Raw genomic sequence first — 283,018 nt, 5'->3', positions numbered from 1 at the left:
TACTTTTAAATTTTAATCTATTTTATTTGGAATGTTTAATCCATTGAAACTGATTGTGATTGTGCTAATTGATATATTTGGATTTATTTCAAATACCTTATTTTTTTTTTCCGTATCCATTAGTTTATAATAGCCCATTTCCCTCCTTTTTGTCCTCTCCTGGACTGATGGACTATCTCCTTTCACTCCAGTTTTTCCTTCATCCACTTTGAAAATTATAGTCTATTTGTGATCTTATAGTAAGCACCCTGGGCTTCCCTGGTGGCTTAGATGGAAAAGAATCTGTGTGCAATGCAGGAGTCCCAGGTTTGATCTCTGGGTCAGGAAGATCCCATCGAGAAGGGAATGGCAACCCACTCCAGTATTCTTGCCTGGAGCATTCATGGACAGAGAAGCCTGGTGGGCTATAGTCCATGGGATGGCACAGCCGGACATGACTGAGCAACTAACACTTTCACTTTCAGTAGGTACCCTAGAGATTGTAACATGTATATTTAACTTTTAAAAAGTTTAAAGATAATCGATGTCTTTTGTTGTTGTTCAGTCACTCAGTCATGTACGACTCTTTGTGACCCCATGGACCGCAGCACACCAGGCTTCCCTGTGCATCACCAACTCCTGCAGCTTGCTCAAGCTCATGTCCATCAAGTGGGTGATACCATTCAACCATTTCATCCTCTGTTGTCCCCATCTCCTCCCGCCTTCACTCCTTCCCAGCATCAGGGTCTTTTCAAATGAGTCCGTTCTTCGCATCAGGTGGCCAAAGTATTGGAGTTTCAGCTTCAACATCAGTCCTTCCAATGAATACTCAGGATTGATTTCCTTTAGGATGGACTGGTAGGATCTCCTTGCAGTCCAAGGGACTCTCAAGAGTCTTCTCCAACACCACAGTTCAAAAGCATCACTTCTTCGGCACTCAGCCTTTTTTATGGCTCAAATCTCCCATCTGTACATGACTACTGGAAAAACCATAGCTTTGACTAGACGGACCTTTGTTGGCAAAGTAATGTATCTGCTTTTTAATATACTGTGTAGGTTGGTCATAACCTTCCTCCCATGTCTTTTAATTTCATGGCTGCAATCACCATCTGCAGTGATTTTGGAGCTCAAAAAATTAAACTCTGACACTGTTTCCCCATCTATTTCCCATGAAGTGGTGGGACCGGATGCCATGATCTTAGTTTTCTGAATGTTGAGCTTTAAGCCAACTTTTTCACTCTCTTCTTTCACTTTCATCAAGAGGCTCTTTAGTTCTTCTTCACTTTCTGCCATAAGGGTGGTGTCATCTGCATATCTGAGGTTATTGATATTTCTCCCCGCAATCTTGATTCCAGCTTGTGCTTCTTCCAGCCCAGCATTTCTCATGATGTACTACTCTGCATATAAGTTAAATAAGCAGGGTGACAATATACAGCTTTGACGTACTCCTTTCCCAATTTGGAACCAGTCTGTTGTTCCATGTCTGATTCTAACTGTTGCTTCCTGACCTGCATACAGGTTTCACAGGAGGCAGGTAAAGTGGTCTGGTATTCCCATCTCTTTAAGAATTTTTAGTGTCTCCACTCTCCTTCTAAATAACACAAACACCAATAATGTTTCAACTCCAGCCACTACCATCTACTACTATGAGGTCTGATTATTTGATTTATTCATGCTGCTTATTTACTCACTCTCTCTCTTGTCCAAGCCCATTCTGCTCTGTGCTGAGACTACAAACTGTATTCCCCTATTTTGCCCACTGACTTCCTATTGTGTTTTTTGTAGGGATACAGAAGGGAAGTAAAAGATAAGTGGAGAGGAGAAAAGCACTCCTTTCAATTGCCCACTAGATCAGCAACTTTATTAGTTCAGCCCTCAGATTTTTTCAGAACTTGGAGCAGGCTCGCCAGCAGCCTCCAGGGTCATCCCTGTACATCCAAGCTGTAGCTGACTACAGCAACAGTGGAAATGCTAGGGAGACTCCAAAATAAATATAATGTTGCAGTGCCACCTCGTGGACATTATCAGTATAGCATGAACCCAAGCATTAGTGAAACGAGCTACACAACCAAAGATACTAGATACTTTGGAATTTCAAAAAAATTAAATATATATATATGTATGTGTCTTAGTTAATCTAGAAAACTGAATAACAAATAACACAGGACAATAGTATAAATTGGCAAAATCACTTTTATATCCCTTGTGCTAAAGCACTAGCTCATTCCTTAGACTAGCATTCTCTAGTTCAGTTTACTGTCCTTTTAAATTTCCCAAGTTTATAAAAAAATAAATAAATTTCCCAGGTTTAACCAACCTAGATAGTATATTCAAAAGCAGAGACATTACTTTGCCAATTAACGTCCGCCTAGTCAAGGCTATGGTTTTTCCTGTGGTCGTGTATGGATGTGAGAGTTGGACTGTGAAGAAGGCTGAGCTCCGAAGAATTGATGCTTTTGAACTGTGGTGTTGGAGAAGACTCTTGAGAGTCCCTTGGACTGCAAAGAGATCCAACCAGTCCATTCCGAAGGAGATCAACCCTGGGATTTCTTTGGAAGGAATGATGCTAAAGCTGAAGCTCCAGTACTTTGGCCTCCTCATGAGAAGAGTTGACTCATTGGAAAAGACTCTGATGCTGGGAGGGATTGGGGGCAGGAGGAGAAGGGGACGACAGAGGATGAGATGGCTGGATGGCATCACTGACTCGATGGACGTGAGTCTGAGTGAACTCCGGGAGATGGTGATGAACAGGGAGGCCTGGCGTGCTGCGATTCATGGGGTCGCAAAGAGTCGGACACGACTGAACGACTGAACTAAACTGAACTGAACTGAAGTTTAAAGACCTCATTTTTTTCCCCCAAACAAATCAATAATCCTCACCTTTTCTCAGAATTAAAATGTTTTTCCTATTCATTATATGTTTTCTCTGTTGATTTCTTTTTTAATTAAAATTTTCAACCTTCAAAAAGAAAACAACTTTTAACAACCAATCCTAGTAAACTAATTCTGTTTTTTAATGAGACAATGAAATTAGCAGTGATGGAATCATGGTACATCCATAAACTTTTCTAAATTTTCCTTTTTAAAAATAAAATTCTGGTCTTAAAAACTTTCTATTACTATTTGCATGTTCATGCTAGTTATTTTAACAGAATTAAATGACTTGCATGTTTTAAAATAAAATTACTATGGAAAGAAGTTTAGTAGATTAACATATTAGAAAACAAGAATGTTTGCTTAAAGCCTTAAATTCAAGTCTAACCTTTCTATTTATCAGAGATAAGGAGACAATTTCTTCAATTTAATTAGCCTCAGTATAATCATCTGTAAAATGAGGATTAAAACACAACTCACAAATTTTAAAATATTAAATAGGAAAATGTACATAAAATTTTACTATAAACTATTATACAAAGAGTTGAAAAGCATGTATGCATTATGCTTAGTACCTTTATTCATAAATCTGCTTATTTTATAATTTTGTCTGAAAAAAATTTAAAATAGCCCCTTTCATGCATCAGGCAAGCAATTATTTTTTTTAATCAGGATTTTTGTGTTTTAATTTGGTTGTGCCAGGTCTTAGTTGCAGCAAACGAAGTATTCCTTATGACGTATGGGACCCAATTCCCTGATAAGGGGTCAAATCCAGGCACCCTGCACTGAAAGCACAGAGTCTCAGCCACTGGACCACCAGGGAACTTCCCAAACAATAATTCTGAGGGTCTATTTTTTTTTAAGTTTATATTTTGAGGATATATATTTCGAAAGATACTTGAAGATGATGAATAGTTCCCAGTGACCACCTTTAAAGTTTTATAAATTTTTTGAGGGTTCACGTGCACTTAATAAGTCAAATTACAAAAGCAATTAAACTAATCCTTAGGTGGCATCACAGAAGAAGTGTTCAGCTGAGTTTGAGGTAGAACGTAGATGAGAACGGAGATTTAATGATGGGAAAATGGTGTGAAAAAAGGAAAACTTTTATTTTCCCTGTCTCAGCACCACTACACTATTTCCTATTAATAAACTTTATCATTAACTTTTGGGTCCTAAGCATATGATCACTTAACATACTGTTTTAGGCTTCCCAGGTGACTCAGTGGGTAAAGAGCCCCCCTTCAATGCAGGAGACAAGACACAGGAGACTTGTGCTTGATCCCTGGGCTGGGAATAACCCCTGGAGGACGGCATGGCAACCCACTCCAGTATTCTTGCCTGGAGATCCCCATGGGCAGAGGAGCCTAGTGGGCTATAATCCATGGGGTCACAGAGTTGGACACGACTGAAGCCTCTGAACCGGAGAAGACAATGGCACCCCACTCCAGTACTCTTGCCTGGAAAATCCCATGGATGGAGGAGCCTGGAAGGCTGGAGTCCATGGGGTCGCTGAGGGTTGGGCATGACTGAGCGACTTCACTTTCCCTTTTCACTTTCCTGCATTGGAGAAGGAAATGGCAACCCACTCCAGTGTTCTTGCCTGGAGAATCCCAGGGATGGGGGAGCCTGGTGGGCTGCCGTCTATGGGGTCGCACAAAGTCAGACATGACTGAAGTGACTTAGCAGTAGCAGAAGCCTCTGAACATGAACACAACATTCTGTTTTGGTTCTTAACTATAACTTTTCACTCCTATTAAATTGAGGATGTCTGCATGCATGTTCAACTAGACTTAGTCAACGATTTTTTTATTCTTTTTGTCCTAGTTTTGCGTTGTTTTCATCATATTACCTTTTTTAAAAAAATGAACCAGATAGCATCTCATCTCTTTCCATGTTCTGTATAAGATGCAAATAATCTGTTATTTGAAAATTTAGTAGAATATGTCATTTGGGCATGGTAGAATTTTGCAATATCATTCATTTTTATTTTTCATAATTCCTCTATTCGATTTTTCTACTTCTTCTTGAGTCTATTTTGTCCAAATGTATTTCTTAAAAAATTATCTGGATTTTTAAATTTTTTTTTCAAATTTATTGCTAGAATAGAATAGCTGCAATAATGCTGTGTAATAAACCATCCCCAAATCAGTGATATACAGCATTTCATTCAGCCCACACACCTCTAAGACAGTTGGGAACTGGTTAATTTGGTGGTTTGGCTCCATATCTGAAGGTATATCTCACAGGCTTCTTGGACCACCTGGCTACCTATGAGAAAAATATGAGCCATGTTCTCATGGTGATGGCAGAAGTTCATGTTAGATAAGTGGAAATAGATGATGCCTCTTAAGGACCAGATTCAGAACTGGAGCACTGTCAGTTCAAACTCATCAACCAATGTAAGTCTCATGGCCCAGCCCTGTATCAAGAATGGAAATGGATTTCCTACTCTACTAGGAAAACTGCAAATTGACGTGACAAAGCTTCCTGGTTTAGGAAGTGGCAATGACCTGAGAACAATTATGCCATGCACCACAGAGCCTGTTAAAAGGTATATGCATGTGCTCCCATTGCTCTTGGTCAATCACACCAAAGATTTTTCTACGTTATTAGATTTCTTCAAATAACTGACTTTTGACTGTACTAATAAAGTCAGTTTTTAGTTTCTTTCACTTTTGTGGTCTGTTGCATGGTCCATTTTCAGATACCCTGTGCTTCAAAGAACGTGTACTGCTGTTAGGTGGGCAGTAATCTGCGTACTGTGTGCGCTCAGCCGCTCAGCTGAGTCCAACTCTTTGTGACCCCAGGGACTGTAGCCCGCCAGGCTCCTCTGTCCATGGAACTCTCCAGGCAAGAATGCTGGAGTGGGTTACCATTTCCTCCTCCAGGGGATCTTCCCCACTCAGGGATCAAACCTGAGCCTCCTGCATTAGCAGGCCGATTATTTACCTCGAGCTACAGACTGGTTCCAAATAGGAAAAGGAGTATGTCAAGGCTGTATATTGTCACCCTGCTTATTTAACTTATATGCAGAGTACATCATGAGAAACACTGGACTGGAAGAAACACAAGCTGGAATCATATAAGATTGCTGGGAGAAATATCAATCACCTCAGATATGCAGATGACACCACCCTTATGGAAGCAAGTGAAGAGGAGCTAAAAAGCCTCTTGATGAAAGTGAAAGAAGAGAGTGAAAAAGTTGGCTTAAAGCTCAACATTCAGAAAATGAAGATCATGGCATCTGGTCCCATCACTTCATGGGAAATAGATGGGGAAACAGTGGAAAGAGTGTCAGACTTTATTTTTGGGGGCTCCAAAATTACTGCAGATGGTTATTGCAGTCACGAAATTAAAAGACGCTTACTCCTTGGAAGGAAAGTTATGACCAACCTAGATAGTATATTCAAAAGCAGAGACATTACTTTGCCAACTAAGGTCCGCCTAGTCAAGGCTATGGTTTTTCCTGTGGTCATGTATGGATATGAGAGTTGGACTGTGAAGAAGGCTGAGCGCTGAAGAATTGATGCTTTTGAACTGTGGTGTTGGAGAAGACTCTTGAGAGTCCCTTGGACTGCAAGGAGATCCAACCAGTCCATTCTGAAGGAGATCAACCCTGGGATTTCTTTGGAAGGAATGATGCTAAAGCTGAAGCTCCAGTACTTTGGCCTCCTCATGAGAAGAGTTGACTCATTGGAAAAGACTCTGATGCTGGAAGGGATTGAGGGCAGGAGGAGAAGGGGCCGACAGAGGATGAGATGGCTGGATGGCATCACTGACTCGATGGACGTGAGTCTGAGTGAACTCCGGGAGATGGTGATGGACAGGGAGGCCTGGTGTGCTGCGATTCATGGGGTCGCAAAGAGTCGGACACGACTGAGCGACTGAACTGAGCTGAACTGAACTGAGCTACCTGGGAAATCCAGTGTGTGCTTTAGATTCTACATGTTAATGATGTCAGTCTAGTCTTCTCTATTCTTATTTCCTGCTTACTTGATCTTCTAGTGTCTGTGAGAGTTGTGTAATAACTGCCTATAGGCTGTACTAGTCCATTCCTCCTTGTAGATCTATCAATTTTGCTTCATAAAGTCTGAGACTGCACTATTTCTGCATAAAAACTGATGACTAGTGTGCATTCTTTGGTAAACTGGGGTTTTATTCCAATCTGAAATAGCATTCATTAGACCTTTTATCTCAAGAGATAAGCGAGTACAAAAGCTGGTTTCACTCTGAGGTGCTTATTAGTGTGGCTTCCCCAGTGGCTCAGCAGTAAAGAATCCTCCTGCAACGCAGCAGTTGCAGGAGACACAGGTTCAATCCCTGGGTCCAGGAGATCCCCTAGAGGAAGGCATGGTAACCCACTCCAGTATTCTTGCCCGGAGAATCCCATGGACAGAGGAGGCTGGTGGGCTAAGCAGAGAACACTTCCCTTGTCTTTGCATATCTTCTCTTCCTAGATTAGCACTTATTCAAATCTGCCCTTGCGGAATTCTGTGTCCATGGGGTCACAGAAGGTTGGACACGACTAAAGCAACAGAACACACACACACACACGTGCTAACTAGTGCTCTTGGGTATCTGTATTGAAAGCTGCTCAGGGTAAGGGGGACCAAGAAGAAGATCTTTCAAGTAACATAGAAAAAAACGGAAAGAGGGAAAAACTCATGAGGGGAAATATTAGAGAATTAAAGCATAAATCCAATGGATGCCATATGCAAACAGACACTCAGAAATAAAAGAAGGAACAGGTTATCATTAAAGAATTAAGAATTTTTCCCAGGGCTAAAGCAAGGCCTCAACAAGTTCCAGGAAGGACTGATTTTAAATATATATATATATACTACGGGGGTTCCTTCAAAAACTAAAAACAGAGCTACCATATAATCCAGCAATCCCATGCCTGGGCATATAGGGCTTGTATCCAGAAAAGACAAAAGCTTGAATTTAAAAAGATACATTCACCCCAATGTTCACAGCAACACTATTTACAACAGCCAATACGTAGAAGCACCTTGCTGCTACTGCTAAGTCACTTCAGTCGTGTCCGACTCTATGGGACCCCATAGACAGAAGCCCACCAGGCTCCCTCGTCCCTGGGATTCCCCAGGCAAGAACACTGGAGTGGGTTGCCATTTCCTTCTCCAATGCATGAAAGTGAAAAGAGAAAGTGAAGTCGCTCAGTCGTGTCCGACCCTTAGTGACCCCATGGACTGCAGCCCACCAGGCTCCTCTGTCCATGGGATTTTCCAGGCAAGAGTACTGGAGTGGGGTGCCATTGCTTTCTCTGAGAAGCACCTTAAATGTCCATTAATAGATGAATAAAGAAGGTGTGTGTGTGTATACATATATACATATATAATATGGAATATTACTCAACCATCAAAAACAATGAAATAGTGCCATTTGCAGCAACATGGATGGACCTAGAGATTAGCATACTAAGTGAAGCAAGTCAGACAGAGAAAGACAAATAGCATAAGATATCACTTATATGCGGAATTTTAAAAAATAATACAAATAAACTTATTTACAAAACAGAAACAGACTCACAGATGTAGAAAACAAACTTATGGTTACCAAAAGGTAGCAGGGGGAGGACATATTAGGAATTTAGGATTAACAGAGACACACCGCTATATAAAAAATAACCAACCAAGGACCTTCTGTATAGCACAGGAACTGTATTCAATGTCTTATAATAATCTTAATGAAAAAGAATTTGAAAAAGAATATATATATATACACATTTATATATATACATATATATATATATGCCTGAATCACTTTGCTATACACCTGAAACATTATAAATCAACTATACCGAAATAAAAAATAAATAAAAATAAAGCATATATATATATATATATATATATATATATATATGCACACACCTCAAGGTATATTCTAGAAATTCTTAAACTCCAAAGATAAAGGGAAAACCTTACAAGCAAAGCATTCACAAAGAAGGAATATGTTGTCTATTAATGAGATTGGTAATGAACATCTCAACTGTGATGTTAGAAGACAGATCAGCATCCACAGACCAATGAGAGAAGTCTTGTAGTCCAACTACCCCATGCTGAACACGGATTTGTGGCTATGCAAAGATTCAGAAAATACATCTTAGTTAAGTAAAGATTAAAGGAAAGATTTCGAACCAGAAGTGAATATGAACAGAATAGTCAAAGGGCCTGCAAGAGAAGTCCTGAGTTACGTGAATAGAAATGACTGGCCAAAAATAATAATAAAATAATGTGACTGTGTATAGAGCACTTCTGGGCACTCAAGATACTGATCTAAATTGGACTCTTATCTCTGTCTGTACAGATGGTTTCACAGCTCCTTTAAAGTTAATTTGGAGCTACAAATATAAAAAGATAGAGTTTACGCCATGGAGAGAATTTTTCTTCTCAAACAAAAGCTGAAATTAGGACAATGCATCATAATTTATTTTTTACTTAGTAAATGGGCATAAAGACTAACCCATAAACAAGTATGTTTGTCAAAATCAAAATTGTGTATTTAAAAACTGATATTTCACTATATATAAATTAAACATCAATAAACCTGCATTTTAAAATAGAAAGTCTTCTCTATATTTTTAAATAAGTAATCCTAATGTATAGATTAATCCCTCACTCTAATGTAGGTCTAGATTTTTAGGTCTATTTTTCAATAGCTGTATAGTTGAGATAACTTGTCAAGACACTTAGAGAATAAAATTATATCTTGGAAATCATCTCTTTTTCAAGGAAGATGCAAGTAACATGTGCTGCAAGTAACATGAGACAGTGACTCAGCTAAATGAGATAAGGAAATCTGTTGCTCAAAGGTATGGCAACTTCAGCTGCATATGTCAGTGGTCTGGCTCTGTGCCCTGAGGGTCTCCAGGTGCATGTATGTTAGTGTCAGAAAAGTACTGAAACACATGTAGCAATTCCAGGTAACTACTTCTTCTTCAAATGCTCTCTTAAGAGCAAGCAAACAGGTCCTCCTGCCAGCCCCCATGACTGTCCTTCCAATCTCACTGGCCAGAATTAGATTATATGCTCATTCTTTTTTCTTACTGTGGTTAACACACACACACACACACACACACCCCAAGTTACCATCTAAACAATCTTTAAGTGTACAGTACAGTGTGCACAGGGTTGCTCAGTAGGTCTCTAGAACCCTATCTACATCTTGTGTGACTAGAAAGCTATCCCAGTGAACAACTCCATATCTGCCTCCTCCTCCACTTCTAGCAACCACCACGCCACTTTCTATTTCGATGAGCTTGATTACCTATTTCATATAAGTGAAATCATGCAGTATTTCTCTTTTTTGTGACTGGCTCATTTCACTCAGTACAATGTCCCGAACTCATCACTGTTGTAATGTTTGATAGATTTTCCTTCTTTTTAAGGCTAGATAACATTCCATGTATGATATGCATCACATTTCTTAAAATCCATTCATCTGTAGATGGACATTTGGGTTGCCTCCATATCTTGGCTATTGTGAATAACAATGAAGTTGTTGTTGTTGTTGCTCAGTCCCCCAGTTGTGTCCGACTCTTTGTGACCCCATGGACTGCAGCACACCAGGCCTCCCTGTCCCTCACCATCTCCCGAAGACTGCCCAAGTTCATGTTTATTATATTGTTGATGCTGTCCAGCCATCTCATCCTTTGATGTCCTCTTCTCCTGCCCTCGATCTTTCCTAGCATCAGGGACTTTTCCCAACGAGTCGTCTGTTCAGATGACCAAAATACTGGAACTTCAGTTTCAGCATCGGTCCTTCTGGTGAATATTCAAGGTTGATCTCCCTTAAGATTGACTGGTTTGATCTCCTTGCTGTCCAAGGGTATGCAAATATCCCTTGGAGATTCTGTCTTCAATTCTTTTGGATATATACCCAGAAATGAGATGGCTGAATGATATGGTAGCTTTAATGTTTTTAGGTATCTCCATACACCATTTTATAATCCCACCGACAGTGCACAAGGGTTCTTCTCACATAATGGCTAACACTTGCTACGTTCTGTTTTGCGATAATGGCCGTCCTAATGGGTGTGAGGTATGATCACTGTGGGTGTGATTTTAATTTCCCTGATGACTTATGGTGCTGAGCATTAGTCATCTGTATTTCTTCTTTGGAGAAAGGGTTAGTCAAGTTCTCGGCTCAGTTTTTAATTGGGTCATTTGAGGGTTTTTCTTCGCTATTGGACTGTAAGAGTGCTTTATATATTCTGGATATATATTAAACCAACCGTCACGTGTGCATGCTCAGTCACTAAGTCACGTCTGACTCTTTGCAACCCTGTGGACTGCAGCTGCCCACCAGGCTTCTCTGTTCGTGGAATTTTCCAGGCAAGAATACTGGAGCAGGTTGCCATTTCCTCCTCCAGGGGATCTTTCCAACCCAGGGATGGAACCCATGTTTTTTGCATTGGCAGGCAGATTTTTTACCATTGAGCCACCTGGGAAGCTCCAGATAACCATCACCAGGATGCAATGGTTATTGGGTAATCTATCACCACGGGACATATATGTCTCACTTTTGTTTTACATCTCAGTTTCAAATTGAGAGAAGCATTCACTAAGGACATTATCACAGCCGCAGGTCTTATTTAAGCAGATGTATATAGACAGGTAAGGTATAAATGGGAGGACCCTGGATAGAGCCTCAGGGGACCTGAGTTTTTAGGACTTAGAAATTGCTAACAGTTCGATCTTCTTAAATCACTTTATCTTTTAAAACTATCCGTAAACCAAAGGGTGGTTTCATAATTCCAGCTTTAATCATTAACCAGGGATCTAGGTTAACCATTCATTTAAGGCAGTTTATAAGCCTTTGGTAAATGTGACATCAAATTGTTGCGTAGGTAGGTGTGGTCAAGTGTGGATCTGTATAGATATAGGTTTGTAAGTGAGAGTCAGTATCTGTGGGCCAGGGTGTGTATGTGTAGATATAGGATTATAGGTAAGAGTGGGTGCAGGTTGGTAAGGGCAGGGTGTGTGTATGTGCATATAGAATTATATATGAGGGGGTGGTAGATCAAAATGCAGAGTAGGTAAAGGACAGGATGAATCTCAATCAAACACATGTTTGATCATTTTAATGATATATTTAATAATTTAATGATTCATTGTAATGATTTATATTTGTGTAGGATATAAACCCATTACGAAAGATGTTGCAACTATCTTTTCTAGTTTGTATGTGGTCTCATTTTGTTAATGGTAGGATTTTGCTAACATTACAAACTTTATTGGGTATTTTTTGTTTCCATTAAGAGGACTCTTCTTTCCTTTTAATGGTCATTTAAAAATATGACAATTTATACACAAAGAAAATTAAATTAAAATATCCACAAACTCAACACCTGAGGATAATCACTTTAACAACTCAGTCTACAGTCCAGTTCTATAGAGGGAGAGATATGCAATAACACTGTACAGCCTACACACCTCTCTATAATAGACTTATATATAAATATGAGGTCGCTCAGTCGTATCTGACTCTTTGCAACCCCATGGACTGTAACCTACCAGGCTCCTCCGTCCATGGAATTTTCCAGGCAAGAGTACTGGAGTGGGTTGCCATTTCCTTCTCCAGGGGATCTTCCCAGGAGATCGAACCCGAGTCTCCTGCATTGCAGGCAGACGCTTTACCGTCTGAGCCACCAGGGAAGCCAAATGTTCTCATGTTCTATTAATGATACTATAAATAGGTTACTTCCAAATTCATTCTATGAGATGACCATTACCCTGATACCAAAACCAGACAAAGACACTACCAAAAAAAAAAGAGTTAAAAGCCAATATCTCTGATGAATATAGATGCAAAAATGTTCTACACAGTATTAGCAAACTGAATTTATCAGTATACAAAAAGGATCATTCACCCTTGATCAAATGTGATTTAGTCCAGTGATTCAAGGGATGGTTTAATATTTGCAAATCAACATGATATACCACAGGAACAAAAGAAAGCATAAAAATCACATCATGATCATCTCAACAGATGCAGAAAAAGCATTTGACAAATTATAGCATCCATTCGTGATAAAAATTCACCAAAGTAGCTACAGAGGGAGCATCTCAACATAATAAAAACTATGACAAACAGCTAACAACATAATCAATAAAAATAAATAAATAAATAGGGCATGGTGATGATTTTAAAGCTCAAGAACTCTTCAGGGAGGGCTGAACTGTGAAGTAGGAACTTTGGGCAGACCAGAGGTATAAGAAGGACACCTAGAAGTCCTGGATAGCTGCTCTAGATCCTGGAAGAAAAGACCAGAAAGGCACATGCAGTGGCCCTGAAGACACACTGTTGAAATGCTGTCTGTGCAAGCCGCTTCAGTCACGTCTAATGCTTTGCTACCACATGGACTGCAGCCCACCAGGCTCCTCTATCCATGGGATTCTCCAGGCAAGAATACTGGAACAGGTTGCCACACCCTCCTCCATGGCATCTTCCCGACCCAGGGACAGAACCTTCATCTCTTATGTCTCCTGCATTGGCAGGTGGGTTCTTTACCACTAGCACCACCTGGGAAGGAAATTTTCCCTACATGTGCTTAAAAATCCCATTACATGCTACTTTAGGTTTGGCAATCAATGTTAAGTTCCCAGCCTCAAACTCAGAAATAGTTCTGTAATGCAGTCAGCGATGTACTGGTAAATGTTTAACAACTGGGTCTCCAAGGGAAAAAAAAATGCACGTATACAGGCATATTAGATTATTACAAGCTTTACTGATATAGGACTTCCCCAGTAGCTCAGACGGTAAAGCGTCTATCTACAATGCGGGAGACCTGGGTTCGATCCCTGGGTCAGGAAGATCCCCTAGAGAAAGAAATGACAATCCACTCCAGTACTATTGCCTGGAAAATCCCATGGACAGATAAGTCTGGTAGGCTACAGTCCATGGGGTTGCAAAGAGTCAGACACGACTGAGCAACTTCACTTTCACTTACTGATATAAAGGATGTGCAGCATACAATTTATAAATAATGATGCAATATATAGTACACTTTATTGTCAATTTCATACAGCCACTTGATTCTCAAAGAATGTTTTTGTTAGTTTTACAAGATTCTTTTATCCATAGCAAACTTGTGGTTGAAATGGACAATGATGGATAAAGTTGCAATAACACTTTCTGAATAAATGATTGCCAGTTCAGATATATGATTTACTGTTAAACACTCACCCTCAAAATGGGCTTCCCTGGTGGCTCAGTGGTAAAGAATCTGCCTGCTAATGCAGGAAACGCAGGTTCAGTCCCTGGTGTGGGAAGATCCACTAGAGAAGGAAATGGCAACCCACTCCAGTACTCTTGCCTGGAAAACCCCATGGACAGAGAAGCCTGGTGGGCTACAGTCCACGAGGTCTCAAAGAGTCAGACACAGCTGAGTACACACACACACACATGCACGTGCACGCACACACACACACACGCACGCACGCACACACAAATTAGAGATTGGTGTTTTGTTTTGTTGCATGTCTACTCCAGACTTACAATTAACACACGAAATTTTCTCCAACCTGCTGACTCCCAAGTTTGGAATAGACAAACAATAAAACAATAAACCAATCTCTTATTTGTAAGTATAAGTTGATATCCATGGAATAAATACTCCCTCCATGGCCTATTTCAAGCTACTAACAGACACAATATGATCAAGCCTGCAGTTGGAAATTAATGTCCAACCTTACCCCCATTACATAGTTTAAGTATAGAAAAATAATTAAGTGATGCATTGGGATTATTTAATAGTTTTTTTTTCAGTATGCTAAATTTTTTAATTTATAATATTGGCAGTGTTTAATAATAGTCTGGAAAAATTCCTGAAGATTGGCTCTTGCTAGCCAACTCCCACACATTGCTGATGCAATACAAAGCTCTGAAAGTCTTTGGAAGTCTCTGATGGGGGCAATGATTCTCAAACACTGGGCTATGTATACTGCTGCCGTTGACTCCTATCTGCCTTAGCTAAGGTAATATGTTCTAACACTGAAACACACCTGTTACATAGAAGACCTCTCTGGGGCCAATGGGAAAACTGCCTATATTGTCGAATATGTTTATTGTTGGTTACTGATTGCCAGGGATCAAGAGGGCAATGTGATGAATCTGCTGTTACAGTTTATACTTCCTGATCATTCTCTTTGACCATCCAGCAAGGATATGCTCCTCTAAGAATCACGAGTTTCTGCATCTAAGACCTCACATCAATATGCAGGTAAGTAGAGATATGTATGCAAGGTTAGTTCCATAATGCAAACATTCTAATTCTACTGATTAAAAAAAATATGTAAATTCCTAATCTATGAAATTCTATTAACTCATTGTTTTTAGCTGAGAATATGCCAAATTTATAAAATATCTAAACACTCTTGGGGAGCTAAAATTTTTATAAAATATAATCTAAATGCTCTTTGGGAAGCAAGATTTAAGAATGAAGCACAGAAATGAACAAATATAGTATACGAAATTACTTTAAAATAGAAAAATGTCTTCTCAATCTTGAGATTTTTAAAGGTATACAGAAATGACAATTGGATTTCTCCATTGAGAATATTAGCATGGACTAATAGAATATTAAGTTATATGCAGCTTTGGCTTCCAAGAGAATTTAGTTCTCTCAATTTCCCTGATTTACCAAGAGAAAAGCTGGTTTGTTTTTTTTTATTTTGCTCTGAGAAAATTGGGTCTAAGTTACTTCTCCCATTTTAATAAAATGGAAACAGCAGATGTTGCTTCATAGAAGAGTAATTCTAATAGATTCATCAAAGAATGTCATGAATTGATGCTAAGATACCTGTAGCACTTCTGATAATATGTTATAGACTGAGATAGTTACATTGATTTTTCCATGGAGTCTTAGACACTCGTGTATACATGCTCAGTCACTCAGTTGTATCCAACTCTTTACGACCCCATTGACTGTAGCCTCCAGGTTCCTCCGTCCATGGGATTATCCCTGCAAAAATACTGGAGTGGGTTGCCATTTATTCCTCTTTCAAGGGATCTCCCCCACTCAGGGACTGAACCTGCATTTCTTTCAGCTCCTGCACTAGCAGGCAGATTCTTTACCACTGAGTCACCTGGGAAGAAGCCACAGATACTTGACAAACTGATGCTTCTCAGTGTGTAAGAGCACTGATTCTTTGCTTACTATAATAGTATCACAATTTGTGTTTTACCAGCAAAATAAGGCATGAGAATTAATCTACCTAGATTCCTTTTTCAGATTTGCCATTGATTTCCCATTATATGAAAATAGGCAAGTTACTTTCTGGGAAATTATATATATATATAAGTAACAGTTTATTTTACTTTTAATTAAGAAATCCTCAATTTACATATTATTATAACTGATTTATGTATAGGCTTCATACTAGTTTGGCTTTCTGGAAATAGCTTCTCTACCTGGGTGCCTTAGAGTCAAAACGGGTCATTCTTCCTTCCCCAGAGCTCTAGTTTGAACTTTTCTTCTGTTTTTCCTCCCTACCAATGCCACCTCCATACTAATAGAGCTGATGGAGACTCTACCCTCTACCCCTGCCTGGTTCTGGGTAGACTTGGTGACATCAGGACTCACAGGATAAAGGAACTGGGCAGAAAACAAGCCTGAGTGATCGCTCCCTACCCCCTGCCTTGCTCTGCCCTGGCCCCAGGACTGGTTCTTTTCAGAAAAAATATTGAGGGTTATGAAGAACTTTTGAGGGGCTTGCCTAGGAACCAGTCACAAAATGACTTCTATAGGAAAATATATCCCAAGTTGCAAATACCCAGCTTCTAGAACACAATGTCTTTAAGAGCTGAGGACACCGAGTAAGGAGTCCAACGTTCTCAGGAACACTCGTCCTCAGGGAACTGAACATAAGTGATTTTCCACCTGGGAATACAGCTCCGCTTCTTTATGATGATGCTACCAACAATCATTTTTCCACAAAGTTAGAGATCTGAGTTCTCTCTAAGGCAGAGTTTTTCAAATCATGAAGTGACAGATGCAGATTAAGAGTTAAATGAAAGCTGAGACCTTCATCTGGAAAAGGTTATTGCTCACTTCTTCCTGATATGTTAGACCTGTGATTAATTCAACTGTAGGAAATGGCGAAACAATGGCAGTTACTTCACTAGAGGACTCCTTCCAGCACTTCTCTGACTGAGACATTTCTGGCTGCCATATGCAATACTTTATGTAAACTTTTCTTCAGGGACAGAAAGTATCCACATGCCTTTTGTCTTCCAAGTGGGAATATCGATGACTAGGGACAGTACACCACAAAAGAACAAGACCCTCTATGAGAAGTATATTCAGATCAACTCACAATTTTAATTGGAAGAGCCAAGTATTTAAATCAGGCTAGGCAAGGCCTTCAAGAGCTTGAGCCATGTACCTTCTCCCAGGCTTAATTTCCTCATCTGTAAAACAACAAGGTTGGGGAAGCTGATTACAAATGTTTCTGTGATTCCAATGACTTCCCCGAATGACTCTGATCCAGAGCCTGTCTAAAAACCTCCTATACTGAGCCATCAAAAAGAACAAAATAATGCCATTTGCAGCAACATGGATGGACCTAGAGCTTATCATATTCAGTGAAGTAAGTCAGACAGAGACAGACAAATGTCATATATCATTTATATGTAGAATCTAAAATATGATACAAATGAGCTTATTTACAAAACGGACTCACAGATTTAGAAAACAAACTTATAATTTAAAAAACAAACTTATAGTTACCAAAGGGGAGATATGGAGGGTGAGATAATCAGGCATTTTGGATTAGCACATACAAACAACTATATATAAAATAGATAAACAAGGTCCTACTGTATAGTACAGGGAGCTATAGTCAATTTCTTGTAATAAACCATCATGGTAAATTTTATGTGTGTGTGTGTGTGTGTGTGTGTGTGTGTGTCTGTGTGTGTGTCTGTTTATTTGTTGTTCAGTTGCTAAGTTGTATCAGACTTTTTTGCAACCCCATGGACTATAGCCCACCAGGCTCCTCCATCCATGGAATTTCCCAGGCAAGAATACTGGGGTAGGTTGCCACGTCCTTCTCCAGGGGACTTTTCTGACCCAGGGATCAAACTCATGTCTCCTGCATTGGCAGATGGATTCTTTACCACTGAGCCACCAGGGAAGCATATAAATATGTGTGTATATGTGTGTATACATATAACACAATCACTTTGCCCTATACCAGAAACTAGCAACTAGCACCACATTGAAAACCAACTATACTTCAATTTTAAAAATAATTAATGAATGTAAACCTCTTATTGTGTGCTCTCTGACCCAAGCTACTGCCAGGACTCTCAATCATTGTGGTATGGCTGTATAACTTCCACAGTCTTTTTCTAGGACTTAGGAAATTGTTAGGACAAATAACACAGGATTCTAGCTCCCCAGACTGTCCAAACCAGTTAGGAATCCCTCTTCTAACTATACAGCTCACATACTTTGTTGCTGAGTTTCTTTAAATTATGTGAGGATTTTATTGTCTGTATCTACAGTTCTGTGATTTGAAGGCACAGGAATAAGATGAGTTCTTATCCCACTAGGGTTTTTATTTTGTTCAAAATTAAAACAGACCCAAGGAATGGCAAGGAATGGATTCTCCTTCTCTAGATTACATCTTTGATGATTTGTGTGGTCTTGCTGAAGGCTGATACTTATAACCTCTGCAGGGTTTTATGCACCTAAATTCTTTTTTGGCAGTTCCCCTTCTGCCCAGATTCCTCAGGAAGCAGTATAATGCGGGGGAAAATGTAAGCTTGGTTTAGTATCTTTGTAGTTTGTTTACATTTTAGACACCAATGCTTTAGAGTTAAGTAAATCAGTTAAGCTCAAAACCTGGTCTGTAACCTTGGGAAAGTTACCTATGCCTCAATTCCCTCATCTATAAAATGTGGGCAATTGCATCTCTTTTCCAAGGTGATTTTCTTGAAATGCATCTATAAGGAAGCACCCAGAACACTTGGCACATACAAAGAACCCAGTAAAGCTGCTCTTTTCTCACTCTCTACCTTCACTGCTCCCACTGGACTGAATATCAAAACCATAAAAGTAAATTGCCTGTATTCACCCCTATTCTTATAGAATTCTTACTGAGTCTTTAGTTTTTCCTGAATGTTTTCAGGCTTGACAATACTCAGACATAATTAAAGGAACCGACGTTATGTGAGTAACATTTAAAGCTGGCTTTGCATCCAGCTTTGTCATCACGGGGCACACCCTCTGGCTACTACTGTACAGGGCAAGACTGAAACCAATAAGTCAGAGTTTCACAGTGTTCCTTTTGACCAGCTTATTGGGCAATGGGGAAGAGTCTGAGAACTCTATACATAGGATCCTACCCCAGAGAGGTCAGCATTCCTCAGGGTGATTCAGCTACCTTTATCCATTAGCTTCACCCTGAAATCATTTGTTAAAGTGCTATCCTCCCAGAGTCATAAACCAGAATCCTGGAGGGGTCTGCCACAGTGGTTGACAACTACTATACAAGGGACAAATCTACCCCACTTCCTGCTTTTATACACCTAGGACCTAATAATTGAAAAAAAAATAGTATTTCTTGACATATGAAAATTATATGAGACATAAACTTTGGTGTCCATAAGTACAGTTGTACTGGAACAAAGCCACAGCCATTTATTTGTGTATTGTCTATGGATGCTTGCATGGTACAGGAGCAGAGCTGAGTAGTTGCCACAGAGACTGTAGAGCCCATAAAACCTGTATACTTTCTGGTCCTTTACAAAGTTTCCTGCTCCCTGACATGGGGCACAGACACTGGGAACCAGACCTGGCAGCAGAGTTCAGCTCTCGATTCCTCCCACTTGCCCAAGTTCTCTCATCTCCTTTGTATCCTCCAATGGATAATGAGGCTTTTATGAGGGTCAAACAAATGTATAAAGTGCTTAGAAGAGAGTCTGGTGCATTTTAAGTACCATCTATCGGTCTGTTACTATTAGCTGTCACAACTTTTTTCATAAACTAAAGCAGCAGCAGCAGCATACCAGTTAGTTAGCAAAAACTGTGAGAATTTCATTTGTAGCCCTCCAATTACATTCAAGGGGCAGTAGGAAGGTATTAAAGACACCTGAAATAACATTGAGCATAGATGCTTATCCACAAAACTAGTTCTGCATTCTTAACAAGTATTTTTTTTATGCTATATTCTTCTTTCAAACTTGAGTCTTAGAGAAGCTTACACTCACCTTTGATTTCAGTCCTCACCATCTATTCCTTACAGTTGGAAGAAATAGACTTCAAAACAGAGGCTAAGGAACAGAATAGAGCCCAGAAATAAATCCATGCATATTTGGTCAACTGATCTCGGACAAGAATGCCAAAAGTACACAATGGAGAAAGGATGACCTCTTCAACAAATGGTCCTATGTTAGCGCATGTGTGTGTGCTCAGTTGTGTCTGACCCTTTGTGACCCCATGGACTATAGCCCACCAGGCTCCTCTGCTCTGGGATTTCTCATGCAGGAACACTGGAGTGAGCTGCCGTTTCCTCCTCCAGTGGATCTTCTTGATCCAGGGATCGAACCCACGTCTCTTGCACATCTCCTGCATTGCAGGTGGATTCTTTTTTTTTTTTTTTTAAACCACTGAGCCACTGGGGAAAACTGGATGTTTACGTGCAAAAGAGTGATTATTGGACCCTATCTCACACCATGCACAAAAATCAACTCAAAATGGAATCAAGACTTAAATATAAGATCTAAAACTGTAAAATTCTTAAAAGAAAACTTAAGTGGAAAGTTTTGTGACATTAGCCTTGACACTGATTTTATGGCTATGACAGCAAAAGCACAAGCAACAAAACCTAAATAAATAAGTAGGATTAAAAAGGTTCTGCACCGCAAACAAACAACAGAATGAAAAGGCAACTCACTGAACAAGAGAAAATATCTGCAAGACATAGATCTGACAAGAAGTTATTCTCTAAAATTTTAACAAAGAAGATATACAAATACACAGCAGGTTTATGAAAAAAAAATGCTCAGTGTCACTAATTACCAGGGAAATGCAAATCAAAACCACAACGAGGTATCACCTCATATCTGCCAAGATGGCTATCATTACAAAAAGAAAAAAAAATAGACAATAAGTGTTGGCAAGTATGTGGAGAAATTGGAAAGCCTGCACATTATTAGTGGGAACTAGAAATGGTGAGGCTGCCATGAAAGCAGTGTGGAGACTCCTCAAAAAATTAGAATGACCATATGATCTAGCAACGCTACTTCTGGATATATATCCCCCCAAAAATGAAAACAGAACCTCAAAGAGATATGCACCCATGTTCACAGCAATATTATTCACCAATAACCAAGGTATGGCAGCAACCCAAATGTCTATCAATACATGAATGTTTTTCAATGTGGCATATATCATACAATGAATTGTTATCCAGCCTTAAAAAAGGATATCTTATCATATTCTGCAACATGGTTGAATTTCAAGGACACTATGCTAAGTTAGGAGAAGGCAATGGCACCCCACTCCAGTACTCTTGCCTGAAAATCCCATGGACCGAGGAGACTGGTAGGCTGCAGTCCATGGGGTTGCTAAGAGTCAGAAACGACTGAGTGACTTCACTTTCACTTTTCACTTTCATGTATTGGAGAAGGAAATGGCAACCCACTCCAGTGTTCTTGCCTGGAGAATCCCACGGACAGGGGAGCCTGGTGGGCTGCCACCTATGGGGTCGGTCGCACAGAGTCGGACATGACTGAAGCAACTTAGCAGATGCTAAGTTAATTACAAGAAGATAAATACTGCATGATTCTACTTATATGAAGCATTTAAAATAGTCAAACTCATAGAAACAGAAAGTAGAATGGTGGTTGCCAGGGCCGCTGAGGAGGAAATGGAGAGCTGTTTACTGGTAGAGATTTTCAGTCATGTGAGAGGAGAAGTTTTAGAGATCTGCTATGCGGCACTGTGGATGCTTTAACAATAGTGTACACTGTACACTTGGGCAGGAAGATATCAGGTTGTGTTTTTACTACAATAAAAATACTAGGGGGAAAAAAAAAAAACCCCTCCATATGGGCCAAAGGATTCATATCTCTAATCTACCTTGATGATGACTGTGGTACTTGAAAACAGGAATCAACTTCCTGAATCAAACACAAAGCAAGTAATGTATAGTTGATTTGATATAAGACAACAGGAAATACTAGAATTTTTCTCACAATTCAGGACTTTTATTTTGAGGTTTGGGGGATCCAAAAGAACTTGAGAGGGAAGTTTATACATGAGAGGAAAACAATGACCCCAGTGAGAACCCAGTCCACCACAGGAGCAAGCCCTGTCCCACACACAGCAGGTGCTCCAGTATTTGTTAAATGTTGGTGACTCATTCAATTTTTCTGTGCAACCTCCACAGCAAATACTGTGAATCTTGCTTATTGTTACATTTCTTAAAACAATAAGAAATTGTTGAAATTCAAAGAACTCTGCGTGATAGAAATTGCAGGAAACAAAACCAAACCAGAAAATCTCACGTCTGAATTGCTTCAAACTGTTAAACTGGGTGAAAAACAAAGCTGTGAAGTAAATAAAACTGTTTCCTGAATCACCTGAGTGAAACTCCAAGATCCAGCTCTCTTACCTTCCTGACAAGTGTGTTTTTACCAACACACTCTTTGCCTGCACTAAACTGTTCTTGCATAAAAAGTAGCTGAGTGATTTTGGAGACAGGATTGTTTTGCCTGAATCATCCAGATAACTGGAACAACTCAACTTCTAAGAACAATCCGGCCGAGGCTGCCCTGCCTAGTAAGTGCCCGCTGTCCTCTTCAGGCCATATCCGAGTCACATCCAGCTTAAACTGGAGATGACAATGTCGCCTAGGAAGGAAACACGCCGTTATTGTTAAGTGAAATGGTCAACTCCAAATGCGCTCAGGTCCTGAAATTCACTGCTGATGTCCAAAGGCGCTTTCGCAGCTTGGTTTTTCGAAGTGTCCTTTCCCTGAGAGCATCACAGGGCTGCCCGAAGGCATTTGGCCCCTTCCCCCAATACCACACTTTGCTTCCAGCCCCGTAGGCCTGTCCAATAAAGTTGTTTAAAATACAAAACGTAGCAGAGGATGCTCGAGCAGGAAGAGAAAAAGAACACCCGGCGAAACGGGTCGGTGTTGGAACGTGCCATTCGTTTTGAAGGGAGGAGAATCCCAGGTGTGAACTGCATCCCGAGCGTGAAGTCATTTAACAGACGTCGGGTTCTTCAGGGCCTGAGAAGAGAAAACACCAAAGACCGGGCGGAGCGCAGGAAGGGGCGGAGGCCGGAAGCGGAGCCTGGCGCGGGCGGCGGCCCCAGGCGCGTACCCCGCGGGCCAGGGTGGTGCGGCCCTGGGCGGTCCCCGCGGGCAGGCGGGGAGGCGGGAGGCGCTGGGCGGCGGCGCAGAGTGCAGCATGGCGTATCCCGGGCATCCTGGCGCCGGCGGCGGCTACTACGCAGGCGGGGTGAGTGCTGCCCGCGCGGGCTCGTGGCCGGGGCGCGATCCCTGGACGCCAGGGGCTCCGAGAAGCCACAAGGGTCGTCTCGGCCGGGGAGGTTCCCGGGCGCCCCCGCCCTGCCCGCCGCCTCGCCCAGCGCCCCCGCCGGCCGGCCTCGGTCTCCGGGGACCTCCTTCCTCCTGTCCCTTCTTACCCCCGGGTTGCAGCTTGGGGCCGGGACGCGCGTAGTTTAACCCAATAAGCCCACCCTGTGCCTCCCCGATCCGCGGCGTGAAATCGTGCCAAAGGGGTGTTGCCTTCCGCTCCGCCTTCCCTAAGAGCAACAGCCATTTTCCTCTAGAATGGTCCTGCGATCCACTTCTCTCTCTCTCCGAAATTGAGAAAAACGGGGAAAGTCAGGGAAAGTCCGCTAGAGTCGGAGACTTCCGGCAGGAAGGCAGCCTGGCCCTCAGTCTGGGACGGGCATCCTTTTGGGAACTGTTTCCTAAAGAGAATATTCCCTATCCGTGACACACCTCACCCTCCCGAGGCTACACCTGTCTCAGAACGCTTTAAAAATACCTTAAACGCTAGGAAAAAATATGCAAGACAATTCTGAGCCCTGCTGGTAAGTTGCATGGCCCGGTTGCATTCGTCTCAGTAAACTGCAGGTTAATGGAGATTTGCAGAGGTTACTTCATTTATACTGATGTCATTGTCAAGACAACTCATTTTGATCCTAGCTGCGGGTTTTTAAATTATAACTGGGGTGAGAATGGGAGAAAGCGGAGGAGTGATTGCGCGTAGAGAGTTAAGGGAGGTGGTGGGGAGGGGAGCAAACGATTGACAGCGAACCTGGCTTTGCACAAGGCAGTCAGTGGTGAAAGAATAAAACTTGGTCATCGGATTTATTTATTTGTTCCCTGTCTTACAGTATGGAGGGGCTCCCGGAGGGCCTGCGTTTCCCGGACAAACTCAGGATCCGCTGTATGGTTACTTTGCTGCTGTAGCTGGACAGGTTAGCTCTTCCCTTTAACATTAAAGGAATTTCAGATTGTACATTTGTATTAACCTTCGTTACAGTCACACGGAAAAATGACTGTTCCTCTGGAAAAGAATTCCTTTGCTTCTACTCCAGAAAAAAGAAAGAGAGAGAGAGAAGGAAGTTCATGGGCAGTTATTTATTTTTGAATATTCAGAACAAACTGGGACAACGTGTTACTCATGCTTATGTTCAATTCAGAACTAAACTTGTGATTGATTTAGGGTCAGATTGAACACAATAAACTAGTGTAAATATGCTTTGAAGATATGTAAGGTAGAAAGATGTCTTTAGAGCTGTCAGTGGTCAGGATCCAGACAGTGGATTTCCAGAGAAGAAATTCCAGGTCGACTGAACTTTAAACCTTTCTTTGTACAATTAGAATCATGTAGTACCAGTAATTCTGTAGCCAGATTCTGAGGGACATTTTCTTTGCATTGAGTTTGACTGTTAATTACCCCTTTAGGAAATGGGTACTCCAGGTAAAAACCCACTAGCTTCAAAATAAGAAAGGTACTTTCTTCTTGCTATCGGGAAGTTAATCTTGTGGCCAGTTTAGTTTTTCTTAGCTGCGGATGCTATTACTAGGTCAGCCCTTCCACGTCCTTGTTAGGTGTTGTGGTCTGTTGACCCAGACAGAGAATGAATTAAGGTCAACACCCCAAGACCTTTCACTTCTTCTAGTTGTGTGACAGGTGGTAGTTCATCTTGTAGGAGGCCTTTTTGCTCAGCTACCAGGTCACTGTATATACCATACTGCTGTTATAATGCCACATGTTCAAAGAGGACGTTTGTGCCTATGAATTCAGCCTAGCTTTCTTTTAATCAAAAGCTAGAAATAGCACAGCCTTGATGTGAAAATGCCTGTAGACTATTATGGGATAAAAACGTGTGACCACCTTTTAGAACAGCACTGGAAAAAGTACAGTTTGAGAAACTGAATGGAAAATTGAGTCTAAAACTGAAAGAGCTTCCCCTAAGTATCTGCTTCACGTGTTAGTGATCAGTATCTTTGAAACCACAGGACACGGCAAAGCTCAAGTCTCTGCACTCTTAGATCGCCAGGACCAGGAGCCATGAAAGGCACCCACCTGCTTAGCTTTCAGCAGCCCTGGTCTGCGGCAGCATGTCCATCGTCTCTCCCATTATTGATGTCATCTAGACATCAATGTCTGTCATCTTGATTGTATAATAGTCATGAACTTGAAGATTTGGGCATTTTATTTTAAAATCTAACGTGTTTCTAGTTCTGACCTAGGTCAGCCAGTGAATAGGCATGGAGAATTTGTATAATTGTATAACCAGGTATAATTGTGATCTGAAAAAAACATTCATCATATTCTAAGCAAAGGAGATCACAGAGGCTGCTTTTTGTGGGAACCAAACTTTTCATTTACTGATGTCATCTGTGTATCCAGCCCTCCACCCCCTCAACAGAAAAAAAAAAAAAAAAAAGGCGAGGACAAGTAATAGAACTTCTAATCAAATACATAAATAATTGTATTTTAAATTGCTTACTTTTGCAGTTTCCTAGTTCAGAGTAAGAGTAGTTGAGGATACTTTTCATTTACTGATGTCATCTGTGTATCCAGCCCTCCACCCCCTCAACAGAAAAAAAAAAAAAAAAAAGGCGAGGACAAGTAATAGAACTTCTAATCAAATACATAAATAATTGTATTTTAAATTGCTTACTTTTGCAGTTTCCTAGTTCAGAGTAAGAGTAGTTGAGGATAGGAGCTAGTTGTATTTATATGTTTAAAAATATGTCTCAGTGGAAGAAACTGAATTAATCTTACTGTTTTATTAAGAAGAGGAACCGTATGCTTTAGAAGTTATGCCAAGTCTAATTCAGGAATTTATAGGAAATGACGAAAAGATATTGGTAATACCAAAGCATAGGTGTAAGCAGCTTTCAGACTTGGTAATTCTTGTGTAATGATTGTTGCAAATAAAGCCTGAAATTGAATACCCACTTTGCCTAGGTACTAAGAAAGATATTTTTGGTATATGTCCTTAATTATCCATTTGTGGGAGAACCTGGAACAGTTTCCTTTCTTTCTGTAACTTGTTGTTTGGGGAAGTAGAGTGAAGAAAGGTGTCCATTTAAAAAAAGTCTCGAGTGATAATATTCATTTTCTGTATTATTATTGGTATACTGAATGCTGAATGTAAACAAAGAACTGGAAGGTACAAGTCACTCTTGTAAATCCTTTTCCTATTTTTTTTTTTCAAAAGGATGGACAAATAGATGCTGATGAACTGCAAAGATGCCTGACACAGTCGGGCATTGCTGGAGGATACAAACGTGAGTTAGCAGCCCCAGAGTGTCTTGGAAATCTCTTGCGTTGCAGATGTTTCTTGTGATTTACAGCCTTCAAGGAATCTGAGAGCTTCTGAAATGGCAAAGTTAAGAATTTCAGAAGCTGAATTTATTTCTTTTGTATTTCAAAATGCTCGTTTGAAGATAGTTCTTTTATATATATATATTAATTTATTTATTTTAACTGAATCATCCCACACAACCCACCAGTTTAGTAGGTTTCTTGGATCTGGGTTCCGGGTGTCTGGAACCATTCAAACCAGTAAGACGTGTGGCCTCCTCCTCAGAAACCGAGGTAGGGTGCTGAAATGAAATCCTCCAGGTCAGGTGTCATTAATGATAGGAGCTAACATTTGCTGCTCACTGTTGGCCAGGAGCTTATTCTGGCTCGAACGTGGTGTCACTTAGGGCTTTCGGTGGCCAGTGCTTGGCACCTGGTCCCCGGGCGACCTGTTCTGCATCCCTAGTTCTGAGTAGTTGGTCCTACCCTCCCTTGTCACAAGTGCCCAGTCCCCCACCCCTAGTCCTCAAGGAGCCAGTTATACACTCCTCCTCTCAGCTTCTGGCAGCATGAGTGCTCACCTTGATATCTCCCAGATCTTTGCTCTTTCTCCATCAGGCTAAGTAAGACGTACCCTTCCTAATTTCTAAACTCTTTGTACTCATCCTTCTTCCCGCTGCCCCCTAGTTCCTCATAGACTCCCCCTGTGCTTATACCCACTTCCTTCCTTTTGAATTCTGCACAAGCTGCAGAGAGGGAACTCTTACCAGGATGCTCATTCCTGGCAGGGGCCTTCTCATTATCCCACACATGCCACATGCTTCCCTTCAAATCCTATCTTTACCATGATAGAACAGCGTCTTGGCTGATATGCATGACCTACCAGCTTCTTTGCCTGCTGTTAACTGAGACAGCATATCAAATTGAAACCTCAACTTCTTGGTCAGCTGTGAATTAAAACATTCAAACTAGGGGATTTCCTGACAGTCTGGTGGTTAGGGCTCCAGGCTTACACTGTGGTGGACCCAGGTTCCATCCCTGTTTGGGGAAATAAGATTCCACAAGCCGTTCAGCATGGCCAAAAACCAAACAAGCAAACAAACAAAAAAACCCCACAAACTAGAATTCACACCTATGGACCTATAGTGGCTATTTTTGACTGTTTGACAGGGCATAGTTACTATGTGGTTCTCTTTTTTAAACTATCAGCATATCCATTTTTATTATCCTTTGTTTTATGAATTTAGTATCCGATCACTATTTCCTAGTTATGGAATTAAAATAGAAACCTTTTGGATTTCTGTCATTTACTCTGGTCCTAGACAAAAGAAGCCCTTTTCTCCACTAGAGATTTTTTTTTTTTTACACTATTGTAGACAGTACATTTAAATTGTTAATCTCAAGCCGTTGGGGCTGGTGAACAAAGGAGATCTAATAGCAGAGTTTCCACAAGTGAGCTATGTCACAATACAGCCTATATTACTCTACTTCTGTTCAGGACAAGAGGTGTGGCCAATTTTAAAATCTAACAAAGTGGGCAGTGTATTCTTGTAGAGCAGTCCCTTTAGAAACTTCCTTTGAGAAAGCCACATTTAGTAATGACCTTAGATCACCGAGTTACAGAAAGGACATATCTATCACCTGAATTCTGTGATTAATCTGCTTGCTGTCATCTCATTGTGAAGGCTGTACACGCAAGCCAAGTTGCTTCAGTCGTGTCCGACCATCTGTGATCCTATGGACTGAACCCGCCAGGCTCCTGTGTCCATAGGATTTCCCAGCCAAGAATACTGGAGTGGGTTGCCATTTCCTTCTCCATGTGAGACTGTAATGACCCACAAAACCATCCTGTTTGTGAGTGTCAGAGTTAGTGTTGTAACGGAGAAGTTATGCAGCCATTGGTCTTTTTCACCCCACCTTCTAAACTAAAGATGGGGATGTGGGAGACAGTGAAACCTGTGGCATCTTCTTTTCTTGCCTGGAAAATGCCATAGACAGAGGAGCCTGGCAGGCTACAGTCCACGAGACCGCAAAGAGAAGGACAGGACTGGGCACACACAGCGCGTGGTATCCTAACCAGTTTAAGAGGGAGCAGTCATGCCCAGAGGTGGTGCTGATGAGGGAAGTTGCTCTTTAAAATTATTTAAAACAGGATTAGCATTATTTAAAATAGGATTAGCATTAGTAAAAACTCTTCTGGAGGAAAAAAAGAAATGAACAGGAGTTTTCTTCACCCAAACTAATAAGATGTCAGTGTTCTAACTCATCAGAACTGCCTGCCCAAAATAGTGAATTTTCTCTTTTGTTCCTGCCCATCTCATTCCCTCCCTTCTCAGATCAGATTTCTAACAAAGAATTCTAACCTGTCACTCTCCTGCTCTTAAAAATCGTGAGTAGCTCCATGGTACCCATATAAAACAGAAGTTAGACGGCTTACTAGGAATTCAGTCCCAGATGCACAGCACCCCCCAACACTTTCTCCCCGCTTCTTGGCCTGTCTGGACTTCGCTGCTTCTTTCCTTGCTTGTGCAGGTCCCCGGCTTCCGGCTTTACATGACTATCTCCAGATATCCCAAATCTTTCCTGTCATTCACAACTTGGCTTAAATGTTACCTCTTCTATCAAGTCTTTCTTTTAACATGAAGGAGGCTCTCACACTTCAAGATCTGGTAGTTTTTGGTGTCTCCATTATGGCTTACCCTCTTCTGCCCTGTAGGAAATGACAACCCGCTCCAGTATTCTTGTCTGGAGAATCCCATGGACAGAGGACCCTGGGGGTCGCAAGAATCGGACACAACTTAGTGACTAAGCCACCACCACCCTGTGCACAAGACCTCAAACGGTCAGCCAGCACAGGATCCAGCTTCACAGTTGCTGTCTCCAGAGTCCCTGGTATCCTGAGCCCTGCACACCAGGAGTACTTAGTAGGCATTTGATGAATTAATGAGTATGGAAGACTGCCTAAAATAGGGAAAAAAAAAAAAAATATATATATATATATATATATATACACCCTTATTTGTATTTTGACTTAAGAAAGATTGGTATTTACCTAAGGGATTCTACATTACTTCTAATTATCAGTGTAAATCAGAAGTGTCCATTTAAACTAATGCCTGATTCCCATGGTCAGATTCTGATCTAATTGTTCTGTGGTGATGCTGACTATACTTTAACAAAAGTTGTTAAGAGAGTAGATCTTAAAAGTTCTCACCACATGCATCAGAGGTAGCTATGTGAGGTGACGCATGTGGTAATTGACCTTCTTACAGTCATTATATACATACATCAGACCATTACACTGTACACCTTAAACTTACACAGTGTTGTATGTCAATCATATCTTAGTAAAGCTAAAAAGTTAATAATTATTGTTCTATAGTATAGCCGAGATATCAGGGTCTTATAATGCTTTGGGGTGATTCTTGTAAGTGCTCAGGATTGAAAACCTATGGTCTAGACTAGAGAGGCTTCATACCTCCACACAACTTAAAAACACAACAAAGAATCAACCAACTCTTTTCTTTTAAGTGTTAACAAAGTGTTGCCTTTTCTTACCTCTAAGAATTATCTTTGTGCATCAGATGGAGATTAAGGGACCAAAACAGAAAGAGTCTCCAACCTTTTATTTCAGGGTTCTAAGCTATGCCAAATGGATGAATCTATTCAAAGTAGAAAACCTATAGTTTGTGACATTTGGAAACATTACAGCAAGAAGAGTTAGCCTAGTGCTTTAAGTTCACTTTGGTTAAAGATTCAAATGAAGCTGGTAACAGCTGTAAATAATGCCAACTCTGTACATCTCAGCAGCCTTGTCGAGTTCATGCTGGCCTTGCCCACATGAGCCTTGTCACTCCTTCCTCCTAGTTTTACAGCTTCTTTGCACCTAAGACTACTCCCTCAGTCTTGGGAAGATGCAAGGAATCCTTTATTTTTAATTTGTTGATACTTAGGTAGAGTACTATTAGGCCATAAACCAGCAAGTGTATTCTTGTTTGGTTGTCTAAGTGAGGTGTGGAAATACCCTCAGAACACCCTTGAGCCGTGAGTAAACTGAAAAGGCTTCTGAACAATGGCTTTCATGGAGTGGGTCATCGGGTCTTAGTCCAGAATGCTCTCGTTTGACTCACAATTCTAGCAAGCATATTTATCTTATTGTCTATGAAAAGAGGCCACAGGCAGTTTGAGGTAGGAGATGACCATTCAGTGTCTGACATTAAAGGGAAAAGAAAGAGAAACAAATGATCTACCCAGAGCTAGCAAAACCAACTAAAGTCAATTGTGTGTAGGAACAAAGCAATTGGATCTACCCATTCACCGTGGTGGATATAATACATTGTGATTCATTATGGTGGATTGAACTCTATTACAGTTTCAAAGGCAAAAAAGGATATAATACTTTTTATGAGCTATGTTATAGAAAACTGTAAGCCTGTGCAAAAATAGAGATAATTATACAATGAACTCCCCTGTACTCATCTGTCAGCATCAACAATTATCAGTGTGTTGCCCTTCTTGTTTTATCTATAAACCTAGCCATTTTCTTTTAAAGCAGATTCCAGATCTCTTAACATTATTCTATCTATAGATAACTTCAGTGCATATTTTTCTTAAAGGTAAGGACACATTTATCCCCCAACTTAAAAGCCATGAATCACACCTAAAAATATTAACAGTACTAGGCCATACTTAAAAAAAAAAAAAAAGATTTCTATTAAATTTTTTAAAATCAAATTTGGGTTCTGTAAGGAGTTCTCTCTATCTGGAAAATAAGCCTACTTCAAAGCTCCATGAATTTAGTTTCACATAAATTGAGCAGCATGTAAGAATAAAAGTGTATAAATAATCACATTCCTATTAATTGGAATGTATCCAATGTAATGTGAATTTTTGAAATTGTATTAATATGTATGTACTTTTCTTGATTTAACAGCTTTTAACCTGGAGACTTGCCGGCTTATGGTTTCAATGCTGGATGTATCCTTTACCTTGATGGCAGTCTAGAGTATTTTATTCTGGATTAAAAAAAAAAAAAAAAACCTTGAAGGAATTTGTCTAAGAACTAATATTCAGTAAACACAAAGTGACAAATGACCACAGAAAAGTTTTCCAAAATCATTAACTTTTAAGATGTCACTTGGTGTGAAAAAGGAAGTTTAATAAGCAGAACATTTGTTATTTAAGAATTTGAGGAAGCATCATAAACAAACAAGTATAGAAACCAGAGCAGTCAAGGTGACTTTTTTGCTGTGACATTGATTACCCTGCATGAGTCACACTGACGTTCAAGCAATGGGATTTTTCATATCACAGTTGTTAGACTAGTTTAGTTACTGCTGATGGTATGGTGCCTTCATCCCACCTCATTTTCCAAAAGCGAAAACAGTGGGTCTGGGAGGCCTTACCGTGGGAATATTAGGGCTAAAGAGGACCCTGGACAGAAGGGTGAGCAGCATAGCCTGGACCACTCAGAAGGTGCAGACCACTTTGGTTGTTATAGGTAGCTCACAATGGCTTTTTAATTTCCTTGTAGTCACTCATGTAGATGATCTCTTTTTCTCACGGAAAATACGTACTCAGAGCTTTTTCTCCATAGGCCTTTATTTTTGTATCATTAGAGTATCTTTTTGTCCTGTCATGCCCAAAAGAATGTACAGTATTTTTTTCAGCAGGAAGAACGTTAAATTCCCTTATCCTTGATCTTTGATATAATCGTTAGAAAATGTTGCAAAATAAAGATGCTCTAATCCTTGATTACAGTTCAGAGAGACATGTCAGGCACAATGGGTTTCAATGAATTTAAAGAACTCTGGGCTGTACTGAACGGCTGGAGACAGCACTTTATCAGCTTTGACAGTGATAGGAGTGGGACAGTGGATCCCCAAGAACTGCAGAAGGCCCTGACGACAATGGGTGGGTATGACTGACTCCATCTCTCTTCACTAGTAGCTTTTTGCTTTTGTTTTTTTGTTTAATTTATAAAACTAAGTATTACATTTCTATTTATAGAAATAGCACCTATTCATAATTTAAATGAGCCCTATCCTAAAAAATTGGGCTTAAAATTATTTTTAATGTTTTTTTTTTTAATCCTTGAAATCGGAATATTTTTTCTTCTTCTTTTTTTGCTGGATGATTTTTCTTCCTTTCAGGATTTAGGTTGAGTCCCCAGGCTGTGAATTCAATTGCAAAACGATACAGTACCAATGGAAAGATCACCTTTGATGATTACATCGCCTGTTGCGTCAAGCTGCGAGCTCTAACAGGTGTGTCCTTTGAGATTGCTATTAGCAGGCCTGGCAAATAATTCTGTTTCCTCAGAAATTTTTTCTCATATATTAAGTAATCTGCCGTTAAAATGATCCAAACTAAATTCCCTGGCAGTCCAGTGGTCAGGATGGTGCTTTTACTCCCAGGACCTGGATTTAAGCCTTGGTCAGGGAACTAAGACCTGGAGAGCTGAGCGGCTCAGGAGGGGAGAAGGAAGTCCTAACTAAACTTGAGTGTTCTATAACATAAATGAACCAGGCTAATTAGTAAATTTTTGATTAGAGTATGAGCAGTATTCTGTGACTTCTCCCTGGAACGTGAACTACTTGATAAAAGTGAAATACTTGAAAAAAGTGAAATTGCCCATCAGCAGCCCTCTTTCCTAATTCCTCCTGTTGGAGAGTAATTTGAAATGGTGGTCTGTGTTTCAGATATCCTTCTCAAATGAGGCTGTATCAATAATCTCTACTTTTCTCTCTCCTCTTTTTCTTTCCTTTGTATGTTTTTTCCTGTTCCATTCCTTTCTTTAGTTTTTTCACACTTTTTAATATATGGTATTATAATTTTTTTGCATCTTGACAAATTTGAGAGCAGATTCTTTTTTTTTTTTTAAGTAAATCCTTTTCATTTAGTAGGACAAAGCTCAAATGGGTGGAGTACTTGATCATAGCTGTTTGTCATATTAAGGACGCCATCCATCTGTGTGTGTGTGCTCAGTCATGTCCAACTCTTTGTGACGCTATGGATTGGAGTCTGCTAGGCTTCTCTGGGATTCTCCAGGCAAGAAAACGGGAGTGGGTTCCCACTCTCTCCTCCAGGGGTTCTTCCCAACCCGGGGATCAAACCTGCGGTCTCCTGCATTGCAGGTGGTTATGGCTGAGCCACTGGAGAAGCATCTGTTTCTTAACATATCTTTGTTGTTAAGAAGTCTGAAATTCTGTACTTCCATCACAATTAAGGAATGGTCTCAGAAGTTGTGCAGCTTTTACTGACTTTGGGATGAGGCCTTTTCTTCCAACTCCAGGTTGGGGAAGACAGTTGGCCAACTTCTGCTTGCTGTGTTACTAGGCTGCATATTAAATCCATTCATATTGCTACAGCTGACTTCTTTGCTTTGGCCTTTTGTCTCTGTTGGCTGGTTGTACAATTTGTTACTGCATTTGAAACTCTGCTGACATAATTAACTATTAGGATTTCAGATGTTCTAAAAAAGCTCATAAATTTTACTGTTGTGTTTTACAGACAGCTTTCGAAGACGGGATACTGCTCAGCAAGGTGTAGTGAATTTCCCATATGATGATGTAAGTCTGAGTAAATTCGTAACTGAGTAAAAGAGAGGTACAGCAATTGGGCATCCCTTTGAAGCTGGCTCTTTAGAGCATCTTAAGGATCCCAGAGCAGTTAAGGCTTACATGATCAGGAGTCACCATCCAAAATTTATTAATGTCATTTATTTGTCTTATCCATAGACCACTGTTTGTTGCATTAAACAACCGAGGTCAAGGCCCAGCTTTTCTCACTGATTAGCTGGATCACTTAGGCAGGTTTTTCATTGCTCAGAGACTATTTGAGGAAAGAATAATAATGCTGTCTTCACTAGACTATTGTGAGATTTCAATAAGAAATGTCCTTGAAAAACACCACCATGCAGATGGTATATCTACTTTTGTCTCCTTTACACAAATCACCTCTGTCAATGAGAAATAACTTGCATGGTTCGAAGCTGCAGGTGGCACGTCTGTGTTCTTCATTGAGGACAAAAGACACAAACTTAAGTCATAATTTAAAACTGTGTTTACTGTACAGCCACACTAAATGTGTCAGGATACAGACACATAACCAGTGTGAGCATAACCACGTGCTATCTTTGTTGGCCTTGGTTGGATAGACACAACACAGCTGGGGAGATGTTTAGGTGTGTCTCCAGTTTTTGTTCAGCCATTGATAAACCACTTTTAGAATGGACATCACTGTGACAACTAAAAGGTTTCTCTGTTTCAAAATACAAACGTGCACATATTTTCGGTTTAGCGCACATATTTTCGGTTTAGCAGCAGCTGCAGTTCTGAGTACACTCTTAAAAGGCTGTTGCGTAAATATGTTTACTTCTTTTGCTAAAAGGTGTGTTCCCTCAGTGTGCATTAACGTCTCAGGTAACAGTCCTGCTCTGTTTCCAAGGATGGAGAGGCAGCCTGTGGGGTGGAAAGTGCACAGGCTATGGCCTCTCACGGGGCCACTTAAAGGACATCTGTCTGAATGTCCTGACCCAAGTTCCCTTTTCCCTGAAAGAGGGAGCATCAGCTGGTCCTTGCAGGAATGCTGTAGGAATTAGCAGTGTCCAGGGCCTCGCTGATGGTGGAAGAAAGCCAAAGAAAACTGAGAACAGGAGCAGAAATGATTGCTGTGTGTTGGACTGTTATTTATATTTGTGAGTAGGTGCCTTTGATCATGATCACATTTAGAGTGAGATATTAATTTGGAATTTAAATAATTCTTTATGCATTAAGGTAGCATCAGCTTCCTATAAGAAGGTTTGATGTGAGGAAACCCTCTGGATTTTATATTAGAATGCTTCCTTCAAAAAATGAACTTTTCCATCCATCATTTACTCTTATTTTTAAAACTTTTTTTTTTTTTTTCTAATCCACAGTTCAAATGAATAGCAAAATGTAAGCTGCATAGAAATAAGCAGGGGTGTGTTCCATGTTCTGGGGTCTGCAGCGTAACACTGATTTCTCTCTTGCAGTTCATCCAGTGTGTCATGAGTGTTTAAGTCAGGAGCAAGCTGTATGAACATAACCTACATTCCGACTGGAGTTCTCCTTTGCTCTTTGCCCTCAGTAATTGTGTGCAGACTTACACAGCCACCTTTCCTTAACAGCTCTTGTAAAAGTTTATTACTTTATATATAACTGAAGTTTTTTGTTTTGATAATAAATGCTTTGAGATGATATTATGATAAGATCCAGTCTGTTAAACACCATTTAGAACTTCCTTGAGCCACTGTCAGTCAAGCCTTATTTTCTTGTTAAGCCTCTTTTATGTAAATTCAGGTGTGTCAATTGTTTAAGGCACATGATGTATTTTTCATTGTAAGATACTAAAACCTTTTCATCAGACTGCAACTGTTGTCTCCCCTCTTTTAGAAGGGCTTTTACATCAGAGTGAAAGCTTTATATGTGGAGTATTCTTATCATGTAAATGGTTTATACCCACTTGGATACCAAAAAAAAACACAAAAAACATGGTGATCCATATCAGGATTCCCCTTGGTAGAAACTTAACACAGGCTTTAAGGATTACAGATACTCTGATGGCTCTATGAATGGACACACTTAAAAAGCTGTTGAAGGGAATTTCCTGGCTAGGAAAAGTCCTAATCAGGGTTAGGACTCCATGATTGCACTGCAGGGGGTACAGGTTCAACTCCTGGTTGGAAACCAAGCCATGTGGCCAAAAAAACCCTGTTGAATAAGTGGCAAATACTGTCACTAAGTTCCGCCTTGTCATTATCCATGTAGACCTCTGTTCTGTACTGTGCTTAGTCACTCAGTCATGTCCAACTCTGCAAGTCATGTCCTACTCTGCGACCCCATAGACTGTAGCCCACCAGGCTCCTCTGTCCATGGGGATTCTCCAGGCAAGAATCCTGGAGTAGGTTTGCCATGCCCTCCTCCAGGGGATCTTCCCAACCCAGGGATTGAACTTGGGTCTCCCCCATTGCAGGCAGATTCTTTACCGTCTGAGCCACCAGGGAAACCCAAGAATACTGGAGTGGGTAGCCCATCCCTTCTCCAGGGGATCTTCCCAACCCAGGAATCAATCCAGGGGCTTTTGCATTTCAGGTGGATTCTATACCAGCTGAGCTACCAGGGAAGCCCATAACTATAGTTAAAAATCTTGTACATTATGAGCCACATATTTAACTATGTTAAAAAAAATCGATAGAAAAAGACTAAAAGAATATATGAAAATATTAATTGTGGGGTTTTTTTGGCTAATGGGATTCTAGGTGACTTCAATTCCTTTAGTGCATGTCAGTATGTTCCAGGTTTTCTATAATGCATGCACTTTCCTTTTATAATCAGAAGATGCTAATTTTTAAAACAGTGATACATCTATTTTGATACACCAAGGGTTCACACATACTAATACACACATCAGAAAGACTGGAAAGACTATACGAAAATATTGATGTGACTTCCCTTGGAAATCAGAATCATGAGTTCATTTTCTTTCTTCCTACTACTTTTCCAAATATTAAGGCGATGGCAGCCCACTCCAGTACTCTTGCCTGGAAAATCCCATGGATGGAGGAGCCTGGTGGGCTGCAGTCCATGGGGTTGCTAAGAGTTGGACACGACTGAGCAACTTCACTTTCATGCATTGGAGAAGGAAATGGCAACCCACTCCAGTGTTCTTGCCTGGAGAATCCCAGGGATGGAGGAGCCTGGTGGGCTGCCGTCTATGGGGTCGCACAGAGTTGGACACGACTGAGGTGACTTAGCAGCAGCAAGTATTGATACTACATTTATATTAATAGTAGACTTTTTTTTATTTTAAATCATGTGCTTTTAAGTAAGATGTGAATTCTAATGTTGGCTATGCCTCTTACTAGACAGGTGGTTTGATCATTTTAGATCATCTCAGAGCCTTGCTGCTGCTGGTGCTAAGTCGCTTCAGTCGTGTTCAACTCTGTGCAACCCCATAGACGGCAACCCACCAGGCTCCCCCGTCCTTGGGATTCTCCAGGCAAGAACACTGGAGTAGGTTGCCATTTCCTTCTCCAATGCATTAAAGTGAAAAGTGAAAGTAAAGTCACTCAGTCGTGCCCGACTCTTAGTGACCCCATGGACTGCAGCCTACCAGGCTCCTTCGTCCATGGGATTTTCCAGGCAAGAGTACTGGAGTGGGTTGCCATTGCCTTCTCAGAGCCTTAATTTCCCTATTTTTGGAAACAACGTAATACTTACCTCATGAGGTAGTTGAATATGAAATGAATCTAAAAAAGTGTTGGCATAATAAGCATCAAAACCTTTGTGTTTCTTAAATTTAAAGCTGGCCTGGTTTATTCTTTTAGGCAAAATAGTTTAACAGACAAAACAAGTTAGTCTCCCTGCCAGCAGTTCAGCTCTCAGTTTAGAGAATTACTATTCAAATGATCAAGTAATTGTCACGGACGAAAAAATAAAGATTTTCTCATCATCTTTAGCCTCATCCCACTAATTATTTTTTCAAATACTGTGCGCTCTCTCTCTCTCTATATATATATATATATATGTATATATAAACACATATAACATACTCTAACTTATGTATTTCTGTCATGTAATCACACCCAGGCTACATCTCAGAATGTGAGTCAGCCTGCTTTATACTAATTTCACGGGGAACCTAGGTTTCATTCCAGATATACTAGTAGTCCGTGAGGTCACAAAGCCTGGCTTGAGCCTGAGCTGTCCAGAAAAGAATGGATGGAGGCCCAGGAAGCAGGGAACTCACCTTCAGAGTCCCAGCACTTGTTTGCTTCACATTCATCAGGATCCTCTGGAAATCTTGGTTTAAGGCAGTGGTCCTTTCCTAGGTGACTGGGGTGGTAAGGAAGAAGGCCCTTTCTGTCCAGAGGCCATGTACCAGATTTGAATCATCCTGCTTTGGTAGGTCCTGGGGTGTGTTGCATCAGTCATGGTTCTGAGTCTGCTTTGGGTTAAGAGCTAAAGTATTATAAAACTGTGTCTCTCTGGAATATTCAATTTAGTTTTAAATTACTGATAGAGCAAGTCTCCTTATCTCCTCCACTTCTAATTTCCTTTTGAAAGCATACAGCCTGGTCTTCAGTATGTCCCACAGAAAGCTTGCTTCCCCTTGACAAATTTGATGTATCTATTCTAGTCCTACAGTTAAAGCCACACTCTTCATTACAAATCAGTCTTGTGTTGTCTTACTTCTGTTTTATGCTGGGTTCTGTTTCACTCATTAGATTCACATATCCAGTGCAGCCTCGCTGCCTTCTTCAAAACTGCTTTTGGTCTATTTTTCTTCGAGCATCTAGTTGGAGCATAATGAAGCTGTGAGCTCAAACTTGAATACTTCACTCATATGGAGAATTGATTACGTTTCTCAAATCGCTCCAACTCAAGAGTTAATATTGGAGATGAGAGCTATCCTGGTGTGTCAAGAAATTTGTGATGATTAAGTACTTACAGCTCTTTCTGAGCACTTCCAACCAATGTGGCTGCAGGAGCCCTGTGCACCCCTGGCGACAGCTGGCATAGATTTGCACCACAGCAGTCACATTTCATTAATCACAGCTTTCACTCCTGTTGAGCCAAAGAAGAGTCGACTCCACTTTAGTGTGATGTTCCGGGCGATGCCATCAGTCCATGACATGACATGTGAGCAAAAACCTCTGCTATCTCTGAGCTAGACTTTGCTTGGCTGAGTGTGTTACTGTTTCAGTGTTTATCTCAATGGATTATTATATGCCTAAAATATTTATGGATGTGAATTTGTGCAAACTCCAGTGATAGTGAAGGACAGGGAAGCCTGGTGTGCTGCAGGCCATAGGGTTGCAAAGAATCAGACACGACTGAACAACTTAAGATTTAAGTAAAAGAAACAGGGCTATATGTAGTCACCATACCTTTTTTTAGTCTCATAATAAATATACAAACCCTTAGTCAATGACTTCTGGTTTTCTCACATTAAAACAGTACTTTGTGGGCTGGGATAAAAGGAAGGGAATATATGTATATTTATAGCTGATTCATGTTGCTGTACAGCAGAAACCAACACAACATTGTAAAGCAATTATCCTCCAATTAAAAACAAATTTAAAAAACAAAACAGCACTTTGACTACTTATAACTGCTTTTTCCCCCCCACAGACTAGGAGCTGAAGGCAAGGAAACTGCAAGTGCCAGGGTAAAGATTGGTGGGTGAAAGGGCTGCTCAAGATACTATGAAAAGGCTGGTGGAAGAATCTTTTAGGCAGTGAATTCCTGCACCTAAACTGAACCCATCCAGGATGCAGTCTTACACAAGTGAGCTCATTAGGCCCGAGCATCACTGCCCGGGCTCTAGGACAGAATACAGTAAATGGATCCTTACTAGGCTGAAGGGAGAAAGTGTTCCTGAAACAAGGCAGGAAGATAAATAGAGAAGACTCCACCTGTCATCCAGCTGGGATAATTGCCCAACAAAGTAACCATTCAGACTCCACTAAGGGATCATGGTATTTCTCCCCATGCAGATGGTCTATTCTAGGACACCATGAAACAGAAAAGCAAGAACCGCCAGCAGTATGCCAGCAAAGCTTCTGAAAGAGAAACAGTGACTGGGAGAAAAACAGGATTAAAGGGAGTCATCATCAAAATAACATAAATCTTTTATTGAAAGTCACTTTATTGATGTTACAATGAGAATAACATAGAAAACCGTGGTACCTTATTAGCTTCAGAAGTGAATACTAATAAAATTGTGCCAGAAATTTGAACCTTAAGTTAGAGTGACCTATAAAAACAGCAAGATTTTATTTACCTACAGTAAAACAACTTTATAACTTGAACAGCCGTGACACAAATCACACTTGATCTGGAAAGCAGTTGCCATATATTTCAGTTGCTGTTTGCCAAAACCCAGTAGTAACGTTTAAAGTAGCTTAAGAACGCGAAGTGCAGGGTAGCAGAGAGAACAGAATGTTAAAATGAAGCCAAACTATATACACCTAATTATCTGATTACCTAAAGTGAAACTGTGCTGCCATTAACACCTTCCCATAAAGTGGCTTCCACTTCCTGTAGATGGGACATTACCCCTTGAAGATGACAGATGTGGAAAATACTAGTGCAGACCTACACTGGCTAACATATAACTGCTATGTTTAGGTGAAAAAGCTGTTTCTAAAGGAAGTTGTATTTTTGTGATGCTAAATTGGAGGGGCAAGTCTCTTCTACCAAGTTAAAAAAGGAGCACATGCTTATTATTCTGAATTAACATTTAAGCACTTTTGAAGTTAGTGTTAAAAAAAAATTGTCTTCCGTACAAAACAAAGATGTTGGGTTATTTTTTTCCCATTAAAAAGACTAGCTATAGAATCACAGTTTGATTTTGTGCTGGATTAAAAAAGAAAAGTGGGGTTTCTCATCAGGCAGTGATACAAGTGTATAATTTAGCAAGGACTCTTGTATTATCACTGAATCAATTAATTTCTGTCAGCACTTTCTGTATTGTGTCATCTGGTTTAATTTAGCACCGCTGTGTTTAAAGATTTGGGGGCTATTTGCATTTTTAAGGGCTTGATCATCAAAACACAAATCCATATCTGAAACTTCATAAAAGAAAAAGCTAAGCCCTAAAGTAAATATAGAGTGGTATTATATGCATATGTATTTTCAACTTGAGAGGAAAACGCCCTTTTCTTCATAAACTCATAAATTCTTCAAAAAGTGTATTGATGGTTTTGTAAGCACATTATCTTAACATTTGGTAGTCTCATTGTATGCCTTTTTGGAAAAAAAAAATACACTTTTTCTCTGGTTTTGATTTCAGGGATACCAAAATATGAAATGATGATGTCCTTAAGCCAAACTCCTGCAGCCTTTAAGTACCTCCAGATACCATACAGGTTCTATGAGGAATGGAACAGGGACATGCCACACCAGTCACTGGCCCATTGTGACTGGACAATGAGGACTACACAGCCAATGCTCAGTAAAGCTACAAAGCACACAGATCTGCCCTAATCACACAATACACACCACCAGTGGCCAACTTGTGCTCTTCTGAGCTCTCCCTGAAGCTCTCCATCCTGCACCTTCCCAGGGCTAACTGCCCCATAACCTCCCAAGGCTCACTGTTTCTTACCTGCCCTCCAGCCTGAAGCACACCCTGAGAACCAATTTCTTGGTGACGTCCCAAGTTGCACAATCCATGCCCAAATGCCAACGGAGACTAAACGTGCCCCTCTCCTGATTCTGTGCCCCCAATGGTTCCACGAGTGCCAGTCCAGGCAGAGGGACTTAACCTCCATGACAGTGAAGGTTCCTAGTCAGGAGAAAAGGTCTGACAGCTACTGAACAGGGAGTGACTTTGAAAGTAGAAAGGGTCTGGAAGCATCTCGCAAACCCACAGTGAGAATGCTCTTGGTTTGTCAGATTCTGGATAAAAAGGACAAAAATACTGGGCAGCTTTTTATTCTGTTTCTGACTGTTTTCTCCTTATAAACTGAACCAGAAAATGCTCCATTTGGGGTATTCTGACAAGCTGACAAGCAGAAATACCCGATTTCTAAGACCCCATCTATCTTTGCTCTGCCTCTGCAGGCATGCTGGAAAATTCCTCTTGGAATTCAAAGCACCTGCCCAGGGAGCATATGCTATGAGCCTGTGCCGAAGGTTCCCAGCAGGTGTCGCTGCTTCCACCCCCACCCCCACCCCCACCCCAACATACAGAAGCAGATAGGCTTCTGCCTGTCAGCTAATTTTCAGGAGGACAGTCTCAGCACCTCACAATCTCAAAAACACAGGAAGCTGTTCGCGAAAGTTCTTAGCTGTCTCATGCAGGAGGAAAGTTGCTGCCTCCAAAATCCGAATAGTCTTATCCATTCAGAAAATATCTCAGAGGAGAAAAAATTTAAAGGTTGAGACTCTAATTAAGTCCTATTCCATAGAAATGTTTGCTTCATATATTTTAAGCTAATAGAATAAGAAATTGACTCCACTTACTCATTTATCTGGAGAAGGCAATGGCACCCCACTCCAGTACTCTAGCCTGGAAAATCCCATGGGCAGAGGAGCCTGGTAGGCTGCAGACTGTGGGGTAGCCAAGAGTCAGACACGACTGAGCGACTTCCCTTTCACTTTTCACTTTCATGCACTGGAGAAGGAAATGGCAACCCACTCCAGTGTTCTTGCCTGGAGAATCCCAGGGACAGGGGAGCCTGGTGGGCTGCCGTCTATGGGGTCGCACAGAGTTGGACACGACTGAAGTGACTTAGCAGCAGCAGAGCAGCACTCATTTATCAGTTTTAAAGGAAACACAGATGAGGAGGGGAAGACACTTAGGAGCATTAAAAAGTAGACATTATGCTGCAAATGGGAGTCAACGTTTCATGTAAAATTCTTGTCAATTTATCAGCTGGTACCTTTGTATTTAAAATAAGGCTGCCCAGGGACTTACTTGGGGACCAGTGGTTAAGACTCAGTGCTTTCTGTGAAAGGAGCATGGGTTCCCCCTAGTAGGGAAATAAGGTCCTACATGCCGCTTGGCCAGAAAAAAAAAAAAAAAAAAATTGCTCCCCATAGAACAGAGTCCTGTAACAGGGGGTGGTGTCCTACTAGGCTGTGGAGGGCCTAGCCTGCCTCCCTTCATTCTCTCACTGCCTTTATTCAGTGGCCCTCTTCCCATATTCCTGGCAAGCTACTCAGTAAATTCCAGTAAGTTCCTTTTCCTTTAAATTTAAATAAAGTGAAATAAAATAGTCTTCTCTATAGGTAAGGATTTATTATCATGTTGAATAACACAAGGAAATATTTAAAGCACTAAATATATGTTTATATTGGAACTGACTCATTGGAAAAGACCCTGATACTGGAAAAGATTGAAGGCAGGAGGAGAAGGGGACAACAGAGGATGAGATGGTTGGATGGCATCACCAACTCAATGGACATGAGTTTGAGGAGGCTCCGGGAGTTGGTGATGGACAGGGAAGTCTGGCATGCTGCAGTCCATGGGGTCGCAAAGAGTTGGACACAACTGAGTGACTGAACTGAACTGAAATACATATGTTAAAATAGAATTACATGACAACAGGATATGAAGAAGGGCTGAGATCAATCAATGAGCAAATGATTTTGAAACACTAAAAATGAACAAAAATAAAGTATTTCCTCTGGGTCATAGGTAACTATAAAAAGTAAAGGAGAAAATCTTAAAAGGTAAAGGAGCCACAAGAGATCTGAGACAATGGACGGGATTAAATTATGCAAATCTGCAAGGGGATCAACAGAAAAAAGAGATGTAAGACTGGGAATTCAAACATAGTCTTTCTGTGGAAGTGCACACAATACCTGATTTTATCTTTTCAGCAACTTCTTTTAGAAACCCTATCAATCTTACACTCAGAAATCTATACTAGATTATGTATACTACTTTCTGTAGTAACACAATTTGGAAAGCCAGGGCAGTGGGCAGGAGAGAGAAACTGTAGTATCACTTACAGCACCTATATATCAAGCTGAAAAATAGCTTTGGCATTTTAACCTTACATTTACTTTATTAGTCAACTTTTTTTTTTTTTCTTAAGGAAAAACACTGTATTTCTTTCAAAGAAAAAAAATACAGCAACCACAGATTGCGAGCCCTCCTGATGCTGCAATGTTTGAGCAGTTTATCCCTTTCCACAGATTGCTTGTGGCCTACGGGCCACTTTCTAGCTGGGAAACTCCAGAGGAGTACGCCACTTCCTCCCTAAAGAGTGGCTGAACACAGTTCCTTCAGGGCTCCGTGATACCATACCTCTGTTGACACTCTTAGTGGAGAACCATGTGTTGCTTTAAATCAGAGTATATTACACTGTAATGACTATGGATAGATTGAAAATCTCAGGCTGCAAAGTTGTCCAATCTGAAGTCTTATCTATGCACAAAACTTTAGAAAGAGAGGGAAAAGGCATACAATGGGACACAAAGGCCAAAATTTGCTTTCCTCTGCTTTTCATAATGGTCCTATAGTTGAGTGAGGGGTATAAACATTAGTTTCATGATGCAAACTGCTATGTGGCCTCAAAGTTCCTCTCTAAAATAGATACTAAAAAAAAGAAGAATACTGTGCTTGTGTTTACTGCCATGGCTCCATTCTCTTTGTCTCAGTGGATGAACAGTCATAAATATTTAGATTTAATACATCTAGAATGCCAACCATGAGTATACATATAGGGAATTCTCACTACTCACCACTGAAATTATATATGTGTCAAAGAACACTGCAAATGGCTCTAAGGATGTTTATACGTTCCTAGATTGAGTAGAATCTAGAATAAAGCATTAAAAGTACTATAAAATCATAGTCTCTCTGCAAATGAAACACTTCTCATTCAGTTCCATATGAAGGTTATTATCGAGGAAGATGACTATAAACTGTATACCTCTAGAGCAACCATGTCTCCCAAAGGCACAAATAATGATTTTTACTTGAAATAATAATCTTCATGTAAAAATAAATTGAGAAAATGAGGAAAGAGAGAGAAAGGTAAAGGGGATTCATTGACTACATGGCTAATCATTTGTGGATTCTTTCAAATAAGGGATGTGTAACCATAACTAGGAAGCATATTTACATGAGGTACCTTACATTCAAATCTATAAACTCTTTTATAGTCAAAATAAAACTTCTAACATTAGCTTTTATACACTCAGTACCAGAAAACATTCAGTGCACATTAAAGTGATCTTGGTCAAAAGCCACTTTATTTGCTACATCTTTAAATCTGTCTGCCCTCCTGTCCTTAGTTTGAGCCATGTGGCAACATCACCCAACACCCACTCAAACTTGAGTCTGATGGATCATTTTATTGTGGTCTCGACAATCACATCCCTTCCTGTCATGAAAAATGCTGCTTATACGGTATCATTTGGGATAATTAAATTGCTTTACAAATGTTTTCAAAGACTTTCAGAAGAGAGGTCCATTATAGAAGACATAAACAGATAGAGGAGAAAATGCTGCCTTCTAATGGGGCTCTTCAGTTTGGGACTCCAAGATGATTATACTTAAGAGATGAAATGGGTTTTATTCTCGGACACTACTGGGAGAGATCAAACTTACAGGATATTTCTGAAATCTTGTCTGCAGATTCCATTCCTCTCAAGAAAAAGGAAAGAGAAAAAAGGAAATTCAGAAGTACTCTTCCCATTGAAGCATTTGATTGATCCCATCCATTTCTGAGCTCACTAAGTTAGCCTCTGGAGAGAAGTTTTCTTTAAGAATGATACAGCTGCATGATGATAGCTATGGAACTTTGGTTTCAAAGAGGGGGATTTAACATAGATTTCTCACTTTTCTATGGATTTTTAAAAAAAAAATAGAGAGTTCAGGACATCAGATTCTTCCCCGTGCCAGCTGTTTGGGTAACTTCACAGTTGCTCACTTCTGTGGCTTTAGGTTTCTTTGATCCCTCTGTAGTCTGTTGAGGCTTCCCAGCCCACCTCATAGAACCTTCCATGTCTTATTTACAAATCAGTGCAGAATGACTTGTTGGGACTCACATCCCACTGATGATAAATACCCTTAATAAACTGTGTAAAAGTTGTTTTTTTTAAAACAAGTCATTCACATCACAGATAAGGGTGGCTAAAAAGGTTTTTTAAAGAACAAAAGTTTAGGCCACAAAGGGTTGGAGTATTGGCAAGGTGGGAGTTACTAACGCATCAGCAGCCGTGGTCTCCTGTGTCTTTGGTGCACTTTGATCTCAGCAGGACACACTGCTGTGGGGCTCACAGGCCCCCTGGGGTGAGACTAGCAGATGTGCTCTGGTACCGAAAAAGAACAGCTGCTGAGGCAGGCACTGTAGCCCCCAGCAAGAAGATGGACCTGCTGGAGGATCCCCAGGAGCCAGCCAACAGGCAGTAGAGCGCCTGGAGGCAGGAAGCAAGCTGTGGAGGCCCTAAGTTTGGTTGGACATTTTGTTTACTTGTTCAATAAAACTACCTCCAGACTGTGCACACTTTAAAAGGCTAGCACATGGTTTGGACAAACATCAATTAAGGGGAGACACACATACAGCCCTGATCACGATATTTACAACATCGTCCGATTATAATCTTCAAAGAACAGTTGATGGATGACAATGACGTGACTGTGACTGATTGTTTTTAGGCATTTGGCAAAATACACTTGTGTGTAACAGCTGCTTTTTTTTAAATTTTAAAATGTTTACATATGTACAATTGTCCTTGTATGCTGATATAAATATGAAAAGTAAAAAAAGAAAAAAGAAAAATACATGTTTACAGTTAGCATATGGGATATTGGCCTCTCAAGCTTTAAAGTCCTGCAGAAGAAATCCTATATGCCTTAGCCCTGCATGCTAGTTTCTATTATGGGATGTTGTTTCCTTAAATGTCGAAAACAATAAACAGAAGCTTCATGCACATAGCATTGCTGACTTTCTACAATGAGGATGTGCTTCAGAATGTCAAGTTCTGAATCCACTATTGTCCCTTAGTAACTTGCTACATTTGGGTCATGTGAGTTAATTTTAGTGATATTTCTACATATATCTGTCATGCGGATTATCCATTAACATACCAGTACCTTTGTTGTTCCATGTTATAGTGTAACATTTCAGTAGTCCTTTCCATGGTTCAGTTAAATCCTAAGCCAATGACAAAAAGAAAATGGTGTCCAGATGTGAAACTTGGCTTCCTCTCCTCTGTTGCTTCTCAGAGATGTTTTCGAATTGTCTGAAGAGCAGATAGATTTGCAGTGATTCCATGAGGCTGGGTTTGTATAAAAGTTGAAGTAAACAGTTTCGATGTATCACATGTAAACAGCTGATCTTAAATGGATGTTTCCCATAGCTGCAACAGAGAAAAGCAAAACTTCACATTGTGAAAGCAAGAAACAGATGCATTCTGAGCCACAATGATGAAAAAGGTTCAGTGATTCCATCTGTGCTGATGTGATTGTGGGTGTGAAGCCTTATTGATACATAAAATAAACAATCTAATTTTTAGCTCTCTCTTTCCTCTAAGCCTGAGGCTCAACCTTTCTAACAATGGCCCCCTTTTATAATTTAAAAAAAAAACCCTCATAGCCTCATTTACGATTACTTGAAATTACAAATAAATTAAATATGGTATTAAAGGAATAAAAGGTACAAAAGGTATAAAGGTATAAAAGGAATAATTTAAAATATTATTTTTTAAAATTACACATACCCTTGTTTTCCCCAAGATTCTAATACAGTCATCTAGAATAGTAGTTCTCAACCCTGCTGTACATTTCATTCATCTGAGGACATTTTGAAAATTCCATAGCCTAGCCAGCACACCATATCAACTAAATCGAAATCACCCTGGGTGAAACTCAGGCATCAGCATATTTTTAAAAGTCTTTTAGACAATTCTGTTCAAAGCTGAAAACTATTGGCCTTAGAAAAGTGTGAGCCCATTAGTACCACCACTGCCCACTTAAAAATCATTGCTCTAGGCCTGTGGTCAGCTATACATGCTCCAAATCCATTGCTATCCCCTGAACAACAGCCGCTCTCAGGAGCTGACACATCAGAATAGAACAATGCATCCAGGGCAGGATGTCAGTTCCCTAATTCCCTCATCTCTTCCCTCTCCTGGCCTCTGCCACAATTTCTTTACACAGCCCTATTCATATCTAATTTCTAAAATGTTCAGTAATTGCCTTAATGGACTGAAAACAAGCTTGGTGTGATCAAAGAGAAGTGCCATTCAGTTCACTAGAGAAGGAAGACCAATTTTAAAAAAAGAAATCAAACTGATAAAATATGTTTCCAGGTAATATGATCTGGGTATAATTATTATGGACATGAATAAAGAAAGCTGAGATCAGAGTGATATCAGCTGCATCCAATTTCCATCCAAATTCCATTTTTACAGGAGATCTGGGGCATATCATAGTAGGATACCTAATGGGTTTCTGAGTCGGGGAGAAGGAGAAATAGCTGAGGAACTAAGTGGGCGTTTCTCTACAGATTTTCTTAATATGTTCTCCTGACTCTTGATGGAAATATTCTGTTATCTGTTTTAGGTCTGCTTTATATGTCCTTTTCATTAAAAAAAAGACACCAAATCTCCCAACTGTGAGGATCTCTGCTATGGATGACACCTGTTGATGGAGACAAGTTATAATGAATAGTTAGCCAGGAGGTCTGCACGGCATCTGAGGGAGAGAAGATCTCATCGTCTGATGCCCAGACGATGGTGCAAAGTAGAAAAGAGTTCAGACTTCAGCTTCAGTGAGCCCAGTTTCTTCACAAATGGTTAAAAAGATTAAATATTGAGTTACAGCCCACATAAAGAAGAGAAGAGCAAAGGAATGACACTGGGAAAACCTGAAGGCCACGATTAATCCAGTGAGGAAAGAGGAGCAAAGAATTGCCAAGCCATCACTTTTAGGAATAGGCATGACCTTGGCTGTATCTGGATGGCTGTAACAGAGGGGTTGATGACAGACAGAACTGCTTGTTACATTGTCCACAGCCCATGAAGACATCCCAGAGATAGGGGTTGCCTATACTGTAGGGATCTGCTACATGATCATGTGACCATTCCACAGTGGATGGAACCAAGCAGACCTTTCACACAATGTCCCCAAGGCTACATTCTTCACAGCCACCCCGTTCAGCCTGGAGATAAGGCCATGGGCCAGCCATTTCTTATGAGTGGGGATGTCATTTCCATGGGCTTTCATATGGGAACATCCTCAAAAACCCACACCCTAGCATGACAACAGGTGAGCGAATACCCCAGCTAGACAAAAGAAACAACAATGTAGACAGTTTATCAGGGAGAAAATGTGGGGTGTTCTACTTCAACAGTTCCCTGAGGAGGGAAGGAATGACACCACCTAAGGTTTCATTACCACATACTTAGGTCACCAACAACTGGATGCCTACTCACAACTTTTTTTTTTTTTTAGGGACAGAAAGCTGAGTGATGAGAATCTGTTATCTTTTTTCTTTCCATCTTTTACCATTTCCTATCTTAACATATGTAGGTAATTTTATGTATGGTCAGTAAAACACCATTGATGGTTTTTAAAGACATGTGGATCACAATAAACTGGAAAATTCTGAAAGAGATGGGAATACCAGACCACCTGACCTGCCTCTTGAGAAACCTATATGCAGGTCAGGAAGCAACAGTTAGAACTGGACATGGAACAACAGACTGGTTCCAAATAGGAAAAGGAGTATGTCAAGGCTGTATATTGTCACCCTGCTTATTTAACTTATATGCAGAATACATCATGAGCAACGCTGGGCTGGAAGAAGCACAAGCTAGAATAAGACTGTCGGGAGAAATATCAGTAACCTCAGATATGCAGATGACACCATCCTTATGGCAGAAAGTGAAGAGGAACTAAACAGCCTCTTGATGAAAGTGAAAGTGGAGAGTGAAAAAGTTGGCTTAGAGCTCAGCATTCAGAAAATGAAGATCATGGCATCTGGTCCCATCACTTCATGGGAAATAGATGGAAAAACAGTGGAAACAGTGTCAGACTTTATTTTTTGGGGCTCCAAAATCACTGCAGATGGTGACTGCAGCCATGAAATTAAAAGACGCTTACTCCTTGGAAGGAAAGTTATGACCAACCTAGATAGCATATTGAAAAGCAGAGACATTACTTTGCCAACAAAGGTCTGTCTAGTCAAGGCTGTGGTTTTTCCTGTGGTCATGTATGGATGTGAGAGTTGGACCGTGAAGAAAGCTGAGCACCGAAGAATTGATGCTTTTGAACTGTGGTGTTGGAGAAGACTCTTGAGAGTCCCTTGGACTGCAAGGAGATCCAACCAGTCCATCCTAAAGGAGATCAGTCCTGGGTGTTCATTGGAAGGACTGATGCTAAAGCTGAAACTCCAATACTTTGGCCACCTCATGTAAAGAGTTGACTCATTGGAAAAGACTCTGATGCTGGGAGGGATTGAGGGCAGCAGGAGAAGGGGACGACAGAGGATGAGATGGCTGGATGGCATCACTGACTCGATGGACGTGAGTCTGAGTGAACTCCGGGAGTTGGTGATGGACAGGGAGGCCTGGTGTGCTGCAATTCATGGGGTCGCAGAGTCGGACACGACTGAGCGACTGAACTGAACTGAACTGAACTGAATCACTTCTTAACAAGTTACGTTTTCTTACTGATTCTGAGTTGATCAAGTTAAAATTCAAATGATCCATGTTTACCTTGAACCCTGTAATTTAAGTTCAGAATCTAAGAAGCTCTGAAATATCTTTCAAAACCAAAAAGGCTAAGAACCTGGGACCCACTATCAGATAAATCTGTCCAGGCTTTTAAAGCTTCATTTTATTTTTTTGCAAAATTATTTCTGAGAAGATCAAAGTTACAACACAACTAACCACAACAGGGCCTGTACCTCAATAAAGGTTATTATTCTTTAGTTATTTCTTTCACATTAGTCTCTGAGGGCTGGTCTGCCTCTCTAAACTCAACTATATCTCACATTTTGCACAATGGAAGTATTCTTGGGAATGTTGTGAGACTAAGAGGACTTAGTATTTCTATGAAACTTCTGGTGAATTATATTTTTATAAAAATAGTAATCTCCAAATATGTTTTTAATTTTTTTAAATAAAAGTTTGCTAAATTTCACTATACTTTGTTATACTCTTTGTTATACTCTTAATCTTACAGATTTTCAAGGCTCCCTTCCTTGCATCTAAATTCCACCTCCATTCCCAAGACACTGATCTGATTTCCTGTTATGGGTTCCTAGTCCTTAAATCCTATTGGGTGTTATTTGCCAGTGAGAAGTCTGAATAAGCAAACTGTGCATGGACATAAGGTTGGTTTACTTAATCTCTAGAAATTTCCAGGTATATGAAAAAATTGATAAAACAAAATATAGTCTCTGTTTTATCTATTCCAGATTGTAATATATTAACTTTGGTGAATAACAAAAGACATAAATGAAAAGAAGTAAATGATTAATACATGCCCAATACTTCTAAATTCTTCAGTAATTAAACAAACTTGGGCCCAAAAGCCCCAAGAATCATCTACTTTTTCAAACTCAGTGTTTTTCATGTTCTTACAAACAAAAGGGAAAATGACTCTCTCTTTTAAAACATCGACTCACAAATAAATGATAATGACTGAGGATGTTAATATATGGATGGAAGAAGCTCTCACATACCCTGGCACTTTGTCGGTTCACTTTCTTCTCCTCATCAGGAAGGGGAGGCATTGGATAAGGGTATTTTCTGCTGGAAGCAATAGACCCAGTTGACGAAGAAGGAGACTTGGCAGGAGATAAAGTCCTGAGACGTTGAGAACACATGAGATACATATTATGTAATTGCCTAAAATCTTTTCAAATTCTGAAAAGTGGGTTCAGAAAGAACCCTCTGATATCTACTTTCATAGGCCACTAGTGCAAAGATTTAACTACCGGGACATACTCTGTCATTCACAACACTGGAATGCTAGCTAGTGTTTGTCTTCCTAATTTCACAATTGCAATGGATTGTTTAAATCTTAGTACACAGAGTCATACTTTTCAGCTAGAAAGCAAATAATAAGGGTTTTTTTTTAAACAGTTTTAAAAAGTTAAAGTGAATGAGAGATTAAAAATATTCTAAGAGCTCATAATGGTAAATAAAGTACAACATATTAATAGTCTGTCTTATTTTATGACAATGTAAAAAAATTTTAGTACAGTAATTCCAATTGTATTTTTAAGATCTTAAAATATGATGCAATTGATACATTTATTAGTTACTAAGTCACACACCAGTTTCTACAAAACTCATGCATTCAGAGGCCAGTGTGTTAGTTGTGACAGAACAAAGGCAGATACAAGGGTTTTAACAACAAATTAGTAAACATGCAAGCGGTAAGGAGTGCAGAGTTCCAGCCAAACAAAGAGTCTGATGAGAACATAAAAGATGGTCTGATTAGTCCCTAATCATCATAGCTATATAGGGAAGGATTCTAAGCCATGGACACAGATCTTGATAACTCATGTAGGGCATACTTGTCATGTCCAGAAGGTGGCAACACTTTAATGACTGGAATTTTTGAAACACAACAACAGAAACTCTTATTTGGAACATGTGTTCTCATCACGGAGATATTCCCTATGAAAAATGTGCATGAGCTCTTGGTGTATTATACTGCTCTTGTTTTATTCAGCATGTACAGTGGTAATATCTGTGACTAAGCAAAGCACACTGGAAAACCCATATCAGCTATCTTGTCTTTAAAGCGAAAAAAAAAAAAAACTGAAAGTGAAGAACCTCAACTTATACTGTGTCAATGAAAAACAGGCATGATCATTTAGCAGTAGCTACCCATTTCACAAATGTTCAGTTCAATTCAGTTCAGTTCAGTCTCTCAGTTGTGTCCGACTCTTTGTGACCCTGTGGACTGCAGCCTACCGGGCTCCTCTGTCCATGGGATTTTCCAGGCAAGAGTACTGGAGTGGGGTGCCATTGCCTTCTCCACTTAACTGTACTGCCTACACCAAATAAAGATATCTTTTCCTCCCTGATTCTAAATTTTGATTCCTATCCACAGATTATTCTTTGCTCTGGTTTTGCTGTAGTTTTCAAGTCAGTTTCTATTTTATGGACACTGAATTCAAGTTAAGGTTTGAAAATAATTTTTCCTACAAATCCTGAGATTTGATTCAATTTTAAGAATCAAGAATGACTCAGTTTACTTTTAATCTGTAATTCCTACTGTTTCCTCTATTTTTGGAAAATGTCCAGGACCAAATGGCCCTTCATGTGAACTGTCAGAATATTGCAACTGTTTGATGCCTCTTGTATTAAAGCTCTCCAGTGAAGAGAAGATGGGTGGAACTAAGAATTTATAAATACTGCAAATCCTCTAAAGTATTATTAAAACAATGTACTACTGTATCTTTTTCTAACTCAGAAATTAATGTGGTTTTTTTTTTCAATTTTAGGAAAACATTTCAAATAGGACTGTGATCTTTAGGAAACAAATTCAGTATGTTCAAAATGAGCATATACTTTTGTATTAAATACTTAAATATATCCTTCTAAAATTAGGGATATTAAACTGGGTTCAGATTTTTAGCCTAATCACTACTGATAAGACATCCAAGTTCAGAAAAGAGTCAGGTACACAAACAACTAAATCTCGTTTACTTTACGGGATCATACAAACTCAGTCATCTTTTTAACATGTTGCTGTGTGCATGTGTGTCCATAGCATGAGGCATTGGCTTATAGCTTCAAAGTCATGCCAGCCATTCACTTGGTCATGGTTCCAAATGACCAGCTTTGTATACACACAGGGCCATTCCAATGACGATGCTGGAAGTCCAGCTTCCCCTTCAAATATCTCCCTGGCCAAAGCCAACAATGAGTTAAAAACAAAGAGGTATCCTCCAGAACCTCAAAGAAATTACACATTTAGTACTTCTCACATTAACACACCAGTTTAACTGACACTTTGAACCCTAACAGGGAGAGAAGCCACGCAGCCCAGTTTAGCAGGGGCGAGGGGCGTCAGGTCAGGATTGAGTGGCGTGTGACAGCGTCAGGGGACTATCCTGGGGGATGCAGAGCACCAGAGCAGGAGTCAGAATAAGAGGAGAGAGCAAGGCAAGGTCAGTTAGTTTAGGGAAAATGAAAACAAACCAAAATTTTCACAAATATCTAAGAAAAATGTTCCTTCAAAACCGCCTCCAGGCACTTTTCTGAACCTGGCTACTTGACCGGTGGTTCCAATCTGGCTTTCACCGAAAACCAAGCACCAACCCAGCTCATTCACTTTACAAAGTAAACTCTGGACAAATGCTAACCATTATCATTACTGCATTTTTTAAAACCATAATAACCCATAATCATAATGGGTGCCATTGAGAATTACACAGTGAAGGTATGTCCATGTGCAGATGGATTGTGGAGTATTTGGGGGCTACATCAGACCTTCTGGGTTTGCCTTCTGTCCACAGACAAGGCCAATCTTGGTTCACTTCTGTCCCTCAGAACAGGCAAAAACCAGTCACACACACGTGGGGCACATGCCCACCCCTTAATTCACTTGGCTGTGTTCATATGCAAAGGTCATAGTAGTATGATGGAAAAAGAACAGATGGAAATAGTATGATGGAAAAAGAACAGCCTCGGAGTCAGAGCCAGGCTCGTAATTCGGGTTCTGACACACACTAGCTGTGTCACCTCGAGTTACTCTTCTGCCTCAGTGTTCTCTATACACAGAAAGGAAACAAGAACGCCTGCATCTCATGATGTAGCGAGAAATAAAGGAACAATGCAGGCACCCAATACATGACAGTTGTTATCATTAGTTTCTTTCAAGAGTTATTACATTTCCACAAGATCATGGAAAAGAACTAACACCACGGATGAAGTGAGTGACCAAGTGGATAATACACAACACCAAGGAAACCTTCCAAGAGCGGGTAAAGCACTGTCACCAGCAGAACTGCTCCCAGGATCTAGCTGTGAAAAGACAATGCGCTCACTGTGACCCCACCTGCTCCTTTGTGATGATCTGAATATATACTGACAATAATTTGAACAAATACTGTCATATAAGAACTGGGTAAGGGAGCTCAAGCAAGGCAGTCTGATTACTCAAAATCTTCCTACATAGGCTTTGCTCTTCAGAGTTATATAGATACCATTTTTCTTTTTTCAGTGCTGGACTGTCTTTTGGACCAGTTTGCTGCAGTCAGAGTCCCCACTGCATTTTGATAAGGATGCCACAAACCCCACACCACATGGGTGATTAATAAAGTGACCTTTGTCCTCATTGGTGGTTTTGGCAGGTAATCCTGAATGAATGACCTGGCGGCAGACGAAGCAGACCTGAGCTTAAGCATAGGGTTGGCAAAGCATAAGCCTTTGGGTCTCCTATGTGAGGCTTGGCGTGGACGGACAGTGGATGAAATTCACTCTGTTGTGTTAGTATCACATGTTCCAAGCCCTGGGACATCTCAATTATTTACCACTTCCACAAAAATTCTGTGTTGACTTTCAGGTCTTACAGGCATAACCCTTATTAACCCCCATATGACAGTTAACTTATAACCCTCCACTAAATTTTATCTAGCCTTTAAACATACATATGTATTTAATACGGAATTCTTCATATGACTATCCACTGTAGGGACCAACGTCTCATCATGAGAGGAGATAAAGGAACCCTCTACCATTGCCCTTGCAGCTTTGCACGTGCAACAGGGGAAGCTGAAGCATTCCCCCATCCAAATTGCATTTACTCATGCAGCTTCTGGGCAGACCTGGGTGCTGATTTTAAGAACTGTGAACTCTGCTCTGGGAGCCACATAAACTACTCAGCTCACCCAGGGGAGGTGAATCAACTCTTCCGGAGTACCATTTCACAAATCAGTGTTACAAACATGCTAAGACCATTTAGGTCATGTAAGCCCTACCCCATATGGGACCAAAGTCACTGTATTGCTGTGTTTTGGTTCCATGGCTGATACAAGTTATAATCTGCCCACAAGCCTGAGGAAAATAGAAAGGAGAAGTAGGACCGCAGGTGAGCCAAGATTCCAAATAACATTCAAAATCATCTTACCTGTCTTCCTGACGCTGGCCATCTTGGGAGCTACAGGTGAGGTGGGATGTTTGAATGTGAGTGTATGTGTATGAAGTTCAGTGGGAAAGTGGTATTAGCAGAGGGGCAGGGAAGAAGAGGGAAGATGGGGTATAAAAGCAGGAGATATTTTTGTGAGCAAGCAGGGTTATGCTTTCCTTGAGTTATATGCAAATGTATGGATCAAATTAAAATGCAGGTTGGTCTAATCATTTTCTCAAACTATACATGTCTAAACTAAATGGTACACTGGAAGAGAAAGTCCACCTTGTATGGGTGCTGAGAGTTGGAAACACATACATATTTTGATATCTGATCAATGCTGATCCAAGTCATGGCAATAAGGAATCTGAAAGCTAACTGTTGAAGCTATGCTCCGAAGAGGTAGTAATTGAGTCTATATTGCTTCTTTACATTAGTTGTCCACAGAGTTGTCAGATTTAAAGCATATGTTTACATCCAGGAAATCAGTTTGATATTGTAAAGAGAGAAAAAATGCCATTAGGAGCTCTTGGAAATTCTCGCTGACCTCTAATGTCAACTGAGCTGCAGTGAATTGAGTAAATTTGCTAGTTTTCAATATAGAGGAATACTCTGTCTGCTTTTTTGTGAACCAAGATCGTGTTTCTGACCTTTTTCTTGGTTCTACCTGAAGGGTTAGACAATAACATTTTTACTGGAATAAAAAATTCCTTAGAGGTTTTTTTGAGAATCCTTAACACCCTTCTCAGCACAGCTTTTCTCTGGTGGCAAATGGCTGTACTGAACAAACAAAGCCTCATCACATTCCATACTCTCTCTTGTGGTCAACAGTATCTCAATAATTTTCAAGTTCCATCAAATAATTGTTTTTACTGAAAGTAAAATTCCACTACATTTCATTTCGTTCCGTTTCATGTTTTTCCTTGAGTCTTTGTATGTACTATGCACTCTTAAGGCAGTAAGTAGGAAAAATGCATTATGAAACTGCTAGGTTCTAGAAATTAAATCGTTCAGGTTAATAGTGCTTCTTTATTAGTGGAAAGTATGCTTCATGCCCATAGAACAGTACATAGCATAACATGAAGAGAAAGCTACTAAAAAGCTGAAGATGGTGATAGGGACATGCACTAAATGGCAACCCTTTCAAATATGTTCATTTGAAACATTCAGAAAAGAACTAGACTTGCTCATGAAGCCAAAAACAGAGGTCAAAAGGTAGCAAATAAACAAGAACCTTTTCCACCTATGGGAACTTGTATTGGGAGATACAAGATAGAAAACCAGTCACACAACAGTATTTGTATGTGCTGGGAGAGTTTGAAAAGGATATAAAATTAATTTATAAAATACCTAAAGTATGGTCCTTCAGTGTTTTTATTCACATCTTCTACCCACTTAGCTACATTATAGTCTCTTTTGAACCATGGGTTTAAATACCTGCAGAAAGCAATGGAAGGAACAAAGAAAGCAGAACAAGATAGAAAATCTGAAAATACACAGCACAAGCTTAGCAAGGATGTTCTTCACCCTCTAAATGCAAGTGACTATGGCAAATAAACCAGGATGGATGCTGGGTGATTATGAGGCAGTCTGTACAACAACATGACAATTAACTCAGCTACAAGAAGGCTCAAGGCATTTTAGCATATATTCACCCTTTCAGGGAAAGCCTTTCCAGTGGTTTCCCAAAGTGAATCAGAAACTCTCTTTCAGAGTAATGTCAGCTGCCCCACCTCCAAAGGCTTTTTCCAGTCCACCACTCATTTGTCTCCTTGGCTTTCAAATGATAATGGGCCTTTTTGAAAATATTCAGATGGCTGCAATTCCAACCTGGTGTTTCAGAATATAACATCCCAAGAACAATTAAAAGAAGCCAAGCTCTCTTTCCAGTATGAAAGGAAAGATTTTACATGGCTTCTGTCTCATTCCTGAGAGCAGATCCCAAGCTGGAGTTTAGGAGAAAGGTGATCCAGCTGGCTCTATAATGAGCAGAAAGGGTCCCACTCTTCTGATCCTGGAGCCCCAACACACAGTATGGACCCAGTAGGCCTCCATGATCTTGAGGTGGGTTTGGTAACTTAGGTGCAGCTGCCATTCCATCCTTCCTCCCCTTTGTGCACCTCACATTCATGTTTCCAGTAGGAAATGCCTCAGAAGCTGCCTTCTGAGTATCTGATCACTGGGTGAGTGACTGTCAGAGGATAATAATGACCTTAGCTAACATTTTCCTGACGGATCTGACAAAGTCTCCATCAGAATCACTGCACAAAGGAAGATGTTAAAGGCAGTAAAATTATGAGTGCAAGAGTTTTTATATTTTTTTCCAGAGTTTCTTTTGATTTTTAACCCTGGGAGCCAAGCAAAAACACATCCTCTTAGAATATGCCCTTGTCAAATACATAAAGATTCAACAAATTCAGTCACAGAAGAATTTGGAAATTTTACACTGAGATTTCTCATTTAAAAGGTAACTTCCAGAGATACCACAGACAATGAAGATTTAAGCTCAGTAAAATGTTTAAAGTTATTTCAAAACAAACCAGGGGAAATTATAAAATACACTGCTTTTTTTGTGGTTAAAGTTTGCTTCTTGCCTCCATATTTAGTTTTTTGTTTTTTGGGTTTTTTTGTAGATACATTTAAATCAAGATACATTTCTACAGTTATATAAACAATATTAGATTATATTTCCATTGTGCTTTCCCTCAAGTTTCCCTTTCCTTTTTAGTAATAACCAATGTACACTACAAAATAACATCGTCAGTTCCCTTCTGAGAGAAGGGCTTGCTTGCTTTTCATGCTTACAAGACCACTTTTGCTAAGATAGTGTCCGACTTGGGCACAACTCACACTTCTTTTTGCCTTTAGCCACAATCATTGCCAACTTGTGCTTTTGACATAGATAGCCAATTAAAACTTGCATAAAAATTTCTATTAAGACTCTGAACAAAAAGAAAAAAGTCAAAAAGCAAGTGCAGCCACACAGAAAGGCCAGTGAATGCTCTGGCCTGGGGAAAACTGTAGAAAAAGCCCATGCAGCTGTTACTGGGTGAAACATAGCCGCACAGCAAACTGAGTCACCCACGGGCAGTCGGCCACTTCCAGGAGGAGACATGTGTTCCTTTCACTGTCAATCTTAGAAGCTCCAAGGAACAGCCATGGCTGTTCCAAGAAACCTACAGCCATGTGGCCTGACTTGCATATGTCAGGCCTCTCTCTCCGTGTCAGGGAGCATCTCAGAAAGCTGTGATCACTTCACGCTAGGTCACTGAAGAGAGCTCTCAATCGAGATTCCCTCTGGGGATGTGCCTATGAAAGTGCCTTCACAGTGGGCCTCCTAATAATCTCTAGGTCGTGCTGGCTACAGTGATGAGATTTCATCACATTGAGATGCATCTGCCTGTGTAGCTTGACTTGGCTTGTAGCGCAACATGCAAAAAAAAAAGCATTCAACAAGATAGGAGAGCCCTTTGTGTTCTCCAGAATGGAAAGGCAGAGGAAAATTAGCCGGTACTGGCTGGACCAGGAGCACCTCTGAGCAGACGTTGGCGGTCAGTCAGAGATCAAATGACTCTGCTCTCAGCCAAGGAAGGGACTTGGAGGGAGATTAAGTGGCAGCCCAGAATGAAGGGGCAGGTGGAGACTGACCTGTGATCCAGACTCCCTGTCTGGGGGCTGTCAGAGCCCCCTGAGCTTATGCCTTGGGATGGGACTGTCTGGGCGAGGGAGTGCCCAGGCTCAGGTGCTTGGGGCTCCCTCCTGTAAAAACACAATATATAATACAAAGTCTAAGCCAAACACCTTTTGTTTTTACATCATGTACAACAGTGAGGATGATGCAAAAGCTTTGAGTGGAAGAACAATACAATAAACAAGGACTTTTTATAGCACAGTATGCATTTGTGGCACAGTTTCTTTAATGAACTCATGTTTCATCATCCTTTGGGATGATCAGATACTAAAGGGAATGTTGAAATAATGGACCTGATAGTAACTCTTAACCTAAAAAAATTTAAAAGATATGTTTGTGGTCATACTGCTCCTCTTATAAATCACACAAATGATATTGTTATATCAGATGCAATTGCAATTATTTAATAAACATGGGAAGTATTTAAAAAAAAAACTGTTGACATAATTCCTGACATGCTATGTGTTAGGATTTCTTTTAAGAAAAATAAAACAAAACTTAGTGTCTGGACAATAAGGTATATGAGAATGTGAGAAGTGGTCAGCTTCACAAACTTGGTTCCATTTAGCTTATATGGGTCATGTAACCAATTCTGAAAGTCTGAAAAATCTGAGAGCATCCTTAATACTTCTTCATAATGATGACTCCATTATGATGACTTATTAAATGTAGTAATTATCTCACAGGCAAGATTTCTCAAGGGCTGTCTACAGTATCATAATATTTATTGCATGATAAATAATTTTTGAAAAATAAGTGATTTGCTAGAAAATGTCACTAAACACCAAGTATTCCTTGGGTCCTAAACTCATAGTTTTAATACAATATTGGATATTTGGTGGTTGTTCACTTAGGAGTTTCAAAGCCTTGTTACAGGAAATACTGTTAAAGCACTATACAGTTACACAAAGGAAGTCCTGAAGAACAATCCAGCAGTTTACCTGTACTCTTGTGAGCAACTGAGATAAGCTAAGAAGCTCTCACCAGGTGACCTCATGCAAAACAAATCAAACATTCCAAGAGTTTATCCATGATGAGCCCTAAAGCATCCAAGCGCTTTGGGAATGTATAAGATAAACTCTAACACATTAGTTATTTGTGATGGAGTTCTATGATGCCATTCTGGACCATGCAATGGTATCACTGGAACCTATTTATTGTTGCTAAGGTAACATATCCTCTAGTAAACTGACAAGCCACTTACAAGACAATACCATCAGCAGGAAGCTCCAAATTTCAGGGCAATGTTATTGTCCTGGACTGAAAAAGGTAGGGTATATGATGGAAAAGCTAACATGAGTTTCTGACAGGCAGTGAACAAATATCTGCTATTCAGATTTTTTAAGTATTAAGGCATGAAGAAGCAATAGAGATCCAGGGAATAATCACTAACACTGCAGTGAGAAATAAGTAAAAAAAAAAAAAAATTAGGTAGGTCCAAAAAGGATGGTTAATTAAAACCAGGTGGCAAGGTCCAGAAGAAAACTAAGGATGTGTTTTATTCTATGATGGGAGATAAAGATTTCAAGAAGCTTGGTTTTGCTTGATTTTTCTTAAGTGGAGAGACAAATTTGAAAAGTGTATGGTGTTTACCTCATTATAAATGACTCTAAATGTAACTGCTAACCCCATCTGACTTTAAAAAAAAATATGGCTATCATTTTAAATACAGAGTGTTGCATTCAGTGACAATGATTCCGTTAAAGAGCAAGTTTAGGGAAATAACCTTTTAAATGTCCTCAGAAGGAAAATTTTAAAGGGACCCATATTCCAGTAGTCTGAGAGAATGCTTAGATGGCCATGAAGCCCTGGGAGCGGCGGTTTCACACTGCGAGCCACTCTCGTGCTCTAGTACAGTGGAAACTTCCGCCTGATGCTTCTAGGCTGTGTGAATATCGGGGAGAGGAAAGGTGACCCCTCTGAAATGGCTGGACCCCGGGCGATGAGAAGAAAGGAATGTTATCAAAATCCCCTTCAAACGGAACCAAAACACCACAATGGCAGGTTACTGGAGGACAAAGCCTGCAGCGAGGGTGAGACCCCCCACTATCAGGGGGTATTGGTATGGGCACAGTTGCGGAGATGCCTATGTAAAAGAGAAAAGCCATGGTTAATTTTAAAACAGCAAAATAAATAAATCAATAAATAAAAGGATTAAAAAGATAAAACCAAGACCCAGAGGCATGGTTTACAGTTCTTTGATGATCAGGTTAATTAACATTTCACACTAACTGCACAAGACCTTGCAGGGTCTTTTTCCATTAGAGGTTCAGACTTACTCAGTTGAATTAGACCGAGGTCTAAATCTTTTGCCTCTGATTTTCTTTCTGTTGCCTCCCAGGTTACCTGAAAAAGATGGTTTATGGCTAGATTTGAATATAAAAAAAACAATTTCTGTGTGTTTAATTACACTGTATTTCAAGTGAATGCAATTCACAACAGCACCAGCCCTGAACATAGGACTTCAGAGCACTGTGCAGCCTTCTCATGTACCCAGTGCACTGGTGCTACCAAATCCCATCATTTCCCAACCAAGAAAAAAGAACCGGATTCTCTCATAAGAAATGTCCTCCTCTTTGTTGGAAGAAGAGCTGAAGAACTAATGAAAAAGAACAAGTCTTTACAACCAGGTACCATACAATATAGAATTAAGGTTATGTGGACAGATGGGTTCAGAATGCTGCCCTATACCTTGCCAAGAGTTACTCCGAGGTCGTCCATTTTCACAGATGTCTGAAATATGTTTTGTGTCTGGAATCCTTTCACTCCAAGAATGAGAAAGTCCATTTGACCTGAAATTGAAAATGTGTATATACTGTTCAAAAATATAATCAAATGAATGTTTTGAAATCAGTAAGCAACATTTCTAAGCATTACTGAGCATTAAAATAAATCAAGAAAGAAAAAAATCTGAAATGAAACAATGAAGAAAACATGAAAGTCTTCATGAAGAAGGCAGAATTACACAACATTCAATTTAAGAAAAGTCAAATACAATGGAACCCCATTACAAGAGTTTGTAATTGAAAAGTATCAGGATACTGTGCAAGCCAATTACATTCCCAAGAACCACACAGAGCAAATACACTATGTATTTCAGTTACATAATCCATGCAGCAAGAGTTATAATGGGGTCCCACCATAGATGTTTCTTAATTGTAAAGCAATGGCTTCCATTCAAGTATTATGAGAACATGGACTTCCAAGAGATTTCAATAAGAATTGCTCAGTTGAACCTGGTTAACCTTTATCAAAGATTAATCTTTATCAAAACCTAATATTTAAGTTTTCTTAAACAATAAAATTATTTTCTGAGAATTGGCATTTTTCTCCACTAATATGCACCCCCCCTCCCAAATGCGGTACTGTTGGTTAACTAACCAATAACTGAATTGAGTCAGATGTTTATCATGGAGCTTTCTCTCATAAAGTCCATGTACCATTAAGCCCTTCTGCTCTTTGTGTCCTACCATCTTTAAATGAATTGTCTACAAGAAGCAAAATTTACACACCTACCTTGAACCACATAAGAAAAGCATTTTGACAAACTGCATATACTTAGGAGGAATTACATAATTTGGTACAATATTTAACTGTTTAAAAGTCAAAACCCATTGAGATTTTGCTAAAATCTGGTAAAGATTCAAATCAATATTTTAAGCTCTTCTTGAAGTACTTTAGAAAATAGTGCTGTCATTTAAATCTTTTCCATATATCATTCCAGTTAATCGCTAAAAACATCTATTTTAAAAGGAACCTTCTACTGATGAATGAAAATAAATGGAACTCAGAACAATTATTATGTAATTCCCTAGATTTTTTACCATCATCTGCTAAGTATAAAGTAACTCCTATTTTGTACAAAAGAACAATAGAAATTCTCCTGGAATCTATTGATTTCTACATTTATTTACCATGTGATTTGATTTAAAATTAAATATTTGATCAAGAAAATAAATACTGTGAGGATTTTAAGAAAAGATTATTCTCTTAGCTAAAAAGTACCCAGTGAATTAAAAGAATAAAATGCTTGAACATCCTTCTATAGAATTGTACTCCTTATGCAAAGACTAATAATTTAACTTTTAGATTTAAGCTATGATCTGAGTAAAAACAATCCTTTATGCAGAGAACAGTTCCACAGCAGTTCCCAAATCTCACTAATTCCTTCAATTTTTTTTTCCTGATGTTTATAAAGAGTGAGATCCTCTGCAGAATTTTTGCAGATTACTCAGTTTAGAACTCCAGAAGAGATCATGTTTCTTCTCAATAAACTAGCAATTTCCCTTTCAGTCTATAAAGGAACTACTGTGCCCAAAGTATACATTACAGCCCTACCAACAATTTTAAAGAAAATCTTCCAGAGGAATATTTAAGTTTTTTGCAATGGGAATGAAGGTCTCATTTCCTAAAACATTCTATTTATTTCTTCTGTCAGCTTATTTTATTAAGCATTTATAAAGCATGCAGAATTTTAAATGGTCTTATATATTAAGACCATAGAGCAGAATACAGCCCTCAAGTTTAAGACACATAAATAATATATTAACCCCATCTGGACTGCTATACAACTTAAATATTAAAAATGCTTAAATTAATTTGGCAACCAGCTCTAAATTATAAAGTCTAGAATTAATCATTCCAGGAATGAAAGGCAAAATCATAATATTCAAATATATGATTCACAGAGAAGCAATTGTTTTTTCACAGCAAGCTTAGCTTTGATAAATTTAAAATTAAAAAAATTCAATGCAGCATTTATATTACCAATTTATTTTAACAACTGCTTTTACTGAAGCGTGACAGTAACCTTTTTCTTTGACTACCAAACATGACATAAAGCTCACCATTTAAAATACAATAAAATACTATGTGTAGTTTCTGAAGCAGTAGAAGAGCAAGATTGAAAAACCCTGGAGTTTCTATATAGACTTAGGGTTGTTATTTGCTTAGTTTTCTTTTGTTTGGTTTTCTGGCCTGATTTGTTAAACCACTGGTTCTGAGCATATGGCATTTTGAAGTAGAGTAATCAAAGAACAAAGGATACTATTTTTAACATTCAAGAAAGAAGGAAGAAGTAATCAAACCTGCTGCAAAATAATGAAATGTTCTGACTAATGGAATAATGTGTGATGGAACAGGTAGAAATCTGAAAATGCGACAGAAAAGCAGACCTCTTCTTAGAACTAGATGCTGAGTTTGTGCTGACTCCAGGAGGAATGTCGCTATAAAAAGAGTCGCCATCTCCAGGCTTTTTTACATAATCTCCCTGGGGTAACTGTCTAAGGCATAATAAACATTTCAAAGTCAGAAAACAAGACACACACATGAACACAGACATATACAAATATTATTTTAGGAAAAAAGAGGTAGGGATAATGATCTACATGAATCAAATCTATAACAACATGTAAGATTATTAATAAATGTGACAAGTTAAAGTCATTCTAATTGTAGAGGTCGGAAATGCAGTCACTGAAGTCTTTACAATCTGGATGAATATACCCTTGCTTCAGGGGAAAAATATGAAACGATGAGGTTTTTCACTGTAACTTCATTACTCTTAGAGATGTTAATTGCCATTTTGTCTTTAAAAACAAACAAACAAAAAAAAAACCCTGGTGCTGAAGGAGACATATCAAGACAGACAGTCCTTGCCCAGATAAGGTATCCTTTTTTTCACTGTGATGTGTAAACTATTTGTAATTTCTAAATACTATAAATGTGATCTTAATTTGGCCTTAAAAGAACTGATTGATTTCTAAACTGTTCTATAATTTAATCCAAATAAATTATTTGAATTCTCTATTCAATCTGGGGCCTCACTATTCATTTAGCAGAAATATAAAGAAATCAAAAGAGATTCAAATGTCAATCAAAAATGTAATTCTATTAACTGCACACTAGAATACGTAAAGGAAGATAATTTAGCAAAAGGAAGAAAGAGTTGAAAAATAATGGAATTCTTGTTGATACTATAGAAAGATACTTATAGGTGGCTGGTGGATGACCTCAATTCTTTATCTCCAACAAGGGAAAATCTACATAGTCTGCACTATTACCGACTCCATTCGCTCTGATTTTGAATTAACTGAAATTGGAACGTATTTTTATTATTTCTGCTAAGGGAACAGGGTAGAAAACTTTAGATAGAATCTGATTTTTGCCAGTGCATGACCCCCCAGACAGGCATGGCTAATAAAATTTTACAACTGACATAAAGCACCTATATTAACTTGTGTGATCTACCTCCCCTTTAAGGAAATCAAATTTCTCATTAGATTTGTATGTAGGATTAATATAATTCTTTGATACATATTCTTTCAAAATATTTGTGACTTCAGATAATAAATATAATATTTTTCCCAGTATATTATGAAACATTAACTTTATAGAAAAGACATGTAATTCCTATATTTATACTGTTAATAACGCAAATGATATATCTGTTTATGGAAGAGATCTTTAACTGTCTGGAATCATATTTTCTGTCTTGCCTCCTATCAGTAAAATGCTCTATCAATTTTTTGAAAAATAAAAATAATCAAAGTTTTGAAAGTTGCCTCAGGTAGGAAAATTGCCTTTTGTAGCATATCAATACTTGTAAAAGAATGCCAAAGAACATCCCATTAACATTACATTTCCAATAATAATCTTTATGGTTAACAAGTCATTTTTGTCACTGTTACCCTTAATGATAATTTTTATAAGCTGATGAGCTGTGCCTCACTAAATTCAAATTTATACTTGCTCTGTCATGTATGACTCTTTGCAACCCCATGGATTGTATCCCGCCAGGCTCCTCTGTCCATGGGAATTCTCTAGGCGAGAATACTAGAGTGGGTTGCCATGCCCTCCTCCAGGGAATATTCCCAACCCAGGGATCAAACCCAGATCTCCTGCATTGCAGGCGGATTCTTTACCAACTGAGCCACCAGAGAAGGCCAAGAATACTGGAGTGGGTAGCCTATCCCTTCTCCAGGGGATCTTTCTGACCCAAAATCAAACCAGGGTCTTCTGCATTGCAAGTGGATTCTTTACCAGCTGAGCTACTAGGGAAGCCCATAAATTCAAAGCAAATAAATACAAGTTGTGACTTTACTTGACTTTGCACCCAAATTACTCTTTCTTTACATGGTTCTGGCATTCAGGCATTTACCAAGGGTTCACTTATCTGAGACTGCAGGCTTAAATGGACTGCTTTTCACAATGGATGGGGCTCGATGGTTTTGCCTGTTGTTTAGCTAAGCATCGTTTACAAATCCTTCAGTGTAATTTCTTTGCAGTCCATGTTCATCTTTTACGCTGCACACAAACATCCTAAATGCTACACACGTCATAAACTATGGGCTTCAGTCAAAGGGTTGAAAGGAAAGTTTAAGTGCAGTGAACTTTGAGGGGCATGGCTTTGCTTTTATCATCCCAGGCAAACTAGACTCTTCTCTATCTCCACCATGAAGTCTTCGAAATGAAGAAATTACACTTCATTCTTAAAATTCCACAAAGAATGCATGTAACTCCTTCACACAGTAAATGCATAAAAATGTTAATAATAACAGATGATAAACTTTGTTAAAGATCTTTTAATACTATTTAACAGCCTTCACTATCCAGAAATTTATTCTTTTTTCAATATCCAATTATATCTTATTATAAACCTACTTCTCCTGATTAATCTTCAGTGAAGATAAGAGAATATCAGGTCCCTATGATCAATAAAATACTACTTCATCATTTGTTATAAAAGACCATAAATGACCAAGTAAGTGATAGCTTTAAATGTGTTAAAACTGAATGTGTTTTTCTAGTCTTTATGCTTTTCTTCCTAAATTTTACTAGTTTCACAGAATTTTGGAATTAGGTGGCCTGATCAGTACTAAGTTTTATAATGGAAAAATTACCTCAAATTTCCCACATCACAAGCAAATATTTTAGACATGTGAATGAATTTTTCTATAAATAATAACCAAAAGAAATAAAACTTATTTAGCTAAATTATTTTTCCTCAAAAAAGATTCCTGTTGTAAGAGAAGTCTGGTCTTTCCTTAAAGGGTCTGCCGAACCATAATATTTAACTTAATAATCCTTACACATACTCAAACTAAGATCACAATGAAAAAAATTAAGTCTTAACCTTAAGACTGAAGGAGGCACTTTTCCAAAGCTTTGTTGGTATCTGGACTGTCTGCTATTGGAATTGTCACATTGCTGTCTGAAGAAATGTTGTGTACTGTGTACTAAGTCACATTGACAGATGCATGAATATCACTATAATAATATTAAAAAAACTAAAAAGCTAGGAAAGTCTTGGGGAAAAAAAAGGAGGGAAGTTTACAAGCAGAAAGTAAAGTGGCTAAAACAGGTAAGAGAGAGAAAAGAAATGGGGAAGGGGGGTTCTGCTTAAGGTACGGATCAGGAAGATATGAACTAATTATTTATTCTGATTCATATTATGTATGTTCAACAATGTATGTTCATTTCAGACAAAAGAATATTGCACCTGAATAAGGATGCTTTATAAATCCAAGTTTAATGTTTTATAAATCCAAGTTTAATGAATTCAATTAAACTTGAATTAAATCCAAGTTTAATTGCACCTGAATAAGGATGCTTTATAAATCCAAGTTTACTCTATTGCTATTTGAAAAACTGCCTGAAAACTAAAATTCAAACTTCTGATTCTTATTGCAAAGTATACAGCTGCTAACTCCTAAAGCAATTATGATAAAATAGAAGCAATAGCATCAACTGAAAAATAGATGGAAGGCTTCCTTCCTGGAGATTTTAAAGAAAATTATCAATAGTCATCCTTCTAACTAGACGATATCTGAGAATTCTCCTTGGCTCCTCAGTCCCATGGCTCTACCCTTCACAAGATGACACTGGCAGACTTATATTTATTTATTTTTGCCATATTCATAGCACTTGGAATCCTAGTTACCCAGCCAGGGATCTAACCTCGCCCCCTGCACTGGACCGCCAGGGAAGTTACCAACCCTGGCAGATCTAAAGTGATATAATTCATGTATGAAGTTCTGTCTCCCAGAATGGGGTTTCTATCTTTTATTAGGCAGCTTATAAACAAAAATAAAAAGAAAAAAAGGGCTTGCTTCTAATTTTTTTGCCAGATGTGAAATTAAACCTATCACACATTCCTTCAATATAAAGAAAACCTGGGGGACACATTCTCTGGTGGGACAATTTACCAGGTTATCAGGTTTCTTCACTGAATTACTTGCCTGACATTTCCAGTCATTTGAAAGTTATGCTGAGTTTGGCATTTCTGAGCCATTGTATCATTAATTAAAGAATCTCATAACTGGCTACATACTTAATACGTATTTAGTGTCAAAGCAAAGCTGTATGTTCACCAATGCTTTCACACCAGGATGTGTGGGCCTCACTCATGTCAGGAATGCTGCCTTTCTCTTTAAGGACAACCATACCTACCTATCTCTTTCATCTGAGGATTAGAGAAATACAGTCTTCAGAGATCACATATCAATAACTTTCCTTACTAGAAAGCTTCACAATTACAAAGAACTTTGTCTGCATTTGGAATTAGGGAAAGTTAAAGTGATTTCCCAAGACCACATACTAGCAGGTAGATTTCTGATTCATTTTTGATTGGTCCTCCCACCACGGAACTTCAGAGCAAAACTTAATTTAAAAGCAACTCAAATTTTTAATTTCTATTCTCTGGCATCCTTTGGAATTGGGCATATCTTTATTGGAATATCTTCAGATATTTTCACATGATTGTAAATTTCCTTATGTAGGCTTTGGTCCATTGGTCTTATCACCGTTTCTATAACCACTAAGATACATTCTAATAAAAGACAGTCCTTCAGAAGATATTTATATACTCAAAACTTCCTGATCTAAAGTTCATTCCTTGCAGCTTCTCCATTTTAACAATTATTATATAACCCTATATAATACCTGGAAAATTCCATGGACAAGAGGAGCCTGGTAGTCTACAGTCCATGGGGTTGCAAAGAGTCGGACATGACTGAGCGACTTCACTTTTTTCATATAACTCTAAGATTCATTAGCTACAGACAATCATAAGGGCAAAAATAAATAAAATTTGTGCTAAAATATATTTAAAAAATAGTATCTGCTGAAAAGTGACAACTCTCAAAATATGGACTAGACTTCAAACAGTGTCCAGATTGATGAAATGGTGACTCAGTATTCATCATATACTGATAATACTCCCAGGATTACTAGGAGGCATGAAATTACATCAGGCACAAAAAAGAGATTTCTAACAAAAATTTTCTTAACTGTACTTCTGTATATATTGAGTTAGAATAAGAAATTGGTGCTCAGGTTTACATATTTACCATTTGTTTTTGTAATGTGGACAATTCCTTTATTCTGGAGAATACCCCTGGTGAGAACACGTCTTAGAGCACACCATAACAATTTTGCTTATGTTACGTATTTATGACACTGTGCTTTCCTTTTCAAATAGTCAGCAACATTAAATTATACTACAGACTTAATTCTTACAGAAATGGAGCTAAATCACCAGTTTTTGATCTTTGCAGTATAATTTTATTTTTCACTGGTGAAAGCCATCAGACTTACATTTCTGGTGTAACTGATCAACATCTACCCAACAGAAAACATAAATAGCTTTGGCTCTTCTTCAGTGTTTTTTGGACACAGAGTTTAAAACATGTCACAAAGAAGTCTATTTCCTTTATTTAAATAATTTTGTTTCAATTTTACTTTCTCCATTAATGATAGAAGTCAGTGACTCCAGAGCAAGGTCATTATTTTCTAATATCAGTGGCTAACTGGTCAAGATCTCAATGGGTACCCTGTGGGTACCACTTATGGCTAAAACCTTATACAGATTTTAAATTATAACATAGAAGGAAACAGAACAAAGTTTAAAATTCTAGTTTGTGAAAAATAAAATAAAAGCTGTGGCGAGGGTCTGATAAAGTGTCACATTTATTGCATCTTATTTCTAATCTGCCTCAAACATTTCCTACAATTGTGGGAAGTTAGGAGCCTACATAGGCATCTTGAGTACAAAACTAGTACTATATGATGTGATCTTAGGTGGTCAATTTCCAGTATATTTTAATTTTTTGGTATCAATAGTTAATAGCAATTGTAAGTTTTTAAGTGTGAAAAGTGAGGAGTGTACCTCAACATGGGCTAATTTAGATTTAGAAAAAATAGGCAAGTTTTACCCAACTACATGAATGCTTTATCTCTTTAGATACTGCTGGCTAAACATAGATTTTAAGGTTATATGAACAGAGTGCCTGACATTATGGGGCTTTTTATTGAAAAAAAAAATAGTGCAGTAGGCAATCAGAAATTATTACTATGCAAATCATTTCTTTCAAAACCTGTACAATTATCTGTAAAAAAACTTTTTTCTTATGCAGAGATAAAACAGATTCCTCAAATGCCAAGATGCTCTCCTGATCACAAAACTGCGCCTATATAAATTTTATCATTTATTAATGAAAGTTAGTAAAATAACAACAACCACTAAAAATAAATTCCTTTAGAAATCATTGGGCAAGAAAAGTGTTATAAATGTGAAAAAAAGCCAATCAACTAATGTAAACAAAGGTGACACCTTAACATACAGGAATTTTGTTTTAGGTAGGAAAAAATCAACTTCTAAATATATATTACTATAAAAGTAACACAAATAAGAATGACTAATTATAGTTTTGTTGGATGACAAAACCATTAAAACTAAATAATGACAGATCTAGTTTAAACTAACACATTCCACAGCAACAGTACTAAAATGATCATTTCAAGGCCATGAAAAATCAAGATTAGTTTATGACCACTACAACATAAAAACAAAAGTAAACTTAATTTATAACAGTATGTATGAATTCCAAAGATGATAACAAGATTTAAACCTTTTGGCTTTCAGTTATTTGTTCAGATTATTCTTATCACATACCTCTGCTCTCGATAGTTTCTTTTTATGGACAAGGAGAGAGAGAGAGAAAGAATTAGTTACCTAAAAAAATGCATTAAGAGAAATCACTAAACATAAAAGCATTTGATGAAAGATCTCCACTAGAATTTTTAATTGCAGAATTAAAATGAAGATCAAAAACACAGTCTCCCCCTCTTTCTCTCTCTCTGCCTCACACACACACACACACACACACACACACACACACACAGACACACACACACATACTCACATATACAAATTTCACTTCGTCTTTTGAAGAAATGACACCAAAGGGTTAGTGATAACATTTTCAAGTAACCATTGTTTAAAAGCATAAAGCTTCAGTTATTAAAAAGTAATTGTTTCAACTGTATCATATTAAACATTTAGTAATGTCCTAAAGTCAACCTTATTTCAAATATAGGTTTTCAGACATACACATTGATTTAAATAAGGAAACTAGTCAAGTTACTTATATATATTAAATGTGTTTTCATGCAAATAAAAATTATAATTCATTATTTTTGGAATATATGCCACAAACTAGAGCTCGTCCTAAGAATTTCAAATATGAAAACATAAATGTACATCAGAACATTTTACGTATGATAGAATGAGCATTCACAGCTGTTATGGACCTCCCATGTCATCACTACTTACTCACTGAAGTTTCACTGAAAGCAACAGTGGTGATACTTTGTTTAAAGTCTCCTAAAATAAAATTGCATGAGTTTCAGAATAAGTCGTTCTGAAACAAAAATGTGTTCTAGAGAGTGCGGTAAGGAGGTGCCAATAATTTTTAATTTTTAAATAAAACAAGCTAATTTCAAAATTTCTATCCTGACCTAACTAGCTGTCAGTATTTTGAAGACTTGTTGGAAGGTCAAGCAACTAACAGGGAGGCTCCTCCTTCCAAGATCAAGGCTAATGTTGCTGTATAGATTTTGTTTGTAGCACTTTTACCTGCCAATCTATTCCATGAATTCTCTGGGCATCTTTCTTAATAATGAGCTCATGAGAGTAAAAGTGCCAATTTGATATTTAATATTTTTCGTTCCTGAAACTATCATATATGGGAGAAAAATAAGCCAAAATGTTTCAGTTCAACATGTTCTACTTTTTATCCCCTCAATTTGATTACCTGAGCAATCCACCAGTTACAAATGAGTATTCCTCATTTCCTATTCCTATTACCCCAAGACTTGGAGAAAGGGTAGAAAGTTTAATTGGAAGGATTAATGAGAAAATGAATTCTCAAGTCCTAAACTCGCCTGGCATTTTAAATAGAATACATGAAACAGCATATCCATGAATTTAATTACTGTATTAAAATTTCTACATCCTTATTCTATTTTTATAAAAATTCTGAATAAATGTAGTAACATTAAAACTTTCATCATTCGGCTTCAAATTATTTGTGAAGAGAATACTGTATATGAACAAGATTCTGCAAAGTACATATATTCAGAAACAAAAAAGTGAAACCACTTAAATTTCATAAAAATAAGAAATGATATACAGAAAGAAGTATTTTTCATTCTAATCAGTAAAGCAAACAGACACAGATAATTTCATTAGCAGTAGGATTAGATGTTCAGGTTTCAAATTTTTGAAAGGGTAATTTTTTCCAAGATTGTAAACATGAAATATCAGTTTGCATCAGTAGGTGGCAGAAAACTAACAGAACTAACAGTTTTGCTTTCCCTCTCGCGTGACCAAATGAAATCACTGAGCTACTTCAAAATAGCAGTGGTTGTGATGGCAACTACTACATGAGCCTTGTACAAGGGAAGTCAAGGAAATAGTGTGACGCCAAGATAGGGCTAATTCACCTAAGGTATAAGGAGAGCTCAAACAATATGTGTACTGAAAAGCCTTTCTTTCAGACATATAATTTTATACTCCAAATTATGCTGAAATCAGCTGGTGCAAATATAAGCATGCAAAGTGCCAAACGATCTGCACATTAAAGAGGCATTTGCTATACTATGCTAGGCCATATTAACTATATTATGCTAAACTTTACCCTGCTGTCTGTGCTGTCTGTTTAGAAAGTTTATCCTGGCAGTCAACTAGTTACTCTCTCTTTTCAGCCAAAATAACTTCAATGTTTTGACCTCACAGCCAGCAAGACCCATATACTAGTTTAAAGAGGTGTCTTTTAATTCAGTTGGATTAAAACCATGTCAGGCAGTGATAATAGTAATAACAAATGATTATATACACTATGCTAGTCAATGCCTAGTCAAAAAAGTTTGGTTCATTTAAGTTTTATTTTATTAAACATAAGTTATTTGAATACTAAGGAAACTTTTCACATCATAAGTTGAAGTACTTAATAAGGGGAATGAGCACATTAAGTATACAAAAAGTCTGCAATGTGTGAAGTCATTTACTTAGCTAAATGCTAAGGGGATCCAATATTCAAAAGTTACATAATGTGTAACTTTCAAAATCTTGGACATAGAACCAAAGAATTGTAAGCTGAACTTTGAAGCTTAAGAATTAGGTTTCTAAAAGTTGTAACTAATAGTTGAATTTTAATTTTAACACATTACATCTCTGAAGAGTTTTTCCTTCCCACAAAACACTCACATATTTAACAAATAACAATGTCTTCTTCACATTGGTTGGGGAGAGGTTTGGCTCTTGGCAGGATCCCTGCTCTTGGCAGGAAGCACTAAGGAGCAGATCCTGCTCTTGATCTTGTTGATATCACCCTTGTCACTAAACTCTATGCTCTCTAATACACTATCCTGCCTAGATGTGGGGGAATGGGTTTAAGTCAAGAGAATCTGCATCACTAAAGAGCCAACCAACACAGCCTTTGTATGAGACATGATTTAGATTGATTTTATTTCATGTAATGGTTTTAAAATAAATTCAGTATTTTTCGAATAGATGGGAGTTAATCTCAAAATTTAAAAAATGATTAATTATTGTTACCTCTAATTATGCCAAGGATCATCATGGATTGAATACTGAACCAGACTGATTTTCACTGCAGGTTTATTTATCCAATGATACAAAAATTTCTAGAATCATTTAGATAAATATTTTAAAGTACAGTTTGACAGTAATATACTGAGCCATTTCACTTACTTATAGCCCCATGCAGTGATTCCTAATATGAGGGCCAGCACTAAAATGGTGCCAGCAATTATGCCTATTATAATATTGGTACCAGCAACACCTGGGGGGAGAAAAGAAACAATGAAGATCAGTGAATACAGTTGAAATTTTGATATAAAATTCTTCCAGGAACTTTATTCTCCAGATTAAAGATCATCACGCTAATAACATTTGTTTTAAAAAGTGAGCATTTTTTCCTTTATACAGTTTTAATTTTAGAGAAGCTTTTTCCCAAATTTTATTTATGTATTCAGATATAATTGTGACAAAACACTATATCAGTTTCAGGCATATGACAATGATTTTATATTCCTATATATCTTGAAATTAAAAGTAGGTATTTTTAAGGGAAGAGAAATCAACCATAACTTAGCAATTCGATCAATTGTTTTTTGAAAAATAATTATTTGTGTATGTTCCCTTTTAATTCTTGTCCAAGTGCATTTTGAATGGTTTAATTTTCCATGTATTTTCTGGAAAATATAATGAGGTCATTGAACTAAAATAAAAAATAAAGATAAGGAGAAGAAAGGAGTATCACTATATAGCACAATACCCCTGGGGAGGAATACTTAGAAATCATATTTTGGACTCCAACCTCTTCCCTAGAAATTCTAGAAATGTTATTGTTCTTATCACTCCATCTTCACAACCAATATAAGGTCCTTATTTTGTGTGACATTTTGTCTGTGTAAATATAAGCTTCTTAAAGGAGAAAACATGGCTACGGATGGTCAGGTGGTATACATGATGAAAGACTGTAGTTTCCAGTCTTGCCAATAATGACTGTGGTATCTGGGAGAAACAATGGAAAATACAGAGTCAGGTGAGCTGGAGACTGGTGCTGATGACCTGTGAGAGCGAGGATGCACCAGACTGGCAGGGGGCCAGGGCAGGGCTGGAGGTAAGGACCGGGTGATGGTGCTGTTGTGTCCGGCAGCAACAACAGTCAGACAGGCTGCGATGCAATTCTTAAGGGATCTCAGCAGTGAAAGGGGCCCAGTGAGTCAAAGGACTGGACAACAAGCACTAGTAAAAGCCCAAGAGCGAAAAACGCAGGCTGGAGGCCTGCCTGGCGCCTGGCTCCTGGCTCAGAAGACCTGTTTGGTTGATAAAGACTTATACCCCATGTTGAATTGTAGCGCTCTCACCCAGGGCAGCTTAGTTAGCTCTTTGTCTGCTGCACTCCTGAGGAATCAAAGGCCGTAATCATGGATGACTGGAACAGATTCCAATTCCCCATGACGGAGTGGCAGCCTCTCTATCGGGGAGCCCTCAGGAGTCACATGGGACAGCGGGGCTCAGACATCCAGGAGACTGGCCGACTCCACCCTGCCCCCGGTCATCTGTGGGATAGAGAGTGCAGATACCAGAAGACCCCTGGAGCCCTGGGATTTTCCCACTCTAAGACCTAGCCCATCTCCCCTTCCTTTCTTTCCAGAGATTTAACATGCGTGAGTGCTTAGTCACTCAGTCATGTCTGACTCTTTCCAATCCTTTTAACTAGCTTGCCAGGCTCCTCTGTCCAGGAAATTTTTCAGGTAAGAATGCTGGGGTTGCCATTTCCTCCCTCAGGGGATCTTCCCAACCCAGGGACTGAACCAGCATCTCCTGTGTCTTCGGCATTGCAGGCAGATTCTTTACCCACTGAGCCATGGGGAAAGCTCCAGAAATTCAACAGGGATCAATAGACCCTGGGAAGGAGGACAGGAGGAGAAAGGGGCGACAGAGAATGAGATGGTTGGATGGTATCAGTAACTCAATGGACATGAGTTTGAGCAAACTATGGGAGATAATGAAGGACAGGGAAGCCTGGCATGCTGCAGTCCATGGGTCACAGAGTCAGTCATGACTGAGCATTTCAACAACAACAATAAACTCAAATGCTAGTCCTGATTACTTCTAAGTAATAGTATGACTTTTGACAAGCCAGTTAAATCCACAGACCTGAAGAGGCTTCTTTCTGCATTAAGTGCAGGAACCAGCCCCACAACCATCGCTAAGACTTAGGATTTTGAAGATGCCAAAATCCTAATCGCTCTGTGAGTTTTATTATGAAAGTCACATTGACTAATACATTTAACCTGTATGGATGATTAGAATAAAAATAATAATTTTCTCATTCTTTGGAGCTGAATGGACTTCAGGACTTGAACATTATTTTATGCAGAAGAATACTCAATAACGAAATGATAAAAATAGTTTAAAAAGGGACATTCATCTTCAATATATGTTTTCTTTCCATTATCTGCATTTAATTTCTACTTCTCAATTTGGGCCACTCTTGCTTTTTGAACTACACCTGCTGCTTTTTATCCATGTCAAACCCCTTCCAGGCACCTTGGCCAAGGTTACTACTTCTAGAATTACCCACAGTAGAGGCTACAGAACTGGAGTTTAATATAGATGTGGTTCTTTAAGAGAGAATATTAAAGTTAACAAAATATTTAAAAAATAAATTCAAATTTTTTCTCATTTACTTAGTCCCAGTATATAAAAAGCATAAAATATAAAATCATACACTTAAAAATTTTGGCAACTTTCTTCATTTAAAAGAAATACTAGGGGTTCCCCGGTGGCCCAGTGGTAAGGAATCTGCCTGCCAGTGCGGAAGATACAGGTTTGATCCTTGGTCCAGGAAGATTCTATAAGCCATGGAGCAACTAAGCCTGTTCACAACAACTACTGAGCCTATGTTCTAGAGCTCGTGCTCTGCAACAAGAGAAGCCACCACAACGAGAAGCCCACACTCTGCAACTGGAGAGTAACCCCCGCTGAGCACAATTAGAGAAAGCCCATGCACAACAAAAAAAGACCCAGCACAGCCAATAAATAAAAATCAAATTATATTAAGAAAAGATGCTAGGATTTGTTGTCAGCTCCAAATAAGTACAATACTTGGAAAATATCAGTCTGATATAGAACAAGATATGGCTAAATCAATAGACTAAGTTATATTCAATATTTCATATTACACGATAATGGAAATAATTGGTTTCATAATGAAGGCCCCAGTTGTACCTTGTAATTCATTATTACGTGGATTTAACTTATATTTGAATTATATAAAAATAATCCAAACAAAGCTTAGGAAGGGCAGTTTTCTCTTTCCTTGTGCATAAAGACAACATAATGGGACCAAAGTAAGTACCTACCATTGCCAGACAGCGTAATGCCAGCTTTTGCATCATCATTGTAAGGGAAGTAAGTGCTGCAGTCTTCACCTACCCAGTGTCTGTTACACACACACTTCAGCTCATTACTGCAAACCTGAAATCCAAAATCAATCTAAAATCAACACTAACTCTTAGGTACAGAGGCATGCAAAATAAACATTAATTTTTAAAAATAAAAATTAATTGTATTAATTTCTAATAATTGTATGCCTAGAATTAGATGGGACTGGACATTTATTGGTACTTTCTTCCTATTTCTAATTACTTACTAATTATCTTGCTCAAAAAATATTTTCTAGAGAGCAAACAACAAAGTTTAAAAGAGAATTTACATTCCTTACACAAAAATCGATGATCAATTTGAATTTTGTTAACCCAAGTTTTATGAGGGAGATTTTAAAAAACTAAGCAGAATTACAATCATTTTCCAATTATTCAATACAAAGTTTTCTTCTTCTAAAGAAAGGGTCTTTATAACAAAATTTTATTCATCTTTTAGGAAGCAGATAAGATAAAGGGAAATCTGACAAAGAAGAGGGGAGGCCTGAGGCTTTGCAGTGGTCTGAGAAGAAAGCTTCACAAAACCATAACCTGGGCACCTCAACCCAAGCTCCAGAGCTTAGCTATCTCAGGGGTCATGAAAACTGAGAAATCCCTCAAACAAAGCCTAGGGGAAAAATTCACATAAACTGGCACCACATTTTTAAAAATTATCAGACAATTATCTTCACTTATATATTCAGGAAACAGAACCTATGTTTCTGTTCTAAAATCTTATTATTCAAAGCAACTTTGAAAGGAATGAGAAGTAGGAGAGAATTTAGTTAGGGTTAAGATCAGAGAAGTTCTTCAGGACTCAGGTTTGATGGGATGGGTTTCTCATTTTTGTCTGCTTGAATTTGCCAGATGACAACATACATGCAGATTTAACTATACTGTACATATGATCAACAAATTGAAGATTTCAAATTAATTCAGATTAGCAACTTTCTGCAGATTAACAAATATGCAGGAAGGAAAAAAAAAAAAAGGCCTGAGTTTGAGACCCCACTTCACCCACCATCTTTTCAACAGATCAGGTCAATAATCAGGTCAACTGGTTTCTCCAAGTATGTTTCCATATCATGCAGCAGCACCAGTGATACAGTGACAAGGATAGTGACACTGCATACAATGGTCATAATAAACACAGTCACAGCTGACATTACTGAATATTCACTGTGTCACAGGGATCGACCTAAGTATTACGTATCAGTTGCAGGTGTTAATTCATTGATTCTTCACAACAATCCTGCATCCTAGGCAATATTATTAGTCCCACTTTATAAGAATAGAGTGAAACACAGAGAGGCTAACTAATTTGCCCAGTCTCACCCAGTTAGTAAAGAGGAGAGCTGGATTTCATGCTCAAACTGTCTGGTTCCAAGCCCACACTCTTAACCTACATGATGCAGAGTATAAAGAGAATATCTACTGTATTTCCCATTTTAATTGTTGTCACAATACAAAGTTGAGTCACTGTAAGTTAAAAACACATAGGATACAACCTTTCTGTATTATGCATAATTATTATAAACAATTGGATGCTATTTGCCACCTGATTTGCTTGTGTCTATCACTCATTTGTGTGTGAATGTGTGCTAAGTCGCTTCAGTTGTATCCAACCTTTTGTGACCCTATGGACCAGAGCCTGCCAGGCTATCTGTCCATGGGGATTCTCCAGGAGAGAATACTGGAGTGGGTTTACAATGCCCTCCTGCAGGGGATCTTCTTGAACCAGGGATCGAACCTGCAACTCTTAGGTCTCCTGCACTGGCAGGTGAGTTCCTTACAACTAGTGCCACCTGGGAAGCCCCATCATTCATCACGCATTACTCATTCCTTAAACAAACAGTTAATTAACACAACTCTGCGTTACATACTCAGGACTTCTAGATGAATAAGATACAGGTATTCATTAGCATATGATCAAGAAATTATTCCATTATGCTTTACTCCCATCTCCCAAAAAGCATCTCTCCCTAACATCCTCTTACTTATAAAGGAAAGAAGACTTAGCAGATTCCTTTAAATTAAAGAGCAAAACTACTTCCTATATACCTTTGCTATTCTCCTGTACCAGAAGAATTCCTATTCTTAGGCAAAAAGTAACATCACTAAGACCTTCCTTAGGAAATTCTTGGTGTATCCTTCAGGGATATACACGGAATGACTGGGATTGAAGGCTTACGCTTCCTGGACAAGGATTCTCAACTGGATAGTATAACCAGAAGGAACCCAGAGAAGATAAAAAGAAAATCATGGCGCATGCTAAAAGAAAAAGATTCAAGAAACTTTCATTAGTGTAGAATTTCTAACTGAAAATGACAAAACTGTAATTGCTAATAGAGCATGTTTATTTAACCTATAAATTTACCTATATCTTGTCAGATATACAGCCTTTTAAATATCACCATTTTTTCTATTTGGGCTTCCCAGGTTGCACAGTGGTAAAGAATCTGCCTACCAGTGCTGGAGATGCAAGAGACTTGGGTTCAATCCCTGGGTCAGGAAGATCCCCTGGAGAAGGAAATGGCAAACCACTCCAGTCATCTTGCCTGGTCCCATGGACGGAGGAGTGAGACAGGCTACAGCCCATAGGGTCACAAAGAATCAGACATGTCTGAGCACCACCAGTACCACCATTCTTTCTATTCATCTCTGAGATTCATTTCCTTAATTATTCTGCTTCTATTTCTAGACGTTATCCTTAGCTGGTACCCACTGTTTTGGTCAAGGCAATTATTTATAGTCTGTTCTAACTGGTCAGTGTCTACTACTGCTACTGCTACTGCTAAGTCGCTTCAGTCGTGTCTGACTCTGTGCGACCCCATAGACAGCAGCCCACCAGGCTCCCCCATCCCTGGGATTCTCCAGGCAAGAACACTGGAGTGGGTTGCCATTTCCTTCTCCAATGCAGGAAAGTTAAAAGTGAAAGTGAAGTCACTCAGTCGTGTCCGACTCTTCACAACCCTATGGACTGCAGCCCACCAGGCTCCTCCATCCATGGGATTTTCCAGGCAAGAGTACTGGAGTGGAGTGCGCCATCGCCTTCTCCAGTCAGTGCCTGGACTATACCAATTGGTAAGTATTGTGGCCACTGCCCCTACTTTGTACTGCCTTTTTCATCCCATTATAGTTTGTTAAAATTTATCTCCTAAGTCACTTGTAGAAAACTCAGATTATATTAAATTAGATCAATTTAACCTAATAAGAGTGGAAAATGGGAGAATTTGGTTAGGAAGATGAAACTTTTTCTCATTCTCAAGCTTTCACAGATTACACAACAGAAATATACAAACGACTATGACCGCATGACTGTTTATATACTAGCTGGAGAAACATGGGCAAGCATGTTTTCCATTATTACAGCAATAGGCAGTTCAGAGTCATATCTGTTTCTCTGATATAAAAGAACTGAATAGATCCCTATGGTGAGGCAGTGAATACTTACTCCATTTCCTGAGCAAATAGTGCCTTCTTTATTGCTTAAGCAAGTACTAAAGTTGAAGGAAGCCACAGGAAGACACCTGTGTTCTAAACACATCATTTTGGGACCACAGGGTGTCCCATCTTCCACATAGCCAAGGTCAACATCTTCATCAAGCTTAACATGCCCACCACTAAAAATAAATTGAGAGCAAAAAGAAAGCGGGATTCTGTTAATTTACATTTATCTTGAGACTACATTTAAAAACTTAAAAGTAGGCAATATCACTTTCTCTATTTTCTCTTTATTACCTAATTTTAAAAGTATCATAAACATTTTCAATCTTCCAATGGAGAAAGCAATTGAATCTTTCGATCTAATTATTTTCAGATATTTATATTCCTTAGGATTTAAATGTAATTATTATAACAAGGGCCTGAAATGGCTTTATCATTTTCCTTTGGCTACTATGCCATGTACAAGTCAAGTAAGCCATTATTAATAACATTTGATTTGATAAATAAGTACCTTCAAGATTTTAAATACATTTCAAACAATGATGAGAATTTTGTAGATTTGGTTACATTTTCCCAAAAGATTGTTCTATTTGCAAACTATAGTTGACCTTTGAACAACATGGTGGGTAGGGGTACCACTCCTTCATGCAGTTGAAAATCCAAGTTCCACATCCACAGATTCAACCACTGCGGGATTATGTAGTGTTATAGCACACATTTATCAAAAAAAAAAAAAAAGACCCGTATTTACTGAAAACAACATGCACATAAATAGACCCTTGTAGTTCAAACCAGTGTTGCTCAAGGGCCAACTGTATGTTTGAGAATGGCTAAACGACTGAGCACTGAACTGAACTGACTGAACTAAAACTATTGCAACAACTATTCAATACAGCAACCCATACATTAGGTAGGAATAAAAAAGAAACAGGATAAAAACAATTAAATAAATAGGACAGGGACTAAAAATGTATATTCACGATCTATTTATTCATATAATACCATGTCAATGCTGCTACAAAAATTTCCATTCTTATTGTTTATTTTTATCAAAATTATGCATGTATATAGTTTTATGAGTTAAATAGGCAATTGGGATTTTACAATGCAGTGAAGGGATTCATTGCCCCTACTCCTCTTATGTCCTTCCCTGGAGGAAATCACTTTCTACTCTTAACTGATTCTTTTTAAATTTATGTACATATTTTTAAATAATGAGTTTGTATCACTACTATTTTTAGTTTTCCTATTTTCAGTATTATCAATTGACTGCCCTCTATGGAATTTGAGAATTCATCTCTTTCCCCTTTCCTTTCATTACACATTTTGTTGATCAATAGTTAAATCAACAACAAATCATGCAGTTAGGACTTAGTAAATGAGTGATAGAGTACACCATAATTATACCTTTTCTTTTACCTGTACGACTTTTCATTTTCCCTCAGACTCAGTTCAGTTTAGTTGCTCAGTTGTGTCCTGACACTGCGACCCCATGAATGCAGCACGCCAGGCTTCCCTGTCCATCACCAACTCCCAGAGTTCACCCAAACTTATGTACATCGAGTCAGTGATGCCATCCAGCCATCTCATCCTCTGTTATCCCCTTCTCCTCCTGCCCCCAATCCCTCCCAGCATCAGGGTCTTTTCCAATGAGTCAACGTTTTGCATGAGGTGGCCAAAGTACTGGAGTTTCAGCCTCAGCATCAGTCCTTCCAATGAACACCCAGGACTGGTCTCCTTTAGGATGGACTGGTGGATCTCCTTGCAGTCCAAGGGACTTGCAAGAGTCTTCTCCAACACCACAGTTCAAAAGCATCAATTCTTCGGTGCTCAGCTTTCTTCACAGTCCACAACTCACATCCATATATGACCACTGGAAAAACCATAGCCTTGACTAGATGGACCTTAGTCGGCAAAGTAATATCTCTGCTTTTGAATATGCTATCTAGGTTGGTCATAACTTTCCTTCCAAGGAGTAAGCGTCTTTTAATTTCATGGCTGCAATCACCATCTGCAGTGATTTTGGAGCCCAAAAAATAAAGTCTGACACTGTTTCCACTGTTTCCCTATCTATTTCCCATGAAGTGATGGGATCAGATGCCATGATCTTCCTTTTCTGAATGTTGAGCTTTAAGCCAACTTTTTCACTCTCTTTCACTTTTATCAAGAGGCTTTTTAGTTCCTCTTCACTTTCTGCCATGAGGGTGATGTCATCTGCATATCTGAGGTTATTGATAGTTCTCCTGGCAATCTTGATTCCAGTCTGTGCTTCTTCCAGCCCAGCGTTTCTCATGATGTACTCTGCATAGAAGTTACATAAACAGGGTGACAATATACAGCCTTGACGTACTCCTTTTCCTATTTGGAACCAGTCTGTTGTTCCATGTCCAGTTCTAACTGTTGCTTCCTGACCTGCATACAGATTTCTCAAGAGGCAAGTCAGGTGGTCTGGTATTCCCATCTCTTTCAGAATTTTCCACAGTTTATTGTGATCCACACAGTCAAAGGCTTTGGCATAGTCTATAAACAAGAAATAGATGTTTCTCTGGAACTCTCCTGCTTTTTCGATGATGCAGGGATGTTGGCAATTGGATCTCTGGTTCCTCTGCCTTTCCTAAAACCAGCTTGAACATCTGGAAGTTCACAGTTCACGGATTGCTAAAGCCTGGCTTGGAGAATTTTGAGCATTACTTTACTAGTGTGTGAGATGAGCGCAATTGTGCAGTAGTTTGAGTATTTTTTGGCATTGCCTTTCTTTGGGATTGGAATGAAAACACTTTTCCAGTCTTGTGGCCACTGCTGAGTTTTCCAAATTTGCTGGCATATTGAGTGCAACAGTTTCACAGCATCATCTTTCAGGATTTGAAATAGCTCAACTGGAATTCCATCAGCTCCATGAGCTTTGTTCGTAGTGATGCTTTTTAAGGCCCACTTGACTTAACATTCCAGGATGTCTGGCTCTAGATGAGTCATCACAACATCAAGTCTCTTATTTGATCACTGAATCATCTGTCACTAACTCAAAATTACTCCAACCCTGCTGTCAAAATCTCCACTTAAGATGTGTCTGAACATCAGTTCATCTTGCTGAAATAATCTCTCCTAGAGTTTCCATTTGGAGTTCCCCTGCTCCTATCTGATCTGGTGGGCCCTGTAAATGGTACAGAGCTGGGTATCTTGGCTTTCTCCAAGATACTATTCATTGGAGGATTGCCCTGTCTCTCTCCAGAATGGATATCTTGTTTCCTAAATTCCCTATGTTTCTTTCTTAGTTTTCTTCTTTATTTTGGTGGAGCACAATTTCTAACAGCTTCCTGAGAAAGGACTTAGGGGAATAAACTTGGGGCAAACTTGCATATCTAAATGTTTCTTTATTTTCTACCCTCACACTCGATTCATAGTTTGCCTGAGTACAGAATTCTACTTTGGAAATTATTTTCTCCATTGTCTTTCAGATCCCGGCACTCTTGTTGATAGATTTGAAACCATTCTAATGCCTATTCCTTTTTTTTTTTTCCTCTCTCTCTTCTCTCTAGAAACAGTTGGGATTCTTCTTCCTTAGGTTCTGAAATTTCATACTGATAAGTTTTGATGTATTACTAATTTCACTGATTTCACCTTGCACCTGGTGAGCCTGGTAATATGGAAATTCAAGTCCAAAGGTTCTAGACAACGTTCTTGGAGTTAGTCATTGCTAATTTCCTCCCTGCTGTTTTCTCTGTTCTTTATTATTTATATTCTAACATGGTTAGCTTTACTCTATGGCCCTTTCTTTGTCTCTTTTACTCTACTTTCTGGGAGATAATTTCAACTATTGAGTTTAATTTTTGCCATCTTTTTTTTTTTTATTTCTAACAGCTTTCCTTTGTTTTCTCTTAATATTCCTCATTTTTAAAAATTCTACCCTATTCTTGTTTCATGATAGAAGTATCTTAAAATATTTATAGGTAGTTTTTGCATTTTCTGGTCATTTCTCTCTCTCTTTTCAGGTTAGAGTCTTTCTTCACAAACCTGGTCACTTGTTTATATTTGAGTTGGGGAACCAGACAGATGATTGGAAGTTCTGGGACTTTCTGACTGAATATCAGTGAGGCTAGACCATGTCTATACACCTCTGATAACTGATTTTTCTGCTGACAGTAAGCTTGGAAACCTTCCGTTTTATTCTTTGCAGACTGTAAAGTTCAAATCTTTCATGGGAGGATGAGCAGTCACCAGCTTAGTTGGGTCAGGGAACAAAGCTGTAGATCTGGCAGCTTCTCTAACAGAGTTCACCTGTCTTTTTCATTTGAGTTCCTTCCTCTAGCCCCAAATCCTTTATCCCCTCTTCCAGAAGTAGATGATGCTGCCCATTTGAGCCTTTTGGGACTGGCATTACATACTGAGTCAGTTTCTTGGTTTTCCCCATTATTGACTGAGGACTTCAGCATTTTTAGTTTTGATAATCATCTGCCACACATCTGTTTGTTCTCTGCTCTAGAATTTTGTTGCTGCCATTTCCTCTCCCTTTTTCTGCTTCCCTATGGACATACAAATTCTAGAAAAATATCTGTTTAGTGTCATTTTAGTGGGATTTCATAAGGGAACAAAAGAAGATGCATTTATTTAATCCACTGATAAGAATGAAATGCAAACTAAACCCTGCAAGATTTAACTGGACAATTAAACATAACTCTAGCTACCATACAATAGTCCACATTCAATTAATTCTTCCCTTCTATCTGTTCTCTGTCAGGATTTACTTAATCATCCCTATGGACCAGAATCCATTTCATCTTACTAACATACATATGAACTGAAAATAGAAGTAATCCTAAGCTTCATTCCTGGGAAATAAGATGGCTAATGTTCTCACAGAATGGTTAGCTCATTACCTGCAGTTTAATGTTCTTCCCTGCTGCACAACTAAAGTAGACGTGATTTCACCATCGAGTTCTCCAAGTCTTGGGATATTACCAATGTTCGTACACAAAAGGTAACCACAAAGCACATCCCTGTTTTAAAAAAGTACCAAGTATTTACGTCTTCCTTCAAAGATACAGCAAAATCCATACAGTTAGAACAATAATGTTATCTTACTTAAGCATTTGTTTTTTCATCAACTGCACTATTTCTTCAAATTACAAGCAAAACAAAATAACCTCAAATTAGTTTACTCCCAGCTTTAAAAACTGTCTTCTCTGAAACTTTTGGTGCGCCAAAATCCCAACTATGTTCTAGATTTTCCTTTATTGTCTGCAAAGTATTTATCTAAAGAAAATTACCCATCAAATGGACTTCTTTTATATCTGAATCTCTTTCCTCATAACACATCACAGGATATACTAAGACATTAAAAAAAATTTGATAAGTGAATGAATGAACTTTGAATGAGTATTCTTTTAGAATACAGTGTTTTCTTCAACCAATGGCACCAGAATTAAAGAACAGATTATATACTTTGTGGCTTCTCAACCACATAGGAGCATGATTCCTTTTCCAATATATTCCACTTCTCCCCCAGCTAGCACATACAATTCTAATTTAACTTGTAACATATTTTCATTTGTGTTAACTACTATCTTACATATCCTCTATATTTAACACATTTTAATCATTAAGATAGATAATGATAAACATATTCTAATAAATGTCTTACAAAGACTTATTAGCAGGCCAGCAACTATATATGGAAATATTAGACTTTACCATATAGAAAGAGAAAAATTAAGACTTGCATCTATCGCCAACATAGAAATATATGTATTACTGTATTAAAAAATAATTTTTAAAAGTTATATCATCACATTATTGTATATATCACAAACAAAAATGCTTTTTAACATAGAAGACATTCAACATTTTTTTGTTGGAGTTTACTAAATACTTTAGTATAACATTAAAAACATTAGACGATTTTTATTCTTAAGGAAATTATACTCTGGGTAAGAAGCGAAATTACATATGTTAAACATCTATAAAACATAGAGTTAGTGACAAGGACCATAAAAGTAGTGCAGAGGATGCAGGACAAGAGGGAGGTGTGGGGAAATAAATAATAACAAACAAAATAATCCAGAAATAATTTACAGAGTAAGTGCTATCCAAGGGGATGGGGATGAGTCATTTTTGGATAGGTAAAATTTTTTATGGAGTATATAGGGTACTTCCTAAAGTATGAATAGCACACATACCCGTGTGGAAGTAGGACAATAAAATATATTAAAAATGGCAAGGTTTGCTAGACTTTGAAAGAGTAGAAAAGAAGAAAACAAAATATGTAGGTTGGGGAAAATTATGGAAGAGGTACACTGCCAACCTAAGGTTCCATTTCATGTATTAAGCAAGATGGTATGACATTAAGCAAAGTGGTTAAAAGAAAATTCTAAAATCAGACTGCTGGGTTCTAATTCTGCTCTTATTACATCCTAGCTACATGACCTTAGTCAACTTAACTGTCTCAGTTTCCTCCTCCATAGAACACGGCAAACTGCTATTAAGATTAAATGACATCACTTACGCAAAGTGTAATACAGTTCCTAACACATAGTGTGCACCGAATAGATGTTATTCTTACTATCAATTAAGTATGTGGAACCAGTGAAATTTGAACAAAGAACTGACATGGTCAAAAGGTTCAGGAAAAGATTATTTTAATGGGATCATGCTAGACACTGCTGGTAGAGAAAACTAAGAGGTTTCTGTATTAGTTGAAGAATTGACATAGGTCTTAGTTGGGGTAATGCAATAGGCACAGCAATGAAGAGATGAGTTAAAGACAAATTGTGGAGGAGTGAAAAAGAAGAATAAACATGATTTGTCATTTGGATAATGAATCAGAGAGAAGGTAACATCAAGGATCACTCTGAGGCTTCTAAACAGAAGGAGAGTGAGATATTAAGATCTTTGGGGGAAAGAGTTCTCTATTAAAGTCAGAGTCAGATAATTCCATTTATCAGCACTGAGAACATTCTGTTGGCTTTAATTTTTGTTGCCTTTGAGATGCTGTCAGGTGTCTTCTAGGTGAGAAAGACCTAAGGCAGCCATAGGCATTGCCTGAGCCTTAGGAGAGAGGTCAGAATACATATTGAGATTCAGAAACCCTCTGCAAAGGTGATGTTGGAACTCTGGGAAGAGATGAGGGAGAGAGAATGCTTTATGGCATGCAGAAAACAGGGAAGTCCTGGTCGCTCAAGAAGTGGTGCCCGGAACGAGGTATACACTCAGCCAGTTTCTCGGTCTCACCGTTTGTTGCACTGTATCCACGTGTCTTTGTCTTTCCCACAGTTGCCCTTCTCGGTGCCTTCTATATTCAGTTTCTCATAGCAGTATTTGTCTGATGACATCACATCTGAAGCAGAATAGAGTTTTCTATCAGTGAGAGATATACCACATGAGCCGTTCAACTGTTTGCAGTAAGGGGAAAACACTTGTGAAGAACTCTCTTCTTTCACTACAATGTTACCAATTGCAAAGGTTGTACCCATGCTTCATAAGAGTTCCCCATACCAAAAGCATCCATCACTTGGGTGCATTTCTCACAAATGCTCATTTAAAACTTGAACACAAATCTACTTAGATCTTTGATATGATTCCGGCTGTAAGTTCTGAGAATTACACTCCTGAGAATTTAGCCAATAATTGGGGAAAGATGCTACCCAATGGTTCATTGACAAATGTTCAATGCTTTAATCTCAGTGCCAGATATAAAGCATGAATTTTTCACTCAAAAACTTTTATGAATCATAAAGACAATTTTATTAAAAGAATGATGCATGATAATTAAAGACTCAAGAAAGAGCAGTATTTCCACCTTGTTTATTAATTCTTAATGGCTATCAAAAAGTTACTCTGCTTGTAAGCAAATCTCAATTCATGTTAAATCTCTGATTGTCAAATAACATTTTAATTCATGTCAGCATTTTTGTCAGGATTTTATTGTTGCTAAAGCCAAGGTCAGTTAATGGAGCTATCCAAGATTTAGATCAAAACAACTTTTGCAAACTAATCAAAAGATGAGTATATTTTTTAAACTGATAATGTTTGGTAGTTTCTTTTCCTACTTCTTGCTGTCAGCCACTAATTTTTCTCCAAGAGGAGGAAGCAAAAACCATATTTCTTTGTCCAGAGCATAAGCCTACATAATTAAAATGTTCTCCCATCCCAATATTTCTCTAGTTGTTCAAAAGAGAGCAAACACTTCCATTCCCAAAAGGATTATAGCCAGTATTTGTGACAGTTAAGGGTTATCATTATCTTTATAGCTTGCTTTCCAATATAAATCATCTTTTGAAAGAGTTTGAATTAAACACTTCTTTCAGAAGGGCCAGTAATACTTCTGGAAAAATATAACATTTAAATACTCATTTAAATTAAATATGTTTTAGGTATGAATGTTACATATTTCCTTCTGAAAATCTGCCAAATTTTGAAGGGAATAACATTAAAATTTCTTTCTGATATGACAGAGCTACCTTAGCAGAAATTCACCTATAACTAGGAAAACCAGCTAGAGTTTAAGAAAGAGAGATAAGAAAGAAAAGGCAATTCTAGCTAAAAGGCTACAGTTCTTATCCAAGGGTGCCCCACTTGGGGTCCATGTCCATTCCACATAGTTGATGGGTTTTGCCTAAGGATACTAAGTTAAAGACAGCATAAGAGGATCAGAAATCCAGGTTTGCTTTGTTCTCCAAGTTGCATACCCTAGAATGGATTTTACCTGCCTGACAGAAAAGGCACTTTCCATCCAAAGACATGGCTAACTAGCCAAGACGTACAGAGCTGTGTCTTATCAAAGGAGGTGCTTTTCTGTAATTTCCACAAAAGTGCTCCTGCTAAGAGCTGCAGTGGCTCTGAAAGTCCCCAAGTCATAATAAAGTGGTTGAAACATTACTTCCATCCAGTTCACATGCCCTTGGGCCAGCTGCCAGACTTGGAGAAGGCTCAAGCCTTGTCATTTACTCACTTTGCCCCCAGATGTATTTGCATTGTCTATCCCTGGTTTTACATCTTCCTCCAAAGCAAATTCCCTAAAATGGAAAAGCATACCCATTAGCAGCGCAACGTCTACTTCCATCAGGTAACTGAAAACTATGACCAGGAAAACTAGTAGGTGAGTATTATAAAGGCATTTTACCTTCAGAGTTGACTACGAAACATTTAATATGATCTTCCTACTTTGGTGAGACTTAGTATTTCTTTTGTGCTGGTATATAGGAAACATTTAGGTAAAGATGAATTAACCTACCTGGACACCATCACAGGAATAACCATCCATCTTATGAATATTGGGGGCACACTAGGAAAAGAAAAGAGAAATATGAACCAAATGCACAGCAAGATATTAAGATGAGCTAATCTCTCTCAAGGTTTTCATTTTGAAAATGAAGTCTCATAATACAGGGTGGTCTCCCAAATCATCTGAAAATAAAAAAAAAAAACAAGATCAAGAGAAAACAAAAGGAAATGTAACAATTGATGCATTTTCCCCTAAAAATATGGATCTACCAGAGGAAAAGAGCAGTTGATTTGTAAATCCTTATTTACAAAGAAAAAGAACCAACAGCAAAGACTCAGCTAACTTAGACAGACACACTAGTTCTCAGAGTAAGAAAAACAGGAACACAAGACAAAGCCAGAAGGATGCCACCAGATGGAGCAATAGATACGGTTTCCCCTTTTTTAACCATGAGAAGTAACAGTTCTTATACTTAGAAGTGAAAGTCTACCTTGGACATGTCAGAAAAAGACATGTTTTATAGCCACCCCCCTCCCTTTTCTTCCCTTGGAGCAATTGCAGAAAAGACTGCAAAAGATAGCAAAGCATTCCTACCTGGATAGAAACAGAGTGTAACTTTAAAATTTAGTATACATTTTTCTATTATTATAGTAATTACATACATATTTGAGAAAAGTTAGGAAATGTAAAAAAAAAAAAAACAGGAAAAATGAAAGACCAAAGTCTCTAATATTCCCACCATCCAGAGACAACTATTTTTTATAATTTGGTACATTTTTTTCCTCTACCTTTTTCAACATAATGTGGTATTTTATAATATAAGTATAATCAGATTATAGATAATGGTTTATATTCTGTTTCAGCCCTTTACTTTCATCATGCAAATTTAACTTTTTTGTAGGTATCATCTTTATAGCTATAACACATTCCCTGAGCTAACAAGTCATATAATCAATGTATTAAAATATTTACTTATAAATATCTCAAATTTATGCCATTACAACCAATGCAACAAGAACACCTTTGTATGCACATAATTTTCAGATTTAGATTTCTTTTGAAATCCTGCTTATCACATAATTATATTTTAAAGAAGTTGCTTTAACATACTTTCATTCCCAGAGCCCATTAGGTAATTATTCATTGTATCCCCATCCTCACCAGGCATAAGCTTAGGAAAACAATGCTAATTAGACAGTAAGAATGCAAATCTTTAATCTCTTAGGATGACCACTTTTAAAAGAAAGCATTTTTAATGGTTAAAGTAGGGCTTCCCGGGTGGCACAGGGATCAAGAATCTGCCTGCCATTCATCTGATGAATATCTAGGTTGCTTCCATGTCCTGGCTATTATAAACAGTGTGGCGATGAACACTGGGGTACACATGTCTCTTTCAAAGCTGTGGTACATATACACAATGGAGTATTATTCAGCCATTAAAAAGAATACATTTGAATCAGTTCTAGTGAAGTGGATGAAACTGGAGCCTATTATACAGAGTGAAATAAGCCAGAAAGAAAAACACCAATACAGTATACTAACACATATATATGAAATTTAGAAAGATGGTAACGATAACCCTGTATTCGAGACAGCAAAAGAGACACAGATGTATAGAACAGTCTTTTGGACTCTGTGAGAGAGGAAGAGGGTGGGTTGATTTGGGGAAATGGCATTGAAACATGTATAATATCTTATGTGAAATGAATTGCCAGTCCAGGTTCGATGCATGATACAGGATGCTTGGGGCTGGTGCACTGGGGTGACTCAGAGGGATGGTACGGGGAAGGAGGTGGGAGGGGGATTCAGGATGGGGAACACGTGTACACCCATGGCAGATTCATGTTGATATATGGCAAAAACCACTACAATATTGTAAAGTGAAAAAAAAAAAAAAAGAATCTGCCTGCCAATGAGGAGATGCAAAAGATGCGGGTTTGATCCCTGGGTCAGTAAGATTCCCTGGAGTAGGAAATAGCAACCCGCTCCAGCATTCTTGCCTGAAAATTTCCATGGACAGAGGAGGCTGGCGGGCTACAATCCATGGGTTCGCAGAGTTGGACATGACTGTCTGAGCACAGCACAGATAAACCACTACTAATTCTCTTTTCTCTAGAGAAAGGAAGATGTGGGCAGTCTTCACTTTGCATGGCTCCAGTGTCAAGGAATTTCACTAACTATGGTTTTGTTAAATAACACCAGTACCCCCAGGACACAGTTTCAATTTCAGTTACCACAGTAGATTAAGTGTGGGTAATTGCATGAAGAACAAACTTTGCTATTAGCTCTTCAGCCCACCAATCGCTTGGTAAATAAGATACGGCCATCATGGTCAACAGCCTGTCTAAGCGCTTCTTTCAGCATCTGTCAGGATTGATCACTGAGCATCTGTTCATTCAGTTCATGTACAGACAACAAAGGACATAGCTTGTTGCCTTTCTGTCTCTGGATGATATCATGTGACATCTTATAATAAAACTGAATAGTTGAAAGAGGAAACTGGCCAAAGGTGAAAGTGCAGCAAAGAAATGAAAAGTGATAACACTGGAAGAGAAAGTAAAATCAAATGTAAATAGCATGACAGAAAAAAAAAAAAATCAGTGACTATGGGAATGGGATGCTGATACCACTGTTCAGCAAAACAATTCCCATTCACAACTTCACATCTCTTGGATATTTCACAACATTGAAAGCACAAAGGATCATGTCAAAAAACTGACCCAAAGTTAGGAGAGTAGCAATTCAACAAGACACAGGAAAGATGCTCACTAAGTATCATTAGGTTTCTGACCAGGAGAAGGCAAGCACAGCTCAAATTACCGGTAAGTTTTTTACAAAGAAATAAAATGCGTTAATTTTCAATATTTTCATTTTAATCTAATGTGAGCTAAATAAATATTAGTTCATTTTTTTCATTTCCCTATTCATTTAAGTCCAACAGTAAGGGAGTTTTTAATCACCTGCTATTTTTTAAAGCTCACAGAATAATTGTAAATTTTTCCATTGATTACTACAATACTTCACATGTTTTCAGCTGTCATGGTCACTGCTGTGATCCTGCATTAAATGCAAAGCAAGGACTGCCTGTATACACATACACTGAGATCTGTGATCCCCTGACGAAGTTTATTAACTTCTGTATCTTCCCTGAAGTGAAAGTGTTAGTCGTTCAGTCATGTATGACTTCTTTCAACTCCATGGACTGTAGCCCACCAGGCTCTTCTGTCCATGGAATTCTCCAGGCGTGAATACTGGAATGGCTAGCCATTCTCTTTTCCAGGGAGTATTCCTGACCCAGGGGCCCGTGTCTCCTGCATTGCAGGCAGATTCTTCTTTAACATTTGAGCCACTAAGGAAGCCCTTATCTTCCCTACTGACAACTAAATGATATTAAATTCAAAATCAGCAATTAGTGGCAAGCTGTTTCAGGTAAATAAAAGTTAAGACAGGCCCTGTCTCAGAACCCAGTATCCTGTGGTTCTCTCTGCCTTGTCTAATTCGTTTCAACCAGTTGAAGAGAGTCTTTCTGTTTCCTCCTTCACTAGCTGGACTAAACACAAAAGCCTTTTATTCCCTACTTTCAACAAAAACAAAATAGTTAAGGCAGATATACAGTCTTAAGATTAGTTCAACGGTAAGACAAAATCACACTGAACATCTGCTCAAACTTATGAAAGGAAAGAGAGTTGACGCGAAAGAGAAACATGAATATCTTGCCCATTTCCATTCCATCTGAGGGTCAGTTCACTAAACTCCAACTTTTCCCCCCTTGGATTCAAAGAAATGATTCATAAGTTACCTGGCTTGAATTTCCAGAGCATGTTTCACGAATATCACAATCATTTACTGCTTCACGGCACACGGTTCCCATAGGCTGAAACTAAAATGAACAAAACTCAATGTGCAAAACTGTCAAAGGAAAAAAAAAACAAACCTCTTACAGTATCATCTTAAAAATGCAAAATGAATTTTTTTTGGATAGGAATACCTTAAACTAGTTTAAGATGAAAATCTGTGAAAACCATAGCTACTGCATGAAAATGTTAATTTAATAGTTCTCAGGGCGAGTTTCTCACATATGAAGTAATTTGCATAGTCATCACACATAGCCTTACAAGATCTAGCTAAAATAGGATGTGCTTGATGGTACATCTGTACCAGAAGGACAAGCCAGTCCAAGTTCCAGCAATTCTTTCTTCCAACTAGCTTATGGATTTATACTTTATCCTCCATTCTTGCTGGCACTTTTATCATATTATTCTTTTTTACCTCATCAGCTAAGAATTTGAAAGTTACATTTTGGACTGAATTGTAAAAGTTAGAGGAAATGGCAAAGCTATTTCCTCTCATGATTTCCTTTACCATCTTCTCTTCTTGCATCGTTTTTTTTACAGATCTATAGCTTGGTCTTTTATTCCCTTTTAATGTTTATATTATTTGTACCTGTCTGTAAGACTCTTCTTTGGTCTGTTTTCAACTCAAATATTTTTTTTTAAGTGTAGGAGTCATACAAATAAACTTGTATGCTTGTTGGATTCATCAGTTGCAAGAGTATTCATTAAAACAAAACAAAAAGAGATACATAAAGCTACCATCTTTCTCTTTTCCTCTTCAATCCCACTCTCTTTCTTGCTCTAAAAGGTTACTATTTGGGGCTGTGTCCTTCTATGTTTCTAACTCTGCTCACACAAGCATATACAGTATTCTAGACCCCTTTTCTCCCCCAACACACACCCACACACAACTTCCGTCCTCTCTCCCTGGTTCACCATTCTCCAGGCAGTTGAGCCTCCTGTTGCTCATAGAATATGAGCAGCACAGTGCCAACTCCAGTCAGGAATTCAACGGATACTTTTCAGAAGGGCTGAACAAAATTTTGTGTTTGTTCATTCATTCATCAAGCATTTACTAGGCACTTAAAATGTGCTAGGCACAGCCAGTGGAGATTCAACAGAAAACAAACACAAGAATCTTGTTGGCAAGGAATTTAGAATTTAGTGGGGATGATATCACTCTAATGGCAGAAAGTGAAGTGGAACTAAAGAGCCTCTTAATGAGGGTGAAAGGAGAGAGTGAAAAAGTTGGCTTAAAACTCAATATTCAAAAAACGAAGAACATGGTATCTGGTCCCATCACTTCATGGCAATCAGATGGGAGAAAAGTGGAAACGGTGGCAGTTTTTATTTTCTGGGGCTCCAAAATCACTGCAGACAGTGATTGCAGTCATGAAATTAAAGGACTCTTGCTCCTTGGAAGGAAAGCTATGACAAACCTAGACAGCATATAAAAATGTGATGTCAGCAGAGACATCACTCTGCTGACAAAGATCCGTATAGTCAAAGCTATGATTTTTCCAGTAGTCATGCATAGATGTGAGAATTAGACCATAAAGAAGTCTGAATGCCGAAGAATTGATGCTTTCAAATTGTGGTGCTGGAAAAGACTCTTGAGAATACCTTGGTCAGCAACAAGATCTAACCAGTCAATCCTAAAGGAAATCAATCCTGAATATTCACTGGAAGGACTGATGCTGAACCTGAAGCTCCAATACTTTGGCCACCTGATGCAAAGAGCCAGCTCATTGGAAAACACTCTGATGTTGGAAAAGATTGAAGGAAAAACAAGAAGGGGATGGTAGAGGATGAGATGATTAGATAACGTCACCAACTCAATGGACATGAATTTTAGCAAACTCTGGGAGATAGTGAAGGACAGAGGAGAGGGTGTACTGCAGTGTATGGGATCACAGAGTCAGACACGACTTAGCAACTGAACAACAACAACAAATAGGCCATAAAAATAAGGAAACAAGCAAGATAAGTTAATTTAATATACTCTGGTTCTCTTCCTCCTGGGAATTGGTACAAGCTACAATTTTAGAACTTTTGAGGTAGAAGTATAGGCAGATTTAAGGTACAGTTCATACAAGAATGTAAATGTTCAAGAATTGTCAGGAAACTTCCAAAAATCAGCATGGTAGTGGAGGACTTGTGCTAAGTGCTGGGGTGAAGCAGTAAGTCAACCCAAATCACCACCCTCTTGGAATTTTCACATAAAGAAAATAGAAAATGAGCAAAGAAGTAAATAAGCAATATTTTACAGCAGGAGTTCCCAAATCATGCCTCAAGGACAGTTTTGGCTGCCTGTTTGTGTTGTATGTGAAGTTTTATTAGAACACTGCCACATGTTTCTTCTGTATTTTTGATGGCTGCTTTCAAAGAAAGAGTTGAGCAACTGACATAAAGACCTTATAACCCAAAAATCTGTCCCTTTACAGAAAGTGTTTGCTAACTGACTTACAGATAAATCATTATAAACACATACAGAAGAAAACAAAAATACACATGCTTCCTCATTTTGTTCTTCTGATCCCTCTTTTTCATTTCCTCTTCTGCTTCTGACTCCTCTAGGAGCCCAGGGTGGGGTGAGATGGGAGTATGGGGTAGAGAAAGTGGCAGAAAAGATCTTACTTGACTGGTAAAGTTGTAACTCATATTCTAAGATAGTTAACCATACCATTTTATTTTATGTATTTTAATTCTATTATTTTGTACTTGCTCATTTCAGTGATTATATCACAAAGAGCTTAATTCTATGAATCCAAGAAAAAATGGCATAATTGACTGCATTTGATGGATCAGTCAGTTCAGTCGCTCAGTCATATCAGACTCTGTGACCCCATGGACCGCAGCACATCAGGGCTCCCTGTCCATCACCAACTCCTAGAGTTTACTCAAACTCATGTTCATTGAGTCGGTGATGCCATCCAACCACCTCCTTCTCCTCCCACCTTCAATCTCACCCAGCATCAGGGTCTTTTCAAATGAGTCAGTTTGGCCAAAGTGTTGGAGTTTCAGCTTCAATTTAATGGATGGGCAGACTTAAAACATTGAGGATTAAAATATATGATTAGGAATCCCTAGATGGCAGTTGGAGAAACTAACAGAATAAACAGTTGAGGTAGACAAAATTAAAAAATATGTGTTTCACATTTAGTTTGGTCTTTGTTTTTTAGAGAGTGCTTTCAGAGATCTCTGCCAGTGCCTTGCTTCTCTTAAAACTCTGCCAGAGACACAGTGGTAAAGTGGGAACAACAGAAACTGCTGCCAGCAGATCTGGGGTGTAACTGCACATTTCTTCTTTACTAGCTGAGTGAGACTATGCAGGTTATTTCACTTCCCTGAGATAGGCATTGCTCAGCTGGAAAAAATCTAGATAATAATATCCATCCCCAAAGTGTAGCTATGAGCATTATCTAAGACAGCAGTCTCAACCAGAGAATATTTGGCAATGGATGGAGGAGCCTGATAGGCTGCAGTCCATGGGGTCACGAAGAGTCGGACACGACTGAGCGACTTCACTTTCACTTTTCACTTTCATGCATTGGAGAAGGAAATGGCAACCCACTCCAGTGTTCTTGCCTGGAGAATCTCAGGGACGGGGAAGCCTGGTGGGCTGCCGTCTATGGGGTCGCACAGAGTCGGACACGACTGAAGCGACTTAGCAGTACGACATCATGGTGTCATGACTTGGAGGGATGCTGCTGGCAACTAGTAGGTAGAAGTCAGAGATGCTGCTAAACAGCCTTCAAGACATAAGATAACCCTCACAATAAGGAACAATCCTGCCAAAAATGTCAACAGTGCCACAGTTAAGAAACCTGGATATAGGATGATATACTTTGCAAGTACTTAGTACAGCTTCTGGCACACAGTAGGGCATTAAATATGATAGTTTCATATTTTGCCCTCTATTAATTCATTAGAGCCAATCAGTCAGCAAAGAATTAGTAAGAGAATGCTATGCATACTTATTCATTCATTTAGCAATTATTTACTGAAGTCTTGTTCCAATTACAGTGCAAATGCCTGGCTCTGCCTCTGCAAAATGTACAGACTGGAGGGAAAGAAAGATATTATACCTTAGAAATAATATAAAATTATACCAGATTTTATATGACGAAAGAAAAAATGGATTTCTTTGAGCAAAGTAAGCCCCAAATTACCAGTCTTGATGTAAAGGCTTAACTATTTGGAGAGAGGCATGAGGATGTTATTGGGAGAAGGAAAATAGCCAAGGTGTGTAAAGATGCATTGAACAGTGATGTACAACAGGTGAAAGGTGTTTTAATGTCTACAAAGATTTCTTTTGTTGCCTCAACAGCTAATACACGAGACATTCCAAGTTGAGCACCATGAAAAGAAGGAGATGACACCACCCTTATGGCAGAAAGTGAAGAACTAAAGAGCCTCTTGATGAAAGTGAAGTGAAGAGCAGAGTGAAAAAGTTGGCTTAAAACTCAGCATTCAGAAAACTAAGATCATGGCACCTGGCCCCACCATTTCATGGGAAATAGATGGGGAAACAATGGAAAGAGTGACAGACTTTATTTTGGGGGGCTTCAAAATCACTGCAGATGGTGACTGCAGCCATGAAATTAAAAGATGCTTACTCCTTGGAAGTTAAGCTATGACAAACCTAGACAGCATATTAAAAAGCAGAAACATTACTTTGCCAACAAAGGTCCATCTAGTCAAACTATGGTTTTTCCAGTAGTCATGTATGGATATGAGAGGTGGACTCTGAAGAAACTTGAGCGCTGAAGAATTCATGTTTTTGAATTGTGGTGTTAGAGAAGACCCTTTAGTTTCCCTTGGGCTGCAAGGAGATCCAACCAGTCCATCCTAAAGGAAATCAGTCCATAATATTCATTGGAAGGACTGATGATGAAGCTGAAACTCCAACACTTTGGCCACCTGATGCGAAGAACTGACTCATTTGAAAAGACCTTGATGCTGGGAAAGATTGAAGGCAGGCAGAGGATGAGGTGGTTGGATGGCATCACCAATTCGATGGACATGAGTTTGATCAAGCTTCAAGAGTCAGTGATGGACAGGGAAGCCTGGTGTGCTGCAGTCCATGGGGTCGCAAAGAGTCAGACATGACTGAGCAACTGAACTGGACTGAACTGAATTGAATATCTACTTGGCTTTACAATAAAGGAAACACATTATTCAAAGAATAGTTTCATTTAAATTATATTACATTATGTTATTATTATTAATATTATTCAGTTCAGTTCAGTTCAGTCACTCAGTCGTGTCCGACTCTTTGCGACCCCATGAATATCACAGCATGCCAGGCCTCCCTATCCATCACCATCTCCCGGAGTTCACTCAAACTCACGTCCATCAAGTCGGTGATGCCATCCAATCATCTCATCCTCTGTCGGCCCCTTCTCCTCCTGCCCCCAATCCCTCCCAGCATCAGAGTCTTTTCCAATGAGTCAACTCTTCGCATGAGGTGGCCAAAGTACTGGAGTTTCAGCGTTAGCATCATTCCTTCCAAAGAACACCCAGGGCTGATCTCCTTTAGAATGGACTGGCTGGATCTCCTTGCAGTCCAAGGGACTCTCAAGAGTCTTCTCCAACACCACAGGTCAAAAGCATCAATTCTTTGGCGCTCAGCTTTCTTCACAGTCCAACTCTCGCATCCATACATGACCACAGGAAAAACCATAGCCTTGACTAGACGGACCTATGTTGGCAAAGTAATGTCTCTGCTTTTCAATATGCTATCTAGGTTGGTCATAACTTTTCTTCCAAGGAGTAAGCGTCTTTTAATACATATATATTATAGCACATTAAATGGTTTCATTTAAAGTGCACGCTCTTCAGGGAGGCAGTACAAACAGCACAAACTCTAGGGATTACAAAAACACAGGCCCTAGCTCCTTATTTACTTGGTATATTTAATCACTAGAAGCCTCAGTTTTGTCATCTGTTAGATGGGAATAAAAATAGTAACTACTCCTCACAAGACTTGTGAGACTCCTATAAAGCCTCTGGCACTTGTCACTCAACATTCATCAGGTCTTACTATTGTCCATTGTTATTTGCTTATGTTTACCTTAAATATTAACTATTTAAGTTATTGCCTTAATAACTTATCAAATATATCCTCTTTTCTTTCAGCTGGTTATCAATCAACATTTATTTACCTTGCACTTTTTACAACAAAGACCATCACTGCATTGGGAGTCTTGAGTTAAGGTACATTTCTTACAACACTCTGCTCCTTCAAGGACACATTCCTAAGGAATATAAACATTTGGAAAAAATGAAAGGGGTGTCATTTTCCTGAAAGCATCAGGCTATTTTCCAAAATAAATGTACAGCCTCAGAATTATCATCTTTATTCCAGAATCTCATGAAATTTCTAGGCACAACACTTGCTCTGTATGGTTCAGTATGGATCTAGAATATCCCCAAATAACCTAAAGAAATCATCCAAACTCAAAGACTTACTGCAGGGGTCCCACAGTCACACTCCTCGCCAGTTTCAATGAAGCCATTGCCACACTCAGGAGGATCAAGAAGCTGTGGGATGAAAAACAGGAAGGGCACTAAAATGTAGAAAAGTCAGCACCAAATATAATATGAGAGACCACAAGTGTCACAACTATACTTCTGGCCTGTCAGTCATTTCAAAATATATTTTTATTTTCCTAAGCTATAAAGTATGACTGTAGAACTTTAGAACTGGAAACTTTAGAAGTGTCTAGTATTGATTCCATTTCAGACTTAATCATATTTTCATATATAACACATACACCAAATAGGGTCTGATAAGTGCCATCAAAGCAAAAAATGATCTAGGCATTGGCTAAAACAAAGCCAGATGGACTCCTAAAATTTCATTTCAAACAAGAGCAAGGGATTTGGAGTCAGAATGTCTGTATTCAAATCTTGGCTTAGCCATGTATCTTGGGCAAATGGCTTGCCATCTTAGAGCCCAAGTGTTTTAGTATTTAAAACAATAATAACAATAATATTAGTTTCCATCTACATAATGAATTATTCTGAAGATCAAATTCAATTACCTGTGAAAAGCTCTGTATCAACTGTATTAACTTGTGAAACAAAGTTATTTTGTGGGCAATGAGGAAAACATCACAAAAATTAATAAACTCATGGATTTATTTAATATAAAATTCAGCTGTACCTATTCACATAGCTCTGCAGAGAACAGCAGTAATAATTTGCCCCAGAGATGGGGATTAATGAGAGGACAAAGACCTCCTTTTCCATCAGGATGAATTATGATTCAGTATCCAAAGGGGAAAAAAAATGCATCAAGAAAATGAAAAAGAAATGCAAAGTAAAGCTGTTTTTGTACGCAAACCCTGAATCCTCCTTTGGCTTTATGAAAAGAAAATGAATGTCTTTCAGAAAGCAAAACTCTAATTTATACCTGCTTTTTGTTCCCATCAGAATAGCCCATGATTAATTTAATTCAGAAATGCAGACATTCAACATATCAAGAATACATATGAACCAAGTTGAAAAGTTTCATTCCATAAGACACAATGAATGAAAATTTGTGTTTATAATATTTGAGAAAGATTAATAACTTAACAACTCTGATCACACTTATTACCTTAGAAGGTTTGTTGAAAAGGCAAGCACCACCTCCACTATTTAGAAAGTCATGATACTCTTCAATGTTACACTGGGTAAACTTTTTAGGAAGATAATATCTATAACAGAGAAGAAAGGCAATAGCTGGGTATAATTTCTGTCTCTCTTGTTTGTAGACTAGTTTTAAAATTTAATGCTGTTAACACTGTACATTATTCCTAAAAATTAAATAAATAAATAATAAATTCCACTTACACATAATATCTGCATTGAGAAGGGAATGGCAACCCACTCCAGTATTCTTGCCTGGAAAATCCCATGGACAGAGGAGACTGGCGGGCTACAGTCCATGTGGTCACAAAAGAGTCGCACACAACTTAGTGACTAAACAACACATTCTTCACTGGTGACCAATGGTAACTATGTGCTCAGTCAAATCCGACTCTTAGCGACCCCATGGACTGTAGCCACCAGGCTCTTCTGTCCATGGGATTTTCAAGGTAACAATACTGGAGCGGGTTGCTATTTCTTCCTCCAGGGGATCTTCCTGACCCAGGGATCAAGCCCATGTCTCTTGTATCTTCTACATTGGCAGGCAGATTCTCTACCACTGTGCCATCTGGGAAGTCCAGTGGCAACTATGATTTGCTCTGCATTATCTGCATACCCATTCAAAGGAAACACACACCTACATACGTGTAATTTCCATCAAAGAGAGTTAGACATAATTTATTTCACAATAAGTCTTTCCTAAATATTACACTTGGGCTGGAACCCAAACTGCAGAGCATTCTGCAAAATAATTCTGCAAAATAATTCTGACCTGTAATCTACAAATGTGTTAAAGTTGTGACAATCAAAAATAGACAGGAATTATCCCAGACTGAAGAGACCAAACCCTGACTGTAATAAAAAAATCCTGATTCTGAAGTTTTTGCTAAAATGCCATTGTAGAAACAAAGGGCCAATCCTGAATGAGGGCTAAGAATTAGATGATTTTTTTGGTTGAATTATGGTCCTACAGGAAGATGCCCTTGTTTATAGAAATGTACATTTTTTTGTTGTGGTGGTTGCTTAGTCACCAAGTTGTGTTCAGTGTCCAACTCTTCACAATCCCAAGGACTGCAGCACACTAGGCCTCTGTCCCTCACCATCTCCCTGAGTTTGCCCCAGTTTATGTCCACAGAAAGGTACATTAAGTTTGGCATGTTGAAGTGATAGGCACCATGGAAGAACTTATGATTCAGTAACAAAAGTTTCTTTGTAACTATTCTTCCAATTCAAGTCTCAGATTGCTTCAAAATACTATATATATATATATATCTCTCTCCAAATAATATATATTTATTATATATATAGATATATATATACATACACTCCAAAATAATCAAGGGTCAATAGAAAAAGAAACCTGGCAATAGAGCAAGTTGGTACTATGCATTAACAATGTTCAGAATGTGAAATAGCCTTAAATCTAGTGATTTTACTTTAAGAAATTTTTCTTGAGGAATTAATTTGCTATGTGTGCAGAGATGTCTGAATAAAGATGTTTATGGGGGCACAATTTAAAGCAGCAAATAACATGAAAATAACCTAAATGTTCAACAGAAAACTGTTAACCGTGATATATTAATAAAACTAAAATACCATGTAGTTACTAATAATCATAGTGTTAAAGAATGAAGACTTAGAAAAATGCTGAATCTATAATGTTAAGTAAAAAATGAATAAACACATAACCAATATAATCCAAATTGTATAAAACAATAAAAATGGAAAGAGAAAAAATACAAAACTACTGGATTTATTTTATTTTCTTGGCTGCACCTCATGGCATACAGGATCTTATTTTCCAATCAGGGATTGAACCTTTGCCTTCTGGCAGTGGAAGCATGGATGGCCAAGGAATTCCCCAAACTACTAGGTTTAAAAAAAACTATTTTAACGTTCTGTTAACAGGGGCTTCCTTGGTAGCGCAGCTGGTAAAGAATCCACCTGCAATGCAGGAAAACCCAGTTCAATTTCTGGGTTGGGAAGATGCCCTGGAGAAGGGATAGGCTACCCACTCCAGTATGCTTGTCTGGAGAATTGCACGGACAGAGGAGCCTGGTGGGCTACAGTCCATGGGGTCTCAAAGCGTAGGACAGGACTGAGTGACTAAGCACAGCACAGCACATTTTAATATTAACCAGAGTGATCACCTGATGGCAAGAAAAGAGGTGGTACAAATTTTATTTTCTGTATTTTTCAAAACTTCTTTTACATTGAGCTTTTTATAAAAGTGAAAACACAATTAAGGTAAGAATGAGTAAGTTTTTATAAAAATCTCTCCCCCTAGCCTGTGCACTTATAGTCCCACTTCTTAACATAATGGCTAATGTTTAAGTGAATTAACTAATGGAATTTACAATTATTTACTGTAAACTCATTTATCAAGTGTTTCATGTCAAATCTTCCAAATAAACCTGTACTGAGTTTAAATTGTCTGAACAACTTCATTCCTTCCTTATTCTGAAATAATGCCATTTGTAGCAACATGGATGGAAATAGAGATTATCATAGCAAGTGAAGTAAATCAGAACAAGACAAATACCACATGATATCGCTTATATGTGGAACCTAAAATATGACACAAATGAACTTTTGTACAAAAGAGAAACAGACCCACAGACACAGAGGTCGCCAGAGGGGAGAGGGGATGGAGAAGGGATGGACTGGGAGTTTGGGATTAGCAGATACAAATGCGTGCATGCTAATTCACTTCAGTTGTATCCAACACTTTGCGACCCTATTCTCTAGATAAGAATTCTGGAGGGTTGCCATGCCCTCCTCCAGGGGATCTTCTTGACCCAGGGATTGAACTCACATCTCTTATGTATCCTGCATTGGCAGGCAGGTTCTTTACCACTAGCACCACCTGGAAAGCCCTGGGATTAGCAGATGAAAATTATTATATAAGGAGTGAATAAACAGCAAGGTCCTACTGTATAACACAGTGAACTATATTCAATATCCTATGATAAACCATAACAGAGAAGAATATGAAAAACAATGTACATATATATAACTGAATCACTTTGCTGCACTGCAGAGATTAATGCAATATTATGAAACAACTATACTTCAATAATCTTTAAAAAAGAAAGCAATTCTTTAAAAAAATTATTATATTTACCTGAAGTTGATGGAATCATTTATCCTGCATGGCCCTGACTCACCACATTTCAAAGTCCTATCCCCTGCCCCCCCAAAAAATCTTTGACTTACTAGCTTAACAGACAGCAATTGTTTTCATAAACAAAAGACTGTTTTGTGAAAATACATTTCCTACAGAGCCACTGAGAAAATCAACTGCCAATTTTGTCTTAAATCCCTATAGGTAGGGTTCCAGGCAGTAACTTATTGACTGCCATCCTCCTAAGAAGACAACAGCACAGTAGAGAAAGGAACAGTGAGTTATTTTTAAATAGAAGTGGCTCACCCAGTGTCCCCCATTATGCATCCAGACCACGTGTCCTCACATTTACACTCACCTAAGAGAAAATGAATACATACACCTTGTTACAAAGGGAAAACATGTGCATTAGAGTAGTTACTATTTTTAAAAGTGTATGTTCACTTTATTCCTTATGTACATTTACAAATCAGTAAAGGATCAGTCCTCTAATTTTCCTCACATTTGAAGTGCTTTATGCAATGCATAGCAACAAAAATCTACTTTGACTCTATTGAGCTTATATAATTTCTACCAGAAGTCTTTTGCAAAATGTTAACAAGTGGCTGTATTTTTAAAGTACTCAGTTAAAATGGCTTAACAATCAAATAGCAATGAAATAGTGATGCATGACCACAGAATTTTGGTTTCATAGGTTTTTATGGAAATTCCTGTAATTTCTCATCCATTTTTAAAACCTCTGCACTCAAGGTTGCTGGTAGGAGGCAGTACAGTATATTGGTTAAGCAGAAGAGTCTTAGAATCAGATACACCTGGGTTCAAAATCTGGGTATACCACTTAATATGTGTGTGATCTTACAGACATTACTCTTTTAAGATCCAGACACTTTATAGATCTTCATTATCAGCTGATTATGAATACCTTGCAGGATCATCTTGAGGATTAAATGAGCATCTAGATGTAGATAGTTCTGCCATTCAACTATCTTTTATGGAGTGGGCACTTCATAAATGGTAATTTTTAATGTTGTTTAGTCGCAAGTTGTATCTGACTCTTTTGTGACCCCATGTTCTGTAGCCCACCAGGCTCCTCTGTCCATGGGATTTCCCAGGCAAGAATACTGGAGTGGGTTGCCATTTCCTTCTCCAGGGGATCTTCCAGGCCCAGGGATCAAACCCATGTCTCCTGTATTGGCAGGCAGATTTTTTAGCACTGAGCCACAAGGCAAGCCCATAAATGGTAATAGTTGTAATTATTATAAACAATCATATTTATGGTATTTGTTGCTAAAATAATAAATACAATTATAGTCAACTTACTTTCCTGGTGGCTCAGATGGTAAAGCATCTGCCTGCAATGCCAGAGACCCGGGTTCAATCCTCAGGTCAAGAAGATCCCCTAGAGAAGGCAATGGCAACCCACTCCAGTACTCTTGCCTGGAAAATTCCATGGATAAAGGAGCCTGGTAGGCTACAGTTCATGGGGTCACAAAGAGTCGGACAAGACTGAGTGACTTCACTTTCACTATAGTCAACTTACTCCAAATATATAGTGCTTGGTCATTCCTGGTAAAGTAACTTTACCTACTGGGAATATATATTCATCATAGATGCTAAACCTAGCATATTTTACTAGGCCCATATTTTACTGAGCCCTTTATCAGATCTGATTCTGCAGGCAAATTCTACTTCTGTAGCAATGCTAAGAGATGTTTTAAATAAACGATAATAAAACATACACCTTAAGCCTCTATGCTGAGATCATTCAAAATTACCAAACTGAACTTATGTCCTTTAAATTCATAGTTTAATTTAACAACACCTGGCTTTAATGTTTATTATACACTGAGGAAATTTCATATGTGATGCAAATATTAACATTTGTATTACTTTTGGAAAAAAACATTTTGCGCCCAGGCTATCTTTATACTATCACTCAAAATCTTTTGATTAAAAAACTGAGTTAAAGAATTTCACTCTGCAAAATATTTTATAAATAGTCTCTTTTAAATATAACTAAACCACACATGTACTTAAACTTACCACTTGCTAACTTTCTTTTGTCTGAGATAATACCAATATTATGGGCTAATGACTGGGCAAGTGTAACTGCCATTAAGTCCGTTTTCCCAAACTGAAAAACAAAAATAAAATACTTATAAGTGCAAATTATTTTTTATTTAAGATGAACCAGGGAACATGTCACAATATAACTTAAAAAAACTTCTAAACATTTTATTTAGCAGAGGTTAATACATAATAGCTAGTACTGAACTATGGAGCATTAAGGAAAAGGTAGCAAGAAATAATTCCATGTTTGACTAAGTCTTATAGAGAAGAAACCAGAGAATCATCAACTTCCAGATTTGGAAACTTAAATCTAATTTTTGAGTCCAAATTTCACCAGTGACATTTCTGAAAAGCTTTATACTTGTATACAATTAAGCCAGTCATCCAGTTAATAGAAAATAAAAATAATTTATTTTGAACTTGCTCATCTTTGTTTGTCTACTAGCACTTCTAAATTCCCCAAATTAAATAGAAGTTGGCTTCAGAAAACAAACAATATGAGTTAGAGGTGGTGGTGATGATGTTCGGTCAAAATAAACTTGAAAACATCTAGGCATATTTCTTTTCAATATGTAGCCTCTCAAAGATTCAGGTATTTTTCTTTTAGATCACTTCCATCAGGTTTAGTGCCCGAGGGGTAGAAGTAACCCTTTGGAAAACTTTGTCTATTTTTTTCCTCCAAAAATTTGCCAAACATTGAGGAAGAAAAATTTTCAACTGAGTTGTTAAGTAGTAATCCAGTGTTTCAGGGAATTTCTCAATTTCTGGAAAATCAGTCAAAGTGATAAATAGGGTCTTCTTTTTAAGAAAGGTAAAGATTTTCTCTATATAATCAGCATATTGCTAAGCCTGGAAATTATTCTGAGTAAAATATGAACAGAATTATCCAATATTATCTTCCATTATTTTCCTATTCTGTCCTTGGGTCATTTGCAGTAACCAGGTTGGCTGTTAATAAAATAACAATATCTGGAGTATACTGAGAAATTGTCCCTTAAATATTAGGAAAACATCGTCAGCCATCATACCACTTTGTATTGTACAGATGTTCACACCTACTTCATTCACGCCTCCTCCTTTCAGCAACGAGCAAATCCCACCAATATAAGCTGCCCCGCTCCGGCTACTCTCAAATTGACTTCCCCTTTTAGAAAAGGAAATGAAAAAGGCTTACTGCTCACAGCTCAAATATCATAGCACCTCTCATTATTAATTTACCACGTTTATTTTCTCAATACACATACATTTCTATACTATATATTCTGGAGGTGAGAGAAGAATATGAAAATTGTTCACACACATAACCAGAAGAAAACATTTTTGAGGAATGTTTCCCATTGCGATGAACAAATATCTTAAATAGAACTATACCTCTTGAAAAAGAATCTCTAATATGAGCTACATGTATGTGGTATTTCTGTCAAAAATGCATATAACTTGAATCTCACAATGAGAAAACATCAGGCATTCTCACAATGAGGAACATTCTATAAAATAACTGGTCTAAACTCTTCAAAAATGTTAACTTCAAAAGAGACAAAGAAAGGCTGAGGAAATACTACAGATTAAAGGAAACCGAAGAGACATGATGATTAAATGTAATGTGTGATCCTGGATCGGATCTTAGATTTGGACAAGGGAAAGGAGTAGCAAGCTATAAAATAATATTGAAACAATTGGTGAAATTTGAATCCAGACAGTGGGTTAGATAAAAACATTGTACTGAGGTTAAAGTTTCCGGTTTTGAGAGTTTACTGCAGTTTATTCTCGGGGAATATACACAAGTATTTAGTAGTAAAGGCCCAATAACTAAATGTCTCCAACTTACGCTCAAATGGTTCAGGGAAAAAAAAACACAAACACACACAATGATAGAGAGATGGATAGATGGAAGGAAGAAAGAAGAATACAAAGAAGAAAATTATAAAACAAATGGAGTAATCTATCAAAAACTGATGACTCTGGGTAAAGGGCATATGGAATTTCCTTGTAGTGTAGTATTCTTGCAACTTTTCTGTAAATTTGGAATTGTGTAAAATAAAAAGCTACCTCAAAACTACACTTTTGCTTATAACTTTCTTCAACAGCTTTGGCATTAGATGATTTTATATTAAATATACATGTTACCCCCCAGAACAAACCATAAGAGTCAGGAAAAGTAAAATATAAAATATACCCTAGAGATACTAAGCTCTCTCTTAGACCAAAAACAAAGAGAAAATTAGCATTTAAAAGACAGCAATTTAAAGAATATAATTATTCTGTTGTTAAGAATATGAGAACTCCTTATGAGAATTAAGGGTACTTTCACTCAGTAAATGCTCTGATTAGATCTCTTAAAAAATGAAATATACATGCAATAATAAAATAACTCAAAATTAAACCTACTGAATATTCGTGACAATTTTAAACAATCTGCGCTTTAAAACTTCTTTCAAATATATCTGCTACATCAAATCCTAATTGCATTATGCAGTACAAACAATACATCTCATCACAAGTAATGAGTATTCAACATGGAATGAAGAAAAGTACTAAATCATTAGAAAAGTTACGTACGAAAAAAGGTGAACTGCATCACTTTTCTCTTTGATAAAATCCCTCCTGTATTTCATAAACTCACGTAGGGTGATCAGTGGATTTTCAGATATGGCAAACTTGTTGTCAGCAGCCCAGGTTTCCATGGCAACCAATACTATCCTTGTCTTAAGTTGGTCTTTATATATCTAGTATATTAACAAAATGAACACACCAGCTATACACATGGGGAAAAAAATCAAATGATTTATGAACAGGCCTACAAAGCTCCTTTTATGGAAAATCCTGTAGTTTTAGTGAAATGTGAGAAACTTCACTATTTTTAAGGGAGTTAACTGTTTTTCTAACTTACACGTTTCTCTTGAGTAATAAGAATCCAACTGTTTACCAAGTAACATCCAAAGAAAAGAGTACTAATTAGACATAAAATACCCCTTTTGACAGATATTTGCACCCTTACTCAAGGTCCCCCCAGAGTCCATTTTCTGGCACCCTGTAAGACTCAGGCTTTCCTGAGTTGCCCCAGTAAAAAATAGAACACTCTCCAAGGAGATGATTTCTGTACTCTCTGACTGGCCTTAATTAAACTCATGGGGAAGGTACGGGCACAGACTTGTCAGGGAAATTTGGAAAGTAGGTACAGTAGAACTACTTATTTGCATCATTCCCACAGCACCAGGCACTCTTTTGAAAAGGCACAGCTGTTTTTTCATTGCTAGAAATACACTGTGAATATCTTTGATAGGGGCTAGGACTCAACTTTTTCTTTTCCAGTGTAAAAAATACAGGAAAAAAAATTTTAGTCATAAAGGTGTATCTTTGACCTCTTCCTTTTATCATCTTCCCAGTCAGAGATCAAAGTTAAATAAAGTTCATGACAGAGTTACCACAGATTTACAGGACACCTTGGCTAAAGTGCAATTTAGGTAGGTGAAAACATAAGAATATTATCCAATTTATTAGCAATCAGGAGATAAAATTCCTCTGTGGCAATTTTGAATCGGGTTCATACTTACTAAATCTGCCATGTTCACCACAGATTTCGCATACGTATTGGTAAGTACCACTGAAAGCCGGTGCTTTTTAAACTGAAAGCAAAAGAAAACAAGTGAAGGACTTCAAGGTCATCAACAAATGCTCATCTCAGCACAGGAAATACGGTGTAACTAAAAGGCCTTTAAAGTTTTCTGTAAAAAAATTCAAGAGTTGACAAGTAATTCTTTAGATACTGCAAAGTCTGTGGCAAGGCTCCTAAAGTTTGAGGCCTCACAGATCTTTGAGATAAAATAAAAAATACCCATTGCATCCATTTCAAAAGGTTATTTTTTTGTCACAAGATTATTATTCAAAATGAGAACATATACGAAAGTTATCAATGAACTGCAAGACATACAAATAAAAGTAGGGTGAAAGCCAGAGAAAGTAAATGTGAATAATGCTGAAAGTATGAAAAGTTCCACAAGGGTTACTCAGTAAAGACAAGAAAGCTCTAATGGTCACAAGGAGGTGACTTACAGCTTGATGTGAACAACATATATCTTTGGTTTGACCTCAAGGCTGTTTTAAAACTCAAGCTATATCGTGTAAAATCTGGTTTCTGGCTTCATTTAAAATCAGTATCCACACATGGTAATAACTGGCAAGGGCTGAGAAGCAGTCACTCCTATTAGATAGACAGACCATGTGACTTCTCTTTTGCCACAGACCTGACCCTTCCCTATCGTTTTATATCTGGCTCACTTTGAACTATCTGCCTATAGGTGCTTACAGACATTTGAATTTATGATATCCTAAAATGTCCAAAATATGTGCTTTTACAGCTTATTCTGTAAAAATCTCAGGAAAAATAACATTCATGAAATTAAATTGGTAGAAATACAAAACTCAGTCCTACCATAAACAAGGAAGAAGCACTCTTTAATAATAATTATTAATAATTAATTAAAATCTCTATTAGCTTAATCATATTTAAATAAATGACATATTTTCTCCCAAATAAATTATTCAAAGTAAATTAAAATGTATATGTACCTGAAATTAAGTAAAATTCAACAAAGTGCATCACTGAATATATTTAGTTTAAAACTTTGGTTACATGAAACAATTATAATTCACTGATGTGCAATGAATGTAACCAGGCTGATTATAATATGCCCATGAATTGAGTATAAAACATGCCCGTAAACTGGGCATTAAAAAAAAACTGACTTAATAAAAAGTTTGGCTAGGTTTTTATCCTAAAAATCTTCACAGCTTGGCTATATAAGCTTTTCTTTTTTTATTTTATATTGGAGAATATTTTGATTAACAATGTTGTAGTAGTTTCAGGCATACAACAAAGTGATTCAGTTATACATATATGTGTATCTATTATTTTTCAAATTCTTTTCTCATTTAGGTTATTATAAAATATTGAGTTCCCTGTGCTATACAGTAGGTCCATGTTGGTTATATATTTTAAATACAGCAGTGTGCACAGGTCAATCCCAAGCTCCCAATCTATCCCTCTTTCCATCTTTATCCTCTGGTAACCATGAATTTTTTCTCTAAGTCTATAAGTCTGTTTCTGTTTTGTAAATAAGCCTATAAGCCTTTCCAAATGGTTTATTGCACAGCAAAAGAAAAACAGAAAAAAAAATGCTTTTATTAGGACAAAGCTAAACATTGCAAATTAAAGTGTCACATTATTGCTGCTACACTTTTTCAATTATAAAATGGAAGTTTCCCTTTTTTTCAACCTTGCCGTTTTAGTAAGAGAAGATATTAGCCCCTACATTAACTAAGCAAATCCAAGGAGTTAACATTATGAATCGCACAAATATTTTTGGAACTTCACAAAATACTGTGAATTGATTCACCTAAGAGTGTTTTCCTATTTACAGGTTGTTGCTGGGTAACAGAAATGTTTGATTATACAAATACCTTCTCCAGGTTACAACTTTTTAGGCTTCTTTCTTCTAAACATATTTCTGCACCCACCCGTTTTATGCTAGGCATGGGCAAGTTCAAACAACACAAAATTCAGCAAACCTTACCATGAGATGATCATTCACAATCATCAGTTCAATGTATTTGGTTTCCTCCTCTACATTACGAGGATATCGACGAAGCTGCAGCATAATAAAGGAAACAGCGCATAAATAAGCCCTGGAACCTGGCTGTGGGAAACTTACACATTAGGTCCTCAGATATGACCCCTCTTAGAACTGGAAGTGTGCACCCTCTTACTAATCTCTCCCTTTTCCCCCACTGCCTAGCCACTGGCAACCATGTTTCTACTGTTTCCATGTGTTTTTGTTTGTTTGTTTTGTGTTTAGATTCCACATGTAAGTGATACCATGCCATATTTGTCTATTTCTGCCTGGCTTCTTTCTTTTTTTTCTTTTTTTAAAATATAAATTTATTTATTTTAATTGGAGGTTAATTACTTTACAATATTGTGTTGGTTTTGCCAAACATCAACATGAATCCGCCACAGGTATACACATGTTCCCCATCCTGAACCCCCCCCCTCCCTCCTCCCTCCCTGTACCATCCCTCTGGGTCATCCCAGTGCTTATTTCACTCAGCTTAATGCCCTCCAGGTCCATCCATGTTGTTGCAAATGGCAAGATTTCCTTCTTTATTAAGGCCAAGTAATATTCAACTGTGTGTCTCAGGGACAAGACTTCTAGGTCAGAATCCCAGCTCCATTGCTAGGTAACCCAGTGTAACCATGGGCTGGTTTCTTAAGTCTCTTACGTTTCAATGTCTTTAAAATAGGGATAATGATAATGCCTTCCTCAAAAAATTATGAGGATTAAATACGTTAATACAATTGCCCATGGTGAGTCCTCAAAATATTTAGCAATTATTATTCATGTTAGAAATCTGTCTGTAAACATATTTTACTTCATACTTACTGCTGCTGCTGCTAAGTTGCTTCAGTTGTGTCCGACTTTGTGCGACCCCATAGACGGCAGCCCACCAGGCTCCCCCGTCCCTGGGATTCTCCAGCAAGAACACTGGAGTGGGTTGCCATTTCCTTCTCCTCATACTTACTAAACATATATTAAAAAGAAAATACATGGTCCCTTCAAAGCTTTGTCTTACTAGACACTTATTTCTCTCACCCTGTTTTTATGTCATACACACCCCTACACCAACTACCACCACAACTGTGATGATATCTTAATTCTGATGACCAGAGTTTTTATTTTGTATAAACCATTTACCAGATCTATGATTCTGGGCAAGTCATGTACACATTTCAGAGACATCTATTATTTTTCCTGTGAAAGAATAATAATAGTACCCACTTCATGTGGCTTAAAGCATTGTACAGTAAATAATAAACTGCTATTATTATTATTAAGTTCAATATGCACTGAACATTCATAAAGCAGACATTCTGATTTTATATCCTAGACTCCAGAGTAGTTCAAGTGTGAAAATAGCATTTTGCAGTTTTAAAACTTGATGGAGTCATTATTAAGGGGGTATTCTTAAGGGGATAAACATAAGGGCTAGTACCATCCAAGCAGACTTCATGATGTGGTTGGTATATACTCAGGCAAGGAAGGAGGCCTATGGTAGAAACAGCCTGAGATGCCACGGCAGCGGCCCCATAATCCATCTGTATGGAGAGTGTCCATATTATCGCTACTATCTTGAGTGTATTTTGAGTCTATGAAATAATATGGCCCTAACTCCACTGCTCCTATCAATATGTCACCCGTGCTGTTTACCTCACTGTGGCAAATGCCTGAAACTAATTCTTACTTCTTACAGACTTAATGTAGATTAAATTGACTGGCAGTTGCCAAAGTTTTTAAAATATTGTGACATACACCTGTGAATACATACCTGCCGTTTACTTCTTTTTGGTCTTGGCTTCAAAATAAATTTTGGTGGAGTGATATTTACTTGTTGGAATTCTAAAAGGAAACAAAAATAAATTTAACTTAGCGCATTTGCCAGGTTTCTTTCATGAAGGGCAATCAAACTTCTACCAGCCCTAATTAGTATAAATTATATAACTTTACTTTAATCAACAATGATTATTATAATTATAATCTATAAATTATATAATTATACATAACTATTAATTTTATAATGTAAATATCACACTTAATTAAAATATAGAACATTAATCTAGGTAATTACATTTACATTAATATAAATAAACATACCACAAAGGAATACAATTCAAAAAAAATCTCAAGCATTATTCCAGTTCTAATTTATCTCAAAATTTTTCTCATATTTCTCTTATAAATACCATCATATTTTAATGGGAAATCATCTAAATAGCCACTTGACCTTCCCTTCCACCACTAACCTTCACTAAAGAATGGCACACGAAAGGTTGGTGAAGATGTGGAACAATTAGAACTCTCATATAATGCTGAGAGTATACAATGGTATGACCAGTTCAGGAAAAGGTTCAGAGATTTTTCATTCAACAGTGGTTCTTAAATTGTGTTCCTTGGACTAGTGGCATTAGCATTACCTGAGAACTTGGAAAAGTAAATTCTTATAACCCACCCAAGACGTACTTAATCAAAAGCTCTAGAAATTTGTACAGCCACTATGAAAAGCATTATGAATATTTCTCAAAATATTTGAATAGAAATACCATATGATTTTAACAATCCTACTCCTAGGCATATAGCCTAAGGAATTTAAATCAGGATCTCAAAGAAGTGTCTGCACGCCCATGTTCATTGCAACATTATTGACAGCAGTCAAGAGACAGAAGCAACCTAAATGTCCATCAGTGGATGAATGGATAAAGAATATATGGTATATACACACAGTGGAATATTAATCAGTCTTATAAAAGGAAATCCTGCCATTTGCAACAACACACGTGAACCTAGGGGACATTCTGTCAAGTGAAATAAGCCAGACAAAGAAGGACAAATACTACATAATACCATTTACATGAGGAATCTAAAATACTCAAACTCAGAGAAACAGTGATTAGAATGGTGGCTGTCAGGAGCTAGGAGGAGGGAATATGAGAAGTCACTAGTCAAAGCAGACAAACATTTAGTTATACAAGGTGAATAAGTCTTCAAGAGCTACTGTACAGTTCAGTGCCTACATTAACAATACTGTATCGTATACCTAAAAATTTGCTAAGAGGTTAGATTTTATGTTAATAGTTTTTATCATCATCACCATAAATAGTGCAGGAGAAACTTTTGGAATGGATGAATATGTTTATGACATAGGTTGTGGTGATTTCATGGATGTATATTTACCTCCAAACTCATCAAGTTCTATGCATTAAATATATACAGCCCTTTGTATTTCAATTACACCTCAATATAGTGGCTGAAAAAAAATAGCCTGAAGATGAGGCCATCAATCTGTGTTTACCAAGCCCTCCAGGTGATTCTGGTAGATGCTGAAGCTTGAGAACAATATTATAAAGTTAAAGATATACTACCTTGTGACCCAGTTATTAAACTCACAGGTATTTGATAGAGAAATATAAATGTGTGTCCCCAAAAAAAGATTTTTACAAGAATGTTTATAGTTGTTATATTCATAATAGCCCCAAACTAGAAGCAATCCAAATGTCCATCGACAGAAGAGATGAAAAGTTGTGCTATATGCATACATAAGAACATAGTAATCAAAATAAAGAACTATTGCTGCCTTTGACAACATAGATCTCAGCCATGTGCTAATAAGGAAACGAAGCTGAATATGATGAATGAGTCCATTTGTATGAACAGGTGAAACTAATCTACAGTGAAAAAAGTCAGAAAAGGGACTGCAGAAGTGGGAGACACTGACAGAAAAGGGACACAAAGGAAATCACTGGGGTAATGGAAATAGTCTATTCTTCATCAGGGGAGTACAAGAGTGTCAGAACTCGGCAAATAGTACACAAAATTGGTGTATTTCATCATAGTAATTTTCTATTGCAGTATAACTGACATACAATATCATACTATTTTCAGGTGTACAAAATAGTGATTTGATATTTATATACATTTCAAAATGGTTACCACTGTAAGCCCAATTATCGTCTGCCTCTGTACAAAGTTATCACCGTATTACTGGCTATGTTCCCTATGCTTTACATTACATTCCCATGACTTCTTTACTTTATAACTGGAAGTTTGTGTCTCTAAACCTCCTTTTCCTCTTTTGGCTGGCCCTCATCTACGCTGGCAACCACCCCTTTGTTCTCTATATTTATGAGTCTATTTCTGTTTTGTTTGCTTCTGTTGGTTGGTTGGTTGGTTGGTTTTTTATCATAGTAATTTTTAAACAGTGAGTGCTCAGTGGTCATATGTAAACAAAAATCTTTTCTTAAAATGTGTTCTTAGGAAAACTAGTCTTGAGAGATGTGTCATGTAAAATAAGGCATTCCATAATCAAATAAGATTGGGGAACACCTGATCATATTCTGTCTCTGGGAAATACATAATGCATAGCAAAAAAGACATAATATAACCCACAACCCAGTGACACTTTATTAAACTTAAAATTAATAAAAAGCTTAGTTTTGAGCTTATATAAAATTGCAGCTTTGACATTTGCCTATTTTTTGTTTCCTTCCAATTTGTCATAGTAAGTCTAAAAAGCTTGAGGCAAATAATACTCTTAAAATGAATACTGTCAACTTCTGATACTAAAAGATAACCAGGAACAAACTGAGGTTTTTCAAAGAATATGGTCAAAATTCATTTTCACAGCAGAAAAACTACTGAGTAACCTCCAAAGTTTCTGTTGTAAAGAAATTCTGAATGAAGTTTTTTTAAAAAAAATTATAAGATTGTATCATGGCAAGCCTATAATAAAGTCCTTAGTGGGGAACTTTTAGTTATTACTTTAAATATTAATTAATGTTTATCACATCCAGTAATGCCTATTGGATTGCAACTTTGTTCTCAAGCAGCTAATCAGGATTTATTTTCTTACCATACTAGGAATTCTAAAAAGTTTCATATGATAACGAAAGAACGGTATAAAGCGTCTATGTGAAGTAAAAGTATCTATTATTCATTTGCAGATTTTTCCAAATAGCAAATTCTGTAAACTAGGAACTTCCTTCCCTTTGGCAGCAGGAGAGAAGGGGTGAGTTCTGTTTCTCTTTAGGGTAACTGCAGAAGGTCAAGGAGCTATGAATTTATTTCAGAGGAAAGAATATTTGAAAACACTTACTTCATTTTCTAACAAGGAGACAATGCAGCCTTTAAGTCATTTTCCTAAGCAGGAGTTTAGACTTTGCTCTAGTCTAGTAAGTTTCCCATTTGCCCTGGTGCCTGTCTCCCAAGGCACAGTCTCCTGGTGCCATAATCCAAACACCCACTCAGCCTCTTACTAGCTGTGGAACCCTAGAAAAGACAAACTAGCTGAGCTTCTGTTTGTTCATCTCTAAAATGGGAATAATAATATTGACCTCACAGAGTTGTTACAGAGACTAAAAGAAGTTTAAAAATTTGACTATACTGTGGCCATAATCGGAGAAGGCAATGGCACCCCACTCCAGTACTCTTGCCTGGAAAATCCCATGGATGGAGGAGCCTGGAAGACTGCAGTCCATGGGGTCGCGAAGTCGGACACGACTGAGCGACTTCACTTTCACTTTTCACTTTCATGCATTGGAGAAGGAAATGGCAACCCACTTCAATGTTCTTGCCTGGAGAATCCCAGGGATGGGGGAGCCTGGTAGGCTGCCGTCTATGGGGTCGCGCAGAGTCAGACATGACTGAAGTGACTTAGCAGCAGCAGCAGCAGCATGGCCATAATCAGGCTGGCTAAGAAGGGGAGGAAGCATCTCCACATCAGCTATACCCTCTCTTTAGAAGGAGAACACGGAAAGGAGTCCACTGTGGACAAAGACAAATGCTCTCTGCATAATCATTGCTCCTCTGCCAAGGCTGAAGCATGAATACCCTGCCCTTCTCACCAAAAGACATGGATGCAACTCTCAAATCAAACCTATAAACAGATGGACTCATAAACACACAATGGAAGGAAAGATCAATTTCACAAATAGCACATCATCATAATAATACATATTAATCTACAATAGCTCTTTATTAAAATGCTGGGGCAAAAAGAAATGAGGAAACAATAAATGGGAAAATATTTACAAGTTTATCTCTATATGTGCAAACTGAGTACTTCACCAAGAGTGAATTTTATATATGCAGACCAATTTTTGCTTTAACAAAGTAAAGGAATACTTTACTTTGAGTCTTTTAACATTAATAAGCTCTTCTTTGTTGAGTACAAGCAATATCTTTCCAAACTCACCCACTATAAACATGAGGTCAGTTTGCATTTTTTTCTCTCTCTTAATGTCACTTGACTTTCTAAAACTGTTATGAGCAGTCGTAGGCTGATGATATTCCTCATATAATTAATTATAAAACATTAAAATGAATTATTAAAGCTGTCTTTTTTTTAAAAAATCACTATATGAAAATCATACCAGATGGAAGATCATCCAAAGGAAATTCAAACAGTCTGGATTTGTAAACCGAATGAACATGGAAATCCTCCTGAAATAACACAAACGAGAGATGAGGCATATACAACCAGAAATCTCCAGGCTCAGGCGATCACAGCTGGGGGAAGTGAAACCTTAAAAGAATCATTGCTTGACTACACATTCTCTCAAGTTTGGGAAGGCAATGAGCCTTTGCACATCCCTCCCACTCACTCCTATATTATCCCAGCACCACAGTGATAGCCCATTAGAAGTAAAATGCCTCATGGATGGAGAAGCCAAAGCCTGTGGTAATGGCAAAGAAATGAATGCACCTATTCCCTCAAGGAGAAGTAAGACATCTGGGGAATGGGGTTAATGTTTTCTATGACTGGTTCCTTTCCATGACGCCCTGCTTCCTGTTAGAGCCTGACAGCTTTGCTAGGCAGACTGCAGAGCTATCAGTCTTCCTGTTGGGAAGCAGGTGACTGGCACAATCAGAATGCCCACAGCAGACCCTGCCTCAAAATTCAAGTGTCACACAAAGATCTATAAAAATCCAACAGATAAAAAACCATGTTTCATCTAAGAAAAATTAATAAGCATTCAAATAATTTCATCTGGCTTCCTTCAATTACTAAAAACGGAAGGTCATAAATAGTCAAATTTAATGATATCACTGTTTAAAAATCACACTGTCAAGCAAAGAGACGAGGACAGCTTTCAGTGGGTACTTGGAAAGTAACACAAAACAGTTTCCCATACAAGATTGTTTATGAGTGGCAGAACAATGAGCGTTTCTTGAAATTATTTGCCTCTCTAAGTGCTTGATTGGTGTTCCATGATACGTGGAAGACTATTTGTGTGTACAAAGCTAGGATGGAATGCATCATGTTTCTCTTTAGTCAATAATAGCAACCATTTCCTAATTTGTGAGAGAGTGAATGTTTAAACTAAACTGAGGAGGAGAACTGAGAAAACTCAGATTTCTCCAAATTTTATCAGCATGGGGCCTTAAAGAAAACAGGCGAAAGAGAAAAATCTGGAATCTAGAAAATAAAAAGAGTGGGAAATCACATTATTTGTGGATTTGATCCATCATGAACTGAATGTCTATGTCCCTTCCAAACTCATGGTTAAGTCATAAATTCCTAATGTGATTGTATTTGGAGATAGGGTCAGATGGGTGCGATAAAGGTTAACAGAGATCACAAGAGTGAGGTCAGAGTCCGATAAGGCTGGTGCCCTGATGAGAAGAGGGAGAGACACCAGACCTCACAGGACACCATCTGCACCCCAAGGAGAGAGCCTTCAATGGACACTGACCCCACTGGCACCATGAAGTCGGACTTTCAGTCCCCAGACTGTGAGAAAATAAATTTATGTTGTTTAAGCCGACTAGACTGACAGACCACAGCACATCACGGTGGAGTTAGTAATGAAGGCTTCAGAACACCTCAGAAGGAAAGTATTTCCAGCAGATGGGAAGAGTAAAAGGTAGATTAAAAAGATATATATATATCGCTGTGGTTTTGCTTTGTTATTGCTGTCCAACTCTTTGCAACCCCATGGACTGCAGCATACCAGGCTTCCCTGTCCTTCACTGTCTTCAGTATTCATAATTTGAGCAAACTCCAGGAGATAGTGAAGGACAGGGAAGCCTGGTGTGCTGCATTTCATGGGGCCCCAAAGAGTCAGACCCGACTTAGCAGCTGAACAGCAACAAGGCAAAACCACAGTGATCTTTTTTTAAAAAAATCTACCTCTTACTTTGGCCACCTCATGCAAAGAATTGACTCATTGGAAAAGACTCTGATGCTGGGAGGGATTGGGGGCAGGAGGAGAAGAGAACGACAGAGGATGAGATGGCTGGATGGCATCACTGACTCAATGGACAGGAGTCTGAGTGAACTCCAGGAGATGGTGATGGACAGGGAGGCCTAGCATGCTGCGATTCATGGGGTCGCAAAGAGTCAGACACAACTGAGCGATTGAACTGAACTGAACCTCTTACATTTCCCCTCTGCTGGAAATACTTTTCTTCTGAGGTGTTCTGAAGCCTTCATTACTATCTCCACCATAAAGTGCTGTGGTCTTAGTCTGGGTGGCTTAAACAAGATAAATTTATTTTCTCACAGTCTAGGGTTTTTCCTTATTCACTATTTAACTTAAAATATATGTATACATATTATATGCATTTATATATATATAATATGTTTGTGTTTATACATATATTCTTGACCCTGAAATATGAAAAGAAAGCAAAATAGAAAAAAGAGAAGAAAAAGAGGGGGAAAGAAATCACCCCACATTGTTTACATTTGCCATGGCAAACAGAAGGAGCACTTACTTGGGAGGTGTCATTTCCTTCCGGCTCAATGAGATAGGTGTGGTTCCCATCATAGAACATCCCACTGCCAAGAATAAGAAGACAGTTAGGCCTGGCAATTGACTCTTGCCTCAGAACCAGATCATTTTAAAGTCAGCAGCAGCCAGAGGACCAGTTTATTTCTCAAACCCTACTTTTCAGTCGTACCTATCACATGGAGTACCCATCACATACCACACACACATGCACCACACATATCACACACACACACCACACATACATACATACACACCCCCACATCATACACACACACTACCACATACCAGACACACACACCATCCACCCATACATATACACCCCCACATCATACACTCACACCACCACATACCACACACACACACACACACACACACACACACACACCTGTATACCATACATTACACACTACATCTCCACATATATAAACACCACATACCACATTCACGTATGCCACACAACACACATATCCGAATCCATATATCTTACACACAGACATGCCATACATTACACACACACCCACGCATACTGCTGAGAAGGAAAGGCCTCGCCCCTGATCCCCCATAAGCAGCAGGGTCCCCTCATCCTGACTCTTCCCCAGGCTCAGGACTGCTGCTGCTGCTGCTGTTTAGTTGTTTCAGTCGTGTCTGACTCTGAGGCTCAGGATTACCATTCTCCAACTGTGGCCCATTATTCCTTCCTCCAACATATAAATCTAAAATTTTAATATGCAAAATATCACCTGGAAAGCATATAAAAATTAAAAACTCTCAGAACCCTCTCGGACTTCCAGGCTGGAACCCAGGAAACTGCACTTCAAACAAACCCCCAGTGATTCTGAGGCAGTTGGCCGAGGGTTATACAGAGACTGGCCTAAACTGCATACTTGCAAGATGCTCTAGCAGTAAGAGCTGACATATTTTAACAACTCACCATGAGCTAAATCCTTTACATTCATTTCATTTTTTCCACAAATTTATGCTGGAGGTACAATGACTACCCACATTTCACAAGTTACAGAAACTGAAGCCCAAGAGACAAGTGGCTGACAAGTAGCTGACCCAGCCAGTGCAACTGGCCACACGCTTTCATTCATACAACAGGGTGGTAATGGTGAGGGTGGTGAGAACCGGTCAAATTCTGAATATTTTTCCAAAGTAGAATCAATAGGACTAGTTAATGGATTTAAAAGGGAGTTTGCAAGGAAGAGAAGAGTCAGTGAAGACTCTAAGGTTTTGACATGAGCAACTGGAAAAATGGTGTTTCATAAGATCCATTTAATAAGATGGAAAAGGCTGCAGGAAGAGCAAAACAGGATGGGCACAAGGAAGCAGGATGCAGGCGCAAATCCAGAGTTCAATTTTGGACCTCCTGGGCTAGAGATGACCATCAGCCAATTGAGAAATTCTCTGGGGGCATCCTAAGCTACATATGGTCTCAACTCCCACTCAGAAAGATCCTGATAGCCCCTTCTTTTAGAGGAACATGGTCTTTCTATTAATATCAGTTTCCTCCTGATACTGAAGGAACTTGTCTTTACCTCTCTGGTATCTGAGAAGAGTAAAGCTGTGATCTTCTGCAGTCATTTATCAGTGTTAGGTGGAAATGACTGCATGAAGCCCAAGTTGCTAACCACAGAACAGTATGTGTCTTTCATTGATCACTTAGTGAAATCTACTGGTTTTCCTGAGCTATAATTATAACGGCCTCCAGCTCTGTCTCTATCCAAATTCTTTCATTCTTGCAGTAACATCTTCCACATGTCCTCAAACTTTCAAATACCCTTAGAACTGCCCTTTACACATCTGTAATGTTTTCGACCCAACGTGCACTTTCTGAATTTGAGTGACATTGCATTTGGAATTTAAAGATAAACAGATGCAGTTTGTAGAATACTACTGACAATATATGCCTAAGGAATAAGTGGGGGGAAACTTTTCAAAACAGTAGGCAAATATGGCAGTGAACATTCTGCTGATAACTGGTCAGATCCATCCAGAAAACTGTACAAAACGTTCACCCTTTGCCAAAGTTCACACAACTACACTGATTAAGTAGCAAACAGATGGCTTTGTTTAAACAGCATCAGGGGCTGTTTCCTCTTGAATTAGGTTAGTATCCAATGCAAAAATCAGTCACTTTTTATTGAACTCAAACATCTTGATACACAGTATAAACAAAGCAGATTCTAACACCATACGTATATAGAAGATTCTGGTCCCATAAATGAAAATATGCCATATTTAATTTAAAATATGTTCAAATCTTTAACAATTAAAAAGCAGGTATGTTTCATTTGCTTTGTTTGAAACCTTTCTGGTTGATTTTTTATACAATCCAGGAAGTATACTGAGTCTATCACATAGTTTATAACTTGTAAAAATCTATAGCTAGGACCAAGTCATTACTGGCCAGTTGAGAGAGGTAAAATTTTTAAGTTACCATCAAAACCAGATTTTGAAAGGAAACAGTAATTCCTACAAACTGCCACAAGTGGGCAATAAATTTACAGTTGATTCCATTCATTAACGTTCCCATAGTTACAGGATTTTGTCAAAACATCAAACATTGCAGGCCCCAAATACTAACTATTAGGTCTTCAAATTTGAAAATCACATGTACCTGCAGGTTATTTATGGAAAAGATATGAGTTTGATTATTTTACCCATTATGTTCTTTAATGGAATTCTGTATATCAGGAAAATGAAAACTCTCAACATGCATTTGGCAATTTATAGAAGATGAGTCATGGATGAAATAATTTATCTCATATTGAATCACTACAAGTGAGACAACATAAATTATTTACTATTTAGAAATAGCTCCCCTAAATATTTGTCAGCAATGTTTGTTCATAAGGTAAAATCAAGATGAGAAGTAATAAAGGAACAGTGAATTTATTTATCATGCTTATAAAAGTCTGCATACACCAAAACACACTTATACACAAACGTGACAGTGTTCCTACACACAGTGGGCTTTCTGTTTGTCTTTGTTTAGTCTTAAGTGAAAGTCTTCTGAAGGGAGAGGTAAATTTTAGTTAGTTAAAACACCTCAGTAAGTCACTAAAAGGTCCTTCAAGTTCCCTTTCCATCCTCTTTCAAAGGACTGCATAGGATTAGTAGCCGTTGGTCTGAGGGTCTTGGGTCTGTTAGGGTTTCTAGAAGGCAGTAATACCTTTTCTCTGCTCTTATGATGTTATATCCACTGGAAAATGGGGGGGAGGGGCAGTACTGGAACATGTACTAGGCAAGATGCTGAAACTGTGACTTTGGACTGAGATGTTAAGAGGAATGAGAGAGGAAGGGAAAAGCCTACAATAGACACTTGCTGTCACAAGAGTCGGCAGACGCAGTGTACTATTCTTGGCTGACAGCTGTGCTTGCCTTGAGATCAGAGATAACAATATTATTGCTGGAGGATACATCAATGTTTGTTTCCAGATTAAGAAAGCTGAGGCTCTCACATATTAGGTATGGGTTCCATGTTTGTAAAAATGTCTCCTTATTCAAAGAATTTATTTAAAATTAGTCAAACAGTCTTTTAGTACAAATAGTAAGTGAACTTACTGTCTTGCTCTCACGCATGTGACCTCCTTTCTCTGGTTATTTGTCTGATCCCTGTGTTATCTTCTTCCTGACTCTCAAGTACCTAGTGCCAGAGCCTAACCAGAAGCACAACTTAGGCAGACTGGCAAGATTTCCCAGCCTTTCCCATTAGGTCTCATTTCTCAATTTCTTGGAAGATGTGGCAGTTGAACCCCTCTCCTGGAAGATCCCTTGAAAGCCTGTTCCAGGGCCCATTCTATCTTCTTCAGGTAATGACTCTCTGGAACCCTTAAGAATGACCTCACTTTTCAGTGACCACTCTCAGCTTGCATTTTTCTCAGTTTTTTCTCTCATTGAAAACAACTATACCTACCACATTCCATAGCACGAAGTTGGGCTAGGTTTAGCTTCCCCATTAGACTGGGAGCTCTTGGGGACAGGGCTCACGTTCTAATCTGCTTAATATTCCAGGCAGCTGGCACACAGCAGATGCTCCATAACTGTTTGTTAGATGAAAACACTCATGTTTCTAACTTGGTAACAGACAGGAAGTCTTTTAAAGATTTCAAACAAGAATTTCACAAAACTGAAGTGTGATTGGTTCCTGCCCCCAAAAAAGTAGCAGAAATGAGCTGAGATGAATTAGACTAACTAGAATGCTAAACTTAGATCACGAACTCCTTATTGCAAAATTCAGGCTTACAAAGAAGGAAGTAGGAGAAACCACCAGGCAACTCAGGTATGACCTAAATCAAATCCTTTATGATTATACAGCAGAAGTGACAAAGAGATCAAGGGATTATATCTGGGTGACAGAGTCCCTAAAGAACTATGGATGGAAGTTTGAAACATTATACAGGAGGCAGAAACCAGAACCATTCCAAAGAAAAAGGAATGAAAGAAAGCAAAGTGGTTGTCTAAGAAGGCTTTAGAAATAGCTGAGAAAAGAAGTGAAAGACAAGGTAGAAAGGGAAAGATATACCCATCTGAGCACAGAGTTTCAGAGAATAGCAAGGATAGATAGGAAGGCCTTCTTAAATAAACACTGCAGAAATAGAGGAAAACAATACAATCACAGAGACTAGAGTGGGGAGCCTGGTGTGCTGCCGTCTATGGGATCGCACAGAGTCGGACACGACTGAAGCGACTTAGCAGCAGCAGCAGAGGTATCTTCAAGAAAACTGGAGATATGAAGGGAATATTTCATGCAAGGATGGGCATGATAAAAGGTGGAAACAGTAAGGGCTTAACAGAAGTAGAAGCTATTAAGAAGAGGTAGCAAGAATACACAGAGCTGTACAAAACAGGTCTCAATGACCTGGATAACCATGATCGTGTGATCACTTACTTAGAGCCAGACATCCTGGAGTGTGAAGTCAAGTGGGCTGTAGGAAGCATTACTATGAACAAAGTGAGTAGAGGGACAGAATTCTAGCTGAGCTCTTTCAAATCTTAGAAGATGAGGCTGTTAAAGTGCTACACTCAATATGTCAGCAAATTTGGGAAAATCTGCACTGACCGTAGGACTGGAAAAGGTCAGTTTTCATTTCAATCCCCAAGAAGGACAATGCTAAGCAATGCTCAAACTACCATACAATGTGCTCATTTCATATGCTGGCAAGGTTATGCCCAAAATCCTTCAAGCTAGGCGTCAGCGATGCATAAATCAAGACTTACCAGATGTATAAGATGGCTTTTGAAGAAGCAGAGGAATCAGAGATCAAATTGTCAATGCTGGTTGACAGAAAAAAACAAGAGAATTCCAGAAAAACATCTACTTCTGCTTCATTGACTACACTAAAGCCTTTGACTGTGTCGATCATAACAATCTGTGGAAAATTGTTAAAGAGATGAAGGTACCAGACCACCTGGCCTGTCTCCTGAGAAATCTGTATGTGAGTCAAGAAGCAACAGTTAGAACCTGACATGGAACAACATACTGGTTCAAAACTGGGAAAGAAGTATGTCAAGGCTGTGAGCTTCCCAACAGACCCAGTGGGTAAAGAATCCGCCTGCAATGCAGGAGATGGAGGCAGACACAAGTTCATTCTTGGGCCAGGGAGATCCCCTGGAGGAGGGTGTGGCAATCCACTCCAGTATTCTTGCTTGGAGAATCCTATGGAGAGAGAAGCCTGGTGGGCTATAGTCCATAGGGTCACAAAAAGCCAGACACGAGTAAAGAAATGGAACACACACACATGCATGCACACACGTCAAGGCTATATATTGCCATTCTGCTTATTTAACTTATATGTAGAGTTCAGTACAGTTCAGTCACTCAGTCATGTCCAACTCTTTGTGACCTCATGGACTGCAGCACACCAGGCTTCCCTGTCCATCAACCACACCCGGAGCTTGCTCAAATTCATGTCCATCAAGTTGGTGATGTCATCCAACCATCTCATTCTCTGTCATCCCCTTCTCCTCCTGCCTTCAATCTTTCCCAGCATTAGGGTCTTTTCCAATGAGTCAGTTCTTCCCATTAGGTGGCCAAAGTATTGGAGTTTCAGCTTCAACATCAGTCCTTTCAATGAATTTTCAGGACTGATTTCCTTTAGCATGGACTGGTTGGATCTCCTTGCAGTCCAAGGGACTCTCAAGAGTCTTCTCCAACACCACGGTTCAAAAGCATCAATTCTTAGGTGCTCAGCTTTCTTCGTCCAACTCTCACATCCATATATGACTACTGGAAAAACCATAGCTTTGACTAGATGAACCTTTGTCAGCAAAGTAATGTCTCTGCTTTTTAATATGCTGCCTAGGTTTGTCATAGCTTTTCTCCCAGGGAGCAAGGGTCTTTTAATTTCATGGCTGCACTCACCATCTGCAGTGACTTTGGAGCTCAAAAAAATAAAGTCTATAACTGTTTCCATTGTTTCCCCATCTATTTGCCATGAAGAGATGGGACCAAATGCCATGATCTTCATTTTCTGAATGTTGAGTTTTAAGCCAGCTTTGTCACTCTCCTCTTTCACTCTCATCAAGAGGCTCTTTAGTTCTTCTTCGCTTTCTGCCATAAGGGTGGTATCATCTGCATGTCTGAGGTTATTGATATTTCTCCCCAAGATCTTGATTCCAGCTTGTGTTTTATCCAGCCCAGCATTTTGCATGATGTACTCTACATATACATTAAATAAGCAAGGTGACAACATACAGCCTTGACATACTCCTTTCCCAATTTGGAACCAGTCTCATGTTCCATGTCCAGTTCTAACTGCTGCTTCTTGACCTACATACAGATTTCTCAGGATGCAGGTAAGGTGATCCAGTATTCCCAGACTACCTGGGAGAATTATCAACAGTTTGTTGTGATCTATACAGTCAAAGGCTTTGGTGCAATAGTCAATAAAGCAGAAGCATATGCAGAGTACATCATGTGAAATGCCAGGCTGGATGAATCATAAGTTGGAATCAAGATTTCCAGGAGAAATATCAACAACCTCAGATATGCAGGTGATACCACTCTAATGTTGTCATTAAGAAAGTGAAGGGGACCTAAAGAGCCTCTTGATGAGAGTAAAAAGGAGAGAGAAAAAACTGGCTTAAAACTCAATATTCAAAAAACAATGATCATGGCATTTGGTCCCATCACTTCATGGCAAATAGATGAGTAAAAAGTATAAGCAGCGATAGATTTTATTTTCTTGGGCTCCAAAATCACTATGGACAGTTGTGCTTGCTTCTTGGAAGGAAAGCTATGACAAACCTAGACAGAGGATTAAAAAGCAGAGTCTTCACTTTGCCAACAAAAGTCTGTATAATCAAAGCTACAGTTTTTCCAGCAGGATGTATGGATATGAGATTTGGACCATGAAGAAGGCTGAGCACTGAAGAACTGATGCTTTCAAATTGTGGTGCTGGAGAAGACTCTTCAGAGTCCCTTGGACAGCAAGGAGATCAAACCAGTCAATCCTAAAGGAATTCTACCCTAATATTCACTGCAAGGACTGATGCTGAAGCTGAAGCTCCAATACTTTGGCTGAAAAATGCAAAAAATGGACTCACTGGAGAAGACTGATGCTAGGAAAGACTGAAAGCAAAAAGGGTAGGGAGAGGCAGAAGATGAGATGGTTAGATAGCATCACTGACTCAGTGGATGTAGATTGGAGCAAACTCAGGAGATAATGGAAGACAGAGGAGCCTGGAGCAATGTGGTCCATGGGATTGCAAAGAGTCAGACATGACTTAGTGAATGAACAACAACAAAATGCTGAGGGATGACTCATTATAAAATGCTTTATAATTACTTTGCCAACAAAGGTCCGTTTAGTCAAGGCTATGGTTTTCCCAGTGGTCATGTATGGATGTGAGAGTTGGACTGTAAGAAAGCTGAGCACTGAAGAATTGATGCTTTTGAACTGTGGTGTTGGAGAAGACTCTTGAGAGTCCTTTGGACTGCAAGGAGATCCAACTAGTCCATCCTAAAGGAGATCAGTACTGGATGTTCATTGGAAGGACTGATGCTGAAGCTGAAACTCCAATACTTCGGCCACCTCATGCGAAGAATTGACTCATTGGAAAAGACTCTGATGCTGGGAGGGATTGGGGGCAGGAGGAGAAGGGCACGACAGAGGATGAGATGGCTGGATGGCATCACCGACTCGATGGACATGAGTTTGGTGAACTCTGGGAGTTGGTGATGGACAGGGAGGCCTGGCGTGTTGTGATTCATGGGGTCAGAAAGAGTCAGACACGACTGAGGGACTGAACTGGAAATGGAACTGGAAGGGGTCACACGACAAGAAAGAGATAGACAGCCACCTGCGTATCACCATCATGGACAGGATGGAGGAAGCTGATACATTCCCGTGTTAAACACCAGCAAACACACTTTGATATTGGAGGTTATGAGAAAGGAAGCAAGGCCTTGAAGAAGGATGAAGTCTATTCCATAGTAATTTCTGAGAACAAATGGACCCTCCCATGAGTTTGCTGTAGGTTAGGTGGGATTCTGGCTGAATAAAGTGCTAAAATACATGAGCTCCTGTGGCCATCCTTTGTTTTTGTGCAAGGAGTCAGGAGTTTCCTGTCTTGAAATTTCTATTATTCCATACATATATAAAATGAACATCAAGGGAGAGAAAGGACAGAATTGGTACCAAGGGGCTAAATACCCCCGGAAACAGAAACCAAAGTTACACAAACCACTCCAGTCTCCATCTGGATGAACTAGAAAAATGTTTCAAACATCACTAAGGAAGCATATTATAATCATTAGCGCCTCTGGCTTCTGCAACTCTAATTTAACAATCTGCTTGGTTTACAAACTACAGAGATAAAAAAGTCCTGATCTATCACTGTTTGAAAACTATTAATAGCTCTTGACATAAAATAGAGATTTCAACCACAGTGCATTAAAAATAAAGTAAATCACTGGGAAAAAAAAAATGGATGATACAAAAACTTTGGGGACACTTACTGAAGTCCATGGCATGTCGATAATGCCACAAATGAGGCAGGATTTCCTCGGATGTGGCCCTGGTAGTAACAGTGTTCTCCTCCCTGAAAGCAGAAATAGAGAATATAAACCTTTGCCATCACAAAGAGAATCAGCCACATCATTTCACAGTCTTCTACCCACTGCACCTTCATGTGCAACGGTCTGTACAACGTTTCATTATCCAGATTAGTATTATCAAACCATTTCTAACAGAATTATTCATAAGCAGTCCCAGTGAGCTGACTCCAAATCAAAAGATAAGGAAATAAAAGTTGACTTAAATTTCCTTTTATGTAGGTGATAGATGGAACAAAGAAACACATATTGAAATGCATATGTGACCCCCAGCACCAGGAAGAGTTCAGTGAGCTATTTCCCTAGTTGAGTTACCCTGAGGAACTCAACCTTGCATGCATGCATGTTAAGTCACTTCAATTGTGTCTGACTCTTTGCAACCTTATGGACTTGTAGCCCTCCAGGCTCCTCTGTCCATGGGATTCTCCAGGCAAGATCACTGGAGTGGGTTGCCATGGCCTCCTCCAAGGGATCTTCCAGACCCAGGGATTGAACCCATGTCTCTTATGTTTCTTGCGTTGAGAGGCAGGTTCTTTACTGATAGCACCACCTGGAAAGCTCACTCAACGCTGAGTAGCAGCAAAATGACAATTTTCTCAACATTAAGCAAAATGAATACAAATCATCTGAGAGTTACTAAATTAAATTAATGGAGGAAAATGCCCTCTTTCATAGAGTTTATATTAAAACTTAACAACTTTATGATATTCTTTTCTCCAACTAGGAATGGCTTTACTGGTATGCAGTCCAGAGCAGGGTCTAAATTGAGAACTTTCTTTTATTTATTTATTTATTTATTTATTTTTTTAATTTTAAAATCTTTAATTCTTACATGTGTTCCCAAACATGAAACCCCCTCCCACCTCCCTCCCCATAACATCTCTGTGGGTCATCCCCATGCACCAGCCCCAAGCATGCTGTATCCTGCGTCAGACATAGACTGGCGATTCAATTCTTACATGATAGTATACATGATAGAATGCCATTCTCCCAAATCATCCCACCCTCTCCCTCTCTCTCTGAGTCCAAAAGTCCGTTATACACCGGTGTGTCTTTTTTCCTGTCTTGCATACAGGGTCATCATTGCCATCTTTCTAAATTCCATATATATGTGTTAGTATACTGTATTGGTGTTTTTCTTTCTGGCTTACTTCTACCAGCAAGTCACATTAACTAAATTTCACCAAGAGACTCATTTCTTTGAATTAAGTATTCCTGGAAATGTTAGCAGGGTAGGGCCTCTGACATCTCAAGGTGGTACCCTACTCTAGATGCTGGCTATTCAAGAGTGTGGTCTAGAAAACAGCACCAGCACTGGCATCAACAGAAGCACGTCAGAAATGCAGAATCCCAGGCCCCACCTCAGTGGATCAGAATCGGCATTTTAACAAAGCACACAATAGTAAAAAATCCACCTGTCAATGCAGGAGATGGAAGAGACGTGGGTTCAATCTCTGGATCAGGAAGATCCCCTGGAGAAAGAAATGGCAACCCACTTCAGTATTCTTGCCTGGAGAATCCCATGGACAGAGGGGCCTGGCAAGCTACAGTCCATGGTGTCGCAAAAAGTCGGACACAAGTGAGTGCCTGAGGACACAGTGGAGCACTAGGTGATTCATATGCACAATAAAATTTGAGAAGCACAGGTCTAAATGACCTTTCTCAATCCTCCACTAATTGCTCATTTCCTCAGAAGCTGAAAGCTTCTAGTTCAACTGGCTCACTGAGATGTGAAACAGTGACATAAGGACTAGAGGAAAGGGTGGTTTAAAGGGGCAAATGTTATCTACTTCACAATCTGTCTTAAGGACTAACCCTACTTAAAATACACAGTGCTTGACAAGTGCAGAGGAGAGAACAGGAAGATATAGTAATGGAACAACGGTGAAGATATTATCTTCACTGCAATTCTGGGGAAGGCAGCCTGTTTCTCCTCATAAGATAATCCCAAGAATAGGGCAAAGTTCAGCTTTGCTGGGGGACAAAGAGCAGGCAGGAAGGCACACAGTGCGAGCCCTGACACCTCCAAATTCCCATGGAGTCACTGGGCATCATGAACTGAGGACTGGGGTTGGACTGGATGGAGGGTAAGATAGGGAAGTGCTTCAGGTGTGGTTCTGACAACAGATGGAACCCAGAAGGCCACAGACTTACGGGCAGAAACGAAGTCAGGCCGTGACTTCCAGGATAGGGTTGGTTTAGATGTTAACAGCTCGAGCTATCAACTCCTTCACTTAGTCATACAAGCTCAAGCAAATCACAGAGCCTCCCTGTGTAATAATCACATAAGGCTGCTCAGAGGAATAAAGAGCTAACATGCATTAAGGGCTTAGGATAATGCTTGGCACTTGGTACACACTCAGTAAATGTTTTCTACTATTATAATTACTGTGTGTTCACTTATTGTCCTCCTCATTTTACACACACAATCTCCCTATCCTCACATCACTTCTACAAAGAAATACTGTCCCCTCTATTTCACATAGGAGGTCACGGTCTCTGAGAGTCAAGGTTGTCTGCCTGGGAAGTTGCCAAGTCGGGGTGCAAACTTTGTGTGAATGTGTGAATGTAACATCTATGTCCTTTCCCATATACTACTTATGAGTTGGACCTAGAAGCTCTGAGCTATGCAGTGCAAATCTAAGCTTTTCCTAGGCTGTTTTTGTTTTGCTTGTTTGCCGTGTGTGTGTGTGTGTGTGTGTGTGTGTGTGTGTGTGTGTGTTTTCTTTATTTTTTGGAGTAGCAGCAGGGGAGTAAATTTAACAGATTTTAAATTCACTCTGTTGGGCATTTGGACTGGTGAACTATCCACAAGATTAGTGGAAGAGAGGTTATTATGCTTCAAATGACCTTGATTTCCTGGACACATCTGATTGGGCTAGAAATCGAAACTTTAGCATTTGATTGTATGTGTGCGCTCAGTCATGTCCTACTCTTTGCAACTCTTTGTAGCCTGCCAGGCTCCTCTGTCCATGGAATTTTCCAGGCAAGAATACTGGAGTGGGTTGCCATTTCCTCCTCCAGCAGAATCCTCCTGACCCAGGGATTGAACCTGCGTCTCCTGCATCGGCACGGGGATTCTTTACCACTGCATTGCCTGGGAAGCCAAGCATTTGATTGGCCAGACACGAAGACCAACAGTCAATGGGGTGACCTGGAAAGAGAATTCTATCTAAAAGTACTTCTTTAAATTGGATACTGACTAAACAAACCAATGAGATCTTCTCTCATAGAGGTCTAACACTCACAGTGAAAAGTAGCTAGAAAGACAGTAGAAACAAAGATGAATGGTAATCACAAAATTACGGTACCAGATGAGGGAACAATGGAAGTTGACAAGTCATTCTATGCAGGGAAAATATATCAGAGTTAAAGGCATATAAAACATGTTTTATAAATTACTAGTTTTCTTTCAAATGCCAACTTTGGAATCATGTTAATTAAATCATAAAAAAGGAAAAGAATTAATGTTTTGAAATAATCCTTCATTATACTGGGGTTAAACAGATGAGTAAATAATAGAAAAAAATCTTTCACTAATTTTCTGGTTCTGAAAAATAAGAGTCAATCCAAAAACAGCATATGATCATGATCCATCTGCACAAAAACCTAACAAATGAAGTGAACAGCTCAATATGGTTGAATCATTATCAAATATTTCCATGACACTTCAAGAAAAGCACAAACACCAGGGGGGCTGTCCTCCATTTAGACTATTATCATTCAAATCTTGAGGCTCTCAACCAGCATTATCTGTAATTTTCCAAATAACAGTGGAAATTAATTTTTGTTGCAATTTTTTTCAGGAATTATTTGCCATAAATCAATAATCATTTCAACTTAGAACTAAAATAGTTTTCTTTTTTCCTTTAATATGCCTGGAAATATTTCTTAGTCCAGAATAGAGGCCTTAATATTTAAAGGCTCCTGTAATTTATATAAATCTATTGTTAAATTATTAAAACAAATAAATAAATTTAATAGATTTTTGCTTTTAAATAAGTATTGTTATACACTGTTTATAAGATAATAAATACTTATGGCAACAATCCTAAGAATTCAGGAGTACATGACAAAGAGTAAAAATATCCCCTTCCTAACACACTGTCCAGGCTGCAATTTCCACCTAAAAGGTAAATACTTTTACCTTTTTTGTGTACCACAGATTTTGTGTCCTACATCAGGAATCATCTATGCATATTTAGGGAATTGTACATATACATAAATAAACATATATTCTTTCAGTGCACATATAGTTTATACAACCCACACTGCTCTGCCACTTGATTTCTATTTTTTCTTAAGGTAACATTGACATCAACCTCATTCCTTCAATGAAGGCAGAATATTCCATCACAGGAGTGAACCATAATTCATTTAAACAAACCTGTACAACTGGATGGTTAGGTTACTGCAACAAACATCCTTTCATATATTTTTTGGTGCACTTCTGTCAGTATGTATGTAGGCTAGACTACCAGATGTGGTCTGGAAGGTCAAAGAATATGTGCATTTAAAATTTTAGTGGATATTTTAAAGAAGAAATATAATTGTATTCCATTATACATATCTGTTTTAAAAATTGCTTTGCATTTAAAGATAATAAAATACACTTTATTAAAAATTTTCTATTTCAATAGAGACTAACACTTAAGCCAACTTACTCAAATCTTACCAATAATAAAGGTTCTCCATATTTTCATATGAATTTCTTGAGGAAACAGATGCTTTATGGAAGTAGGTCTTATATAAATAATAACCAAAGACAGATGTTGTAAAAAAAGAAAAAAGCCAGCACATCCCAGTAGACTTCAGCTCTTTATTCAACTGCCAGTCATGGCTTTATTCCTTACTATCTCTTTTGTTCCAGTAATCCATTGTCCTTGAAACTTTCCTCATACTACTTGATTTAATAACATAGCCGTAATAGTACAGATGTTTATTTTTAGCTAATTAGATAGTTGTAGCTAAAAAATTATCTACCTCTACAAAAATGAACTACATATTAGTTCACATGTCATATTGGTTTCTATTTCCTGGGGGAAAAAAGCTTATTGCAAATTTAATTCTAGGGAAGTAAAAATAATCATTTATTTGAAAAATTCAAAGACAAACCACATTTTTATTAAGCAGACAGAAAGATCTCAAAAGAAAAGTATAATTTACTATAAATAGGATGAGATGATTATGCATGAAAGTTACTCAGCCTGGGTTATAAAACTATGAAAACTTAGTAAGGAAAACTGATTCCAGTACAGCCTCAAGGCCATGGTCATTTGCTCTCAATCCAGATCCTCACAGGAAATTACACCTTTATCAGCTCCAACATGGACTAGGGTCACCTTTTCCAAAAAGTCTTCTCAGATTCCCTCCTCCTCATAAAATGAAACTTTCTTGTGCTTCATCCAGCCTGGCATTTCACATGATGTACTCTGCATATAAGTTAAATAAGCAGGGTGACAATATGCAGCCCTGATGTACTGCATGAAGCACAAACTGGTATCAAGATTGCCAGGAGAAATATCAATAACCTCAGATACGCAGACGATGTCACCCTTATGGCAGAAAGGGAGAAAGAACTAAAGAGCCTCTTGATGAAAGTGAAAGAGGACAGTGAAAATGCTGGCTTAAAACTCAATATTCAAAAAACAAAGATAATGATATCTGTCCCATCACTTCATGGCAAATAGATGGAGAAACAATGAAACAGTGACAGACTTTATGTTCTTGGGCTCCAAAATCACTGCAGATGGTGAGTGCAGTCATGAAATTAAAAGATGCTTGGTCCTTGGAAGAAAAGCTATGACCAACCTAGACAGCATATTAAAAAGCAGAGACATTTCTTTGCTGAAAAAGCTCCATCTAGTCAAAGCTATGGTTTTTCCAGTAGTCATGTATGAACGTGACAGTTGGACTATAAAGAAAGCTGAGCACCAAAGAATTGATGCTGTTGAACTGTAGTGTTGAAGAAGACTCTTGAGAGTCTCTTGGACTGCAAGGAGATCAAACCAGCCACTGTTTTCCACATCTATTTGCTATAAAGTGATGGGACTGGATGCCATAATCTTAGTTTCCTGAATGTTGAGTTTTAAGCCAACTTTTTCATTCTCCTCTTTCACTTTCATCAAGAGGCTCTTTAGTTCTTTGTCACTTTCTGCCATAAGGGTGGTGTCATCTGCGTATCTGAGGTTATTGATATTTCTCCCACCAATCTTGATTCCAGCTTGTGCTTCCTCCAGCCCAGCATTTCTCATGATGTACTCTGCATATAAGTTAAATAAGCAGGGTGACAATATACATCCTTGACGTACTCCTTTTCCTATTTGGAACCAGTCTGTTGTTCCATGTCCAGTTCTAACTGTTGCTTCCTGACCTGCATACAGATTTCTCAAGAGGCGGGTCAGGTGGTCTGGTACGCCCAGACCATTCCCAGGTAGAAGATAGCAGAAAGACTGAGATGTTTCGAATCATCATCTGAAGAATGAAAGTGTTAGCCATATCCTGGGCCTTCTGCTTGGTGATAAATGTACTATTTCATGATGACTGATGAATGTGAGAAAATGTAGATCGAAAGTGAGCCTTCTCACCCATGTACGTCTGATGCAGAGTCAAGTCTCCTTATGTTGGCAGTTCTTAAAGAGTCGTGTCCAGCCCCAAAGCATCAGCTTGTTAGAAATGCAGATTGTCAAGCCTCTCTCCAGACACACTCAATTGGAGGCTGGAGAAGCTCTCAGGTGACTTCCCCGCACTCTAAAATTTGAAAACAACTGCTTTTCGCTACATCTGCCTCTGCATTCTAAAACTCCTCGTTTATTGAGCTCTCTGAAATCTTACACTAGTTCCTGAGCAGATTCTATTATAACTGAAGCATTAAGAATATAAACAGCCATGGCAATTCTCTACTTCTCTTGTTATTCCCAAACAGCTGGTTTTATCAGAAACAAAATGGAGGGGGGAAGGAGAAACAAGAATATGTGAGGATTTGACCATGTACAGACAGGAAGAGCAAAGCTACTTTTGGTAGGTGCTGCTAAGATGGTACCACACAGGATGCTTTGACCAGGACTAAAAGGGACAGAGCAATCAACGTCCCGTTAGCCTGTAACTAAGGGGTCTCCCAGGATGCGGGTCATTCAGTGCAGTAGCCGCGAAAGTCACAGGCAAATCAGTATGAGTTTAGTCACTCTAAAAGGGACAGGTTAGTGCAGACATTTCCAGACCGAAACACCAGCCTGTAACCCTTGTGATCCTGCTGTCCTCCCTGAGTCACAGCTCTCTCCCCTCCTTGGTGGGCATCAGGTCCAGGACCAGCTTCTGCCTTGCAGATCAGACATCCTCCTGCATAAGTGAGATCCCTGCTCACACTAGAAGTTCACCACCCTGGGCTCACATTAGTGTCACATTACCGGCACAAGGGAAGCTTCTTATAAAAGATCAAACCTTACTCCATGCCATTTATATCAGGACCTCTAGGGAAGAAACCTGAGCATTTTTTTTTTAAACTGCCCAGATGACTCCAACATGCTGCCTTAGGCTGAGAAGCTATGCTCTAGCCTATTCCCCTTTGCAGGAACTGAAGACCTGCCCCTGAACTCGACTGCACCCTAAATTTCTCCCAGGCATGTGCACTGACCAGACCTTTGTTAGCGGCTGCGAGGCTGGAACCTGTTTCAACAGCTGCTTGTTTACAATAGCCTCTTCCCAATTTCCCCCTGATTGGCATTGACATGATGAACCTGCCCTCCCCTCAACCTTGCCTCTCCCTCTCAATAGTGAGAAATGACATTTTAAAGACAGGAAAATCCCGAGCCTCCCTAGGGTCATTAGGATGAAGGAAATTCCTAGAAAAGCTAAATTTTACTTTGGAGAGGATCCAGCAACTTATCCTGATTAAAATGTATAACCTGGGATTATATAGACTCAGACTGGATTCATAAAAGGGACATAGGTTAAACATCTGTTCAGTTACACAGTGTAAGGATATCTGATTCCATAGGCTCCCTAAGGGAAACAGAGAGAAAAACAATCTCATCTCATTTTACAGTAAATTAAAGTTAAATAATGCTAACACACGGTTGGTAATCCATGGATCTACACTATTGTGTGCCAAAATCTTTACCAATTCATGCCAAAACAAGAAAAAAGGGCAATTCAGTCAATTTTTTATAAAGTTAAAAGTAATTTTTATATGACTGTCCTTTGTTCTGAGATTTGCTCTTGTCTTCTCTTTGATTATAAAGATTATCCATTTTTTATTTTGAAATAATTTTAGATTCACAGAAAAGTTCCAAAGATGGTGCAGAAAGTTCTTGCATATCTATCACTCGATATCTCCTATTGTTATTACCTTACATCACCTGAGAACATTTGTCAAAAACTGAAAGACTGACATGGTATGTTACTGATTATGAGTTTCTGAACATTTATATTTCACTAGTGTTTCCGTTAATTTCTTCTTTCTGTTTCAGGATCCAGTCCAAGTTACCATATTGCATTAGTTGTTATATACATTCTTTTTGAACTGGTAGCAATGGTAAATATGATTTAGGGATTCTGAAGGCACTGCTTCCATATATGGCAAAATAAAAAGATTGGCAACCCTATACTGATCTAAAATTTTTTTGTTAGTGTGTGTGTGTGTACTCAGTCATGTCTGACTCTTTTCAGCCCTATGGACTGTAGCTCACCAGGCTCCTCTGTCCATGGAGTTTTCCAGGCAAGAATACTGGAGTGGGTTGCCATTTCCTACTCCAGGGGATGTTCCCAATTCAGGGATTGAACGTGCATCTCTTGTGTCTTCTGCTTTGGCAGGTGGGGTGGATTCTTTACCACTGAGCCACCTGGGAAATAGAAGTCCAGGATCAAGAGTATGAATGAATACTTCCTAGACTCTACTCTACTCTCACTGTAGATTTCAAAATACTTTTTTTTAAACTACCCTTATATGTCCTGTGCTGGGCTCAGTTGCTCAGTCATTTCAACTCTCGGCAACCCCATGGACTGTAGCCCGCCAGGCTCCTCTGCCCATGGGGATTCTCCAGGCAAAAATAAAGGAGTGGGTTGCCATGCCCTCTTCCAAGGGATCTTCCCAACCCAGAGATCAAACCCATGTCTCCTACATTGCAGGCAGGTTGTTTACTGTCTGAGCCACCAGGAAAGCCCAAGAATACTTGAGTGGGTAGCCTATCCCTTCTCCAGGGGAACACCCTTATACAAACAGGGTTAATTTAAATGACTAACTAAAACACAATTTTCAATATAATCCATGGAAATAATTTTTGAAAGGTTACTCAGTAACACTTTGCTATAATATTAATAACAATCTCGGATTCCTCATTGCCCAAGATTGTCCTGGACAATCCTTTCAAGGATGTTTGCATAGTGGAAAGCCTTTGAAGATAGAGAGATGTCTCCCTCTAGAGCAAAGAGCAAGCATGTTTACTTCCTATGATAAAAGATTCAGGTTTTTCAAATTCAGAATTTCTCTAGTAACACAACACACTGTGTGTGCAGGTGTCACCTGGCCCTTTTCCTCTGTCACCCTCTAGGGATCGAGGCTCAAGATACAAGTATAAGAAAATGTTGATGTTCTGGCTACTTCTATTGCCATGAGAACAAAGTTCTTTGTCTTTGACCCAGGATCTCTTGTCTTCTGCCAGCATAGATGAAACTGCAACAGCCTAACTTGTTGATTTGTAAGTAGGATAAAATCTCAGACCCTCACAGTTGTTGAATCTTGAATTTCCATTTTCCCCTAAAAATTAGGTTTGTTAACAAGGAGTCTCCATTCCCACATTCCCGTTTTCCCATAGGATACAAATTAGCTGCAAACGAATAAGACACACATTGTCCATCTTATTATAGCTAGCCTGTCTCTCACTTATGCATGGGTTGGTATCTTTGGACATTTCCGTTTGCCATTCCACTCCAGGGTACAAGTGTTTGCTGCTGCTGCTAAGTCACTTCAGTCGTGTCTGAATCTGTGCAACCCCATAGACGGCAGCCCACCAGGCTCCCCCGTCCCTGGGATTCTCCAGGCAAGAACATTGGAGTGGATTGCCATTTCCTTCTCCAGTGCATGAAAGTGAAAGGTGAAAGTGAAGTTGCTCAGTCGTGTCCAACTCTTAGCCACCCCATGGACTGCAGCCTACCAGGCTCCTCCGTCCATAGATTTTCTAGGCAAGAGTACTGGAGTGGGGTACAAGTGTTTGAGCTGTATCCAAATTATCAGCTCATTCCAACATCTAAAGGTAAATGATTCTTAAAAAATCTCTGCACTGCTTTAATACTCATTGATAAGCACTTGCAGATTAAACATCAACCAAAAAACATTTTAAAAATTAAAAGGAGACAAATCTAGCTAACAGAAGAGAGAATAATTTTATTTAAAAGATGCATGTACCTATGGCTGATTCATGTTGACGTATGGCAGAAATCAACACAATATTGTAAAGCAATTATCCTTCAGTTAAAAATAAAGTGTTTAAAAAAACATGCATGGTTAAGAATATTGTTGCAGCAAACATTCTTAAATATTTCAGCAAAAGTTTCCACAAGAAAGGAGAAAAGAGAGAACTAGAAAGCCACTGGATATGTTAATAAATAAAAGTGATAAAGAAAAGAGCTTCTTTTTGGAAAATGGTGAACACCACAGAAAATATGGACAGTAGAGTTCTCAAGTTAAAAAAAAAATTACAGATCCAGTGAATTTAAAATCTATTTTTATTGTTGTGCAGGAATCTGTCCTTATACTGTTTTCCCTTGGGTAATGTTAGCTGTTGAAAACAAAACATGAAAACAGGGATAGGTTCCCAGGAGTTAAAGCTCCCAAGTATCCTAACTAAACAATTGTTACAATCTTTTGAGATGCAATCTATTTTTCAAAGTTAAAGACTTACTCCCTCTCCTCTCATATGTAGGCTCAGGCACTTACAGCACATACTCCAATTGTTTTTACATTAAGACCTCCCTAACAAATTAGCAAAACCTGGGTGGCTTAAAACAAAAACACTTCATTCTCTCACAGAACTGCAGATGAGAATCTGAAATCAAGGTATTGGCAGAGCCATACTCTCTAGAGAAAATTCCTTCCTTACTTCTTCCTAAATTCCAATGGTTGCCAACAAGTTCCCAGTGTTCCTTGGCTTGAAGCTGTATCCTCTAATTTCTGCCACCATCTTCACATGGCATTCTTCCTGTGTCTCTGTATCTAAACTTCCCTCTTATACAGATAACAGTCATGGATTAGGGTTCTCCTCTTAACTTGATCGCATCTGAAAAGATCCTGTTGGCAAAAAAGACTACATTCACAGGTACCAGGGGATATGACTTTTGTGGGGACATTATTCAACACAGTACAAATTCTCATCTCTTTTCAAGTAACCACGTGAATTTTTTTATTCATGATCCAGAGATGTTGATTCTAAGAAGCTTGGTTCAGTGAAATAAAATGCAAGTGTCTACAGCAGCCCTCACCTAAAAAGATTAACCCGTATCTTAATTACCTCTAGCCAGACATTCTACTTTCCCATAGCTTCAATGAACAATGCTCATCACCTTTTTACACAAATACACAGTAAACCTGGTAATTCAGCTGGTAAAGAATCCACCTATGATGCAAGAGACCCTGGTTCGATTCCTGGGTCAGGAAGATCCCCTGGAGAAGAGATGGGCTACCCACTCCTGTATTCTTGGGCTTCCCTGATGGCTCAGACAGTAAAGAATCTGCTAGCAATGGGGGAGACTCAAGTTCGATCCCTGGGTTAGGAAGATCCCCTGGAGGAGGACATGGCAAACCCACTCCAGTATTCTTGACTGAAGAAGCCACACGGACAGAGGGGCCTGGTGGCCACAGTCCATGGGGTCACAAAGAGTCAGACACGACTGAGTGACTAAGCACAGCACAGTAAACCTGACCTTCAGTTCTTTTATTAAGTCAAACAGAGCTTCCAAATTGCTTATTTTTAATCAGAGAATAGGCAAAAGAAATTATTTTTCAGCTGTCAGGTAATCGTTTACAGACACACTGATATAACAATGTCTGAGCAGACTATGAAAACATTCTAGGTTCCCACAAAATGCTCCTCAGCAGCAAATTACAGTAAAGCAGAGAGGGTACTTGGCAGGTTCTCTGGGATGCAGTTCTAAACTGAGAGAATGGAAAATCAATGCGAAGCACATACAGTGACTAAATAATTACAAACTCATGAAATTATAACTTTCCAGGAAACTACTGCATTATTGTATTTTAACAAATAATAGATGCTTAAATATATTGCTCTATATGAATTCTTTAGCACAAGACATGCATATTATGTAAAACCTTATCCCATAGCTGATGTTTGAATATCATTGGGGAAGAAATATAATTGTCTAAAAGGCAGTTCTAAAAAATGACAGCATATCCCTAAAATGAAGGAAGAAAAAGATTTTTGTTCCATCTGAAAAGAATAACATTTTTGTTTCTTCTCTTCTTTTTTTTAATCTAATAATATGTAACTATATGAGGCTTTAAGGTAAAGAAAAAAGACATTGTTTTTCCACTATCTCCTTTAATTTCACTTCCATTCTGTTACCCACCCATTTGCTCTTTAAAAAAAAAAGGAAGGATAAACAGGGAAAACTTCCAGCTGCCAAAGCTAGGCTGCATTGCAGCATCTCTTTCTCCTCTTTTATCTTGAACCTTAAAAACTGTGTTCAAGAACTCAACACTAGCATTCAATGGTTATTTCTATTCCTCTACGGATGATTTTTGAATTAGCCCAAGATTAATTTAAAGATACAAACAAAGGGTTGGCTTACTAAGGACAAACTTCTCAAAGTCCTTTGGGGAGGCAGACTAATATTTAAGGATTGTATCTGTCAAAAAGTGACACTAAATCTGAAAAAAAAATTTTTTCCCGGCAATATTTCTATGAGTACATGAGTGTCATTTGCCATTTGGGGGGTATTTTACTGTAAAATGAAGGACAGAGTTGAATTTGGTGGTCTCTAAGGTTTTTCCTGGGTCCATGAATTGCAGTCTATTTTTTTTAATCAAAGATTATAAACTTTCTATTTCTTTTAAATAACCAGGCCGACTTCCAAAGAGTTAATACATTTTACATTGCATTTACCATTAAAAAATTAAACCAACAGTGAAAGATGTATTTGGAAAATTTTTAAATGTTTCATGTAAAAATTTTAAACAATTTAAAAATTATTTACACAATTTCTATAATTTATGAGTCATAGTATAAAAAGATATACATATGTATAGGCAATGAAAAATGTATGAATCAGAACTTTTAGGAAGCTGCTTTTATCATCCTTAGATGCTTACAGAAAAGAAAGACTGATAATTAGTAAGTTATATTTTGGGTTTCCCTGATGGGCTCAGATGGTAAAGAATCAGCCTGCAATACAGGGGACCTTCATTCCATCTCTGGGTCAGGAAGATCCCCTGGAGAAGGGAATGGCAGCTCACTCCAGTATTCTTGCCCGGAGAATTCCATGGACAGAGAAGCCTGGTGGGCTACAGTCCATAGGGTTGCAAAGGGTCTGACACAACTTAGTGACTAACACTTTCACTTTTTTCACTTTTTCAAGTTAAATTTTATCGATAACGAAAGTAAAGCTCATTCTTTGAAAGAAACATTTTAATAAACTCAAATAAGATTAACCAAGTAAGAGTAAAGGCACAAATAAAATAGAATAGAAATGAAACAGGAGATGCTCTGATACAGAATTATCAGACCTTACCAGACCTTAAGAACCTAAAATGATTTGAAGCAAATTTAGCAAAATACTAACATGTATCTACACATGTATCTGTTACCATATTTTATATAACTTCTAATATGTTTGAAACATTTCAAAGTTACTGAAATTTTTATCATAGGTCAATTGCTGGTATTTCATGACTTGAAATTTAAAAGTAATTTAGAAGTGACTCTAAAATACCTTCCAAAGACAGCACATGAATATAATCAGTACACAGGATGACCTTAGCATCAGGTGAGCAGATGGAAGCCCTTCATTTTTCCTCTTTATATTCACTGCATCTTTTCACAGCAGGGGCAATAATCTGCTCTCCCAGATCCGTCCAAACTGAACTTCTCCCCACATACTGTTGGGTAAACAGGAGAAATTACCCAATTTCCTAACATGTGACTTACTTCATTCACTTACTTTTTTGTTGTTGTTGTTCAACATATATTTATTGTCTTTGAGGTCCATACATTATGCCAAGAGCTAGGTATGCAGTCCAAGCTCCCCTGGGAGTTTGCTCTTGGAGTAATTTCTCATAGAATGTATAATCTAGGGCATAGAAGATTGCCTTCTTACAGAGCAGGGCATAAAGAAGTGCTGTTGGTGATTGTGATATGCTCCCTGCATCACGAGCAGAATCAGAAACCAGCAGTGAAAATGAGTGGAGGGCACCAAAGACCTATCCAGAAATTCTTTTCAAATTTCCACTTTACCTCAATAACAATTTCAACATGGAGCATTTCCCATAACCAAAGCTCGGAGCTACATGTCTGTCTTTCTCATTTAACAGATGAGGAAAAAATGAACCATGGAAGAAATAATTAACTTGTCCAAGGCCACATGAAAATTAATTGGCATATCAGGATATGAATGTAGGTCTATCTATCTCTAAATAGAGGGCCTTCCAGGTGGCGTTGGACTTCCCTGGTAGCTCAGCTGGTAAAGAACCCTCCTGCAATGCAGGAAATCCTGGTTCAATTCCTGGGTCAGGTAGACCTGCTAGAGAAGGGATAGTCTACCCACTCCTGTATTCTTGGGCTTCCCTGGTGGCTCAGCTGGTAAAGAATGGACCTGCAATGTGGGAGACCTGGGTTTTACCCCTGAGTTGGGAAGATTCCCTGGAGAAGGAAATAGCTAACCCACTACAGTATTCTGACCTGGAGAATTCCATGAACTGCATGGGGTCACAGAGTTGGTCACATGCCGGGAGCCAGTGTGAGGAATCCCGCCCGTGACAAGGTCATGAGGAAGGAAGCTGACATACGCAAGGCGTGCTCAGACTTCAGGGACCCCTCTGGAAATTCCTAAGCATGTACCCCAACAAAAATCTGCCGGCTTTTGTGCTCTGCTTTTCTGCTTTTCTGATATTCTCTGGGAAAAAGTCAATTCAGGGTTTTAGTCTTCTGCATTTGAAAGGGATGTTTCAGTTAAACCCCTCTGATAGCTCTCTAGCCTGCCTAACAGGTTCCCCAGACCTCTTACAGCTTGTGAATTGCTTACAGCCCCCCAACCGCGGGAGGCACAAAGCTTAAAAGCATCTTAAAGATACAGAGCCTTTTCTAAAGAGTTAAAAATTATATTGGTAGAGGGTTTTCACTGTTGACTCAAGGATTGCTGCCAGACCTCCTTATTCTTTATCTTTTAGGCACCTGGAAGGATGTTAATGTAAGCAGGATGTAGAAAAAGATACATAGTAGTTTTGATGTTAGCAACACTAGACTTTTGAGTTAATTGCTTCTCTTCTGCTGTAAATCACTGTACTCCCTCTACTTGTTATAAGTTGCTGTATCCTTGCTGTGTAAGAATGTAACTTTATTTAGTGCTTTCTGAGAGTGGCACCAGACCTTGGGAAGATCAACACAAATAAGTCTTGTGGTTGACAAACCCTTATCAGAAAAAAGGCTGTAAAATGTTAATTGGCCCTTTTGGCTAGAAGATGATGTAAATTACCTAAGACTTGTGTATACAATTAGGTATGCAGAGAAAAAAGCCTGGTTTTGATAAGAGTCTGGACTGCTAACGCTGCATAACTTTGTGTTACCCATTGATCTCCATGTTTTATCAAAAGTATAAAAGGCCTTCTGAACAATAAAGGACGGGACCAGATTCTCGGACCAGATTCTCAGACCAGTTTCTCGGACTAGTCTCGGCCTGGTTTCTCGGAAATCTGGCTCCCCCCGTGTCTCTCTCTCTCTCTCTTTTTCTCTCCCTTTTCTTCCCTCTGCTCTTTACTTTAATTTCAGGCTGAATTTCCATCTGGGGCGCGGAGGCTCGCCAGGTCTACTTATTTGCCCTGGTTATTAAGATCCGCGAGAAAGGGAGCTTAAGGCGAGGCACCCTTAGATATTCAAGCGGGCACCGGTGGCCCAACGTAGATGGTGCAAATTCCTTGTCTGGAATTTTATTGGTCTTCCGCGTAAACCAAGCTATTCAGCCCTCTTTCTCCACTTAATCTTCCTACTGCACTATAGTTTCTTAATCTAATCTTATATTAATAAATAAACAAGTCTTTCCACGCCAACGCCGTCCACCCTTCGAATTCCCTGGATCCACCGGGGCTGGACCCCGGCAGTCACAACTGAGCGACTGTCACTTTCCAGGTGGTGCTAGTGGTAAAGAACCTGCCTGCTAATGCAGGAGACATAAGAGACTCAAGTTCAATCCCTAGGTCAGGAAGATCCCCTGAAGGAGCGCATGGAACCCATTTTAGTATTTCTTGCCTGGAGAATCCCATGGACAGAGGAGCCTGGCAAGTTACTGTCCACAGGGTCAGGTTACACAGAGTCAGACACAACTGAAGTGACTCAGCATGCATGCATCTCTAAATATAGCCTCAGGCTCCAAGTTTTACTGCCTCCAAACTACAGATCTATCCTATATTTAGGAACAAATGAAGTGACTAGTTTCATTTATTAATACTAGTGGAGAAAAAGTATTCATTTTTTAAAAAAATCAGAAATGTAACATGATCTCAAGAAGACAGCACTTACTTTGTCTGAAAAGTCAAATTGGTATGTGGACTACCTATTGACCCCACTCAGAATTATCCAAAAAACCACTCTGCCTTCTAAAGACATTTAGAGGTGCACTTCCAGCTTTTGAGAATATGACGAGAAGAGAAAACACAGGCATAAAATAATCTATACATGAAGTCCAAAGGCAGACTTGGTCTTGTTTCCATTAGGTCATACGTGATTGTTTGGGTTGAGGCTCTGCTCAAATATTATACTTCTACCTTCTCTCTATTTTTTTAAATTAATTTTATTGAAGCACAGTTGACTTACAATGTTATGTTAATTTCTCTTGTACAGAAAAGTGATTCAATTATAATATATATGTAATTGAATAATTAAGAATTTCTCATATTCTTTTCCATTAAGGGTTATTATAGAATGTTGAATATAGTTTCTGTGCTATATATCCTGTTATTTATATATCCTACATGTAGTAGGTTGCATCTGCTAATCCCAAAATGCCAATCCTTCCTTCTCCTAACCAACCCCCTCCTTGGCAACCACAGATCTATTCTCCATGTCTATCTGTTTCTGTTTCGTAGACAAGTTCTTTTGTGTCATATTTTAGATTCCACATATTAATGATGTCATATAATATTTGTCTTTGTCTGGCTTACTTGACTTAGTATGATAATCTCTAGGTCTATCCATGTTGCTGTAAATGGCATTATTTCAGTCTTTTTTATGGTTATGTAATATTCCTGCAGTACAGACCCAGTTTTGATACCTCGGTCAGGAAGATGCCCTGGAGAAGAGAATGGTAACCCACTCCAGTAATCTTGCCTGGAGAATTCCATGGACAGAGGAGCCTGGCGGGCTGCATTCCATGGGATCTCCAAAAGCAATTAACACTCATATATATATATGCCACATTTTCTTTATTCATTCATCTGTTGATGGACATTTAGGTTGTTTCCATGTCTTGGCTATTGTGAATAGTGCTGCTATGAACATACGGATGAATGTTATCTTTTCAAATTATCGTTTTATCAGAAAATATACTTACAAGTGGGATTGTTGCATTATTAGGCAGCTCTATTTTTAGTTATTTGAGGGACCTCAATAGTGGCTGCACCAATTAACATGCTCACCAACAGTGTAGGTTCTGTCTCTCTTGTACAACTGTCTCCATCTCTTCTTCTGCCCACCCTCTCCGGTTTCTTCCTCTTCCTCTCACGCACCAAGGTCCTGCACATCAAGGCCTCTGGGCCTTTGTACATACTAATTTCACTGTTCCCTTCCCATTTCACCTCCTATTACTTATCATTTAAACTTCAAAGTTAATCTCATTTCCTCAAGGAAGTCTTCCCTAACCAACCAGATTAGATTAGGTCTCCTAGCAAACGCTCTCAGAACAATAGAAACCTCTCTTTATGGCACTCTCATAACTGACATTGTAAAAGACCTATTGGTGGTTATTTTCATTATGCCTATCACCTCTACTAAACTATCTGCTTTACAAGGGCAAGAATTATATCATATGTTGTCCACAGCTATCTCCCTGACCCAATGGCAAGCTCTCAATACACATCTATTGAATGAAAGAAGGCTGAGAACACAAGAGGGGTGTCTGACCACTGGAGTTTCTGTATATTCTGCCAGAAATCTCTAATGTCAACTTTTCTGTCTAAATGTCTAATCTCACTTAATCTCCACATTGCCTAAATTTGTAGGAGTTTCCTATGGGGATAATCAAATGCACTGGCACCCCTTCCTTTTCTGTTTCATAGTGTGCTAGTCACTCAGTCGTGTCTGACTCTGCCACCCCATGGACTGCAGCCCACCAGGCTCCTCTGTCCATGGGATTTCCCAGGCAAGAATACTGGAGTGGGTTACCGTTTCCTTCTCCAGGGGATCTTCCCAACTCAGGGATCAAAGCCGGGTCTCCTGCATTGGCAGGCGGATTCTTTACTGCTGAGCCACCAGGGAAGCCCAAATGCCAAGGTGCCAATTTTCTAGTTGTTACCTGTTCTTATTTTTATAGTAGCCACTTACTCACCAGAAAATAAGAATTTTTTTATAAATGAAAAAGAAAATAATACCAGTTTGGGACAATACCAAGGGAATAACTTGCGATTTCTTTTTTTTTTTTTTTTGGCTTCCAACCAGTTTCAAACTGATCAAAAACAACATTTCCGCAAATTACTTCTTAATCACAGTTCACCCGGATTTCAAAAAGTTTTCTGAAAGTAGATCTGTATAAGACATTATATAATACAAAGATTAGTTCTGCAATTAGAATTAAAATAGGAAAAACATTCTATTATAGAATAGTTACTTGGTTTCATATACAGAAACACTATTAGTGCTACTTTGATTTTTTAAATTTATGACTGAACATGTTTTTTTTTAAGTTTATAGATAACATCTTGAATATTAACAGATTAAATAATCATTTAGATACTTATTTGAAAAATTTTTTACACAGAAAGAAAATAAAGAGGACTTTCTACTCAAACAGGTTACAAACAGAGCTTAGAAACAGAACTCATGCTGACACCAGCTGTCACAGTCCATTTCTCCTTTTTCCCAGCGATGAGATACCTGACCTGTATAAACTGGTAATGGGCCAATATATTTTCTTCACACTACAGAGTTAAGACTACTTGCAATCTTAACAATGCCATTAAGGAAACTGATGCATTATACATGATGACTGACTTACAGCAACCTTGCTTTGGTCCCAAGGGAAAGCAAAATTTACTTAATTCCCAAAGAATTTTTTTCCAATAATACAAAGAGAATTAAATCATGAAACCTGAGACCTCACTGAAACCACACTGATTACAAGATGGCAGAGGAACATATGTCTGCATAAGCCTGCCAGGGGGAAAATGCACAGTGTCCAGCTCATCAAAAAGATGCTAAATAGATGACTAACAGTGCATAAAAAGTAAAGTTAGGAGACAAACCTGGAAAAATTGTTACATGTGATCAAGAAACAGATATTTTATCAGTTTAAGAGATTTGTGTAGCTCTTTCACTTTCTTCTGTGTGTGTGTGTGTGTGTGTCTGTGTATTGGGGAATGAAGGGGATGGGCATTTTGAAGCACCTTGGCAGGGATACAACAAAATATTGTCTAGTTTTTTTGCAGAATGATGACACATTTAAGGTTCCCTGCTCTTGTCCATAAAACTTTACATTTCCTCCACAGCAGACAAAAGTACATGTAAGAATAAGATGGGCATAAGAACGAAGCCATGTGTTTGCCATGTGCAAGATGGCAACATATTTCATATGGTTACAGTTTAAAAGCCACAGCAATTCCCTCTACTGAACAATACTCAGTCTAATTTCCAAGGAGTACAAAGAAAGACTAAAAATAAACCCCAAGAGAAAATGATTGAAAAAACAGGGCATTCTTAGAAGGCATTTACTTTTCTTTAGGACAATGGAAATTTTATATTTAGAAGAAAAGAGACTCACCCAAACCAAACGATTACAACTCCAATTCATGGCTTACTAAAACATCTGCTAAGGAAGATGTATTGATAATTGTAAATGGTAAAATGACATGCTGTAATTTAAATATCTGTATTTTGATTCCTCTGCTACTGTAATTATTGGTTTCCATAAAGAGCATAAATTATAGTGAATAATAGCATGAATTCCAGCATCAGACTGCTTGGCTCCAAATTCCAGGGAAAGTTAGTTAAATTTTATGTGCTCAGTTTCTTCATCTGCAAAATGAGGATACCAGTGGTACTACTGAGGGAGTAAATGATTTAAAATATGTAAAACACGTACTAGACTAGTGCCTGGCACATAGTAAGTACCATACAAATGTTTGCTATTTCTCCAACTGCAACTACTAATTCTACTTTTATTATTCTTCAGTGCAGTTATCAGTATTGATCTCATTGAGAATATCAACATAATTCAAAGAGGTAGAGATTGTACAAAATGGGAAATTCAGGATGGTAAAATTTAGAGCACTTATGGGTATAATAATTATTTGCAAAAATACAAAATTTTGAGAATGATATAAAGTCATTATAGCAAATCATCATATTTTTAAATTCTGGTAAAGTGATCGTTTCTTTAGCCAGAGAGACCTATAGCCTTAAGGAAGCAAAATGAGTTTGGCTTTGTGAGACATGGTTAACTCTTCCAAGTGACTAGCATTAAACTGCTGGCAGCAGTTATTCGCCTCTAAGATGAGACTAGCCTTGGAGTTAATAGATAGTAAAAAAAAAAAAAAAAAGCATAGTCTTTCCACAGGACAGTAAGACAGTAACATATGGTGATTATCAATCAATGAAAGTAGCTCACTAGGACACCCTATGTGTGTGCTTAGTCATTAACTCATGTTCAACTCTTTGGCAACCCCATGAACTGTAGCCCTCCAGGCTCCTCTGTCCATGGGATTTTCCAGGCAAGAATACTGGAGTAGGTTGTCATCTCCTCCTCCAGGGGATCTTCCTGACCCAGGGATCGAATGCAGGAGGATTCTTTACCAGTGAACTACCACAGAAGCCCAGGACTTGCTTTACCAACCATCAGATAAATAGTTTTTCCAGTTACACTTTTGTTCAGCATTTAAAATACTTTATAAAACTTCTGTGAGAATATCATGGCTCTTTCAACAGTAACAAGAAAATTGAATCACTCTTTCTGATATAATTCACCATTAAAAATGAAAGCATTTAAAAATGGGAAGCCACTGAATCCCACAGGACCCAAAGGAGGAGTTTTCCTGTGCTGGTCCTATTTGCAATTACAGAATCATCTCTGAATTAGAAGATCCTGGAATTGAATCACACCATCCCTGAAATTCAACTCAATAATTTCTAATCAATTATTAGAAGATTAACTCTGTTTATACATTTACTTTTTAGAAAGTTTAGAAATCATTCTTAGAGGCTTCTTGTATCCTGAGGTTAAGAAAAATCTTTTATGTCAGCTGTTAGGAGCTAACGAAGTCATTAAATATAACAAAGTTTAAAACTAGTTTAGCTATAGCTAATAACTAATTACTATGTATAAGGAAAATATATTGATCAATATTTCTTTAATCATTCTAATTTAATTACAAGTCATATTGATGTTAAGTCATGGCTAAACTCTTTTAGGGAATGTACTTGAGAAAAAATGCTTCCAAGTCATCTAATTTTAAAATATGCATATTTGTGGTTAAATTATTTTTTTAGTAGTGTAAATAAATGTTATGTCCATAGCTTATGACATCTGAAATGTTCTCTCTGGCCAAAATAACGTGTGTGAGGTACCTGCATGCCCATCTCACCTATGACAACTGCATCTTTAGTTTTCCTTTGCACCAGAGGTTCTGCTCTCAGAGTTTAGGCTCAGTGCTGAGAGTCCTTAACCTAAATCTCCCCGTCAGTGCAGCAGAAGCACATACATACAGATTCTAACATATGGGTAGTCGCATCTGCCAAACATTCCTATCATTGTAGCAGGAGTCCCTCAGGGACCAACTAAAGGTCTTTAATTGATAGTCTGCCCTTCAGCTGGCCTTAAAATGATTACTGGGTTTCTTTACTGGACAAATACCTCCCCATCTCCTCAGAGTCATGGAAAATGCCTGAAACTTCAATTTGAAATTAAGGGTGATAAACCTAAGAGCTTAGGTGACAACTATAAATAGATCAACTTAAAAAATTCCTTTATAAAAGCATCTTCATAGGCCATATGACTTCATTACTATCTAGGTGACTAAGTATTCTTCCCATATCCAAGAAGTTCTAGAAAAGCTACTATAGTGAGAATTCAAGATAGAAAGCCTGTTTCTGTAACATAAGGAAAAGATGTAAATAAGAAAGACATTTTGGAAAAGAAGTACTGCTGCTGAGTTGTTCTCCTTAAAATAAAAAGAGAGAGAGATTTTAAATAGCCTTTGTATAGATTACTTGGCTACTTTGTATAGATTCCATGGCTATTGCTTGTATTTCATCTCAAAGACAGCCTCAAAAACAAAGATATTCTAAAAGCTATTTGAAAAAAAGATTCATCACTGATACAGCAGTATGGGAGGCTCTGTACTAAGGCATGCAGCAAAATTTACTGCACACCAAGGTCTGCTTTTTCTTTTCTATTTAATCATTTACTCTTCTTGCTTCTATAGAAAGAACCAAGATCTGGATGGTAATGCAGTTCTGAGAATCAATAAGGAAACTGGATATGCAGGATAAGTAAAAACAGATTAGTCCCTTTGTTCATCTTTTCTGCTGCAATAAATATATGTAATGACACTTTGGCAGTTGACTAGCTATTTTTGTGCTCCCCATGACTAAAAAAAGAAACAGTTCAAGCACTTATGTACTATTCAATTATATGCAACGAGTTTGGGAAAAATCTACATCTCATAAAAGGATATGTTAAGTAAAGGTGTCATTTAAAAAAAAAAAGTAGAAGCAGAATGAAGTCATTAAACTATAATGTACATTTTAAATAAATTAAATCCTGTCAGTAATAATTGAGATGATTGTTTCCTAATAAAGGAGGCTACAATGTTTTATAGTACCATATAATCACTTGTGGGGGTTTTTTTGGTAAAAATAAAAATTCTTAAAAGATACCTTAAGAAACATTATTTCTTTAACACATTGTGCACGTTTTTAAGTACTCAAGTATTGAGAATTATGTTTCTCATGGAGAAATCTAGAAAACAATATGAGAAAACCTGAATACAATTCAAGATCACAAGCAATTTTATATGGATGATTTTCAGGTTTATAGACACTAGTAAATTAGCATAAGCCAGGAAGGTATCCATTGTCCTGACAGTTATCACATGTAAATTTTTCTAAGTGATTTCTTATAGCTGTCCTCCACTAGTATTTTTTTTGCCTGTCATTGACACAGTCATTTTGGAAGACAAAATGATTAAGACAGGATTTTTAAGGTATATCTCTTTTTTTTAAAGAAAATAGAATTAAGCTGGAAATCTGACTTTAAAAATTGAATGCAAAGGGAATCTTCTTGTAGCACAGCCTCCTGCTGGGGGACAATACTGTGCTGAGCTAGAAATCTTTCATAAACCGCCAAACCTCAGGGAGGGGAGATGGATGTGACCAGCAGGAGAAAAGCTATCTTGTAAAAAAACACTCAGGCTTTCTCCTTGCTTCTATATCAACTTCTCTGATACTCAGTTCCCAGAAATGACCATGGCCAATTCAGTTTGCCTAAACAATATTTTTAAAGGAAAATTCCACCACCATTCCATCAAAGTAAAAGGTTCCCTCTCTCTGCTCAGTCACTCAGTCATGTCTGACTTTATAACCCCAAATGACTATAGCCTGCCAGGCTCCTCTGTCCACAGGCTTTTTCCAGGCAAGAATACTGGAACGGGTTAGTCACAATAACCTCTCCCACCCCTTAAGCAAACACGTTCTCCTCTGACACCTGATTTTCAACACACAGCACTCTCCAATCTCCAGACTTCAACCTTGACCCACTCTCCAATGCCTTCTTACCCATCTTCTTACTGCCACTATGGAACCAATTAGGACTTTGAGACAATGACCCCTGAGTGCACTCAATTCAATTAAGTGATGGGCAGTAACCAGTTAAGTGCCAGTCAAAAGTCAATACTGGAAAATGGGTGTCTCTACATATCCATCCTTAACGATTAGGATTCTGATTCAAGGACAGGTTAGGAGTGGTCACATTCAGTCTAGAAATAATTTGAACTAACAAAAAAGATATCCAGAAGTTATTACTTTGTGATCATTACCATTAGAGATAAAATAATTTAACCAAATACTATCAGAACTAATAACACTGGTGACTGGTCATGATCATTCACTGGTAATGATACAATAACAAATCATATCTCTTCCTAGATGTCTATTTTTACTTTTTGACTCCAAGGAAATCTACTTCCTTACCCATCCATAAATACAGAAGATTTACCATTCCTTTCCTAGTGTTCTAAAACTCCTACTATGGCAATTTTCCTGAGATATGAAAAATAAAACAGACCTTATACTGGAGTATGTCTTTACCATTTTTGCCCAAGGCAACTGATGCTACCAAAAAGCTACCCAAATGCATAACCAAATTTGAGAGGGATACCTAAAGGCCCATTACACAGACCACCATTTCAATTTAAAGGTAAGATTATAAAGGTGCAATTGTTAGGAATCTCCAGAAAATGAGATATGTATTTAATAAGTCTAAATAAGATACATTTCACTTTGTATGGCTATCCTATTTTACATTTGCTGTTGTTGTTCAGTCACTAAGTCGAGTCCATCTCTTCATGATCCCAAGGATTGCAGCACGCCAGCCTCCCTTATCCTTCACTATCTCCTGGAGTTCACTCAAATTCATGTGATTGAGTCAATGATGCTCTCTAACCATCTTGTCCTCTGCCACTTCCTTCTCCTTTTGCCTTCAATCTTTTACATAAATGTAGACTATATGGTAGATAGCATGGTGTAAGAGTCAGCTCCAGAGATAGATAACCTAGATGCAAACTGCAGCTCTACCCCTCCTGCCTGTGTTACTTTCAGCCAGTTATGTAACCTCTCTGTACCTCAGTGCCCTGTCAAGCAGGATAATAGTTATTTTATAATCACAGGCTGTTTGGAGAATTTAACATATATAAATTCATATGACTGTCACATCATGAGCAATAAATGTTAGTGATTACTATTATTATGATTATAATACTGATGAACCAGAGCCTATGTAATGGAACACTTCGACTAACCAAATCCTGGCATCTTTCAGCTTCAAGACAGAGAAAGCTAGCTAGCAATAAAACAGCAAACTGCATGGTTTAGACTTATTCACTGCTCCTCATCAACTCCAGTTTCATTTGTCATAAAAATCCAGAGCCATAGTTTAACAAAATCAAAACAAAATTACAATCCCAGGGTATTCTAATTAATTGAGATTTCACACTCACATTATTAGTTTATGTTAAACACACAGAAGTTCTCCCTAAACTAAGGGACAAACTTCAATTTTAATTTTTAAATGAATTGGAAATAAATGTAAGTGAAAGATGATATTCTGCTACTGCTGCTAAGTCGCTTCAGTCGTGTCCGACTCTGTGCAACCCCATAGATGGCAGCCCACCAGGCTCCCCCATCCCTGGGATTCTTTAGGCAAGAATACTGGAGTGGGTTGCCATTTCCTTCTCCAATGCATGAAAGTGAAAAGTGAAAGTGAAGTCGCTCGGTCGTGTCCGACTCTTAGCGATCCTATGGACTGCAGCCTACCAGCTTCCTCCATCCATGGGATTTTCCAGGCAAGAGTACTGGATTGGGGTGCCATTGCCTTCTCCAAAGATGACATTCATATATTTTATTTAAAAACACAGAACCCCATGAACAGTATGAAAAGGCAAAATGATAGGATACGGAAAGAGGTACTCCCGAGGTCAGTAGGTGCCCAATATGCTACTGGAGGTCAGTGGAGAAATAACTCCAGAAAGAATGAAGGGATGGAGCCAAAGCAAAAAGAATACCCAGCTGTGGATGTGACTGGTGATAGAAGCAAGGTCCGATGCTGTAAAGAGCAATATTGCATAGGAACCTGGAATGTCAGGTCCATGAATCAAGGCAAATTGGAAGTGGTCAAACAGGAGATGGCAAGAGTGAACGCCGACATTCTAGGAATCAGCGAACTAAAATGGACTGGAATGGGTGAATTTAACTCAGATGACCATTATATCTACTACTGCGGGCAGGGATCCCTCAGAAGAAATGGAGTAGCCATCATGGTCAACAAAAGAGTCCGAAATGAAGTGCTTGGATGCAGTCTCAAAAACGACAGAATGATCTCTGTTCATTTCCAAGGCAAACCATTCAATATCACAGTAATCCAAGTCTATGTATGCCCCAACCAGTAATGCTGAAGAAGCTGAAGTTGAACAGTTCTATGAAGACCTACAAGACCTTTTAGAACTAACACCCAAAAGAGATGTCCTTTTCATATAGGGGACTGGTATGCAAAAGTAGGAAGTCAAGAAACACCTGGAGTAACAGGCAAATTTGGCCTTGGAATGCAGAATGAACCAGGGCAAAGACTAATAGAGTTTTGCCAAGAAAATGCACTGGTCATAGCAAATACCCTCTTCCAACAACACATGAGAAGAATCTACATATGGACATCATCAGATGGTCAACATCGAAATCAGATTGATTATATTCTCTGCAGCAAAAGATGGAGAAGCTTTATATAGTCAACAAAAACAAGACCAGGAGCTGACTGTGGCTCAGACCATGAACTCCTTTTTATCAAATTCAGACTTAAATTGAAGAAAGCAGGGAAAACCACTGGACCATTCAGGTATGACCTAAATCAAATCCCTTATGATTATACAGTGGAAGTGAGAAATAGATTTAAGGGCCTAGATCTGATAGATAGAGTGCCTGATGAACTATGGAATGAGGTTCGTGACATTGTACAGGAGACAGGGATCAAGACCATCCCCATGGAAAAGAAAAGCAAAAAAGCAAAACAGCTGTCTGGGGAAGCCTTACAAATAGCTGTGAAAAGAAGAAAAGCGAAAAGCAAAGGAGAAAAGGAAAGATATAAGCATCTGAATGCAGCGTTCCAAAAAATAGCAAGAAGAGATAAGAAAGCCTTCCTCAGCAATCAATGCACAGAAATAGAGGAAAAGAACAGAATGGGAAAGACTAGAGATCTCTTCAAGAAAATTAGAGATACCAAGGAAATATTTCATGCAAAGATGGGCTCGATAAAGGACAGAAATGGTAGGGACCTAACAGAAGCAGAAGATATTAAGAAGAGGTGGCAAGAATACACAGAAGAACTGTACAAAAAGGATCTTCACGACCTGGATAATCACGATGGTGTGATCACTCATCTAGAGCCAGACATCTTGGAATGTGAAGTCAAGTGGGCCTTAGAAAGCACCACTACAAACAAAGCTAGTGGAGGTGATGGAATTCCAGTTGAGCTGTTTCAAATCCTGAAAGATGATGCTGTGAAAGTGCTGCACTCAATATGCCAGCAAATGTGGAAAACTCAGCAGTGGCAACAGGACTGGAAAAGGTCAGGTTTCATTCCAATCCCAAAGAAAGGCAATGGCAAAGAATGGTCAAACCACTGCACAATTGCACTTGTCTCACATGCTAGTAAAGTAGTGCTCAAAATTCTCCAAGCCAGGCTTCAGCAATATGTGAACCGTGAACTTCCAGATGTTCAAGCTGGGTTTAGAAAAGGCAGAGGAACCAGAGATCAAATTGCCCACATCTGCTGGATCTTGGAAAAAGCAGGAGAGTTCCAGAAAAACATCTATTTCTGCTTTATTGACTATGCCAAAGCCTTTGACTGTGTGGATCACAAGAAACTGTGGAAAATTCTGAAAGAGATGGGAATACCAGACCACCTAACCTGCCTCTTGAGAAATCTGTATGCAGGTCAGGAAGCAACAGTTAGAACTGGACATGGACCAACAGACTGGTTCCAAATAGGAAAAGGAGTACATCAAAGCTGTATATTGTCACCCTGCTTATTTAACTTGTATGCAGAGTACATCATGAGAAATGCTGGACTGGAAGAAACACAAGCTGGAATCAAGATTGCCAGGAGAAACATCAATAACCTCAGATATGCAGATAATAACACCCTTATGGCAGAAAGTGAAGAGGAACTAAAAAGCCTCTTGATGAGAGTGAAAGAGGAGAGTGAAAAAGTTGGCTTAAAGCTCAACATTCAGAAAACAAAGATCATGGCATCTGGTCCCATCACTCCATGGGAAATAGATGGATAAACAGTGGAAACAGTGGAAACAGTGTCAGACTTTATTTTGGGGGGCTCCAAAATCACTGCAGATGGTGACTGCCGCCATGAAATTAAAAGACACTTACTCCTTGGAAGAAAAGTTACGAGCAACCTAGATAGCATATTAAAAAGCAGAAACATTACTTTGCCAACTAAGGTCTGTCTAGTCGAGGCTATGGTTTTTCCAGTGGTCACGTATGGATGTGAGAGTTGGACTGTGAAGAAGGCTGAGTGCCGAAGAATTGATGCTTTTGAACTATGGTGTTGGAGAAGACTCTTGAGAGTCCCTTGGACTGCAAGGAGATCCAACCAGTCCATTCTGAAGGAGATCAGCCCTGGGATTTCTTCGGAAGGAATGATGCTAAAGCTGAAGCTCTAGTACTTTGGCCACCTCATGCGAAGAGTTGACTCATTGGAAAAGACTTTGATGCTGGGAGGGATTGGGGGCAGGAGAAGAAGGGGATGACCGAGGATGAGATGGCTGGATGGCATCACTGACTCGATGAATGCGAGTCTGAGTGAACTCTGGGAGCTGGTGATGGACAGGGAGGCCTGGCATGCTGCGATTCATGGGATCACAAAGTCGGACACAACTGAGTGACTGAAGTGAACTGAACTGAAAAAGTATTTATGATGTTTTTCGGCCTAAAACCTTTCTTTGTAAACTTGGATGGGAAAAAAGGTTTAATAGAACTTTAAAATCAGGATTATGCACCTCTCTGATCAGAATAAAACTTCCTTCAATGAGACATAGAATGCCTTGCAGATAATACAAATCTTTATCTTAAGGAAAGGTCACTAAAATGTATTTTATTTTACTGTAAATATAAAATTACAATCAAGAGCAAAACCCTGACTGTGAGAGACTGTATAGGATAAATAACCTGACTTCTTCAACAAATAAACTGCATGGAAGAATAAAAAGAAAGATAAGGGATAACCAATGGAATAAAAGAGAGTTTTTAAAAACTGATTTTTTTAAAAACTTAAGACTAAACTCTAGAACATACTTGGGTAATAAACCTATAAGCAAAAGTCAGGAATAAATAACCACAAAAGTCAGGATAGTGTTTACATGTTTTATTAAAAGGAGGGAAGGCCCTGGGTTTGGAAAGCAGCACATGGAAGAACAGGACAAGCTCTATTTCTTAAACTCCTGTTCAGAAGAAAATAAACACTTAGCTAAAACTCTTTATATTAAACATTGGTCCTAAAGAAACTCTTGGGTGATGTTTGGTCACATAGACCTTCGACAACATCATCAGCTGAAAGACACGTTCTTATGCCCATGAAAGGGAAAGCGCTAGCTGCTCAGTTGTGTCTGACTCTTTGCAACCCCTTGGACATGTAGCCCATCAGGCTCCTTTGTCCATGGAATTCTCCAGGCAAGAATACTGGAGTTAGTAGCCATTGCTTCTCCAGGGGATCTTCCTGACCCAAGGATCAAACTTGGGTCTACCACTTACAAATCAGAAAAAAAAAATTTTTTTTGTTTGAAATCTTTTTCAGAGTTTACCCAACAAGAACCAGTATCCTGAGATTTGTGTCTCCAGGGATTTAAAACTCTCTGGGACATCCCTGTTGACATAATAAGTTCATAATTTTTCCAGATGAATTTTTCCAAATGAATACAAAGCCAGGCACCTACCCTAGACTCGAGATTTCACCTCTTTGTTCTCAGTGCTAACCTTAAAAGCCAATTTCAGAAATTATTTTCTGTGATATAATCTAAAAGAGAACTACCTGCAGTAATATTAATCCCACAAAGCATAACTCCAACAATTCCTGTAGTAAAGACTTCTTTTACTGATAATTAAGTTTTCCCCTAAGCCAGTGACACATTTTAATGATAAATTCTGAAATATAAAAAAACCCAAATTGTATATTGGAAGCATCATGGAAAATTAAAATTATCATCAGCACTTAAAAGTTTCTCAGAGTTTTCCCCAAGAGAAAAATTTTACTTACTTTCACTTCCACAGTCTTCCCTCCATGTTCAATGTGTCTCTCCACATATTCAGAGGACAGCAAATCACTGCAGAAAAAAAAATGATAATGAAAAAGGACCTTGAATATGTAAATCACTTGAAAATCACCATTGTTGACAACGTTCCAGCATGAATGATTTGTTTAATATAGATTTTAAGGCAAAAACAAAACTTTTTAGGTCTTTCTCTCTTTCTCTCATACACACACACACACACACAGCCTAGTACTTGTAAAAGGATATGAAGCTGAACTGACTAATCCACCTGTCACTCCCTTGCTTAGCAGAGCTAATTCCACCAATAAAGTTCAGCAAGTTTAGGAAACTACCATTATTTTTAAGACATCTTATTCTTCCCTTTTTTACTTTGGCTTTTTTGTATACAAAGATTTTAATTTGAATTTTTATTATTCCTTACATCCTTCTTAGTTTCCTTTGCTGTTTCTCTTCTCCAATGTTTGAATAGTGAGGTACTCCCAGGACACAGTCTCTCCATATTCCTTGGTGCTCTTTTCCTGTCTCATGGCTTTAAGTATTAAGACACTGTCAATATCTAATTTTTTATTTCCAATTCAGACCTTTTTTTTCTCAGACTGGAGATTTAACTGTCTACTGGATGTCTCTGCTTGAATATCTAATAGGCATATCAAGCTGAACATACTAAAGTGGAATTCTTTTACCCTCACCCACTCCCCACCTCCTGTTCAGCCACAGCCTTCCCCAACAGCTAACTGCTTTGCCCCTAACTTTGAAATGATCTTTGCTTTAGCTTTATATCAAAGAGTTTTGATTTGCTACTATACCATGCCATTTCTCATGTGTTATGTAAGATATTTTATCTAACAAAATGTTTCCCCCAGAAAAAAAATTAAACAGAGGCAAGGAAGTTTAGAAGAAATGAAAAAAAAGTATACTTCAGCTTTCTAAAATAATCTTTTTTGAAATCTCTCCTAAACAACCACCAGCTTCTTATATATTAATAACTGTTAAATATTTACATCATCTTAAATATACTTATCTCTAATTCTACATATGAGAAAAAATGTCCCCTTTAGTAAGGTGCCTCAAGACACAACACTCATGAAATGTTTTAAAGACTTTAAATTTTTAAAGCACACTCACATCCTAATCTCTATCCAAGACCATACCCCTAACAGGAGAGGTACCAGCCAGATGTTTTCAAAACATTGCCCCCAACCTTACTATCAGTCTCCAACAACTTCTCCATCAGTGAGAGTGGCACCATTTGTTAGCAGAGCCAGCCAGGTTCCCTCTCTTGGGAACCTGAACTAGCAAATTCAGAAGGAAAAAAAAAAAATTACCAGATGAAGGAAAGAGAAATAGAAAATCAAAAATAAGCAGTCTCTTGAGAGAAACCGAGCTGTGCCAGTGGGTGAAACCTGTCATCTCAAACCTAGTCTCTCTCTTGGTGGCTCTCAAGCCGAAAGATACAACCAAGCCAAAGAGCTTGGAGAATAAAGAATTTATTACTTGCAACAAGTAAGGAAAACACCTTTTCCAAAGCAGTGTCTTCTCCAAGAGCAAAATTGGGAAGTTTCAAGTAAAGGGTATGTGCATATTCATGAAAAGACTTGAGAAAATTCAGCAAAGAATTGGAGGAACAGTCAATAGAGTCCACACTTCAGTTGCCAGAAGTCATGAGGGTCAGGAAAAATCAACATCATCTTTCCTTAGGTTCCACTTGATGTAATGATTGAGCACTAGCCCTACATGAGTTTAAAGTCTGCAAAACAGCTCAAGAAAGTACTTAGGCCAATCTTTACCACTGAAACAGAACTGGGAGTCTTTACAACTGATTTATTATCTTTGCTGTTGCTATTTCTCTTGCCTGAAAACAGTTTATTTTGTTTCCTTAAGATCATTATTACTGAGATCTGCTCAAGGTCAAGCACATGGCCCAGCTTATATCACAAATGGCTTTTATGTCAAAAAGCTATATCTAGTTCTTTTTCTCCAGGGACACCTCCTCCTCACCTTATTTGCTTACCAAGTCAGAGTAAGAGCCCCAAATCTCCACTGAGTAAGCCACAGAATCCAGAACAGCGCATCCCTAATGTTGGATCCTTTCTCCTTCACTGCCATGTGAGTAAACCCCCATGATGGGAGCCAGCAAGAGTAAGAGCAAAAGCAACTATGTAAAATGATACTTAGAGGGGGAGGAAATGTAGTAGCAGTAGAAGTAATAATAATAACAATAATACATTTCTGAAAAAATAGCTTTTGAGTCTTCCAGGTTTTCAAATTTCAAGGGAATAGTCTTCTTTGAATTATAAAATCAAGAAATTAAGAGAGTATGAGTCACCACAGGAATGTAATTACAGAGAAGAAAAGCCTCTGCTCAGAAATTATGCAGCTATTTCAATCAAGCCTCTATATGTAAAGTTTTTCTGGAAAGGGCGCTATGTAATTTAAACCAAAAGCAGCCCACATAATTTGGTTCTGTTTGTTTGCAGTATTGTGGAAGTCGGGTAAGTATTGTTATTTAATTATTGGGCTGAAAAACCTTCTATTTAAAATATCGTATTTTTTTCCTCTACTGAAACATAAAAATCCTTATGTTTCATCCTAACCACCAACTTAGAACCTCAGTACAAATTTTTGAAGCCTCCTAAAGTAGAGATAATCAAAATTATCTTTTTAAGTTCTATTATTTATTTTAATCATCATTGTTTATCATTAAGTAGGAATCTACTTAAATTTTTTTTTTTTAATTAAATTTTAAAGTCTTTAATTCTTACATGTGTTCCCAAACATGAAACCCCCTCCCTACTTAAATTTAAGTATAGGAAAACAGAGACTCTCCTTAACATATGGGAAATTTTATTTCATCTGATCAGGAAGAATTTACTCCATATTAACAGTTTACTCAAAACTGCTGTGTGAATGATTCTTTGTGAATTTTGAAAGACAGAAGTGAAAATCATTTCCAGTCAAATTCTAAACCCACTTATTTTCTAAATGAAGTAAGGAAATGTTTTAAAAATTCAAAATGAATTCTGGGGTCTCCTTTTTAAAATTTATTTGCATGCCATAATAAGCCTGGAAAAAGCAAAACAAATACAATGTCAACATTTTCAGTCATAATAATGATTATCCTTTGTCTAGCAGGAAACTGTCATGAATCAGGCAGCTGGTATATTACAAAGTTTTGGAATTTAAAAACAAAAGCAAATATTTTTATTTCCTATCCAAACTGCCATTGACTAGCTTTGTGACCTTGGCCAAGTTATTTAATCTTTATGAACACAATTTTGTTCATGTCTAAAATGAAGATAATAAAAATTTCCTTATAAAGTTGGTATGGTATTAAACCAAAACATATGTGAAAAGTTTCCCAAATCCTGATTTAAATTATCCCACTCCTTATGCATCATCTCCTACCCATCTTTCTCTTGAACTCTCACTTTAACTGTTTGTGTTACCAAACCCAGGTTTGGCTCAAAAGCCAATACTTGAGAGACAAGCGTTGGTTGGAAAAAAAAAAAAAGTTGCTTTAATCAGAAGTCCAGCACCCTGGGGAGAAGGCAGATTTGTGTCCAAAAACCTATTCCAAACATTCTACATGACCAGGAAAGTTTTTAAAGAGATAATCATTTGGGGAGGAGGTCAGAGTCTTCGTTATCTTCCACTGTGTGCAAACTTTCTTCAGATTGGCTGGTAGTGAGGTAACACAGGGACTTCCCAGGTGGCACTAGTGGTAAAGAACCCTCTTGCCAATGCAGGTAGACATAAAAGATGTGGGGTTGATCCCTGGGTTGGGAAGATTCCCTGGAGGGGGGCACCAGTAACCTACTCCAGTTTCCTTGCCTGAAGAATCCCACAGACATAGGTGCCTGGGGGGCTATGGTGCATAGGATCACAAAGAATCAGACACAACTGAAGTGACTTAGCATGCATGCATACACGAGGTAACACAGTGGTGTTCCGGCTTTCCAGGAATCTTGCAGTCAGTCTGAAGTTACCATCCTCCACCTGGATGAGGGCCTTAGTTCCTACAGAAGAATCCAAAGGTACTGGGAACCAGGACTGTGCCCTGATTGATTCAGCCATTTGGAACACAGGTCAAGGAGACTGAATGAAGCCCGTTATCATAAATAAGAATGGGTAAATGGAATGGCCCTTGGAGGGGACCTACAGTGTCCAGTTCCACTTCATTTGGAGATTTTTACACCACTGACCCTACCTACTACTTTTTCACTGCCATTCATCTCTCTCTTTTCCACCTAGTCTAGTTTACAGTCCATGATTTATCATGAAATCGCTCCCGTGTTCCTCTTCCTCTCTACACTATGCTCACTTGGCCAAACTTCAACCTCGGTAAAACTTAACTTTTCTACTAATCAGTCTGACCCTAAGAAGCAGAACATCCTGAATGGTCATACATCTAGCCACATAATCTATGAATACAATGGCACGTGGTCCCCCTTAACACAACACTGCCCATAAATCCACTAGTGCATTTTCCTAGTCAATTTACTCTGAGACGATCCTTTCAAATTTTTCTCTCCTAAAATCCCCAAGGCATTTCTTCATTATAACTCCCTGCTAATGACTTCACTTCTATATTCACTGAGAGAATGGAAACAGAAAAAGGCTGCTTCATCTTTCCAATCTACCAACATCCCTGTTTTCTGAGCCAGTCTCTGAAATGGAATAAGACCCTATGGGGCCTTCCCAGGACAGAACTTCCTCCATGCCCTCTGCCTGACTTGTCTTTAGAAAAACTTTAGTCAAATAATAAATATAATGAGAGAAATGATAAAATGCAGAAGCAAAGGAAAATAGTCAAACAAGACCAAACAGTAGTAGTTTAGTCATTAAGAAAAGCCAAAGACATTTAGCTCCTCCTCGAGGGCTACAGATAATATTCTGAGCCATATCCTGTGAGCTGTTTTGTAGATAATGAAATGCCACTAGGAGGAGGAAGTTAACTACATGATGACCAGACTACAGCCATGACATCAGTTGCCACAATTCTGAGAACCAGGCTTAAGAAAATCAACCCTGGAACTAAAGATCAGCTGCACCTAAAATAAGCAAAATGATGCTGATCAGGCCACTACCTGACTAATTCAAGATGACTGTCAGAGCTGACTGTGCTGTTCTGCACATAGCCCCTTCCCTCTGCCTACACACCTCTGAAACTCCCCTTTAAAAACATGCCCACTGATTAATGGTGGAGATTTGGACTTCAGACATGAGTCTGCCTTCTCTCCCAGTTGCCAGCCTCCAGAAAAAAGCAAACTTTCTTTTCTATCAACACATGCCTCTCTGGTATTGGCTGTTGAGTTGCTAGTGAAATAGAAATTGCCAGGCAGTCAGTGCAGGACCCTCAGACCTCTGTTTTATTTTCAATAAACATCTCACTCCATTAAACTAAAATTATACCCTTTGTTGAGAATTCCTGGAATGTGTCCTTGGTCTGATAAATTATCAGCATTCAGATCCAGGGAAGGGCAGTAATTAACTTCTGTTCCATATGGGTGATCATTAATCTTTAGCCCATACTTCTGGTCCATTGTAAAATGGCCAGTGGGCATGAAAAAGGGTGGCGACTTAATCTGAGGATCAAGAAAAGCAATAAAGATGTTAAACATCTTGATGTTTAAACTGATTGGTTAAAAATGACATATTTTAAGGACAGGAGCCAACCAAAACTGTACAGATTAATACTGGTAAGGATATAAACTGCTGTAAGTCCCACCTTGGGGGGACTCTTTACCCTTCTCAGTGTCTATGCTGACAGCTTTGTACTTTCCTTCTCTTTAATAAATCCTATTCTCTTGTTTGGGAAGTTCATTCTTTGGCTCCGTGAATAAGAACTCAATATAGTTAATGCCTAACTCTCTCAGATAAAACCCAGTATTCAAGTCTCCATTCTAAATGTATCCTACTAATAACTTCACAGTGAAGAAAACTGGGGGACATCAACCTTAACTGAGTGATAATAGCTAACATTGTCAATAACAGAAGAAACCAAAATCATGAGCCCCTGCAGTGATGCACTGAGGAGGCATCATTACAGTATTCCCACTAAATATGCATAAGAAAGAAACAAATGAATAGAGAAATCCAAATCAGCAATAGATTTTCAACGAAATAGCCTCAGAGAAAAGATCTAATCCAAAATTCCATCCAAATGTGATCTCAAGGTCAAGATAAAATCAAAGGTATGATAGTAAGACCCTTTGATAAGACCTCAGAAGGTCTTAGAGTTATTTTGCTTAAACTATATCATCGATATTTTTAAAGTTTCTAATATTTTTAAGAGCCTGTCTATTAGATTTTCAGCTATAGCAAAAAGTTTCTAAGAATCTCAAGGTATGACTCATAGATATTCTCACCTAAACAAAAAGACTTCCAAGAATCTTAAGGGCATTTTAACTCAAAGTTCTAAGTAGAGAAAGGCCTGTCTCAAGACTTGTGGATTTGGTACGTCTTATATGGTTTTTCCAGTAGTCATGTATGGATGTGAGAGTTAGACTGTGAAGAAGGCTAAGTGCCGAAGAATTGATGCTTTTGAACTGTGGTGTTGGAGAAGACTCTTGAGAGTCCCTTGACTGCAAGGAGATCCAACCAGTCCATTCTGAAGGAGATCAACCCTGGGATTTCTTTGGAAGGAATGATGCTAAAGCTGAAGCTCCAGTACTTTGGCCACCTCATGCGAAGAGTTGACTCATTGGAAAAGACTCTGATGCTGGGAGGGATTGAGGGCAAGAGGAGAAGGGGACGACAGAGGATGAAATAGCTGGATGGCATCACTGACTCGATGGACGTGAGTCTGAGTGAACTCTGGGAGTTGGTGATGGATAGGGAGGCCTGGCATGCTGCGATTCATGGGGTCGCAAAGAGTTGGACACAACTGAGCGGCTGAACTGATAGGATAAATACCGATAAGATTCACATGAAACCCTCCAAAAAACCACTGCCAGCTTGGATTAAAACACACAAGTTAATTCAAGTCTTTTACAGCCAGGAAGCAGACCTAGAAAGATACTTAGATTAAGGCCTGGGTCATTTCTCATGGAAAGAAAATGGTGATGTAAACGTTGGAGCCAAGAACCATAGGCAACCACTACCAAGAAGATGAACAGAGCTTTAATCAACATATAATCCCTTTCCCAAAACTGGGGAACTGGTGACTATCAGAATTTCAATGGAACAGTGATAGCTGGGTATCTCCTATTCCTTTGGTTTTTAAATAGCAATATCTACTGAAATCATCCTATCCTTATCTCCCACTGTATATTAGTGTATGTGGAATAGGTAACTTTGTCCTTTTAGTTCAAAGGCCTGTATCTGTCTCACCTCAGCTACAAATGTTTAATGAGAATGAGATGTTAAGAATTTGAACCTTGAGTTTGAGCCTGATAGCATAATGGAATGAGATCCTTCAGGAGTCTTTGAAGGAATATGTGCATTTTACATATGTGAGAAATGTAAATAATTTGTGGTCAGATGATAGACTGTGGTTGAACAAAGATGTCTACAAACTCTTTGTCACTCCTCTCATGGTAAAGTGGAGATCATTTCTCCTCTCCTTGCATCTGAGCTGGTCCTAGAACAAACACAATGAGACAGAAGTGATATTGTATAACACCTGAGAGCTGCAGCTTTCACTTCCATGCATATGGAACTCTCCATCTTTGAATATTTGAATCCATTCACCATGCTGTGAGGAAGTTTAAGTAGCCATACAACAAGACCCTTGTAGAGTTTCTAGCTGACAGCCCCAGTTGAATTTCCAGCCAGGGCTGGCAATAATTCCTAACCAGATGATTGAGACCAGTTTGGATCTTCCAGATGTAATATAATAGTGCCCCAGCTAATATCACGTGAAGCAAAACTGCCCAATCAAACTACAAAATTTTACAAAATAATACACTGCAAGGCAATAGGCTAATCATGCCTATTATTCATATATTCAATGATCATTACATTGTACAAAATTAAGATCATGTTTTCCTTAGAGCAGTCTCCAGGGAATTCCCTGGCAGTACAGTGGTTAGGACTCAATGCTTTCACTGCAGGGCCCAGGTTCTATCCCTGGTCAGGGAAATAAGATCCCACAAATTGTGTGGCATGGTCCCCGCCAAAAAAAGAGAGAGAGAGAGAGAAAATGTGCACAATGTAACTTGTTTTAGATGTTAACATAGAGACAACTTACAATTTTTTGACTTTAAGATGGTGCAAAAGCTATATGCATGTGGTAGAAATCATATTTAGATTTTGGATTTTGACTGTTTCCTGGCCTAGCAGTATGCTGCATGATACTCTCTTGTGATGCTGGGCAGGTCAGAGAACAGCAGCTCCCCGTCAGCCACACAATTACAGTAGTAATCAATCTAAGTACTTACAGCCATTCTGTTTCCATGCCAACCTTTCCATTTTTCACTTTTAGTACAGTATTCAATAAATTACATGAGATATTAAATACTTTATTATAAAGCAGGTTTTGTATTAGATGATGTTGCCCAACTATAGACAAATGTAAGTGTTCTGAGCACATTTAAGGTAGGCTAGGCTAAGCTACGGAGAAGGCAATGGCACCCCACTCCAGTATTCTTGCCTGGAAAATCCCATGGATGGAGGAGCCTGGTAGGCTGCAGTCCATGGGGTCCCGAAGAGTTGAACACGACTGAGTGACTTCACTTTCACTTTTCACGTTCATGCACTGGAGAAGAAAATGGCAACCCACTCCAGTGTTCTTGCCTGGAGAATCCCAGGGATGGGGAGCCTGGTGGGCCGCCATGTACGGGGTCGCACAGAGTCGGACACGACTGAAGTGACTTAGCAGCAGCAGCAGCAGGCTAAGCTATGATGTTCCATAGGTTATGTGTATTAAATGCATTTTCAACTTATCAGGACATAACCCTATCATAAGTTGAGGAAGTTCTGCAAAAGAATTATAAAAGTTTCAAATATGACTGTGAAATAGTGAAATAGTGAAAAGCCCCATAGGTCATGGGTCACAATGGAAAATCAACAGATTCTGTTAGGTACTTAGACCAAGAAAACCTTTTCAGAAGTATAGAACTGGGAAAATAGAAATTTTAAGGACTCAAATATCATTATTTTGAGTAATAAAAAATGATAAGCTTAAAAATTTTTTTAAAGAAAACATTCTTCCCATTCTATACATTGTTTCCCCCATTTCATCTTTTCTCTCCTTTATTTTCTTACTCTGTTTAGCCAAGCATTAATCTTCCAGATTTCTCTGACAAGCTAATGTCTTTGCTGAGAAGCCTCACTACAGAAAATGGATAAATGTCCTGAACTTTCATATCACTGAGAATTAATCATCCAGTTTTTAGCACTGTTATGTGCAAAAACTGTTATCTGTATACTCAGTATGTAATAACTAGTACTTAAAATTAAGTTAAAGGGAAACTACAAATGTGAATCAAAAGTTTTTCTAAGATCTGCCTTTGGATGAGAGTTTCATTGTATTATTTTACAATTTCTAAACATGAAAACTCCTTTCCTATTTACACATATACAAGAGATTTTCTGTGTACCCTTGTAACTAAAGGGGAGGCTATTTTAGCTATGTTCTGCTGAGGAAGTCTTAATCTGATGAAAATTTTCAGGGAGCTTACATTGTGAATATCAAGGACTAGGGACTTAAAGTAAATATGATCAGATGAAAGCTGCAATAGGTACTGTCATTAACATTAGCTCTTACTTATAAAATCCTTATTCTTTCTAAGGCATAAGTTTCCAAGCCTTGCTTTAGAGCAGAATCATGGTTTTGTTTATTAATGACTGGTATCCCCACATCTACCAAATCAGAATCTCCTAGGCTTATTATGATATATGAAAAATATACATGATGATATATGAAAATATATATACCAGGACATGAAAGTACAATCAAATTATATCTAAAAATATTCTAGTAAAATTTTATTAATATAATGGTATGTCGGCTTATTCTGATCATTGTGACTCATTACCACATTGAAAGCCAAAGACACAAGGGAACCCATTACAGCAAAGCAATTAAAACCAATCCCTGAAAAATAGTATGGCAAACAATGAATGGGGTTGGGGGGAACTTCATTACAACCAAATCAAGGACTGATTTTTTCAGAAAAAATCTGACACAATTAGTTAAAAATATACTTAGATTTTCGGTAAGTACCCTAGAAGTGAGAGGTTTTGGTATTCTTGTTTTTAAATTGCAATTTTTAGGTGTGGTTCAAATAAAATTATTTATTTATACTAATTAAAGATTTCAATTTCTATATCAATTAGTTGAAAATCATCAAGACAGAGCTAGTCTCAAATTCTCTCTGTTGCTGTCTACCTAATTAACATCTTTACCTTCATTTCCTTCCTCTCTACATCCATGTTCTAGGAGTGAGACCATACCCCTTAGCTGGACTCCACAGTCACAGGTCAAGAGCCCAGGGCTCAAAATAAGACTTCTCCACACTCTCACTTGTGCAACGTTTTGAGTTGGAAATCAAATGGGGGTCCCAAACTCTGTTAGTTCCTGGCAAGACAGCATCTACTTGCCAACAAAATTCTTTAGGATCATCAAGATTAACCAAATCAGGCCTTTTGTCTTAGTTCATGTAGTGGCCTCAAGAAGCTCAGGCTCCCAAATCACCCGTCATCTCCAGCTCTCTAACCTCCATGTGGTTCTGCCCCTTTTCCCATCATGCCCCATCTCCAGATATGATGCCTTTCAGAACTTACTCATGGCCATTAGGAAAATCCCCTGTCTCTAATCTCTTCTTTGAATACTTCCTTCACTATCTTCCACTGGAGGAGGAAATGACAACCCACTCCAGTATTCTTGCCTGGAGAATCCCATGCAAAGAGGAGCCCGCTGGGGACAGTCCACAGGATCACAAAGAGTTGGACATGACTGAGCAACTAACACTTTCACATTTTCACCATCTTACTCTGAGAACCAGCTTTCTAGTGGAGGAACTGCTTCTCCTGCAAACCCTTAAGTGTAGACTGCACGTCTGGAGAGGACGGGGGAAGCTACCCTTTTTACCTCTCATTGCTAGGTCATGCCATTCTCCCTCATTCTGTTAGGGAAATACTGACTGAAACCACCCACCTTGGCCAGGAACCAGAGTCAACATTTGCATGAGTTATTTTATGACAGGAGGTCCTGGTAAGGAACATGGAAATAACAAGCCAAAACCAATCAGGAGAATTCGGGAACGGTACTAACCTCCCAGAATCCTCCTCGCTGGAATCCATCTTGGCTGAGCAATATGTGTGCCACCAGGAAGGACCCTGAGTCAGAATGATTGCCCAGAGAGAACCCAGAAATTAACCCCTTTACCATAAAACCAGAAACTTGGAACCACATTGGCAGAGCAGTTCTACTGGGTTCCCTTACCCTCCTGTTCACTGCCCAGGTGCCTCTTCCCAATGAAGTCTCTTGCTTTGTCAGCACTGTATCTCCTCAGCCATTCATTTTGGAGTATTAGATAAGAGCCCACTCTTGGGCCCTGGCAGGGGACCCCTTCCTGCAACAATTTCACTAAAAATCATCCCATTTTATATCTCATATCATCAGATTATACTGCCTATCATTGATCCTCATAGTAACTTATCGACTCCTGGTCATTTCCCCTCATTTCCCTGAAGATTTTAACTTTTAGTTTACAATCACACTTGCCAGCATTACTCCTGTTGTAATTACTGGTGATTTTGATATCTACTTAAGTGATCCTTCTAATTCTGGCTTCTCACCCTCTTGACTTCATGTCTTCCAATGATCTTCTCCATTCTATATTACCCTTACATCACTCACATAACACATTCTCAAATTCAAGCATCTCACTCTCTGACCAACTCCATCCCTTCTAGCTTTCTCTTTCAAAATTCCATTTCAATCCTTCGACCCCCAATAAGACCTAAAACTCATGAATCGACTACGATTTCACTGTCCTCACCTGTCTCATGTCTCACTCCCTTCCTTTCTCAGCTTAAATTCAATCTTAGTATTTACTATTTTGCAAATCTCCCTACCCATCTCCTAACACATGTTTCTCCCTTCCCTAAGCCAATTCTAGTTTAAATGAACTTTTTACTGGCTTCATACCCACTCAATGCAACTTAATGGAGCTGAAGAACAGCCTATCATCAGGCTGACTGTACTCACTTTATGCTGACAACCACCAACCTCAAGGAGTCCCTTAAAGCTGCCTGGAAATTCTATTCCCCTTGTCCAGGACATTTACTCTCCTAACTGTGTCTCAACACCATTTCACGCCTTCTCCTTCTTTATTCAAACCCCCAACATCTACTCCCCGTGTCTTTTAAGAGGATGATTATGTTCCCTACAACACTAAGGGGAAAAAAAGCAATCAAAAGGTAAGTTCCATAGACTTTTATCACCACTTCTTTGTACCTACAAGCATCCTCCATACTCATACGCTCAGTCCTTCCTCCTGTCCTAGGAGTTAGCTGCCCATGTAATTATCCCAAGTCAATACCTCCACTTGTACACCACAATCCTTGCCTACCTGAGGATATGGCCACCAGACAGTCCTTGCTCTCTTCTATCATCAATCCCCTCTTTTTACTAGCTCTTTCCTATTACTGTATAAACTCTTATTTCTCCCATTTCCACAAACAAAACAATTCTCTTAACACAATTTTCCTGCCCAAAGGCTGCTATGTGTCCTTCTGTCCACTAAGCAAAACAACTCTAAAGAGAATTATCCATAGTCATTATTTACCTTTTTCTCCTCCATTATCTCTTGAACCCATCTAATCGGATTTTCACCACAGTTCACCAAAACCACTCTTATCAAAGTCACTAATTACCTTTCCATGTTGTTATATCAAAAATAAATTCTCAATCTTCCTATGACTCAACCTACAAGCAACATTTGAGTCAGTCGACTACCCCCTTCTCTTGGAAATACGTCCTTCGATTTTCTACCAGACACCACATTCTCTTGGTTTTTCTCTTACTTCTCCTCTTGCCGTTTTTCCACACCCTTTGCTAGGTTCTTCCCATTCCTCCAGTCTCTAAACATTGTAGGATCTGGAGGTTCAGCTCTTGATGCTTCTCTCACTCCCTTGGTGATTTCACCCAATGTCTCTCCTTGAATAACAACTACATTCTGGGGACCCTCAGATTTATATCTCCAGTTTAGAATTCTCAGAATAATGTCCCACTGCATACTCACTATCTCCTCGCTGTTTATCAGATAAGCACATCATACCTAAAAGTGTCCAAACATGAGCTTCTGATCTGTTCTGACACTCAAGATATATGTAAAGGTTCAATCTGGCAGAAATACGTAGGGCATTTGAAATGTTTATTCTTCTATCATGATCATACAATTTTTATAATGGAAATCCAGAAAATATGGATATGAAACAGACACCAAAGAAATAAAATTGTATCTCATCATGTCTCAAAACTCTAGCAATGAGTCCTTAAAAGGTGCCCTTTCTGCTCTCATACATTTCATTCTAATCCATTAGCTGTTATTTCAGTACCTGTCTTTCAATTCCAAGAACCATTTCCAGCTAATGAGCAAATGATAATCATACCAAGACAAACTATTTTATTTTTGTTCCAGAAAATTGCCTTTGTTTCTTCACAATACCAGAATGCTACAATAATGAGTGGTTTTTAAAAACTTTAACAGAAGTAACCAGCTGAACACTATCACTTTCAAAACTGTCTTCCTGAGATCCTCTTTATTCATGCCAGTAACTTTGCAATGGCTGAAAATTTTGTTGATATTTCCTTTTTGGAATTGCTTTCAGAGATTATTTATATGACACATAAGACACCAGTCTCATTTTTTTCCAAATCATATCCTCTAAATAAAAAATAAGACAATTATCCATCCTAGTGAAAAGACAATGGTGACTTGCTACTTCCGAGACACAGATATACCTGTACTAAATGATGTAATGCCACCATAACATAAAAATTCCAAAAATCTTCTATAGACTTTGATAGCAAACCTCCTCAAAAGATCTCACATTGCTTTGAGCTGAGCTGTTATTGTAATGAACGTCCTGCAGTGACAACTTTGAATGAGACAACTCACCTAGCTATACAAGTTTTGAAAAACTTGTTTTAAAAAAGCTTCATTAGGTCACAATCGGCATAAATGAGCAATAAATGAAAAGAAAACTAATCAGGATCTTGACTCTTATGATCTGACCCAGATTACTTTCTATATTCTAAGAGCTAATAATCAAAACACAAAACTGCAAACAAAAGTTAAGGATGCTTTGGTCTCCTATTCTCTCCAGTTCAGTTCAGTTCAGTTGCTCAGTCATGTCCGACTCTTTGCAACCCCATGGACCACAGCAAGCCAGGCCTCCCTGTCCATTACCACCTGCTGGAGTTGACCCAAACTCACGTCCATTGAGTCGGTGATGCCGTCCAACCATCTCATCCTCTACATCCCCTTCTCCTCCTGCATTCAATCTTTCCCAGCATCAGGGTATTTTCAAATGGGTCAGCTCTTCACATCAGGTGGCCAAAGTATTAGAGTTTCAGCTTCAGCATCAGTCCTTCCAATGAATATTCAGGACAGATCTCCTTTAGGATGGACTCATTGGATCTCCTTGCAGTCCAAGGGACTCTCAAGAGTCTTCTCCAACACCACAGGTCAAAAGCATCAATTCTTCGGCGCTCAGCTTTCTTTATCGTCCAACTCTCACATCCATACATGACTACTGGAAAAACCATAGCCTTGACTAGATGAACCTTTGTTGGCAAAGTAATGTTTCTGCTTTTTAATATGCTATCTAGGTTGGTCATAACTTTCCTTCCAAGGAGTAAGCGCCTTTTAATTTCATGGCTGCAGTCACCATCTGCAGTGATTTTGGAGCCAAAAAAAATAAAGTCAGCCACTGTTTCCCCATCTATTTCCCATGAAGTGATGGGACTGGATGCCATGATCTTAGTTTTCTGAATGTTGAATTTTAAGCCAACTTTTTCACTCTTCTCTTTCATCAAGAGTCTCTTTAGTTCTCCTTCACTTTCTGTCATAAGGGCGGTGCCATCTGCATATCTGAGGTTACTGATATGTCTCCAGGCAATCTCAATTGCAGCTTGTGCTTCATCCAGCCCAGCATTTCTCATAATGTACTCTGCATACAAGTTAAATAAGCAGGGTGACAATATACAGCTTTGACATATTCCTTTTCCTATTTGGAACCAGTCTGTTGTTCCATGTCCAGTTCTAACTGTTGCTTCCTGACTTGCATACAGATTTCTCAAGAGGCAGGTCAGGCGGTCTGGTATTCCCATATCTTTCAGAATTTTCCACAGTTTATTGTGATCCACACAGTCAAAGGCTTTGGCATAGTCAATAAACCAGAAATAGACGTTTTTCTGGAAGTCTCTTGCTTTTTTGACAATCCAGCGGATGTTGACAAGTTGATCTCTGGTTCGTCTGCCTTTCCTAAAACCAGCTTGAACATCTGGAAGTTCACAGTTCATGACTGCTGAAGCCTGGCTTGGAGAATTTTGAGCATTACTTTACTAGTGTGTGAGATAAGTGCAATTGTGCGGTAGTTTGAGCATTATTTGGCTTTGCCTTTCTTTGGGATTGAAATGAAAACTGACCTTTTCCAGTCCTGTGGCCACTGCTGAGTTTTCCAAATTTGCTGACATGTTGAGTGCAGCACTTTCACAGAATCATCTTATAGGATTTGAAACTGCTCAACTGAATTCCATCACCTCCACTAGCTTTGTTTGTAAGTGATGCTTCCTAAGGCCCACTTGACTTCACATTCCAGGATGTCTGGCTCTAGGTGAGTGATTGTACCATCGTGATTGTCTGGGCCATGAAGATCTTTTCTGTACAGTTCTTCTGTGTATTCTTGCTACTTCTTCTTAAGATCTTCTACTTCTGTTAGGTCCATACCATTTCTGTCCTTAATTAAGCCCATCTGTGCATGAAATGTTCCCTTGATATCTCTAATTTTCTTGAAGAGATCTCTAGTCTTCCCCATTCTGTTGTTTTCCTCTGTTTCTTTCCACTGATTGCTGAGGAAGGCTTTCTTATCTCTCCTTGCTTTTCTTTGGAACTCTGCATTCAAATGTGTATATCTTTCCTTTTCTCCTTTGCTTTTCACTTTTCTTTTCACAGCTATTTGTAAGGCCTCCTCAGACAGCCATTTTGCTTTTTTGCATTTCTTTTCCATGGGGATGGTCTTGATCCCTGTCTCCTGTACAATATCACAAACCTCCATCCATAGTTCATGCTGCATTCTGTCTATCAGATCTAGTCCCTTAAATCTATTTCTCACTTCCACTGTATAATCATAAGGGATTTGATTTAGGTCAAAATTACCTCTAGGCAAACCTTTTAGGAATACATTTTCTTGTGGAAAATTACTGAACTTTTTGCATTTGAAAAATATGCAAAAGGAGATAAGGAAGCAATGGAAAAACTGTCATATCCATCAGTTGTTCATGTCTATAACTCCAAACACAAAGGGATTGATTATCTAGGGTCTTTGAATGTGGCATCTCTTCACAATTGTCTGATGAACCATTGTATTGATCTCAATCTAAATTCAGCCAACAACCCAGGAAAAATAGTGTTTTCATTGCTGTTTTTCAGTTATAAATTCCAAATTATGTTTTTATAAAAGAGAAATCAATGCATAATGGTAGCCTTCATGTTCAATTACTGGGGAATAAGCAGAGATCCTGAAACAAAACAATCTCTATTAATACATACATCCAAATGAAAAGGACCCAAGATATATCTACAAGGTTGACATATTTCCCACGTGGCTCTTTCTGGTTTTTGCTCTAATTTTAGGCTTCAATATCAAATGAACTAGGCATTTGGAGGGAATATTTTAATAAAACTTGAGCATTTATCTTGCTTATTAAACAAAGAGGATGGAGAAGAAAGAATCTATGAATATTCTATGCAGATGCACCAAGACGTATAAACTGTAACAGTTGTCAGGGACTCCATAAATATTAAAAAACTGCAATGTAATGAAATTGAAGTGGGAACTAGAGGTTGCACTGGACATTTCTCAAAATGCTTGAGAGTCATGTGGGGATTTTATTATACGCAGATTCCTGGGCCATGAGGAATGCTATTACGGCTGTGAAAGTCTGAGATGACTGGCAATCAAAACAATAGGTAAAACATTTGTCCTGGTGAGAGGCTGAAGACTAAGAAAACCGGGTTAATACAGTTCAAGCAGAGAGACCTGAAAGATGCAGGGAAGAACACATAACACATAAAAAAGGTGTGTACAAAAAACAACAACAACAAAAAAGCCGTAATAAAAATGAGAAGTGGTTAAGAAAGATGTGTTGGGATTCTCAGTCCCCTCCCATACTTCTCATTTTCATGGGAGGGATTGGCACTGGATTCTTTCCTGGATTCCCACTCTTTGCTCTATCTTGAAGGAGTGAGTGGTTAGGTGTATATCGGTCCACATTTCTGAAATGGGTAAAGTTAACCTTTTAGAGGGGCTTCCCAGGTGACGCTAGTAGTAAAGAACTCGTCTGCTAATGCAGGAGACATAAGAGACAGCTGCAAGTTCCATCTCTGGGTTGGGAAGATCCCCTTGAGAAAGGCATGGCAACCACTCCAGTATTCTTGCCTGGAGAACCTCATGGACAGAGGAGCCTGGCGGGCTACAGCCCATGGGGTCGCAGAGAGTCAAACACAACTGAAGCAACTGAGCACAACCTTTTACAAGACTGTAAACATTGGGGACCTCCTCTCTTTTCCTCTCTGCTGCAACCAATGTGAACACAGAGATTATTACAAATTGTGTCAACCCCACACACCCAAATCTGTCCTAAATACCAAAGTCTAGACTTCACTGGAGGACATGGAGACAGGAAGCATTAATAGAATCATTTGGCCTTCTCACTAAAGCATGAAGTTTTTCAACTGTTTTATCAGTGAAAACAGTGATTATTTATTCTCCAGCTTCCTCTCATCTCTCAGTGTTTCCAAACTTGGGCAGGTCCTGGGAAACTTGTTCCAAGCAAGGTCCCAAGAACAAAGGACAATTGAGCAATAAAATAAATGGATAGAAGGGAAAGATTGGTATTATCTGAGTTTGAAGAAACAACAGCTTATTCCATGATAAAAACCATCCACATGAAGGGTGGTAGTACTAGGGTATTGATTTGAGCCCTGAGAAAAAGTCAAAGGCAAGTACAAAACAACTGGCTTCAGTTTTTCCCTTAAAGAAAGGTAAAACAATGAATTTCTTGATTCTAAATTTAGAACATTAAGATGAAAAACTTTTACTTTTCACTAATAAAGTGAATGCGCTGGATGGATTAAATCACCAAGATTCCATCCAACTCTAAAATTCTGACATGGATTTAGAAAGTGAAAGTCGCTCAGTCGTGTCTGACTCTTTGTGATCCCATGGACTATACAGTCAATTCCATGGACTATATATAGTCAATTGACTATACAGTCTATTCCATCGACTATACAGTCCATGGAATTCTCCAAGCCAGAAGAGTACTGGAGTGGGTAATCGTTCCCTCTCCAGGGGATCTTCCCAACCCAGGGATTGAACCCAGGTCTCCCACACTGCAGGTGGATTCTTTAGAGCTGAGCCACAAGGGAAGCCCAACATGGATTTAATTCACTCAAAAACACATTTACTGAACCTCTACTACATGTTGGCATAGGAGAGTGTTTGGGGCAAAGAAATGAAAATAGTACAGTCTGGAGATAAATTGAACATTAGTAGGAGTAAAGAACCAGTACAATTCAGGGTGATAAATGCCGGAGAAATCTGTTATTTTTGCAGGGGAATTTCACACAAACACACATACACACACATAGGATACCACACTGGGTCTGGAAGGTTCCCACGGAAGAGAGCAGAAAGGTGATTATGAAGCAAGGATGTTCCTAAGAGGAATTTATAATAGAGCTGAGTAATTCACCAAAATGATCAAAACCCTCACCTTAAATACCATCTTCAACTGAAGAAAAAAGAGGATGTTGGGGGTAGTGGTTTGGGATTTCCAAGAATAGGAAGGGAATTAACATGGAGAGGGAAAGGCAAATGTTTGGTAAACAGGTGTTTGCTGGACCCTGCAAAGCCATTGGGACACAGAGAGGAATCTTAACAAACAGACTTTGCTAGGTTCCTCCCTGTCTACACACCTAGTTTATATGACAGTTTTCTGTGGGAATGGCTCCCTTCATGGAACAGGATCTTATCCACATTCTTTTAGGCAGCTTTAGGGAAAGTCAAAGAGTCTTTTGATCATTTTCAGCTCAAATTATCTTCATAACAAGGAGATATTTTATTTGTCTATATTATCTTATGAAATCTCTAGGATTGACTCTAGATATTTTTCCCTTCTGCTTAATGTTATAGTTTTTTTCAAAATGTTAAGTTATAATATTTAATAAATTAAAAATCACTTTCACATAAGAGTTTCAAAAGAGAAACTCCAAATTAAAATTATGTTTTATATCTGTACATATTTCTGAATTGATCTTTTGTTGTATTTTTTCATAAAGTACACATTACTATTTCCTCTTCTGAGAGTACTTCATATGTCAAAGTTTCTGTTATAAAAAGCAGTTTATATAAAGTGATACCATATTTCATCAGTCTAAAATAGCATCTAATGACCAAAAATAAAAATTGCATGCCATTTACCAACTATAACCTTGCTGCTGCTGTATCATTTCAGTTGTGTCTAACTCTTTGTTACCCTGTGGACCATAGCACACTAGGTTTCTTTGTTCATGGGATTTCCCAAGCAAGAATACTGGAGTGGGTTGCCATTTCCTCCTCCAGGGGATCGTCTCAACCCAGGGATCTAACCTGTGTCTCTGATGTCTCCTGCATTGGCAAGTGGGTTCTTTACCACTAGTGCCACCTGGGAAGCCCCAACTCTAACCTTAGATTTCTCAATTTATGATCAATGACAAATCCCATTCACCCCAAACTTTAGTTATCCAAATGGCACATCAAAGAGTAGACATGGAAAAGCTCTGTTCCAAAATAGATAATATGTCAGGCCCTGGACAAGTAATTTACCCTCCATGGACCTTGATTTAAAGTGGGAAATAACCTAACTCCTTATTTTGAAATAAGAAAACTCAGAGTCAGAAAGGTCAAGGGATTTCCCAGAACTGGTAACCTGTGAGTAGCCACTAAAACTTCAAGAAGAGGCCTCCAATGAGAACAACTGACAGGTCTTTTGGAAAAGTAAAGCTGGAAACTTACTTCACACTAATCCCTACATACATTCTAAATGGGCAAAATCGAAAATTATTAAAAATTAAAACATAAAAATAGTAGGAGAAAATTTGAATGACTGCTTCCTCAATGAAGAAGACCTTTCTAAAACCAAAACAGAAAGTAAAACATATACTAGATTTTGCTACATAAAAATTTAAGTAGTTCCTTTGACAAGTGACATCAAACTCAGTTAATGATAAATGATGTGCTTGGAGGTAAAGGGAGAACTATTTGCAGGACATACAGGGTGGCTATAAAATACAGAAGCATAGGTAATATTATTTGGTCATGAATAGCAATATAATACCTATAAATTATTTATTATATATTCTTCTATGTTTCCAGCCTTGGAGACAATCTGTATAACAAACAAATAGTTAATATTATTAATGTATAAATCAATAAGAAAAAAGTGACCATCACAACAGAAACTAATCAGAGTACATGAAGAAATAATTAATAAAATGACTACAAATGCTAATAAACATTTCAAAAGATGTGTGCAAGCTTTCCAGAATCAAAGAATAATGAATTTCAAAAGAAGAAAAAAAATAACCTACCATAGGCAAGGATTTTGAAAGATTAATGAAGTTAGAGGAACACAGACTAATGCTGAGAAAATAAATTAGTAAATAACCTTTATAAAAGGGTTAAGGGATTTCCCAGAACTCATAACCTGTTTGACAATATGCATTATAAATAAAGATATGTCTGGAATAAAAAGACTGGTCAAGAACACTAATATATATGCACAAGGATATTCATATTATAATTGAAAAATATTAAAAACAATCAAAATATCCACTAAAAGCTGAATTATTAAATAAATTATAGAACAATCATACACTGGCATACTATGTATCTATTAAAAATAATGATATGAATCTACTTTTAATATTGAGATATTTATACAATAAAGTTAGTAAAAACAGCAGGCCACAGAACAGCATAATACTGTCCTTTTTACACATGTAACAGAGAAAACTTATTTTTTTTTAATAGTTAGCAACAATCCAGAAACAGGGCAGGAGATGAAAAGAAAACACAATCATGGAGGAATACTAGACGGCTAAGATGTTCAAGGAACTACCATTTTCAGTTTTATCAAAATAAAATATCAAAAATAGAACATAAAAGCTAGATTCATGCTCACTGAAGCATTATTTACAATAGCCAAGACATATAAACAACTTTAGAGTCCGCTGAGAGATAAGGAGGTAAAGAAAATGTAAATGTATACAATGGGTTATTATTCAGCCATAAAAAGAAGGAAATATTGCCATTTGCAGCAACATGGGTGGATCTTGAGGAAATTATGCTAAGTAAAATAAGTCAGGGAAAGACAATATTGCATTCTACCCATATGTTGAATCTAAAATAAACCCCTAACCTTTTTCATTCTTACTCCCATTTTTATTTTACTTTTAAAAAAAGGTATTTAATTTTGTTCTTACATATATACACACATAATTTTTTTAAAATGCTTACATTTGATATCTTTACTTATTTGATCCATTTATTTATAAATACATAGTGCCCTGCATATATTAATAATAATATAACATTTCACTTTTTAAATAAATACTTGTGAAAGACCCTGCCAAAATAAATGATGAAAGAAATTTTCAGATTAATACATTACAACCTTACACATTTAATAAAATTGTTAACAATGAACATATTTAGTAGATATTCAGTTTTAATTTGCAAATATATGCAGTTAATGGTAAATAATGCAGAACCATTTTTTTTTTTTAAGAAAAAAATAATTCAATAACATGCCTGCATGCTCAATTCTTAGGAAGGAAGACATGAGAATTTAAAGGGCACTTGAACCTATGGAACTTCAACTCTTATTATGAAAGCAGAAAAATACAAAGAATAGATCCTAGCACACGTATGACTGAGAGTCATGGTAAATGGAACTGACCATAGGCACATGGAATCCACAAAAAGAAAAGATCTCAGTGAATTAGAACAGTCATTTCAGGGTTCATGAAGGTGCTAACAGTTCATTCTTGGAAGACAGAATGTTAGTAGGGTAGAGAGAGGCCGAGAAAGACATTTCAAATGAGAGGAATAACAACTGGAATTGTAGAAGGGACAAAAATACAAGTGACTCCAGAGGTCGCAAAAAGATAAGCTTGCCTAGAGCTGAGGGCTAGAGTAGAGGAAATGATATTAACAGCTAGTATTTGTGGAGGGCTTCTCATGTGTCCAGCACTGTGCTAGGTGCTTTACAGGCATTAGTAGCTTACTGAAGTGCACAAACTGCCAACATCCATTGGATCATAGAAAAAGCAAGACAGTTCCAGAAAACATCTACTTATGCCTTATTGACTATGCCAAAGCCTTTGGCTGTGTGGATCACAACAAACTGTGGAAAATTCTTAGAGATGGGAATACCAGACCACCTTACCTGACTTGAGAAATCTGTATGCAGGTCAAAAAGAAACAGTTAGAACCAGATATTGAACAACAGACTGGTTCCAAATTGGGAAAGGAGTACCCCAAGGCTGTGCCTTGTCACCCTGCTTGTTTAACTTATATGCAGAGTACATCATGTGAAATGCCAGGCTGGATGAAGCACAAGCTGGAATCATGACTGCCAGAAGAAATATCAATAACCACAGATATGCAGATGACACCACCCTTATGGTAGAAAGCAAAGAGGAACTAAAGAGCCTCTTGATGAAAGTGAAAGAGGAGAGCGAAAAAGCTGCCTTAAAACTCATTATTCAAAAAATTAAGATCATGGCATCCGGTCCGATCACTTCATGGCAAACAGATGCGGAAACAATGGAAACAGTGAGAGACTTTATTTTCTTGGGCTCCAAAATCACTGCACATGGTGACTGCAGCCATGAAATTAAAAGACACTTGCTCCTTGGAAGAAAAGCTATGACAAGCCTAGACAGCATATTACAAAGCAGACATTTACTTTGCTGACAAAGGTCCATCTAGTCAAAGCTATGGTTCTTCCAGTAGTCATGTATGGATGTGAGTTGAACTATAAAGAAAGTTTAGTGCTGAAGAACTGATACTTTTGATTTGTGGTGTTGGAAAGACTCTTGAGAGTCCCTTGGACTGCAAGGAGATCAAACCAGTCCATCCTAAAGGAAATCAGTCCTGAATATTCATTTGAGGGACTGATGCTGAAGCTGAAACTCCAATACTTGGCCACCTGATGTGAAGAACTGACTCACTGGAAAAGACCTGATGCTGGGAAAGACTGAAGGCAGGAGGAGAAGGGGATGACAGAGGATGAGATATTTGGATGGCATCACCGACTTGATGGACATGAGTTTGAGCAAGCTCCAGGAGTTGCTGATGGACAGGGAAGCCTGGAGTGCTGCAGTCCATGGGGTTGCAAAGAATTAGACACGACTGGGCAACTGAACTGAACTGAGGTGCACAATAAACCAATAAGGTAGAATAAATATGATTCTGTTTGGGTAGGTGAGAAGCAAAACCCGAGAGACATCAAGTGGAAGCCTAAAGTTCCCCATCTGGTCAATGACAGCATCAACAGATTAATTCCCAGTACGTCTGATTTCTGAGTACACTCTTGAACAGCCACATCCCTCTATTAATAAAAAAGGGTTTTATCCTATAGCAACAAGATGGCCAATGAACATGAAAGGACTATTCAAGATGAAAGTCCTATTAAAAATAACCTAACTACAGTAGGTAGAGAAGATTAGAAAATGAAATTCATGATAAAAATGTCTCTATTGCAAGTGTTACTTGAATTTCTCCAATTTAGAGTAGATTAGTAGAAAATTCCTCATATCCATCCATCTTTATATTTTCATTATGAGAACATCTAAAAGAGCAGATAATGTGGTAGTTCATAAGCTTTCTAAAAAAGCCATCATCATAGTCACAGATATGTCAATGCAGTATGTACAATCCAAATGGGAGGAATAACTTCATATAAATTTTAAGTCATCTTGTTTAAATAATGGAATTACCAATAGCTTAATAAGAATGAAACTACAGTGTAATATCTAAGCATTATAAACAGTCATAATTCAACGATAAAATTTTGGCAAATATTTGAAATATTTCTTTTTTAATAGATTGCATATTGTTTCACTTCCCTATTCCAATTTCAAAAAGATGTACCTTTCTTTGGTTTTAATATGTCATATTGTAACAATGAAAAGAATGGTATATTTGATTTATGTAATGCATATACATAAGAATAGATGGAAAGAAGTATCTTTGATGCTAAGGATGACACTATTTTCCCTGGGATGTCTTGTACTTTTAAATGTTACACAAGCTGATGGAAAACTTTATGCAGTTTCCACCCACATATCAACATGTGTAGATGCACACATGGATGTATCTGAAATAACACAAATGTTCTCCTTAAGTATCTTGCCTATATCATTATTAAACTTCTCCATTTATTCAAATAAAAAGGAACATATACTTCTAAGTTTACATTTTCTTACAATATGGAATGCTACAATCCTTACCATGAAGAATGCATGCTAAGTCACTTGTCAAGTCTGACTCTGTGCAACCCTATGGACTGGAGCCTGCCAGGCTCCTCTGTCCATGGGATCCTCCAAGCAAGAATACTGTAGTGTGTTGCCATACCCTTCTCCACCGGAATCTTCCCAATCCAGGGATCAAACCCGCATCTCTTATCTCTCCAGCATTGGCAGGTGGGTTCTTTAGAACCAGTGCCACCCAGGAAGCCCCAACATGAAGAATAGAACATTCCTTATCCATATGTTAATATATCTGTGCTAATGTACACATTTAATAAAATAATGAACTGAATTAATCATTACTTTTCCAACAGTTACTTCCCCCATACCCATGTTTTGATAAGAAATGGCAGAGTTGTTTGAAACTGCAGTTTGATTCATGCAACTAGTATCAAACATTGATTAAAAGAAAAAAACAGTCAGCTACTTGAAAAGTTGGGAATTCCTTGGTGGTCCAGTAGTTAGGACTTCACACTTCCATTTCAGGAAGCTCAGGTTCAGTCCCTGGCTGGGAAACTAAGATCCTGCAAGCCAAGTGTTGGGGCCAAAAACAGAAAAAGTGAACACGCTGCTAAGAAGTGTGTTTCATCCACCTTCTTGCTACCATTAGCAAAAAATTCTCCCTTCTACAGTTGTGGTATATGCCATCCCTTGGAAGGTTATTAATATTATCAAAATTAGATCTAGTACACCCAGGAAATAGGAATAAATATTGATGAATGAACAAGATAATCAGGGCTTAAAACACATCAAACCTTGAGATTGGGTTAGAAACACATTTTAGTGACACTCCAGAATAAAACATTATCTTATGGATTCATCTCTATCACCAAAGTTTCCTTAATATATATAAAATGTCAGCCTGACCTAACCAAGTTCAAGAAAGACTTGAACTGGAAGAGGAATACGATTACTGATGAAGCCATGAATCTTTTTTTTCTGCTTAAGAGAGGAGAAATGCAAAGCCAATTAAAAGAAATAAAAACTGAATGTGCATGTGGGTAAAAATAGGCACGTTAATTTCCAATCTCATTTTCAACTCCTTCAGATCAAGTACAAAGTTAGAGGGACTACAGCAGAGTAATCTATGAATACATATGTAAAGTATTATTCCACATAATGGCCTTGATAGCTATAGACATTCCAAATTAAATAAATAAACAAAACAGGCCTTCAAAGTGTCAGGATTTAATTTTAACTTCATATCAGTTAGCTATCTTATCAGGATAACCCACTGATGTGAAAATAAAATAAAAATTTATTTCTTGCATTTTTCTTACAAAATACTCTGGCCAACATACCATATTTACAAAAATAATAAATTTTTGAATCCCAGTCTCTGTAAAATACAAACATTTGAATATCTCTTTTTTATAGTCTATTGAATAAATAGCCAAAAATTGGCAATAGGCTCTGACTAATGCAGAATCAACAAAACAAATCAGTTACTTCCCAAAAGAGATACTTTCTTCTTTAGACTGGGGAAATGGTTTAGATAGTAGAGCAAAGAATACAAAAAAATATGACTCAAAGAAAAGCTCTATTACCAATTTTAGCAACACAAGCAGAAATTAAGTAACAACTGAGCGACTGAACTGAACTGATGCTATGAACAGCCAATGGAAGAGATGATGTAGTGAGTACCCTAGGGTGATATTTAGAGGATGAAAGAGGTCTCCAGACAACAGCTAGCAAGAAAACAGGGACCTCAGTTATATGATCACAGATTAATTCTGAATTCTGCCAACAACCTGAATGAACTGGAAAGAGAACTCTGAGCCTCGGATGCAATCACCTCTTCAGCTAGCACCTTTATTCTACCTTGCGTAGAAGACTCAGCTAATCTGAAAATGGTCTCCTGACCCACAGAAACAATGAGATAATGAATTGTGTTCTTTCAAGCATCTATGTTTAAGGTAATTTGTTACACAGCAACAGAAAGCTAGCCCTAATCAAAATTCTAATTTTCTCTTTACCAAGTCATCTGCAACAGATATCTAATATACCTGGATATCTAGGGAAGTAGAACCACTTACAGATATGTGAAAGTCTTGATAAAGGCGAGATTAGCAACAGACATGTTGATCTAGAAGTGATTACAAAAACCTTGTCTGTTGAGAGGTAGCAACAAGAACCAGAGGTCTGAGAAGACTCATGAAAGATGTCAGGTTTAGGAAATATCTCCAGAAATAGAGCTCAGCTATGACAATAAGTGATCAGTGAGAAAATGAAAAAGTGGTTCGTTAGTTTTACTTCTTTTAGAGAAATAATAAATACCAGATAATAATCATCAAAACCATCTTAAAAATGAATACACACATATGTATGAAGAAGGAAAAACATTTCAATTATAATCCTATTATCTATTCCTGTCCTTGAATTTTTCAATATTTGGAAAGGTTTGAAATTATAGCTAGTCTCTGGGAAACTATTTGTTTTCTAATTTAGAATTATTTCTCATAAAGTTGATTATGGCTATCATCCTTTGCAGATCTATAGTTGGGAAAAATTTGGAAATGCCCAGGTGGATTAAGAAATGTATATAGACAATTACTGGGTAAAATAACAAAGATGCACCTTTCTGTTTATGTAAAAAAAATTTTTTTGAGCTTGCTTATAAATGGAGACTTTAGCTTATGTTTCCATCCAAGGACTTTGGAGTTTACAAGGCAATGAATATGTCTGACAGACAACTCTAAGCCAGCATGTTCTGGAATTTATACTGTATATTAAAAATGCTGACGGAATGAATTAATATTTTATAATTTTCAATGTTACATCAAAATAGTCAACTATTCATGAGATGTCCCTCTATAGTCTATATTCTTTCTCACAGAATGAAAAATAACTTTTCAATACTTATCTCTCCAAAAGACGTGGAGCATGCTAAAAGTCATACTTGCCAGGGACTGAACTAGTGCCCTCAAACACAAATGAAATACAAGATGATATCTGATTTCTCAAGCCTCCAAAAGTGGCTCACACCTCCTGAACATTTCCATACCAGCTATGACACAACATTCAGTGTCCACAGGGTGAAAAAAAGCTGGTTAATGAGGTACAATATTCAGAATTAATCCATTATCTTTGGTTTTTCAAGCTGTCCAACAGGTATTGAAGACTTTTCTTAATATTAACACAATTTCCCAATGAAAGACTCAAAGAGAGGGAATACACGATTATACCCGTCATAAAAAATTTAAAATATATAGCTTTATGAAAAATTCCCAGGAGAGTGTATATGTTTATGGTAAGGGTGAGGGCAAGGTAATCATCCAAAAGTTTCTTTTGAAGAGAAAGAAATATTAAATCATCATTCTTCATTGACCAATGATTGGGTTTAAAGCTTGACACACAGAGTCATGAAATAAGCTTTTATGAATAAGCAACAAAAGGATAAAAGAAATCAAGGTAGACCTAATGGAAATTAGGTAGAAGGAAAACCTAATGGAAATTAAGCAGCAGGCACACAGTGGAAATCAAACACCAGGGTGAAAAGAAAATCAGTACATGGCCCCTCACCTTTCTCTCTCTTTTCTTTCTTTTACATGTGAAGTTATGCTTTAGGTTTTCATTTTTTCCCCACATAATTAACAGAGTTTAAAAGGTAATTTGGTAGAACTTATGGGATGGAGCCAATGAATAATAAAAACTGCACTCACATAACTTCAGTTTAAAAAATCTATAACACTGCAGCTACACATTTTCAATTCTTTTAAAAGTTGCTTATTTTATTTTTTGACTGTGGTGGATCTTTATTGTTGCACTAGGCAAGTGGGGGCTACTCTTCGTTGCAGTGCACGGGCTTCTCATTGCAGCGGTTTCTCTTGTTGAAAAGCATAGCCTCTAGGTACACAGGCTTCAGCAGTTGGAGTCCGGTCTTTGTAGTTGCAGCTCGTGGGCTCTAGAGGGCAGGCTCAGTAGTCGTGGTGCACTGGCCTAGTTGCTCCAACGCGTGTATGTAGGATCTTCCCAGACCACGGATCTGGTGTCCCTTGCATTGCAAGGTGGATTCTTAACCACAGGACCACCAGGGGAGCCCCTCCAACTTTTAAAATATCTCAAATTCATTGTAAAATTACATTATAAAAAGTTCTTTTACTGTTTGAGCCAATGACCCCATTATTCAGAATTTTTCTTGAGGAAATAATCCCCCCAAATGCTCTAATGTACAAATATACTCATAATATATGAATCATTTATGAGGTCAAGACCAGAAATGATGCACACACCCAATCAAATGTTAATTCTTTTGCAAATTATGGAACATCAGCAAATTAGATCATATGTAGCTAAAGTGGATGTGCATGCAATAGATGGAAACAGGACAAATGTTAAATAGAATAGGCAGAATACAAATTCTAAGGATGATGACAGTGATATAAAATACCTGTGTATATACGTATGTGTGTGTATATATGTATGTGTGTGTATATATATATATATATATGTATGTGTATATGTGTGTGTGTGTGTGTGTGTGTGTGAGTGTGTGTGTACAACCCCATCCCTGTTGAAAAGGACAAGAAAGAAATGAAGATGGAAAAGCCAGTAGTTTTCTTTGGATGTTAAAATTTTGTAAGAGGTCTTTCTTTTTCTGTTATTTTTGTCATGAATTGTGGACATCTTTTATAAAGTAACCTTTCAAAAAAGGGTGACTAAATCAGGAAAACTTTTTATTTTATTCTGATTAATTTCTCATCATTTAGGTGGGAAGGAGGAATGACAAAGAACAATCATTAACATCGAAAGAGACTAAGGATGGGCTCAGAGATTTTTATATCAGAGAAAAGGAAAAAGCTACAGTTTTGTCTGTTCCAATGAACTGTAAGGCAGTAGCAAGAAAACTTTCTCATGGCTTTATTCCATGGTGGCTGTGTATATGGCTGGTTGTACTGTCAATGTATTGTTACTTTATCCCAAAGATAATAAGTTGTAATAAATATAATGAAGAAATGAATTAATATATTGGAACTGGGATTGTGAAAAATATTTTGTATCTTTATTCCTTTTAGTGTCTGTGTCTTTATTAAGTGGTATTAAGAAAACTATTATTAAGAAAGGTATTATTAGCTTTTTTCCATCAAAAAATTAATGGAAAGAATATATTCACTCTAGAGGATTTCTGAACTTTGGGAGGGGCAATAAACCTTGTATCAACTATAACTCTTGATTCTTTTAATCCCCTAGTGAAGGTTTTTTGCAATTTTCAAAAGAAAAAAGGAAGATGATATGGGAAAATGAGCAGTGAAGGCCTACTGCATTCAAAATAACTATGTAGGAATTATTTCCAAATATGTCAGAAGCATAAGACATAATAACCTACTTATTTTTCATTTGCATTCATATTTAATTTTATCATCTAGTCAGAAACTTAAAAGCCTCCTGTGACAATAACGATTATGTGGTGATTATATTTAAGTATTATATAGTTTAACATCCTTCTACAGGAAGATTAAGAACACGTGGAAATCAAACAAATCCTTATTTTCCCAGACTTGGTGGTTTTATAGCTAAAATAGAACAAGCAATTTAATTCGCAGCTTGTAGAGCCCAGAGGATGACATTCTAGTTACTAATTCAGCAGCAGGATTTTCTGACACATGTCTATACTAACTCACTGTGCTGGACCACTGCTGGTTAGGCCAGTCCAGCAACCTTATTCCCTTACTCTGCTAATAGTATCGCCCCTCTTCCTTTTCGGGAAATGGCTCCACTTTTCAATGAATGAACTCCTAATCATGGGATAAGCTGTTGACATTAACACTCAGTCCAACAATTAGACATGCTAAGCTGAGCAAGGTCTTTCCCTTGGATTTTTATACATTCTTAAGAAAAGAAGAAAGATAAATTTTCTAGTCTGCTGGCTAGAATGCTACAAGCCTGGATATTTCTGTAACTATGTCTTTCTCAGCATAGAGAAAAACTATCAAAAGAGAATGAGGTTGATACAGACAGAAGAAGAGCTGGGAAATAAAAAGGAAGAGGCTTGAAGTAACTGGAACTCTGAATGTGGTAGCCCTGCCTGATGCCAGCGTGGCCTCCATCGTTCTGAGTATAATTTATATAAATTTTTTAAAAAATTCCCTGTTTTAAGTCAGTTAGATTTCAGACACTTGCAATCAGTCCTAAGCAAAAAAGGAATATGCTGCTGCTGCTGCTAAGTCACTTCAGTCGTGTCCGATTCTGTGCGACCCCACAGACGGCAGCCCACCAGGCTCCCCCATCCTTGGGATTCTCCAGGCAAGAACACTGGAGTGGGTTGCCATTTCCTTCTCCAATGCATGAAAGTGAAAAGTGAAAGGGAAGTCGCTCAGTCGTATCCGACCCTCAGCGACCCCATGGACTGCAGCCCACCAGGCTCCTCCGTCCATGGGATTTTCCAGGCAAGAGTACTGGAGTGGGGTGCCACTGCCTTCTCAGAAAAAGGAATATAAGGTGAAGTAAAAGGTTGACTTACCTAATCTAGACTAACGATGCATTATACAGTGCAGTAGGAATTATGTTGCTCTACTAATAGTTTCATTCCTTTAAATGCTGCTAGGAAAATCAGCTTGAACTCACTCAGAGATTTTAAATATTAAATTCAATTTTTCTTCATAGAAAAATATTTAGCCAGAGGACAGAGTACATAAAGCAGGAATACAAAATATGGTAAGCTTTTGGAATCATTCACATAAAACAATCATTTTATGACAAAAATCTTAGATGTGTTTAATTTATCAAGTCTTTGTTTAATTTATCAAGTCTCCTTATATGTATGAAGTAAATCAATGACAATTTACACACAACAGAATATACTATAACATTGTTAGACAACTTCATGTAGAAAAAAATAGTATGCAATTTTCTAATTTATCTAAATCTTTCCTATCACTTAAGCAAACATTTTTCTCTTGGTTAAATCCAAAACAAACAAACAAACAAAATTCTCATTGAACACAAACCATCTTATAAGCTGGCCATAGCAGAATTTCTTGACCAAGATCACACTCTTATATTTCAAAGATCATTTAGCACATATTAATCAATCATACTAGAGAATTTTAGTTTGCAAGTTACTGAGATCATTTGAATTTCCACATCAAGAAATGTGTGTCAGGTATCTTTCACTTTGTCCAGGTTAGTGAACCCCAAGAATGCATTAAAAATATGTAATAATAAGAAGAAATTCTAAATGATCAAACTTTCTTCAGATCAACGTTCTTTTATGTCACAAAGATCTCAGTGAGAATCTAATGAAAGCCATGGCCCTGCTCTCCTAAAATTCACGTTTAATGTAATTTCAGGAGTTCCTAAAAGTCGGTGTCCATCTGTGAACACAGTTAGGAGACTCTGCTTTAGATCCATTAAAAAGTCTGTTTAAGGAAAAAATGCTATAATCACTTGTCTGAAAAAAGCCAATATATTTTTACATGTTTTATTTCCAAGCCAGATCACTAATAGGAAACACAAGGCAATAATACAAAAACTTAACCTATTTAGCATTTTTAAGGCCAAAATGGACCATTCAAAGCATCAAAAAAGCAGGAACAGCATATGCGTCATATTGTCTTATGTGATCCTTTGCAAACCTTTGGCACACATCGGGGGATCCTTCCCAGAAACAAGGTTTGCTTTAAAACCTCAGTTTTCTTACAAAGCACCAAGATTTAAGATCTCTGGAAGGTTCTGGTAAACAGTTGTTTTTGCGCTGGGGTACTGAGTGATGGGGCAGGAGAGAAAGATTTTCCTCGTATGGCTGGTGTGCTAGGTATTTCCACTTGCTTCCTGTCACCTTGCTTGTGCCCCAGAAGGCTAACTACAGAGTTAGTTAGAATCAAGGGTTTCCTACCCTCTGGCTACTTGCTGGGTTGGACAATGGGTAAAAGGACAGAAAGTCAATGGGAAACAGAAGTGTAGGAAGGGAGTATTTATTCTGGGCTCTACCAGTTAAGGTCCTCTGAAGTTGGTCATCTTTCTTTGTCAGATCACAGCTTCTAGTAAGGGCTGACCACTCTTCCGTAGGACTCACCCCCTTAGTTCTGATACCTTCTCCCTTCTCTCACCCCTCAACACGTCTGGTACTAACAGTTTACTGCATCATCGCTTGGAGTATGCCTGCCCCTCTGCTTTTGCAAAAGATTTCACTGCAATTAAATTATCTTGTAATAACCTATTTTGAATACCATTTGCTGCCTGCTGGGCCCCTGACTGAATCACGCTTTTTCATATTTTGAATTATATATTATGTGAATAGAAAATAAAATTTTAAAAATTTATTTGTGTGTGTGTGGTATCTTGGAGTAAACAATTAAGAGAGTAGTACTGAAACATGTAGGGAGCCAGTGGGAATTTGCTATATGATGCAGGGAACTCAACCTGGTACTCTGTGATAACCTAGATAGGTGGGATGAGGTGGGAGTTGGGAGGAGTTCAAAAGGAAGAGGACATATGTATACCTATGGTTGATTCATGTTAATATATGGCAGAAACGAACACAACATTGTAAAGCAATTATTCTCCAATTAAGAAGAAATATATATATATTTTTTTAATCTGCAGGACTTGGTGACTGCCTGGATCTATTGCCCTGGGAAGCAGAAGAAGGAGTTAAAAATTTCATGAGAATTAAACTGGTAAAATTTCAGCAGTACTGTCAAGGTAGATTAGAATAGCGAAGGAAGGAGTGAGACCAAGGTCCACACAAATTAAGGGAAACAAACCAGACAAGAGTGTTGTTTCTTCCCTTGTAGTGACAGCTTCGAAGTATCACAAACCTGTGCACTTGGCAGAGAGGGGCTCTCCTTTCTGGGTGGAGGTGCATTGTGAAGTATAGTGCTCCCTGAAGAGTGTTACTTGGAGTCGTATGTCAGTGTCTCCCTTCTCTGCACAGCATGGGCAGAGCACATAAAAACCTACATGGCTTTCACCATCAAGTCCCAACTTTCAATTGAAGAGTTATATGGGTCTGGCCTGAATGAGGCCCCAGCAGAAAAGATACTAACAAGTGCATCATTCTTATCGTCAATTTCTTCCCCACTGGCAGTTGGAGGGCATGCCATGGGTAATTTTAATGCTGCTCATTAACACCACACTACCATTCATGAGAATGCAATGAAGTCTCAAGTGTCACAGCAAAGCCTTTTTTGATTAATTATTAGCATTCTCCAGAAAAAAAAGCTTACTATCCATGTAAAAGATGACTTTCACAATTCTTAGTGAAATTCAGGAACTTAATACTTAATTCACTTTTATCAGTATTATGGAAGATGACAACACTAAAGTCATTTTTCATCATTGAAGGTTTCACTTTTTTAACAATAAAACATATTTAAAAGTAAGTTTCCCCCATAAGAATTTCATAATCAGTATTCTGAACTTTAAAAAGGGCTAATGTATCTTGTCCCTAGCTCAATGCTAAATTGCTTGAGTTTTTTCCCACCATACAAAAATGGAGTGCTAGTTAATGGAATGAAAGTAATCACTTTTCTAAACAAAATCATTATATATTATATATAATGGTATATATTAATAGTATACCATGATACACATTTTGATATTATAACTGAGCTCAATCTTTTACATCAAAAAACTTGAGAGCTCATAAGGTATTTATCAAAAGGAATGTGAACTGATACCACCTCTGTCTAAAGCTTTATGCAAACATTATTTATATAAATTCAGTCATTTGTTGCAAAGTAATTGTGCATTTTTCTTCCTAAGACTACTATGTCAGAATCAGAGCTATTTATTGCTAAGGAGCCATTATTTACTGCTAAGAAACCATTCAAATAACACTTGACCTCCAGGGGTTTTCATGTTCCAAGTTTGTGCGCCTAAAACAGGAAAACAGGAAGTGAACATACCATTGGGAATCTCAGTGAGTTCAATTGGAAAATCTTTGTTTGGAAAGAAGGATTTCTTTTCTTACAATACGCCTTATTGTCAATACATGTTGCAAATCAAGAAAAAAACAAATGCTTTGTATTTCTACTGAAATCCCAATCATATCAGTTATCCTATTAGATTTGGCTTATTTATTTTTCATGATTTTCTGTTCTAGTTAATGTGAATATACAAATTTGGTAAAACACTTAAGTGATGGGGGGAAAATATCTAGATTACCTAATATAATTTATTTACAAAATAAAAGGTCCCTTACAGAGAACTCAAATGATGACACTGCTCTATAATGATTCTCAATAATGTTTTTTAAGGAAGAAAAACCACACAAAAATAGACTGTGGGACCTAGAACAAACTGAAACAACAGGTAATATGCTGATTTCTGAATACTACATCTGGATCTTTTATTTTCAGAGGACAAAGGGAGGCAAAATCACTTCTTTCTTAGCCACCTGACATTAATATTGTTTGGACAATCTATCTATGAGATAGCACATGAACAAGATACACTGTGCTATTTCCTAAGTTCTTTTCACTGGCATGGGTAGTAAATACTGACCCTGAACAACAGCTCTTTTAAAGTAAAGGGTCTAGTTTAGAGATCTGAAACAAGAGAAGATCTAAAAAGAACAAAATGAACCATTGACTTAATGGGACCACCTCAGAATTTTTGGCGAGTTGGGAGAAACTGGCAGTTTACAAAGATGTCCCTTGATCTCTAGGATCTACATGATAGGGAAAATGTGAAGAAAAACATGCAAAGCAAATACGATTTGTATTTGTTGTGAAAAAGCATGAGGAACAAGTTTTATGTAAATGCTATTATATATGTATTTAATCATTTGTTGCAAATTATATAGGTTTCTTCTTCATATATATGTCTACATTTATATAATGAAAGGATAAATGAGAAATTAAACGGTTACCTGTAAGAAGGGAGAAGGTCAAAAAAGAATGCATTTGAGTCAGTTCCAATGAGGTGGATGAAACTGGAGCCTATTATACAGAGGGAAGTAAGCCAGAAAGAGAAACACCAATACAGTATATTAACGTGTATATATGGAATTTAGAAAGACGGTAACGATGATCCTATATGCAAGACAGCAAAAGAGACACAGCTGTAAAGAAGAGACTTTTGCACTATGTGGGAGAAGGCGAGGGTGGGATGATATGAGAGAATAGCACTGAAACATGTGTATTACAAATGTAAACCAGATGACCAGTGCAAATTCAATGCAAGAAGCAGGGCACCCAAAGCTGGTGCTCTAGGACAAGCCACAGGGACGGGGTGGGGAGAGAGGTGGAAGGGGGATTCAAGATGGTGGGACACATGTACATCCATGGCTGATTCACATTGAAGTATGACAAAAACCACCACAGTATCGTAAAGTATTTCACCTCCAATTAAAATGAATTAATTACTTTTTTTAAAAAAAAAGAAGGGAGGAGGTAGAAACTAGGTGGAGGAAACAGAGATGTAGATGAAAAGGTTCTGAACATACACTTTATATATTTTGTCTAGTTTTTAACATGTATATGCCTTACCTATTTCAAAAATTAAATAAAATCAAAAGAGAAAATGTTGACTCTATCTGAAAGCAGAGTGAAACAAATAACCTATATATATGCTAAACTGGTAATATAAACAAACAGAGAAAACAAGTATTTTTAAAGTAAACAGAAGTATAGTACTTTGTACATCCTTACCGAGAAATATTCTAAAACATTCTAAGAAGGTACAAAGTAATCTTTAAACATAATTCAGCAGTTTATGACTAGCAAGAAGTATACTTGTTACTTTTTTTAAGGAACTATGAATTTTAGTATAAGAAAAAAGATATATAATTTAGAACACTATAAAGTACCCATTGATAATTCTAATTTTAAAACAGCTCACAACTTTTACATCTCTCCCAAAAAGAGCCTAGAAGCAATACTTCAATAGCAATAAACACATATAGGACTCACATTTCAAGTCTCTAGAGCTATTTCCCACTGCTCCAGGAGGGGATGAACTTACTATTCTGTCTTGTTTGTATTAATATTATACATGAAAGCTATAATCTTTGTTAGGAAGGCTTCTACCCACATGCCAATGGATAAGAAGACAGAAATAAAATCAGAACATGTTACGTCCTCTGGCAAAAATCAAGAAACTTTTGGAAAGCAACTTTCAAACTTTAAGTTGTATAAGGATCACTTTGACGCTGTTTAAAATACAGATGGCTGGGTCCCAGCAAGTCTAACTTATCAGGTCTGGGATGGGACACCTCATTTTTAACAATCATCCCAGCTAATACTGATGACAGTGATTACAGAACATACTTTGAAAAACAGAGTCTTGAGGGAAAGTATGATGGACATTGTGCTTCCCAGGTGACACTAGAGGTAAAGAACTTCCCTGCCAATGCAGGAGACATAAGAGATGGAGGTTTGATTCCTGGGTCAGGAAGATACCCTGGAGGAGGGCATGGCAACCACTCCAGTATTCTTGTCTGAAGAATCCCATGGGCAGAAAAGTCTGGCAGGCTACAGTCCATAGGGGTGCAAAGACTGGGACATGACTGAAGCAACTTGGCACGCACACATGCATGACAGACATTTCCTAGTTCTATCTCTCCTTCTATATTTATTATTAATACATATGAGGAAAAAGAAAGAATTGAACGTGGTTGCCTCATGGAAGGGAAAGTAGACAACTATTAAATTCATTTATTCAACTATTTATTCAGCTATTACATTTATTTTAAAATTCATATATGTAAACTTGATTAAATATAAAAACTCAAGGGGGAAAAAAAACAGTAAGTGCCCCTGCTCCACCCCACAAATTTCATTAGCACAAAATAAAGGAGAGATTTTTAGATTAGTAATAAGAGAACAATACATGAGAATATTAAACCTCATCATTTGCTGGGACATGTGCTCAAAGAAAAATCCAAGCCACCTGGCTTCAGAAGTCAAGCTCTTATTTCCTGGGCTTTGCTTGGCTTTGGTAAGAAGATGTTTAATGCACAAAGATGAAAAGTGATGGCTAGAGATCTGGTTCCATTTCCTCCTTAAGTTTCATCATTGCGGCTGTTTTTTATTTGATCCAACATATTCCTTTTGCCATTTAGCTTCTCTGAATGTCTTTCTTGAAACCAAATGCTCACAGCTATGCGTGCCTGTGATGATTGATTCCAAATGTACAAAAAGGGTATCGGGGATGATTGAGACTGCCTAGTTACACGGACAGGGCTAGAATCCACAACTGCTTTACTTTGCTATGATATGGAGAAATTATCTAGATATTTTACTACTCTCTTTCTACCTCTTTAAAAACAGAGCAGGATGTTTCTACCTCATAGCTAATCAGTGTTTATTAAGTGCTTTCCAATGTCTTAGTCTGTCCAAGTTGCTATAACAAAATACCAGCCTCAGTGGCTAAAACAGCAGACATTTACTTCTCACAGTTTTGGAGGCTGGGAGTCTAAGATTAAGGCACCCACAGATTCAATGTCTGAAGAGCACAACTCTTTCTAGCTTGCAGAGGGTGACTTTCTTGATTATCCTCTCATAGCTGAGAGAGAGAGAAAGCTCTGGTCTCTTTCTCCTCTTATAGGTATACTAATCCTAACCAGGGGCTCCACCCCCATGACTTCATCTAAACCTAATTACCTCCCAAAGGTGTCACCTCCTAATGCCATCACAATAGAAGATAAGAATTCAGCATATGAATTTGGGGAGGACACATTCAGCCCATAAGACCAATCTGGAGATGACATTTATTAGGGTTCAAATCAGTGCAACCAACTTTACCCCCTAACTTCTGACATAGTTTTGAAAGTTCTTTTGCTCTCCAGAAAAATAGTGTATTCAATACCCACAATCCACATCTTTTTTTTTTTAATTAAACCCTTGGTATTTTATTTGGAGAAGGAAATGGCAATCCACTCCAGTACTATTGCCTGGAAAATCCCATGGACAAAGGAGCTTGATAGGCTACAGTCCATGGGGTCGCAAAGAGTCGGACACGACTGAGCGGCTTCACTTTCACTTCACTGGTATTTTATTAGTACTTGGTACTTTTTTAAAAGTAAGTAGTATCACAGTGTACATTGAACTATTAGATAATGTTTCTACTCCATACCAGTGATCACTACAAAGACCAGAACACTCATATTCATGGCTCTATATGGGGATCACCTGGGGAGCTCTACAAGATTCTGCTCTAGTAGATTCCCAGGTCCTCTGCAACACTTCTGAATCAGACTTTCTGTGGGTGGGACTTGGCTTGGGAATCATTTCTTCAGAAATCTTCCAGATGCCCCCAAGTGATTCTGCTGCAGCCAGTCTGAGAATCAGCATTTGGATATCACTGGGATCTGTCTAGTCAAGGCTATGGTTTTTCCTGTGGTCAAGTATGGATGTGAGAGTTGGACTGTGAAGAAGGCTGAGCACTGAAAAATTGATGCTTTTGAACTGTGGTGTTGGAGAAGACTCTTGAGAGTCCCTTGGACTGCAAGGAGATCCAACCAGTCCATTCCGAAGGATATCAACCCTGGGATTTCTTTGGAAGGAATGATGCTAAAGCTGAAGCTCCAGTACTTTGGACACCTCATGTGAAGAGTTGACTCATTGGAAAAGACTCTGCTGCTGGGAGGGATTGGGGGCAGGAGGAGAAGGGGACGATCAAGGATGAGATGGCTGGATGGCATCACGGACTCAATGGACGTGAGTCTGAGTGAGCTCCGGGAGTTGGTGATGGACAGGGAGGCCTGGCGTGCTGCGATTCATGGGGTCGCAAAGAGTCGGACATGACTGAGCGACTGAACTGAACTGAACTGAACTGGGGTATCACATTTCTCAATAGAATGATGACTTGGGAAATGTTGACTGATAAATTTCCAAAGATAACATGACAGACATCAAACCACAGATCCAGGAAGTTCAAAGACAAAAAAGTAGGATTAATACCAACATATCTACACTTGGGTATTTCATATTCAAATTGCAGCAAATAAAATACAAAGAGAAAATCTTGAAAAAAGTTAGGGGGAAAAATCCACCTTATCTACAGAGAAACAAGGATAATAATTATAATAGAATTTCCAACACAAACCATGCAAGCAAAAAGAGTGGAATGAAATATCTAAAATTGAAAGAAAAAAGTGTGGCAAACTATAATTCTATATCTAGCTAAATTATTCTTAAAAATAAAGAAGAAATGTAAAGACTTTCTCAGACACACAAATATTGAAGGAATTCATCACGAGCAGACCTGTCCCGCAAGCAATGTTAAAACAGATTCTTCAGAGAAAAGGAAATGTGAGAGGCCAGAAACTCAGTCCTATGTAGAGAAAGAAAGAAGGCCAAAGAAGGAATCGATGAAGGTAAAATAAAATCTTGCTACTTTTCTTATCCTTTCTTTTTTAAAAGATTATTTTGAGGTGGACCATTTTTAAAGTTTTTATTAGTTTTGTTACAATATTGCTCCTGGTTTATATTTTGGTTTTTTGGCCATGAGGCATGTAGAATATTAGCTCCCCAACCAGGGATCAAACCCACACTCCATGCACTGGAAGGTAAAGTCTTAACTACTGGACAGCCATGGAAGTTAAATATAGTAACAAAAAAAATCTTTCCTCCCATAAGAGCAATTATATTTTTTTTGTATTGAGTATACAAACTGTCCTCTGGAGAAGGACATGGCAACTCATCCTAGGATTCTTGCCTGGAAAATCCCAGGAACAGCAGAACCTGGTGGGCTACAGTCCATAGGGCGACAAAGAGTCAGACACAACTGAAGTGACTTAACAATCAGGCTGCTGCTGCTGCTACTACTAAGTCGCTTCAGTTGTGTCCGACTCTGTGTGACCCCATAGACAGCAGCCCACCAGGCTCCCCGGTACCTGGGATTCTCCAGGCAAGAACACTGAAGTGGGTTGCCATTTCCTTCTCCAAGGCATGAAAGTGAAAAGTGAAAGTGAAGTCGTTCAGTCGTGTCTGACTCAGAGACCCCATGGACTGCAGCCTACCAGGCTCCTCCATCCATTGGATTTTCCAGGCAAGAATCCTGGAGTGGGGTGCCCTCAGGCACGCACATACAAATTGTTTATACACAGTGTAAAGTATGTTCTTTCAAAACCAAATTTATAAATTTTACATTTATGTTGACTATGCATTCAGTCAGTTCAGTTGCTCTGTCATGTCTGACTCCTTGTGACCCCATGGATTGCAGCATGCCAGGCTTCCCTGTCCATCACCATCTCCTGAAGATTGTTCAAACTCATGTCTACTAAGTTGGTGATACCATCCAACCATCTCATCTCATTTTCCAGTAGTCATGTATGGATGTGAGCTGGACTATAAAGAAAGCTGAGTGCCAAAGAATTGATGCTTTTGAACTGTGGTGTTGGAGAAGACTCTTAAGAGTCCCTTAGCCTGCAAGGAGATCAAACCAGTCAATCCTAAGGGAAATCAGTACTGAATATTCATTGGAAGGACTGATGCTGAAGCTCCAATACTTTAGCTACCTGATGATAAGAGTCAACTCATTGGAAAAGACCCTGATGCTGGGAAAGATTGAAGGCAGGAGAAGGGGATGACAGAGGATGACTATGCATAACACCCAGCAAAATCTAAACTATGTTATCACATTCAAAGGTATGATACTATTTATTTTTACTAGAATAAGACAATGTCATTATAACAATCTACCAAGAAGAATGTTTCTCACAAAGGTATTATCCAATATATTATCAATATATTTCTTCCAGAACAGAAGTATGAATCCAATAAATGAAGAATGAAGTTTATGTTACATTTCCATGAAGTTTACACATTGATCCTTGGACAACACAGGTTAGAACTGTCCCAGTCCACTTATATAAGGATATTTTTCAAGAGTAAATACTAGGGTGCTACACTGTCTGCACTTGGTTGAATCTATACCAAGGAATCACGGTTACAGAAGGCTGACTACTAATTATACTCAGATTAATATACACATTGTTCAAAGTCAATTGCACTTCTTTAAACTGACGTATGACCATGGTAATACTAAAGAATCTCAAATAATTAAGAAATTATTATAAACTACTAATTTAAACAAATTATAATGCAGTCCAACTTAAGTCATATTTGATATATAAGGAAGGTTCTTTTCAGGGTTCACATTCCATGCAAAAACAAATATTGCTCAACTAATAATATTCTCTACCAGGTGGACTTAAGAAGAACAAAACTGCTGAGTCTTTAATTCCAATGTTCAATATAAGTTGTTTTAATTAATTTAAATCAGCAATACTTTAATTTAAACATTCCATTCTTTACCATTTGAGTGGAAACACTAACAATGTTGCTTCTGAAAGTCTCTTGGCCCTCCGATCTCTTTGTTTCCCAGCTGCCAGTCAAGCCGCTATATTTCAAATTATGTGAATTTGTGCCTTGAATGATTTTTAGAACTAATTTAGTCCCACTTTATCCATGCATCAAGGGAGGGTTACATGAATTAACTCTTAATACACTATGACACACTTTAAAAGATACATAATGAACAAGCACAGAGAAGTCACTTCCTGAGAATTAGTAAATTTTGTGCCTAAATTTATTTTCAAAGTGGGGATAAATTATGGGTCTACATAAGGAATGGCATGCACCATGCAGCGGGTTTTATCAGTTGTGTGCCTTCGACGTCCACCTCTACACCAAGCCTTAGGCTGAGCTACTGCACTGGACAACTGTGGTTGTGTCTGACCAAATGAGGCCCTGCTTCTACAGGTGACATACTCCTCCCCCACAACTATCACATGCCAATCACCATGCCCCAACCCTTGCTGCCTGCAATCATTTTTTAGAAAAAGATTATTTTCAGAGTGAAGAATAAAAATAATATAGAGAAATATATTAGAAAAAAATCCAGAATGAATAGATGTGAAGCTATTCAAATTCATGCGATCCTTAGGTGAGCTCCAACCTGTGCTATCTTTCAGGGTTTTGTTACACTGCACAATAAGTTCTTTCTACCAAAGCCATGACTAGTTAAAATTGGGTGTCAGGGATTTTTCCAATGAGTCAGCTCTTCACATCAGGCGGCCAAAGTATTGGAGTTTCAGCTTTAGCATCAGTCCTTCCAAAGAATATTCAAGATTGATTTCCTTTAGGATTGACTGGTTTGATCTCCTTGCAGTCCAAGGGGTTCTCAAGAGTCTTTCCAACACAACAGTTTGAAAGCATCAGTTCTTCAGTGCTCATCCTTCTTTACAGACCAGCTCTCACATCCATACATGACTACTGGAAAAACCATAGCCTTGACTAGACAGACTTTTGTTGGCAAAGTAATGTCTCTGCTTTTCAATATGCTATCTAGGTTGGTCATAACTTTTCTTCCAAGGACTAAGCGTCTTTTAATTTCATGGCTGCAATCACCAGTGATTTCAGAGCCCAAGAAAATAAAGTCTCTCACTGTTTCCGTTGTTTCCCCATCTACTTGCCATGAAGTGATGGGACTGGGTGCCATGATCCAGGGATTGAACCTGGGTTCACAGTGGTGAAATCACTGAGTCTTAACCACAGGTCTACCAGGGGATTCCCCAAGTTCATATGAGACATATTTGAAAGTAGGTCAGTTTCTGGCACCTTTGAGCCAAACTGTCTCATGGGCTGTCCTTTCTTGATTACCCTAAATGATCTGTTTTGAGTGAAGTACAGCCAGATGCAGGTTTATCCTGAACCTAAGAACCCCTTCCAAGCACAGTTTTCTTCCAAGTCCTACAGAAGACCTTAGCAATATCTTCACATGGTCTTATTTATTTATTTTGTAAAAGACATTTAACCACAATGGGTTGGAAGAGCGGTGGGTATTTTTGGCATCCAGATAAAGGAAAAGCAGAGCTGGGAAAATATTTATGTGATTCACATCACTTTCATATAGCATTAAGTTATTGCCGATCTTAGTGGTATCAGAATGGCATCCAGGTACACTCCCAAGCTTTGTGCCAACTCAGTCATCAAGATGACAAGCAGCTGCAGAGCCAAAGTCCTATCACTCCAAGGATGTGCCCTATGATAGCTGACCCTGAAGGATACTAATAGTGAAGATGAAAGGTTTGAAATAAAAGCTAATCTGTGGGCAAGTTTCCCAGTCACCAGATGTCTAAAATTACAAGCAGAGGCACTGATGTCTAGTCAAAATTTAAAGTGCTCTCCTGTCAGAAATATACTCAATATAATGGCACTACATTTTTTAAAGGCAATGGCATATTTTGCAAAGTTTAAATACATCATTTTAACTGCAATTTGAAAGACATTTCAATAAACTAGTGAAAATTACAATGCCTGATTTATACATATATTTACACAAAGCATAACTTCTTGTGTCATTTTTAAATTTATTAAACGACTAAGAGAAAATTCAGATTAAAAATTAATAGAATCTGAAACAAAAGCGACCAAGAATGGCCATGTAACCAATTGAAATTATTTTGACATTGAGAAGTAAATGTTATAATTTTTTTCATACTGTATTATAAGAAAAGCAGCAGTCTATCAAAAAGAAATAAAAATAATGAACAGACTCGAGTTATTTAAAAAAATACAATTATGAAAGTGAGTTAATCAAATGATTATACTAGAAAAAGATTTAAATATCTTACTAATTCGATATGAAATACTGACCTGAGTTAAGATGCAAAACTCATTAATGTCAATAATGACAAACCATTTAATTAGTGTCATTAATTTAGAGTATGTAAGATTAATTATAGTCCCAGCAAAACTTGAAATGCCATAAAATCTTACTGTATATTATGATAGAGGTTTTCCCAAATTTGGTCCAAAGTTCCCTAAATTTATAAAACATTATTAATAACATGATGGAAAGCTGAAAGAAAACTTTCTAAAGTACCAATAATTGAATGCAAATTTTAATCCACCCTTGCCACTGGAAAGGTTGAGTTATCTCTATAGAAAATTATATTTCAAAATGATTTTTTTTGACATTTAAAATCAGGTGTTTTAATAGACAGCATTTTTCATTCTTACATCCCTTCTATGCCAAGGTTGAACTTCTTTTTTTTTTTTAACTTTACTTTACTTTAATATGAAGAAAGAGAATTAGAAAGTATGCAGACACTGTATACAGATTAAAATAAAGTATTAAAGTGGTATGTCAGGCAACTAATTTTTTAACGTTATTTTCCTGTATTTTGTGATGTTTCCTATATTTGCTGGCCTTTAAATATATATAATTTCTTTTCTCATTCTGTATGAATGTTCATATCCATAGCTAACTTTGTAGTTATCATTTTGTATTTTTTTTTCTTTTAAAGGGGTCATCAAAATTATGTAATTTTCAGGCCTTAGGAAACTTGGAGCCAACCATGGATCCTGCTCTGTGTCATTTTAATAAAATCCCAACTTAAACCTGTATCAGTCAAGGTCAATACGTCAGACTGAACATCTCTCTCTGACTGATCCCTTGACCTACCCACTTCGGCATCTTTATTTAATTAGGGGCTCTCTGGCTCCCATGATCTCACATCTATCTAACCCGAGAACCAAGATCTGAACCTGTCAATATTCTAATACAGAGCTCTAAGAACAAGTTGGGTCTGGAAAGGGTACTTTGCTAGGGCCTTAAAACTCATACTGTTTGAAGCTGCAGATCCTGCGGTGATGGTGACAGCAGGAAGCGCCCACAGGCTCCACAGTCTCTCTCCTCAGTAGGAACCTTCCGCTTATTTGGACGGCTTCTACCACCCCTGCAATGCCCGGAAGGTTTCCTGCTGCCCCAGACCGTGACATCAAGAAGGTGGCAGCCCTGTATTCCTGAACATTAAGGAGCTTCCCCCTTCCAGTATCTCTTTCCTCCAAGTCCTATTTCCTTGTCATGCTGTCAGCAACTTCCTGACAAACACCAAGTTATCAATTCAATCTGAGCCCACCATTCACAATCCCCAAAGCTCTGAATTATATGGTAAATCCCCTACATCCGAACTTTCAAGTTGCAAATTTCAAAGGTGCGAATGTGTGTTCACGTGTCCAATCAGGTAACTTGGTTCACATATCTGGTGTATACTGTTATATGCAGGCATCCCCTACAAGCGGTTGTGCTTTAATATACTTTACTGTATAGCAGTGTATAGACTATATTAGTACAGTATCTTTATTTGAAGCCCAGGATATCCGGAAGCAAGCATAAAAGCAGCAGTGATATACCCAGTACTGCTAATAAGCACCAAATGATATGATGGAAAATGTCTTTAGTTTTTTTTATTTGCTTGCTTTTTAAATGAATTGTTTACATGAAAAGTATTATAAATTTATTATAGTACAGAACTACATAGCTGATTGTGTTATCTGGGTACCTAAGGAGAAGGGGACGACAGAAGATGAGATGGTTGGATAGCATCACCAACTCAATGGACATAGGTTTGGGTGGACTCTGGGAGTTGGTGATGGACAGGGAGGACTGGCATGCAGTGGTTCCTGGGGTCGCAAGGAATTGGATATGACTGAGCAACTGAACTGAACTGAGGCCAACTTTGTTGGCCTTACAACTAACTGGACTTACAAATGCACTCTCAGAATGGAACTCATTTGTATGTAGGGGACTTACTGTACAGTGTTGATTTATGACTTTCAACTGAAGATGGGAATGATCCACCCAAATGTGGACCTGGCCCTCCCACCAGAGTGGCCTTCTCTTCTGTTCTGGTATTTCCCCAAAATATGCTGATCCCTTTCCCTTAGTTCAGAACAACATGCAACACCAACCTGGCAAGCAGACAATCTCCTATCCTTATAATATATAAATTTATTGGGAAGCAAGTTGGTAAATTCAGGGTGCAATTATTGTAATATAGTAATAGAACAAAAAGGGCTTCCCTGGTGGCTCAGATGATGAAGAATCCCCCTGCAATGCAGGAGACCCGAGTTCTATCCCTGGGTCAGGAAGATCCTCTAAAGAAGGGAACTTTAGGGGACTGAGCACACAATAGAACACAAAATTCCTACATTCAGTGCTGAATTAACAAAAAGTCAATCTATGCTGATGATTGTGTGCTTGCGTACTAAGTCACTTCAGTTGTGTCTGACTCTTTGCGACCCTAAAGACCATAGCCCACCAGCTCCTCTGTCCATGGGGTTCCCCAGGCATGAATACTTGAATGAGTTGCCATGCTCTCCTCCAAGGGATGTTGTCAACCCCTGACAGGGGTTGAACTCATGACTCCTATGTCTCCTGCATTGGCAGGTGTGTTCTTTATCACTACCACCACCTGGAAAGCCCATGCTGATGATAACTAATGCTCTAAAGAAGCAAGACTCCCCACCATGGGGGGGAAAATGAGAGAAAGAGACAAAAAAAATTTTTTTTACTAACAATTCAACTTTCAAAAGCACTGAAATTGTTGATCTAAGAAATAGAACAAATACTGCATAAGAGCATAAACTCTGGTATTAAATTGCCCCTTTTTGAATCTCAACTCTACCACAATCTTCATGAGTGGACTCATACAATTTACTTAATCTCTCTGTTCCTTGGTTTGTTGTTGTAAATTCTGAACACAGTTAGACATGAAGCGCTTAGGACAGTTCCTGGCAAACAGTAAGTGGTAAGTGCTTTCATCATTTAGAAAATGAGAAATTCGTGAGACTTCCTCATTTATCACCTTATTATTGTTCAGTTGCTCAGTCATTTCCAACTCTTTGCAACCCCATGGACTGCAGAACGCCAGGCCTCCCCGTCCATCACCAACTCCCGGAGCCTGCTCAAACTCATGCCCATTGCATCGGTGATGCCATCCAATCATCTCATCCTCTATCATCCCCTTCTCCTCCTGCCCTCACTCTTAACCAGCATCAGGGTATTTTCCATTGAGTCGATTCTTTGCATCAGGTGGCCGAAGTATTGGAACTTCAGCTTCAGCATCTGTCCTTCCAATGAATATTTAGGGGAGATTTCCTTTAGGATTGACTGGCCTGATTTTGCTGTCCAAGTGACTCTCAAGAGTCTTCTCCAGCACCACCGTTTCACACTTTAGTGTTCTTTTATTTTAAATGACATTTGACATGGTCGTCATCCTCTCTTCATTGTCTCTGGTCTAAAAATTCTTAATTTGATCCTGGTCATGTCTTTGGCCTTTTTTCCCTAGCTGTGGTCTTGAATATGCTAATAAGGCATGCCTGCCCCTCCCTTCTCGCCAAAAGAAAGTAATACATGACCAAGTAAGTTTGAAAAATGCTGAATAAGCAGGTTTCTTTACATCAGGGCTTCTCCATAGGAAGAAAAGTCAACTTCTAGGCCCTCAGATCTCCAAGAAAGCTAAGCCACTGCAGTTCCGCTTTAATGCTTTAAAATTTATTTAGGCTTTGAAGTCTTTTTTTTTGTACTGTCTTCCCTGACCCTCCTAACTGTTGTGCCGCAGGCCTTGTATCTGCCTGTCCACAGGATGCAAGTAACCAATAACAATCCCCTAATTTACCAAGTGTGCAGTTGAGACTCTCAGGTAGAGCAAGCCCATTCCCCAGGTACCACAGGCTCATCTACATAAAATTTCAAGAGGCAGATACAGTGCAAAGCATTTCCCAAATTTCTCTGTCCATAGAAACTTTTCTTGAGGAACACTAAAAATCATATCCAGAAATACCAGCTGCCCTTAAATAGTGACAAGACTTTTTTATTTCAAAGTTTCTGAAAATACTTCTTTTGACTCAGAGTCTCCTTTTCTTAAAGAACAAGATTCCCCTACTTTGAACAATATTTCTCTACTCTGAACAAGATTTCTCTACTTTCGGACACAATAATCTGTCTTCTGTTTCCCAAATTTAAAATAGCCAAGTATTTTCAAATATCTTATTTAATTTCGGCATACAACTCTGTCCTGAAAAAGTTTTTTAAAGTGATTCTCAGGACATATCTGATCTGAGGGAAAATCCAGATGAATGAAGCTCATTCCCATCCCTAAGAAACTGCACAGAATACTTGAATTATGGCAGGAACACCATGGATCCACTTGATTTCTAGGTAAACCACTATCTCTAACTTTGAGCAGTAGTAAATAATTTGCAGTAGTAGTAACTGACAAGTTATTTAACTTCACTAAGCTTGAATTTCTCCATCTGTAAAAGAAAATGATCATGAAGTTTAAATGAGATGGTGTACATATGAATTTATGGAACAAAAAAATGCCACTTCAAATTGTTACTTTCTTTTCATAGTTTCAGGTGTTTTACTTTTTGCCTTTCGATATCTCCTTTGTTTATTTCAGATCTCCCCAGACTCACAGCTGCCTGCTTTTCCCAAAGAAAATTGTTTTCGTAATTTCCTGCTGCAACATTTTTTTTTCTGACCTCACTTAGTCACTGAAAATCAGAATCAATTTTACAATTTTCATAGCTACTTTTTTGGCAATAACATGTACATTTCTCACAAAAGAGTTACTGGTTCTAAGTAAAGGTTCCAACACTTCAAAAATTACATCCTCCTTTTATCTCAGCCAAGGATGGTGTTTTTCCTAATCCTACTCCTTTGGACTGAGCTCAATCTCCCTAAAAATGAATTGTTTCTTGGGTTAGGATCAAGAAAGAAGTGAAAACAGTCTCATAAAATGGTCATCTAATAGGGTGGAGGTTAGTTTCCTTAGATATGAGGAGTGTCTTCCAAGCTGCATAAAGGGTCCTGCCTCACCCAACTCATTAACTTTATCTGTCCTCAATCCATGTCTGATCTTTTTCTTCTTTGCTTTACTAAATAGAATTTCCCTTTGAAATTGTGCCCTTTTTTGACTTTTACAAATGCCTATCAACTATTTAGCTTTTAAACCATGAAATATTCTTTTCACAGAGAAGAAAACAACAGCATCTTGTTCACCAGAAAATTGTTCTTGTGACAGAATTTCTTGACATTGGTAAAGTCCTTTGGGAAATCACCCCTCCCCCACATTCAGTTCCTGTAGTTTGGCAAAGATCCCAGTTCCAGGGGTAGGTCCACACTGGTCGTGGACAAAGGCTACATCATATTTTCTGGTTTTGGTACCTGGTTCAGAGATGGGCATGTGAATCAATCAAAGCTGCTGGTAGACAATGAGACTTACTGGAACAGAAGTACGTGGTTCTCCCTACTGGACTGAACTTGAGGCACATCAGGGCTTGTGGCCAGAGGTATATATTGAGCTGGAAATTAACAATGGAAAGAAGCAGAACTAAGAGTGGAGAGCAACAGGGACATGAAAACCAGAAATGCCCCTGGATTCAATAGTAGGAGTCAATAAATCTCATTTTCCTTTATATATCTAAGCTAAGTTTTTATCACTTGCAAATGAAAGGTTCCCAACTGATACACATATTTGACTACCCAGAAAAGTTTATAAACATTAGCTTTTCACAACTTTGCCAGGTCAAGCACAGTAAGAACATTCACCATTTGAAAGCCAAGGAAACTGATCTCTAGAGAGATTACGCAGCTCCGCCAAGGTTGCATCACTAGTTACAGAGTAGCGACAACTCAAACCTGGGTCTTCTGAGTGTCTGCTCTGTCATAATTTTCATTACAGAAGCTTGCAATGTGCTTGCTCCCATAGTCTTGCCCTGCCAGGTCTTCACCCAAGTGCTAGATCCTGTAAGACTCACCTGTTGGTAATGAAGAGAATCACAGACATTGTTGGGGACTATGGGAAACAAAGGGGAAATGATGACTGGTTTCTATACTACACATAAACTGAGACTTGAAAATATAAAGTTATTAAATGGCAGTACATGGTGTCCCAAACATCAGTACCAGCATTAAAGCTCAAAATGGTATCTCTGCTGGCTTTGGAGTGAGCGGCAGGTATAATAAACACAAGAATACAAAATCAGGAAATCAGAGAGCCTCAGTCCCCTCTCCAAAGAGACAGTGATATACTAGATCTCCAGACAAGAGGGAATTACTTATTCCTAAATGTCTTGGCCTTTGAGTTTGCACTGTCTTTCATCGTGTCTTGGCCTAAAGCTTATATATTATTTTTCTGCATATGTTTCTATACCTTGTCACTGAAAGATAAGCAAGTACCAGAGTAGAAACTGCCTTCCATGGATGATAAAATCCAACCAATCTCAATTCTTCTGAGCCCAAAAAAGATAGAAGCAATTCCAAAACAATATACTCTCAGTGCCTGATTTTGTCTATAGAGCAAAAGCAAATTATAAACAACAAACTAACTGGAGTGCAATCTTATTCAAGACCAGGGTAAAAACAAAACCTAGTGCTCTTTTCTCAACTATTCCATTCCTTACCTTGTGAACAGTTAATTAAAATTGCATTTATTCCTACTGAAAGAAGTATGTATCTTCCAAACCATTAGTCTAAATGGATGAATATTCAAATAGTCATATGCAGTATAGGCATCTATCACAAAGCTTCATTTGTAACATTATTTTTGTTAAGGAATCCATGTTATGCAAAATAAAATTTATTTTTTGAATCATAAAGTTGTTCCCTAACAGCCAACATTTAAAATATTTTATCATAATAAATCATGTAAGTTAGAATATGTTCTTTGTGGATATGAAAACAAAATAACAGGAACAGAATGAAGACATTAGAAAAATCTTTCTTCATGTTTATTTTTCAAAACAGCACACAATCCTGAATATGCATGTCTAGTCCATTTTTTTAATCCTGTGATAAATTACAAAATGAAAAACAATAAGATTATTTTAGTAACAATTCTGGAAAAATTCTTATTCAGATTTATTACAGCTGTGTTTCTCATGTCTTAGCTAAAATACTTCTCTCGAAAACTACACTGTGATTTGCTGTTCTAATTGATGCATATTTTTATATCTCTGTACAGTTGCTTTCTGTCAACACTTTACTACACAGAGAAAACAGAGAGCAAAACAGAGAGGAGGAAATGAAACAGAAATCAGCAGGAAAGCTGCTTACTTTTCAAAAGAGAATATTTTACATCAAAGGAATAACAAACTGGATATCCAGCAAATAATAAGGGGTTACTTAACAATAATGAATGCAAAGAAATGTTCCAGTATTGGAAAAATGTATTATTTGCATCATTTAATAATGTTTGCTAAAGTAGTAAACTGTCTCATTTTAAGAGATGGCAATTTACAATAAATAATTATTAATAGAGAATTCATTCAGGAATAAAATGTTCAATTTGGCTCTAATTTTAAGGTTTAACTGATTTTAAAAATCCTTAGAAATGGAAAATTTTAATCCCACATTAACTGATAATCCTAAATACAAATCAATTCTAGTAAAAAACCAAGCATCATAAATTGTTTGGTTTTGTAAGAAGTTTTAAAATGTTTTAAATATTTCAAAAGCACTTGTAAATCAACAATTATGTATTAAAAATAACTATCTGAACAGAGCAAAGCAGGAGACTAGAGTTTAAATCCCAGATCTGCTTCCAAATAGGAGCTTCCTTGACAAATGGATAAAACGGAGACTTTGAAGTCAGAACTAAGTTCAAATTCCAGTTCCACACTGACCAGCCATGTGACCCTGAGCAAGTTACTGAGTTTCCCTGATTCTTGATTCCAGCATGTATAAAATTAAAAAAAGAATAACATATACAGGTAGTGAAGATTAAATCACACACACACATTGTGTGAATGCACATAAAGGCAATAGCATAGTGTTCAATGTGTTTTTATCTTCCATCCTTTCCTTTCTTATCTGCAATATTGGTGCCTCCTGAATCTTCAAAACGAGTCTGTCTTGAAAGTACCATATAAAGTCCATTTCAGTGTGAGTCTGGAGAACACAGTAATATCACTTTTCTCAAGAAGTAAGTGTTATACAGGCACCATTTCATAGTAGTTTAAAATATAAATACCTTAAAAAAATCTTTTACGTGTAACTTTTTATAACACATTCACAATCCCTTCAAGAACCCTTGAGACCAGATGTATTCTGGAGTTCAGAAATGTTTTAATTTTAGAAAGGTAACAATGTGCATAGATCATATATTACACACTGCTCCTAGCAGAATCAAAGGATCAAGGACAACACCCTTATCAAGCATGTAGATACAGGCATATCTCATTTTATTATGCTTCCCAGATAATGCACTTTACAAATTGAATGTTTGTGGCAGCCCAGTTGTTGAACAAGACTATTGGTGCCATTTTTCCAACAGCAATAATTTTAAATTAAGATATACACACTGTTTTTTATACTTAATACTATTGCACACTGAACAGACTACATACAATGTAAATGTCACTTTTAGAGGGATTTTTGGGAATCCAAAAAATTTTTTGGGAAACCAAAAAATTTCATGACTGGCTTTATTTTGATATGAGATTTACTACAATGGTTTGGAATTAAACCCACAGTATCTCCAAGGTATGTCTCTGATTCCTGTACCAAATGAGATTCACACTAAGTGGGATCAATAAAGACTATTAAGTAGTCTTATGCATTTAGATTCAGAAAACTAAGACATAAAACTACAACATTCAGAAAACTAAGATCATGGCATCTGGTCCCATCACTTCATGGGAAATAGATGGGGAAACAATGTAAACAGTGGCAGACTTTATTTTCTTGGGCTCCAAAATCACTGCAGATGGTGACTGCAGCCATGAAATTAAAAGACACTTGCTCCTTGGAAGAAAAGCTATGACCAACCTAAACAGCATATTAAAAAGTAGAGACATTACTTTGCCAACAAGGTCCGTCTAGTCAAAGCTATGGCTTTTCCAAGAGTAATGTATGGATGTGAGAGTTGGACTATAAAAAGAAAGCTGAGTGCCGAAGAATTGATGTTTTTGAACAGTGGCGTTGGAGAAGACTCTTGAGAGTCCCTTGGACTGCAAGGAGATCCAACTAGTCCATCCTAAAGGAAATGAGCCCTGAATATTCATTGGAAGGACTGATGCTGAAACTGAAATTCCAATACTGTAGCCACCTGATGTGAAGAACTGACTCACTAGAAAAGACCCTGATGTTGGGAAACATTTAAGGCAGGAGGAGAAGGGGACAACAGAAGATTAAATGATTGGATGGCATCACCGATTCAATGGACATGAGTTTGAGTAAGCTCTGGGAGTTGGTGATGGACAGGGAAGCCTGGCGTGCTGCAGTCCATGGGCTCGCAAAAAGTTGGACACGACTGAGCGACTACACTGAACTGAACTGATGCATTGAGATAGGCACAGTTTTCAAGATTTTCACCCCCGCAAAATTCTCATTCTCTGATCAATCAAACACAATCATCTCTTGGTATCTTCAGGGGATTGGTTCCAGAACCTCCACATGTACTAAAATCCACAGGTGCTCAAATCTCTTGCATAAAATGCCGTAGCACAATGAATGCGGCAGTCTCTCCATAGTCACAGGTTTCACATCCTCAGGTTCAACCAACTGCAGATGGAAATTTCAATTCCTGGTGGTTAGTTCCACAAATAGGAAACCCACAGATATATAAAGGGCAAACTGTATATTTATTGGGAAAAAATCTGCCTGAGCAGTTCAATACCATATTGTTGAAGGGTCAACACTACTAATCTAGGTAGTGCACAAAGAGATTCTGCAGATGAACTTTAAGTTACTTATCAGTTGACTTTAAAATACAGAGATTATCCCAGGGCAGCCCCATGTAATCACAGAAACCCTTAAAAGAAGAGAGAGAAAGAAATGTCAGTCAGAGTGGGATAGTGGAAGAGAATGGCAAAGAAAGGATGAAACAGAAGCGGAGGCCAGAGAGAGGGACCTGATTGGCTATTGTTGCTTTGGAAGATGGAGAAAGGGGGCCACTAGCCAATGAATTGGAGAAGACAGTGGCACCCCACTCCAGTACTCTTGCCTGGAAAATCCCATGGACGGAGGAGCCTGGTAGGCTGCAGTCCATGGGGTCGCTAAGAGTCAGACACGACCGATTGACTTCACTTTCACTTTTCACTTTCATGCAGTGGAGAAGGAAATGGCAACCCACTCCAGTGTTCTTGCCTGGAGAATCTCAGGGATGGGGAGCCTGGTGGGCTGCTGTCTATGGGGTCGCACAGAGTTGGACACGACTGAAGTGACAAAGCAGCAGCAGCAGCAGCAGCCAATGAATGTGGGCAGCCTCTAGAAGAACAGTCTGTGCCAACAGCCAGCAAGGAAATGAGGACCTCAATCCTATAAACTCAAGGAACTGAATTTTGCCAACAATCTAAAAATGCTTGAAGTAAATTCTTCCTCAAAGCCTCCAGGAAGGAGCATAACCTGGATGATATCTTAACAAAGGCCTGTGAGACTCTAAGCAGGGAATCCAGCTGAGCTGGACTTCAGACTCAGGGAAACTGTGAGATAATCAATTTGTGTTGCTTTAAGCTGCTAAATTTAGGGTAATTCATGACAGCAGCAATACAAAACTAGTATGTGTATGTTAGAGTGAGATTTTTAAGGCCAAATGAGTTTCTGGAAATATATAAAATCTTTTCATTTTCAGAGCTTCTGGGGTTTCAGAATTGCACAGAAGGGATTCAGGACTATTAATTTCCATTATTTAAATATGTTCAGTGACATCACCAAGTTAATAAATAGTAACTAGGCTTTGAAACTTTTTATAAAACATTGTTATATATGCATTAAAAAAGAAAAAGGAAAAAGGGCTTCTCTAGTGGCTCATTGGTAAAGAATCCCCCTGCCAATGCAGGAGACACGGGCTTGAGCCCTGATCTGGGAAGAGCCCACATGCCACAGAGCCACTAAGCCCATGAATCAGAAGTACTGAGCCTGTGCGCTAGAGAGTGGCAGCCACAACTACTGAGTCTGCAAGTCCTAGAACCCATGCTCCGCAACAAGAGAAGCCACCACAGTGAGAAGCTGGAGCACCCCAGCTAGAGAATAGCCCACGAAGCAGTAAAGACCCAGAACAGTTAAAATTAACTTTTTTAAAAAAGAAAAAAAAAAAAAAACACTCCAATAATAATCTCAGTACCTAGCTCCCTTTTTGTTCTAAAGGTTTCAAAGTTAGCCAGTCCCTTCAAGACAGCTGGACTCAGAGTAACTCTGAGTAAAGGACAGTGCCTCTGTTAGCCAATAATAGATAACATTCACTGAACACCTCCACAGCCAGGTGCTGTTCTGGGTGCTTCTGTCAACCACCCTATGAGAAAGTACTGCTCCCATTCCTGTTTTACAGGTAGAGGAATCCACGCAGTGAGCAGTTAACTGACTTGCCTGAGAACACACAGCTAGTTCGGGGCATAGTTTCTAAACCTAGGAAGTCCAGCTGCAAAATCTTTGGGGCTAACCACTTGTCAGTGTTGCTTCTGTTGGTACAGGCACCATTTAAACAAACACGGACAACTGGCACAGTAAATACAAAGTACCCACTACCCTAGAATTAATAAGAGAAATCTTTTTCTATATGAACTTTTGTATTGATCCCTCAAGTCCCAACAGTATTTCCTTCAGGAAGCACAGTGTACTAACCAGCCAACCAGTATGATCTGCTATCCAAGGTTACCTGCTGTGCTGCCCTTTCTCTCGCTTATCGTGGTGTGAAAGTCTGGAAAGTCACGCTGACTACTGGGTCCAAAATCCTGAACAACCTTGTGTCATGACTGTGACCTTATTACTAAAGCTGCTGCTGCTTAGTCACTCCTAGCTGTGTCCAACTCATTGAGACCCCATGGACTGTGGCCCACCAGGCGCCTCTGTCCATGGGCTTTAGGGACCTGCCAAATAAACTCATGGTGACCGGCTGAGTTCACCACGTGAACCAATTCACAATTTTCCAGCTCAAGAATACAACACCTCAGGTCAGAGCAAGCTACACAGGGCCCAGTAGCAAGTCTTCTTTGACCTAATCTGTAATAACCAACCAAGCATACTGAAAAAATGAACAACAACAAAAAACCATCTTAGTTTTCAACAAGATTTATCCACAAGATGCTATCTTTATTATGATATGAGTGAGCACAGTTTTAAGCTCCTCTTGTAATACACATAAGAAAATGAGTGCCACACAAATGCAGGGCTGAGATGTGGACTATATTAAGATCATGAGAAGAAACTGATGTCCTGGGAAAGATACACTAGTGGTTCTCAAACTTGAACACACATCAGAATACCCAGAGAGCTTGTTAAAACAGTTTTCTGAGTCCCACCCCACCAGAAGTTCTGATTCAGTAGGTCTCAATGAGGATCCTGTGGATGCTGTTGCTCCAGGGACCAAACTGGGAAACTGCTAGTTTGCGGTTTGGGACCCAGGTATTGGCAGTTTTTATAAACCCCCAGGTCATTGTAATATGTAGCCAGAGTTGAGCTCAATGGGCTAGGAAAACTGGTAATGAGGAAGACATTAATTAGAAACTTTGTATTCATGCGTATGATGGAGATAACCTATCACAAAAGCTAACATGTCCTTGAAGGAGTATCTGCAGGCAAGATCACGGCCTGTGAGAAGAGAGCTTCCGGGCATCAAAAGGAGAGCCCTTCTGGACACTGCCCAGTAGCCATTCGCCGTGTACTTCAGGGAAAATCCTAGGCCTCTCCATCCAGGCATTGTGATTTCCAAGATCCTTTCTGCAAAGGGAGGAGTAAAACCACATCTGCTGTTTCTCTAAAATCGTCTGGTATTCATATCCATGGCCATGTGTTACCAGTTAACTAAGAGACCTCTACAAAACCACTGCCAGAGGCCTGTTTCAAAGCCATGTCACCACTTCGCCTTTGAAGAATATTTATTCACATGATAAATTTTAATTAGGAAGTTTGTGTGATTCTGCTCTTTAAATGCAAGGTACCTTGCAAAGTGAGAACTGGGATTTTCTGTGACCTCTATTAAGCTTCGTTGTCTGTTACAATCTGAGCCACCAGCTTTAAAAGAGGAATTGGGGTGGGAACAGAGTCAGAAAAAAATATTTTTAAAAAAGAGATATGATCCACATCAAAATTGGATCCAGAGAAGCAGAAAGAAATGGGTGGAAAGAATTACTCAAGTGACAACAGGATATCTGATCTCCACAACGAAGTGTGGTTGAAGAATGACAGCCAATCATTTTCATTATGGAACTGAATTAATTAAAACCACTCAAAATAGTTTTTGTAAAGAGGAGTGTGTTTTTTAGTGTGTTATTTATATCAGAAAACTTTGAAGCTTTCAATTATTAAGATGGTTTGATTTTGTTCTTTCTCTAAATGATAATTTCTTAACCATTCAGAATCTCTCAGTGAAGTCTAGTGTAAATCTGGGTTCATAGGTTCAAACCATCCTTTGAATAAGGCAAGTTCTATGCATATCATGCTTTCTGCACAGTGAAAATGAAAAGATATGCAGTGCTTAAAATGCTTCTGTGTCGTCCTCAGTTCAGTTCAGTCGCTTAGTTGTGTCTGACTCTTTGCTACCCCATGGACTGCAGCACGCCAGGCTTCCCTGTCCATCACCAAATCCTGGAGCTTACTCAAACTCATCCCCACCAAGACACTGATGCCATTCAACCATCTCATCCTCTGTTGTCCCCTTCTCCTCCCGCCTTCTATCTTTCCAAGGATCAGAGTCTTTTCCAGTGAGTCAGTTCTTCACATCAGGTGGCCAAAGTACTGGAGTTTCAGCTTCAGCATCAGTCTTTCCAATGAATATTCAGAACTGATTTCCTTTAGGATTCACTGGCTTGATCTCCTTGCAGTCCAAGGGGCTCCCAAGAGTAATAACTAAGTATATCTGTGTCATCATAGCTGGACTTTTAGAATCAATCCTTGGAGTTACTTTGAACAGATAGAAACACCACTGAAAAGTCACATATATGGACTAAGAAGGGGACTAGAACCAGGCAACACTTTACCATGAAATAATATATCAGAGAACAGGTTCTTAACAGAACCATGGTAGCTGAATGACTCCCAGCAGGGGGGCAGGACAGACTGCAGTTGAAGGGTGAGGTAATGGAAAGGGTAAAGCAAGGGCTGGAACAGCCTGAAGCACATTGATTCTCCTACAGAGGGAAGTGATAGCTCAGGTTGGGGTTCAGAGTTGGGCAGCCGCAGGGCTGAATTTCACAGCATGCCTAGAGCTTTCTTGGAGAAATCTGACATTTGATACATCTAATCTAATCATTCACCTTCTTACAGCAAAAGTTACTAAAATGAAAAAAAAGTTAAAGCAATTTATTATAGGGTCTCATTAGATATGAACAAAAAGAAGATGTACATGGGATTATAAAAGTCAATGAATAAAATTCAATATGAATTGACTCATTATTTTTTTGGTAAAGGCAGTCCCTCTTGGATCAAGAATAAAAGGAAGATCAGAGGGTTCTCATGTCAAAAGTCTGTGGCTCAGCACTGCAAAAGCACTCTAATCTATTCTTTGAAGATCACCTTCATCCAAGGTTCTCTTTGGCAGACTCTGTTGGCTACCTGTCAATATCCACTCCATATACCACTAGCTCTCAGAACCCTGAATGGGTCAGAGATCCTCTCTTCTCCCATACGACAGGGGGGAAGATGAACTCACCCCAACTCCAGAGTAATCCTGATTATTATCAGCTCATCACAGAGAAACTTTTCCCCTGCCAAGGATTGGTTTAACAGAAGGTTTGACTCAGTTCTGCCCAATAAGACTTTGGAAGTTTCAGTAAAAGCCTTCCTGGATCCCAACGGTTAGACAGATCTTTCCATCTCCTCTGGACGTAAGAATGGCAAAGTAACAGAGCTGAAGTCACACCTGGGACTGCCCAACCTCTGGACTAATAATTATGTGAGACTGGAATCTCCTACTACGTAAGGACTCATTGAGTCAGACTTTTCCATCATTTTTAACCCAAAGCATCCCAACTAATTTATTATCAAAATGTGCTTAGGAAAACAATTTCATAATATGAATAAGTAAAATCAGCCCTACGATAGGCCTGAAAACTAATACTACCTATAGGATTAAGGAAACATTTTGAGACTCAAAACCACTATTTAAGGAAGCTTATTAGGTAACTCAAAACACACCAGGTTTTGTTTTCATGATTAATAAACTTTCCGAGCTACTAGTAAAAATATCTTTCTGAATTTATGATTTAATCACTTAAAAACACTGACAGTCCTCCACTGCCAACCAGAAAAAGTTTAGATAGTGTGGCAATCAAGAAATCACTTAGACATACTTGTCAGACCCAACCTAATAAAACAGTTTAATCTCCTAATTCTCCAGCCCCCCAACTTTATACACATCTGCCCCAAGGCACGTTCCCATTACCATATCATTGTTCTGTCCCTTTTTTCTGCTTTAGATAATCCCTGCCCTAGCAAAGTTTTACACAGCTGAATACTCAGAACAAAATATCATTTTGTGTGTGTGAAGTTTTATCAAAAGTCCTGTACTGGGCAAGATCTTTCATTCGTTTCCAAATTGATACCACTGGAATCAACTTTGATTATCTTGCAGTACAGATCACAGGATAGATATTTGTTTCCTCCACATGGTCAAGAGTATCCCGAACACCAATATGATTTATCTGAGTTGAATCTTTTTAGGGTTTACAATTTCTAACCAAATCCCTTTTGGTTGGAAGAAAAAAGACATGGAGATTTCACTAATGGGTAGGGAAACAAACATAGCTCTGTTTTAATTGATTCCTTCAACCTTAAAAGTATTAAGAACTTACTCCTTCAGAACTCTAATGCTACTTTAAAATCCTGATTATCACCTCCTATCACCTCCTTATGGTTTATTACTATAACATTCTTAAGGAAGTTTTATCTGAGATTTGCTTTTACCGTCTGAGCCACCAGGGAAGTCTTTCTTTCTTTTCTTTCCATATTTCATTTAATTTGTTATGTGTAAGATAATCCCCCAAAAGGCAAGTAACTGAAATGCTTTTGTCATTTATTCATGTGTTGCCTCAAACTTTGATTAAAATAAGAATAATGATAGCTGTCAATCTTGGGCTTTTTTATATAATAAGATGATATTTATAATTGATCAGCAAAATGAAGATAAGGACCAGGCTATTAAAAAACAGAAATCAGTTCAAAAGTAAAAAGTGAACCTGACTGTCTCAGAGGGAAGAAGTTTTTCTCGTTGGCCCAGAAGGCAAAGAAGCACTTAGAGATTAATGGGGTTGTGTGATAAGAACATAGGAACCACAATGAAAGGGTTCCCACCATCCAACTTTGGAACAATTTGAGCATCATGAAGACTAATGACTGTGATTGAATATAAACACTGAATAAATAAAAATCTACAAGTATATCCTATGTTCAAAATATTTAAAAGAAAAAAAGCTGTACTTTGTGTTCAGGGATGCATATAGAGGGGCTGGGCTTCTCACATGGTTCAGCAGTAAAGATTCTGCCTGCCAATGCAGGAGACACAGGACACATGGGTTCAATCCTTGGGTCAGGAAAATCCCCTGGAGTAAGAAATGGTAACTCGCTCCAGTATTCTTGCCTGGAAAACTTCATGCACAGAAGAGGCTGGTAGGCTACAGTACATGGGGTCACACAGAGTTGGACAGGACTGAGCAACTGAGTACACACACACACACAGGATATAAAACTGTATAATGGTATGCTGCTGCTAAGTCACTTCAGTCGTGTCCGACTCTGTGTGACCCCATAGACGGCAGCCCACCAGGCTTCCCTGTCCCTGGGATTCTCCAGGCAAGAACACTGGAGTGGGTTGCCATTTCCTTCTCCAATGCATGAAAGTGAAAAGTGAAAAGGAAGTCGCTCAGTTATGTCCAACTCTTCGCGACCCCATGGACCGCAGCCTACCAGGCTGCTCTGTCCATGGGATTTTCCAGGCAAGAGTACTGGAGTGGGGTGCCATCGCCTTCTCCGGTATAATGGTATAAGTATGGACAATATAAAAGATTGCACCCAGTTCATACTAAGATGTAACTCCCTGTCTGAGATTGGTTACAGTTGACACTCACAGGACGAGAGTATCCAGTACATCCACCACATCAGATCTCATTGGTTAAGAACACATGCCAACCGCTGAAGCGTGAGAAAATATACCTATATTCACAGAGTGTGACAACCGATTGATAGATATTCTTTGTATGTGTGAGAAAATATCTCAGAGACAAAGAGCAACAAACAAGTTCTATGCAGATAGTTCACCTGGGTAAGCATGTACCTTACACCTCACTCTAAGACACAGTCTTTATTATAAAACACATACTGCAAAGGCATGGGGTGGCGGTGGCCTGCTGCAGGGTCAGAGGCACTGAATGTAGCAGTGCCTGCATGGGATCTTTAGAAGGAGGTCACCATTATCTTCATTACCTCCACCACAGTTTGGCCCCAGGTAAATAAGAGGGAGGGAATACAGCCCCACGCGTCAACAGAAAATTGGATTCAATATTTCCTGAGCATGGCCCTGCCCATTACAACAAGACCCAGTTTCCCCCTTAGTCAGTCTCTCCCATCAGGAAGCTTCCATAAGTCTCTTATCCTTCTCCATCAGAGGGCAGACAGACTGAAAACCACAGTCACAGAAAACTGACCAATTTAAATCACATGGATCACAGCCTTGTCTAACTCGATGAAACTATGAGCCATGCAGTGTAGGGCCACCCAAGACGGGCGGGTAATGGTGGAGAGTTCTGAGAAAATGTCCACTGAAGAAAGGAATGGCAAACCACTTCAGTATTCTTGCCTTGAGAACCCCATGAACAGTATGAAAAGGCAAAAAGATAGGACATTGAAAGATGAACTCCCTAGGTCCGTAGGTGTCCAATATGCTACTGGAGATCAGTGGACAAATAACTCCAGAAAGAATGAAGAGACAGAGCAAAAGCAAAAACAACACCCAGTTGTGGATATGACTGGTGATAGAAATAAAGTCTGATGCTGTAAAGAGCAATATTGCATAGGAACCTAGAACGTTAGGTCCATTGTGAAGTTGCTCAGTCGTTTCCAACTCTTGTGATCCCATGGACTGTAGCCTACCAGGCTCCTTCATTCGTGTAATTTTCCAGACAAGAGTACTGGAGTAGGTTGCCATTTCCTTCCCCAGGGGATCATCCCATCCCAGGGATCGAAACCAGGTCTCCCACACTGCTGGCAGACGCTTTACCATCTGAGCCACCAGGGAAGCCCGGTCAAGGTAAATTGGAAGTGGTCAAACAGGAGATAGCAAGAGTGAACGTCAACATTTCAGGAATCAGCAAACTAAAATGGACTGGAATGGGTAAATTTAACTCAGATGACCATTACATCTGCTACTGTGGAAAAGAATCCCTTAGAAGAACTGGAGTAGCCATCATAGTCAACAAAAGAGTCTGAAATGCAGTACTGGGATACATTCTCAAAAACGATAGAATGATCTCTGTTCATTTCCAAGTCAAACCATTCAATATCATACCCGTCTAAGTCTATGCCCCAACCAGTAATGCCAAAGAAGCTGAAGTTGACTGGTTCTATGAAGACCCACAAGACTTCTAGAACTAACACTAAAAAAAAGATGTCATTTTCATTATAGGGGACTGGAATACAAGAGTATCAAGTCAAGAAATACCTGGAGAAACAGGCAAATTTGGCCTTCGAGTTCAGAATGAAGCAGGGCAAAGGCTAATAGAGTTTTGCCAAGAGAACACTCCGGTCATAGCAAACACCCTCTTCCGACAACACAAGAGATTACTCTATACATGGACATCACCAGATGGTCAATAACGAAATCAGATAGATTATATTCTTTGCAGCCAAAGATGGAGAAGCTCTATATAGTCAGCAAAAACAAGACTGGGAGCAGACTGTGGATCAGATCATGAACTCCTTATTGCTCAATTCAGACTGAAATTGAAGAAAGTAGGGAAAACCACTAGACCATTCAGGTGTGGCCTAAATCAAATCCCTTATGATTGTACAGTGGAAGTGACAAATAGATTCAAGGAAATAGATCTGATAGACAGAGTGCCTGAAGAACTATGGACAGAGGTTCCTGACATTGTACAAGAGGCAGGGATCAAGACCATCCCCAAGAAAAAGAAATGCAAAAAGGCAAAATGGTTGCTTGAGGAGGCTTACAAATAGCTGTGAAAGAAGAGAAGTGAAAGGCAAAAGAGAAAAGGAAAGATATATTCATTTGAATGCAGAATTCCAAAGAAGAACAAGGAGAGATAAGAAAGCTTTCCTCAGTGATCAATGCAAAGAAATAGAGGAAAACAATAGAATGGGAAAGACTATAGAGATCCCTTCAAGGAAATTAGATATACCAAGGGAACATTTCATGCAAAGATGGGCTTAATAAAGGACAGAAATGGTATGGACCTAACAGAAGCAGATTTTAAGAAGAGGTGGCAAGAATACACAGAAGAACTATACAAAAAAGATCTTCATGACCCAGATAATCATGATGGTATGATCACTCACCTATAGAAAGTTATCCTGGAATGAGAAATCAAGTGGGCCTTAGGAAGCATCACTGCAAACAAAGCTAGTGGAGGTGATGGAATTCCAGTTGAGCTATTTCAAATCCTGAAAGATGATGCTGTGAAAGTGCTGCACTCAATATGCCAGTGAATCTGGAAAACTTAGCAGTGGCCACAGAACTGGAAAAGGTCAGTTTTCATTCCAATCCCAAAGAAAAGGAATGCCAAACAATGGTCAAACTATGGCACAATTGCACTCATCTCACACACTAGTAAAATAATGCTCAAAATTCTCCAAGCCAGCCTTCAACAGTATGTGAAATGTGAACTTCCAGATGTTCAAGCTGGATTTAGAAAAGGCAGAGGAACCAGAGATCAAATTGCCAACATCCACTGGATCATGGAAAAAGCAAGAGAGTTCTAGAAAAACATCTACTTCTGCTTTATTGGCTACTCCAAAGCCTCTGACTGTGTAGATCACAACAAACTGTGGAAAATTCTGAAAGAGATGGGAATACCAGACCACCTGACTTGCCTCTTGAGAAACCGTATGCAGGACAGGAAGCAAGTTAGAACTGGACATGGAACAACAGACTGGTTCCAAATAGGAAAAGGAGTACAACAGGCTGTATATTGTCACCCTGCTTATTTAACTTGTATGCAGAGTACATCATGAGAAACGCTGGGCTGGATGAAGTACAAGCTGGACTCAAGATTGCCAGGAGAAATATCAATAACCTCAAATATGCAGATGATACCACCTTTATGGGAGAAAGTGAAGAACTAAAGAGCCTCTTGATGAAAGTAAAAGAGGAGAGTGAAAAAGTTGGCTTAAAACTCAACATTCAGAAAACTAAGATCATGGCATCTGGCCTCATCACTTCATGGCAAATAGATGGGGAAACAGTGGAAACAGTGACAGACTTTATTTTTTTACACTCCAAAATCACTGCAAATGATGACTGCAGCCATGAAATAAAAAGACACTTACTCCTTGGAAGAAAAGTTATGATCAACCCAGACAGCATATTACAAAGCAGAGACATTACTTTGCCAACAAGGTCTGTCTAGTCAAAGCTATGGTTTTTCCAGTGGTCATGTATGGATGTGAGAGTTGGACTATAAGGAAAGCTGAGCACCAAAGAATTGATGTTTTTGAACTGTGGTGTTGGAGAATACTGTTCAGAGTCCCTTGGACTGCAAGGAGATCAAACCAGTCCATCCTAAAGGAAATCAGTCCTGAATATTCATTGGAAGGACTGATGCTGAAGCTGAAGCTCCAATACTTTGGCCATCTGATGTGAAGAACTGACTCATTTGAAAAGACCCTGATGCTGGGAAAGATTGAAGGCGGGAGAAGAAGGCAATAACAGAGGATGAGATGATTGGATGACATCACCGACTCAACGGACATGAGTTTAAGTAAGCTCTGGGAGTTGGTAATGGACAGGGAGGCCTGGTGTGCTGCAGTCCATGGGGTAGCGAAGAGTCAGACATGACTGAGTGACTCAACTGAACTGAAGTGAATTGAAAACCTACACCCACACAGAGACCTGCCTGCGAATGTTCACAGCAGCATTATTCATAATACTTCCAAACTGGAAACAGCAGTGGATCGATAGAATGTGATATATCTATACAATGAAGTAACACTCCACAATAAAAAGGAACGAAGCTCATCACAGATGAACTTCGAAAACACACCAAATAAATGAAACCAGATCAAGACCACACATTCATATGAAATGTCCAAAAAAGGCAAACTTACAAAGATAAAAGGTAAATTAGTCATTATCTAGAGATGGAGATAGGAATGTGAATTAAGATTAAATGAAAATAAGGGATATTTTGGGAGAGATGGAAAGTGTTTTACAACTGACATTGCCTTTGTTGATGGTTGTACCACTCAGTAAAGTTACTTTAAAAAAATCATTAAAATGTATAACTTGAAATGGCTGAATTTTATGACAAACAAAAATACCTCAGTAAAAAACTTTATGAAAAGTCTTTAATTTTATGCAATAAATATGTTTCTAAACATAGTGCTTAGTTTCTAAAAGTCTGTATATGTCAAGTTATATTTGATAAGTACAAATAAAAATAGCATTGAGAAAGAAATTATATAATAGGTACAGACAAAATTTTAGAAATTATTTTCTAAAAAGCACACTTAGGCATTTCCCTGCTTTCCCGTGGTTAGCAGTCTACCCTTCCACTACCAGGGGCCCAGGTTCACTCCTTGGTGTGGGAACTAAGATCCCACAAGCTGTATGGTGCAGCCAAGGGGGAAAAAATGACTATTTTAAAATAAAAATTACATTTTGGGAAGATGTAACTTCCCAAAGTTGGCTTAAAAACAAGTAGATGAATACATCAATCCATCAAAGAATAGTTTATCAATGTCTTATTTATTAAAAGTATTACAGGACCAGTCAGGGTAAAGATAAGGACTTTAAAACAATAAAATACATATGTATGATTCCTATACTACAGAAAATAATGTTTCAGGGAATACTTTATAAGTGAAAATATCATTTTTATAGCTTTTATGTCTAACACACACAAAAAGAGGCTAATGCCAGTTTCATGACAGTTGATGCAAAAGTCCTAAACAATATAACAGCAAAACTATCTTAGCAGTTTTTAATGGAGTACCGAAAAAAACTGGATCTTATCATTTTAAGCTAGAAATTGCCTTAAAATTAGTTGCAGCATTCTAAAATGGAAACCAGAATTTGTAAGTGGGCAACCTTCCCTTTTTGGAGGGGCAAGTTCCCCTAAAATATACTCGGAGTTCTCCGAACCCTGGGGAAATCTTGAACCAGCAGAGAAAACCAATTACACTCACCTCAAGGTGTTAATTGCAGAGTTAAGCCACTACACACCTGTTGCTTGTCAACCTGCTCCAGTCCTGAAAACTATCTGTCCTTGCCTAAGCACAACATCAGAGGAAATTAGGAGCCAGAGTTAAAGCAGGAAGGCTGTGCAATCCTGATCTTTTCTACCCCTCATGCAGGAGGAACGACTGTGACAAAGATGTATCTGGTGTCTGGACTGGACTGTGTCTGGGCTATTGCTTAAAGTTGAATAAGCCAGCCTTTGAAAGCTACTGTCAAGTCATGGGAGTCAAGTCAGAACAAAACTCGGAAAACAGGGGCTCAGTTTCACCTCCTGAGAGTGGACGTCCCAACTGCTTTTTACCTGGAACTAGAATGTGAGGTGCGCCTTGGACAGGAAAGAGAAAGAACTTCCTCTCTGCTCTGCCTGACTCTAAGCAGAGGGCATGTCTTTGTGCATCTGGTGGCAGCACCGACCTTCACAAGAAGGACTGTGGACGGGTTTGGGCTTCTGGGTTCTTAGAGGGACCACTCCTGGCAGATGTTAGCAGCCATCACCTTGCGGAGGATAGCTGTGCTCAGCAGAGCAGCTGTCACGAGCTTCTATCTGAGGCAAGAATAGAGTGGCAAGACAAAAGAGTAGAGAACAAACCTCACAAACAGTTGAGGGAAAGAGACACTTGGAGATGGAGGCAATTTACAGCAGGAAAACCAGCAGGGACTTGTGCCATGTAATTTAAATAAAAATAGGAAGTGTGATTCCCTTTTATAGTCACCAGTAGAGAGGCCAGAAACAATGAATTATCCAACACAGACAATTATCCTACATTATCCAATGTAGAGCTTATCCTCTACGGTCAAGAATAATTTCTCATAACAGGAAACATTAACATAATAAACACAAAAAGTCAGTTAAGAAAATCTGTATGTTCATTGCATTTTTTAAAAAGGTATTCAAGAAAATCTAATACTCTTTAAAAAAAGGAAAAAACTTAAACAAGATATGGGATATTGGTCTAACACGATAATAACTTTGTTGTTATGTCACTCAATCATATCCAACTCTTTGCTATCCCATGGACTGAAGTATGCCAGGCTTCCCTGTCCTTCACCATCTCCCGAAGATTGCTCAAACTCATGTCCATTGAGTCAGTGATGCCATCCAACCATCTCACCCTATATCGTCCCCTTCTAATCCTGCCTTCAATCTTTCCCAGCATCGGGGTCTTTTCCAATGACTTGGCTCTTCACATCAGGTGGCCAAAGCATTGGAGCTTCAGCTTCAGCATCAGTCCTTCCAATGAATATTCAGGACTGGTCTCCTTTAGGATTGACTGGTTTGGTCTCCTTGCTGTCCAAGGGACTCTCAACAGTCTTCTCCAACACCACAATTCAAAAGCATAAATTCTTCAGCACTCAGCTTTCTTTATAGTCCGACTCTCACATCCATACATGACTACTGGAAAAACCATAGCTTGAACTAGACAGACCTTTGTTGGTAAAATAATGTCTCTGCTTTTCAATATGCTGTCTAGGTTTGTCATAGTTTTTCTTCCAAGGAGTGTCTTTTAATTTCATGGCTGCAGTCATCATTTGCAGTGATTCTGGAGTGCAAAAAAATAAAGTCTGTCACTGTTTCCATTGTTTCCCCATCTATTTGCCATGAAGTGATCAGACTGGATGCCATGATAAAGACTAACTCTCAAAAATCAAGAATCAACATCCTGCTTAACAACAAATTCTAGAGATACTCCTATCCTCAAAAGAACCAAGAGAAAAATGTTATCATCATCAAATAATAGAATTCAGGAACTTCTAGAAAAAGCACTAGTGTGTAACAGTAATAACTATCGTCTTGGAAAGACAACTAAAGCTCTCATGAGTTTCCAGTCATGTTACTATCAAACTATAAAACCCAAAGAAACAATCAACAGCCATTAGTAATATTAAGAATGATACTAGTAATTAATTATAAAATATGATGGAAAAAATCTCCACAGTAGCAACAAAAAAACATAATTCCCATGAATATGTTCTACATGAAATGTGTAAGACCTACAAAAACCAAAGTACTAAATTTTACTGCGAGACAGAAAAAAGATGCTTAAATTTAAAAAACAACAACAATCACAATGATATAGATGGAAAGACTTAGTACCATAAAAGGTGCACTTTTCTCAAATTAAATTATAGGTTTAGTGGCAGTCCAGTTAAAATCCTAAAAAGACAGTGACAAAATTACCCTAAATTTCCAACTAAGAATAGACAAAAATATCTTAAGAAATTTTGCAAAATAAAACTAACAAGAGAGGTTTCCATGCTAGATGTTAAAACACTTTAAAAAGCTATGATAAATAGTATAGTGGTACTAGGCCCAATAACTAATGAACAGATTTTTGGAAGAGATTGCCTTGAGAAGACAGTAAAATATACAAAAACTAAATATGATGCAGAAAGGATCATAAATCAGTATGGAAATGAGTGAATACTGCAACTTATGGTGTAAAAATATTAGTTACGTCTGCTTAGACTATTATTCAAAGTCTTTCCTGTGGCCTAAAAGGATCCTTCTACTTTTCTACATGATTTGGGTCTCTCTACCATCAAACTTTTCCCTGGTGGCCCATATGGTAAAGAATCCACCTGTAGTGCAGGAGACCTGGGTTTGATCCATGGGTTGGGAAGATCCCCTGGAGAAGGGAATGGCTACCTACTCCAGTATTCTTGCCTGGTGAATTCCACGGACAGAGGAGCCTGGCAGGCTACAGTTCTCGGGGTCACAAAGAGTCAGACATGATTGAGCAACTAACACACACACCATCAACCTCATTTAATAACCTCTTGGCTCCTGTTCCAATCTTCTAAGCCATCTTCCTGTCTCTCAAACACAGTAAGCTCACTTCTGCCTCCAGGTCTTGATACGCACTGTTCTTTCTCTCTGCCCTTACAGTCAAATGTCATCTTCTTAGAGACGGCCTGATAACAACTGCTGCTTAAATTAAAAAAAAAAAAAAAAAACCAGCAGCAACAACCACAGTGATATGGATGGAAAGACTGCTCAGACAGCATCCTCACCTCCACATCAGGCACCTGCTATTAATGGCACCGTCACTCTCCAAAATTACTTTGTTAACATGTTCATTGCTTTTTCTGACTAGAATACAGGCTCCCTAATAATAGGATACTTATTCCCTCATTCTGTTGAAGGAAGATGAGGAAAAAAGAACTCTTACTCTTTACTAAAGGTTTAAAAATGAACACACATGTATACATATGAATTATGTACACGTGTGTCTGCATTCATATGTGTTATGTACATACATGTGCGTGCATCTTGTGTATACATACAGGGGCACATATATTTATATACACCTACATGTGTGTACAAAATGAAGGTAAGGACCATTATTGATAAGAACTATTCAACACAGATTTGTGTTCTACATAATAATTTGTATTAAATGTACATATAAACAAATATTTACCATAATGAATTATGTTAAACAAGATAATTACAGATTTATTAGTAACAGTGAGAAATCTCTTATGTTATTCTTTATCATCACATAACACCGTCATTTAATTATAATCTTATCCTCCTCACTTATTTTTATCCACACTGTAAACATCTTATTTACCACACTGAAAATTGGACATGGTTAAGTAAATGAGACTTAACCTTCAGTTCCAATTGAATTCATGCCCTGTCTTTTACTTATCGTGACTCCCAGTTTTATTGCAAATTCAAGAGTCCCAGTGGAAAGCAAGCATGTGATTCCCCTAAATGAAAGAAGACTGGACTTGCCCATCTGAATAGAATTTGGGTGTTCCTTGTCTGAGCTTTCTCCTGTTTCTCCTCCCACCACATCCCCATCCCCAAACCCTGGCTCCTCATCACCTCCTATCTGCGTGGGCAACCCATCTACTGCCATCTACTGTTACGTTTGAGTGTTTGGTGTCCTCCCTACCCCCAGTGCCCTGGTGAAGTAGGAAAAAAAGCTGATATCAGAGGGAGGTGGGAGCCTCAGGACGGGGGGACACATGTACACCCATGACTGATTCATGTCAATGTATGGCAAAACCACCACAGTATTGTAAAGCAATTAGCCTACAATTTAAATAAATAAATAAATTTTTTAAAAATTGTAAATCAACTATACTTTAATAAAAAGAATTTTAATTAAAAAAAATCAGAGTGAGAGAAACTATTATTTTGTTGTTACTGATGTAAGAAGATGAAGAGGAAACAATTTTAAAAAGTCAAAATTTACAAGTTGGATCATCCTAAGATCTGATAGCTGGACAGCAGAATCTCTTCCAAATGCACACACACTACTATATTTAAAATAGATAACCAACAAAAACCTACTGTACAGTACAGAGAGCTCTACTCAATAATAATCTAAATGGGAAAAGAATTTGAAAAAGAATATAGATATATGTATATGTGTATAACTGAATCCCTTTCCAGTACACCCACCTGAAACAGACATTTTTGATCAACTATAATTCAACATAAAATACAATTTTAAAAAATCATCGACAAAAAAACAGATGGGTTCTCTCTTTACTGTTATGTATTTCACATCCTAGAACAACCAACCACAGTTCACGTGGAATATTTGCTCCTTGCATGGTGTGGGGTGTGGGGTGTACATGAATGTGTATGTGTGGTTTACATCTGTCAGGCCACCTATTGTAGAAAAAAATCACAGAGTTCTATAAAAAATATTTTCAGTATTTTTGCATTCCTTTACACAGTTTAATCATCTACTTCTTAAAGAAGAAAGGAGAGAGTTACAGGAACAGACTTGGCCTGAATTGTTTCAATAATAGAGTTAAATATCTTTATTAAGCCTTTTCTTTCTGAGGAATGGTTCACAGTAAAGTGTAACACCAGTTGCTGACCTCTGGAACAATCCAGTGTTGGCCTCAAGACTTGTTTGACCAGGCCAAATCAGGTCAGGACAGGCATATGTTTGGTTTTATTAACATATCTGTCCAAAAGAGTGAAATTCCACAACTGTATGACCCCTTAAAGGCGTTGAGAACTGCTTCCCACCCTTCCTAGTCTTGATAATACAGGAACTGACTGTTCTTTTCATTTTTAACCACCCCATAGTCTTTATCTGCTGCCTGTATGAGTTAGGACCCAAAGATTGAACTATTATATAATTTGGTTACAGACAAACTTGCTTCCTGAACATTCAGAAGGAGTATTATATAATAACACTTTTCCTTCCTTCCAATCTAAAAATACATATTTTGGGGATCCACTCTGCAACTGGAATTCAGCTACACAAGGACTTGACTTGCCTCCAGTTTAAAACAAGAGCAAAAAAAAAAAAAAAAAAAAAACCGACCTATTCCACAGCCCTGGAATTGCTTCATAAAGCAAACAGCTTAGGTTGAAGAGTTCCCCAGATGGTGGAGTAGGAAGACCCTGGGCTCACCTCCTCTCAAGGGTATCCCAAAATGACAACTATTTACAGAGAAACCACTGATGTGAAAGCCCAGAACCTACCAGAAAAAAACCTTCTACAATTATAGATACAAAGGAGGAACTGCAAGGAGGCAGGTAGGAGAGGTGACAGTGCCATATAGTTGAGACCCACAGCAGTGGGTGGGCAAATCACACATGGGAGAAGGGCTATAACTGCAGAGATTGTCCCCTCGGAGTGAGGAATCAGAGCCCCACACTGTGCCCCCCAGCCCAAAGGTCCAGCGCCAGGAAGATGAACCTACAGAATGTCTGGGTTTAAAGGCCAGCAGAGATTACTTTTGGGGGAAGCCAGAGGGCTGAGGAAAATAGAGACTCCACTCTTAAAGGTCACACGCAAAATCTCACGTGCTCTGGGACCCAAGGCAGAAGCAATAATTTGAAAGGAGCCTGCATCAAACCTACCTGATGATTTTGCAGGGTTCCAGAGAGACAGGAGGCACGAACATGCTGGTGGCAGACATTTTGGGGAGCAAGTTCTACCACGTGGACACTGGCCCTGGTGGGCACTATTCTGGAATCCTCCCTCTAACTTATTAGCTCCAAGACCCAGCTCTGCCTGCCAGCCAGTAGACATTAGTACTAGAACATCTCAGGCCAAGCAATGAGCAGGAGGAGACACAGCCCCACCCACCAGGAGGCTAGCTGCCTCAAGACCCACTGAGTCCACAGCCAATCCTGGACATGGCTTTGTGCATCCACCAGGGGTCCCAGGACCTGGCTCCACACACCAGGATGCAAACATTAGTTTCAGAACACCAAGGGTCCTGGAGCCAGAGGCGCTGGGATTCTGCTTTGCTCACACCGGCCCCGGAATCTTCTTCCCTGCCACGCCCCCTCCTCCCCAACCCTCAACATCAGTCCCACCCCGCGTCTGGCTCCATTCACCAGTACAGAAACACAACTTCAGGACATCCTCGACCCCCCAGCAGCTCTATCAGGAATTGGCCTCAACCAACAGCGATCCAACACCAGTTCTGGGACCCCTGGATTCTGTAGCCAGAGACCCCAGGACTAGACCCTGACCACCAACAGGCTGATTCAAGATTTGAGACATCTCAGGCCCCTCAGACAGTGGTCCTAGGGTCTAGCCCCACCCACCAGTCTTGGGATTCCCAGGGCCCTGCAGTCAGAGCCCTCGGGACCCAGTTCCACTCACCAGTGAGCCAACACTATCACTGGGAACCTTCGAGGTTCCGCAGCCAACCTTGTCATTACCTGGCCCCACCAGCCAGTAGCCAGAAGCCTCCACACAAGGGGCAACCAATTGAACAGGGAGGCCAGTCATGTCAAGCAGCATGCCCACAGTAGTCAGCACACTACATGAGAAGCACCCACACAACCCACATAGGGAGAACCCCTATAGCACATAGCAGTGATGACCAGAGCTACTAGAACACTAGAAAAGGCCAGTTCTCCAACACTGGGAAAAGTAACCAATTCACCATATACACAGGATGAAATTTTGCATTTTCAACAACATAGATGGACCTAGAGCCTAATATGCTTAAAGAAATCAGTCAGTCAAAGACAAATACTTTATGTTATCACTTATATGTGGAACCTAAAACACACACAAAAAAGAATCAATATGACAAAACAGAAACAGATTTACGGATATTTAGAATAAACTAGTGCTTGGAAAATCCCATGGACGGAGGAGCCTGGTAGGCTGTAGTCCATGGGGTCGCTAAGAGTCGGACATGACTGAGCGACTTCACTTTCACTTTTCACTTTCCTGCATTGAAGGAAATGACAACCCACTCCAGTGTTCTTGCTGGAGAATCTCAGGGACGGGGGAGCCTGGTGGGCTGCCGTCTATGGGGTCACACAGAGTTGGACACGACTGAAGCGACTTAGCAGCAGCAGCAGCAGCAGCAGAATAAACTAGTGGTTTCCAGTGGGGCTAGGGAAGAAGGGGGTGGGTAATACAGGGATAGAGGATTAAGAGATACAAATCACTATGTATAAAATAAATTATCTACAACGATATATTGTACAGCACAGGGAATATAGGTATTATTTTATGTCAAATGGAGTATAATCTATGAAAATTTTGAAACACTATGTTGCATATCTGGAACTACCATAATGTTGTAAACCAGCTCTATCTCAATTTTAAAAACTTAAGAAGAAAAAGTAAATTAAAAAGTATGTTAAATAAATATTATGACACCGATGAGTGAGAAAAAAGAAGGAAGGAAGGAAAGAAAGAAGGATAAAGAAAGCAATGGAGGAAGAGTGGGAGGAAAGGAGAGCGAGAAAGAAAGAAGGAAAAGCTTAAAGAGCAAAATAATCAATTTTTCATCTTTCTGCTCCCAAACCAGCATAACCACAAGACAATATATAAAGTGAAACCATGAAATAAAAACATTCTCCATAAATATAAGGAAAAAACCCTTTGTATAAAATCATTCTAGATCATACAACATAAAGAAAATAGATATTTGACACCTATGTTTAATATAGATCATAGCCAAAAAACAAAACAAAACACAGTTTGCATATTTCTCAGTCGAAACAATCTCTATTTATGCCATTTATGCCATTATTTTATCCTTTGTACTGCAATAAGGGTGGAGTTTCTTGCCCCTATCTCGAAAGAAATTTTGCTGCACCCTTACTATTCTGTTTCATGCTCTGATAAGTATGGCCATAGGTACTTCTCCTTCAGGAACAGAAAGCTTTAGGGCTCAGATGTCTCCAGAAGAAGTCAGGTGACTTGGGAAAGATGAATAAATATCCTTTCTTCATTGGGGTACTGAAAGTCAAGGCATTACCACTGTCAGAAACCAGAAAACAAAGCAGGAGCTATTCCCAGAAACTATTTAAAGGAAGGATGGGAAAGAGTCATTAAAGTAAGAGTCTTTCCGAACCATACCCAGACTTTCCAAATCATGCCCAGATACATATCTCCACTTTTAGAAGCCAGTCCCAAACACTTGCCCTCTTTCTCTTTTTTATTTTCAGTTCAGTTCAGTCGCTCAGTCGTGTCTGACTCTTTGCGCCCCCGTGAATTGCAGCACGCCAGGCCTCCCTGTCCATCACCAACATCCAGAGATCACTCAAACTCATGTCCATTGGGTCGGTGATGCCATCCACGCATCTCATCCTCTGTCGTCCCCTTCCCCTCCTGTCCCCAGTTCCTCCCAGCATCAGAGTCTTTTCCAATGAGTCAACTCTCCATGAGGTGGCCCAAGTATTGGAGTTTCAGCTTTAGCATCATTCCTTCCAAAGAACACCCAGGACTGATCTTTAGAATGGAATGGTTGGATCTCCTTGCAGTCCAAGGGACTCTCAAGAGTCTTCTCCAACACCACACTTCAAAAGCATCAATTCTTCAGCATTCAGCTTTCTTCACAGTCCAACTCTCATATCCATACATGACTACTGGAAAAACTATAGCCTTGACTAGACGGACCTTTGTTGGCAAAGTAATGTCTCTGCTTTTGGATATGCTGTCTAGGTTGGTCATAACTTTCCTTCCAAGGAATAAGCGTCTTTTAATTTCATGGCTGCAGTCACCATCTGCAGTGATTTTGGAGCCCCCCAAAATAAAGTCTGACACTGTTTCCACTGTTTCCCCATCTATTTGCCATGAAGCGATGGAACCAGATGCCATGATCTTATGTTTGTTTGTTTTTTTTAATTTTTGGTCACACTGCATGGCATATGGGATCTTAGTTCCCAACCAGGGAATTTCCCCTTGAAGTGGAAGCTCAAAGTCTCAACCACGGTACCACCAGGAATCCCTGACATCTTTCTTTTTTTGCTGCCTCATTCTTCCCCAACTGACAGCCTCCACTCTCATCAGTCATCTCCTCTATCTCCTGGCTTACTCCAGCCTTTGGTTTCTAGGTCAATATGACTTCCCATTCTAGACTTTAGTGCCTAACCTGTGCTAAGGATACATCAGTAAAGGAAAATAAATCTCAGTCCTCAGGAGCTTAAATTCTAGTGGGAGGAAAAAGACCAACAATAAAAATTAGTTAAAAATTAAAATATAGATAACTAGTTGACCATACAACAATGCTGCTCAGCAAATTTTTGACCTGTAAAAATGTCCATTTCATGAGTCAAACTTTATATTAAATGTTGATAATATTATTTTTTAAATTAAGCAGGGAAGAATAGGTAGTAGGGTGGATAGGGAGGTAAGCACACAGATGGTAAATTAAAACAGGGCAATCAGTCTCCAAGTGGTAAAATTATATGAGATGGCTTTTCTGCTCTTTCATTATTCTTCTAAGGAGCATGCATTCCTTCATAATGAGTTTAAAAAAAAAACTTTATGACATCAAAATTGCTGAAAAGCTGAAATGAGTCATTGTTATTTTAGCCACTAAGTTGTGTCCGACTCTTTTGTGACTCCATGCACTGTAGCCTTCCAGGCTTCTCTGTCCAGGGGATTTTCCAGGAAAGAATACTGGAGAAGGTTGCCATTTCCTTCTGTAGGGAATCTTCCTAATCCAGGGATCAAAGCTGCATCTCCTGCATAGGCAGGTAGATTCTTTACCACTGAGCCACCAGGGAAGCCCAAAATGCATCATACAACCATCAATTTTACGGTATTTACATCAAGGAAGAATATAAGACAGATCATATTAACACAATCTTATTTATGCCCTATGAAATTGGAAAGTCACACCCTATGAAATTGAAATTCACACCCTAAAAAACATTATGTAGTATAAAATATCTAACATATATGTTCTAAGCCATGAATTTTAAAAATAAGAAATAAACTACTTTAATCAATATTGTAGAAATACAATTTTGTTACACTTTTTAATATACATGATCAAAGAACAAAACAATGCAAAATATTAAAGTATTTCCCTCAATTTTGCATTCTTGAATCTGTTATACTTGTTCAATTTCAAATGGATATCCATTTTCTGTTATTTATCAGACTTTATAACTTATAGTCAATAGGTACCATAGTTTCAAATGTAGCATTTAACTGTTATTGGAGAATGAACTGGCAATCCTCTCCAGTATTCTTGCCTGAGAAGTCCCATGGACAGAGGAGCCTGGTGGGCTATGGTCCATGGGGTCGCAAAGAGTCGTACTTGACTTACTGACTAAACAACTACAAACTGTTACAGGAAGATGAAGTAAAATGTAGGAAGCAAACAAAACTTTACAGAAGGATAAGAAAGTAGATTCAATGTGTATCTAAAAACAGTGCATGCAGCTCAGGAAAGACTTACTGATTTAGGAGGACATCAAGAATAAAAGATGTTCCAAAGGCGTCCAGCTGGAAGCTTGCCTGGTCAACGTGAGTCAACTGGAATATCAAAAAGATAAGAGGAATTTATTATGCAGCCATGGAGATCTGATGATAAGCATATCTCATGGTCCTCTGAAAGTTTTATAATATTAATTAGAAAATCAATTCAACATGGAAGTGAAATAAAAACAAAGTAAAACTTTACCTTCTTTGAAGCTAAAGTAATCTATCTAAATTACTAATCTAAAGTACCTCTTAACCAAGGAAGGCAAGTACCCTCCCTTTCCGCTTTATCTCAAGTGACTAAATATTTCATTTCCAAGAAGACTGAACTACATTTCATTCTGGTTTAAATGACTGACTCTTTTAAAATTAAGCTTTGCATATTAAAAAAGAAATAGGGAAAATAAGTTAATGCCAGACTAGATTAGTATGATGAATGTGATCTATTATAAGGAAGATATCTAAACTTCTAAAAACCCTTTTCATCCTATCTCAAATACATACTTTAAAAGTAATAGTTCAGTTCTAATTTACCAAATGGGATTTCATCAAGGTTTCTGCAATTCCTAAGAGAAAAACTGAACCCTCTCCCATCTACTGCAAACATCACCCATTAAAATTTTACTGGGAAAACCCATCACTATTTCCTATGCCATTTTAGGGACTCCCAGAAAAAATCACAAGGGATTCTAAAAAACATACAGTGTTATCAATAATATTAACATATTGAATAACCACATGCATTAACTGAAAAGAGTAAGCAAAACTATTTATTCCAACTCCTCATATAATAGAACTACACCTAAGCAGTAGAACTATAAATTATTTGATTTTTTTTTGGTGCTATATTTATCTATAGCATCCAAAATTTCTACAGTAAGCATGTATAATTCCTGCAGTAAGCATGTACAATTCCTTCAGTAAAAAAAGAAAACACTATTTTAGAGATGTAAATCATCTGAGCAACTATATTTATGTAGTATGTGAGGGAGATGGTGGTGCTGCTCCCCAAGAACCAGAGCATCTCAGTAAGGGTCATCCTAGGATTCTGTGGGACACAAAAGGCACCTCAACCATATCTGGGATTTCCACTCTCATCAGACTATGGTATCAGGAGAAAGGAGAGAGATTAATAATGATAAAGCTTTCTGGAATCAAAGGATAGCCCTTCAGTTTTAAACTCTTTGAAATAAATGAGCGTGGGAGAATGCTAACACATTCTGATCATCATGAAATCCCAAGGGTGAAGAACTCTCTGGATACTTCTTAGCCTCATTAAACATTCAATCCCCTAACTACTCACTGTTCCCAATTAACACCCTGGTTATTACCAAATTCTAACTTCTCTTCTATGATAGTTCTTGGAGCCACACCTTACTCTTCATTTCCACGTATGCCACAGCTCATATCCTCTTTGATCTTTCTAAAACTGACACTACCATGTGAAAATAGATAGCTAGTAGGAGGCTGCTGCATAACACAGGGAGCTCAGCTCAGTGATCTGTGATGATCTAGCGAGGTGGGATGCGGGGTGAGGTGGGAGGGAGGATCAGGAGGAAGGGGATATATGTATGAATGCTCAGCTGCTCAGTTGTATCCGACTCTTTGCGACCCCATGGACTGCAGCCTACCAGGCTCCTCTGTCCATGGGGTTTTCCAGGCAAGAATACTGGAGTGAGTTGCCATTTCCTACTCCAGGGGATCTTCTCAACCCAGGGATCAAACCCATGTTTCTTGCATGCCCTGCATTGCCAGGCAGATTCTTTACCACTACAGTCACCTGGGAAGCCTGAATAAATATATATATACATATAGCTGATTGACATTGTTGTATTGCAGAAATTAACACAACACTGCAAAACAATTATGCTCCAATTAAAAAAAAAAAAAGCTGACTCCTTACCAAAATAAAATCCTAACTATAAGTCCTATATTTTCTACTACATCAAACACAAACTTTCTCTCTCTGCATATCAAGAGCCTCAACAATCATCCCCACCTCAGACATAAAGCAAACAAGTCCCGAGGGACTCAGTCATATCCCATTTGCACTCAGTTCTCTCTTCTACTCTTTAATTCCACAAGCTTTGTGCATTCTAACCTTTTATGTAGCTTTCATGACTGTGCTTTTAAAAACCAGACCCTGAGGTGGTGATCTTTACCAAGGCCATTTCCCAGAAATGGCTCTACCCACCTTTCAAGACTTCCCTAGTGGGGCTTCCCTGGTGGCTCAGTTGGTAAAGAATCTGCCTGCAATACAGGAGACCCAGGTTCAATCCCTGGGTCAGGAAGATCCCCTGGAGGAGGAAATGACAATCCACTCCAGTATTCTTGCCTAGAGAATTCCATGGATGGAGGAGCTTGGCAGAATACAATCCGTGGGGTTGTAAAGAGTTGGACATGACTGAGTGACTAACACTTCAGCACTTACAATTTGTATTAATTCTGTCTAATTCTTCTATTTTCTTTTTCCTGCAGCTACAGTTTACAGCTGGTACTTGTATTTTATTGACCTCACTCAAGTCCCAAGGAGAAACCAGTGACTTGAATTCAAAAAAGAAATCTATTGACAGCATGGTTAACTGCTGTTTAGTGAAAAATGTTTGTATTATTGATAGTAAAAGGAATGGGATTATATTAATAGTGTTTTAGTGTAAGACAGGCTTCCTTAGACTTTATGCAAATTGGTTCATTCAACAAATATCTTCTAGAGTCTACCAAGTGCTGGAATGCTTTTGATTTGGGGGACAAAGTGGTGAAGAAGGCTGCCCATGTTTCCCCTCTAGTGGGGCTTATCCTCTAGTGGAGGGAGACAGAAAGTGACAATTAAATAAAATGACACAAAATGAAAAATAAATTTAGAATATAAACACACTGTTCTCAGAGTTAATAAAACATGGTAAACAGGAACCAGGATAGATGGGGTTTTAGGTGGTATGGAGGCCTCTCTGAGGAGGTAACACCTGGTTGATGACCGTAATGATTAAAAGGGATCTACGATAGATAGATCGTAGATCTTGAGTCCCTTGGACTGCAAGGAGATCCAACCAGTCGATTCTGAAGGAGATCAGCCCTGGGATTTCTTTGGAAGGAATGATGCTAAAGCTGAAACTGCAGTACTTTGGCCACCTCATGCGAAGAGTTGACTCATTGGAAAAGACTCTGATGCTGGGAAGGATTGGGGGCAGGAGGAGAAGGAGAAGACAGAGGATGAGATGGCTGGATGGCATCACTGACTCGATGGATGTGAGTCTGAGTGAACTCCGGGAGTTGGTGATGGACAGGGAGGCCTGGCGTGCTGCGATTCATGGGGTCGCAGAGTCGGACACGACTGAGCGACTGACCTGAACTGAACTGACAATAGATAGAATAACAGCCCCCAAAGATGCCCACACTGTAATCTCTGGAACCTATGAACATGTTACCTCACATGGCAAAAGGGCTTTGAAGATGTGGTTAAGTTAAGGACCTGGAGATGGGGAGTACATTGGATTATCCAGGTGGACCCGTTGTAGTCACCCCAGACTTATAAAGGTCAGAGTCAGAGAAGGAAATGTGATGAGGATTCTCTAGGCAAGAATACTGGAGTGGGTTGCCATGCCCTCCTCCAGGGGATTTTCCCATTTGAGGGATCGAACCCTGGTCTCCCACATTGCAGGCAGATTCTTTATCATCTGAACCACCAGAGAAGCCCAAGAATACTGGAGTGGGTAGGCTATCTCTTCTCCAGGGAAACTTCCTGACCGTGGAATTGAACTGGGGTCTCCTGCACTGCAGGCGGATTCTTTACCAGCTGAGCTACCAGGGAAGCCCTGTCATAGTGGAAGTAGAGATTAAACTGAGGTGAGGAAAAGACCACATGCCAAGGAATGTTGGCAGCTCTAGAAACTAGAAAAAGGAAAAAGTTAGAGCCAATTCTCCTCTGGAGCCACCAGAAGGAGCATAGCCCTGAGAACACCTTCATCTTAGCCTTTTAAGACCCAGTTCAGGCTTCTTATCTCCAGAACTGCAAGAAAATTAATTCCGTTGTTTTAACATTAAGTTTTCAGTACAACATGTTACAGCAGCCATGGGAAGCTAGTGCAGCATCACTAGCAATGTCCCTGAACATTTAGAAAAGTAACTCCAATAAAAAGTTGATTGCATCAGTATTCAACGTCATTTTCCTCCATGGCTTGGTTAAAAACCAAGGCACTTGCAACAGTGACACTCACAAACAAGGCACTGACACTCATGAAGGTACCAGGATCAAACTCCAAACACAGAGGGACTTCCCTGAAGGTTTAGTGGCTAAGAGTCCACGCTCTCACTGCAAGGGGTGCAAGTTCAGTCCCTGGTCAGGGAACTAAGATCCCACATGCCAAGCTGCATGGCCAAAACAAAAACAAACAGACAAACAAATGAAAGTTCCAATATAGGACTTCCCAGCCTAACCAAACTTGCAGTGGTGATCACTGAAATACACATTACCCTTTTTTTTTTTTCTTGCATTCTGTATAATCTCCTACCACTCAGGGACTTGCAATCCCCATATGTCTGACTTAACCAGTAGGCCGAAGAGAAGAAATGTATTTACTTCTTCAGGTTAGCTTGGAGAAATACTAAATTAAGTAGAATTACACAGAATTCAGGCAATATTAACAATCCAGCTTATTACTTAACACTTTTGAAGTGAGCCAGGACGGCTCACAGAAAGTTAATCTTAAACCTTACCTTCTTAGCTTAAAGGAAAAGAAAACATTTAAGAAGAGAGAACTAATCTACTGAAGATTTTCCTCTTTATTTTGGTGGGGGAGTACCTAACATATATTGCTCCCTGAATTCTAATATTGATTAACTTTAACTAGAAGATTCAAAGGTAACAATGACTCTTAGAGATATTTGAAAATTATTATTTTGCAGAAATGTACTTTTTCAAATTACTTTGTAAGAATGACTTGTGATTTTAAAATCTTAAATGCTTCGTTATCATAGAATAATATTGAGAGAACCCCTGGAGCTCATTTAAGGTGCATCCGTATTTTACAAATAAACTGAGCCATGTGGGCAATGTCATTTCCAAATCATATTGGTAGTAGGGCAGCATTTCACCTCCTGGCAGGTCTTTCCCACCATGCTTCATCTCTTTGCTTTCATTCTGCAGTTTGGAGGTGCTTGCAGTTTTTCCTGGGTTCTAAAGAGCACTTTTAGAGCATATGAGAAGACAATCAAACCATGACAATCTTTGGAACTATTGACTCCATCAGAAAAGTCAAAAACATTACCACATCTGACACAAACCACAACCTTAGAAATTAAGAATTATAGTTTACAACACACATAGAAACCAATTTTTAAGGGAAAAAAATTACAAAGGTAACGGTGAAATGTTTGTGTTTTAAGCAGTGAGGCTGACTTTGATCATAGCTGTGAAAAAAGACTGAGGGAGAAAAATGGAAAAACATAAAATAACTAACCAGATGGCAATAAAACTTAATAAATCAATATAATTACATAAGGATAATTTAAATTTCAAATTTCAAAAATGAATCATAGGATTTTAAGACCAGAAAACCTGATACAATCCCCAGATTGAGGCCTATTTATTATTCACGGGCAAGAGCTAACATTTAAATGTGAAGTTAATATAACCTCCATGCTCCTCATGCATTTTGCTTCTTGGCAACCTGTTTTTTTCTCTTCAGTTCTCCCAGAGCCAATGAACTAGGGCCAACCTACAGAATCCAAAGAGCAGCTATAAATTAACTTTTCGAGCTGGTGTTATTTACAACCTTTCTTTTTTTTAAAACAAAGATGCACTAAAACTTTCACAGTAGAATCAGAAATTTGACACAAGGAGAAAGACAGGTAGTTGGATTTTTAATTAAGCCAACCTACATAATGAATCCATGAATATTAACGGAGTGAGAGTATTACCAGTCAAACGGAATTGTGCAACAGGATACTTCTGTAAATAATTAACAAAATTAAAAAGAAGTCTTCAATGCATGTAACAGAGTCTTCAGCTATTCTGCATCCTAAATTCCTTTTGACATTTTATTGCTTCTACTTTGTTTTTTAAGAAATACAAGTGCAATTTTTTGCATCCAATACTTTCAGTTCAATAAAAAACAAAAACACCACTAATTAGTTTTATCTATTTTCCCTGTTTTTCTACATCAGACAAGGCAACTGAAGAATCACCATAACCTCTCTGTAATTACTCCTCTACCTTATGCAAACTTCTGACAAAACAGCTCAAAGAGACTGATATAGCTTATTAACATTAAGATCCCTCATTCTAGAGTTTCTTACAACCACATCAATAATATAGTTTTCCCCTGTCTACTTAGTTAAGATATGGAACTTATTGCAGCAGAATTGTATAACAACAGCATTTTTAACAGAGCATTATACTCAGTAGATCTACTTAATACATAAATTAATAGAATATATGTGAGAACATTAGTGCTTTCTATCCTTAATTCTATATCTATGACTCTATGTTAAATACCTACCTCTTTTCATCTGGTTAACTCAATCATACCCATGGCTGTCCTAATCTACACTATATTTGACACTTACTTTACATACTATCATTAACCACAGTGCTCTTAAAATCCAACCTTCTACATTTAACATTGTAAGAACCAAATAGTGTTCAACAATAGAACATGTTAAAACAAAATGAAAGAAAACAAAAAAACATAGCCTTTAAAGCCAAGCAGACTGGTTTTGAATTCTAGGTCTTCCATTTATTAATGGAACAAACTAGGGCAAATTGTTTAATGTCTCTGAACTGAAAGTCTCTGCCTCTAAAAGACCAAAAATAATAAAAAACACTTCTATAGCTTTATTGTGAAAACTGAAGGAAAGTTACAATGTATTCAACCTTTGTGGAGCACTGACCATACCTCCGGAAATACACAGGGCCTTGAGTCAGACATGTAACCCAGGAAACTCACAGTCAAAAAAAGAATTCATTAACCAAAGTATTACAAAATATTTCAAAGTCCAATAATCAGTTCAGTTCAGTTGCTCAGTCGTGTACAACTCTTTGCAGCCCTATGGACTGCAGCATGCCAGGCTTCCCTTTCCATCACCAACTCCCAAGGCTTGCTCAAATTCATACCCATCAGGTTGGTGATGCCATCCAACCATCTCATCCTCTGTTGTCCCCTTCTTCTCCCGCCTTCAATCTTTCCCAGCATCAGTGTTTTTTCCAGTGAGTCAGTTCTTCACATCAGGTGGCCTAAGTATTAGAGTTTCAGCCTCAGCATCAGACCTTCCAATGAACATTCAGGACTGATTTCCCTTAGGATTGACTAGTTGGATCTCCTTGCAGTCCAAGGGACTCTCAAGAGTTTTCTCCAACACCAAAGTTCAAAAGCATCAATTCTTCAGTGCTCGGCTTTCTTTTTAGTCCAACTTTCACATCCATACATGACTACTGGAAAAACCATAGTTTTGACTAGATGGACCTTTGTGGGCAAAGCAATGTCTCTGCTTTTTAACATGCTGTCTAGGTTGGTCATAGCTTTTCTTCCAAGGAGCAAGAGTCTTTTAATTTCATGGCTGCAATCACCATCTGCAGTGATTTTGGAGCCCAAGAATATAGTCTGTCACTGTTTCCATTGTTTCCCCGTCTATTGGCCATGAAGTGATGGGACCGGATGCCATGATCTTCATTTTCTGAATGTTGAGTTTTAAGCCAGCTTTTAACTCTCCGCTTTGACTTTCATCAAGAGGCTCTTTAGTTCTTCTTCACTTTCCGTCATAAGGATGGTGTCATCTGTGTATCTGACGTTATTGATATTTCTCTCGGCAATCTTGATACCAGCTTGTGCTTCATCCAGCCCAGCATTTTGCATGATGTAGTCTGCATATAAGTTAAGTAAGCCAACAGAAGAGAAGACTCTATATGTGGACATCACTAGATGGTCAATACCGAAATCATTGATTATATTCTTTGCAGCCAAAGATAGAGAATCTCTATACAGTCAGCAAAAACAAAACTGGGAACTAACTGTGGCTCAGATCATGAACTCCTTATTGCCAAATTCAGACTTAAACTGAAGAAAGTAGGGAAAACCACTTTTTCAGGTATGACTTAAATCAAATCCCTTACAGTGGAAGTGACAAATAGATTCAAGGGATTACATCTGATAGACAGAGTGCCTGAAGAACTATGGATGGAGGTTCATGACATTGTACAGGAGACAGTGATCAAGACCATCCCTAGGAAAAAAAAGATGCAAAAGTGGAAAACAGTTGTCTGAGGAGGCCTTACAAATAGCTGTGAAAAGAAGAGAAGTGAAAGGCAAAGAAGAAAAGGAAAGATATACCCATTTGAATGCAGAATTGAAAAGAATAGGAAGAAGAGACAAGAAAACCTTCCTCAGTGATCAACGCAAAGAAATAGAGGAAAACAATAGGACGGGAAAGACTAGAGATCTCTTCAAGTCCAAAAACAGATATATGTAAAAGATTTGTATCTTTTACAGCAGACCTCTGACCATAAGATTACAGAGAGTTGAGGAGGTACTTCTCAGACCAAGGATGCAGGGGAAAGCACTCCTAATAAAGGATCTACAAAGACACAAAAATAGAAAATAACTCAGCACATTCAAGGATGGAAGGACACACTATATTCCTGAGACAGAGAATGGGAGGCATCTATTGTAGGAGAACAGGCTAGAACCCCAGTGGCAAAGAATTTTCAAACCAGTGGTTGTCAATCCTGATTGCATATTGAACCAGTGAACCAGTGAAGTTACTCAGTCCTGTCCAACTCTTTGTGATCCCATGGACTGTAGCCTACCAGGCTCCTCCATCCATGGAATTTTCCAGGCAGGACTACTGGAGTGGGTTGCCATTTCCTTCTCTGGGGGATCTTCCCGACCCAGGGATCAAACCCAGGTCTCGCGTGTTGCAGGCAGACACTTTACCATCTGAGCCACCAGGGAAGCCCGCATATTAGGCTACATATGCGGCCCTAAGATCGTATATTAGGCTTACTCAGAAAGCTCTTTACTTATTTTTATTATGTATTTATTTACTTTTTTTTGGAGTATAATTACCTTACAATGTTGTGCTAGTTTCTGCTGTACAATGAAGTGAATCAGCCACATGTATGCATATATCCCCTTCCTCCTGATCTCTCAACCTCCCTCCCATTCCTTCCATCCCACCCCTCTAGGTCATCATAGAGCAACAAGCTGAGCTCTCTGTGTTACACAGCAGCTTTCCACTGGCTATCTATTTTGAGCATAGCACTGTATATACATCAGTGCTACTCTCCCAATTTGTCTCACCCTCCTCTTTCCCTCTGCATCCACAAGCCTCTGTCTGCATCTCTATTCCTTCCCCGTAAATAGGTTCATCCGTACCATTTTTCTAGATTCCATATATATCCATTAACATATGATATTTGTTTTTCTCTTTATGACTTATTCATTCTGCATGACAGACTCTAGGTCTATCCACGTCACGACAAATAACCCAATTTTATTCCTTTTTATGGATGAGTAATATTCTATTATACATATGGAGCACATCTTCTCAGAAATATTTTTTTAAAAAATACCAATGCCTGGGCCCCAAACTCAGAGATTCTAATTCTTTTAGTCTAGAATGGATCCTGGGCATCAGTATTTTTTAAAGAACTACCCTGTGATTTCTGAGGGCGGCCAAGTGTTAAAAACCACTAGCATAAAACAATGTAAGAAATGTACTCTTTATTCTGGAAACAATAATAAATGGATGTAAAAGCCTTTGAGATGATAGATGTTCGATAAATACTTCCTTTCCCATCTCTTCACAGTTTATGACAAAATATGTTTAGTTTTGAAATAATGATATACTTATCAAATTCTCACATATTTCTTGCAAGAAAAATGTATGCTCTTGTGACAGTTTACTGCTTGAATTTTTTTGTTGAATTCAACCAAAATAATAAATGTTTTAAAAGTTAAAAAAGAAAAAAAAAGGAAGGGGACAGTAGAAAAGGTAAAAAAAGGAGAAGAAGAAAAATAGATCCCATCTGGTGGCCTTCCAGATAAACTGAAAGCCAAGAAGTTTACAGAAACATCTCTACAAGCACCTTAGCATACTCTTTTGCACATAGCAGGCTCAAAAAAACTTTAAAAAAAAGAAGGAAAAGGAGCACTAGATTGGAATTCCCACGAAAATTTTTAGAGCTCTCTGTGACAGTCTAACAGGTAATCAATTACCATGGAATGCCTCTCTAGTTGAACTTGCTCTATAATGCAAATACCAATTCTTGCTATTATTTGCTGTGAAAAACTTTACAACTGATGCAAACATGTCTCATTGTTGTGGACATGCACCTATTTAGGGATGTGTTGTCCAAGAACAAAGATTGTGTTATGCAGATCTCAGCACACAGGAACGCAAGATGAAGCCACACATACCATAAAAAAAAAAAAAAAAAGGTTCTTCTTAGATGAGTTCATGTTATAAAATTTTATATTGGAGTATAGTTGATAAAAAATGCTGTGTTAGTTTCAGGTCTACAGCAGAGTGATTCAGTTATACACATCTTAGGAGGCACACTCTGAATTAGCCTTACTGAGTTTCCAGTTCTGATGTCACTGAAAGGCCTCGATTCTGTGATTCCTGGTGGCCAAGGACCCTTCTCTCCAGTGGCTGCTGCTCCAACAAGCTGGGGTGGGAGGATGCTGTGCAGACACTGGCATGAGCTCTGATTTTCTCATCTCCATTCAGGAAGTTAGGCAGCCTCATTACCTATTTATGCTCTGCTATATTCTGATAAATCAGTCTCTCCATCATCTTGGCCATTAACTGCCCATTACTAGGACTTCATTTTGGTCCTGAACAAGAAAACGCTTACTCACACAAGCCTGAAAGTAGAAGCAGATCTTTATGATCTTTAGCAGCCTGAGAACAATACAATATGTAGTCATATTGAGCTGTAATTAAATCTGAATGCAAGGAACCCCAATGTTTGATGCAATAAAATCAGCAGACAACATCCCACAGAAGAACCAGTCCTGGGAAACTGATACTTTCCCTTAATGCAAGAAAGGCTTAGGAGAAAGATTACAGGTCTTCCTGACCCCACTGCTGATGGGACATTTCATTTATGGAGCTACTAAAACTTTCTCATTTTGTTTCTCCCAAAATGGTAACTAAAAATAGTATGAATTACAGGTTGCTGCAAGAAAAGTACTTAAAAATTTTTGTTTATGGTGAAAAAATGGATAAAAGCTTGCTGTGAAGCATAATGTAACTACTGAGAGCTAAATAAGAGACAGGTAAAAAGAACAGAGGAAGGGAGAGGCAGTTAAGCTATTACATTATCAAATGAATGACTAGTCAGTTCAGCTCTAAATCGGATAATTTTAAAAGCAGCCTGGAAATAAAGGTTGTCTCTGCCAGCTGGGTCACAGTCCTTCCTGGAGGCAACTTCAGAAAGAGGTCAAGTCCAAAGAATAAAATTAAGAATGGTGAGTTCGTCACATCAAGATTCACTTCAACCAGTTGTTATGTGAATGGATTTTTGTTTGCTTGCTTGCTTAATTTCATCTTCCTTTTATGGATATCAGAAGCATCTGAGAATTAAGGCTCAATACATGAAAGGGCCAGCTCCCAGAATTAGAAGAAAGAAATCACTGACCAAAATCTCATGATAAATACTGGTACATAAGAATTCCATGGCATTTTCTTTAAGAAAAAAATTACATAAGGTAAGAAAGTTTTTTTTCTTTCCTAGAACTAAAGACTAACACTACGTAACTATAGAGACTTTCTGCTCACACATACACACACACACACACACACACTCACACAATATATACATACATATATACACATATATATTTATGTGTATGTATATATATATATACACTAGAAGTTCAAGCTGGTTTTAGAAAAGGCAGAAGAACCAGAAAACAAATTGCCAACATCATCGAAAAAGCAAAAGAAAACATCTATTTCTGCTTTATTTTCTGTTTCCAGAAAAACATCTATTTCTGCTTTATTGACTATGCCAAAGCCTTTGACTGTGTGGATAACAATAAACTGTGGAAAATTCTGAAAGAGATGGGAATACCAGACCACCTGACCTGCATCTTGAGAAATTTGTATGCAGGCCAGGAAGCAACAGTTAGAACTGGACATGGAACAACAGTCTGGCTCCAAATAGGAAAAGGAGTACGTCAAGGCTGTATATTGTCACCCTGCTTATTTAACTTATATGCAGAGCACATCATGAGAAACACTGGGCTGGATGAAGCACAAGCTGGAATCAAGACTGTGGGAGAAATATCAATAACCTCAGATATGCAGATGACACCACCCTTATGGCAGGAAGTGAAGAGGAACCAAAAAGCCTCTTGATGAAAGTGAAAGAGGAGAGTGAAAAAGTTGGCTTAAGGCTCAACATTCAGAAAACAAAGATCATGGTATCTGGTCCCATCACTTCATGGGAAATAGATGGGGAAACAGTGGAAGCAGAGTCAGGCTTTATTTTTGGGGGCTCCAAAATCACTGAAGATGGTGACTGCAGCCATGAAATTAAAAGACACTTACTCCTTGGAAGAAAAGTTATGACCAACCTAGATAGTATATTCAAAAGCAGAGACATTACTTTGCCAACAAAGGTCCGTCTAGTCAAGGCTGTGGTTTTTCCTGTGGTCACGTATGGATGTGAGAGTTGGACTGTGAAGAAAGCTGAGCGCCGAAGAATTGATGCTTTTGAACTGCGGTGTTGGAGAAAGACTCTTGAGAGTCCCTTGGACTGCAAGGAGATCTAACTAGTCCATTCTAAAGGAGGTCGGTCCTGGATGTTCTTTGGAAGGAATGATGTTAAAGCTGAAACTCCAGTACTTTGGCCACCTCATGCAGAGTTGACTCATTGGAAAAGACTCTGATGCTGGGAGGGACTGGGGACAGGAGGAGAAGGGGACGACAGAGGATGAGATGGCTGGATGGCATCACCGACTCGATGGACGTGAGTCTGAGTGAACTCCAGGAGTTGGTGATGGACAGGGAGGCCTGGCGTGCTGCGATTCATGGGGTTGCAAAGAGTAGGACACGACTGAGTGACTGAACTGAACTGAAACTTCAAAAGGACCAGATTCTTTCTTTATTATTTCAACTATACAAGTTTTCCAAAAACATACGCTTATGCTTAGTTGCTCAGTCATGTCCGACTCTTTGAGATCCCATAGAGTGTAGCCCACCAGGCTTCTCTGTCCATGGGGATTCTCCAGACAAGAATACTGTCTTCCAGGGGATCTTCCCAATCCAGGGATCAAACCCAGGTCTCCCACATTGCAGACAGATTCTTCACTGTCTGAGGTACCAGGTAAGCCCTTCCAAAAACTTAGCTGAGCAAAATCTAAGTAAAACATTTCAATAACAAAGATTCAGCATAAAAGAAAACGAAGAAAAGGGAAGTCTCTAAAATCAAGGATCCTCAAAAGATGTTTGTTTTTTATCTGTAACTTGATAGATAATGCTTTCTTTATTGGAACATAAAATGAATACAAACCCCTGCAAAATGACCTATTTATTTTTACGATTCCCAAGTAGTTAGAATGAAGATTGGTTGGAATAACATACCAGTTACCTCAATTATCATAGTTTCAAAGTGAAGGAAGGAATGGATATGTGTGTGTGCGTATGTGTGAGAGAGAGAGAGATTGAAAGCAAGTATGCAGATTACCAGTCATCACTGAGGATCACTGAGGAAAGCATGTCTCAAAATCACGTCTTCTTTCAATATATACATAGGTTACAACATAGCAAGAATCTGCTGTGGAGACTCAGTATGACATGAATGTGTCCAGCAAATTCTTAAACTGATGGGCTTTCACATACTGCCACTTAGTGTCTCCAAGCTGCTTTGAAGAGTAACTCCTTGCCCTTAAATTACAGGGGAATTGCAAAAAAATCATTCATGGTGCATGTTTATTAGAAAATACAAATGAGAAAAAATTTGTTACATGTATCTGGTCTGTAGTCTCTTTTGGATATAAGCTTCAAAAGCATCTGAATTTAAACAAATATACAACACTGTAAAGCAATTTTCCTCCAATTTGAAAAGAAAGAAAGAAATTAAAGAGTGAAAAATTTAAAACACATTATTAGGAACTATCTAAAAGGTAGCAAAACAATGAAATTACTCTATTGGACAACAGTAATAAAAGAAACTCTAGAAATTAGTTTTTCTTACACTTCCATTATTTATTGGCACTAGTGGCTACTGGCCCCTATGATAAGTAGATCAAACATGTTACTTAATCCTTAGCACAAAACACTTTCCCTGGTAAAGTGAAATGCCTTTTAAAAATACATTGACTATAAACGTTAATTAAGGTTGGGTTTGTGTATTTCTCAGTGTTCTTCTTAGATAGACTGTAGTTCAAGTGAACTAGAATAAAGCACAAGCTCTAATGTTTACTGAATGCTTGACAAAATATCTGAAAAAAAGGAACACTAATAGTTTTCTTTAAATATTATGGGATGCATTCAATACTATGCAAGAAATTTAGAAACATACAGAGTTCACAGTAAATATTCAAAAAATATTGTTGTTGTGCTTACTATTCTATTAGATGCATAAAATCCATGAAACATTTTAAGTTCAAAATTAAATATGAATGTTTTGTGTTCCTTATTATCTCTCTGCTATTTAAAATTGTGGTTAATGAACCAGAGACTGCAGCAGCACTAGTTAAACGAGCTTATTAAAAAAGTAGAATTCAGGCCCACTGGAACTACTGAATCTGCATTTTTACAATATCCCCAGTGTATTTGTTACCCATTCAAAATTAAAAGGTACATAATAGAATCAATGAAAACTAGATTAAATACTGTTGACACTTCATGTACACAGACCACCATTTAAATGGGCTCTTTGGATATATTAAGTGATCTGAAGAAAATATTTATGTCAGTGAAATCAAGATAATTTTTCACTGAGTAAAACTTACACATCTATATACGGATGACATTCTGTATTTTTAAGATATACTCAGGTGTGAATGTACAAAGGATATTAAATAGATCAGTGCTATTTGTAAAAATAAATTCTTAAATACATTGATTATAAATAATCTCTTATAGTAGGATTTCTATCTCTAATAAGAGATACTGTTCCTGAGACATAAAAACTCCACCAAGTCAACGTTATCCATTGTACATCCAATAATGCTTGCACATGCATGTACGTGGGTACATGTGTACACACCATAGCTTATAGCCAATGGTAACATAGAAAATAATTACTACTTGAAACAAGTAAACTCTGTAAAGCGCTGGTGAGTCCAACTCTAAAAAGATCTGATAGGAAGAATAGCTGCTGCCCTAAAAAAAGATCCTCACTGGAGGGTGTCTGGACCTAGGACAAGCTAACAGTATATAGTGACATAAAGTCAGAATCAAATGTAGACTATCCCACAGGCCCAAAATGTCTTCATTGCAACAAAATAACACAACAAAATTTCTGAGATTTCTAACTATTGTTTTGAATTTGTGTCTTCATATAAAAAGAAAACAAAATCCTGGTCTGATGACTCTTTTTTTCTTTTTGGCCACATCGCACAGGTTGTGGGATCTCAGTTCTCCAACAAGGGATCAAATCCATGCTTCCCTGCATTGGAAGCATGAAGTCTTAACCACTAAACCTCCAGGGAAGTCCTTGACCACTCTGTGCTTCACTGGTATGAACTCAACTCTAGATAGGAGCAATATCATGCCAGAGGTTGATGGACCTTGACCTCCTCTGTGTTAGAAAGGGAAAGGATAGAGAATTCTCTGGCAGTCCAATGGTTAGGACACCATGCTTTCACTGCTGGGGTCCTGGGTTTAATTCCTGGTTGGAGAACTAAGATACTACAACCCGTATGGTTGGCAAAAAAAAAAAAAGCCAGAAAGGACACGCAGATAGGATCACAAGGAGTCAAGACCTTGCGAAGGCAGGTCAGTGGAGCGTGGGAGGCAATAGCTTGTTTAGAGCTATCTAAACATATCTTCCTCTGCTTCAACTCTCAGCCTTAACAAAAGAGCAAGCATGCAGGGGCACTCAACTGTTTTCAGTGTTCCATACATGACCCAGGTTTCTATGCTGTTGATATGTTTTGACATAAAGCTGAATAAACCAAACTCTCTAGTCATTGCCTCTACTGAGGGCAAATTACAGCAGTTTAACGAGCCCTCTATGCAACTGACATGCTGGGTTAAAGAAAGGATCTCTGCAAGATACCCCAGTTCTCTTTTACAAAGGAAAAGGGCTGGGCACAGCCTTTCTTTCTGTTCCCTTTTAATAGTTCCGTGTTGTTTTCTTTTTAAACTTTTTGTTGCTCTGAAGCAAATGCATACCTTGAAGTAACACACACAGTTCACTTTTCAATTAATTTATTAAATGATACCCTGGGAGAATTTCTTTACTTCTGAGAAGTGTAGGTCGTCCCTGTGAACTATCCCCACTGAGTTTCTGGGAAGCTGCCTCCTGGCAAAGCCTCCTGATCAAAATGTTCCCTAGTACAGCATCCTCAGCACGCTGCCACCAAGCTGACCTTTTTGTCCTTCTCTGGCCTTCCTGGCAGGTTCCACCACCTCCATAACCACCATCACATTCTGAATCCCTAGGTGTGAACCACAACAGACTCTGAGAAAGATACAACCCCTGTCTACAGATTTTTATTGTCCAGTAAAACATGTTACTCTCTTGTACAAGGTAGTAACATAATTCAGAACCAAGCTCTTTTGTCCTAAAGAGTTTTCCCTCTCTTTGAAAACTGTGAGCAGTTATTTACAAAAAGTGGCAGAGGGTATTGGCTTAGACTCCCGATTCTAGAGCCAAATTTCCTGTTTCAAAGCCTCCCTCCACCCCTTCCCAAACTGAACAATCTTGGGCAAGTCATTTAAGCTCCCTGTGCCTCAGTTTCTCCATTTAGTAGATGGGAACAGTAGCATCCACTTCTGCAGATTGCTGAGAAGACTGGATGCCTGTAAAGTACACAGAAAGTCTAGATCCTTCGAAGCTATTTATTATTACACTGCATGAGCAGCACAAGTCTAAGTGTGTGTGTACGTGAAGTTTGAGTTTGTGTGTGTGTGAGAAAGAGAGAGACAGAGAATTCTGTGTTACATCTAGAGTCAGATTTTTTCTCTTTTTAGCTGTACATCCTCCCAGATCTCATCTCCCCCAACAGGAACTGAACCCGGGCCACTGCTGTGAAAGCCCTGAGTCTTAATCACTGGACCACCAAGGAGCTCCTTAGAATTATTGCTTCCCTCCAGTCACTTCCAGATGACAGTTCCTCTGCTCCTCTCTCTTGAGGTCCATGCCCCACAGCTATACTACCCTCCACTCTCAACTCTGGACCAACTGCCTATGGATTCCCAACACTTAGTACCTCCCTTGGCACATGACACATACTCACTTACAAATTTAAAATAATTCTGACAATAAGATTAACAAACATTATTTTGCAAGTTTAAAATTACTTTCCATTTTGCAAATGTAAAATAGTTCTCAGAAATATCACCCTAATGAGGGTTGCTTTCATATGGTTAGACAAACCAATCATTTTATTGGTTTCTTTATTTGGTTCTCTAGTAGCTTGTAAGCACCATCACTGTTATACAGAGTAAAAGCTTTAACAGCATATGCTCTCTATTGATTCTCCTTAAAAATTTCTTACCTGGGACCTTGTGCTCATTTTATTCAACCAACATTTGTTGTGTGTTTGTAGCCATTTGGCTACATGGCTTGCAATATGCATTATCTGTAGTTCAGAGGGAGAAGGATGAAACTTTGAGTTTTAGGGAACCTCAGTGAGTTATGTGATTCATTTCTCACCTGAGAAAGAAACAAACATCTACTCCATACCATCTTGAAAAAATGATTGTGGAGACTATCTTTTACATTTTTTAGACAACCTTTAATTGTAGTCTTTCTCAATGCTGAATTATCTTTTTCCTCTTCAATAGCTAACAGAACTCTCTTAATGTAATTTAGACCTATTTCCTCCCTTTGTGAAACAGGATATGTTAAAAAATGACTTGAAAGTATGCCTCTCCTCTGTTAGGCACAGCAGAAACTATCTGCTACTTTGTAGGCTTTATAGCAGGCTAGCACTAAAAATATCTACCAACTACACAGGGTAAAGCATCCTACAGAGTGATCCATAGCCATGCAAGTATAAACATAAAAGAGAAGTACATTTAAGTTCACCGAAGTAATACTTCGGCTTCCTGCTGGCTCAGTTGGTAAAGAATCCACCAACAATGCAGGAGATGCTGGTTCAATCCCCGGGTTGGGAAGATCCCCACGAGAAGGAAATGGCAACTCACTCCAGTATTCTTGCTTGGGAAATCCCATGGACAGAGGAGCCTGGCGGGCTACAATCCATGGGGTTGAGAGCATCAGACATGGCTGAATGACTAAACCTACTTACCTACCTACCAGCCTAAAGTAATACTGTCTTGCAAAGAATCCAAGTGCATTGTATACAATACAATCCATTGTATTGGGGGTGGGAAACAGATTACATTCAGATACTTTATTGAAAATTTGTGTGGTCTTCTTTGGAGAGAACATCGAATGAAATGGAAAATATTGCCAGAGATATGGATAGTTTAAAATATTTCCCCCAGTACAGTTTTAACTGAGATCTTCCATCACCGATCTTCTCTGGAGTAGTCTTGTTACTCATACCTGATAGACATGCTCTAGCCTCAGGGTCGTTGTACCAGCTGTTCTCTCCTACTGAAATGCTCTTCCTCAGAAGAGCCTGACTCACTTACCACTTCCTTCAAGCTTTTCCCAATGTCACCTTCTTTCTGAGATCTATTGGATCATCCTATTGAAAATTACCATCTATGTTCCCCACACCCCTGGCAGGCACTCCCAATATCCATTACAATGCTGTACTTTTTTATTTTGTTTTTCATGCTACTTATCACCTCCTGCTATACTAAATAATTTATCATTTATTATGGTTTTGCCTGTCTACTAGAACATAAATCCCATGAAGAAACAAACTTGGTTTAATCCATTTATATATCCCCCAAAGCCAGATAATGCTTTCTTATAGTAGGCCCTAAATAAACATTCAAGAAATAAATTTTTAAAATGTCAGCTCACAAATGAAATCACAGGAAATAATTCCATCACACACATGCATGCATGTGTGTGCACATGCATGCACACACACACACACACACACACACACACACACACACACACACACACACACACATACCCTATGTTAATATTGCCCAAAACTGTTATGGAGCCTTAATCTGAAAACTGAAGGAAGCAATGGAAAAGTTTCAATTGCAAAGCTGGCAAGTTTAACTTTATAAGAAAAGGAATAGAATCTAAGTCTATTAAATATTTGCAGTCTTCTCAGCTCCCTCATTATTCAAAGATAGAACAAGGAAAAGAGAAATCAAGAATCTCTAGTTCTAGTGAAAACACGCTGCAGAGAACAGGAGCTATAAAAAGGCATGATTAATAGCTCTAACATAACTAAAATACCCAACTGCACAAGGGCCAGAGGTGCAGAGACAAGTGTAGATTTTTCTCTCATTCACTGAAATGTGAGAACTAAAACAGACCCAGTGGCCCAACAGAGATGGGCTATTCCATAAAGACTCTCCAGACAGATATACAGACACATACATACGCACATCACTAACACCACCAGCAACAATAATATCTGCACTTACAGCTGCTCTTTGCCGAACACTTTCTGCAGGGAGCATATGATGCTAAAAGGAAAGCATACGGGCTTCCTCTAACCCAATTATTTCTTGAGACAGAGAAATAACACAAACAATTAACTTCGGAATAACAGATTTTGGAAAGACTGTTGAAAACTGTTGGAAATTCAGAAACACATGGTTGATTGATTAAGCGTTAAAATATTTATTAAATACGGGAATCCACTGCAAGATAATGGAAGTTCTTTCATAGAGCTGAAGGCCACATCTAATGCTGGGCCAAGTCAGCTCAACAAGAAGCTGAGGAAAGGAACTAATGATTATGACTGCTTTACAATGGGACCAAAAACAACAGAATGACAAAAAATAGAAAGGCAGAAGAGAAAGGGAAAACTAAGAACTGAGAATGACTAAAAGGTTCATTAACAGCTATATTAAAAACCACTGATTAGGGACATCTCTGGCTGTCTGGTGGTTAAGACTTCCCCTTTCCATGCAGGGTGTGCAGTTTCAATCCCTGGTCAGGGAGTTAAGGTTCCACATGCCTCCAGGCCAACAAACTAAAACAGGAGCAATACTGTGACAAATTCATTTAAAAATGATCCACATTAAAAAAAAAACTTTATAAAAAGACCTCACTGAATGTACACTTTCAAAGAATAAATTTTATGGTACATAAATTATATTTCAATAAGGCTGTTATTAAAACACTATGTTGAAAACCAAGATTGTGGCCATAAACATATTTCAAATGCAGGAAACGTATGGTCTTTCTTATAGCAACTGCTATCTATTATAAAATTCTGGAGAGCCCTTTCTTCCTCAACTATCTGTCCTCTTAGATTTTTGCCTTTTGAAGTTCTGCAGATAAAACATGTTTTTAAAATAATAAAATAAAACAAGCTATTAAAATGGAGCACCCTATTTTCTACTAAAGTTAAAAATACAGATTCCAACACTCAGCCTAGCTTGGGAACTCTGGTCCAACCTTTATCTCCCTGCCTGTTAATCTCTTCAAGTCCTGATCTCCCTACCTTCCCTCATCTCCCAGCAGGGAGCAGCCCTATGAGGATATAGACTATTGAAAGTGAAAGTGAAAGCCACTCACTCATGTCCAAATCTTTGCAACTCCATGGACTGTACAATCCATGGAATTCTCCAGGCCAGAATACAGGAGTGGGTAGCCATTCCTTTCTCTAGGGTATCTTCCCAACCCAGGGATCAAACCCAGGTCTCCCACATTGCAGGCAGATTCATGAGGATTCAGCGGATGCAGAGATGCTTCTTGTCCCAAAGCAATGGAGCTGCTTTGTTACTCATTTAATTGTAAGAAAACAAATTACACTGGATGTTTAACCATTATTATGTGGGAGGAGAAAGAAGGCAATGTTAACTTGGTTTGTTAAACTCCTGAAAAAAAAAAAAAAGTGCAGTGAGATCAGAGTTGGTACCCAGAATTAGCATGAGGGTCCAAACTGTTCCACCTCCTGGAAGGTTTGATGCAAATCATAGCTCTTGTGAAAACAATCGAAGAAATCCAGTGATTTGTGTTTCCAAGAAACTGGGCAGTTATTTACACCAAGAAATGATCATTATGGGAGCTAAAAAAAGAGAGAGAGAAAGCTAACATGTAGAGAGCCCTTGTTGTTGTGTTGTGTTCAGTCATTCAGTCGTGTATGACTCTTTTGCAACCCTATGGACTGTAGCCTGCCAGGCTCCTCTGTCCATGGGATTCTTCAGGCAAGAATACTGGAGTAGGTTACCATTTTCTCCTCCAGGGGATCTTTCAGACCCAGGGATTGAACCTGCATCTCCCGAGGGCAGATTTTTTCACTGCTGAGCTACCAACAAATCTATGTATACAGTTCATGTGTTTTGCTGTGCTGTGTTTAGTCACATCTGACTCTTTGTGAACCCACGGACTACAGCCCACCAGGCTCCTCTGTCCATGGTGATTCTCCAGGCAAGCATCCTGGAGTGGGTTTCCATGCCCTCCTCCAGGGGACCTTCCCAACCCAGGGATTGAACCCAGGTCTCCTGCACTTTGGGCTGATTATTTACTGACTCAGCCACCAGGGAAGCCCAAAAATACTGAGGTGGGTAGCCTATCCCTCCTCCAGCGGACCTTCCGGTGACCCAGGAATCCAACTGGGGTCTCCTGCATTGCAGGCGGATTCTTCACCTGCTGAGCTACCAGCTCTTACTATTTGCCAAATGCTTAGCTACAAGCTTTATGCATATTACCTCCTTAAACCTATGATATGGGTGCTATTCTTATCCTTATTTTATTGATGTAAAAACTCAGTATTAGAGAAGTTAAGTGCAGCCAGTGAGTGGCAAAAGTGGGCTTTGAATCCATGTACTTAATTCCAGGTTCTCTAACTCAATCTCTATCCTATAATACTTTCTTAGAAGAAAATGGTTTATCAGGGAGTTATCTTACTAAAAATGAAGATTTATTCTGAAACTCCAGTAGATTCTGCAGTAGTATAGGATTACACAACACAATCATGAAAAAAATAATTGACATGGATAACATCAAGAAAAATCTTTTAATCTATTACAACAAAAGATACCATGAGAATGAATAGATAAGACCCAATATTTAAAATGTCTGCAACAGAGATAACCAACAATAGGAAAAAATCCATAACATACTTAAAATGCCTATAAATCAATAGGAAAGACACTTGAAAAATGGGGAAAGCATATGATTAGGCCATTCAAAGGAAGAAATACAGATTACCAAAGGCTTTACCTCATGAATCATCAGGGAAATGGAAAGCAAAGTAATTAGACACTACTTAACACCCATAATACTGTTAGAAATTTTAAAGTCTTCTGATTTCAAATGATAAAGATGGGGATACACAGAAATTCTCATGCATGGCAGATAGAGTATAAATTGGTATATCATTGTGAGATTTGTCTATATGTGCAGACGTCAAGAATGACAAACCCTAAGAACCAGCAATTTCACTTTTAAATGTATGCCCTGCAGAAACACACACACATATATGTTTCAATGGCAGACACTACTTATACCATCAACAAATCCAGGTCAATCTATAAATGCCATTAATAGGACAATGAATACATAAATTAGGGTAGGCTTAAAAAAATGGAAAGAAAGATACCAATAAAAAGAAGTGAATTATTTTACTTGTGTCAAGATAAGAGATTAAAAATAAAAGTTGAGAAGTGGCAAAGGATATGTATGATACCAAATATATACATTTAAAAAATATAGAATAGTAATATACATACACTGTTTATGATTAAATGTTTATGTAGTATGAAAACAAAGCCAGAAAAGATGCCCACTAACTGCAAAATAATTCCTCTGGGAAGGAAAGGTATCACCTGCCTCAATAACGTTTATCTCTCAAAAAAAAAAAAAACTACTAAATGTTGTTGACCCTGGGTGGTGAGTACAAGAGTGTTTGTCACATTATTCTATCTACTTTTTAAAATATGTTTAAACTATTATAAGACATAAGATTTTCAAATTTTTAAAAAAGTAACAAAAATTGTCTTGAAGAAATTTTCATATGCCATATTTTATATTCATCAGTTTTCATTGGTGTCACACATAACAGCTCAGGGGTGAGTAACAAAACCATAGATATGTCTTTAATACTGTTGCCAGGAAAACTACAAGAAGCAAAAATTAGCAGCTGGAAGCTGCCAGGAGGCACAGGACTCCATCTGTAAAGCCTTAACCAGAGCTGCCTCACAGGTACCACTGGGCTCCACTGTCAGGGCTCTGCAGGACAGTGTTTTAAACTGTGGGTCAGATCTGACCCATTAGAGGATTAATCACTTTAGTGCACCACAGCCAGGATTTTTTAGAAAATGACAAAGAACAGAGTAGAATGAAAAGCATGCACTGCGTGTGTCACAACACACTTGTATTGATCTTTGGTGCATGTCGTGTTTTCACATATTGATACAAAAACATCAACACAAATGTTCACAGCAGTATTACGCATAATTTCCCCAAAGTGGAAACAAGCCAAATCTCCCTCAAAATGAATGGATAAATACTGGAATGTTATTCATCAATAAAAAATGAGGTAAAAACACATGCTACAACATGGATAAACCTTGAAATCATTCAGTTCAGTCCAGTTCAGTCACTCAGTGTGTCCGACTCTTAGCGACCTCATGAAATCATTATGCTCAGTAAAAGAAGCGAGTCATAAAAGACCAGATAGTGTATGACCCCATTTATTTGAAATGCATAGAACAGGCAAAGCTATAAAGACAGAAAGTAGACTAGTGGTTGCCTAGGGCTTGGGGTGGAGACAGGCAGGGTGGGAGTCTGGCAAATGTGTATGAGGTGGTGAAACTTTCATTCTGAGGTGATGTTTAAGACTGATTATGGTGATGCCTGCATACTTGTTTGAGTATACTAAGAAACTCTGAATTGTATACTGTTGTTAAATGGGTGAATTCTATGGTATGCAAATTATGTTTGAATAATGATCTTATAAATATATAATTCAAATATGAGTCATTTTGTTCCTGAGATTATACTACATCAGCTGAAGTCATGAAAACTGTTGAAGAGTTCATTTTGTGGGCTAGGTTCTTGATCTTGGGCTTCTCTGGTAGTTCAGACAGTAAAGAATCTGCCTGCAATGCAGGAGACCAGGGTTCAATCCCTGGGTTAGGAAGATCCGCTGGAGGAGGAAATGACAACCCACTCCAGTATTCTTGCCTGGAGAATCCCATGGACAGAGGAGTCTGGCTACAGCCCAGGGGTTGCAAGAAGTTGGACACAACTGAGTGACTAGCACTTCTCAATCTTAAGATTTTAATCTGGGACCCCTCACCAACACAAGCCCTTACTTTCTCTTCTGATCATAAATCTACTTTCAGATCAATCTTTCATTCACACTAAGATATTAATGCTTGAAAGCATCTCAGAGTGCCATCCCTCCCTAGGTCTCTACTTATTCCAAAGTGGCTATTCTTCAGTAGGGTTTTTTTCTGATTTAAATCAAATGTGCAGACCTTTTAGAGCATGTAGATTTCATGGAGTAACAGTAGTAAGAGTAGTATCTACTGTCTAAAAGACAAAGTAAATATTTTTTGTTAACTTGTTAGTCCACAATAAGGAGGTAAAAATTTGCTAAAAATAAAACAAAATATTAGATAAGAAATTATTGGAGGCTTAGCTATAGGGAGAAAAAAAAGAGGATGTTGTCCTGGGTTCAAAGAAAAAAAAATTCAATACTTAACGAACAAATATCATGAAAACTTCTTAGCTAAATATGTCATATGAGTTTAAAACTATCAAAAATACTATATGTCACTTTCCCCAAAGACAGACATCACTGTCTTAAAGAAAATGCAGCTCCAGGCAGCAAATGGCAATCTGATGAACAAAGTCACACACAAAAGTTAAATAGCTTGGATTTATTTGTGTTGGGAGAGACAGGGCTTAGAAAATGACATGAATGAGTTTGTCACAGTGATTAAAGCAGCTGACAACAAGGCTGCTTTATATGGCAGAGTATCAGCCTGCCCATTACTGTCCGAGTTCCCGCCACTTTCTCTAGCCTTCTTTCGGCTTATCCTCATGACCCTGCCTTTTCTAATAAACCTGACCTCACTTGTGAAACGGGAGGGACAGCTACTGCAGCTCAGACTCTCACAGTGATGGGATCCTCCCAGAACCTGGGTGTTCTACATATACAGTGGGACTCTGTTAGGCCAGGCAGACAAGAATGTACTGGCAGACTTCCCTGATGGTCCAGTGGTTAAAACTGCACTCCTAAGGCAGGGGGCCCAGGCTTGATCCCTGGTCAGGGAACTAGATCCCACATGCCACAACAAAAGATCCTTCATGCCACAATTAAGGCCTAGTGTGGCCAAATAAATGGAGGGAGGAAAAAGTCTGTGGAGGGAAGAGGAAGAAAGAGGTCAGAGATAAAGGTATAAACATGGAAGGAGGCCCATACTCCTCTCAAACCCCTCCCAACAAAAGATTTTAACAATCCAAAATAAAGAAAATACTGTGATGGTTGGAAATACATCAGAAGTACATAAAATCAGTCACATAAATGGTCACACCAGAACTCTTTTTCTGCATCTCTGAAACTGAAACAAAGGCAGATCATAAATATTTGCTGAGCACCAACTATCCATCAGGCAGAGTGTTAAGCAGTGAACAAATAATAGTAACCACAAATGACAAAGTTCCAGCCCAACATTAGGTCCATCTCATGAGGACAAGTCTTCCTAGGTGGCACTAGTAGTAAAGACTCCACCTGCCAATGCAGAAGATATGGGAGACATGGGTTCTGTCCCTGGCTTAAGAAGATTCACTGGAAGAAGGCATGGCAACCTACTCCAGTACTCCTGCCTGAAGAATCCCATGGACAGAGAGGCCTGGCAGGCTACAGTCCATGGGTGCAAAGAGTCAGACATGACTGAAGAGACTAAGCACGCATGCACATTAACACACCCAAATGGCCAGTACTCCAATACCACTGCATCAACACACACAAAATTCCTATAATTTCACGCCAAGCCTGTGAGGCAAGCTGAACTTTCAGGATACCTGTTAAAGTGCTTCATCATTGCTGCTGCTAAGTCGCTTCAGTCTTGTTCGACTCTGTGCGACCCCATAGATGGCAGCCCACCAGGCTCCTCTGTCCCTGAGATTCTCCAGGCAAGAATACTGGAGTGGGTTGCCATTTCCTTCTCCAATGCAGGAAAGTGAAAAGTGAAAGTGAAGTCACTCGATCGTGCCCAACTCAGCGACCCCATGGACTGCAGCCTTCCAGGCTCCTCCATCCATGGGATTTTCCAGGCAAGAGTACTGGAGTGGGTTGCCATTGCCTTCTCCATCATCACTGCACAATTCTGCATCATAATCCTGCAGCAATGGAGCAGTCAACCTCTCTGGAAGACTTCAAGAAATAACCGTTCAGCAAGCATGGAGGGTGGACCAGGCACATAACTCAGAGTTTAAGTTCACGGGATTATGAGCAGTGAGAACAAGGAGAACGATTTTTGGAAGGTGACTATTCCAACAGCAAAGAGCAGAAGTGATACTCCATGCAATCCACACCCAAAGAGGAAAATGAATGAGGGACAGCTTAAGGGAAACAAACGAAACAAAAGGAAAAACCAGATAAAAAAACAAACTTAAAGGTAAGTAGTAGAGTGGGAAGCTTGTTGAACTATAACACATTTTGCAAATCCCAAAATAAGTCAGTCCAGCAACAAGCGACAGGGATGGTTCCCGACACTGAATATAAATAACCTTTCAGAGGCTTGTTTTTACTTCAGTTGCTAAGAGAAAACGAGGCACTTGACAGAAAGAAAGTAGGGGGAAAAACACAAAATAAACCAAGGGTCACAGGGAAAGTGAACAGAGCAAGACTATGTTCACAAAAATGACAAATGGAAAGAGGCAATGGGAATGTGATGGAGCCTGTACCGAGGGCTGAGAAAAGAAAAAAATGAGAGGAAAGGAAAGAAAGAATTGACCAGGGAAAACCTACTATAACAACAAGGGTCTGGAGGCATAAGAAAGGAATAGACTCTCTACCTCATGGCATCAAATCCAGTTCTCATTTGCCTGTTGAGCACTTGCTACCTACAAGCCTCTGAGCTCAACACTGGGAAGAAATAAAAATGAAGATAAGGGTGCATGCCTTAACACCATGTTTTTCCTACAATTAAATTGAAATAATTCTTATTCCATCACCCGAGGACAACTGCAAACTTCATGATTTCATAAGCAGAACACTTAAAATAACATCCCAGACAACACATTAATCAATGACCTCAAGTAGATTTCGTATTAAGTTGGTTAAGTTTGAATGACTAATACTCTGCCTTCATTAATTATGAGAGAATACCGTCCATGCGAGATCATTAAGAACCCTAAGGCCATCACACTAAACTTACCTCAGAAACTAAACAAAACGAAAAATCACAGTATTGTAGCAACAATATTTTTCTCCCTTTTCTTTCACCCTGGAGGACACTGAGAACCAGCAAAAGTTATTATACACCATGGTTTGAAATACCCTCATGTCTAGTCACTCATCCAGTCAGAAATGGCTTCAACTTTGGTGACAGCAATGAATACAACTTGAATTTTGCCCACCTTCTTATCAATCAATATCTGTATAAGCTTTCAGGTACTTTTATGAGGAAATCAGTTCGAAAAATAGCAATGTACTATTTATAGCTAACCAAGCTGTATAAGACCCTAAAATGTAAGAACAGTTTTGTGATCCTGAATCAATGATGTTTAAGTTTCTATCATAGTCAATAAAACTCTTCCTAAGAAATGGCTTGATTATTTAGCAAATGGTAAATTTGTAAATGCATCTATAAAAAAAAACAAAACTTTCCATTCTTCTTATTAAATACTTTCCTAAAGATTTCTTCAAAAGCACATCAAAGTATTCCTAAACTATTGCTAAACTGCAGGTGATACCAAACTAATCGTGAAAATGACCCAGTATTTATAAAAAATGAAGACTGACATCAAAACTATCTATCTCAATAAGAACAAATTTTCCAAACTCCAACTAACAAGATTCTTCTATTGCTAACACACTTTTTGAACACATACCAAGTGCATGTAAAATTAGCCCATTGCTCCTTTTGTACAAACTAAATATGATTTTTCAGAGCATCAATTCCTACATGAGTTAGGAAATCAATCTTTATGTAAGTATCATCTCTGACCCAGGAGAGGCACAGTCTGCAGTCTGAATTACATTAATGAGAAAGAGAAGAGGAGAGAGTCGGGAGAGGAGTGAAGGGGGAAGAAGGAGGAGGAGAAAGTAGCTCTTCCCCCTGAACCAAACATGCTCATGGGGGCATGGAAACAATCTCAGGGGTCATCAGAGCCAGTCTGACCAAAAAACACAAGGTTCTCTTTTAAAACGTAAGAGTGGAGCCAACCACTGAAACCTCGTGGGCTAAGATTAAAACCTCAGAAAGTGCTTCAGACTCCTTCAGGTCTCTTTCTCTAGTTGAGCCAGGATACTGGACTGAGCTGGCACAGTGGACCCAGTATCTTCTCTCTAGATCTGATATTTTTTATTTTCCTGAATCTCACCTTCCACCACCCTTATACCCACAGTTTGCTCCTGTCCACGTTCTGATGCCTCAAGATCACTCTTCTGCCAACTCCTCCTATTCTGGCCTCTCCTAGATTGATACTGCCCTGCATAACCTTGACTGCTATGGATGCATAGCTAGGTTCTAGGCCAGACTCTGGACAGGATATTCCAAAGGCACTAAAAACCCATGAGAGAATTCACGTACATCAGGTCTGTGACGTGGCATTTTCCTCGGCAGCATCTTGCTAATCTAATCCAAAGAAAGAGAAACCATTGATCCCAGAGCTTAAGCTCTGACCAGGTATAGCAATTGGTGTGTACCAGCCTGCTACTAACATCCTGACCTCAATTTCTTGCAAACAAGCCTGCTTAAAAAGCAAACTGAAAAAAAAAAAAGTATATAAGAATAGAAATTGACTAACCAGAGGGGAAAGCTAGAGGCGTAAGTCCATGCCAATCATAATAAGTGGTTGAAAAGAACTGTCCACCCATTCTACTGCCTTACGTAGAAAATTTTAAAACGACTTATAAAATGTGAGCTCTTGAGGCTGAGTTTCAGGAAAGTATCATTGATTTCCCATCTTCAAAGAGTCATCTAATGTTCTTTTACTTGGGACAAAAGAAAAAATGCAGCAAAGGGGCAACTATTGCTAAGTGCTAAAATCTCCTGATACAAAATTAGTTTTTAAAAAGGAGAAGAAAAATGTTGAAGGAAATGGCAATCCACTCCAGTATTCTTGCCTGAAAAATCCCATGGGCAGAGGAGCCTGGTGGGCTACAGTCCATATGGTTCCAAATAGTTGGACTATTTGGACATGACTGAGCGACTAAGCACGGACCCTTACAGATGAATATAATTCTGAAACATCCCTTCAATACAAACAACAAATAGATGGTAAGACAGGGTGGGGCAGAGGGAAAGAGAGATTAAACTTTTTCCTTCTCTGTCCAGCTTTAGAACTGCTGATATTTCTGGATCATAGTACTACATTTTAAATTTTATTTTCAAAATAAATTTATATATAATAGTCTGCTCTGGGGAAAGCAGATTTCTGTCTTAAAAGCAACTCAAAAGGTAAAATGAAGAAGGACACTTAGAACTTTAAAATCAGTTCTTCTATATGATGTCTTCATATTTTTTGAAATACAGCATTTTAAACTCCATTTCTGTGTCAAATAGTTCTAATTATCAAAGGTGCTGTACATTCAATATTTGAAAACACAAAAAAGTATTCATTAATTTATTCATTTGAACACAACAGCATTCCAAAAGAGAGTTCAGCTTGTTTTATGTGGATAATTACAAGAAAAAATTTTCAAGTGGATAAGAAAACCAGGGGAGAAAGAAAACTCATTAATTCAATAAATATTTATTAAGCATCAACTCTGTGCCAGTCACTGCTCTAGGCAGTGAAGATGTGTAGTGACCAAACAGACAAGATCACTATTCTTGTGTCTTTTACAGTTCGATGATGGCATAGTGAAAGAAAGACAATAAACAAGTCAATTGTTAAAAGAATGTCAAGTGCTAGGAAGGAAAAAAGAGTACTGGTGACAAGAAGGGGAATGGAATAGGACTACTTTTTAAAAGTGAACAAATGAAACCTCTTGAGATCACATTTTTAAAGCCTAATATTTACTTCAATTTAAATCTAACATGCACTTGAAAATGTGCACAGATATGAATTCCCAGGGTGATAAGTTAGCACAAGTCAAGAGGATTTCAGATGACTTTTGTATTGAAATGGGGATGATGAGCAGGAACAGGACAATGATCTAGGAATGAAGCTACTATGAAAACTCATGCTAAGACTTCTCTGGAAGAGAGCACAACTCTCCTGGAAACTTTTGGCATCCACATTAAGGAAGGGAACAAAAGTATAAGACAAATCTCTCCTCTTGGTCCTGATGAGAAATCATGCTTAATGTTCTCCACGACTTCAATGTAACTGGTTTTGCAGGAATATTTCTTACAAGATTCCTTCAAATTATCCTTTAGAAAAAGCCGGGAAAGTGATTGAAGTGGTCAGGGGAGTGACTGAGAAAGTGTTAGCTGTTCAATCATGTCCAACTCTTTGCAACCCATGGACCGTAGCCCACCAGGCTCCTCTGTTCATGGAATTCTGCAGGCAAGAACAGTGGAGTAGACTGTCATTCCCTTCTCCAGGGAATCTTTCCAACCCAGGGATCGAACTCAGATCTCCTGTTGATACCAATTCTAATACCAAGTTCCCTTGTGACTAACTGAAATCCAAAGAGATTTATGAAAAAATAATTTAAATCTTGAGAATACAAAGAGCTCCTCGGCCCTGGGTGCAAACTGGAATCCCCTGAAGACTTCAAAAGAAAAACCAAACTCCTACCCTAGAATCTCTGGAGGTGAGGCCAGTGCCCTACAAAGGAACAGATGATAATTCTCCATAAATAGCTTCTGTTACATGAATTTCTGACAGATAAAACTCCAAGTACTCAGAGTGCAGATATTCTCTGCTGCTATTCAGATGCACATGCAGATATTTCCTTGTGGTTAAAAGAATATCTGAGGTACGGTTTCCCCAGTGGTCCAGTGGCTAGGACTCCAGGTTTCCACTGCAAGGGGAATGATTCAGTCTCTGGTTGGGGAATTAGGATCCTGTGCCTCACAACATGGTCAAAATAAATAAATGTTTTAAATGTTTAAAAAAAAATCTGAGATAGAAGTAGAAATCGTAACCATTTCTAGAAATGAAAACCTGTAACAAGTCCTAAACATGACATCAAGTCACCCCTAAATGAAGTTAGCAAGGGAGGAGATCAGGGTAGCATAGGAAATCAGGTAGGAGATCAGTTAGATAGGAGATCAGTTAGATTGGAGATCAGGTCAAGAGTTTTCAAGAAATGTTACATTTGTTCCAACTCATAGATAAATGGGTAACCACATATTAAATAAGAAGCAAAGATTACAAAAGGGTCATTTTATGTTAATCTCTAACATTTTCTTTGAGAATTCTTAACCCAGTTCTATTACTTATCAGTTGTATAACCTTGGGCTGATTAATTAGCTTCCTTAAGCCTCAGTTTCCTCATCTATAAAATGGGTATAATCATGCCTACCTCATAATGAGAGATAACACATGTAAATCACTCAGCACAGTGCCTGACATAAATAGTAAATATTAATTCTTATTTTTCAACTCTTTCTAATGCTTTTATTACCTAAGTGAACATATCCAGCTAGATGTTCACAGAAGCTATCATTTTGGTTATTATTGATTATGTATCTCTTTGACCTGAATGCTTTGACATTTGGGACTCTGGAGCTATTTGTTCTGGGAAGACATGAAAGATATTTTATATCTTTTCATTTGAAAAAGTACACACAAATATGGATTTCTATTGAGCATCTCATGTTTCTGCTTTATAAAGCTTAGACCACAAAAAAGCATATATAATTTTAGTATTGACAATTGGATACTGAAATCTTGGATTTACAAAGAAGATTAGATCAATGTGCACATCCAGTTTGAAAACAAAACACACATCCTTTGAGAGGTGTTGTTCACCTTTTAAATGTCAAATATCTTTATATATTCCATTCTCATTCTCAAGGTAGTAGAAAAGTTTCTTCACTACTGTACAACTTGTTAAAGATATTTTCAAGTGCTGCAAGAAATATATAGCTCCAGGGGAACGGATGTAAGAAATCATTGACCCCAGCACCACTGAATGATATCCAAGGAAATGTTGATGACTTCCTGTACAAAGGCCAGTTTAGCATAGTGCTTCAGCACACAGGCAGTGCAGTGGAACTGAAAAGACTGCGTTCAAAAACCCTCTCAGCTATCTACCAGCTTTGTAATTTTGCAGTTAAATATTACTGTCACATGATTCTTGTGAGGATGCAATGAGTGGTATAGGTCACAAGTACTCAGAAAACTGTTTGGCACATAAAAAGTAGCCACATATGTTACCATTTATTAAATATTATTAAATATTTTAGTGTATTCTGTAACATGACAACACTGTATAAGTATTTATCTCTTCCTGATTTCTCTTGCCTTTCTCCTTCTCGCCATTCATCTCAAGGTGTTTTCCTTTTCTTGCATCCTCCCCAACTCTTTAATAATATCCTTTTTCCTTTTGGGGTTTATCCATAATCCTTAATGGTGGATGTGGCAATATCTGGACCCCACTGGAGTTAAAGAGTACTACTAAACCTATATGACAAGAAAGCAGGCCTTCCTCCATGTACTTTTAGAAGAGGCTTTCATCATTAAAAATGACAGAACACTTGGCATGCATTAAAATAAGAGAAAGCAAATAAAACTTAAGGACAATTTTTATCATCCCATAAGCTCTTAGAGTTGGTCACAGTTTTCCATGTGTAGCTGTAAAGAAGTGATGAAAGACAACATTCTTTTGTGCACGGTAAAACAACTGGGCAGAATTTCAAAGATTCCCAAAAGAAATAAACACAAATTAGGATCTCATAGACTGAAAACAAGATGTAAGAATACTACAATTTTAAATTTTATTTTCTTTTAATTATGTAATTGTAAGAGAAGGTTGGTAGGAAAATAAAAATGTGCTGGGGAATGTCTCCTTCCTGTTTATTACAGTGGAACAAATTTTTTACTGGTTGCACAGTTTTATAAATATTGAGCTATTTAGGTTTAACAAATGCACATTAAGGGAAAAAAAGATGTATGTCCTATACTCACAAAATATTTCTAATTTCTAGGAGCCCTTTTTCTCCAGGAAAGCAGTACTACAGACAATGGACGGTCATGCTGAAGCACTGTTCCCAAGTGAAACAACCCAATTTTTGGTGCAGCTCATGCATGCTTAGGCATATAGATAATTATGTTCATAAAAACAGTGCGCAGCTATCTCTTGCCATCCTGTGCCCATCTTGCATTTCCCCATTCATTACTGATTATCAAAACTATAATAAATGGTAGGTCTATGTTCTCAACACTTGACTACTTGAGAGGCTTACAAACGCTTTCCAGGGAATGAGATAGAAAACAAGTAGCCTGTCTATTCACTGACAAAGACTTCTGATAAAAAGAAATTCTGCTACTTGTAGCAAAACCAATTACTGGCTGCCAAACAAATTATTTGAAAATGTATGGGGTGACCACACAGCAAAACAAGCCTATCTACCACACAGCAAATAACCAATCTTTGATGCTGCGCTAAATCTATCATGCTTGGCTTGCAAAAAAAAAAAGAGTAACCAGGAAGGTGCTTGCTCTTTATAATAGCAATTACGTGACCATCGGTTTCAAACCAATAGCAGAACTCTGTAAGTGATACCTTGCTTATATGGGTGTTCTATTAAAATATGTTTTATCCTATTATCTACAACATACAATTTTTCCAGCATAAGTAATTTCGAGTCAGATGAAAGGAAGACTGCATACTTTGAATATTCCAGTTCTGCATGCTCTTTTACAGAACTGAAATTACTTCAGATCAGGAAGACAATCTTGAGGAGAGCAAGGTTACCCACGATCAAATACAATTCCTTTGACTACCATTTCTAGAACTTCATGGCACAATAAGCTTTCAGTATGGGTCAGTCATCTGATTCAGGATGAAAATAAAAGTATACATTCAAGTAACTGGTCATACAAATATGGACTTATACCAACAGAATTAATTATTTCACACCTATCAAATTGCCAGTATTTCCACAGAGCTAAAATAAATTTTCCAAAAACATAAAATGTGCAGTTCCATTTTGGGATGAAAACTGAAGTAAGGACACAGTAAAAGTAAAACTAAGGTGTTTTATACCATCATAGTTCTTGTGAGCTTTCTCAAACATTAAGTAAAACATTGCTGGTTTCCTTACTCTAGATCAATGACTCTATCTTACCAGGTAAGAAACGATTCTTCAGTTAGGTTAGATGACCTATAAGATTTCTTTCATCTTTATAATCATTAAGATTCCATTTAGTTATGTAAACTTGAGTAATTTGTAACTTACTTCTGGGAAAATGTTAAATTCTGGTAATTAGGGCACCATTTCGCATTAAAGTGATGTTATAAAATTTCTAAATAGTACTCAACCAGCCTAAGGGAGTTAATGTTATTTAACAAAACTCATATAGTGCTTGTAGAACATGCAGAACTGTTCTAAGTGCTACATAAATATTAACTCATTTATACTAAGCAGCTAAGTATGCTTAGTAACTAAGTTCTTATGAAGCTTAATGGGTATGTGAATTGGCATTGAACAATGAATTAAAGTGAACAACCACATTCACTCAGCCTTTGAAATTAACATTATTCATTTCTAACAATTAGGGTTATACCATAACAACATGATGGTATAGGTAAGTCTAGTAGGTTACCTATACGTAGGCCGGTAACTCTACTTACTGAAATCCTTGAACTGCCTTCAGGAGAAGCCCAAATTCCTCAGCAAGTCATGAAAGTGCTGCAGCATCTATTTTCTGGTTTGTTTCTTCTGTCCCTTAAATCGTAACTATTTGCAGTCAAAAATGCGTCTGATTTCACACGTCCATGTATCTGCTGACCCTTCATTTGATATGACCACCCCTTCCTTATAATTTGGTCAGTTCTTACCAACCCTCAAAACACAGTTCAGATAGTGCCTCCCCTTGAGAACCCACCCTGACTGCTCAGCTAGGTTAAGCACTGTCTTCTCTGCTTCCACATCTCTCTGTGATCACCTCCAGAAAATCACACACAAGGACACAGTGTAACTACCTATCTTTTCATTCATCTTCCTACTTGTCTGTAAACTCCTTAAAGGCTAGAACTGAGTCTTTTACCTCTAAATCCCCAGGGTCTTACAAAAAAAAAAAAATGGTATACAGCATGAACTCAAGTATATAAATGTCTTTTAAATAAACAAATCAGTATATACCTTTGTGAGCTGATAGAAAGCATCCTAATTTTATTATTAGAAAGGAAGTTGTTAAACATATTTATGAGTATAAATTACATCCATTTAATCACCAAAAAAATAACAAGGTCCATATATAATTAACTTATATTTTTAGATTCAATGAACAGTTCTCAATGAAATAAGAAATGACACATTGCAGGACCACTCCTCAGTTTCCTAACTGGAGGAAATGTTGGCATATGGCAACTAAGTCCTCACAACTCTGCCAGATTCAGCCCTACTAGTCAGTGATCACTAACTGTAGCTGAGGAACATAATAAACTGCTGTAGCTACCTAGATGACCCAGCACGCAACCAAATGCACTATTTGTACCTCACCAGGTGCCAGAATGGAGATAACTGCTTGTCATAATTACTTGGATAACAAGACAGTATCTTCACTCTCATTTCTGACTTGAATGAATAACCTAGTCATGCTGTTGTTTAAGCTGCTGCTGCTGCTGCTAAGTCGCTTCAGTTGTGTCCGATTCTGTGCGACCCGATAGACGGCAGCCCACCAGGCTCCGCCATCCCTGAGATTCTCCAGGCAAGAACACTGGAGTGGGTTGCCACTTCCTTCTCCAATGCATGAAAGTGAAAAGTGAAAGTGAAGTGGCTCAGTCATGTCCGACTCTTCGAGACCCCATGGACTGCAGCCTACCAGGCTTCTCCATCCATGGGATCTTCCAGGCAAGAGTACTGGAGTGGGGTGCCATTGCCTTCTCCAGTTCTTTAAGCTAAATCCTACCAATTCATTCACACCTCTCCACAAGTGAGGGCATTTAGTGGTCACGGTCATTCTTCTCAAATGTGAGGTTTATCCTTGTAGGACGTAGAAGCTGCACAGGCCCCAAGTATCTTCTGCCCCAAGTGGAGAGATCTATGAACCAATAAAACACCCACAAAAGTGGTATTCCAGAAATGGGGAGAAAAAGGAGGACTGGCCTGTTGTCCAAGAATAGCAGTCTTTCACCGACACAGAGAAGGGCAGAGGGTACCTAAAGACATCACCAGCATGAGGCAGAGGCTCCAGGAGTCTCCGGGTTCAATCCTGCAGTTTTCTTTTTCTCCATCTCTACTTTTTTCCTCTCTGATTTGTTTTAAAGCACTGTGATTTGTTTTAAAGCAATGTCTATATCAGCAAAAATTTGGCTTGTGGAAGACTCTACTGGATGAGAGACCCCATATCTTCAATGAATAAATTGTATGGAAAAAAGGAAGAAAAAGGATGAGGGAAACCATGCATTAAAGAGGCTTTAAAAAAACTAATTGCAGTTTATAAACATTATCTGGATCCTGGTTCAAACAAACTTATATATAATATTCATATGTCTATTTTATATATTTGTATATAATATATTGACATATTTAATATATATTAGCTATGATAATATCATGATTACATTTTCTAAAAAATCCTTGTCTTTTAGAGGTGCATAGTTAAATTCTTTTATGAAATGTTTCAAAATAATACAGAAAGGAAAAGAAAATAGGATGTATATAAAATAAGATTGGCTATGAGTTGCAAATTGCTGAAGCTCAGAGTTCATTATAATAGTCTGTCTACTTTTGTGTGTGTGTGTTTGAAATTTTTTGTAATAAAAGTTACAAATGAGTGTGAAAATATTCCTCTACAGAAGTAATTCTAACAGTGTTTGATGCTTCTTCAGCTTTACTATGGAAACAAATCATAATGGAAAGGTATTTACCAAACATTAATTCAAATGATGGGATCCTTCACTAAAACTTGACATATTAAATTTGCTATTATAATAATCTAGTTGCTGGATATTACTATAGCACTTTAATTTCTATCATGTTAAGATTTTAACAAAATTAAGGACTTGGCTACAAATAAGGAACATTTTTCTATTTTTACATATTTTACACTTATAGTAAATTACTATGATTATCACATCAAGACACATCTTAAAATATTAAGAATATATTTAGACATGTAAAAATATTCAGCCTACTTTAGTGAAGTGTGCAAAATTTTCAACTACATGAACATGTTCTATCTTAATATGTACTTACAGGTGGATGAACTGGTTGCCAGGTTGATACATGTAAATAAATTAAAAAATGCTTGCAGAGCCCCAAAATATTTACTTAGATTAAACAGTAAGTTCAAAAATGAATTTTCAAGCGTATCTGTGAATGTGTGATATTGACCTAAATATGCTAAACGGTAGTTAGATTTTTATTTTAAAACATACTTTATCAATGCCCCCAAAGCCACACTGCCCTAATTACACCAAGAGGACTGCTACCAATAAAGAAAGGGGAGAAGGATATGTCTTCTTTGTAAGGTGGAGGTGAGTGGGTCCATCTCCGATGTCCACAAATTGAGTAAGTTGAGAACCTTGTAGTTCAGCTTACTTTTAAGGTTTAAGTTTAGATAGAGATGTCTACGCTTGTTTTTCCAATTTTCCTACAGTACCAATCTTGGCTTAAATCACACAAAGCCTTCTCTTTGAGAATTAAAACAACAACCACAACAACAACAATGATGTAAATCCTGCTCAAATATTATATCCCTTCTTGCCTACACACGGCTTTTGCTCGGCAGCGGTGAGAGGGTCTCCGCCCCTTCACTCAGGTTGCCGCACACATGGAGGCATCCCGCACGAACACCTCTTGAGCAAAGCCCCTGGCCTGTGACTCTTTGGGGGTTTTGTCCGCCTTTCTCTTCTTTCTTTTGCACAGGGAGCGCCATATATGACTCGCAAGAGAATTGCGCTGCTTTCACCCAAGACAGTGCATCTCCAGGGCAACCGAGAGCAAACGCAGGGTCGGAGTGGGCCGGGCCGCGCGTAGGACCACCCCTCTGGACCGCGCCTCTCACCTGCCCACTGCTGGGGTCGCCCCGCACCCGCGTGTCCAGTGCGTCGTGCCCAGTTTCGTCTTCTCCACCCGAGCTGTAGATGAGCCGGAGTGGCACGATGCTCTGGCGCTCCAGGAAGCGGTTTTCGTTCCTCCTCTCCAGCTCCGTCAACGAGGCGTCTCCTTCGGGCAGGAAAGAGGGGAAGGAAGAATTAGGGAGAAAAGGAGAAAATAATGACCCTGACGGACACTCGTCCATCCTGCGGTCCGATGATTCCCCAGAGAAGATCCTACCTCCCCTCCCTCTCAGACCCCATCTGGGAAGGACGCAGAGATACCAGACGCAAAGCCTTGGACCAGCTCATCTGAGAGCATCCAAGATCGGGGCCCAAAAGCAGAGCCCCCTCTCCCATCCTCCGCATTCCTCTTCTACTTCCGAAGAAAAACAAGCATTTGACCTAAAGCTTCTAACGCATCCGCGCGCCCCCACAATATATTTTTGCTTCACTTCTCACCACCCTTCTAAATGAAAAAATCTCCCCGCTAACTCGGGAAATGCGGATGCCCCTTTATCATGCGCTTGAGGGCTGCAAAGATGCCCGGCAAATGGTACGTCCCAGAGCCACAGAGGGCGGCGAACTTACCTGCCCGGCCGCAGCGCGCCGGGGGACAAGTCCCCAGGGTGCAGAGCAGCAAGAAGGGCACGGACACAGCCGTCGCTGCCGCCGCCTGCATGGTGCTGCCGTCCGCCCGCCTCGCCCGAGATGCTCAGCTCCTCATGCCCAGGCAGCCGCGTCCGGATCCCGCGCCCCGCGCCCCGCGCCCGGGGCTAGCCTGGGCCACCAGCTCCCAGCCCCGACCCGAGCTGTGGCGATCCGGGCGCTGCAGCCTCCACCGCGGCGCTGCCTCAGTGCTGCATTGTGCTCCGCGGGCGCTTCCGCTGGTGGGGGGAGCGAGCGAGTGCTGCATTGGGCGGTTGGCTGTAGCTAAGTGGTTTCTAGCGCCTCCCACCTCATCCCCTGGCAGAGGCTCCGGCGGGCGACGAGCGCTCGGCGGGGAGCGAGCGCCTGCTGCAATCGCCCCCCGCACTGGAGCAGGGGCGCGCGCACGAGAGTCAGCTGGGAAATGTAGTTCTCTCTCCACGTCCTGCTGTCTCCACGACGGCGCGAACTGTCGCGACCTCGTGACCACGGAATCATCTACAGCCTGGAGATGGGAGGGAGGAAAAGGGCAAGAGAAAGAAAGGTCATTCCTGACAAGGCCTCCTGGGACCGAAGATGCCCTAGATGCGCCACTGCGGAAGCCAGGATTCAGCCACTGCGTCCCCCAAGAACTGCAATGATGTTTCCTTTAGATGTAGTAGTTAATTTAAATTATGACCAGGCAATCATACCCTCAAGATTACATGGATTACATGGTAACGTAACTATTCAACAAACATCGACTGAGGACCCACTGTGTGCGCGGTGGTCGACTTAAGAGCAAGGGACACAATGGTGAAGGACAGGGCTGTAAGAGGTACCAGCTATTGAGTTAATACCATTTTGTACAATACTGGGATGTTTTCCTCTTTCCCTGGCAGAATTTTTTATACTCCCTGCCTCTACTGAGGTGAGCTTCCCTGGTGGCTCAGAGGTTAAAGCGTCTGACTCCAATGCAGGAGACCCGGGTTCGATCTCTGGGTCAGGAAGATCCCCTGGAGAAGGAAATGGCAACCCACTCCAGTATTCTTGCCTAGAGAATCTCATGGACAGAGGAGCCTGGTAGGCTACAGTCAGTCCCACGGGGTCGCAAAGAGTCGGACACGATTGAGCGACTTCATTTCACTTCTTCTTCTATTGAGGTGGTTTCAGATTCCTTCACCATCGTGGTGTTTTGACAATACACACCAATGTGCCAGTGTCCCAGATCAAGTGTGGTATCCAGAATTAAATACAACTTAGACAAGGTTTCACAGAAAGGGATTCTTTTCTCTGTTGTCCTAAATTCTTGCCTAAGAGAACAATCCATCATATTTTGGTAATTGTATCTCACCAAACTTATTGTCGCTTTGAAAATTTTCCCCCAAATCTTCAACTAATGAGACCCTTAAGAATTCTATATATGACATGCAACTGAAGCCTGAATAGGGCTACAAGATTTCAATAGTGTACTCTAGACCTTGATGCAGAAGACTTCACAATACAGTAAAATAAAATTAGAACTCAAGGCCTAGAGAAGCCCTTAACCTTCATTTCCTACATCATGAACCCAAATTCTTACCCCAGTTCTCTCAGTTTGGAGAAATAATTTACAGTTTTGTAACTACTGTGCTGTGGTAAATATACCCCAAAATTTTTAAATTTAAATCTCTTGTTATAAGCAATGCCCTGTGTATGTGTTGCAAGCATTTCTTTAAGGCAGATTATACCAGAACAAGAAATTGTTTGGTTTACAGGGTTTGCCCATTATTTTTAGTGTAATAGATGCATACCTTTAAACAATTCCATCTCCTGGCACAGAATGGACATCATGAGAGGCGAGGTAAGTGAGAAAATTCCTCTGGTATTAAGCTATAGTTTCCCAAGGTATATTATGGAGGCAGAGGAGTGGGAATAAACTTGTCTTAATAGCAATTTAAAACACGGCATCCCATCCTTTAGGGACAGAATATCTCCTTTGACTCTATTTGAAGGCAGTGCATATGTATATATATAGGATTTTTGCTGTCTTCATTTTCATTTCCTTCCCACCTAGTTATTTAATTAATAACCAATTAATCTAGTTAATTAACACATTTATCACCTCACATATTTATCTCTTTTTTGATGAGAATATTTAAATTTTATTCTTAGCAAATCTCAATTATTTAATACAGTGTTATCAATATTGGAGAAGGAAATGGCAACCCACTCCAGTAATCTTGCCTTAAAAATTCCATGGACAGGGGAGCCTGACAGGCTACAGTCCATGGAGTTGCAAAGAGTCAGGCATGACTGAGCACCTATCACTATCAACTATAGTCACTATTTTTACATTACATTCTTAGATATTATTCATTTTATAGCTGAAAGTTTGCATGCTTTTACTAACCTCTCTCTATCTCCCCCATTTCCAGTGCTCAGTTCCTACTTTTCTACTCTCTATTTCTATAATTTTGACTTTTTTGGGGTTAAATTCCACATATAAGGGATATCATGCACTATTTGTCTTTCTCTGTCTGACCTATTACACTTATTAAAATATCTGCAAGGTCCATTCACAAGTAACAGGATTTCCTTCTTTCTTAGGGCTGAATAACATTCCATCATATATGGAAATGAAAGCATGACAATCCAAAACTTATGGGATGCACCAAAAGTCGTTCTAAGAGGGAAGTTGAAAGCAATAAAAGCTTACCTCAGGTAATGTGAAAAATCTCAAATAAAAAACCCAACCTTGCAACTGAGGCAACTAGAGAAAGAAGAACAAACAAAACTCAAAGTTAAAAAAAATCATAAAGATCTGAGCAAAATTAAATAAAATAGAGGCAAAAAAAAGAGAAAAAAAAACAATAAAACTAAAAACTGGTTCTTTGGAAAGATATACAAAATTGATAAGCCCTTAGCCAGATTTATCAAGATAAAAAAAGGAGCGGGCTCACATCAATACAATCAGAATACAAAGGATCATAAGAGTCTACCACAAGCAACTATACACGAATAAAATGAGCATTATAGAAGAAATGGACACGTTCTTAGAAAGGCACAATCTCCCAAAACTGAATCAAGAAGAAATAGAAACTATGAGCAAACCAATCACCAGTATTGAAATTGAATCAGTAACTTAAAAACTCCCAAGAAACAAACATTCAGGACTAAATGGCTTCGCGCAGGTAAATTCTACCAAACATTTAGAGAAGAGTTAATACTTATTATTCTGAAACTGTTCCCAAAAAATGTAGAGAAAGGAATACCTTCAAACTCATTCTATGAGGCACCATCACCCAAAGTAAGGTGATTATATTGGGATTATATTGAATAATATATATATATTTTAATATATATTTTTGTCTTACAAAAATACCACACAAAAAATTATAGGCCAATATCACTAATGAACATATAGATACAAAAATTATCAAAAAATAACAGTAAACTGAGTGCAATAATACGTTAAAAGGACCATATACCAAGATCAAGTGGAATTTACCCTAGGGATGCAAAAATTTTTCAATATCTGAAAATCAATGTGATATACTACATTAACAAATTGAAGAATAAAAACCATATGATCATCTCAATAGATGCAGAAAAAGCTTTTGACAAAATTCAATACAATTTATGATTTTAAAAAAACTCTTCAGAAAGTAGGCATAAAGGAAAACTACCCCAGCATAATAAAGGCCATATATAACAAACCTACAGGTAACATCATACTCAAAGGCAAAGAACTGAAAGCATTTCCTCTAAGATCGGGAACAAGACAAGGATACCCATTCTGACTACTTTTATTCAACATAGTTTTGGAAGTCCTAGACACAGAAATCATATAAGAAAAAGAAAAGGAATTAAAATTGGAAAAGAAGCAAAACTGTCACCATTAGCAGATGACGTAATGCTATACATAGAAAATCCTAAAGGCACTATCAGAAAACTATCAGAGCTCATTGGTAAGTTTGCAGGCTACAAAGTTATTATACTGAAACCTATAGCATTTCTATACACTAACAACAAAATATCAGAATGAGAAATGAAGGAGATGGTAAATCCCATTTACCATCACATCAGAAAGAATAAAATACATCTGAAGAAACTTACCTAAGGAGGCAAAAGACTTGTACTCCAAAAGCTATAGGACTGATGAAAGAAATTAAAGACAACACAAACAAGTGGAAAGCTATACTGTGTTCTTGGATTAGAAAAATCAGTACTGCTAAAATGACTATACTACCCAAGGTGATCTACAGATTCAATATAATCCCTATCAAATTACCAGTGGGATTTTTCACAGAACTAGAATAAATAATTTTTAAAAATTTTCTGGGAGCACAAAAAGCCCCCACATATCCAAAATAATCTTAAGAAAAAAGAACAGAGCTGGAGGAGTCATGCTTTCTGATTTCAGGCTATACTACAAATTACAGTAATTAAGACAGAATGGTACTGGCACAAAAACAAAATATAAATCAGTGGAACAGGATAGAAGGCAAGAGATAAACTCATGCACCTATGGTCACCTAATCTATGACAAAGGAGGCAGCAATATACAATGGGAAAAAGACAGTTTCAAATAACTGGTGCTGGGAAAACTGGACAGCTAGATGTAAAAGAATAAAATTAGAATATTCTTTAACACCATATACAAAAATAAATTCAAAATGGATTTTGGACCTAAATGTAAGACTGAATACTGTAAAACTCCTAGAGGAAAACAGAAAGAACACTAACATAAATCGCAGCAATATATTTTTGGATCTACCTCCTAAAGTAATGAAAATAAAAACAAAAATAAACAAATGGGACCTAATTAAACTTAAAA

General features: G+C 38.5%; 2 protein-coding genes across 3 annotated transcripts; one reads left to right on the top strand and one right to left on the bottom strand.

The window, feature by feature from the left end:
- Nucleotides 1–14,999: 14,999 nt before the first annotated feature.
- SRI (sorcin) lies at nt 15,000–36,002 on the top strand. Of its 2 annotated transcripts, none has more exons than XM_068972766.1 (8): nt 15,000–15,100; nt 24,266–24,349; nt 26,609–26,678; nt 31,628–31,671; nt 32,460–32,607; nt 32,847–32,960; nt 34,207–34,265; nt 35,711–36,002. In XM_068972766.1, the coding sequence occupies exons 1-8, from the start codon at nt 15,095–15,097 to the stop codon at nt 35,735–35,737; spliced, it is 552 nt and encodes a 183-aa protein (XP_068828867.1). In that variant the 5' UTR covers nt 15,000–15,094; the 3' UTR covers nt 35,738–36,002. The 2 variants fall into 2 exon arrangements, with proteins under 2 accessions (XP_068828867.1, XP_068828866.1); XM_068972765.1 differs by lacking the exon at nt 15,000–15,100 and adding an exon at nt 23,258–23,358.
- An 11,492-nt stretch (nt 36,003–47,494) lies between these two features.
- ADAM22 (ADAM metallopeptidase domain 22) lies at nt 47,495–278,254 on the bottom strand. The gene is made up of 31 exons (XM_068973408.1): nt 278,164–278,254; nt 277,542–277,702; nt 238,968–239,044; nt 161,462–161,528; nt 130,910–130,992; nt 121,928–121,991; nt 119,581–119,650; nt 114,984–115,054; nt 113,174–113,248; nt 111,155–111,226; nt 110,160–110,326; nt 108,660–108,744; nt 107,574–107,664; nt 105,837–105,888; nt 102,375–102,474; nt 101,243–101,314; nt 100,936–101,028; nt 94,735–94,815; nt 90,945–90,995; nt 90,663–90,726; nt 88,943–89,048; nt 86,593–86,712; nt 81,726–81,894; nt 78,212–78,326; nt 75,027–75,117; nt 71,925–71,942; nt 65,146–65,253; nt 62,663–62,763; nt 62,251–62,317; nt 51,875–51,998; nt 47,495–47,543 (listed from the first exon to the last, which is right to left on the bottom strand). Exons 1-31 carry the CDS (start codon nt 278,252–278,254, stop codon nt 47,523–47,525), a joined length of 2,727 nt encoding a protein of 908 aa, XP_068829509.1. The 3' UTR covers nt 47,495–47,522.
- Nucleotides 278,255–283,018: the final 4,764 nt, after the last annotated feature.

Source organism: Capricornis sumatraensis, chromosome 5, assembly GCF_032405125.1.
Source record: "Capricornis sumatraensis isolate serow.1 chromosome 5, serow.2, whole genome shotgun sequence".
Lineage (NCBI taxonomy): Eukaryota > Metazoa > Chordata > Mammalia > Artiodactyla > Bovidae > Capricornis > Capricornis sumatraensis.
Note: the sequence above shows the minus strand (reverse complement) of the source record. Positions and strands in the feature narration are given on the sequence as shown.

Bases quoted from the DNA above. Each gene is read 5' to 3' on its own strand.
- ADAM22 (XM_068973408.1), bottom strand. From the start codon at position 278,254: ATGCAGGCGGCGGCAGCGACGGCTGTGTCCGTGCCCTTCTTGCTGCTC. The intron at 110,327-111,154 runs GTAAGTATGAAC...TTAATATACTAG, and splicing joins TGGTGAACATGGCAGATTTA to ATATATAAAGACCAACTTAA. The intron at 89,049-90,662 runs GTGAGTAAATGA...ATTCTGCTTCAG, and splicing joins CAAATACATCTGGGGGCAAA to ATGTGATGTCATCAGACAAA.
- SRI (XM_068972765.1), top strand. From the start codon at position 23,308: ATGGCGTATCCCGGGCATCCTGGCGCCGGCGGCGGCTACTACGCAGGC. The intron at 26,679-31,627 runs GTGAGTTAGCAG...TTGATTTAACAG, and splicing joins CATTGCTGGAGGATACAAAC to CTTTTAACCTGGAGACTTGC. The intron at 31,672-32,459 runs GTATCCTTTACC...ATTACAGTTCAG, and splicing joins TTATGGTTTCAATGCTGGAT to AGAGACATGTCAGGCACAAT.